Genomic DNA, 212,659 nt, shown 5'->3' with positions numbered 1-212,659 from the left:
TCTATGAGCCCCCTGGACTTTATCTGTGGGGACTAAAAACTGTGTCACTGCATCCTTTTTGCAATATGAATACGATGAGAAACTAAATTTTTATTTATCTTGGGAGCCTATGTACTGCCTTATACATGGGAGTCTATGGACTGCCTTATACATGGGAGTCTATGGACTTCCTTATACATGGGAGTCTATGGACTGCCTTATACATGGGAGTCTATGGACTGCCTTATACATGGGAGTCTATGGTCTGCCTTATACATGGGAGTCTATGGACTGCCTTATACATGGGAGTCTATGGTCTGCCTTATACATGGGAGTCTATGGTCTGCCTTATACATGGGAGTCTATGGTCTGCCTTATACATGGGAGTCTATGGTCTGCCTTATACATGGGAGTCTATGGAGGTGAAAACTAAAAAGTCCTCTACCACGGCCAAATTTGATCGCATTGTGAAACAAATCGACGTGCATCTGTATGAGGTATGGTACTATCCTTGTACCAAGTTTGAACGAAATCGCTCCAGGCGTCTCTGAGATATCTGCGTGAATGGACGGACGCACGGACGGACGCACGGACGGACGCACGGACGCACGGACATGACCAAACCTATAAGTCCCCCCGGACGGTGTCCGTGGGGACTAATAATAAGACATATTTTTCAGAGCCCGGTCCTAGTTTAAAACTTTAATATATCAGACATATATATCTGAGATACCTGTATGTTTTCAGCAAGGGCACGACTTATCGGAACACCAAATTAGGTAATTACCCAGCAACTTAGCTGAGCACTTTGCAATTTGACCTGGCATTTACCTAAACAAGAGTCTGTTTTATTGTCTGAAGACTGATAAGATATCCACCAAACTCAGCAGGCAGCTCCCACTGAGTAAACTGATATGCCTACACAGGAACAACCCATTTTCAACTGGCATCTAGTTCATGGGAAAATTGTGAAAAGGGGGAATAAATATTATGATGTAACACAATCTATTGTACTCATTTTGTGTCCTGGGCCTGAACCTGACAGGTTTTGCCTCTGTATGTTATTTGGAATTGAAACATCGCAGCATCCCTTGTAAATCTAGAGTTACAAAACTCGTCAAATTTACCACCTTCTATGAGCCCACCACCGACGTTGATGGAACAGTCCATTTTTATCATATGATTGGATGGTTGCTCTGACAGTCAGTGTTTCTTCAATGTATGTAATTGTGATTAAAAAACTGGTAATAACATGCATATATACAAAAACAGGACACAAAATGACAGCGGCAAATCATGTTTTACACTTTACAACATTTTATTCCGGCCCTTCAAAACTCTCCCATCAACTACATGCAGCTGCCAGTCAAAAATGTTTTTTTGCAGTGTAGGCATATCAGTTTACTCAGTGGAGGAGCTGCCTGCTGAGTGTGGTGGATATCTTATCAGTCTTCAGACCATAAAACAGACTCTTGTTTAGGTAAACGCCAGGTCAAATAGCAAAGTACTCAGCCAAGTTGCTGGGTAATTACCTAATTCAGTGTTCCAATAACTCGTGCGCCAAGTGTAAAATCTTTCAGCGCCCTTTAGGTGCATTTCTTTAAAATTTCAAACAACATTTTTTCAGCATGCCCTTCAACTGCATGACTTTCATATACCAGATATGTATATATCAGAGATATCTGGATGTTTACTATTTTTCGGCGTGCCCTTCGAGCGCAGTAAATCAATGATATCAGAGATATGTCAGATATATCTTGATGTCTGTAAATTGAAAGTCTATTTTGTGAAGTGTACTAACCATTATGAAATCTGTAGTTTATATGAAAAGCATGACAAGTTCCTGATACTTTTCTGTTACCTCTATGAGATTGACAGTATTAGAAAGCAACAGGCACTAATATTTCACAATCATATTTTTCTTACAACAGTTCTGGACATCTGCTTATGCATAAAGAGAGTTGGACAGCTCATTCAAAATACTGTATTCAAACTTTAGAACTGACACTTTTAATTTCCTATCCTACAACTAACATGACAAAAATTTCATTAAACACAGAATGACTGAATGTTTAAATTATATCCCCCCCCCCAAAAAAGAATTTTATATATATATATATATATATATATATATATATATATATATATATATATATATATATATATTGACTTTTAATTCACCACTGTATTTATATATATATATATATATATATATATATATATATATATATATATATATATATATATATATATATATATATATATATATATATATATATATATATATATATATATATATATATATATATATATATATATATATATATACAAAATGTATACAATGTGCCCTTCCGGTTATCACCATAATGGCTTTATGGCAACCTCTGAACTTGGGCACAGAGAGTACGGTATATATATATATATATATATATATTATATATATATATATATATATATATATATATATATATATATATATATATATATATATATATATATATATATATATATTATATATATATATATTATATATATATATATATATATGTATGTATATATATATATATTCACACACATATATATATATATATATATATATATATATTATATATATATATATATATATATATATATATATATATATATATATATATATATATATATATATATTCACACACATACACTTACAACAAACACACACACTGAATTATTCAATTTATATTCCATCTTTTGTTTTACCTTTGTTGCACACAGGGGGGCGTCATCCTATTTTCGAAAGTTGGATAGGGGGGTCACCCTGTTTTCAAAAGTTGGAATAGGGGGGATCAGCCACTTTTTGACGTCTGCAAAAAAATAAAAAATAATCCACCCCCCAGACAGAAGAAACTGACTAGTCCCTAATACCGGTATATACAAATCATGGAAAATATTGCCTTTGAATGTTTTAATGTTTTGTATTTATTTCTTCATTCTAATTGTTAGTTATGTCTTCCTAGACACAGCAATGTTGTTCTTTTGAAATTCACTTTCTTGTTCTTACAGCTGTTCACGTCCCGATACTGCAACTTGCAAGTTGCGATAAAATTAGCAGTTTCTGATTTTAGGATTAGCCTAAAAACAAAATCTACAGAAAAAATGCTTTTCTGATTGCCTGAAATTTGAAGTTTGGTTTTCAGATACTAAGCATTCCAAGAAACCTGCTATTTTATCCAACAAAAAAAAAATTGACACATATGTACTTTCTTCCATAACTAATTTACAATGTGCAAAATTGTAAGATTCAATTTGCTTTGGAGTTCATTAAAGTGCAGGTCTGTATATTACAAAATTTTGTACTGTTGGAGGAGTGACATCTTCATCCATATCCTCCCCCTTTCCGTCAGTCATCTATTGTTCCCACTTTATATAAAAATGTAGAAAATAGATGCACATGCAAATATTTGATATCATCAATGATTACAGGTTCAATGACTGAAAAAATTGACATTTTAAACACTTTATTCTTTGAAAAGAAAATTGCTTCTTGAACACACCTTGAGAAAGTTTTATAAAAGCACTTTCATGTGGTCAAAGTGAAAATTTCAATAAAAATCATATTCATGACTGTCTGTAGGGAACATTACAGTTCTTTATTCTGAATATTTCAGTCACATCATGTTATCTGTCGATACATGAATATTATAGCTTAGGATAAAACAAACCTTTAGTGATTTGCAAAGATGTTTTGGACAGAAAGTACATGTATTAAGACCATTACAGTTAGTGTTTTTACTCAGAGAATGAATATATGTGTAGAATCCCCTTTTTGCATCCAGGGAAAGAAACTAAGGACTCTCAATTTTTTCTGATACTTGGTGGGGACTCATTTTACAGCTCTTGGAGTACGACAATTTTTTACTGTCAAAGTTTTTTTAAAAACCAAAAGTCTTGTTTTCCCCATAGAGTTAATACAAGAATGGTAGCCTTTTGAATTTCAAATATCAGTAAATGTTGGGTAATTTGTTTCTCTGGAGCCAAACTTTGCATGGTGACCCAAGATTTTTATTCTTGATTTGGTGAGATAATAATTGAACATTTGATTTAAAAAAGTACACATGAGCAAGTGTGTCTTTCACTTTCAAGGTATATACTTGAATATTTTTATACACTGAAACAAACAAGGGTTGACTTTAAAAATATAATGTCTGTCTCTAACACTCACACATACATTACATTATATATATGTAATATATATATATATATATATATATATATATATATATATATATAGATATATATATATATATATATATATAAATATATATACATATAAACATATATTGTATATTATATATTTATATTTGTGTATGTGAGTATACATTTGTTTATTCATTTGTTTGTTTGTATTTATTCAATGTTCTATGATATTGTTTGTTTGTTTATTTATTTATTCTATTTGTCTGTATGTTGTTTATTATTTATTTATATATTTGTATGCTTGTTTGTTTATTTGTTTATTTTTGTTTATTTATTTATTTATTTATTTGTTTTTTGCATGCTCGTTTGTTTGTCTTCCCTGGTTTCCCTGTGGATTAAGTGACACTGTTTATCTAACCCATACAGATGTCAAACTCCAACACTTACCAAGGCCTGCACTTATTTTTGAAAAAAATAAATTCATTTCAACATGGTCACAAATAAAACAAATCTACATAACTGTGAATGCCTGAAAATTACAATGAAGCTTGTCTAAAAAAAAATTAGCTGTTTAATTACAAAGGTCATCATATGAATGCATCAAGATGCATTCTTCTCCTTCAAGTCTTACAAGGCTTGAAAACTTTGTGATAAAATCCTCAGTTTTGTTCATCATCTTATAAGTGAAATACAATGTATTCATCCATGAGGAGAGATGACATTTCAATTGCATGACATAGGATTGAAGGGAAACTTTAATCCCATCAAGAGTAACCGAATTTCGAATATTCCAAACTGTGTATTTCACAAAGGAATACAATAAATACAATAAATAATGTCAGCTGTTGCATTATTATCATTTTCAATTCCTGCAATTGCTAATCTTTTGATATTAATATTAATATCGAAGTTGTGTTTTCTGACAAAGAAAGAAATACATTTCTGCCAGACTTCTCTCATATATATACACTCAAATAAGATGTGTTCTAGTGCATGTTTCTTCTTGGCCACAAATATGGCACTTCCCATCACTTAAATTGAGAGTTTTGGCCAAGCTTCCTGTGCTTGGCCTCTATGGAAAATCTTCCAATTTAAATCATTTACTGAATTGCTAAAAATTCCTGCTGAATAAAGACGACTGTATAAAGTAGCTTTATAACTGTCAGTGAGACTTAGATTCTCGGATCATTTTTGGCAAAGTTGACCTTTGACTGCTGTTTGATGCCATTTACTATCCACTAATTTCCAATAAAGTGACTTGGTTTTGACATCACTTTTTGTCAGACCATAATTCTCTAAGTCTAAAATATCATAGATTTCTTCATTTTGGATGTTAGAAGTGATAATTTGTTTCCAGGAATCTGGAATAACATTAAGGAGTGTCTTAATTTCCTCTTGCACATGTCTGTTTGTACCTCCTCTAATTATTTCCCATTGTTGAAGCCTATTCCATATGTCCTTAAGCCTTAAAATTCCACTCTTTGGACATCTGCTTTTCATAAAAGAGGACACTTCCTTCATTTTTAATATTGTCATTATACCATAGAACTTCACTGAGAAGATTTTGTTTTGATCTTGGTAAATTCACTCTTGTAAGTCTAAGTGACTTCCAGATATTTAACATATCCCCATACACCATTTGGGTTCGTTTGTTGTTGACTCAGAAATTGAGATGGAGATAGTGATAATCACTATTCAGTTTATTGTCAAAATTCGCAATGATAATATGCTTTGATAAGCTGGCCTGCACTTACCGTACTTGACGATGCTGAAGTAGACTCGGTTTCGGATTCGGTTTCGGATTCGGTTTCGGATTCGGTTTCGGATTCGAGTGACTGAAAGAAATTTTGTATTTTCAGCCAATTTATTTATACTGTGGAATCCTTTATTTTCTCTTGGAATTTATTTTCGCTACTTTCGCTAGACTCTTTTCAGCTATAATAAAATCCAATCAGACTAGAAGAAGTGAAAATAAGACACAAGAAATCTGTTTTCAGTTAAATAAATTCCAGTGAAAATAAAATATAGTCCGCAGTACTTTCGTATGCAAAGATAAATAGGTGTTGTCGAGAGCAAGTTTTTACTGGATTACCTGCTGGCAAATGTAGTATATATTTTAAAGCATTAATTCTGTGCATGTTCACAATTAAAATAGGTAAAAAATAGAATTACAGAAAACTCCAAAGCACTTCAATTCGAAGTCAAAAGGAAGTGTCGAGCAAGGAAAACGTTTACAAAAACAATTTATACTTTAATTTCTTTATATGTCACAATGTGTGTCACGTGGTGTAATGCTAATGTGTTGTATTACTTTGATGTTTTGGTTGATGTTGTTCTACATAGATTTCATTTTGCATGTACAATACTAAACTGCAGGACTAACTATCAGTTAATAGGTTGTATAATAAAGATTGCATTGAATAGTCTAAACTGCATAATGCCCATTTTTGCTCATAAGTTGTAACTTTTGACTAGTTTTTTTTGCAGTTTTGTCTGGTGTATTCATGCACTGTAGTTTCTTGCTCTACTGCCAAAGTATTTTGTTTTTTAAACTGTATAAATTATGATTATGTGCGCAACAATAATGTCATGAAATACATGCTACATGTGCAGTAAGGTGATCTAGTTAAAATATCTCCTTGTGCATCAGTAGTTAACATATCCTTCGAAAAATAATAACTTAAGCTGGAAATATAAAACTATTCTCAGTTATTCGAATCCGAAACCGAATCCGAAACCGAATCCGAAACCGAATCCGAAACTGAGTCCAACTTCAGCATCGTACCGTACTTGATGCTTTATAGCGCCGTCTACGATGAAAACGAGTGTATTTCCCAACCAATGATTATGATCGTTTTGAAAATGGTAACCACCTGACCAAAATGAACCAATCGCTATGCGACTACTTCAAGCTGTTGTTTTCGTTGATTGATCAATATGGCGGGCTTGCAAGGCACTATATTTTGAAAACGCACATTCGCTGCAGGAAGTCACAGGTAAATTATCTTCTAATTAATGTTTGGAAAAAGGGTAGTGATCTCCCACTTGATTTGAGTGGACACATATTCAATCCATTCTCTTGGAGACGGTGAGTGATGGAGTTGAATGTAAAATCACCGGCGACGAAAATATTACGGCCGTGGCTGCCGGATCGTCGCACAGCGCACATTTTCAAGCTATCTCCTTACTTACTTACTGCTCGAACAACGAAATACTCTGTCGCATTTATCCCTCGTTATCGACGATAGAAAGACCCGTAGATCCATTGATCCACTGAGCTACGCATTTAAATTTTGTCTGACTAAACTAAATCAAATCTAAAATCTATTAACATAACCTGCACCTTTTGATAGTATGGAGGTCCCTTCTGGTTGTAGTACTGTGGTACCTCCATAAACAGCCGGTCCTACTAATTTCTGCCCGTCGACTGCCCGTCACGAAATTAACTGTCCTATTACTGTAATCAGTCGATATCTCAATACAAAAGACCACTTATATTTATAAAAAGCTACAAAATAAGAGATTATTTTACTCCAAATGCCCGTCCTGTCTCAGAACTCAGTACAATCAATATAGAGAATTGGAGCGCTAATTAGTTCTCGACGGGCAGTGTTCAGACATCGAATACGATCAGCCTTGCTACTCGTTCGAAAATTAACATTTTGGGGTCTGGGATGATTATTTTGTTTGATTTTACACTGAATAATGATTTTGGTCTTGAGATATCAACGGTATCAGTACTTGGAAGGGTAATTTCCTTGTGGGCAGTGGTCGGACATCGATGGGCAGTAAGTGCCAAGTGGAAACGATAACACGATTAGCGTTGCTACTCCTTCAAAAATCGACGTTTTTCGGATCTTTGCTATTATTTCGTTTGTTTTTACAAAGAGTAGTGGTCTTTAGTATTGAGATATCGACTGATTACAGTAATTTGAAGGTTTATTTCCAGACGGGCAGCGATGGGCAGTAATTAGTGAGACCCCATGATAACAGCTAGTGTCTGGCGATCGATGGCAGAAGCGCCCCACAATCTACATGTACAGTATGATTGACAGTTATTTTGTTCTACTTGCAAGTTTGTAGATGTGTGTAATGTATTGCAGACCATAGCATGGCGTGCACTCATTTCATTAGCTGTGATATTGCACCTGTACTTGTGGCGTATATCGAATGCGCTCGGGTCATTGGGGTAATCGTCACAGTCCTGCTGCGAGCCAAACTATGGGCTTCTTTGGCAGTTTACTACGACATTGACCGGTGTCGTAGATGTAGCTCGCAAAATAATGAAAGAAGTTAATCTTTGAATAAATCGATCTGTACCTACTGTATCACTGACTATCTATGACTATCTCCTACTCCTGCTAACTGTATTTCCTCTGCCACTCTCAAATTCGTAAAATTACTAATTTTTTAGATGATTTACTAATTTTTTTCATTGTTGATTTGTAAATGTACGAATGCAAGGAAGCAGCTAGTTGATTGAGAGCTCAAGGCCCCCAAACCTCAAAATAGTTCTGTCTAAGCACATTTTGTACTTAATTTGAATTTGACTGAATGATATTCTGTATAAGAACGGTTCAGTTTACTTATGAATTTCAAAATTTACGAAAAGTTTCAAAACCCAATTCGTAAATTTACTAAAAAATTTCAGAAGCCAGAGGAAACACAGGCTAACTACCTTGACGATAAGAACAACAGTATTTTCGACCATTTTTCCGTGAGCCGTCAATGTTTGCCCGATTGGAGGTCAAAAGTTCAAATTGGAGCAGGAACCATCGACACCTCACCGAAAAACGGTTGAAAATACATGTTGTCATAGTCGGGTTCGTTAGCAAGAGTAGAAGATGAGTCGTAGATAGTCAGTAATACAGAAGGTACAATTTGATTCATTCCAAGCTTTATGTATTTTATTATTTTGCGAGCTAAATCTAAGACACCGGTCGGTGTTGTAGTAAACTTCCAAAAAAACCCATGCGTTGGCTCGCAGCGGGACTGTGGCGATGACCCCAGTGACCTGAACGCGTTCAATATACGCCACAAGTATTGCTGCGATATCACAGCTATCATTTCGTAAGCTTCCATGAAACCTTATTCCTTACTAAAATGATGCAACAGTGTCTCCATGTCATAATAATCAAGGCTTGATGCTGTCATCTTAGGTGGAGTATCAGGCGCTAGAATTGTTGCTAATTCCACTGTTCGAATATACAATAAATGTACAAATTGAATTTATAAAAATCGGTGTACGATATTAAATAGAGGAATAGGAGAACTGGGCTAGACTGATGCTCACTTGGGCAGATCACTCTGTCATAAAATAAATACACGGTCTTTGCTAAGTCCACTGTTCAGCATGGAGGTAACTCTTTGTACCCAGTAACCATACAATTGGAAATCATAATATTGATCTGTTATGTGAAATGAAGGAGTGGAAGGGGCAGGCATACCTATGGTGAGCTGACTTGCTAGCTCGATCACTTGCTGTTCTGCTTGATCGCTTAAACCCTGGTGCAGGGTATAAAAGACCCCTAACTCATCAAAAATTCATAATGGCACTTGAGTGACAACTGGCAACAGCAAGGTAGACAGCTCCGTGACAATCAGCCGCAGCAATTCTCCAACAAATATTATTGGCATACCATAAACATAGACTGTTTCATAAACACGTAGGCCATACAGGTATCCGCAAAATTTCACGAATCATTTTTAAATTACGACAATTAGGGAAAAAATCGCTTTCGTAACAAAGGAAATGGCCCCTAGGGAACAGTCGTTCCATGATTCAAACTATTGTCAATCATTCAGTGACGCGCAGAGGTGTAAACTGGTCAAACATTTGCTGTGCATATGAGAACAATTACGATGTAAACAAACCATGTGTACGCTTAGGGTTACATATATATTGGCGTGCATACACGATGAAAACTTCGTGGTTGTCATAAAATATTTTACTAACAAGCGTTTATGATGCAATGACATCGCTAAAGTGAACCCTTTTGGGGAAGTTTTCGGATGTGACTGAGCAAGAGATTAGTCAGTACCGTACAATGTATTCTTGCGAGAAGTGTGTACACTATTTTACAAAACTGTAGGCAGAGTCCATAGTGTGCATTGACAATGACATCGAAAACTACTTGCCTCCATGATCAATTTAATTACAGTCAGTCAAAGAGAGCCACTTTTTTAAACAGCCCCCCCCAAATCTACGGCCAAAAGTACCGATACGCTACAGTCGCTTTTGATATAAATGCTAGCCCTGAAAACGGCTGTATGGTTTGTGTATATGTACACGTGTTCTCACACACGGCAATGACATGTCGTTTTCCGAGGTTTGGTAAGGGTTTGACATACCGGTTGCCTAAGTAACGTTTGGACTTCTGTTATAAGAATTAAACAAAGCTTGTAAGACACCAAAACAGTTGAAACATTGTATTTGTCAGTGTCATTTCAAGGTGAGCAAGTGAGAGTCATCACCCGATCTTCTTTGAAAGGCTTATGCCCAAGAGGATACTTGTGTCCCAGATCGGCTCATTTAGTTGGCACTACATCTTAAAATTTTTTTTGGCTGCTAGTCTGAGGGCTAGTGACTCAAAGAATGATTTGCTCACCCCAGGTTATGGTAATTTATTTTTAATTAACCCACAAAATGAAAGCCTTATTTTGAAAGCCAAAATAAGATACAATATTACTCAAGAAAGATAGAAAGTTGTAAGAAAGGACACAGCAGACAGTGGTGGAGTGTTCTGCCAAGCTTTTGCATCAGTGGGGTCTGAGGGCCCATGGAAGCTCAAAAAGTGGGTCGCTGTTGAAAAAAGGGGGTCATTTTCAAGACAGTTATACACTTTATTACGTGCCATACCCGTGTTGTTGTTTCGAAGTTCGAACTCGCAGATTCCATGAGTGCTGCGATTTTATGGTTCTACCTACAGTCTACAAGGCGAGTAAGAGTACTCGTTCGGAAATTCATGTTGTCTCAGGTCATCGTATTTCGTTTATTATTATGCTTTATGCATACTTTGCAAGTCATTTGGTTGTTTTTGGCATCGTTGTGGAGCCAGCTGAAATCACGTAACCATTTTTCATGAAGACGTCGAACATGCCTGTGTGACAATTTCAAAACTTGCGTATGATTTTACGCAACTGAGTTTTTATTTGCGTAAAATGTATTCAAAATGCGTACGGCTAAGGAATCAGTATCTGAAGTGAGTTGGGCAGTCTTTCTGTAGAACTTGGAGGGTTTCTGTAATGCGCATGCTCTATTAATAAAAAACAACAACCTGGGGAGCTTAAAGGTGTAGCTGAACGCTTGCCATGCCGTGATGCAAGTCCACGGTATATGATCGTTGAGCAGCCCAATGAGTTCATGTTCAAAGAAAAGACCTTCTGACTGTGAAATTAGTGTTTTCAAAGGGCCAACAAAAAGCAGATACTGTTCAAAGTCCAGCGGGACCTCTCAAGAATGCAACCCGACAGAGTCTAAATGGTCACCCGTAAACACTTTCCAAATAACATGCGACGTAATGGCCAACTGTATTGTGTTACCAACAAGTTCAACGTAGACTCGATCGATTCTCGAATTTTTTGCATCTGTAGTGCCATTGTCTGTACAGAACTGATTGACGTGACGTTTTGTGATGATGAAATACAATGTTGCATAAAGTGCTGCGGTCTGCTAAAATCTAAAATGTTGCAATATCATGATAAATGTCACTTGCAAGCAGGTGCATATGTTCTAATTTTGTCCTGCAATGAACCACATTCAGGCAATACAATGCAATACATGCAGTGCGGCAAGTATGTCGTGTCATGGGGCGGCATTTCTCAATGCGTATTAGTTTACACAGTCATGATTTTTTTGCGTATTTCAGAACAATTTTGCGTAAAATGCGCAGGATTTTGCGTTAACGGAAACACTGGCCTGCCTCAATGAAGGCTGAGTTTCCGATGCATGGCTGCTCAATGTTTTGAGACTGCTCTGTTTCTGACTGATGCGTTCCGTGTTTCCGATGTGGATGGCAGCGGCGTGCATTGGTTTTCAGTTTCCGAGGATGTAAACAGCTGAGACACATGTCATGTTCGATCGTATTGTCTTCACTCGTCCGGTTGTTGGATTTGCCTTTTTAGGGCGGAATTGGTCCAAAGAAACTAAGAATTGTTCTGCCTTGGTGTTTTGATTTATTCACGGAAGCAATTTTCCTTTCCAGAGAGTACTGTGAGGCATTGAATTTAACAGAGACGCTGACTGGCTGACTTGAATCTAGCCAACCTAGTTCGCGATTATGCAAATAAAAAATCACTGAAGGTTGCTATGGAAGCAACACGTCTCATGTTCTCACGAGCAGCATGCACGCATGAGCAGCGTGGAATGTCTACTTCCGCGTTTGGCCTTTCGCGTATAGTACGTAAATAAGTGTATTTTTTTTACCGAAAGTTTAGTGGGACTGATGGTGCGCTGCGCCTTGCGGACCCGATGATTGATTTTTTTGGGGGTCTTCAATTTTATTTTTTGCGGCAATGGCGCAAGGCCGCGGCCTCGCAGAACACTGGTGGTGGAAAGAGATCAACAGAATATGTGGGCTTACTAATCTTGGGTGGTACCTGAATTGAAGTTAATGGAAAGAAATTGAATGGCACTGATTTGGCTGATGCAATTAATTCACACTTTGTAAATATTACTAAGGATTATATCCCACGTGATTATGACAAATTTGTACAGGACCTTTCGGTAAATGATGCTCTTCCAACTATAACTTATGAGGGGGTTGTAAAATTGTTGAAGTTGCTACCGATGAATAAGGCAGGGGGACCTGATCTCATCTCAAATAGAATTCTGTCTGAATTTGCTTAGGAGTTAGCCCTACCCTTAGTTAACATTTTCAATGCATCGTTGCAGGAGGGTTTAGTACCATCACAACTGAAGGAAGCAATCATAATCCCCCTTCCAAAGACCAGTAACCCAACATCGCTTGATGACTTTAGGCCAATTTCACTAACAAACAGTATCGCAAAGGTATTTGAATGCATCATTGGAAAGTGGATAAAATATGAAATAAAAGGTAAAATTGATGAAAAACAATATGCATCGGTAAAAAGATCATCATCATCATTTGCGCTTGTAGATATGTTGCAAAATTGGATAGAACAATTAGAAGGGCAGGGAAATTTGGTTAGAGTGTGCTTTTTAGACTTTAGTAAAGCATTTGACAAAATAGATCATAATATCTTGATGTCAAAACTACTGAAACTTGGCATAAATACCAACTTAGTTAAATGGGTAGCACACTTCTTGTACAATCGTAACCAACGGGTTAAGGTTGGTGACTGTTTGTCTAGCTGGCAAGGTATTCGGGCGGGTGTTCCCCAGGGTACAAAATTAGGACCCCTACTTTTTACAATAATGATTAATGACATCCAAGAGAGTATCAAATGCTCTCACTATATTTTTATGGATGATACTACATTGTCTGAGAGTTTTCATTCAAGAACACCTATTCATTCTTCTATGCAATCTGTTTTAGATGATGTAAGTATGTGAGCAGATAAAAATAATATGAAATTAAATCCAAAAAAATGCAAAGAAATCATGATATGTTTCGCAAAACAGTTCACCAAACCTCAGCCCCTCACATTATCTAATATTGAGCTTGGTGAAGTTGACAATTTAAAGGTCTGGTGAAATGCCCATGTTGCAAAATCACAAAAATACAGTTGATGGTCTATAAAACAGTTGCATTCATTTCTTTTTTCGTTTAGCGCGCGTGATTATGAAATATGGCAAAAGAAAAATGCAATGTGGGCGTGTCCCCCGAGCCTCTCCAGTCGACTTTTTTCGGCTTTCCGAAGTTTGCCCGACGTCGTATCTCATAACGGGAAGTGAAGTATTTCACACCTCCATAGCTCCCCAAGGGGGGTAACTTCTAGGGTTTCCGCTTACATGATCAGGACAGTGTCCTCCTTCACTTTGGAAGACGTTGTTCTTTAGGTGGCTGTGACAGCGGCAAGAACATGAACGGCTCAACTGTAAACTTTTTCAAGTTCCCGTCAAGTGTGGAGTGTTTGAACCATAATGTGCTTGTCTCGGCTGGTTCGTACGATCGGCCACGGTCCCTCGGCTGAGCCTGCCTCGCTACTCGCTACACAGAAGGTTGGGACCGCAATGCAAGTCAACTGCATGAACACCAACACTGAACGTTGTGACTGCCATTAAAATGCACTAGTCTACAACTCGGAACGTCGTGACCGCAATGCAAATAGACAGTAAAAAACGTAAATGGGACCTTGATTAAAATGCACTACAACTACGACACGGAAGGTTGGAACCACGATGCAAATCAGCTGCATGAACAGCAACACTGAACGTTGAGACTACCATTAAAAACGAACAACAAAACACGGAACGTAGAGATCATGATACAAATCATGGAGGTAGAGTCCTCCATTATACAAATCGACAGCAACACGGAACGCGTCGTTGGGACGGCAATTACTGAGGCTAAATTGAAGAACAACGGGGAATACCGGACCACGAGGAACGCGATGCAACTCGACCACAACATGGAATGTTTAAGACCGTGATTAAAAGCACAACACAGAACATCTAGACAGCAATCAGTGTAAATCAACTATAACACCGAACCTTGTTGCCTCGATTAAAATGCGTATGTCTGCTATGTATAGCAAAAGTTTCAATTCTCGCGAGCGAGCGTTCCTATGCCCGCTGTACACTGGACAAAATGACGTCAAATTTATCACAAGGGCTCGATTGCGGTGTGTGTAGTTTCAATTCTCGCGAGAGCCATTTATGCATGCTGTACACTAGACTAGATGACGTCAAATCTCTCGCGAGACTTGGCTCGATTGCAAATACGTACGACGCGACGGAAAGAACGCAATAATACGGAAGTAGACACAGTTTTTGCGAATCGCCGAGAGAGAAGCGCAGATTAAACAAAAGACTAAAAAACCCACGTTTTTTCTTTATTTACCATATTTTTTAAACAAAAATCAGTTTCGCCACTGTGGCGAATTAGGATCGTTTTTTTTTCGCCACTTCGGATTTCGATTCGCATTGGCGAACGTGGCGAATGGGCAGCGCGAAGCCTGTTTTGTTAGCGGATACCGGGCAGAGATAAGGCGGCGTTGGACCGCTATTCGATGTAAATGAACACACCTGTGACGTCACAGACGGCCAACCTTGACTCCCGCTGAGGGCGTGACCTGAGTGTCGCAAAATGACCCCATGAAAGCCGCGCATAGAAATATCAAAAAAATTAACACTTGCGCGTACTTTTAGGTTGCAATTTTGTTGCGAGTGTAATAGTATTGACCTCCTGGAAGATATTCTGTCACACGACGGGACCATTTCACCAGACCTTTAAATGTCTAGGGTTAACTATAAATAATAAGTTGAAGTGGGATAGACATGTCAGCGAATTGATTAGCAATGCCTCACAAAGGTTGCATATCTTACGTGTATTGGTGCATCTGTGCCAGATCTGAAAAGTATTTATGTTTCACTTGTAAGGTCAACATTAGAATATGCTTGTGTGGTCTGGCAGGGAGGGTTAACGGAAAAACAAAAACAACAGTTAGAAAAACTTCAGAAGAGGGCCTCCAAAGTTATTTATCCATTTGCTTCATATAGGGAAGCACAAAATATGCTTCAACGAAAATCATTAGAAGAAAGAAGACAAGATATTTGTAAGAAATTTGGTGAGAGTATTCTAAAGCCAGACCACAAATTAGATCACCTTGTTCAACCTAAAATTAACCATAGATATCCAACGAGAAACTGTAGCATTAGAAGTTTTCAATCAAAAACCAAGCATAAAGATTCCTGCCCAGTTGTTTATAGTGTTAATTTATTACGTAATTGAATGCGTTTTATCAATTGTTGTTTGTTGTTGTTGATGATGTGTTTATTTTTTGCTAGAGTACGACTCTGTATTTTTATAAATCTTAGAATTGTACCTCTTATAATTTGACCTAAAGGTCACCATTTTTGAGGCAAATAAACCATTATTATTATTATTATTATTATTATTGATGTCTTGGCTACCATGACCATGGCCAGGCTTTCCCTTTTGCAGGCATGGAGAGACTGTGCTCGATCATACCATTATCATAAATTAATGACAGTACATGTATAGCTTACCAGAGCAACTCCTGGTTTGACAATCAATGTTTTGGAGACTTTTATGATTAGCATGTGGCTTTTTAGAAATAGTAATAGTTTATGGTATTTAAAAATAAACTGATGATTGTAATTGCTAGGTCAATTTCCTGACAGGCAGCAAAGGGCAGTAATTACCAGCTCTGCGAACAAGCTGCTCACTCAGACATAGTGCTTCAGTGAAATAGTTTCTGGCCTCACAGTGTTTGTAGTTTATCCATAAGGGCGGTTTGGCTTTGCCGTGGCTGACCAATCACAGGTGAATATTTGTTGGCAGTTTAATAAGGTAACAATTTTCTCATGAAATGAAAATGTAAATAATATCAAAAGATAAGAACTAGTGGTAGACTATATCACTTGTTGCTTTTCTAGTGTATTATATTGGGAACCATGAAGATCATGAACAGAATTAGTTGCACTGTTGCTCTTGCCTCTTTCTGTCTTTATACATTTCCTTTCTTTTGCTGTATACACTGTATGATAGCGTCTATAATTTGTCTTGCCTGGACATATGCAGGTATTGAATGGTAATTACTGTATTCTTTGTATTTTATTCTGTGTTTACACTGACAGGTGCACATTGAGACCATACAGACTCAAAATGATGGCTGCTCCTGAAAAACCCAAGATAACATTTGAAGACCTTGGCAGGCCAACTCTGCGGGGTGTTAAGAAATGTCCAAAGTGTGGTACCTACAATGGAACAAGAGGGCTTAGCTGCAAAAATAAAGCTTGTAATGCTGTTTTCAAAGATAGACAACGTAGAGGTGGACATAGTGCAGATGCTGTTAAGATCATTACTGGATCTACTGTACAAGTATTCTCTGTACGGCTTCGCGATCGTGGTCCAGACTATCGAGGCTTTGTGCAGTTGCCACTTTCTCCTGAACTGCAGGCTGGCCAGCCATCAACTGTCGACAGTTCAGTGCTTGGACAGACAGGGAGATGCTTTGTCGATGCATGTTTGAGACCAGTAACACAGAGTGGTTTAGTTGAAACTCCTTGCAACCACATCAAGTTAGCATTGCAATGTAGTCAAGATGCAGTGCCATTAACACTTAAGAATTCTGTTCTTAACTCTCTGCCCGTCTCTAATGAAGTCAAACAGGCTATATGGTTGCTCGCTACAGAAACTACAGGACCATTGGTACAGAGAGTGACCAAAAATATAATGGTTGTGAAGTGCAAGACAAATCCTAAACAGCCTCTTGGCTTTCTCCACTTTTCATTTAGTGAGAACACAAAAAAAGGTGGTATCACAGAAAGAAAATTCCACTGTACCTGCAGGGCCTTCAAGAATTTGAAAACCATAGGACACATAGAAGAACACAAAAGGCGATGTGTGCATTTCTATGCGTGTATTTGTGCCTTTGCAAGTGATGATAAATTGACGGAAGAATTCTCATACTACATCAATTTGGATACTCATGTCCAGCAAGGTTAGTGCTTTTCATTAGAAAAGACATTTTGTGAAAGAAAGAGGCAGTAGCTGTACCTATTGCAGGGCTCGGAAATTTTTTTAAAAATTCACTTGCCATAGGGCAAGTGAATTTTCAATTTCACTTGTCCGGAAGAAAAATTCACTAGCCCTGAATTTCAGATGATTTAAGGAGTAAATGTGTATGGTTTTATTCATGTCATTGTAAAGAAACAGTAGCTGTAACTTACTGATAAATTTGTGTCCTTAGTCTGTGTATCAAAAATAATATCTTATGTAACGTATACATGCACAGTGTTTCAGCCAGCTTTTGCTAGCATGGGGACACAGTGACCCATAGTAGGTCTTAATGGGGACAAATTAAATTTTGGGGGGACATGTAATGTATTTCAATAAAACAACACCGGTACATTGTCATTGTGTGTCATCATGACCTGGTACCTTGTGTTAAATAGGCAAGTCAGGTAGGTGCACCAAGGGTAAGTATATAATAGGCCACCGGTGTTGTGTCAAATTGTGCCCATGTAAAACTTTCAGTATCATTTAGTTTACTGCTACCACGTGGTATGTGCATAAACTGCAGGGTTACCTAAGTCACCAAAATGATTAGCCAACTCATTAGCCAAATCAAAACTCTTGTAGCCACTTTGAGCAACTTTTAAACAGTTTATGATCTCACGTGTAGCAACAGCTTTCTCGGCATTCAGGAGTTCCTAATTTTACAAATCAAGATGTTTTGTATGTTGTTCACGATAGTTTTTACATTAAAGAAATATTTGTTTAGTTTTTATTACATTAATTATCTGTGTTTTTATGACATTGAAGGGATTGAAATACTTATTCATTTCTAGTGGTAAACTTTTGCCACAAGAAATAATTAGGTAGCAATTCTAAAAATCAGGTAGCAACGTGAAGTGTATATTACCACAGATACAGAATACTTCTGCAGCATTGAGTCAGTGTTCACAGTATGACAACTTATCATACATATACACTACAAGCTCCTTATGTGGTTTTGTTAGCCACACAAATACAAATTTTCTATGCAGAAGAAAGCATTTGGTAGCATTGTGACAGTGTAGATACAAGTATTGTGGTGTTGTGTCATAGTTGTGATCAAGCAGGCTCAATAGCATCTTCAGCATAAGTATTTTTCTTGAGACAAAAAGGGTCAGGTCAAAATCCTTTAAAACAAGACACAATGATATTGTTCAATTCATTTCCCAATGTTTTAAAGAGTAGTAATAGTTTTAATGATAATGATAACATTGTAGCCCAGGAACATTTTCATTTGATATTTTGATATCATCAAGAAATGTCTGGTGATGTTCACTGTTACATCATTAAACTGGAGGAATCTGCAGAAATATTAATGTGATGATTTGAAATGGATATGCTTACTGCAACTGCTGTTGACATTTTCCTTTGCAATAACTGTTAATAAAATTTAATTTAAAACTGGCAGTCAAGCTAAATGCCATTAAATTGGAAAGCAAGAAAAATAAGATTGTACCTATTAGACCTCCCTAGGTGGTTTCTTTTGCACCATAATTGTGTACTTAAGGGGTCTTCATCATGACATCACATAAGATGACCCAGATTTGACCTTTCAGAAAACCTCAAGTTTTTCTCCTTTTCCCTTGTATTCTGACTCTGTTTGTGAAAGTTTCCTTTAAAATAATGGTTTTTACTATCAAACTGAGTAATTGCAGGCCAAATTTTGATTCAAGCAATGTAGGTAAAACTTGGACTAAAAAAGACGTCGGTACGCGGGACTCACACAGGCAAAGCCAAGCCTCAGTGTATTCACGGTCGATATACGTCCATGATGTATTGTAGTATGGTCCGTCCATGAGGGACTAAGAGGGACCCTGATTGCAGTATTGAACAGCAACAATGTTTGCTTCACGTACCAGGGAATTTGTAACTTTGTAGAAAGGAGAGTAAATTGTTCAATACATTGCAACTTTGTAGGAAGGAGGGTAAATTGTTTCAACACCTTACAACATTTTATTGTAAAGCTGTAGTTTTCTATTGAGGAGGCATCGTGACATGATTTCATCAGAAGAAAAAAACATAAAAGCGTGCAAAGACGTCAATATTTTGCCATTTTATAACCAAGCAGAACAGAGCTATTTTATCAGCCGGCCATATCGAAAGCGGTACACTCAAAGAACTAGAGAGAGTGGCAGCGCGTACGTACAGTGGCCTCATTGAAATTCACTTGTCCGTCAGGCTGGGAGAATGTTGTTTTCACTTGCCCGGACTCAAAATTCACTTGTCACGGGCGTCGGGCGGCGAGAATTTTCGAGCCCTGCTATTGATAGTTTTCTCTATGGTATTTATCAATGGTCACATGCTAAAATCAAGTGTCTTTCTGCATTTGGTAGGTACCATTATCTCAAGAAGGGCTGATTGGTACTCAATTAAATTACCGTACTCGTCCGAGTATAAGCCCCCGGTTCGACAACACTAAACAGCGGTAAAACTAGGGGAGGGGCTTATACTCGAGCAACCCCATGTTATCTGGCATGGACGCTTAATTTATGCTAATTTTATGCACAATTTTTTTCAACACCACTCGATCTTGCTATCGCTTTCAAAATCGACTTACACATCCAAAGAAATTGATTGTACAATCTCTGAATACAAAAGTGATATTTTGGTGAAATTTCAGCGTCGAAAAAAACCCCAAACTTGAAACAAAGACGTTGTGTATGCAGCTGATCAACAACAGTCAACTATTTCAATTCTTATTCAATCTATTGTTTTATCAATATGTAGATTCTGTCATCAACAGTAATGTTTTATTTGTTTGAAGTGTCTGCTGCAGCCCCTGAAAGACAGATCATGACTGTGTACACAGACACACAGGATGGTACAACCACTATTGTTGAAACTATTGAAAGTCCTAAGGCAGGAAAGAAAAGGAAAAGAGATGACTCCTTAGGTAAGTGGCAAACAATCATTTGATTTTTTCACAGTGCAAGTTATACCTGTTGCACTCAGTTATATTTGTCACGCTCAATTATATTTGTCACAACTGTGATAATGATTTACCAGAAAACTTCTCAACAGGAAGGATTGCATGTTCATGCATGCATGTCAGACTTGGCACAACCATTTACACATTAATTAGGCTGTTTATTTAAGTTTATTTTTGTCTATCTGGGCTTCCGCTGCCGCCCCAAATTAGTAAATTGAGAAAAAAATCTGCTGTTTACGAAATATTTTCACACCATATTCGTATTTTCACGAAGAAAAAGTACAGGGTTAGGACATACGGGGCATCGGGTCATAACGTACAGCGATGTTCTCGAAGGAGGCGATTGAGACCGCATACATATGAGAATGACGTCATTCAAAATAAGAGTCTTTATAACGAATATTTTGACAGGTCGTGAATGTGGACTATTCACATTATAAGCCAATCATATCATCTGAGACATGCTCCTTCCGCTGTCAATGCACAGCCACGTTTTTTGGCTGGGACAAGTAATAGTATACGTCTTTGTACCATCCGAACGCCACGTATGTTTTCTCCCCTTTACTCTTAAATATAATGTTAGGATTCTCCGTTGAAAGTAAAGATACGACTTTTTCTCTAGTCGGATTGTCATGTAAATAAAAAGGTAATAAATCCCTTCGAAGTGTTGTATAAAGCAATTTTAGTTGGTTCAGCATACGTTCTTTGCCCGATGAACTAGACAAGGTTTTCCTGTCAAACAATCTCTGTACGATCGAAAGAAGGAGACAAACTGAAGGTTTTTTATTTATATCAAGAAAGTTTATAACACTATAAAAAGAAAGTACGGTGGCGAAAATCAGCACAAAAAATGAGACTTTTACTGTAAAGTAATCTTCAACTGTTCAATGTTCAGTTCAGACTCAGTGAGTGGCGGGATGGCATTGTGGAAAGCTAAAGATTGCCTGCGATGAAAGTCACGAGCAAACTTTGGTGTCAACGGATTCAGTCTTTGAATTATCAATGAACACTCACTTATTTTTTAAGGTCAATAAGCCAAAAGTTGCTTGTCCGTAGCAACAAGCCTCTCTGTTTGTGAATTTTCTCATTCTGCAATGACTATGAAGAAGCGATTGAAGCGAATTTGACATAGAAAAACTCAACTTACAAAACCATAGCATGCATAGCCGATTAGTCAACCCCTTAAGTTGTTGGTTTAAACTCTACAGAGTTTGCGCATGTGCATTAACAGGACCACCTAGGTAATTTGAAAGACATAGGATACTGGTTTAGTGCAATGATAATCCACACTTCAAAGTAGTGAGGGATGATATAAGCACAGGAAAATGATGACAAAATGGTACATTACTTTTCAGAAGCTTCAAAACATTCCTTGATAACTACTTAAAGATTTTTTCTTTCTGTATTGTTCAGTTAAAACTGAACAAATACCTTGAAGGCCCAGTGGAAATGGCTGTTATTATTTGTACATCAAGCCCTAAGAAAGTAAACATACAAGCATATAAAATGTTACAGTTTTCATGAATATCGCTGTAACGCTCATGAATATTAATCAGCTGTCTAGTACTCTTGGAACTCTGGAGAGAACCCTGCTAAAGGGTGAGCATAGTGACCCAATTGTGAATTCTGAGTGGAATAATGTCAAAGCAATTTTGTGTGAAAATTACAGGGGGGGTTTCATTTCAAGATGCATGGGGCATACTTTGATGAAATATATCCAAATCTGTGTACATTTAATAGTCAAAATTGGTCTGATATTGCCAACAAACACTGCTGCTTGTGAAAGGGGCTTTTCCAGGTACAACAGAATAAAAACAAATCCAGGGCAAGGCTGAAAATTAGCACAGTTCATTTCCATTATGATAATTGCAATAGGAGGCACCATCTCTGAGGAATATTGATAAATTTGACTTCAAAAAGGCATTTGCAGTGTGGTGTTCACTGAAACAAAGGAGAATTATTGGCACAAAATCTACATGTATTGGTATGTCCAGTAGTAGCACATCGAGTCTTTGCACTGTCTAGGAGAAGGTCATTTACACTTCCCAAAGGCTGGTAAACCACCGAAATAGCATTTACTAATATTTTATCAAATTTACTAATAATTTAAAACTGGGATTCATAAATTTACTGAGATTTTTTACAGGGTTCATACGGTCCTGGAAAACCCTGGAATTTTATTTTAGCCCTGGAAAAATGTGATTTAGCCCTGGAAAACCCTGGAAAATGAAGGTACTTGAGACTGATGTAGTTGAACTTAACAAATCTGATAATAAATTTTCCAAGAAAGCTGAATGTACAGGGAAATGTCTTTTGTCGCAAAGTTAAATAGTCTTAGAAGGAGTGCAAATTCTAAGACTGCAAAAGAGAAAAACAAACTGAAATACAATCAGTAGCTATACAGTTAGAAGAAAAAGCTAAAGCTTAGGAATTAAAGCAGTAGATAGGTACAGTGTGTTGATAGAAGTCGAGTATAAATTTGTTTTTATGGTCAAGAGCCCTGGAAAATTACTTGCTTTTAGTTGAAATAGCCCTGAAAAACTGGTCAAAAAACCCTGGAAAGCCCTGGAATTTTATTTGCCCAAGGTGTACGAACCCTGTTTTTAAAACCCAGAGGAAACCCAGTCTATATGTCAGTCTGGGAGTTTACTTGGGAATAATCATGTACACCTATTTTGTATTTATCCCAAACACTTCTTAAAATGTTTCTTTGTGTTAACCATGCTTAAAAACTATCTACTGTTGATTGACCAATCAGAGTGCTCAATTCAGGGTGTTTTATTTACTCGTAAAGCCTTGGTCACCAAATTCCAGAAACGAATGACAGCGCCGTAGTAAAGTACTGTCCAATCCAAAGTGAACATGTCATATTCTGTAGACATCTTGTATGTTTTAATATTCAAATTTGGTAACACAGCGGAAACCAGCTGCAACACAAAATCTGCTGTGCCCTAGGGCATTTATATAATGTGCACTAGGGCATTTATAGGATGTTCCATTACATTAGAAGGCTATTTCACAAATAAAAGTTTTAATTCATATCCTAAACATGTTACATTGACAAAGGGGACGGTTGACGTAAACACATTGAAAACGAAAATATATCAGTTAGGGGCGATTGTTTTTAAGTCGGATAAAACCCTTGTACTCAGGCTCTTCTGGTATATAAAGTCCAACCCTACGATGAATATCGTTGGGTTGGACTTTATATACCAGAAGAGCCCTCGTACTCGGGCTTTATCCTATACATCATGTCAAAATGGTTAAAATTAATGAAACACAACATATTCCATATGGTGTATTTTAACATAATACACCATATGGCTGTTGAAAACATAAATACTGTAAACTTGATTTTTTTGGACTAAAGATTCTATAACAGACCAAGCCAAGCGGGTGAGAATACATCATGTTTGGGCCAAATACCGCTTTTTACTGACTAGGCTGATGGGGAAATAGTAGTCTTAATACTGTCTGGCAGGAAAAGGGTTAAAGTCAAGAAACAAATGTAATTAAGAAAATTAAGAAAAACTATGACAGCATGAACAAATTCGAAAACAAACTAGTGAAAGCGTTAATCATTTGGTCAAAAGTCAGTCAAGACTGGTTTAGTGTTCACTTTTTATGATTACAACAGTAATTTTAAACTTTTACATCTGTAGTTCAAGCCAGCAATGCACTATTAACACTTCAAGATAGTGCCAATACTCCTGGGAAAAAAAGCCCAATCAAGAAACTTGGTAGTTCAGTTACTATGCCTTCTGGAACAAAGAAACCAGGTGTACTGGATGAACAGGAAAGCAGCTTGTGCTTCAGTGAATGGTTGGGAAGTGTCACTGAAAGAATTAACCAAACAATGCATTATCAGTTTGATGGTAAGTAAACTGTAAACAAGAGACTTTCACAAGTTTCAGGAGAAAGTCACATCTGAGTGAAATTTTACAGGAGTATGAGAGACAATGCTGAACATTCTTAGTTTTGTCATCCAATAAATGATATTGGATCACGGGCACTCTGTTGTTCTGAAATGATAGTCTGAATAAACTAAGCAGCTTATATGTAAATACGAACTTTGATGATAACTGTGTAAGAAATTTATAACAGAATGCCGTTCAGATTGAAATGCCGACTTAGCTATAAAACCAGATCAAGGTCGGACCATGTCTACGTGAACGTCACAAGCGACCACATCAACCGCATTCTTCCGATGCTAAACGCCGCGGCGGAACGACGTACGCATATATACGCGTACTATACGTACGCTCGCGCGACCTGCACTGTGTCGTTTCACATAATGATATATATACATAAGGGTGTGCAAATCATTTCTGGACGACATTATTTACCGATGAAGTGAGTCCAATTCCGTCGCGAAAACGACGTCTGAAATTTGAAATGGCATCGTAGCACACATCAAGTTATGAAAATGACAGACATGTAGTAGATATTCGAAATATGACCGAGAATAAATGCATCGCTAATCCTGACTATGTGCGTTACAAATTGCCGTTATCCGGTAGCGACTTTGGATGTTCGAACGTCGCAAAATACGCTAATATAGCAAATGCCGTTCTGTGGTTTCGTCATGCGCAGAAGAAAGGACATATGTTTTAATAATTTTATTTCTCTTTGTAGTAAAACCTTCCAATATAATATTCCATAGAAGAACATGTAAGTTTTTTTTCAGTTTTAGTGAAAGCCTTTCAGTAGAACCTGAAAGATTTTTTCAAGTGTGCATTTCTTTTTACTCAGTCTGTTTTGGTCGTACGGAACGTGAACAAGCCTTGCAGGTCAAGGGTTACATTTTCACATTTTTTTCTTTGTTTTCATTCTATATTTTACATTCTATCTTCAGTGAGTTACAGTGCAAAAATAAAAAATTTGTTTACCTTTTGCGGACGTTTTAGAGGGTAATAGTATCTGTCCCCCCTGTCCCCCCTTTTTTGTAACGCACATCGTCAGGTTCCATGTTCATATGAGCATACCCTTGTATATGTATACATTTGAGGCCGGGACAGCAGACGACAGTTCAGAGGCGCTCGCGTGCATAGCTGTCGTCGCGTGCACGTTCCATTCCAGCCACCGCGCTCATGTACACGGCAGTCATAGCAACGCACGTACCACCGTCATTCTACGCGCTTCATGATTGCGGTAAATACGCGCTGGTAAGAACTCTGCCGTGCATGCCGCGGTGCAGAGTGACCGGGTGTGAGAGAAAGAATAAATAGTTGGGTGAACCAGCAGAATGCGACTGTTTCTTTTGTATTAATAATACCTCATTTTTGTTGAGTTACGATGTAAGTTCTCCAGCGGCAAACGGAAATTAAAATACGAAATCATGTTTACACACTTATACACCATCATTTAAGAACAACAGAATGCCCGTGATTGGATATGGTATTTTGGCCAGTCCGAAACACATCAGACTCTAACAGAATGACACTGTCTCATGCTGCATCTTATTCAAGATGTAGATATTGTTCCAAAATGTTTCATGCTGTACCCATGATCTAATTTATCAAAAACGTTAATGCAGGGCATGAACTTCTGTAGTCTGCTTTTACTTTTCCTCCACAAGGTAAAATACGCGTAACTTGCTATTTGGTGTGTAGATGCAACATATGATTATGGCAATCTATCTTTTTTTTGTCATGTGATATTGATGAAAATATGGGAATTACCCCCAAAAAGCCATATTTGGTATAAAATCTTCTTCTTAACCTCTTGTCAGACAGCTTTGATATTTGGTATACAGATTACCAGGGATAACCTTGCTCAGATATGTTAGTCCCAACGGACACCGTTAGGAGAACTTATAGGTTTGGTCATGTCTGTCCGTCCGTCCGTTCACGCAGATTTCTCAAAGATGCCAAGAGTGATTTCATTCAAACTTTGTACAAGGATTACCCCCTATGTCATACATATGCACTATTTGTTTCGTGATACGATCCAAGATGACGTTTTGTTTGTTTTTTAAAGGTCTGAAGCAAGTATTTGGCCCTCATGAACAACGATTTCTCTGCAGGGTAACCCCATTAAAGTATTATTTTCTGAAAGCCTAGACATTTGTAAATGCAGTGATTTGTATCCTCCCTGTGTGGAAACTCTGCAGTGTTGCCAGTCAAAGTGTGTGATCAAAAGCTGTCCTGGTCAAAAACTATTGAGATTTCTGTTTATGACAGGTAATCCTGAGCCACTGGTGTTCCACGTACCTCAAAAATTCTTTGACATGCTACAACAAAGAATATCTACAGGAAGCAAGAAAAAGAGACTGCCAAACTCAACTACAGCATTTATAAGGAAAGATGCGCTGCCTTTGGGGACTTTTTCAAAGTACACATGGCACATAAACAATATTATCCATGTGAAACAGATCTTTGACACTCCTGATGTAAGTTACGCTCATCATTACATTATGTATAACCCCTTCAATTTTCAGAGATAATATAACCTAGATCATACTTTCATCTGATACTTATGTCAAATTTACCTCTTTATCATGAAACAGGGAACTGAATTCAGTGTTCTCCCCAGGATTTTTTTACAAGAGGGAGATGTTGGGCGAAGCACAACAAGCGACCGCGCAAGCGGTCACGGGGGAGGTCAGGAGGAGGTGTCCACCCTGCTGCCAGTGGAGCTTTTGAAAAATAGAGATTACAATGGTGTTATTTGGTTGGACTTAGGGAGTATTTTTTTCAGATTTTTCATATAAAAAAACTCAAAGGAAAAGAAATCTGACACAGTATTCCAAAAGTTATTACAGTTCACTGATTTCAATAAAGATTACATTTTTTGAAAATGAAAAAATAGCGAGAGACATACATTTATTCACCGATGTCCAAATACATACACATCAATCATCATCACACTCATGTGTTCTCAGCCTGATACACGTCCTGGCGGAGCCTAAAAATAGGTCATTTAGCTTTTTGAAGGAATACACAAGTGAAATTCTAACCTCCTAGAAAAACTTCAGTGTACTCTGCTGTCCTTGGTTACCCTCAAGCTCCTTCGCATGTTTACTCAGCTAAGCCGGTTAGCTAACGTTAAGGCCTGTGCCATGCAAATATGGCTGCCATCGATGAGTTGCATGGGCTTATGATCTCAGATGACATCACAAACTCACAAGATTTGCAAGATCGATGAGACTACTGTGTTTGTAGCCTGCAGGATCGACTCCCATGCTTGCATTCTCCTTGTAAATGACTGTCAACTTTTTTTCATAAAGTTTGTTTTGTTTTTCAAAAAAAGAAATCTTTTTCATTTGTGGCAAGGGGGCGTTCGGAATTTACAAGAGGATGCCATGCCCCTGTTACCGTATTCAGGGAGAACACTGAAATTCTTTTAGAAGGTAAAAAGTATTGTAATTATATGATTACTATTTTATATAATTCTAGGTATAAACAATATGTGATACCACAACAGCAGATAGAATGTACATAGAAATGCCAATAAGGAAAACAAGTTTGAAAAAAGTAAGAACACAAGGTGTACAAAAACATATACAATCAACACCATTGATAAAGACGGCTGGATAGTTGTCGAAAGCTCTGGATAGAGAAATAATTCTCCCGTGCAGTACAAAGTATTTAGCTACAAGAATATAGTATGTTTGCACAGATGAGTCTGCATCATTATATACAAAGTCTTTGTGTACATCCAGCTAGCTCAACAAGTTGTCCAAGAGAGTTCAGACAGACTAATCAATTATAAATAAAAACAAATTACAGGACCTCTATTAATCATGATTAAATGGTGAGTTAAGTTTGCCTAGCTTTGTAGTACATGTCCAATGTCCAGATAAAAGAAGATGATCTAATTTAGTCTGAATAAAATTTGGTAAATTAAGCCTCACTGATACCTTCTTCATTGATCAGCATTTGCCATTTATTGTCGCACCAGTGGCTTACTGACTATGCATGCGCAGGTTCATAATAAATGTGTGCGTAACCAGAAGTGTATCTGACTAAATTCATGGGTGCCACCATGTATTTTTTTTGGTGCTCATAAATAAACAAATAGGAAACATGCAAAGTATTATTTTATAACATGCCATTAATAAAATATATCTCTTTTAGTAGCCACTGAGTATTATTATCCACCTTCTCACTGATACAAAATATCATTACTATCACGCCTAAAAAATCGATAAAAAGAGAAAACTTGTTGTGTATGAACAAGGTAATATGCAAAGAATGCTGGAATTGAAGTTTAGAAAAGCTCCCTCTGTGTCAATAACTAGATGCAAAAATTGTCAGTTTTTAGACATAACGTTAGTTTCAGCTTGCAGTTGGAAGTTGGGCAGTGCAGTTACTATTGCAATGATAATGATTGCACAATATGTCCCTTGTTAAACACAATAGGTTGTTATCATGGTAAAATTGCCAATTTATGTCTAACATCAATCAGAAAATATACCTGCAAGGTCTGACATTGTATACATGTGTGAACTGTTTTCATCAGAAGGTAAAATGGGCATAGTGGTCGTACAAACATATATACCAAGTAACAATTAATTCTTACTATTACTAATCATGAGTCACTACAAATAAAATTTCTAATCTTAACCCCTGGCGTGACATCAAGGGCTGAGCCCTATCTTATATTAGCAGATCAGTCCATCAGAAATCACAGTGGAAATAGATCACGTATTTGATCACTTGCCTCTTTAACCAACAAATTTCCATCTGATACAAAAAAGGATTTACTCTCCATACACAGAAGGACATATGTTTTGAACAGTCACACAAATTATGCCACTTTGACAAAATCAACTTACTGCAAATGGTGCATATTAGACAGGAACATGAACACATTTATGACAAAGAATGCTTCTTCTGCCCGATGAAACTGTGGTTGAGACTGTTTTTCCTCAAACTGATTACAAATATTACTACTCACAAATTGTGAATTTTTTGCAGATGCCACTTGATATAACCCGCAGCTTTGTTGAGAATCGAGATGGCTCTTTCTCCGAGTTTAATGTGCCCAAAGTGCAAGTGGAAACAATAGCTGAAGCTTACAGAAAAACTGAGGGGCAACCACCAATCAAACCATTTGAATTAAAGACTTACCTTAAAGTTGGTAAGTTCATTATCAATCAAAGAGGTACTGTTGACTGCAGGATATTCAAAGAAAAAAATACTGAGAGTTTCAACAGGCACACTATTTGCTCATCTTTTCATTACCTTGTAATCCCAGGAACATTTTCTTAATTTGACACTTGAAAGTTTTTTCACAGGGATGAACAACTTAAAGCCACAGTACTTTTAACTTTTGATGATTTTTAGCTCATATTTGGTTTTATATATAAATACCAAAAAGAGCTTATATGATGAGTCGGTGGCGTCTGTATGTCTGTATATTTGTGGGTATGTATGTGCGGATGTATGTCCGTCACACACAAAGGCTCCCATACCGCCAAAGCTACCGTCTCAGTATTTGGTGTACAGGTAGATGTAGAGGTTGAGATGTGAATTTGTTCAAATGAACACGTCAGTGTCAAAAATGTGCAAATGAGGTAAGAAAAAGGGGAAATCCTGCAAATGTGCAGGAGTGGTGGCAGTGAACTGAATCAGCCCACACATCTGAATAAGAGGATTTTGACCTTTACCTAACCTATTTGTATGCAGGGTACCTATTATGTTTGGGAGTGGTAGCAGTAACTGAAACAGCTAATTGGTCATTTCCTGTCATTGGTTATGAACTGTGACATATTAACAGATCTGCTGAAACCATGGATGTCTATTTTTGTACATCCATGGTTGAAAGATTCTCTGCTATGCATGTTGCTAAAGTTGACCTTCAGTACCTAAAGTTTCAGACCTTATTTACTTTTGTCATTCTTTTTTTGCTGGTTTAAATATTTCTTGTTGTTTTTCTGGTTGTACTGTGCAGACATTGTCATAACATCAACGTATAATTTTCCTGCACTGAACAGATAGACATAACACTAATTGTTGATCTTTGGTATGTACCGATTCTGATCAAATTTGAGCGACACCGTATAATTGCGGTATTTTTTCATTATTTGTATATGAATATCAATTGTTACTTCTTATTCTACTCCCCCAAAGAATGTTAAAACCCACTATTTAGCTTATCAACTAAGCATCTATATGCGTAAAATGCATGGTGATTGTTTACATTTGAATTCTAGTACGGACCAGAAGTCAGTTTTCAACAATAACAATGCAATTTACAACCATATGGGCTGAGTTGAAAAGCTAGACACTTTGTTTATCAACAATATTTTAGGGAGAAGAACAAGAAATAATGGTTTACATTCAAAATAATAATGGTGAAATTATCATCAAAACTTAGCAATACTGGGGCTTTAACCCTTTTCCTCCCAAGTCCATATTTCACCACCAGGTCAAGATGGTTAAAATTAATGAAACACAACATATTCCATATGGTGTATTTTAACATAATTCAGTAAATTTGATAGTTGTTGAAAACACAGATACTTTAAAGTTGTTTTTTTTTAATCCCCACGGACACCGTCCGGGGGACTTATAGGTTTGGTCATGTCCGTCCGTCCGTTCACGCAGATATCTCAGAGATGCCTGGAACGATTTCATTCAAACTTGGTACAAGGATTATTTCATATGTCATACATATGCACATCGATTTGTTTTGTGATACAATCCAATATGGCCGCCAGGCGGCCATTTTATTACGATTTTTTCATGTACAGAGCCATTACTCAGACATGTTTCAACTGATTTTATTCAAAGTTGGTACAAAGACATTGACCAATGTCATAGATATGCACATTAATTTGTTTTGTGATACGATCCAATATGGCTGCCATGCGGCCATTTTGTTATGATTTTTTCATGTACAGAGCCATAACTCAGGCATATCTCAACTGATTTTATTCATGTACAATGACATTGACCTATGTCATACAGATGCACGTTGATTTGTTTTGTGATACAATCCAATATGGCTGTCAGGCGGCCATTTTATTACGATTTTTTCATGTACAGAGCCATAACTCAGACATGTTTCAACTGATTTTATCCAAAGTTGGTACAAGGACATTGACCAATGTCACAGATATGCATGTCAATTTGTTTTGTGATATGATCCAATGTGGCTGCCGTGCAGCCATTTTGTCAAGACTTTTTCATGTACAGAGCCATAACTCAGACATGTATCAAGCGAATTTATTCAAAGTTGGTACAAGGAGAGTGACTAATGTCATAGATATGCACGTCAATTTGTTTTGTGATACAATCCAATATGGCCACCAGGCGGCCATTTTATTACGTTTTTTTAGCTCACATTTGGTATACCAATGTGAGGTTATCGTATAAGCTGAATCAGTTCATTTGCATCTGATTTGCATGTCTGTATGTATGTATGTACGTATGTATATATGTATGTATGTATGTCCGTCCACATCAAAAACACCTAAACCACAGCACCTACTGTCTTAGTATTTGGTGTACAGGTGCACTAGGGGTGGAGATGTGAATTTGTTCAAATGAACTTGTCAGTGTCAAAAATATGCAAATGAGGGGAAAAAAGGAAAAACCCTGCAAATTGCTAAAACTCTGTAACCGTTGGTCAGATTGGGTTGAAACTTGGTGTGCAGGTTCCTTTAGGTATTCTAAAGTAGGTGTTTAAAATTTTGGATGAAATTTGCATGTTTCTATTTTTTGGGTAATTTTTTCAGTTTCTAGTCAAAAAATGTTTTTCTCTGAAACCACTCATCTGATTGCTTTGAAAGTTGGTATACATGTTCCTCAGGATGACCTCAGTCAAGTTTATACAAGTTGAATTAAAATTTTCATATGTGTAATTTTGGGGCAATTTTCTGAATTTTTGGTCAAAAATTTATTTTTTCAAAAACTACTAATCTGATAGCTTTGATATTTTGTATACAGGTTCCTAAGCTTGATCAAAATCAGTTTTATGAATATTATGAAGATATCTCAAATTTTGTATTTTTGCTGAATTTTTTGGTTATTTTTCTCATTTTAAGTAAAATTTCTTCTTCTCTGAAACCGCTAGCTCAATTGCTCTCAAATTTGGATTGGAAGTTTGCAAGGGTGTTACCCTCCTAGTTGTTGAAATTATGATAAAATTAGAAATATTACTGTTTTGGGGCAATTTTTGTCGTTTTTGGTCAAAAAATCTTAAAAGATATATTCTTTTTAAAAGCCCCTGGACAGACAGCTTTTATATTTGGTGTGCAGATGTCCAGAGATGACAATAGTTAGGGGCGACGTCAAAAGATCGATGTTTGAAAAAAAACTTAATTGCTTAAGTTTGGGGGTGGGGGGTTTTTGGCCAAATTAATTTCTGTGCAGTCAAAAACGATTTAACGTCTTTTTGACAAATTTTACGATTTCAAGGCTGTTTTTTGTACGCTAAAACCCATCCAGTCACCCGTATTTTTGTTACTTTATAATGGTTTTCAATTTTTATTTAATTCAATGGTACATTGGTACGTCGTTTGAAAGAATTAGTACAGGGTATGAGTCCGCAATTTTTTTCAATTTTAGGTCAGTTAAGTTAGAAGGGGGGTGGGGGGGGTCTGAGGCCAAACTTAAGCAATTAAGTTAGATTTATTATGTTGAACTTTTGATGTTGCCCCTTAGATATGTGGAAATTGTCCTGAAATATACATATTTGTATTCTTAAGACAATTTTATCATTTTTGGTCAAGAAAACTTGTTCTCAAAATTACTTGTCTGATAGCTTTGTAATCTGGTACAAAAGTCCTGTGGGATATTATTAGATAAATTTTCCGCTCAAAGTGTTGGGAAATCCCCAAATTTGTATATTTTAGGTAATTTTCTCAGTTTGTGACCTTAAAAGACCTACACCAACCCAGGATGTTGTGAGAGAGTTTCGAAGGCTGTGAACATTATTTTGTCATATTTAATATCAATTTGTAGTAAAATTTGATACAGAAAACAAACCTGAGGTAAATATTTTAATTGCGAGTCAATTATCCCAACTTTTGCAGGTAAGACACATAAGGACTGATGGGAAATTTGTATCCAGGATAATTCCAGATGTTGTAACCCCCCTCCCCACAGTGGAAGGCATTTCACTATCTGTAACTGATTTAAGTGCTGTTTACATTGGAATGATAGCGCTCATAGCATTAACCCTTAAGACGCCATAGACTTTCATGCAATATAGCCTCCCATGCCAAGAACTTTTTTGAACCAATAAACTTGACATGTTACACTTCTTTTAGACAGGTACAGTGTGTTTCCTGTGATTGGAAGCCCAGCCAAACCACTATGAATTTCAAAGATCAGGAAATGGAGAAGCTTCGAGAAGTCTTTCCATGTTTGGTTTAGCAAATGGGGGGTGGGAAAATGGGCTTAAAATGCACATTTTTGGTTCAAAATGTATTGAAAATGAATAAAAGACTCTAAAAATAGATCTTATCGTCCAAAAACCTGCAAACTTTTACACACTTTAAATGTCATGAAAAGACACATATTTTGGTGAAAATTTTCAGCAGTGGAACTTATCAAATGTAAATAATAAACAAACAAACAATTGTTGATATTTGTCAATAATACAAATACCACATACCCTTCAACACAGCTACACAAAAGCAAATAACACAAGTGAAATACAGCTCAAGACAATTTTAATCAGCAACATGATTGAATTTCGTAAACAACATCTTTTATTCATTTGTCGTTTATTTATTTATTTGTTTGTTTGTTTGTTTGTGTATTTCTTTCTGCATCGAAAGGTGAAACCATGTAACCAGGAAAAATCTTTGTTTTTATTTTTTTATTTGTATTCTGATTGCTATCAGATATAATTCAATTGTTGTTGTTCTGGAATGAATGTTGCCATTAAAGTTAGAGAGGATATGTTTGAAAGATTTTGGCATTGCAAGTAAACACAAACAACTAATTTGATTGATACCATGAACAAGCTGCCATCTTACAAGGCAATTCAAATCAGAGCCTGTATTCAGCTACGTTATTAGCTACTCTGTGATTGGCAAACGACGAAAAATTTCACCACAAAAACGCACTACCTGAACTTCTGAGAAAATAAATTCGATTCAAGAACTAAATAAAATAAGTTTGAGGTACAATAAGAACGACATTCGCCTCTGAACGCTTTCGATAACCGTACAGGCCCTGACGTTTGATCGCGACGTCTCCGTAAATCATGACAGTCAATGTGAACACATACGAAAGTTTGATCACGTATTTTGACGAGCACGCAACATAATTCGCCAGTAAATGAACAGAAACCAATAGATATGATATAAATAATTACATATCGGGTATATTTCGACAAAAGAATATGTTATAGACGTAGAAATATGACGCGAGATCAACAGTTCGGAACGTGCCGTGTTGTATGTTTTGTACACACAAACCCGTGATCGGCGGCCATCTTGGCCGTCTCGATACACGGTGAAGAATGCCGCGATACCAAAGTTTACTCGACATAAACAGACCTCATCGCTCCAAAATCACACATTAAATTAAGATTTCGTGAAAATCCTTTTAAATTTCTTCATCATTAGTGTTTTTGGCCTAGAAAACCGAACTGACATACTCAAACTTGAGCTTTCAGAGAGGCTGGTCAATGCGATGCTCCGTGGTGACGCCATTCAAGCCGCTGTTCAACTTCAAAATCACGTTCGGCCGATCAAAAAAATTTCATTTTCTCAGAGATTATCCTCAAAAAATACCAAAATATGTCATTTCTATAAAGAAATGGCCAATAACTTGTCACAAAACAATCGTCTTTAGGATGTACAGCAGGAAAAAGCGTTCAGAATGTCTCTCACTTTGGCGAAGTCAGCGACCAGATCTGATTAGATATTCACGGTAAAAATAGTTGACCCGATTTCCTCGAAAGGTCGCTCAAATTACTGGAAATTGCCGTAGCTACAACTGATGATGTCATTATTTTAGTACTTATATGGACCTGAAGTGGGTTCAAAGGGTAAGGAATAGATTTATTTGTCAGGTGACCTGTTAAACGCGGGAAATCAAGTTCCAAACTTTGCCTGAGCGAACCTCAGGCCGTGTACGGATATATCCGTGCATGGCGCTGAGCGTGAGTTGGGCGTGTACGGATATATACAGGCATGGCGTTTTAAGGGTTAATTAAAACATCCCCAAGGTTATAAATACATTTCCTGCCAGCTGGTCTTGTATAACAATGGTCAACCAAGGGATGGAACATTTGATATTCAGGAGGGGGTAGGGGCTAGAAGATCTCTTGTACATTTTTTCCCAATCTTTATTTTTTCCCCACTCTCCCACCTTTTCTTTTTGTCAAGCTTCTCTGGCTAATTTTTTTGTTGACACTTGCTTATGTATGTAGGATCTGCTTGTCTCATTGCTATAGAAGTTAATATGCATGTTCCTAAAGATGACCTCCAGTACCTAAGTAGCAGACCTTATTTGCTTTTGTCGTTCTTGTTTTTCTGGTTTAAATATTTCTTGAATTTACCAATTCAAACTGAATGTGAGCACACTGTCCTTGACGGTATTTTTCATGTACAGAGCCATAATACTCGGGCATATCTCAACCGATTTTATTCAAAGTTGGTACAAGGACATTAACGTATGTTATACATATGCACGTCAATTTGTTTCATGATATGATCCAATATGGCTGCCTGGTAGCCATTTTGTTACAATTTTTTCATGTCCTTAGCCAAAACTTGGGCAAGTCTCAACCGATTTTATTCATCAATTTTATTCAAACTTAGTACAAGGACATTAACCTTTGTCATACATTTGCACATTGATTTGTTTAGAGATATGATCCAATATGGCCGCCGTGTGGCCATTTTTTAAAGATTTTTTCATTTCCAGAACCATAACTAAGACATTTATCAAGCAAATTTATTCAAAGTTGGTACAAGGACATTGACTTAAGTTATACATATGTACGTCGATTTGTTTCACGATATGGTCCAATATGGCCACATGGTGGCAATTTTGTTATGGTTTTTTCATGTCGAGAGCCATAACTCTGGCAAGTCTCAACTGATTTTATTCAAAGTTGGTACATGGAAATTGACTTATGTCATACATGTACGTGTTGATCTTTTTAAACAATTAAATCAAATATCGCTGCGTGGCGGCGATTTGTTACGATTTTCTCATGTACAGAGCCATAACTCAGACCTATTTCCACCAGTATCATTCAAAGTTGGTACTTCATACATATGCTCGTCAATTTGTTTCACGTCATGTAGCATTATCATGTCAATTATTGAAGTTTCGTAATTAGGCTGATGTGTCAAGAAATACTGAATCAAATTCCATGAAACATTGAAAAGGACATTTATCAGTGTCATTTTCATTATTTTGTAGTTGTATATGTTATGAATTTTCCTAATTAGAATGATATAGCCACAAATACAATGTCAAATTTGATGAAACTTGATACAGATGTTGATCTCATAGTGTTGTAAATACTGCATCAAACTTTATGAAATATGATACCGGGGAGTGTTAGTGTTAGGATAGTATGCAAAAATGTTTTGCAACATCGTCGATTAATTCCCAGTTGACTCATTTAATGAACTCTAGGATAATGGCCTACATTTGTTTTATATTGTCATCACCATGGAACTCATTCTTGGCCATTGAGCGCCATCTGTATCAAAGTATTTTTATCACAGACCTAATTAATGAAGAGGACTCTATCCTCTCTTAGGACTTGTAATCAAAGTTCCCATCAACAAATGGGGACTGTGTCATCAACGATAACTTTTTTTACTAAAGATGCTATAACAGACCAAGCCAAGTGGGTGAAAATACGTCATGTTTTGGCTCAAAACCGCTTGTACCGCTTGTATATTGCTGGCAATATACTGCATAGTATATTGCCAGCAAACTTTTGATTCAAAGTCTTTTGAATTTTGCTGACAGCCATTTCTGTTTAGATTGGTGTCTGTGCATGTTGCAGTCATCAGCACAGCCATAAAAGTTCTCTATAACCAAATGGTATACCTGCCATTTTGTAACATATCAGGAATGAATTATCTCAATCATATTTTAGTAAGGCTGTTTTTCACTTCATGTTTCATAGCATGAATCTTATAACGGGCAATTTTCAAAGAAATAGGCAGAAATTGGCCGAGACCAGCAACTAGTGCCTCGACAGTGATTCACTTTTTTTGCTTCAACAGGGGCATACAGCGTATGTCATGTCTACGTCTGCTAGTTTGGATGAGGTCTATTCTAACCCAAGTAGCCAAGGTTGATGTCAAAGGACACTATTTAGCATGCACTTGTGTAGCTGCAATAATTGTAGCCTTGGTTGGCCGCGGGACTTGGGCTTCTGTCTAGCGGCTTGCACCTTGCCCCAACCAAGGCTACAATTCCCCCCATACCTGTTCGTGTAAAAGCTTCAGTCCGGGTGCTCAAGGCACACATGGGGCCGCATTATCAGAGAATCTCGCCTTACCGTGTGCAAATTTCACCATAATCCTGCTCCCGGATAATGTTAGAATCCTTCTAATCCCTATCAATGGTCAACTTTACTCCTTGCAGCTGAAAAATGACACTTTAATACTCGGGCACAATGTCAATTCAAACTAGACCGCCACCGTTGAACTCTGTACCCAGCCGACTAGTACCATTACATTTAAGGGGTGGCCGACAGGTGTGAGGGGCTAATGAAAATGGTGGCACTGGCAGTAGCGCGCTAGTGGCATTAGCTGTTGTTATTTTAACGTTATCTTTTCGGAGGGTTGAAAATGATCATAGGACCATTTGTTACTTTTCAATTAATGCAAGAATACCCCTATCGCTGAAAGCAAAGAGAGACCAGTGACCATTGAAGAACTTGCCGTATTTATTTCTGAAGAAGTGAAAGAGATATTCAGTCCGTATGCAAAGTCTGTCATCTTGTAATGTCTTTGCTATATTACAGATACTCTGACAACAAGAGGACACCGTGATATAATTATAAGATATCCGATCAATATTTACGGCTACTAGACTATACGATGTAGAAGTTAAATCACAGTCCCCTGTGATCTATTCCGCTATGCGTCCCATAGACGTGTGTATATATGCCTGAGAAAAACCAAGTCAGGAAACCAAATGGCTATTTCCTATAGGGATTATGCCACCATGTCACCTTCGACGTTCGATTTTACCGTGAAAAGTAGCAAGTTCATCTATCATGTAACCGTCGATCGTTTCCTATCATTCTCAAAATTCATACCTGGTACTTAATTTGCTTCAAAAACGCTCGTTTCGTGTGATTTTCAGCCGAATTCGTCAAAACATAAGCATGAGCGACATTCTGGGCACCTCTTGGGTACCTCCACTTTACTGACGTTGGCGCCGCCTACCCGTGAGGGGTGACTGGAATGTTGCTACCGCTTATGTTATGGCGAGGTGTCTCTGGAACTCGGCCGAAAATCACACGAAATGAGCATTTTGTAAGCAGATGAAGTATCAGGTATGAATTTTCGTGTGATTTTCTGCCGGGTTCAGAAGACACCTCGCCAAAACACGAGGCATGAACAACCTTCCAATCACCCCTCATGGGTACGCGGCGCTAACGTCAGTAAAGTGGAGGTGCCCAACGTCCACTGTGAGGTGACCGGAATGTTGCTCACGCTTATGTTTTAGTGATGTATCCGTCGAATTTGGCCGAAAATCACACGACACGAGCGAGCCATTTGATTTCCTAACTTGGTTTAACTCAGGCATATGTACACACGTCTATGGGGCGCATAGTCCAAGAGTGGAATAGATCACAGGGGACTGTGGTTAGATTGCATGGTTTGGCCATAGCGGGTGGAGGCTATAAAATCTTCGATATAATCGGATATTTACCCGTCCAATTAACAAACTGTAGTATCGTCTAGTATCGAAGTTAGAGCCAGACTAGGGCTTGACCAGAGCTGTAAAGTGGTGAAATGTCTGACATATATTAGCAACTAGTTTTAATCTTGAAGCTTATAGTTGTACATTCCCCAACAGTTTCAAATGTGCTGAAATAGTTCCGATTCATAAGGGAGGCTCTAAGAGTGATGTCAACAACTATAGGCCTATCTCCCTTCTACCAGTTCTCTCTAAAATACTAGAAAAACACGTTTATATTAGTCTGTACAATTTTATACATTCAAACAATCTTTTTTGTCACAACTCACAATCAGGTTTCAGACAACATCACTCTTGTCACATTGCTATGTCTATGCTTTTACAGTTATAGATAATGTAAAGATTTTGTCCTTGTTGATCATAACATTTTGCTGAGCAAACTTTCTGTGGACAGGTTTTCTGATTTGTCACTGAAGTGGTTTCGATCATACCTTACAGGAAGAAGTCAATGTTAGCTATTTAGGTGTACATGTCACGCTCATGTTTTTTCGATTACGTGCGGTGAATCTCAGGAGTCCATTTTTGGTCCACTTCTGTTTTTGATCTTCATTAATGATCTTCCACTTTGTGTAAAAATGGGAAGCTTAGATAATAATAATAATAATAATAATAAAGGACAAGTCTTCGTTGCGCTGCTTCAAATATTCATAAATTGCTGAGCTAAAAATCAAAACATGTATGTAAAACTTGCTGATTACAAGGAATTTGTTAAAGAGAAAGATATATCCACAAAAAAAGCTCAGACATGAAATTAATATAAAGGATTCCTCATACAAGCCGGCCTACTTTTCATAAAGATGTATATTGACAGACAAGAAAATGCCGAAGTTTTAAACACAGCATTATTTAAGTAGTCATGAGCAAAAGGATGAAGTCGTTCCTACGTAATTAACCCTATTTCCATCCTGAGTTCATCATGCACACTGTAAAGTTTACTGTGGTTCAAAGCGAGACTACATGTATGTCCTGTGAGAAAATTAACATGGAATGTAATCCGCGTTTGTGTAATGAGTTTAGATAAAAAATGTTACGACCGTACAAAAACAGTAAGATACCTACGTAGTATACAAATAGCAAAGTATTGGAAAAGCTGCACTAAGTAACTATAAATAAATATCAGCGATTTCACAGACTCGGCGTGCCGTGGCACAAGTCTAGTCATTGTAGTATCGTCCATATTAGAGTCGGAAAATGCGCCGATAAATATTGGGAGAGTATAGGCGATTTCACAGACGCAACATGCTGAGGCACAAGGCAAGTCATTCTCGTCCAGTGTCGATCAGCAATTCCACAGTAATCCCGAAATCGTTGATATGTCAAACTTTCATACTGGATGGTAAATATCCGATTTTAAAAAAAATTGTGCAAAGTCACACCGTCATGGACAACAACTCACACATTGTACAACAACCTTTTTAGTCAAACACATTTTTCTGGGAACCACTCTTTCCACATTGAATAACAGCGGCATCTTGTTAATGTAGTTGTACCATGGAAATAGAGGGTTGAACTTAGTTGTGAAAGTTGAACTAGTTATGTAGCTTAACTTAGGCACATGCCTCTGAACAGTGTGCATGGACACAAAGTTCTAAGTGCTTTAAATAACCCGTTCCCGTATAGGGTTTATTGAACTAGTACGAAAATTATGTGAGAAAGTTGGGAAGATATAGCAGAGGGTTTATTGAACTAATTAAAATGCGTAGTTGAACTTTGGCAAAAGTATCTCCCTTTATTCACCAAGTGTTATATTTAGTCCCCACGGACACCGTCCGGGGGGACTTATAGGTTTGGTCATGTCCGTGCGTGCGTCCGTTCACGCAGATATCTCAGAGATGCCTTGAGCTATTTCATTCACACTTGGTACAAGGATTACTTCATATGTCATACAGATGCACGTCAATTTGTTTTGTGATGCGATCCAATATGGCAGCCAGGCGGCCATTTTATTACAATTTTTTCATGTACAGAGCCATAACTCAGGCATGTTCCAACCGATTTTATTCAAAGTTCGTACAAGGACATTGACCAATGTCATAGATATGCACGTCAATTTGTTTTGTGATACGATCCAATATGGCCACCAGGCGGCCATTTTATTACAATTTTTTTCATGTACAGAGCCATTACTCAGGCATGTTCCAACAATTTTATTGGAAGTTGGTACAAGGACATTGACCAATGTCATAGATATGCACGTCAATTTGTTTTGTGATACGATCCAATATGGCCGCCAGGCGGCCATTTTATTACAATTTTTTTCATGTACAGAGCCATTACTCAGGCACGTTTCAACTGATTTTATTCAAAGTTGGTACAAGGTTAATGACAAATGTCATAGCTGTGCACGTCAATTTGTTTTGTGATACGATCCAAAATGCTGCGGCCATTTTATTACGATTTTTTCATGTACAGAGCCATAACTCGGGCATGTTCCAACCGATTTTATTCAAAGTTCGTACAAGGACATTGACCAATGTCATAGATATGCACGTCAATTTGTTTTGTAATACGATCCAATATGGCCGCCAGGCGGCCATTTTATTACGATTTTTTCATGTACAGAGCCATTACTCAGGCATGTTCCAACCGATTTTATTCAAAGTTGGTACAAGGACATTGACCAATGTCATAGATATGCACGTCAATTTGTTTTGTGATACGATCCAATATGGCCGCCAGGCGGCCATTTTATTACAATTTTTTTCATGTACAGAGCCATTACTCAGGCACGTTTCAACTGATTTTATTCAAAGTTGGTACAAGGTTAATGACAAATGTCATAGCTGTGCACGTCAATTTGTTTTGTGATACGATCCAAAATGCTGCGGCCATTTTATTACGATTTTTTCATGTACAGAGCCATAACTCGGGCATATCTCAACCGATTTTATTCAAAGTTGGTACAAGGACATTGACCTATGTCATACATATGCACGTCAATCTGTTTTGTGATACGATCCAATATGGCCGCCAGGCGGCCATTTTATTACGATTTTTTCATGTACAGAGCTATTTCTCAGGCATATCCGCATGTTTCAACCAATTTTATTCAAAGTTTGTACAAGGACATCGACCAATGTCATAGCTGTGCATGTCAATTTGTTTTGTGATGCGATCCAATATGGCCACTGTGCGACCATTTTTTACGATTTTTTCATGTCCTGAACCATAACTCAGACATGTATCAAGCGAATTCATTCAAAGTATTTTTATCACAGACCTAATGAAGAGGACTCTATCCTCTCTGAGGACCTGTAATCAAAATACCCATTAACAAGTGGGGACTGTGTCATCAACGATGACTTGTTTGTCATGAAAATTACCCATCCCTTTATCCTTCCCTCTGATCAATCCCATAAGCTAGTCCTACGAGTATTGCGAGAGTGTCCGGCTTTGACTACGGAGGCGGCGTAGGGCTACCTGTAAGCATGCTCATTCAGGGACTCACACCTATCGGCCACCCGTAAAATGTAATGGTACTAGTCGACTGGGTACAGAGTTCCATAACGGTGGTCTTGTTTGAATTGACATCGCGCCCGAGTCATTAAACTGTCATTTTTCAGCTGCAAGGAGTAAAGTTGACCAGCGATAGGGATTAGAAGGATTCTAACACCCGGAGCAGGATTATGGTGAAATGTGCACACAGTAAGGCGAGATTCTCTGATAATTGGGCCCTTATGAGTCATTTCCTGTCATTGTTCATGAACTGTTACATATTGGCAGACCTGCTCAAACTAAGAGGGACTGTGTTGAAACATTCCTCTACTATGCACTTTGCTAAAGTTGACCTCCAGTACCTAAAGTTTCAGACCTTATTTACTCTTGTCATTCTTGTTTTTCTGGTTTAAATATTTCTTGAATGGACCAATTCAAACCAAATATGAGCACACTGTCCTTGATGGTATTTTTATGTTATGGAGCAGTGAGTAGAATTCCTGAAAACGCTGCACTTTATATTGTAACTTGCTTGAAGTCAAATAAGCTCTAATTGCCAGCAGATACAATACACTGGTACTATCACGTGCCTGAAATTCAAGCATAGGGATGTGGTCCCGGTACCTTGAATTTTGTTTTGTGAAATTAATGTGTTACAAAAAGAATACAAAATTTGACTGACAACTGACAAATGTCGTCCCCGAAATGTTGAAATGTCCCAAAAAATAAAACAGTAGTGGGACACAGTGTCCCCTGGTTTAAAAATCATGGCTGCAACAATGATGTTGTAATGTGAAGGTGTTTTCTTTTTCTTCCTCAGGAAACACCTCCCCTGACCAGAAGGAGCCAACTCCCTTGGTGATAGAATGGATTCCTGATATTCTGCCCAAGTCAAAGATTGGAGAATTAAGGATCAAATTTGAGTATGGGCATCAAAGAAATGGTCACATTGAAATTCGATCTGGTGCAATCATCAATCTTGACCAGTCTTCATCAGCAAGTACTGCTCCTTAAAGTTTTTCAGCATGAATTGCATTCAGTGATCTATTTCAGCTTATAATATTGTGACCCTGCTGGGCAATGTGAACCATGTAATAGTTTTACGAAACTTAAAAAGTTCTAACTCAGTCACCCAGATTGCATAGCAGTGTTTAAACTTTACACTCTGTTAACTTATGTAAGAACCAAGTGGTGTAAGAGATTAAAATAGCGTTAAGGCTATGTTTATAGGCTATTACTATTACACTTGTAGCCACAAGGGGTTTCGAATTGAAAACAGACACACTATGTATGTATAATATGTTTAAGGCATTTGTGTAAAAACTGCCCTTTTTTATGGCCAGTGAAATTGTCATTTTATGATTTTATAAGTACATGTATGTGTATATCTTCCCTTTCAAGGTGTGTTTTTTCAATTTGTTTCTTTCTCATCATCATTCTTTGATAATTGTTCCTTACAAGTGGAAGATAGCCACTTTTAATACTCTTTATTTATTTTTGAATGCATTTTCTTAAGTTGCAGTCATTGTTAATGCATTTAACATCTATTGCATATGTATTGAATTAATCACAGCTAGAAGAAATACGGCAGTTCTTTTAGTTGGCAAATTCCTCACTAAGTACAACCCATTAGATTTATATACCTGTGGCTTTGTTGAAATACGTATGATTAGAATACAATGGAGTTTTAAATCAAATAGATTTGCCCTTTTGATTATTACTTTACAACTATGGTAAAAGAGATAGTTCCGAAATACTGTGAAGTAGTGAACCATAACATTACAATTGAAATAAAATTCATTTTTCTGTGGACAAGAATATTGTTAATGTATGGTTGCTTGCCACATTGAAATGTAGCATCTTCTCCTTGCAGGTTAATTATATGATTCTCCTGTGAAGTAAAGATAATGACTAAGAAATAGATAGCCCTTTGCAAAATCAGAAAATTGTTCATGTGCCACCATCCATCAATTATATAACCAACTTCACACATTTGTTACCAGCTGTTGAGTGATTTGACAACCTTGTAACATTCCCACTTCCTTTTGACATGACAAACACCAAAAAAATTATTTTCCAGTTTATGATTATTCTGTTGATTCACTGAACAAAGGTTGCAAATGCCGTACTTGATTTTCAAGAAAGTGTGTTTCTATGTAAACGGTTAGAGAGTTCATATTTGTTGCCATTTCCCAGATGTCAGTGTAAGGATGTTTGTAACACTGTATGTATTAACTTTGTACATGAATTGGTATGTGCCTAGAATGTAAAGGAGTATAGACTTTGAGTTACTGTTAATCTGTATGCAGAGCCCTAATTCATTTCAAAGATATTTAGACAAATGTCATATAGATCCAAACATGCTTTGTGTTTTCTTTTTTAGTAAAATTTTGGTTCAGAAACTAAAACGAAGAGTGTTTACTCAGTATCACAGGATAATTTAAAGATCCCTATGATGCAGGGATGACCAAAAATCTGATTCATATTTGGCAAGTTCAGCACACATGCATATTAACTACTGCCCATTTGCTGTGGAATAAATGAGGTTAAGGTAGCATGCGCCTTGAAAGTGAAAGACTTAACCTTTTGCTCAAATTTTCGGCAAGGAATATTTCAACCATGCTCTTTCAAAATCAAGATTAAAGACCAGGTCACCGTGCAAACTTTGGTACCAGAGAAAGAAATTACCTGTATTTGAAATTCAAACTGACTGCCATCCCTGTGTTAACTCTATGGGGAAGTAAAATTTTGATTTTCGAAAAACTAAGAAAATAAAAAGTTTTCTTACTCCAAGAGCTTCAAAATGAACTCCCACAAATGGTAGATTAAAAAAGAATTGTAAAAGTTTGAGAGTCTGAATATCTGTCCCCGAGGAGCGTTCTACCTTAAGGGAAGAACATTCAGAATCACTGTTTGTCAGCAAATCTGAGAGCCTTTCATTTATGGGGCAGTCCTCAATTCCGTGTTCTTGCATTAGTGGTTATCAACATTGACTGTTTATGAGGTTTTAGTCCAGTTTTCTCCTTTGAAAGTTGTGCACATTTAGTCAATTTTCTCAGAGAGAAAGCTTGTAAAGATGGATGAATGGTACAAGCATGAATAAATACTTGTGTGCATTCAGAGCATTCCACAGTAAAATTCTACAGTATACCGTAACTGCTCTGCGAAAGGTCCTAAATGACATTACTCCCACCCTCCATGCTGAGCAATATATAATCATCGTCTGCTTGAAATATCTGCAGCATTAATGTGATACCATTGACAACAACATTCTGTTTTTATTACACGTCCCTCATCTGGATATTCAAGGTACTGCCCTCAAGTGGCGTGTATCGTATCTCACCAACAGATACCAGTACGTTGTAATCAATGGTCATTCATCACAGTCAACTCCATTTCATTTCAATGCTCCACATGGATCAGTGCTACGGCCGCTTTTACCTTCAGAGCTAAGTTTCAGGCTCATTTCTTGAGAGACTTTACCTGTAAACTATTGTAAAGGGCAAATGAAGATTGCTTGATGGATCTAGGTGCTTTACAGCTCATACTTTCTGTCATTATTAAGAGCAGGTAGTATCTACTATCTGAGCAAAACAGCAATGCATTGAGTTCGTGTTTTAAAAAGATTAATCCTTCCATTGTTCTCTCAGATGCGTAAATGTACTTTAGATGAAACTGGTATCATCCTACAACTCATTTTATTGGCTGTTTTGGTGTGGGTATGAGAAACTTTCCATGAATGGCTCTCCATTTGCTTTTACGTTTAGCATCAATTACTTCTCCATTTCTAGTGGTGGGGCAAATCACCAGCTACGCAGAGCTCAGTATAAAAAAATTTCCTTTGAGGAAGTACTACCTATTTCTGAGCATATTGTGTTTCCAGCATAATTTTAGTAGAATACCTTGCGAAAACAGGGGACAAATCTTCCTTAATAAAATAAATAGAAAATGAGACAAGGGTTTCTTTAAAAAACAAAAATTTTAGAGCAGTTTTGGTTCATATGGCGGCCATATTGGGTTCTGTACTCCCTAACAGTAGTAAATTTACAGTTCATTTCCTAAACAGCACTTTTGCCAAAATGAAAGTTGCCCTTTGAATATGGCATGTTTATTGTTTATCGTGGTTGTGTTCACCAGTTTTTAACTTGTACACACATATACTACAGTTACTGTGCATCCACAAGGACTACCAGTCACGTCAAAGTAACATACTGAAAATAATGCAACATGTTGCAGTTCATTGTCATTTTATATCTAGTTTTTGATTTGAAAGTAGACTGGAAGATCTGTCGCTCGAGGGCGTTCTCTACACGCCCCCTCCCCTCGTACAGGAGGGAAGCGTAGGGTGCTTCCTTGAGTGACGGATCTTTCAGTCTAGATTTGAAAGTTACGTGTTGGAAAGATATCAAAAATCCAATTTTGGAGTTTGCTAATTTTGTTTAAGGCCAAAAAAAAATGTTTCTGGTCAGGCCTTTCTTAAAAAAATGGTGCGGCGACGCGAATTTTTTTTTTTTCTCCTCAAGGGAGGGAGGAGGGTCAGTTTTATCATTTTATCAATATAGTAACATTAAAACTGTTCATGCAGTCACTGATCATTTTCTCTTTCTCTTCAGCCGTTTTGGTTTGGTGTCATAGTAATCAGTACGTAGTTTGCCGCGTCCGCCTGCCACAAACCAGGAAAAAAAGGGTGACGCGCTGATCAGAAACATTTCTCTTTTTTTTTTTTGCCTAAAAGTAACATCGCACAGCAGCGTGCTGCCTTCTGGAACATTGGCCTTGATCATCAGTGGTGACACTCAGTGTTTTGGGAAATATTTGTCCAATTACAGAGAAAAGGTTAGCTTTAATCATCATCACTGCCAAAAACCAAGTCCAGGACCTCTCCTCCATTACAGTACACGCTACGCTTCCACCAAAACCTACCAAAAGGGATAGAATAGCATATAACATAACCCAGCATAGCTTATTCCATAGCTAATGAGAGGTTCTAGACTATCAAAACCCTGGCCTGTGAAGGATTAGAATATTTAATGGATATTCCAAACTCACAAAAAGTGAAGTCCAACTGTAAGGAGTCTTGAAATACAGATCAGTGTCTCATCCTGGGATGTTACCTATAATCATGGAGGTAGAATTCCATGCTGCTCTCTAATTGCCCAAGAGCTGTGCATATTCAAATAATGAAAAATGATAAAATTGGGGCAGGGAGGTTATGCAAAAATACTCGGTTGTGACATTTTTAGCTACTATAGTCTATAGAAGCTATTGGGATGGGTAACCGTCCAGTATCTGTCTCTATGTATGTGTTTATATGTATGTCCGTCCACTCAAATATTTCAAGAACCACTATACTTACAGACTTGATATTTGCTGCGTAGTTGCAAAATATGATTATGACAAACTATTCTCTTTTTTTTAATATTGTTGAAAATAAGCAAATTAGCTAAAAAAAGCCGTTTTAGTTAAAAAATCTTCATAACTGCTGGTCAGACAGCTTTGATATTTGGTATACAGGTCCCAAGGGATGACCTTACTTTGATTTGTTCAAATTGTTGTTAAATATGCAAATTTGTATTTTATGGCAATTATCATTTTTGATCAACAAATCTTTAAAACTGCTGGTCCGATAGGTTTGATATTCGGGATATAGGTCCCTAGAGATGACCTATTTCAGATTTCTTCAAATTATGTAGAATTTATTGTCATCTGTCTTGTGCTCACATACTACTCATTATTTTAGGATGTACAGTTGTTCACCAGTGACGTGTAATTAACTCATGAACTGCATATTAAAAACTGGTAATCATGAAAAAAATTGCATTGCTTCCAGGTGTGGAAAAAACTTATGCAGGACAGACAGTAGAAAAAAATTGCTGCCACAGTGGCAGTTGATACATTGAACAAAACGTACAAAAAAATTGGCAAGTGTTGTACCTTACTGGTATGTTCGTTGTTGACTTTGTCAAAGTTAATCCGGTGATAATCTGGTGACAGCGTCCACAGATTAGTAATATACCCTTGCTTCTTTGGCAAATTAAGCAATCAAACTCATCAGATAATAGAGGCAACACCGTGACAAAACTTCGTAGCATGGAGCTCCTTTTTAACTCCATGATGTAAGATTGTCAAACGACAAATGGGTGGCACGGCGAAGGAGATAAAGAAATCGTTGCAAAATCCAGTGCTAACATAAGACAAAGCTGCAAAGAAAGGTCGGTGGTATAAATCTTTATTGGCAATACATATCGCAGTCGAACGTATTAAAATAACATAAACCATAGCAAGAAGTACCCTGTGCTGACACACCTACCCACCCCCAACCCCTGGGGACGGACTTTTGTGCTTTCCCCTATGATCGGACTCGTGAGCTTGAAGAGTCGAAAGGCCGTTGCAATTAACTGTTTGATGACGACGTAGTGATAGTGACGTGAAACCTGCTTCGATGAATAAGCTGAAAAAAATTATGCGAACTTAGTAACTGCACTTCCCTTCTTTTGAAGCGTCTCATTCGTGCATCTGCTCCGTTGCCCTACTTGTGCATATATACTTGTGCGAATGTGAACTCTATGACATATCCAGTAATTTCGCCGATTCGTTCGGCCAGTTTTCGTGGTCGACTGTGCCAGTAGTTGTACTTTTAGTTAAATATTACGGATGTAACGAATGAAGACAAGTATATTTGCAACACTCAAAGGGGAGAATAATTGTATGCACTCTTTTCCTAAAAACACAATTGCCAGCAAAACATAGAGGAGCAAAAACTTGAAATAAATGAGCTTCAAGCCGGACATCAAGGGATAAGATGTAGGTTTGTACATCACATTATGAGGACATGATGTCAGTATCTTTCAAACTGATAGAGCGTCTTTTTCTTAGTATCTTTTTAGCAAAACAGGTACTCATATTCAGAGGCTAATAATAATGCAATTTGCTATATGGCAAATTAATATTATGTCCTTAGCATATGATACATATGTACGTGCATTTTCTACCAACCAATATTTGTCGGAATAAGTGAGTCGTCAAGAGGCTTATTCTAATTCAATATTGAACGTGGCGAAACTTTTGAATACATTCTAAAATAGTAGAAATGAAACATTACACCGTTTGATTTTTTTCATACAATTGCCTTAGACGAATTTCATAATTTTTATATCGTCTCTTATTCTTTTTTTTAACACTGGGGCTCTGGATGTGCTTCTTTGAGAACAAAGTGCTTCAGAGGAGTTATTCATCTTATGGCGAAAGAATTTATGCAATTAAGATGAAAAATTGGAAACCATTATTTGCTATGTGTTTGCTGCATGTCAATGGCAAATACCACGTCCATTTTGAAATTATAGGGTAAAGACACACTGTTGTTGTAAATAGATTGAAATACTACCAACTGATCACTCAGATCTATACTGTTACAACTTTGAGAAAAGACTGCACTGAACACGATTGGAACTAATTTGGGATAGTTGGATGGAGAAGTAATACCGATTTAATCTACAAATGTTATCTCATCTGCTTTTCTTTTTAAGTTACACGCTTGTTTTTATGAGTAATTTGCAATATTGCGACATTCAGCTATACAGCACCTCACGCTTTTGAGAAATTTGAAAAATATGAAAATCCAATTATCCCAAATTAGTTCCAATCGTGTTACTGTTACAATCTTTATGATAAAACCTTAAATCAACAAAAACACCAACAAGACTGCCATAAAAACTGGACTGCGTCTTTGTGAGATATTTGGCGTCCATCAGTGTAATCACGGTCCCTCCACGGGACCGTGGTGTAATGGATGCATAAATAGAAATGCCGAGGTGCTCTCTGCGTCGTAGAGTTTCCTAAATAGCGAAAATCTAACTCTATGACACTATTTTCGAACTACACAAATATACCGATGACATGTTTGTTTAAGATTTTTTTTCAACTGCTACTTCGATGAGGCAAGAAGTACATAGTATGTCACGGATGATTAAGTAACTTAGCAGAAAACACTAGAATACAGTAACCACTTTGACGTACAGCAATGGCATATAGGAGCAATACGTTGTCACCAGCATGCTTCTGACCAGTTTACAAGCAGATAATGTAACAAATGTATTTATTTCATTTATGAGCTCGTAAACATTTATGCTTCATCTATATCTCTTCTGTCGATTGTAGGTCTTACGAGGAATAGAAAAAGGAAACCGTATGGGGGCATTTAATTTGTATAAATAGTACCAGTGATACGGCGTAACCTCAAAGCCGCTCTTTAACTAGCGAACAACAATAGACAAGTCAACAATAGAGCACATCTTCGCTTTGAATAGGACAAGTAATTGTAACTTTGACTGTTTTCAAAACGGCGTCTTGCTCCATTTAATAGACCCCTTGCTTAGAGCAATCAATAATCATCTCAGTGCGCTGGTTCGTTTTAACTCCCTTCCACTCTATTTTGTACCGAAATCGACAGACGAAGCAAGCGTGCATGGGTGTATGGCGTCATCAAGTATGAAATAATGTCGAACTGGACATTCTACTCGGAATATTTTGTAACTGAAATCGCCACAACTGGAAACGCTGGTAATGGAACAAATACCACGGAAGAAAACTCCCACTCTCCAGTATACACCACATGGCAAGCAGTTTTAATTTGCTTCATACTGGGGAGTGTGATATTATTGACTATCATTGGCAACTGTTTGGTAGTATTGTCTGTTTGCTTGGTACGTAAACTCCGCACGCCTGCCAACTACCTATACGTCTCGCTGGCTGTTTCCGATCTTAGCGTTGCTATCCTTGTAATGCCGTTGGCACTCGTCAATGAGATCAGCGGTAGTTGGTCGCTTGGTCCGGCAACCTGTGACATGTGGATCGCATTCGACGTAATGGCATGTACTTCGTCGATATTGAATCTTTGCATGATCAGCGTTGATCGGTATCTTGCCATTACTCGTCCCTTGAAATATGCAACGAAGAGAACTCCAAAACTAATGGCTGCAATGATCACCTTTATTTGGATGGCATCAGCATTGATTTCGTTGCCGCCTCTGTTTGGCTGGGGAAACGGCAATGTGCACACTAATGACAAATGTCTGATCAGTCAGGACTATGCTTATACAGTGTATTCAACTTTTGGAGCTTTCTACTTACCACTTATTGTCATGATCGTTATTTACCTTAAAATATATCGGGCAGCAAATCTTTTGCGATTGGCCGATAAGAAACAAAACATGTTGAATAATGACCGATTCCGCATTTCATCGAGGAGAACGACAAAAAGTTCGTCAACGGATTCTGGGTACGAGAATATAGCGTCTCTTCATGGCACCAGAGACAGAAAACTATCGAAACGGTCAGGATTCGGAAAATCAAAACAAGGGAACAGAATCTCTGTCTCCGGGGAAAGGAAAGCGGCGAAGACACTTGGAGTCATTATGGGAGCTTTCATACTGTGCTGGTTGCCGTTTTTTATTGTTGCTTTACTGAGACCCTTTTGCAAGTGTACGATTTCACAGGTACTGAACGGATGTTTACTATGGTTGGGATACGTCAACTCTTTGTTAAACCCGATAATATACGCAATGCTCAACAGGGACTTCAGAAAGCCATTCCAGTATCTTCTTACATGTCGATGGAAGGATCTTACCAAAGTGTCGAGAAATAAAAGTGTGAAGTTGGCCTTGAAACTGATGGCTGAAGAGAGATTGGAACAGAACAAGAGCAGCCATGGCAATGAAAAGGAACTAACATCTCACTCAAATGGAGACATAAACGACAAGAGTAACTTCAACAGAATTTAACATCGCGTTATTATCAACAATAATGATTGCTCTTTGCTCTCCTTGTGAAACTGCACCCGATATAGTGTCACTGAAATGTATTTGCACAAGCTATCTAGCGTAATTGTACTCCAAGGCAATGGAAGCCAAACAAATCCGGGTCGACTTTAATATTGTATACAATTTGAAGTGATTGGTTTGGTGGTAAAGATATATTAAGACGAAACTAATGACTCGAATATTTACACATGTCGAATCTGATACCATAGAAACGGACGACGCTGTCATTTTGAAGTGTGTTTCTTGTTACGGGTTACGATTTGCACTGTATAGACATGTATGGGTGTAATGAGAGAACTTTAAACTGAAACGTGAGCGGCTTTGTAGCTATCCTTTCGAACATTGAAAGAACGCTGATCTCTGTGACATTCTCTTGCCTGCACATTCATTACTTTTGGCAGCTTTAATCAATTACAAAAGCAGACCATAAATTAACACGTATTCTTCACGTTCTAAATTGAAGAGTAAAGAAAATGATTTGTAGTAGGACTGTCGTACATAGGGAAGTCGAAAAACGCCTCCTGAAATAGCATGTAAATAATAGCACCACATATATAGCATATATTGAACGTTGTTTTCAAGTCCCAATGGATATCACTGAACGACAATTCGGACAATTTTATATCTACAGTGTATATGCATCCGCATCTCACTTGGTCAACGACCACTGTAAACATGGTAAGAAGTCACCTCGCTGCGCAATTCATTCTGATTTCAACGTCTTTTTTCAGAAGAAACGAACTGTCTTGCGATTTTAACCTATACCACCTAACTAGGTAACTGAATACTACTGAACCTATATCTTAGAAAAAATGGTGTACTTTCCTCAAATTTACATCTAAGAAAATAGTAAAAAATTTTAAAAGTATACTGGTTTGTTGTGTTAGCGGACTAACATTACATGTACAGCTCCTATCAGGTGATTGAAAAACAAGGTGCACTCTGTCAGCCATGCCCTGATAGCTTAGCTTGATTGTTTCATTTGTGTAGCCAAAGCACACATATCCCGATTAATCTGGTTTGCAGTTGAGTTATGTTACGGTCTGTCCATATCCGTAACAAACCGGGTAAACTTTGAGGCTGCAAAACCGTAGCAAGAAGTTTACCTGATACCGAGTTAAAATTGTTATTTGTTATGTCTCATGAAGTCATCATTTTGTTTCAACGGCTATCCACACGTAATGCCGTTCAGTTTGCTAAAATCATAGACAGTGGAAGTGGTGAGTACAGGTGCTTTTTTCACCGATGCAATAATTTACCTGTTGCAAGATACGATCGTAAACAGCAAAAGTGTTTTGTCTAATCAGTTCCTTCCCTGTATTATGCAGCAATTGACAGAGCTGTTAGTATCTATTTTACAACGGTACGTGTGTGATATCTACACTTCGTACAACACGACATCCTCAGTTCCAATGTCCTAAATCTCTCTCCTGTCCGTTGTCCTACGGGTCCAAAAATACACCATGGTACATTGACGGGAAGTGCAATTGCATGCGCTGTATAAAATGATTTCAGAAGTGGCCGGTTACCAGTTAACACAGGAACGGGGTAACAGGGGATCAGGCCTGATTTGTAACAGTCGATGTCATATTTTTAGCTCCTTTTCCTGCAGAGGTTAATGACCTTGATGTACCTCCGATGGATGAATCAAATCCAACAAATGAGTGTAGATTATATATAGAGTGTGACGCTACAGACAAATAGACCTCTGACAATATTTCATCGCAGATTGATTTATCATTCAGAGAGAATTCTACCTTTTCAATTGAGAGAGAGATACCCCTTCAATTGTTTTCATCTGAACTTAAAGATCCATTAGCTGTAACTTTGGTCATTTTTTAAATTTTGTTTGTTCTGTGTATCATCTGCAGTTTCTGGTTTGTATCCCTGAACCATGGAGAAATTCCTAATATTTAGCTCATAAATATACCCTATATGAGTATAATCTGCATTGTTATTGTTTAAATTTTGTATTCAGGTCCGGACTAGAATACATTTATCAACAATAACAATGGTCATTTCACACATACAGGCTGCGTTGGCAAGCAGGACACCGGGCATTGGTCATGATGATCGGATTATAGTATAATTCTGTAGTTGATACATTGAAACAGAGTAATGAAAAATTAGTCAAAAGTTACAGCTAATGTCCCGTTAATGTAAAGAATATGAAAGTGAAACAGACTGATTTTTCCAAACTCAGTGAATTATGCCGATTGATGTACAGATTTTGTGACTTAAGTGTCTCCTGAGTGCTAGTACACCCATCGTCTAGCCGCGATTGCAATCGTTCCTGTCTACCACTGTCTATACTTATCTTGGTAGTACTACCAATTCCATCAATCGGCCTTATACTCAATCTACCATCAATCCATTGAAATAAAAGCCTACAAACACTTGCCATTTCTGAATTGGCTGTACGCACATTTCACAGTGACATTATTTTATTAAAAACAAAAAGCGCTGGTAAAATTTCAAATATTGACAAACTTAGACAAACTTTTCGGTGGGTGTTATACAGATTGCATGAGGTATACAAAGTATGAATCTGATCGGTTTTGACGGCATTACACAGAAGATCCAACGTCAGACGACCTCTACGATAGAAGTATGTTTCATATTATTCGCCATTTGAGGTGATGTGCCCGCGATTTGGATACGTATATCGTGTTGTCGGAAGATAACAACATTTAACCATGATGGGGAGAGTAACCGTGACTTAACTTACATTGTTGGTCAGCTCATGAAATGCGATTTGCTCTTTTGATTTTTTCATAGTAGTGTTGATGTCTTCTTTGTCTTTGCTCAGGAGTCAATGTGGTCAAAAATCTCTATGGATTTTTTCAGAATAAATGATGACCTAACCTCAGAAAAATTTGCTATAACTACGTTGGCCTGTAATAACCACCTGTTTGCTGATAAGTCCCTGAAGGTTGCATTTATGTGAATTGTCTACGTTGCTCATGCAAAGATCACAATGCGGATATCATGAAAACGAGTAATTTAATCTTCATAAACCTTTTTTGAACAACTAAGACTACGGCAAAGACATTGAGGGTTTACTCTGAATATCCAAAATTGCAAGCCAAACACTTTGTACATGAAATCAATCAGTAATCTATGGAATACTTAAATCACCACCACCATCACCACCACCATCATCAAGAACACAACAACAACAATGTAACTTAGATTGGTTACCGGGGCTCAAACATCGATATCAGTTCATGCACAGAATTTGACAAGGCTTGTCGGACAGATGTTGGATTTCAAATGATAGAAAAAAAACAACCCCCAAAAAACAACAAAAAAATCCGTGTCAAAGGAATTTCATACCTATGTTTTGCGTGGCCAGCAAATAATTCTACCGACATGTAACTGGTTAAAATCTAAAAATAAATTTGCAGTGTTCTGTGTAAGTAGCAATTATATTATTTAGCAATAAATAGTAATTTACAATAATTATATTATTTAGCAATAAATAGTAATTTACAATTCATGCTTCTTATATATAAATTTTATGTACGAGAGAACCTGGTAAAAATCCATTTGGAGCTGACTGATCTTGGGAGGGATACACCGCGGGAATGCTGGTACTCCATGGTCCCTCTGAGTTCTTCAAACTGTTATAACAGCACCAGGAACCAGACGAAAATATCTTGCATTTGTTGGGCGATCCATTCCAATGTTATAAAGTATAAAAAGTATAGAACTTGCTCACAAATATGGAAAATATTGAGAGGCACGAATATGAGAATCATAATTTATTATTCGGTTTGCTGATTTCAGCGCATCGGCGCCAATTTTGTTACTTTTGTCCTTTAACACGATTGGAACTAATTTGGGATAATTGGATGGTGAAGCAAGGTTGTTTTAACCGGCAAGTGTAAGCTCATCTGCTTTTCTTTTTAGATACACACTTGTTTTTATGAATAATTTGTAATATTGCAACATTCAGCTCTATTGCACCTAACAATTTTGAGAAATTTGAACAATATGAAGATCAAATTATCCCAAATTAGTTCCAGAATCAAATTATTTTTTGATGATATTATAAAACAAATCCCCCATCCTCAGATATGAAATAATTCTCCTTTACTCTGGTAAAATTCAAGTTTTTCGGTGCGTTATCACCCAAACGGTGCTGTTTATAATGTCCGATGCCCAGAATTTCAATCCAGATATGTGTTGGAATGGCCACAGTCCCTCTACTCACCGTGGCTCGGTCTCATTTTCAACTTTTACATCCCATCTATCATATTTTCGGCTTTATCTTCATTTTTTCGGACATATTACATGTAATCTGGCGTCAATAGCGTGGTCAATGTAACCTGTTAAAAATATCGCCCGTGTAGCATGACAAAATCAAAGATAAACAAAGAAATCGACAATATTAATGTCACCGGCTTGGTCCCATGATTTGAAAATGATTGAATCTTTCTAGCCAAGGATGGAACGCGGCATTGTTAAATTCTGGTTCTGTCACGAAAAGATCGACTATCGATCTACCATATTTATGTGTGTCGTAAAGCATTCCTTTCAAACAAGACAATTCACTCTGATCATAAATCTGGGAGTTAACTCTCAGGAGCTTGACAACTGTCGGGTTTATTGATATTAACCCGAGCATGGAGGGCAGATTGAGTGAGACAATTTCAGTATGTCATCACAATAGGTCAACCTCAGCGACAGTGGCGTTTGGAGTATGGCGCAGTAGCTCGCGGATACGGTACAACTATTGCCGACTCTACAATTGCAAGGGACGTAATTGTAGACTTGCTGTATGTCTGTTGGCATATAAATATCAAAAGATAAATTGAAGGAATAAACTTCAGCAGACTGTCGCGCAAAGTGGTATAAACAGTATAAAGTTGTTCGTGGGGTGAACGCCTTAGCCCACGAGTAACTGCTGCCATGAAAAGCTAAGCAATCAGTGAGTGGCCAGTCAGGAAATGTTATAATAGCCAATATCTTCAATTCGGTTAATTTGAAAAACAAAACAAAACAAACGGAAAATGAACTTTAACAGCACTTTCCTCCGAGCAGTCTAGTGTAGATAGTTCCTCATTTTTACGATGCCACCGCTAGGATTTGAGTAGAGTCAGTGATAGCGGCGCCTTGATAGGCTTTATTACCTAATTGTACATTTTGCGTCAATATTTGGTATCTCTGTTGCGTAATGAGATAAAAAGTTGGTGTTATGGATGGGTCAACATGTATAAAAGCCACAGCATGTGTCAAAAATATTTGAAATGAAACAATGCATGAGAGAACGATTAGAACACGGAGGTAAAGTGATTGTACATGTTCGTTGGCGGGGCTCTTTGAGCAATGACTGACCTGTCTGTAGTGATATTTTGCTTGATTTAGGCAGAGTACATTGAAACAAAATGTCTAACTTCAAAATGATATCATCAGTAAAACTGTTGGAAAGGTGAAATTTGACGATGACTTTGTACTTCAACACGACAACAACAATCGCCATAATCATCACCTAGGGACAGAAACTTAATTAAGGCAATTGGAAGTAATTTAGGATAAGTTGATGCTGAAGTAATGTCGATATAATCTGCAAATGTAACCTCTGCTTTCTTTTTAAGTTACACACATGTTTTTTATGAGTAATTTGTAATATCGCAACATATTCAGCTATAGGGCACCTAACACTTTTGAGAAATTTGAAAAATATAAAGATCCAATTATCCCAAATTAGTTCCAATCGTGTTACTTGTGTACTTGTGAAGTAACGACTGCTGTTAATATTGAGGAAAAACTGACTTCAATGTAATTAACATCCTTCATTGACTGATGAGGATTAATTTGCAATTGTTGGTATTTGCACTGTAGAAATGGCCGTGAAATATATACAACTTCTAATTATCACAGTATTGACAATTTATATTCGCCAATTTTTGTGAAGTAAAATAAACCTTCCTTCGATCAGGTTGGCACACATTTGTCAGCAAATGTTATCTGTGTAGTTTCAAGGAGGAAAATTGAATGAAGGGTGACATGTATTTCCTCAAATCATTCCAAGTATGAAAACTCAGACAACTCTGATCAAAACAGTATTCAGGTGCTTTAGAAACAAAATATACAGATATATCTGAGTCAACAAATTTGTGCAATAATCCTTTTCTTGTATAACACTCCCTGGCAAGATGTGTCATCATAATTGACAAAAAATATAATTAAGGCAATGCCTGCATGTTGACCCTTAGGGATGAACCATTTGATATGGGGGGGGGGTTGGAAATTGACCCGGGGCATTATTTTTTTCCTCCCTGCTTCACCTGGAATTTTTTAACTGTGAATTCTGGCATCTTTTCCCTTCCCCTCCAAGAGGAATCTTTTTCTTCATGCTGAAATGAAATGAAAACCACTGCTACTGTTAGTGATTAAGTTTGTTCTACGTAGTAGACTAAAAGCATGTAGTACAAACTGACTAAGGACTTGAAAGACTGCAAATACATAGAAATGACACAACCCAATTACTAGGGGTGGTTAGGTGGGGATATTCCCCTCCCGATACAGAAAATTACGACTCAAAATATATTAGGCATGAAACGATTTCCCATCATTACCTTGTCAAAAGATACAAGTGAATATCCCAATCGGAAAAGTTTCCAATTTTTTCACTATTTAATGCAAAGAAATACAAATTAATGCAAATAAATCAAAATGCAGCTTCTATATATTCTATATATGCTATTGAAGTGCTTGGGATTTCTAATGTTTTAAAAGTTTATGTGATAGATTGGTTCAAATTCAGGGTATGGCCATTCATTTTGGAATGCAGCTTCTATGAGAATATTAACAAAATAAAATTAAGGATAGTAAAAAAAGTAAAGTAATAAAATTAAGGATAGTATTCAGACATTTATAGGTATAAGTCTATTTATGGCAAATTCTTGCACCCTTGTCACATTGGATTGCAAATGATGTGCTTAAAGCTGTTAGAAATTGAAAAAGAGTTGTTCTAGAAACATTCAACATTTGGGTGAATGCCTGAACCACTTTATGTACAACAAATACTTTTATATACAAGTCATGATAAGCCAGGCACATCATTGTAAGAACAATGGACACATGATATCCAATGCAGGGCTATTTGGACAAGCTGAATTCATTCAAAATATTTTCAGGAGCAAGGATGAGAAATTGTAAAATAAGCAAAACCAAATGAATAAAGCTACTTGCTGTTTAAAATTTAAGCACTGGGTAAAAAAACAGCCAAAGTGTGAGTTAAAACATTAATCAAATCAGGGCATTGATGAAATGTAATGTAATGAATTCAGATGTTAAAAAAATGTCATAACCAAAGGATGCACTGTAAATGAAAGATGTTAGGGTATATGCAGACATTGAAAGATGATTAGAAAAATGGTGAGCCTGAACACTGAAAATTAAAGATGTATAAAATGGGGTGCCTGGAGGATACGCCGAAAAGTTTTAGTAAGGGATGGACCATTAGACCTTGGGAGGGTGGGGGTGGTCACAATGAAATTGTGAAAAATTTTTTTTTACTATTGTAAATTTCTGAAATTTTTGTTTTCCAATTGAGATTAGCTGTGCAAATTTTTTTTTTCAGAGTAAATTTTCAGATTTATAATTTGTTTTTAGTTCGTCGCTGTCTGAAGATAAAGAGGGCAAAGATGTGGTGCCAAGCACCACAAGCGGCCACACAAGCGGTCACGGGAGGTCAGGAGAGGGGTGTCCCCCTGCTGCTGTTGGAGCTTTTGAAAAATAGAGATTAAAATGGTGTTATTTGGTGGCACTTGGGGAGTATTTTTGCGGGGGGAGGTCAGGAGGGGGTGTCCCCCCTCCTGCTGTTGCAGCTTTTGAAAAATAGAGATAAAAATGGTGTTATTTGGTGGCACTTTGGGAGCATTTTTTTCGGATTACACATCTTCCTCTGAAACATGGTCTTCTTGCTCCTCAGTAGCTTCCAATAGTTTTGAAAATTGACTATTTTGGTTTCCTGGCTTCCCTTTCTATTGCGTGGTGAAATGCCTACATTCACCCCACCAAACATCATGCATATCTCATGATTTACAATTGATTTTGACAAGCTGAGAAGCTAAAATAAGCTAAATAATATGGTTAAATTTACATATTTGTGTTTTTATAGCAATTGTTGCCCTTTTTTGATCAAAACATCTATTTCTCTGTAGCAGCATGTCCAAATTGATTGGATGTGTATAGATGTGTTGAAATTTCAATATTTGTCTTTTTAGGGCAATTTATGCCATTCATGGTCAAAAAATCTGTATTCTCTGAAAGGGCTTGTCCAATTTCTTTGAAATTTGCTACACAAAAACGATATTCATGCAGATTTATTCAGTATTTGCTATCGAGAAACTTTCAAAGTTCAACCCTTTTGTGTGTTTTTGTGTTGGGATCATGGATTTGTTGGATAGATGGCATTCTACGTAGTGTATTGTTGAATGTTAAAACATGTGTTGCTGTTGTTTTTTGAGGCTGTTTTTTGAGAAAAAAGAATTGAAAATGCCTTTTTAAAAGCAAAATAATACATAATGACTTGATATGTTGTTTTATCATTATTGACGTGTTTCTACTTGTTCACCCATTCTTGCATTCATCATTGCAATAAAATGCTGTGAAAAAAATGAAACTGATGTGGCCTGCATCTGTTCACCTTGATCTTAAAAGGCAAATACAACTTTCTGTCTTGACAACCATACCATAGTTTCAATGTTTTATCTAGTGTACCTGCTTGGTTTGTACGCAGGAAACAAGTATAAAACAGGCTCTATAATTTCATAATTTTCAAGTGATCAGAATACAAAAGTCCTGAAAAGATAAGGTAATCACAACTTCCAGTATAAGGGATACAGTCACTCTAAATGTATAAATTAAAATTAAAAATGTGCCCTGAGGATGTACTAAAAAATAGCGTCAATGACACTGTAGCTCCCATCCTGGACTATTTAGTGTTTGTTCTCTGGTAAGATATTTGAACATGTGTGAAAGGATAAAGTGCATGAAGTGAAATACTTAAATGTAATGTACTGGAGACAGTGAAATATGTTTAATGTATTTATTCAGAATATAAAATGGAAAAAATACAGAATTAGATATATCGAATACTGTGATACAACAATTAACTCAACAAGTCATTTACAATGACATAGTCCCCACTTGTAATAGGAGTATTAGTCTTGATGGGGCAGGAAAATGTGGTCATTAAGAAGTATCACTGGAGTGTATATGTTGAGATCTATGGGCACATAGGTCTATGTCGTTGTTCCCAATTTGAAACACATGAGGCATGTCTAAGTTATGGTTCTAAATCGGGAAAAAGATCAGACCTCTAGCAGTATTGGCCAGCCAAGAAATACATATGCGCATTATAAATGACGTACAAGATGTGACATCTTAAGGTCTAATATCCTATCAAAATTGGAGGGTATAGAACTTGTGGTTACTGAGATATGCATATATATGTATAATCAAGGTCAAAGGTCATCGAGGTCACATGACATTTTGAAAAAAAAAATTATATTGCTAATTTATCCCTATATGCCAAAAATCAGATCTCTAGCTCTATTCGCTTGCCCAGAATTAGATGTGTACATAATTAATGAGGTAAAGCGTGTGTTGTCATAAGGTCTCCCATCCTACTAAATACAAAGGACATAGCACTTGTGGTTACTTATTTATTGACATAAACATATATTTAAGGTAAAAGGTCATCGAGGTCACATGACATTTGGTCAAAAAATTTCTCTCCTATAGTTATCCCTATATACCAAAAATCAGACATCCAGCTCTATTGGCTTGCTCAGAATGAGATATGTGCATAATTGTTGAGGTACATTATGTGGTGTCATACGGTGTCCAATCATACCAAATATGAAGGGTGTAGCACTTGTGGTTACTGAGTTATGGACAAATATGTATATTTGAGGTCAATAGTCACCGAGGTCACGTGACATTTTGTCAAAAAAATTGTATTGCTAAGTTATCCCTATATACCAAAAATCAGACCTCTAGCTCTCTTGGCTCGCTCAGAATGAGATATGCGCATAATTATTGAGGTACAATATGTGGCGTCATAAGGTGTCCCATCATACCATACATGAAGGCTGTAGCACTTGTGGTTACTGAGTTATGGACAAATATGTATATTTGAGGTCAAAGGTCACCAAGGTCACGTGACATTTTGTCAAAAAAATTGTATTGCTAAGTTATCCCTATATACCAAAATCCGACCTCTAGCTCTATTGGCTCGCTCAAAATTAGATATGCACATAATTCATGAGGTACAATATGTGGCGTCATAAGGTGTCCCATCATACCATACATGAAGGGTGTAGCACTTGTGGTTACTGAGTTATAGACAAATATGTATATTTGAGGTCAAAGGTCACCGAGGTCACATGACATTTTGTCAAAAAATTGTTTTGCTAAGTTATCCCTATATACCAAAAATCAGACCTCTAGCTCTATTGGCTCGCTCAAAATTAGATATGCGCATAATTAATGAGGTACAATATGTGGCGTCATAAGGTGTCCCATCATACCATATATGAAGGGTGGTAGCACTCGTGGTTACTGAGTTATGGACAAATATGTATATTTGAGATCAAAGGTCATCAAGGTCACATGACATTTTGTCAAAATATCCGAGATGTCTGCGTGAACGGATGGACTCACGGATGGACTCACAGACGGACATGACCCAATCTATAAGCCCACTGGACTTCATCCATGGGGACTAAAAATTGTGTCACTGCATCCTTTTTGCAATATGAATACGATGAGAAACTAAATTTTTATTTTTCGTGGCCTTATACATGGGAGTCTATGGAGATCTGCCTAATACATGGGAGTCTATGGACGTGTAAACTAAAAATATGCAAATTTCACCACGATTTGCCCAAATTTGGGAAAGGTCATTCCTATGCACTTCCATACCAAGTTTCAAATCAATCTGACTTGTGGTTTCAGAGAAGAAGATTTTTTGACCAAAAATGGGAGAAAATTACAAAGAAATTCATGAAAAATAGCAAGTCCAAGATACTGACCCAAGATGTGCACAATCATTTCATGTCAGCCCAAAGTACTTACATGCCAATTTTTCATGTAATCTGCTCAGTGGTTATTGAGTTTTTTCAATTTTGACTGTTTTTACATTTTTTCACTTAATTTGCATATTTTTGGCAATGACAACTTCATTTGAACAAAATCTCATCTGCAGCCCATCATCCATGTACACACCAAATATCAAGATGAAATGTACAGCGGTTTGGGAGTTTTTGATGTTGACGGACAGACATACAGACATACAGACATACAGACATACAGACACACAGACATACAGACATACATACATACAGACATTTCCCTAGCCTATAAGAATAGCTTCCATTGCCATATATACATATGGCTATGGGAGCTAAAAATACAGAAAGTTGCTTTCTGTCGGTAAAATCTAAAAAAAATTCAAAATTTTAAAGACTGTTGCAGATTTATTTTTTACGCCTTTGTCTTCTTATTTATTTTTTTTTATTTTGCAAACTAGTTTGAAGATTTTTTTTTTCCTAACTTTCTGCTCTGAAAATTTTTTTTTTCTTTTTTTGACCACCCCCTCCCAAGATCTAATGGTCCGTCCCTAAAGACTTAAAGTAAATGTCCAATCATCATTTTTTACTTCATATCTGCAGGCAACATTAATATTTTTTCTGCCATCCTTGACTGTTTTTTTTTTTCAAAGGCAACCACCCAAATATTTTTCCCCGAAATCTTCCAAGCCTCCCTCCCCTGGATATCAAATGGTCCATCTCTTTCATGTGCACACACAAACACATTTGCCGAAAGAACACAGTTACAGTGTTTTAATTATATTGTGCTTCTTTGCCTGACACAAACTCAACAATAACCACGGACATTACAAACATACATGCTGTGTTGATAGGTTGTACAATGGACATTTTAACATAGTTTTGGAGGGAGAAATAAACTGCAGTGTATTTCAATAAAAATGATAGAAACATCAACAGGTACAAAAAGACCTTTTAATCAAAATATCATTTATTATGATTGAATTCCCAACTTTATGACATTTTTATGAAGATGATTTGATTGGAACTTTTGAAGACAATTAATTACACTTTTTGGACCATTGACCATGACTCGCACGCTCAACTAACTAGAACTACTGGTAGTTTGTGTTCAGAGGCATTCCACAAACTTCCTAACTCTGTTTTGTACAAAAGTAACATTATTTACTGACACTTTTGTCGCTTTCTAAGTTGGTATACATCAAATTCCTTGCTAGTTGAATTGACATACAAATTCTCTTGTCACACATTTATCACTCAATAAACAAACTCGAGTGTAACTTTTTATGGCAAGTTGAAATTTATTCACAATACATGTCTGCCCAAAGGCAGTTTTCATATCTATACACACTATGAATTCTCAGTGATTACCTTTCTTGATATGATTTTCACTACCTTCACTACGTTTAACATCATATCACAAAGCAATATCCACTGATTTTTCAAACTATTGGTAAATTGAAATCTGGCAATGTTCTCTAAGCCAAACATTTTGACAATGGCCCTTCATATCATATTGTAGATTATAAACTAGATAAGTTTAAACTTTCCATGTACAGTATGAGTAAAAGTTTGATAAGTATGCTTTTCGATAATTAGTGCCTATGCATTTGCAAGAACTGTTGTCATTACATACAAGAAGAAAGTTTCAATTCATATCATACACTTTTTTTTTTTTTTTTTAACGTTTTTTATTGGAGTTATCAAAAATTTTCAAATACATGTCTCGTTAAATCTGAGAAAAAAAAAAAAAAGACATTACAGAGGTCAATAAAGTAGTGATCATACATCATTATTGTGTATGTCTGTTGTGCTAGGGTCCTGGTGGATATTAGTACTGTAAATTCTCCACTTTTTATTATGGGCAAAAATTTTATCTTTTCTCAAGGCAATGTGATACTCAGTTTTTTGTATAGAGTTCACTTAATTTGCTGTATCTATGGCTGTAAATTTTCACTGAGTCCACTTGTATCATGTGTGTATGGACTGGGAGGAGTCTGACAGTGCTTTGACTGGCTCAATGCAGGACAGTGCACAAGCTTTCTGTGCAGGGAAGCCAGGACAAACAAACAAACAAACAAACAAACAGAGCAAACCAAAAATCCTAAAAACCAAACAAAAATCAATACAACCAAACAAACATAATCAACAGCCAGAAACAACACAAATACAAATAAACAAAAAGTAAATAGATAGCAAATAAATAATCAAATAATTAAACAAACCCACTACAAACAAATGAATAGATAGATGAATAAATATGCGAGAAAACAATAGATTGAATAAGAATTGAAATAGTTGACTAAAAAGCACGTTACGTATGAGAGATGCGACGTCTGTATCACTACTCCCAAAAGTGGTTAGTGATATTGATGCCCCATCGCATACATGTTGCATGCGGTGTTCAGTTGTAAATTTATATTTCAATTCTTATTCAATGTCTTGTTTTCTCATATATAAAGACAATGGAATGGACTTTCTCCTTGATAAAGCTCCATCACTTAAACACCACAAAGTTATAACCGGTTTAATGAAAACAAATTTAACAAACAATTATGAAGTCTTTTGGAAAAAGTTGATCACTGATGAAAATAGTAAACTAAGAATGTATGCCAAAATAAAACGTAATTTTAGATTAGAACCCTACTTAACACAGTTGCAAGGTGAGAAAAGAAAATTGCTCACCAACTTCGCATTAGCAATCATGATCTAGCAATTGAAAAAGGGAGACACACTGTTCCAAAAACCCCAATTACTGAAAGATACTGCAATCAGTGTAACACCAACAGTATTGAAGATGAAACACACTTTTTATTAGTCTGTCAGAAATACAAAGTCCAAAGAAAGTACTTTTTCAGTAAAATCAATTTCCCAAACGACGATACTGAAAATCAGCTTATTTCTCTACTAACAAACAAGAGTTATCTTTTAATGAACAACTTGCTGATTATATTTTTACTTTATATAAACAAAGAAATACCTAGTTATATTTATTATTAGCTACTATTATTATACTGTAATACTTATCTTTATTGAAGAAAATTTTAACTTATTTTTGTATCACACTTTTATTGCCACAAATGTGATGTAAATCCTATATTACAAGCAAGCAATAAAAATATTATTATTATTATCTCATATATTTGTGTTTGTTAAATTGTCTGTTTTTCCTAAATGTAACGTATTATTTGATGTATGTTTTGGTTGTTTGTTTGTTTTGTTTGGTTGGTCTAGTTTATTCATCCTAGCTCCTGTGGACTGGGCTCTTGCTTGGGCCACAGTCTACCGTGGATAGAGGGACGGCTCACGGCCTGATGTGGAGCCCAGCATGAGCCTGACATCATGCTGTACTTCAGAAAAGTGCGCCCTCAATTAACAGTAAACTGGTAAATGGCCCATTCGGGCCGTCGCTGTTAAAGTAATCGCAATCACAGCTTGTCATAGTAGATCTCGGACAGATATCCTCACATGGTAACACTACTATTAGTAGCTGGCAGTACGCACAAAATCATGAGCCCAACAAGAGATTGAATAGATGATCGTAAGTATAATGATCTTCGTATGTGGGATGAAGATCAAATCATAAACTTACTAGTACTAATTCAACCTAACCAAGTGTACTTTTCTTAGCTTCACTTGCCGACTGCCGTCTAACTTGTGTGGACAACGCCTGGCCGTGCCCAGTGTTTAGATCTTAGCGAATAGTACTCAAACGAAAAAATAGAAATGAAATAAGAGACATATCTGATATTGGGAATTCAGGCAAGGTATTCGCGAAATTGTAACCATGTCGTGTTCTCAGTACGATTCGTCGTGTCACACTGATTGATTTATACAGAGTTCCTACCCGTAGCAACACGAGACACGATGGCGCGGCGCTAGCGCCTGCTCGAAGAGAATAGTACCCAAGGGCCAATGTGATATGTCCGAACTTTTCTTATTGGCCACTATCTACCACTTGCCCTACCCACAATGCAAATGTAATGTAGCTGTAAACAGAAGTCTGTGTGTCTACGTCTCTTCAGTAATCTTCGAAGGGCGCACGGAAGGATTTGGACCATAAGTAAACGATCGATATCTCATGTAAGACGTTGCACCTTAAGAAGCAGTGAAAGGACATGTTGACCTTAAGATACATGATTGGTTGGTACTGTCATCGACATGACATACGACTATTATTCGATCGATCGTCGTGAACATGAAAATGCAGCACGTACACACGCAAGTTATTTATGGGGATTACTGCCACTGGATACTTTCTTGACATTGCAGCCAAAATCGTATCAAAATTACGATAGTGTTGAAACTCGAACGTCAATTATACAACATATCAACACAGCATAAATTGTATGAAGTATATGGTTCACTCCAACGGCTGATTAATGACAGTTCCGTCACCGATTTGACTGTGCTCAGTACGATTCGTCGTGCCATATCAGCATATCCCTGTTCATTTGAAGTTGAACGTACATTGTTGGAATGTTTAGCACTGTAGTCTGTACACAATATAGTCGTTGAATGTGACTTGTTAGTCTTCGTTACAACTAAAGTTTCTTCCCTGCACTCGGCCTTCCAAATACAAACGATTTAAGAGGTCTCTTGCATCCAAATATATTTTCGCCCTGTTGTCACGTTTATGTTCCAAATTTTCAAGGTATGCTATTGACTTGACACAAAGGGTGGGATGATATATGCCATATTAACACTATTGATGGTACTGAAGTCTGGCGTAAGCTACTAAAAGTCTGTCAGGCTTCAACCTGTTAGTGCTGCTGGCGCAATGCCAAAGATGTGAAAAGAAGGGATGACACACAGGTGTGTTCAGTTGAAATTGACTATTTTTCGGAAGTTTACTCACCATGATGAATACAGCTCCTGGAATGGTTAAATTTGATCCTCTCCCAACATTACAAGAAGATGAAGAACTTGTCACATTATCAGATATACTACAACTTCGCAATTCATGCCTCTCTGAAGCTGAAGTTTGGGCCGTGTGTAAAGAGACCTGCCTAGCTCTATGTTCAATTCAACAGACTTCCATGGAATTATTTAGCACACTATGTGTATCACCAGAAACACTTGCATTTAGTTCTGCTGGTAATGTCTGTTTCATTGATTCTACTGATGGTGAGTCTGCTCATTAATAATTTCATGTCTTTCTCAATAGATAGTCATACATGCCATTGATCATTGTGCAGGCATGTGTGTGTGTGTGTGGGTGTGTGTGTATAAATTCAAGTAAAAGTAATAATACATCCTGCAATCTGAAACTTAAGTAACAGATACTTTACTTTTACTTTGTACTTGAAGTAGTTTATGTTATTATCTATAACACTGTGCTTTAGCATCAAGCACTGTAATTTTCCATGACATCTATATTCTTATATATATATATATATATATATATATATATATATATATATATATATATATATATATATATATATATATATATATATATATATATATATATATACAATAAATATGAGAACACATCAAGTATGTTTGGTACCTATTACTCGAGTTTCACGCATACACGCGATCGTCAGATAGGTAGATTTTATTGTGTGAAATTTGCTTCAGGTGCTTACATATAAGTGTCAGGTTGGGTCAAACCATTTGGTGTTGTGGGTTGGATTGAAATTTGACAAGTAAAATTTGTTTTCGTGTCGGCACTTGGAGACCAACTCCGAACGCTTGTTTAAAAGGCTAGATTTATCTGCATTGATTATGAATAGCTTCTCTGTAAGGCAAAGGTTGCATTTCTTTGACACATTTGAGTAACTGCTTGCTTTTGATAGGATTGACCATGATATATTAAATGGTTTGTCCTGAGATTTCAAGTGACAGACATATTTTGATAATTCTGTGCTGTTGGCGTACGCCTTACTTTGGAAAGATTGGACATGATTTGCATAGCGTGTTTAAATGTGTTGTCAGTTAGACCGATGTAATGTTTTGCCTCATTGGCATCACTTGTAACAGTAGCTTTATAGATTATAGATGTAGACTGGCAAGCTCCCTGGAGTTTGCAATCGGTCTTGATGCGGCATTTACATACGTCAATGAGTTTTTTATCATTGCGCTAGGTGACCCGTTTGTTATGTGATTTTATAATACTGTCCATGTTCTGCATGCAACTGTAGCTTAATTTGAGTGTATTTCTGTTAAGAACTTTATGTAATTTACAATCCTTTGGGAAATGTATATATATATATATATATACACACACACACACACACACATACAAGCAAACTGTATCATTAACAAGGGCTGATGTGCAAGTTCTGTTGTCAACTTGTCACCAATTTTTACCATATATATATATATGTGTGTGTGTGTGTGTGTGTGTGTGTGTGTGTGTGTGTGTGTATGTTTATGTATACCACGGTACACACAACACACTTGGGGAGTGCGGTAAAGCAAAAATTACAAAGTTCAAAATTTTTGCTTGTCTAGTGATGACTAATGAGCAAAAACACACAACCACATCTGGTCATCTCTATATTGTTAATTTTTGGGGGCTTGGAACAGTGACCTGATTTGAACCTCTGTCCATCAAATTCGGTTTGGATGCTCTACCAGCTGAGTTAATAGATCAGTTCAAGTGAACAGGTGTGCGCTGTTCTATAGGCCATTATTCTTCCCCAAAAGAGACGTCAGATTTTTACACTGGTTATCATCCCAAAGTTTTTGTTTGAAGGAACCAAAACAAGATGTTGTCTATAGGTTAAAAACAGCATAAAATTACTAGGCAGTTCCATAATGCTATTGCAGGACATCCTCTTGCATTTGGAAAATTAAATACACTGCCAAAAGACGTGTAACATCAGGCTTGAAATAACTTGTGAAGTGGTCAGTGTTGTTTGTGGAGCCAAGATATGTGACTATTGTTGTGAGTTCATCGATGATCCTCACTTTAATAATGCGGTGTTTTCAATTTGGTTCGAACTCACAACATACGCCGGCAATTACAGTACCTAGCAACAGACAGAACCACTAAGCCGAATCCCCACTCTCAAACACTTGTCTACAGAAAAGTCCTGTTGATAGTGGTGTCAGGTTTGGTCATTACCATCTTGTACCATTACCAAGAACCTACCATGATCGTTAAGAGTTTTTATATGTTAAATGTTTCTCACTTAAACTGCATATACTTCCTTCTATCCAAAAGTTGTGTAACATCACATGGTTGAGCTTACAGCAAGAGCGTATTTATACACTCTTAAACAAAACATCGATAAATTTCTACTCCATCTCCATGAAAAGCATGTTCCTCAAGATTCAAAGCTCAACAATATGATGAAATGACTGGCGAAAATAGTACTGTTCATTGTGAGGTAATGGTACCCAAGCAAGACTTGTAGCTATGACTGTAATAGTAATGTTATAGAGTTGCTGGAATTGTAAGGATTTCATTGGTTAACCCTTAAAGTGCCGCGTCGGTTTATAAACCGACACGGCATTCTCGCTCTCAGCGCCGCGTCGGTATATAAACCGACAGTGGTTGCACGTTCTATGCTTATGCCTAACTTAGCTATGCATTGCCGAACTCAGCCAGAAGGAGGGTATTCCTGACCCTTTGAACCCAGTTTAGTACCATATAAGGACTAAAATAATGACATCATGCAGCCTAACGATCGAAAATTCCAGTAATTTATGCGAACTTTCTTCAAAAGAGGTCAGCGGTTTTCATGAATATTTAATCAGGTCTGCAGTTTCACCCGTACGCGGATACGGCCATAGTGCATTGAACCATGTCGGTAGTACTACCTCCATGATTGAACGAAACACGTACGTACGTTTTGAAAGCTTTACCATGCCGTAGACACGGAAGACAACTATATTATGCCAAGCTACTGCCCTCTGGGTGATAGAAATGATAGATTTTACAGGTTTTTTTGAGAATATTTTACGGAAAAATGACGCGATTTGGTGACCAAATCGATGGCGATAGTGAACTTCGAACGTATCGGCGGCCAAGATGGCGGCACTGTGTGATGCCTAACTCTCTACATGGAACCCGAGGTTAAGGTTTTCGAAGTCCAAAACATGCAAGATTGAGAAATTTGTAAGGATTTGGTTAAATTGAAGTGTATTTTGTGAATTTTCAAGCGTTTGACTGCCAAAAAGCCCCTTTAAACTGTTGATATTTGACCTCCGGCCGTCCTGAAGCGAGACGGCCATGACAGTCGACCCGGTTTGTAAATGAAATGTAGTTGTTCCGAACTGTTGACATTGCGAGACATTTCCTACGTGTAACGCATTTTTTTAACTGAAATAAACCGGACATGAAACTTTTTTCTCGATACTTAGTGGTTTCTTTCCATTTTGTGGCGGATTTTGTGGCGTGCTTGTCAAAATCCGTGATCAAACTTGGCGAACGGATTGACTAGTATTGTATGGTAGCACGAGTCTGTGACTAGAGTTACACACGCGTACGTGAATTAAACTAATGTAAGTTGGGTCAAACACCAAAATTAATCGATAAAATGGTTAGTGAAATGTGTTTTTGTCTTCAACTCTTCATTATAATTATACCGGCGGTTCAAACTGTACAGAGTCAGTTGAATATGCCCTATAGTTGTGTGCATGTGTTGCACAATAGTTACCCCCTCCATGTACAATATGGAAACTTGTTGTCTCTGTGTATGCAAATTAATTGTTTGTGTTTACAGGCAAACAAGACTATAATTGATTTCTTCTAACTTTGAAGACAGATTTTAAATAACACTAATAACAAGAAATCGTATGATAGATAGTAAACTGATGACAAAGTGGATATGTACACTGAATTTTTCTCTGGGAAATCATTTCCACTAGAAGAAATAAAAATATATAAACAAGCAAACAAATACAAACAAACAAACAAACAAATACAATAGACAAGTAAACGACAATGCTTGGGCAATACAATCATGCCGATGCTCCATACACAGTAGTTGTCAATCTACATCTAGTGTACTGCATGTAAAATATTATTTGTATTTTTGTAGAGATGCATTTGCACAGGAAGCATTTGTATTATTTTGAAAGACACTAATTGTTTGTTTTTTGTTTATTATTTACGTATGATGTTACATGATGCTGAAATCGTGTACCTGAATTCGTGTCTTTCCATAACATGAAAATTTTATTCAAGTTGGAAGGCCGATGATGAATTTTTTACATTTTTAGAAACTTTTTATCATTTTCAGTGAATTTTGAACAAAAAACGAGCATTTTAGCCCAATTTTACACCTTCAGTGTGTAAATTGAAACTTATCATTATTATAGAGAGCTTCTTCATATCCTGAGCTTTGGAAATAATAATGGGTTGTTAGGGTTTCTCGTCACAGAAAATGAACTGCACCGGTCTGAAAAAAGCATAACATGTTGAGAAGTTGGGTTCAAAAAGTCCTTGGCCTGGCAGTTGCATTGCATAGAAAGTCTATGGCACTTTAAGGGTTAATTATCTACAAGAATCACAGCTCAAATCATGTTTACAACTCGTATTTTACACAGCTGTGAATAGTCAGCATAAGGATGGAGGGCTAATGTTTGAGGTACATTTAAGGTCAACCTTGGGCCATGCCGCATCAATGCCACACCAGATGCACCCCTCATAGTGGACGGAGCACCACTTGACTTCGTCGAGGAGTTTACTTACCTGGGTAGCCTTGTAGCCAAAGACAACGCAGCACAGAAAGGCATCCTGCAGGCAAGACTTGGGAAGGCCCGGGGCGCTTTTGCAGCACTCCAACCAGTTTTAAGATCCAACCAGTACAGCATCAGGCTGAAGGTTAGACTTTACAACACCATGGTCAAGCCAGTGCTACTGTACGGGGCAGAGTGCTGGCGAGTCTCAAAAAGCGATATGAACAAGATCAATGCCTTCCACAATGGGTGCCTGCGACGGATCTGCCGCATCTTCTGGCCAAATAAGATCTCAAACAAGGAACTCTACGAAAGGACAAAGACTGAGAGCCTGGTAATTGAAATCCAGCGCCGCCGGCTTAGATGGCTTGGTCACGTCCTCAGAATGTCTCAAGATCGCGTGCCAAAGACTGCCTTAAGATGGACTCCACCTGGGAAGAGGAGGCAGGGTCGGCCTAAAACCAACTGGCGCCGCACGGTGATGGCTGAGCTGAAGGAGATGGGTCTGACCTGGGGCGAGGCACAACATGCAGCCAAGGATAGAGAAAAGTGGAGGCAACTCGTCATCGCCTTATGTCCCACCCGGGACGAAGAGGACTGAATGAATTGGGCCATGCCAGTCATTGTACTGCAGGAACCAACCTCCCTCCCAACATTAAATTGGTAGAGTATTACAGCACCAATCTGTTTCACTGATTCAAGTTCAAAAATTAAAATGCAAACTGAATATTTTGTATTTTGTTTGGTCAAATGCTACCTTTATTTGCAATTCTAATTGCTGCTTTGGTGTGTGGTATTATAATGTCGGTACCTTAAGTGAAGATTGTAATTACAAGTGATGACAGAAGCAAACCTTCTGTAAATGGCATTCAGTCAATCATAGTAAGATGTCAACAGATGCGGCGGTCTCACAAGTTAATTCGTGCCAAAACTAGCTATATCACAGCCTGAATTAATCACTTTACTATAGTGTATGTATGCAAAACAGTGTATACTCAGAGCGCATCGCTCACCACTGGAAATGGTAGCCACCTATCCACTCAATGATACCCTAAGTTATTGTAGCAGTAGTTCAACATAGCTGTGTGGTAATAAAGTTTGAAGGAATAGAGTTGCCTGCCATCTCTGTCTCCATCACTTGAACTCAAAAGTTCCTGCTTTACAAACAATCCACACCGCATGTGTTACCAGGAAAACATCAGTGTGAAAAACTACGTATGCATCTCCCTAATGATGACATAGTTTAGATAAGTTTTTTTTTCCATCAGTCCATCATCCAATGGGTGTAAGCCCAATTACAGGATGAGGTGTACACATAACCCACTTCCCCAATGGAGCACTGAGGAGTAAAGTGCTTGCTCAGGGGCACAACACAGTGCTAGAGTCTTGAACTCACCGTCCTCCAACAGTGAGCCCTTACTCTGGACCTACCAGGTCTCGAACTCACTATCCTCTGAGAGTGAGTCCGTTACCGTAACACCACTGGTCCACAGTACCTCCAACGTGCAAATTTCATTTTAGCTTGGGTCATCTCTGGTCATACGAGTCTGCTTTCCATTCACTGCCCAGTGTAGAAGTGTATTGATTTATTGTGGAAAGAAAAACACATCATGGTCGAAAGAAATACTAGTTGACAAGATTTTAAATAGTTAATAGGGGTTGTGTACATGTAGGTATTATTTTAATTAGTGGACGCATAGACCCCAATTTCCTTAGAGTCCATTGTGGACGTGACCCTACTACAGCTGCCATTTTCAGTCCACAGAAAATCAGCAACAGTTGCCACTTTAGTCCACGTAAAATCAGCAATATTTTTTCCACTTTTAGTCCATGTAAAATCAGAAACAATTGCCACTTTTAGCCTGCGTAAGATCAGCTACACATTTGCCACTTTTAGTCTGGATAAAATCAGCAATATTTGCTAATTGTCAAAGTAGGCATATTTTCAGTATTTGGAATGCTACCCTATGATATTTAAACATAGGGCCAAAGTCCCTGATGCTACTATAGACATGGATACAAAATTAAGTATTTCCTGACTGTATGAAATTATCTCACTTAGGTCATCCTAGGGACATGTAAACCAAATATTAAAGCTGTCTGACCAGCGGTTTTGAAAGAACAAGCAACTCAACAGTTGACAGAGCTCTGCTGTGTTATGTAGAGAATAACCTTTTGTGACACATGTATTGATGAAGAAGGTGGATATCTTTGATTAACATTGTAAGTGAGTTCTGTTGAATAAGTTGAGACTGTAATACTCAGAGAAAGCACACTGAAGAGACAAATGTTTGAAACTTAAGAAGTTCAAGGTCATCAAAAGCATTATAAGGAATCATGTAACTTTTACTTTCATTGCACTGTTTACACAGATTGCATAATTGCTATATATAGCACATGAGGAATCTTACAGCCAAGCTTTACCATAAAAACCCTATCACTTTGACCACTCTTTTAATTGACCACTCTATTTTTTCCTCAAAAAGTAATCTTATTTTATCCTTACCAAGTCAACCATAATGAAAATTAGAACTTTCTCTATCTCTATTTATTTGACCACCCTATCATGACAAACTATTATGAGCAATTACTTTTAGATAACATACAGGGCACAATAAATGACGGTTCAGAATATGTCAAAGTTGGGATTCAGGAAAGTTGCCTTTACATGTTTTAATCCTCCAAGATGGTAAGCATTTCACTATGAACTGTCAAAAAAAGTTGAACTTTCTGATAATTCTACACTAAAATTAGTTTGGCTTTGATGATTTCCTAATTAATTCAATTATTTAAAATCTTCTTAATTATTTTTTTCTGGGTGAATTGATAGGGTTTATACAGTACAAGAATTACATACAATGTAAGTCAAATTTTGACCAAAAATGACAAAAAATTCCTTAAAAATACACATTTGCATATTTCATCACAATTTGAACAAATCTAAGTTGGGTTACCCCTAGGGACCTGTATACCAAATAACAAAGCTGTCTGACCAGCGATTATGAAGAAGAAGATTTTTTACCAAAAACGCCTTTTTTGGCATTAATTTGCCTATTTTCAACAATATCAAAAAATTAAAAAAACTAGCTTCTCAAAATCACATTTTTAATCTACACAACAAATATCAAATCAGTAAGTACTGTGGTTCTCAAGATATTTGAGTGGACGGACGCCTCACAAACGGACATACATACATACATACATACATACATACATACAGACTGATGACGGACGCCAGACGGATACCCATCCCAATAGCTTCTATAGACTATAGTCTATAGTAGCTAAAAATTAAAGGTACATGTAGCTTTTAGGTAAAAAGATGCAAAATTTGATCCATTACATCATGGACTAGATATTATACCATAGAGTGTTTAAATCACATATTCAAAATGAATTTTTTCATAGGATACACTGTATTTAAGTCTGAGTTTGTACCAGATTTCGCTTAGAGAAGGTACCACCATTAACCTCAGACATTGTGTCCGCCTGTGTGTATATAATAATATCATGGACAACAACTACAAGATAAATTTTGTAGTACACAGAACAAAGTCAAGTTAATTTTATGGTTTATAGGCTGAATGCTGTGGTCCTATGTCAATTATTCTCCATAAAAGTTTATGCATTTGATCTGCTTGGCTGATGGAATTGGAAGTTTACTGGTGCAAGTTGAACATCGGTGATTTTATACTGGTATCTTAGGTCGTTGAAGGATGCAAATTCACTTGAGTTCTAAGTTAGGTCAATAATTTGACTATCTTTGTAATTTACTATCACAAATTGTGATAAGTTTTGGTAGACATTTTACTAGGGATAATCTCAATGTGGTATGTTTGAATTTATTGATGAAATTTGCAGTTGTGTATTTTTTGGGGCAATTTTTGCCCTTTTCAGTCAAAATTTTGTCAAAAAAATATTCATCCGATAGTTTTTGGTTGACATGATCTGAGGGATAATCTGAATGTGACATAATTTTGCCAATTTTGGTCAGTCTGTCATAAAGTTAGCTATCAAAGATTTCCACAACAGACCTTATGTGGCGCTGTTCATGTCATTCGAAACAATGAATGAAAAAACAATGTCCCCTAAAATAACTGACATAGGTCACTGGGACGCACTAAAATCAGGGCTGTAATGTCACTGTAATCCGGCTTCCACAGACATACTACATCTTTTAGCTACCAAATTACTCACTTAGTAGCCCATGAAAGTTGTTGCTTCTTTTTAGGACAATCAAAACATGTTAAATTTAGTCTATTTTTTCATCCAGTTGCTCTGTTACAGCCGGCAATTCATGCTATGAACAAGCCAATGTGCATCCACTAGGCCCTGGGACAGAAATCAAATGCCGGGCCACATACTTCCCACACATTTTACATGTTAAAATATGACAAGATGATAACCAGACAATAATTTTGGAAGTGGAAGCCTTGATCATTTAAAAAGAACAACCTACTTTTCACCAGGCAATATGGATGCTGAAACATTAAATCAAAGTTCACCAACTTGAAAATGAATACCAGCTAGTAGCATGGGCATCAAACGGAATTGACTGCACATGTATTTTATGTGCTTGAAGCTCATGAGTGACTTCACCTAAAAATATCTGCAACCCAAAAATTTTGTTAAAACTCTATAGAGTACATTCCTGTCTTTCATGGGATGTACTTTTTAATCTCCACAGACACCGTCCGGGGGGACTTAAAGGTTTGGTCATGTCCGTGTGTGTGTCCGTGCGTGTGTGCGTCTGTGCGTCCGTCCGTTCACGCAGATATCTCAGACATGCCCTGGTCAATTTCTTTCAAACTTTGCACAAGGATAGTACCCTACCCCATACAGATGCACGTCGATTTGTTTCACAATGCAATCAAATTCGGCCGTGTTAGAGGACTTTTTAGTTTACACCTCCATAGACTCCCATGTATAAGTCAGTTCTCCATAGACTCCCATGTATAAGGCAAAGAAAAATAAAAATTTAGTTTCTCATCGTATTCATATTGCAAAAGGGATGCAGTGACACAGTTTTTAGTCCCCACAGATGAAGTCCAGGGGGCTTATAGGTTGCGTCATGTCCGTCTGTTCGTCCATCCGTTCGTCCATCAGTTCACGCAGATATCTCAGATATTTTGACATGTCGTGTGACCTCAGTGACCTTTGACCTCAAATATACATATTTGTCCATAACTCAGTAACCACAAGTGCTACACCCTTCATATATGGTATGATGGGACACCTTATGACGCCACCTATTGTACCTCATTAATTATGGGCATATCTAATTTTGAGCGAGCCAATAGAGCTAGAGGTCTGATTTTTGGTATATAGGGATAACTTAGCAATACAATTTTTTTGACAAAATGTCACGTGACCTCGGTGACCTTTGACCTCAAATATACATATTTGTCCATAACTCAGTAACCACAAGTGCTACAGCCTTCATGTATGGTATGATGGGACACCTTATGACGCCACATATTGTACCTCATCAATTATGCACATATCTAATTTGAGCGAGCCAATAGAGCTAGAAGTCCGATGTTTGGTACACTCAGTGTGACAGTTTTCGGACAGGGTAGTGAATTTCGCCCAAAGTCATTTCGTAAATGACCAGCAATACGAAATCTTATTACCATACCTTTCAAAACTTTAGTGCGGTTATCCTCAAACTCAGTTGACACGACGGGAGTGGTATTTCGAGGTCAAAGTTGCCAAAGTTTTGACCCTATGTTGAAGGCGTAATAATCGGACAGCAATCCCAGAAATCGGACGTCGTGTTTGGAATGTGATTAGGAGCTAAGTATTGATAATTTGAAACTTAAAACCACCGATTTTTAATTTCGATGTGTTTTGAAAACTGTATATAAGAATATTTCATGATAATTAGTTATGTTTAATCCATGGACGACTCAACTATATTTCGACGTGTATAGCGCTTAGATATTGGACACGGGCTGTCTCTGTGTGTGTTGCTTTCGGCACCTCGTATCATACGGTGTGGCTAACTTCGCTAAGTTTGTTCAGTGAGTATTAATTTAAGTATTGTTTCCATTGCATATTTTGTTGTATTAGTATAGCACAGGCATTATTTAATAAAAATAGCGAGGATATTTCATCATATATGGAATTATTTACCTGTCACGTTTTTACGCGGTAAGTCACTTACTACGTTTACACATGCTAAATATTGTCTGTCCGAAAACTTGTACACTTCTTACGTTCATTAAATGTACTTTTTTTTCACGAAACAACTGTGCAGTTTTTGTTAAAACTACATGCAATCGTAGCGAACAATGGAAAGAATATTTTCAAAATCATTATTCTCCCCACATTCAAAATTCAATGCTAAATCAGGACTTTAGTCAAAATTTCAGTTACTTTGACCTGACGGCAGTATGTTGACATTATCACTGACGCGGTATCAGACGACAATTGTGACCGCCACTCGTAGCGAACTCAATAGCTTCTACAAAAAAACTATCGAAAACGGGACAACAGTGTCACCTGACTTAATATGAGGTCACATGACCTGTAAAACGCTATCGATACGGAGCGAAGTGAGTGTAACTAACAGCATGTCATTAAATGTCCGAAAACTGAGGTCGTCCGAAAACTGTCACACTGAGTGTATATAGGGATAACTTAGCAATACAATTTTTTTGACAAACTGTCACATGACCTCATTGACCTTTGACCTCAAATATACATATTTGTCCATAACTCAGTAACCACAAGTGCTACACCCTTCATGTATGGTATGATGGGACACCTTATGACGCCACCTATTGTACCTCATTAATTATGTGCATATCTAATTTTGAGCGAGCCAATAGAGCTAGAGGTCTGATTTTTGGTATGTAGGGATAACTTAGCAATACAATTTTTTTTGACAAAATGTCACCTGACCTCGGTGACCTTTGACCTCAAATATACATATTTGTCCATAACTCAGTAACCACAAGTGCTACACCCTTCATGTATGGTATGATGGGAGACCTTATGACGCTACATATTGTACCTCATTAATTATGTGCATATCTAATTTTGAGCGAGCCAATAGAGCTAGAGGTCTGATTTTTGGTTTATAGGGATAACTTTAATAGCAATACAATTTTTTGACAAAATGTCACATGACCTTGGTGGCCTTTGACCTCAAATATACATATTTGTCCAAAACTCAGTAACCACAAGTGCTACAATCTTCATGTTTGGTATGATTGGACACCTTATGACACCATTAATTATGCACATATCTAATTCTGAGCAAGCCAATAGAGCTGGATGTCTGATTTTTGGTATACCGGTATAGGGATAACTATAGGAGAGAAATTTTTTGACCAAATGTCATGTGACCTCGATGACCTTTAACTAAAATATATGTTTATGTCAATAAATAAGTAACCACAAGTGCTATGTCCTTTGTATTTAGTAGGATGGGAGACCTTATGACAACACACGCTTTACTTCATTAATTTATGTACACATCTAATTCTGGGCAAGCGAATAGAGCTAGAGATCTGATTTTTTCGCATATAGGGATTAATTAGCAAAATAATTTTTTTTTTCAAAATGTCATGTGACCTCGATGACCTTTGACCTTGATTATACATATATATGCATATCTCAGTAACCACAAGTTCTATACCCTCCAATTTTGATAGGATATTAGACCTTAAGATGTCACATCTTGTACCTCATTTATAATGCGCATATGTATTTCTTGGCTGGCCAATACTGCTAGAGGTCTGATCTTTTTTCCCAATTTAGAACCATAACTTAGACATGCCTCATGTGTTTCAAATTGGGAACAACGACATAGACCTATGTGCCCATAGATCTCAACATATACACTCCAGTGATACTTCTTAATGACCACATTTTCCTGCCCCATCAAGACTAATACTCCTATTACAAGTGGGGACTATGTCATTGTATATGACTAGTTGAGTTAATGGTTGTACCACAGTATTCGATATATCTAATTCTGTATTTTTTCCATTTTATATTCTGAATAAATACATTAAACATATTTCACTTCATTAGTATTTTCACTTCATGCACTTTATCCCTTTCACACATGTTCAAATATCTGACCAGAGAACAAACACTAAATAGTCCAGGATGGGAGCTACAGTGTCATTGACGCTATTTTTCTGGTTGTACTGTGCAGAAATTGTCATAAAATCAATGCATAATTTTCCTGCACTGAACAGATAGAAATAACACTTATTGTTGATCTTTGGTATGTACCAATTCTGATCAAATTTGAGCGACACCGTATAATTGCGGTATTTTTTGAAAATGGCAGGAGAGCTAAAATTCACTTTCCTGAAACTATCCAGGCGAGTGGTAGACGAGTGACTTAGCAGCTCCCCTGAAAATAGTCTACCGAGTGAAAAAAAAAATTGTGTCATCTCTTGTGATTTGAATATAGCACTCCTGACATCAGTAGAGTGACTGAACAGGTCCCCTGAACAGTATGGAGAGTGCATGAATAAAATTTATTACGAAAACAATGTGCACTAGCTGTCTTTCTTATTGTTATGTAATAGAGAAGGGAGAAAATACCAGTTATGTATTTTGATAGATGGAACAGGATAAACAGTGTTCTCCCACCTAAATATATATAGCATATTGGCTAATTTTCAACATTTTTCGAACAATAAATATGCAGAAATGTAGCCTCTGTTGCATTCATGGACAAATACCGTATATGAAGTTGTAGTTTTTAAAAGGACATGTAAGTTTGTCATGATTTTTTTTCATACAAGTCTTTTAAAAATACTATATGGTATGCACATTAGATATATTGGCATTAAGACAAAAACCTACCAAGACAACAGTGCTATCATCAAACATGTTTGGTTTTGAACATGGAGGTATTTTTTTACCCCCATAGTTTGAACTACGCCGAGTACGCGCACACGTACGTTTGCGGCCCGCTGAAGCATCCTGCATGCTCGTTGGTCTTCAACCAAAGTTAAATTGGCTTATTATTACTGTGATTTATCGAAGTGATCACAAGTTTACATTTCACAAAACAAAACGAATTTACCATAACAGCCGGCCATGTTGAGGTACATTATCTGCAGTGTGTACACTCGAAGGCGACGAGGGCCAAGGGCTGCCAATTGTTTCAATAGGTACCATTTTATGACAGTCACACAGAGCTCCTATGGTGTACGCCAAAATGTCGCAAAAATTTACGTCTTTCAAAGTTTTACGGTAGAATGAACTCAGGATTGTTTCACGATCTTTTTTTCAGAAGTATCGGGTATCTGTCCAACTTTTCAGAGTCAATTTAATTATTTTAAGCTTTCAAAGGACCAAGAGATCTAGCAGTCGCTCAGGCTAAACTGTTTAATCAGAGATTATGCATTTGTTTCCACGAGTTGTGACGTGTACGGTGTAGTGCCATTCATCATGTCGTAGACATTTTCTTCTTGTTCGATCTCGATAGCGTAAGCAATATGATCCTTGTTTGTCACGCATATTTTTCCTATGAAATCTTGCTGCGGCAGGATAACAGTTTGTGTTTTGAACACTTGGAAAGAGTATAGCAGTCAAAATATGGAGTTGGTTTGAAAATGTGAGAATGAAGGGCTGTACTTTGTACATTTGTGTACATGTAAATTCCGAACCATAGTGTCACTGTTCTCTCAATAATATATGCAAAAATAAATATTTGTCCCCATTTTTAGATTACGCTTTTGAAATTTGCGCATGCAAAATCGACTAAACAAATCTTAGTAGGCGACTGCTAGTGTAACAATGAATACTAAATAGTATATTCATGACTCAAGAGTACAAGCTGCAAAAACGGCCATTGATAAAATTTGTCCGCATTTTAAGCTGCGTGTCCGATGTCGCGAGCGTACAGCTACATTGGATATTTAGTAACAAACCTGTAACCGTGAACAGCGCTATTGAAGTATTAGGACACCGCTGATACACTATCACTAGACGAGTACTATTGTAATACTATATCACATTGTTGCACCTAAATCAATCCATTCCATCGCTAGAATCTGCTTGCTGAGAATTACAACGTAATTCATACTGAAGTGAAGTGAACTGAATATTGAAAGCATAATTTTATTCGCTACACTGTGCTTCGCATGTCGATCACAGGAGATTAGAGTATGTTACATTTTGGTCTTTGGTCTCAAAAACTGGTCCCAGCCGTGGCGCGAGCGGCTAATCGCTCTTGCGGAATTTGATTTGCATGAGCGGTAGGCAAGCGGAGTGATCGCTCGCCTCAAAACATAAGGGAGCTTTCAGTAATTACAGGGGGGGTGGGCCGGGGGGAATTTCGTGCACACCTGTACCATAAAATGTGACCCCCCCTATCCTCCTGTCTAAAATGTGACCCTCCCCCTTGTCCGACATTCTAAAACTTGACTCTCCCCCCCCACCCACTGCGGTATTCTCCCCAGGAATAACTGAAAGAGTATCAGCTAATTTACATAACAATTGGTCCAATTGTTATGTTAGGGACAAATTACAGAGGGGAAGGCTGGTGTTTTTTTGAGGGACAGTCACAATTTATCACGCAAGAATTTTTGAAGAGATATGGTATTTCATACATTTGAGGGAGGGTCACCATGTGCAAATAGAAGAAGGCAAGATGTGGCTGATTTAGTGCTTTATCCAAAAATATCAAATCATAATACATGGAATCCATCAGGCAAATTATTGACAATTTTCCCCCACAAAACATGCTATATCTGTATATTAAATGTACTTTGCTTGAATCGGGAAGTAAAATGTGCATTTGTGTACAAGAAATTGATTTCTGAATTTCATCTAAAAAGTTGGTTCACTATCCATGGTGTCTATGATGAAACTATGAATAGTTTTTTTCCAATTCCCAAATCTGTTTATTTCCGTATGCTGGATTAATTACATTATTGTTCTTGATTAGACTAAAGTGCTTACAAGTCCATGGTTGTGCAAGAAATTTGATTTTGGAATTTCACCGAAATGTCGATTCACTATGCTGGGGTCTATGATGAAAATAGGAATAATTTTTTTCCAGTACAAAATTAGATAAATCTGTGCATTTATGTATGCTGGATTATTTACATTGTTGTTCTTGATTAGACTAGAGTGGCTACAAGTCCATGGTTGTGCAAGAAATTTGATTTTGGAATTTCACCGAAATGTCGATTCACTATGCATGGGGGTCTATGATGAAAATAGGAATAATTTTTTTCCAGTACAAAATTAGATAAATCTGTGCATTTATGTATGCTGGATTATTTACAATATTGTTCTTGATTCGACTAAAGTTTTTACAAGTCCATGGTTGTGCAAGAAATTTGATTTTGGAATTTCACCAAAATGTCAATTCACTATGCATGGGGGTCTATGATGAAAATAGGAATAATTTTTTTCCAATACACAACTAGATAAATCTGTGCGTGTATGTGCACTTGATTATTTATATTTATGTTTTTTATTAAACTAGAGCAGTCCATGGTTGTGCAGGATATTTGATTTTGGAATTTCAGTGAAAAGTTGATTTACTGTACGTGGTGGTCTATGAGAGAACTATGCATAATTTTTTCAAATATAAAACTGACAATATCTTTGCATTTATGTACATTTGATAATTGATATACACTTTTCCACCTGTTGCATATGTTTTTGTCTCTTGTCGTTTATCAGTTTTAACTGTTCAAGGTGTTTAATGTAGGATACCACTGCATCTTCTTTGCTTGTGAAACTTGTGGATAATGTGTACGTATTTTGTTGGTGATTTCCTACTCAGGAAATATCACACGGACAATCAAAGTTTTGGCCATAAAATCAGCTTCTGTCAAAAGTGACCCTCCCCCCAAGATAGGTTTATAAAAAGTGACCCTCCCCTTGAACTGTTTCTAAAAAGTGACCCTCCCCCCAATTCCCAAGGCCCACTCCCCCTGTAATTACTGAAAGCTCCCTAAGGTCTGCTGTTTTGTCGCTTGTGTAAAAATTGTAAATAACACTAATTTATCACACCATTAAAGGAGAGGTCCAACAATCTTGATTTTACTATAAATGTATTCATGATATCAAATTTTCAATGGAAAACAGCCCCCAATGCCTTTCTGCCTCAGTGACTGTGCTTTGCATGCTTTGCTCACTCAGTGACTCCCTATTTTAGCCATCATGTCCCACCTTTTCAAATTCTAGGAAAAACACCAACTGAAAGCAACAAGTACATTCTTTATCACCACATTTGTCATGAGGAGTTATTCTCTTCATACCACAGCGGAGATCTATCTGCCACTAGGTTGCTTGTTGCTCATTGTTTCCCTAATAGATGGACTTCAATTTTCTTTTGTTTGCAGTGACACCTGATCCACGGTATCGTCCACCTGAATACAAGAAGTTAGGAAATTCAGTGAAGGTAGGTAACAATTGTCTCAAATTCAATGAATCATACACTGGCTTATACAATCATCAATCTGTCATAAGATTTTCCTTTTCATTTCAATTCTTAACTTTTTTGAGGAAGTTCAGATGTTGACATACTAATATTATAAGGTCATGAGTACGTTTTAGACACTGCGGAATAGTCAGGCGGGTACTTATAGATTGGGTCCTGTCCTGTCCGTCCATCCGTCAGCAGCTGTTTCTCTGTCACCCCTAAGCCGATTTTCTTCAAACTGTGTGCTAGGATAAAGTACAGTGGCATACATATACACGTCAACTTATTTTGCGATACAATCAAATATGGCCAGTGGGCAGCCTTTTTGTTGCTATTAGCCCCCACGAATACTGTCCGAGGGGGACTTACAGGTTTGATCATGTTCGTGCATGCCTGCATCCGTCCGTCCGTCCGTTCACGTGGATATCTCAGAGATGCCAGGAGCTATTTCATTCAAACCTTGGTACAAGGATTACTCCTTATGTTATACATATGCACATTGATTTTTTTTGTCATCTGATCTAATATGGCCATGTGACCGACATTTTTAGTCCCCACGGACACCGTTCGGGGGGACTTATAGGTTTGGTCATGTCCATGCGTGTGTGCGTGCGTCCATGCGTGCGTGAGTGCGTCCGTCCGTCCGTCCGTTCACGCAGATATCTCAGAGATGCCTGGAGCGATTTCATTCAAACTTGATACAAGGATTACTTCATATGTCATACATATGCACGTTGATTTGATTTGTGATACTATCCAATATTGCCGCCAGGCGGCCATTTTATTACGATTTTTTCATGTACAGAGCCATAACTCAGAGATGTTTCAACCGATTTTATTCAAAGTTGGTACAAGGACATTGACCAATGTCATAGATATGCACGCCAATTGGTTTTGTGATACTATCCAATATGGCTGCCGTGCGGCCATTTTATTACGATTTTTTCATGTACAGAGACCTAACTCAGACACATTTCAACCGATTTTATTCAAAGTTGGTACAAGGACATTGACCTATGTCATACATATGCACGTCGATTTGTTTTGTGATAAGATCCTCTATGGCCGCCAGGCGGCCATTTTATTACGATTTTTACCTCCCATTTGCCATACATATATGGCAATTGGGAGGTTATATGGTTGAAAAAAGTCTGTATGTGAGATGTCTGTCTGTATGTATGTATGTATGTATGTATGTATGTATGTATGTATGTATGTATGGATGTCTGTCCGTCCAACGCAAAAACTCAAAAACCGCTGCACGTATTGAGCTGATTTTTGGTGTAGTGATGCCATATATGATGTAGATGTGCCGTTGTTAAAATGAACTTTTTAGTCCCATAGATATGCTAATGAGGTAGAAAAAAAAGCGAAAATGGTCAAAAATCAATAACTCAGAAACTACTCATCTGATCATTGTCATATTTAGGTTTTAGGTACCTTGGGCCCAACTCATTTAAACATATAGATTTGATGTCAATAATTGATGCTTTCTATTTTTAATGAATTTTTTTTTCTTTTTTTGCCATTTTAGTAAAAAATCTTTTCCTCTTAAACCAATGGTTGGATCGCTTTAAAATTTGACGTGCAGGTACCTTGTGAAAACTCAAAATAGAATTCATCAAAATTATGGCACAATTTGCAAAGTTAAATTTTTGGTCAATTTTTGCCATTTTTGGTTAAAAAAATCTTCTTTGAAACTGTGTATGCTATTACTTTCTAATTGGGTGTACAGGTTCCTAGGAGTGACCTGAAGATGACTCTGTGAACTCAAGCTGAAATTTGCAAATTTTGTGGTACTTTTTGTCATGCTTGCAAATTTAGTACATAGGTGAAATGTAGTAGGTCATTCATTCAAAGTCAAGTACTGCCTGTGCGAATGAGCAGATTATGATTGTGCTGTTCCAGGCTGAGGTGCTATTTATAGGAATGATGCAATGTTAGACGGTAATTGATGTTTTAACTGAATGTGACTTACATTGTATGTAACTCTTGTACTGTATAAACCCTATCAATTCACCCAGAAAAAAATAATTAATATGATTTTAAATAATTGAATTAATGAGGATATCAACAAAGCCAAAATAATTTTAGTGTAGAATTATTAGAATGTTCAACTTTTTTGACAGTTCATGGTGAAATGCTTACCATCTTGGAGGATTAAAACATGTAAAGGCAACTTTCCTGAATCCCAACTTTGACATATTCTAAACCGTCATTTATTGTGCTCTGTATGTTATCTAAAAGAAATTGCTTATAATAGTTTGTCATGATAGGTTGGTCAAATAAATAGAGATAGAGAAAGTTCCAATTTCCATTTATGGTTGACTTGGTAAGGATAAAATAAAATTACTTTTTGAGGAAAAAAATAGAGTGATCAATTAAAAGAGTGGTCAAAGTGATAGGGTTTTTATGGTAAAGCTGGACTAAGATTCCTCATGTGCTATTTATAGCAATTATGCAATCTGTGTAAACAGTGCAATGAAAGTGTTACATGATTCCTTATAATGCTTTTGATGACCTTGAACTTATTAAGTTGCAAACATTTGTCTCTTCTGTGTGCTTTCTCTGAGTACCTACAGGCTCAACTTATTCAACAGAACTTACTTGCAATGGTAATTTGAAAATTAAAATGTGCTTGGTTAATAGGATGAAATACTGATAAAGATAACAGCTGAAGAGTCTTTATAACCTGACAGATATGCTGTTTTTTTATGACATAAATGTTGATAAGCAAGTCTTGTTTACTTTAATTAGAATGTAATTAACTCTCATTTATATTATTATAAGCAGTAGTATCAAGTTGATCAAGCGAATATTGACAAGTTGGTCGGCTGTTGGAGGTTAAAAGCTGTAAAAATAAATGTATGCATGTATGCATGTCTATCTGTTTGTTTGTCTGTCCGTCTGTCTGTCCGGACCCGCGTTTTTTGGAGGGTCTATGGTCTGTCTGTCTGTATGTATGTATGTTAGTTATTATGTGCGGATGTATGTCTGTCAACATTAAAAACTCCTAAATCGCAGCACCCACCATCTTAGTATTTAATGGACAGGTGCATCGAGGGGTGGAGATGTGAATTTGTTGAAATAAACATGACTGTCAAAGTCAAAAATATGCAAATGAAGGGGAAAAAGGAAAAATCCTGCAAATTGCTAAAACTTTGTAACCACTGGCCAGATTTGGTTGAAACTAGGTATGCAGGCTCTTTATAGTGACTTAAGGTACATTTCTTCAAATTGTGGTGAATTTTGAAAGTTGTATTTTTTGGGCGATTTTCCTGTTTTTTTGTCAAAAAATCTTTTCTTAAAGCACTCATCCCATTGCCTTGAAAACTTGTATGTATGATCCTAGGGTTGACCTTTGTCAGATTTGTTCAAATTGTGGTGAAATTTTCATATTTGTATTTTGGGGGCAATTTTTCCCATTTTTTGTCAAAAAATCATTTTCTCCTAAAGTATTAGTTGGATTGCTGTAAAACATGATAGTCTTGATCCTAGGGTTGTTTTCTGTCAGACGTGTAAAAGTCATTATGAGATGGAGCATTTCATATTGCTGGGGTATAAGATTAATTGGGACTTGCAATGGAATTTTCTTAGTCAACCTGTAAGAATGCAATGTCATGTGTGTACTAGTAGTTAGTATCGCTGCAAAATGGGAGGACAGTGTCATTGACACTATTTTTATTTCATCTAATTACATATTTGTATACTTAATGACCAATAGAGTTAATCTGTGATGAATATTATTCATTATGTTGATCATAATACTTTCAATGAAGTTGCAAACATGTGGCAAAGGTTCAAATTTACACATAACTGCAATATATAATGAAACACGTGAGCATTTACAGTTCATATCTGGTTACATTACAAGCTTCTTCTTCAAAACAGCCTGTCTGATTCCATTAATATTTGGAGCACAGATTCCCAGGGTTGACCTTCATAAGATTTTTACGCTCCCATATATGCATATGTATATATGCAAATGGGAGGTATTCGTATAAGCTGGCAAAATGGCGTCTGTGTGTATGTATGTATGTATGTGTGTATGTCTGTTAGTCCGTCCACATCAAAAACTCCTAAACCGTAGCACCTACTGTCTTAGTATTTGGTGTACAGGTGCACCTAGGGGTGGAGATGTGAATTTGTTCAAATGAACATGTCAGTGCCAAAAATATGCAAATGAGGGGGAAAAAAGGAAAAATCCTGCAAATGGCTAAAACTCAGTAAGCATTGGTCAGATTTGGTTGAAACTTGGTATGCAGATTTCTTTAGGTATTCTAAATTATGTGTGCAAAAATTGGGATGAAATTTGCATGTTTGTATTTTTAGGGTATTTTTTCCGTTTTTAGTCAAAAAATCTTGTTCTCTGAAATCGCTCGTCTGATTGCTATGAAACTTAATATTCATGTTCCACAGATTGACCTCAGTCATGCTTGTATTGATATTGTCATATTTGTAATTTTGGGGCAATTTTACCAATTTTTGATAAAAAATTTTTTAATCCAAAAACTGCTGATTTGATAGCTTTGATACATGTATTTGGTAAACAGGTATCTAAGATTAATCTCAATATAATGTATTGAAGGTATGTTGAAACTGGCAATTTTTTTTTCATTTTGGGGGCAATTTTTGCCTATTTTGGTCAAAAAATTTTTCTCCTAAAACTTCTGATCTGGTAGCTTTGATATCTAGTGTACAGGTTCCTAGGGTTTATGTTAATTAGATATATTTAAAATTAGGATGAAATCTGCAATCTTGTATTTGGGGGGGCAATTTTCCTCATTTTTGGTCAAAAAATTTGTTTCTCAAAATTTACCAGTCTGATTGCTTTGATATTTAGTAAACAGGTTGGTAGGGTTTTTGTTAATAAGATATATTGAAATTAAGTTGAAATCCAGAATTTTGAATTTTTGGGGCAACTTTGCGAAACTTTCAGTTTTACTGGAATATCTTTCATTTTGTATTTTTAAGATTTTTTTTTGGTAATTTTATACCTACTGGAACTATGAGTATATAATGTGGTGATTTAGTAAGCATTTGATATGGTAAACTGTATTTGGTTATGAAATGCGGTAAAAAAATCCTGGCAGATTTTGAAAAAATTCCAAACAAATGCCAATAAAAAATTCAGCCAGAGAAGGTTTGACAAAAAGAAAAGGTGGGAGAGTGGGGAAAAAAGAATGTACAATGGATCGGATAAAAAAGATAATGTACCTCATCGATCTTCCAGACACCATCCCTTATCAAATTGTCCACCCCGATGTATTTTTGTGCACAATTAACCATGCAGTGTATTTTAGTTTAAGATGTCAAGTTAGGTAAGGATTTGAAAGGAATAGTCAAGTTCACCACAGTTTAACTTTATCTCTTGTGTCATCATCCTTGTGTAATTGGTTAAGTTTGTAAGTTGTTCCAGATGTGGATGTACCAGCTGTTCTGGAAGAAAACAATGTTTACTTTTTCCTGTAGGGTTTCTGAGTTGATGATTGTATGTTGAAATTTCTCCATGTATCTGGTGTATGGGCAAAGTGTAAACATTGGTTGCATGTTATGTATTTCAGTCTATGTCAAATATTGTAAATGAAAAATCAAGAACAGTTTACTGTGTGCTTGTAAAAGATAACATATTTGTCAATACATAAAATGCCTTGCAGATTGATTGTCTTAAATATTATCACAGAAGTAGAAAAGGAAAAGAAACTAATCAAATTGCTGTAACATATTCACTCTCAGTGCCTGTATAGGCCTATACTTAACTATTTTATCATTACATTCAGCTGTTTGTTATATCTTTATCACTCTCCATGGGCCAAGGCACACTTGGGGTCAATGTCATCACTCTGTGCCAGTCTGTGTATGTCAGTCTGTCTGTATATGTATGTCCATGTTTCATACAATTGTTGACTTGTTTTGATAACTATATGGGAGCGAACAGTGATGTTGTCACTATTTTTTTCAAATTGTGATGAAATATGAAACTTTGTATTTTTGAGATAAAAGTCACTTATTCAGTTGTTAGTCACTGAAAATGAAAACGTATTTTTGACAGGATGGCTGGGCTTGTTCCTCCGATGGAACGGATATTAACGACTCAGCAATACCATTATAAACTGATGTCAGACATATTAAGCTGGGCTTCAGCTCTGCAAGTTCAAGCCAGGCAACGTCCTTCACCGCCTTGGCCGTGCCATTCAGCAGACATGGCTTTGGATTATTTTTTCCATTGCAGTATTGGCTTTGGCTTGCAGGCAAATGTAACGGGTTGCCGAGGACTTGGTTGCTACGTACACTTTAGCGTATAGAGAATTCTAGAAGGGACATGAGGTCAATGGTAGGGGGTTACTGCCTGTAAACTCACAAGGGATAGCTACATGTGCCATCGACTTGACAGGAAACGGGGTACCAAAAACCGGCCGGATTTCCACCGACTTGGCAGGGAAATGGCCACTGCGCCGGTGCTCAGATTCTGGCTACACCGAATTTCGAGCGGATTTTCGCTGACTTGGCAGGAAAAGGGTTAAACAGCCCTAAAATTCACATTCTGTAGGTACTACAAATTCCATACTCAAGGGGTAATTCTCTGAGAAAACTTAGCATGCAAATTTTGTCAATTCCATTGGAAAAAATCTTTTTAGTCCCCATGGACACTGTCCGGGGGGACTTATAGGTTTTGTCATGTCCGTGCGTGCGTCAGTGCGTGCATCTGTCCGTCCGTGCATCTGTCCGTCCGTTCACGCAGATATCTCAGAGATGCCTGGAGTGATTTCATTCAAACTTGGTACAAGGATTACTTCATATCTCATACATATGCACGTCTATTTGTTTTGTGATACGATCCAATATGGACGCCATTTCATGTACAGAGCCATAACTCAGACATGTTTCAACCGATTTTATTCAAAGTTGGTACAAGGACATTGACCAATGTCATAGATATGCATGTCAATTTGTTTTGTGATATGATCCAATATGGCTGCCGGGCGGCCATTTTGTTACGATTTTTTCATGTACAGAGCCATAACTCAGACATGTTTCAACAGATTTTATTCTTAGTTGGGACAAGGACATTGACCAGTGTCATAGATATGCACATTAATTTGTTTTGTGATACGATCCAATATGGCCGTCATGTGGCCATTTTTTTTCTGATTTTTTCATGTCCAGAACCATAACTCAGACATGTATCAAGGGAATTTATTCAAAGTTGGTACAAGGACATTCACTTATGTTATACATATGTACGTTGATTGGTTTTATGATATGGCACATGGTGGCAATTTTGTTATGGTTGTTTCATGTCGAAAGCCATAACTCTGGCAAGTCTCAACTGATTTTATTCAAAGTTGGTAAATAGACATTGACTTATGTCATACATATATGTGTTGATTTTTAGCTCACATTTGGTATACCAATGTGAGGTTATCATATAAGCTGAATCAATTCATTTGCATCCGATTTGCATGTCTGTATGTATGTATGTATGTATGTACATATGTATGTATGTCCGTCCACATCAAAAACACCTAAACCGCAGCACCTACTGTCTTAGTATTTGGTGTACAGGTGCACTTAGGGATGAAGATTTGAATTTGTTCAAATGAACTTGTCCGTGTCAAAAATATGCAAATGAGGGGAAAAAAGAAAAAACACTGCAAATAGCTAAAACTCTATAACCGTTGGTTAGATTGGGTTGAAACTTGGTGTGCAGGTTCCTTTAGGTATTGTAAATTAGGTGTTTAAAATTTAGGATGAAATTTGCATGTTTCTATTTTTGGGGTAATTTTTTCAGGTTTTAGTCAAAAAATGTTTTTCTCTTAAACCACTCATCTGATTGCTTTGAAAGTTGGTATACATGTTCCTCAGGATGACCTCAGTCAAGTTTGTACAAATTGAATTGAAATTTTCATATTTGTAATTTTGGGGCAATTTTCCGAATTTTTGGTCAAAAATTTTTTATTCAAAAACTTCTAATCTGATAGCTTTGATATTTGGTATACAGGTTCCTCGGGTTGATCGAAATCAGTTTTTGAATATTGTGAAGATATCTCGAATTTTGTATTTTTGCTGAATTTTTTGGTTATTTTTCTCATTTTTAGCTACTATAGACTATAGTCTATAGAAGCTATTGGGATGGGTATCCGTCCGGCGTCCGGCGTCAGTCTGTATGTATGTATGTATGTATGTATGTATGTATGTATGTCCGTTTGTGAGGCGTCCGTCCACTCAAATATCTTGAAAACCGCAGTACTTACTGATTTGATATTTGTTGTGTAGATGAAAAATATGATTTTGAGAAACTAGTTTTTTTAATTTTTTGATATTGTTGAAAATAGGCAAATTAATGCCAAAAAAGGTGTTTTTGGTAAAAAATCTTCTTCTTCATAACCGCTGGTCAGACAGCTTTGTTATTTGGTATACAGGTCCCTAGGGATAACCCAACTTAGATTTGTTCAAATTGTGATGAAATATGCAAATGTGTATTTTAAGGAATTTTTTGTCATTTTTGGTCAAAATTTGACTTACATTGTATGTAATTCTTGTACTGTATAAACCCTATCAATTCACCCAGAAAAAAATAATTAATATCATTTTAAATAATTGAATTAATTAGGAAATCATCAAAGCCAAAATAATTTTAGTGTGGAATTATCAGAAAGTTCAACTTTTTTTGACAGTTCATAGTGAAATGCTTACCATCTTGGAGGATTAAAACATGTAAAGGCAACTTTCCTGAATCCCAACTTTGATATATTCTGAACCACCATTTATGTTATCTAAAAGAAATTGCTCATAATAGTTTGTCATGATAGGGTGGTCAAATAAATAGAGATAGGGAAAGTTCTAATTTCCATTTATGGTTGACTTGGTAAGGATAAAATAAGATTACATTTTGAGGAAAAAAATAGAGTGGTCAATTAAAAGAGTGGTCAAAGTGATAGGGTTTTTATGGTAAAGCTGAGCTGTAAGATTCCTCGTGCTATTTATAGCAATTATGCAATCTGTGTAAACAGTGCAATGAAAGTGTAACATGATTCCTTATAATGCTTTTGATGACCTTGAACTTCTTAAGTTACAAACATTTGTCTCTTCAGTGTGCTTTCTCTGAGTACGTACTGTCTCAACTTATTCAACAGAACTTACTTACAATGTTAATTTGAAAGTTAAAATATGCTTGGTTAATAGGATGAAAATACTGATATTAAAAAATAACCTGCTCAAGATTCTTTATAACCTGACAGATACGCTGTTTTTTATGTCGTAATCTTGATTTAAGCAAGTCTTGTTTACTTTAATTAGAATGTAATTAACTCTCGTTTATTTGCTATTATAGACTAATATAGTCTGATGAAATATGCAAATCTGTATTTTTACGGAATTTTTTTCCCTTTTTGGTCAGGCCATCCTGAAATGAGCTATCAAAGATATCCACCTTCATCAATACATGTGTCACAAAAGGTTATTCTCTACATAACACAGCAGAGCTCTGTCAACTGTTGAGTCGCTTGTTTTTTCAAAACCGCTGGTCAGACAGCTTTAATATTTGGTTTACATGTCCCAAGGATGACCGTAGTGAGATAATTTCATACAGTCAGTAAATACTTAATTTTGTATCCATGTCTATAGTAGCTTCAGGGACTTTGGCCCTATGTTTAAGTAAAATTTCTTCTTCTCTGAAACCGCTAGCCCAATTGCTCTCAAATTTGGAATGGGTGTTTGCAAGGATGTTACCCTTCTAATTGTTGAAATTACGACAAAATTGGAAATATTACTGTTTTGGGGCAATTTTTGTCATTTTTGGTCAAAAAATCTTAAAAAATATTTACTTTTTAAAACCCCTGGACAGACAGCTTTTATATTTGGTACACAGACGTACAGAGATGACAATAGTTAGATATGTGGAAATTGTCCTGAAATATACAAATTTGTATTTTTACCTTCTCGTGTCTATTTATAGACAGAGAAGGTATTAGAGTTGAAAACCAATATGCTGCTGTCAAGAACTTCCGTCTGTCAAGACTTCCGTCTGTCAAGATCCGTTGACGTCATGCCATTGTGATGGGTCATATCATAAACTGGTGGGGTGTTCATGGCTCAGGTTGAGGTGTGGGAGAACGATTTTGAGCTATGACAAAAATCAAAAGGGACTTAGCGGCATAGCCACAGTGTTAAGCCTTTCTCCAAGGTTTCTTAGTTGACTACAATCTATTACAGACTACTGAGCTGACGTTAGGGGTACTCACTTTGTGTTTGCTCACTCTGTGAGCGCTAGTGTTTTGTACTGAGTTGCATGGATATCCCCTCATGGCCTCACGTGATCTGGGCCTGTTGCATAATCTGCAGATGATCAAATGCCTCCGAGTCTGAAAACTGTCATTGTGTAAGCCTGTCGGCATTTTCCTTGCATTTTTTCTCATTAATTTGCAAAATATCGGCGAGTACCTCAATATTTCAAGATAACCCTTTCTTCCCAATCGTTTCCTGGAGTTTCAGAGTCATATGAACGAAAATGAGTGAAAGTTTTAGACAGGAAAATCGGACGTCGGCCATGTTCAATGTTTACAGTACAATCAGAAGTTTACGTGGAGGAATTAACAACAAACACAGGAGTGTTCATGATGCCCGCCCTCTAGAGGCAGACCCTCCTATATGAAGTACCACATTTGATGCTTGTGGAAAGCTTGACCACACAATGGAGCATTTAAACTTTTAGAAAATGACAAACTGAATAAGAAGGTATTCAGAAAATGTCAAATACTGAGGAAAAATGTGCAAATATTCAAAATAAACAGGTTAACTGATTGGTCAGCTATAAAAAACAATGAAAATGTTTATGATCAAAAGTTTTTGAGATACGCACATTTTAACAAATACAGAAATTATTAACATTATAAATATAAGACCAAACTATTTTTTCAGGGATGGGACAGGTTGGAAATGAGGGGTGAGAGATAAAGGCACTCGTATTGCTGCATGTGGATGCAGCCACACCATTTCTTTTACAGCATACTTATTCACTGTGTGTGTTCAAGTTCCATATTGTACTGACTGTCATACAAGGATAACATAAGCAAATCAAATCAAATTAGAAAAGGATCAATGCTGTTGTGTGGATTTTGCTGAACATGGCTGATATTTCGCCCTATATATTTGGTATCCAGCAAAGGCATATTTTGATGTAAAGTCAAAATAACACTACATTGCTGACAATATATTTTACCGTTTCTGCATGAATTTTTTAGTCCCCACGGACACCGTCCGGGGGGACTTATAGGTTTGGTCATGTCCGTGCGTCCGTGCGTCCGTCCGTGCGTCCGTCCGTGCGTCCGTCCGTTCACGCAGATATCTCATAGACGCCTGGAGCGATTTTGTTCAAACTTGGTTCAAGGGTAGTACCCTACCTCATACAGATGCACGTCGATTTGTTTCACAATGCGATCAAATTTGGCCATGTTAGAGGACTTTTTAGTTTTCACCTCCATAGACCCCCATGTATAAGGCAGTCCATAGACTCCCATGTATAAGCACAGGCGACCCATAAAGTATTACTGAGATTTTCACACTAGGATTCCCATGTATAAGCACAGGCGACCCATAAAGTATTACTGAGATTTTCACACTAGTTTTCACCTCCATAGACTCCCATGTATAAGGCAGTCCATAGACTCCCATGTATAAGGCAGTACATAGGCTCCCATGTATAAGGCCAAGATAAATAAAAATTTAGTTTCTCATGGTATTCATATTGCAAAAAGGATGCAGTGACACAGTTTTTAGTCCCCACAGATAAAGTCCAGGGGGCTCATAGATTGGGTCATGTCAGTCCGTGAGTCCATCCGTTCACGCAGATATCTCAGACACTTTGACAAAATGTCATGTGACCTTGGTGACCTTTGACCTCGAATATACATATTTGTCCATAACTCAGTAACCACAAGTGGTAAACCTTTCATATATGGTATGATGGGACACCCTATGACGCCACATATTGTACCTCATTAATTATGTGCATATCTAATTTTGAGCGAGCCAATAGAGCTAGAGGTCTGATTTTTGGTATATATGGATAACTTAGCAATACAATTTTTTTGACAAAATGTCACGTGACCTTGGTGACCTTTAACCTCAAATATACATATTTGTCCATAACTCAGTAATCACTAATGCTACACCCTTCATATTTGGTATGATGGGACACCTTATGACACCACATATTGTACCTCATTAATTATGTGCATGTCTAATTTGAGCGAGCCAATAGAGCCAGAGGTCTGATTTTTGGTATGTAGGGATAACTTAGCAATACAATTTTTTTGACAAAATGTCAAGTGATCTCAATGACCTTTGACCTCAAATATACATATTGTGCATAACTCAGTAACCACAAGTGCTACACTCTTCATATTTGGTATGATGGGACACCTTATGACGCCACATATTATACCTTGTTAATTATGCGCATATGTAATTTGAGCGAGCCAAAAGAGCTAGAGGTCTGATTTTTGGTATATAGGGATAACTTAGCAATACAATTATTTGAAAAAATGTAATGTGACCTCAATGACCTTTGACCTCAAATATACATATTTGTCCAAAACTCAGTAACCACAAATGCTACACCCTTCATATTTGGTATGATGGGACAACTTATGACGCCACATATTGTACCCCATTAATTATGCACATATCTAATTTTGAGTGAGCGAATAGAGCTAGAGGTCTGATTTTTGGGTTATAGGCATAACTTAAAATTTTTTGACAAATGTCACGTGACCTTGGTGACCTTTGACCTCAAATATACATATTTGTCCATAACTCAGTAACCACAAGTGCTACACCCTTCATATATGGTATGATGGGACACCTTATGACGCCACATATTGTTCCTCATTAATTATGTGCATATCTAATTTTGAGCGAGCCAATAGAGCTAGAGGTCTGATTTTTGGTATGTAGGGATAACTTAGCAATACAATTTTTTTGACAAAATGTCACGTGACCTCAGTGACCTTTGACCCCAAATATACATATTTGTCCATAACTCAGGAACCACAAGTGCTACACCCTTCATATTTGGTATGATGGGACACCTTATGACGCCACATATTGTACCTGATTCATTATGTGCATATCTGATTTTGAACAAGCCAATAGAGGTAAATGTATGATTTTTAGTATATAGGGATAGACTATAGGATAGAAATTTTTTGACAAAATGTCATGTGACCTCGATAACCTTTTACCTAAAATACACGATTATGTCAGTAAATAAGTAACCACAAGTGCTATGTCCTTTATATTTAGTAGGATGGGAGACCTTATGACAACACATGCTTTACCTCGTTAATTATGCCCATATATAATTGTGGGCAAGCCAATAGAGCTAGAGGTCTGAATTTTGGCATATATGGATTAATTAGCAATACAATGTTTTTTTTCAAAATGTCACGTGACCTTGATGACCTTAGACCTTGAATATGCATATATATGCATAACTCAGTAATCACAAGTTCTTTACGCTTTAATTTTGATAGGATAATAGACCTTAAGATGTCACATCTTGTACCTCATTTATTATGCACATATGTATTTCTTGGCTGGCCAATACAGCTAGAGGTTTGATCTTTTTTCCCGATTTAGAACCATAACTTAGACATGCTCCTCTGTTTCAAATTTGGAACAATGACATAGACCTATGTGTCCATAGATCTGAACATATACACTTAGTGATACTTCTTAATGACCTCATTTCCCTGCCCCCTCAAGACTAATACTCCTATTACAAGTGGGGACTATGTCATTGTCAATGACTTGTCTTTTTAAATTATAGTATATTAGTACTTCAAACAGATTAACAGTTATCGTGATGTCAACCCATAATTTTACATCACAAAGACTGTAATTCTGCCAATTTTTTTGTTTTTTAGTCATTTTATAAATTTTGCACTGCACAAGATGATTGAACAAATTGCAATGTTTGAATTTGTAAACTCAAAGAATAAAAATCCTTTGGTCACAAATTAAATTATTTTTTGAAAAGAAATTTACTCTTAAACACTTTTAGCATATATTCTTTACACGGTCATGTATTTCAAGGAAAATATGCCTATTAAAAACAGTAATTTCTTCACTTTCAATTTTTTCAATACTATGACAATTATCAGCATGAGGTTATACAAACACAAGACCAGATAGGCGTTTTTCATCATTTCCACAGGACTCTTTGGAAAATCCATTAAAAACAATTAAAAGTGACTGGAAATGATCACTTGGTATACATTTAATTTACAGATGCCAGGTTGTGTATTTCACATGCACTCAGGTCAGTAAGGAAGTGCGTCATTACTATTTTGGACTGTTAATCTTATTTCTGAATTGTTTAACTTTTTTCCACATTGAACTATCTTTAGGCAGTTTATACTGTAGCTTAAAATTTTTTTGATTGATGTATTTAATCATCTTTTGGGTTCTTTGGGTCCATATCCCACCTCATGCCCCTACATCATCAACTATTTACCAACAACTCCATGCCAACAACCAATTACCTGACCTGGCCACACATTAGAGAAGGTACAGCGTCATTGACGGTATTTTTAAGACAATATTGTCATTTTTGGTCAAGAAAACTTGTTCTCAAAATTACTTGTCTGAAAGCTTTGTAATTTGGTACAAAAGTCCCGAGGAATGTTACTACATAAACTTTCTGCTCAAAGTGTTGGGAAATCCCCAAATTTTTATATTTTAGGTAATTTTCTCAGTTTGTGACCTTAAATGACCTACACCAACCTCTAGGATATGTTGTGAGAGAGTTTCGAAGGCTGTGAACATAATTTTGTCATATCGATTTGTAGTAAAATTTGATCCAGAAAACAAAACTGAGGTAGATTTTTTCATTGCGAACCAATTTTTGCAACTTTTACATGTAAGACACACAAGAACTGATGAGAAATTTGGATCCAGGATAATTCCAGATGTCGTAATCCCCCCACAGTGGAAGGCATTTCACTATCTGTAACTGATTTAAGTGCTGTTTACATTCGAATGATAGCACTCATAGCATTAATTAAAACATTCCCAAGGTTGTAAATACATTTCCTGTCAGCTGGTCTTATGTAAGGGGTTGAACATTTGATATTCAGGAGGGGGTAGGGGCTAGAAAATTGATGAGGTAGCATTACTTTTTACCAGATGCCTTATACATTTTTTCCCACTCTTTATTTTTCCCCCACTCTCCCATCTTTTATTTTTGTCAAGCTTCTCTGGCTAATTTTTTTGTTGACATTTGCTTATGTATATAGGATCTGCTTGTCGCATTGCTATAGAAGTTGATATGCATGTTCTGAAAGATGACCTCCAGTGCCTAAGTTGCAGACCTTATTTGCTTTTGTCATTCTTGTTTTTCTGGTTTAAATATTTCTTGAATTTACCAATTCAAACCGAATGTGAGTACACTGTCCTTGACGGTATTTTTCAAACAGTAAGATCAAATATCGCTGCGTGGCTGCGATTTTTTTAAGATTTTCTCATGTACAGAGGCATAACTCAGACATATTTCTTCCAGTATCATTCAAAGTTGGTACAAGGACTTTGACCTATTTCATACATATGCTCGTCAATTTGTTTCCCATTATGTAGCAGTATCATGTCAATTATTGAAGTTTCGTAATTAGGCTGATATGTCAAGAAATACTGCATCAAATTTCATGAAACTTTGTGCAGATGTTAAGCTCACATTGCTTTAACATTGAAAAAGACATGTATCAGTGCCATTTTAATTAATTTATAATTGCATTTGTAATGAACTTTCCTAATTAGAGTGATATATCCACAAATTAATACAAAGTCAAATTAGATGAAACTTGATACAGATGTTGATCTCATTGTGTTGTAAATACTGCATCAAACTTTATGAAATATGGTACCAGTGATAATCTGTTAGTGTTAGGATAGTATACAAAAATGTTTTGCAACATCCTGTTGATTAATTCCTAGTTGACTCATTTAATGAACTTCAGGATGGTGGCCTACATTGGTTTTATGTTTTCATCTCCATGGAACTCATTCTTGGCCATTGAGCGCCATCTGTATCAAAGTATTTTTATCACAGACCTAATTAATGAAGAGGACTCTATCCTCTCTGAGGACTTGTAATCAAAGTACCCATTAACAAATGGGGACTGTGTCATCAAAGATGACTTATTTCATAAAACAGCTTCAACTAGTCTGCCTACTTTCAATTTCATTATTCTGTATGGCTGAATACACAATCTGTAGAAAATCTTACAAAAATGATATCTCCTCTCTCAATCATGCCTAATTTTCTAAATCATTTAAAATGCGAAATTGAGAATGGTGTCCTTAACCCTTTTACCCCCAGTTCCCTGTGTACAGGTCCAACTTTACCATAGAAAACAATGAATTAGGGACAAACCATGGTGGTGAAAGGGTTAAAGTCCATATATTACCTGATTTTCTTTAATTTGAACTTAATACTGTTGTTTAGTAAAAAAGCCATAATACCCAAATCATTAAAAATTATTTTGTGTATCCATTTCTATAATATTATATTTCATACATGAAACACTCGAAATACAGGTCCTCCAAAAAAATCAGAGTTCACATTGGCTGCGAAATGGTCATGTGACATGATGTCATGTAAGGCAATCAGTGCAATGTGCAGTGTCGATGTCATGAAATGTGTACGACAGTACGGTACAGTGTCTGGTAGGTATCAATGAGTCGGAGAGTCCGCGTACCCAGTCCGGCTAGACTCCACTATGCTGTGAAGATCGGTGGAGATACACGAATCAACCAGACTCCTTTACGAAATTAGTAATCCTGCGATACAAACAAATCTATTTGCAAACAAATAATTTGCATTTTCGATGATCTTTCGTCTGAGATTCACTTGATCAAAGTTGGCAAAACATGCCATGTACATTGATGATTATACCAAGTTAAAACAATATTGAAAGTCATTTCACATTTTCATGTCAGCTAAGTTCAAATTTGCATATCTAGTGAGCTTTCACAGTTTGGCATATATGGCTTGAAGGACTTGGCTAACGGTAATTACACTTGCTATATAAAGTGGTGATACAATGACAGCAGTCAAAGAACTTTAATATTTTCATTTCAGCTAGTTACATATTTGTATACTTCATGACCTTTTAGAATTAATCGGTGGTGAATATTGTTCATTATGTTGATCATAATACTTTCAATGAAGTTGCAAACATGTGGCAAAGGTTCAAATTCACACACAACTGCAATATATAATGAAACACGTGAGCATTTTCAGTTCATATCTGGTGTTTCATGTCTGTTGGCATTTGAACCGATTTCATCCAGACTTGGCTCAAAGACAATACACTATGACTCAAACATGTAAATAAAATTATTTTGTGATACAATCAAATATGGCTGTAACTCAAATATTTCTGCACTAATACAGTTTGCATGCTAGATTTTGTTGTGATACGATATAACAATTTTCCGTTATTTGATGTGAAAATTTCTGAATCTGAATCAAATGCGTCACAACGCAATTTTCTGAATCCCATTCCATACATGAATCTGAATCAGTGGCGATGCAAGATGGAAAGCAGAGGCTTTGCTTCTCGTTTTTAACATGCTAATCATGAAAATCAAACTCTTTCAATTTTATACTTCTTCAAATTGGAATAAGTAGGAATGGTAATTTAAATTCTCTCACAATCCTTACTACATGTAGCTTACGAAGTAGTCATTTTTGTTTGCAATCTGAATAACAGAGCTGAGTGAAGTGATATTATGAGCTCATTATGTAAGCCAGTAGAAAGTCTAGACTAGATGGTGACTTTACTGGGGGAACATCTTGCAGTTTAATCCTTTGGACCAAACAAAGTACTTTTGTTGTTTGTTGACAATTTTTAGTTTGTCCAATTAACACTATTATAGTTGACTCATTAAATATGGAAAATTTGAGACTGTAATAACAGTTCATAGTTAAGCGTTACCATTAAGATTTATATTTCAATAGGTACGATACGTCTTATTGTTCTTTGAGTGCCATTTTTAGCACAAGAAATCTTTTGTTCCTTTACGCGTTCAGTTGTAGGCAGATAGACTATTCAGTCAATTGTACTTTCCGACATAGATCAATAAACCACTGGAACCAGAGATGCCCTTTCCATTCATTTTCCATTTGCTTGTTGCAAATTATTTGCACGTGTGATAACTAGTAGTCTAAATGATAAGAAGTATATTGAATTTTACTTTTTTGAAAGTTTCAAGAAAAGTCAATGTTGATAATTCTCTTCCAAGCTCAATTCCAATGCAGAATCTGAAAATACATTCTTGTTTGTTGTACAGATTTAAATTAGCAGGGCATGCTTCTTTTTTCAATTCAAAATAAAAAAGCTGAGACATAAATTTTGTTCTCTGTAATGTTCAGGGTAAGGTAATAAGTGGATTGTACAACATTACCCTTGTCTGAAGTCTAGGTTTGTGTTTTTTATCCGGGACAGTTACTTGTTAATAATCTCTATTGACTTATATGCAAATGAAGTTATTGTTCATTATAGTGTACTTTGACCCTCTATGGAAGCATTGTGTGTTGTTGTCAAAACTGTCTTTGAGTGCACATTCACTGCAACAGTTCTGGAATTACTACACATGCCAGTCAGGTCTTGTGAAAGTCTCACTTGAAAAGGCTTATGCCACTTTGCGATGAGATAACTACCAGCAAAGCTGAACAAGGTTGGTGTTGTCAATTTGTCATTGACAGTTGCCGGATTTCATAAACACTCTGTCATGCTTTGGAACAGTTATGAAAATCTTACTCATGACAGATAAGTTGTGGTATAAACAGAGATTGTGTTTCCTATTTTCGAACAGAAGACAGGTAAAATTCATGACTTTATTCTCCAGTAACAGGTTTTATAGTTTTAACTCCTTGTTGACATGAAGCATTATATGTACTATCAGTATTTGGGCAAAACTTCTTTTGTTATAGTATGTGAATTTTTATGTCTGTGTTTGTCTCGATGTTAGTTTTTGACAAATCTCAGGGCAAGATATAGCTGATCATCATGGAGTTTGAGAGGAGTCAATTACAGAAATCATGTGTGTGTATGAAAAAACATGCTATTCAACATGCATTCTTCTGTACAGTCTTGTTTTTTAGCTGTTTGATTTATGGATATAAGTCTATGAATACCTGTGAATGTTGGAATGGTGTATATTGTACTCCAATGCATTCCTTACCAACTAGGCAATCAAAGACTTCCATGATAGTTTGAGTTCTAACAAGTCATTTTAAAATTCAAGTTTCTACTTGTAACTTTAGAAGGGTGTGTAACAAAATTCTCAATACTGGGTACTTATTACAGGTGTACTCTAAAAAGCAGCATTGTTGAGTTTAAATTACATGTAGGTGAGTGCATTCCATGTGGGACACTTTTGAGACTGAGAATTACCAGGTAGTCACATTTTGTAGATATCAAATGGCTTTCTGAAAGATATGAAATGGGATTTAAATGTATTATGGTCAACAGTCACGGAGAAGGGCTTAAAATTTATATATGGCTTATTAGCTACTTTGACATCAGTTTTGTCATTAATGTATTCAAAGGCATTTTAAAACTTGTAAGCAAAATCATATCGGTCAATCTATAGATGTTTGTCACATATTGTGCCAGTTATTTGCTTTATTATAGTCATTTGTGAATTGATATAGATGTTTTTAATGTCTTTAACAGTGTCTGTTTGCATTTTGTTTTTTGAATTTGCTGCGATGTCTAGAAAATGGAACCTTTATACTGTCTGATGTATGTTCAAAAAGTTGTTGTAGATACTATCTAGGGACAACATCAATGATTCCTTAACTAGGAATACAGTGCAGCTCTCACTCAGTAAACAGTCAGCTTAATATGAAATTCTCAACATGTAAAAAAATCTAAATTTACAAATTAAAGTGTATTAATTGTTGTGATAGATTTCCAAAAATACCAGGTAAGCTTCCCTACCTGCCTAAACAATGCTACAAGAATTGTTACTGACATCTGTGTGATGTGATACTCACTTTAGTTTCTACACTTGAGAACAGTAATGGAATTTTTATGCAGGCCATCTTTTGATTTTTATGATGCAATATTTTCTCTTAGGCAAAAGTTTGAAAACAGTCTGTAACGACTTTATTATGAAAATGTATGCGCCGTATGGCAAAATTTGTGAATTGGCTTCCAAGGCTGTTACAGTGTCTGTAAACTTACAAAGCAAAATTATCACATAATAGGAAGCAGGAAAATAGTGTCCTGTCCTTGTGCACCTATGGCAATACATTGTAAACCTTTAAGTATGCCAATTATTTTATCATCTGGGTCAGAGGTGAATAGGTTGGTAAAGAAATGTTAAACTTCTTGGTCAAGGTGTCCATCGCAGTATTTCGTGGTACTGTGGGCCTGATTAACAGAAAGTCAAATAAAAAATGGCATATTCTATTGTTAGCACAGCACCGCTGGCCTGCAGGTCATTGCAGTATGGTGGCCAATCTCAAAGTCATGTTAAGAATAATAAAATGGAATTTTAACATCATTCAAGAGGCAGATGTTAAAATAGGGGTGATGAATGTGGCAGTGATGGCTTTGTAATAGTTGATATCTCTGCTTGGCCAACAAATTTGATTTGTAAAATGGCTATTTGTGTAAAAAGGTGCAGTTTGATTTTATGGCTTTCATTTTCTTCATGCGGAGGGACTAACTGTTTGTGCTTCTGCCATTGGTCTGTTTTTTGGCCCTAGTGTTCCATGGATTGGCGAGAATACCATTCTTATGTGAATATAGTGGCTTTTCATCTTCTTTTGAAATTAACGCTGGTTTTTTTTATCAAGGTTGCCCTTTGATACATTCATGATAATAGGGAATAATTTTATTTTGGAATGGTAAGGAGTAAATTTCTGAAGTATACCGAAAGTAATTGTATATGATTGATTATGTGCATATCTAAAGGGTGACATTGGTCAGTTTCTTAAACTTAAATGTTTCACAAAAATTTTTGATGACCTGTAACTTATTTCACTTACTGCACATATATCCCAGCATTGACACATGATGGCATCAGGCATCTTTGTGAACTATTTCATTTCAGGCCTTCCACATTCAGGTACTTAACAAATTTTGTGTGTGTTTCTAATCTAGGCAGTGTCACAGGGCTTTGAATTTTGAGTACATTGTTCAGCAAGAGATCCACAATTCCTGAAAAGAAGTGTGGTGATCTCTTACTGTTACCGTGTACCTGCTTTTGTATATTGTGATAGCACCTGTTAAAGGTGCAGTCATTAATTTTGTCTGGCTGTATGAGGCATGGCCTATCACTTCGTGACCTACCATAATTATGTAGACATCTAATTCTTTGCATGTCAGTAATATCCTTGATACATGGTGACAATTCTATCATCAGAGAATTTCAGAGCATATGTTAAGTGTAGCAAGTGTATATGGTGATTATGGGACAGCTTCATCAATGTCCATTTCAAAACCTAGTAATGGGTGTTCAGTGTCTGTCATTTGTTATCTCTTAATGTCAAACCATCTAATGAATTGCTGACAAGAGGAAAGTGTATCTTCCATAAAGGGAATTGTACCTCCCATCATCTGTACTTAAATGGTTCATACAAGAAAGTTAACAATTGTTGTCTGGAACCCTTGTGTAGTTTTTGCTTGCTTCCCAAAACTAACTTCTGGTGTCATGCTCCAATTTTCTGTTAAAGCCTCATTTGACTGTGAAAGAATTCCAATCTGGAAAAATTACTTCACTCATGTCCCCATGTTACTCATTCAGCAGGAGCTATGTACTACCAGCGTCAAGTAGACTAAACTGTTCCCCATAGTCAGACACAGCATATAAATAGAGTACCGTAAAAGGCATTCATAGCCAGAATCACTGGAGGGACTAATAGAATCTCACACCCCCAAGGACCTTGGGTAAGCCTAATTCACATGCCGCGTGCCATGAGCCACATGCTGCGTGCCGCGAGCCAAAGTTCACGATGCACGATTAGCATGTTAAGCTAGAAATAGCCAAAGTTCACGATGCACGATTAGCATGTTAAGCTAGAAATAGGTGCATTTTCACTCTAATTCACTTAATTGATTCATCTTCACTGTTAACCCTTTTCCTGCCAAGTCCATATTTCACCACCAGGTCAAGATGGTTAAAATTAATTAAACACAGCATATTCCATATGGTGTATTTTAACATAATACTGTACATTTGAAGGCTGTTGAAAACATAAATACTGTAAACTTGATTTTTTTGGACTAAAGATGCTATAACATACCAAGCCAAGCGGGTAAAAATACGTCATGTTTGGACTCAATACCGCTTTTTACTGACTTGGCTGAGGGGGAAGTAATAGTCTTAACACTGTCTGGCAGGAAAAGGGTTAAATCACATTTAATAGATGCCTTGTATGTGCATAAAGTGGTGACCTGCGATATGTGTGTTCACGAATTCAACATGTGCTGGCCGGTAAGGGACTGGAAAAAATTATAGGGAGGGAGGGCGAATTTTTCAAAATGATGCTGAGAAAAGTGACTCTCCCCAATTGTTATGCCATCCCTGTACGTGCTATAGTCAACATCAATAATATTTTATTTTACAAATATTCACTAATTCATAATGTGACGCCTCATCCCACCAAATATGAAGGCTGTTGCACTAATACACTGACAAATAAGTTAAATTTAGGTCAAAGGTCATCCTGGTTACTTGATATTTTTGTTGTACACTTTCCTCCCATGATGGCCATCCAGCAAATATCAGACCTATAGCCATATTGGCTAGGTCAAATGTCATCCTGGTTGCTTGATATTTTAGCAGAAATCTTAGTTAACATAATCATCTCTGTCCACCAAACTTCAGACCTCAACCTGTTAGCTAGCCTATAGTATAATTTATAGATGTGCATAATTAGTGAGGTACAGGATGATTTGAGGGTCGAAGGTCGGTGTCCCTTGCTGGTCACAATTCTATAAACGCCATCTATCTTTGACTCTTACGTATGTTAAGCCACAGCTTAGTTGCAAAGGGGGGACAGGCAGGTCAAAAGTCATAAATTCTAAAAAATAATATTATAAAAATCTTCTTAATATTATCATGGCTTAAGACCTAGATATTTGAAATATAGTAACCTTATCATGTGGTCTACAAAATTAATGTACAGGATTTTGATTGATCAGTTTGTAATGTTACAATTTTACATGAAGTTTGAATTTGAAAAATACTGACCCTCCCGCCCTATAATTTCTCTTGAGTTCCTTTCGCATATGCCCCTTGATGTCATGCATTTAGAAGGTGGCATTGAAGCCCGAATGTTGATTTATCCATGAAATACGGCTAGTTTTCAATCGGGTTCGAACCCACAACATACGGCATCAGTCGCGTAGCGGAGAGGCCACAGAGAGAACCGCTCGACTAAATCTCCACTCCCAAAAAAGAGTGGTTCAATAGCCGGCTAAGTTGTTACATTTTTCTGACTGAGACCGCTCCACACGTTGTAGAGTTCGTGAAGCACTCACGCACGCATGTTCACTATCACACATCGCACATACAAACTTTATCGAAGCGAAGAAACGAATTCAACGCTTTAACTGGGCTAACGATAACCTCGGGGACAATTCTGTCCACCAGCAGAGTTACCAACCCAGGGTAGAAAATACGGCTAGTTTTCAATCGGGTTCGAAACCACAACATACGGCATCAGTCGCCTAGCGGAGAGGCCACAGAGAGAACCACTCGACTAAATCTCCACTCCCAAAAAAGAGTGGTCCAATAGCCGGCTATGCACCTATTTCTAGCTTACATGTAACATGCTAATCATGCATCGTGAACCTTGGCTCGTGGCTCGTGGGTCGCAGCTCGCGGCTGGTGGTTCGTGGCTTGCGGCATGCGGCACGTGAATTAGGCTTACCCAAGGACCTGGGATCAGATTTCTTACACGAGTTGGGGATATTTTGTCTCCCAAGAGCCGCACAAAATATCCCCAACACGTGTGAAAAATCTGATCCCAGGTCCTTGGTGTGTTAGATTCTTTTTCTCACATGACCTCAAAATACGTTAAATTCACACTGGAAACATTGAATGTTTAACTGTATCAGTGACTATCCTACTTCAAGGCCATCTAGTATTCCATCTCATTAACACAAATGCCGTTGCGAGTTCCACTGCAGATACTTCAACTTCTGCTACGGACAAGATGTCCAACAACAAAAAAAGAGCTATCTGTTCCAGGTGGCCTATGTTCATCAGTTATTTGTAAAATTTGGCTGGTTTTTTGTGAGTCTGTCACCAACGACATACAACATAATCCAAAATTTCGACAACGCTGTCATCTGCGCCCCCGTGCTCTGACCCGCTTACTTTGTAGTTCCTGTCATTGTGTTACTCATCGTGCTATTGGATGATATTTTGCACGTTGAATGAAAGGCTGTTTATCATCCAATCAGAGCTCGTGAATATTTCTGACATTTCTGATTTCTGAAAAATCAATCCCACACTCGAGTGTGGGATTGATTTTACCCACACCATCGATCCTGACACTCCCAGTGGCCTGGAATGTGATAAAAATTTAGTGATAGACTTCGAGGGTATGCAAGTGATGTTATCTCCCCAGACTGGAGTCGTAATGATCAGAATTATGGTATTTGGGAAGCATATCAAAACTACAGAGAGGTTCTACACAGGTGTAATCAGTCAGAAAAAAGATCAAAGGATCTTTGATGTTATGTTTTGATATTCTTTGTTGTTTAACAGTGATAACACGTTTTTTACAGCGATGTTCCTGGAAACAGGAGAGTAAGTGCATACACTATATAATTGTTCACTATGCATCTTTGATCACTATTGTTCACTACGCTTAAAGCTTGCTCATAAACTCAGTAAGATTATTTTTCATTCTGCACATAAGATACTAGTAGTCTATTCAGCAAAGAAGTCACAATGGTGCTACTGAAGTTTCACTGTGATTCAAATATGTGCTTATATCTTGTTCATGATTACAGGGTCATCTACATTCACTTGGTAATACACTGTGGTCAGGCATTGAGTATAACCTAACAAACGGATCAGAGTTGGCAATTAGTACTGCACTCTGTGATTTGCTGACAAGACTTTGTGTGAAATCCGTATGGGAAAGGCCAACATTGCAACAAGTACTACACATTTGTGACCGAAATTTAGGCGAACAGTCATCGAAGACATTATGTAATGAAATATCATCATTTGGACATGGCATATTGTCTGCTGAGACTTTAAGTAATCCTGAATGTCAAGGTAAGACAATCATATTTCACAAACTGTTGTTCATGACATTGACTGAGGGATGGTAATACTGCATACTCTCCTTGACACTCTGTCCATCAATTGTAAGAGGCTTTTCAGATTTTTACACTTAAAGGAGGTTTAGCAAAATCTTGTAGTGCTACAGTCACAATTTGTGAAAATTTCTGTACGTATACCTCTGCAAAAAAATTTATTACCTCCCCAACCACATACAATTGAACAGGAAATTTTAATACGCCAATATTTTTATTTGTGTTAAATCTACAGTAGACAATTTGTTTGCATTTTTAGCTCACATTTGGTGTACCAATGTGAGGTTATTGTGTAAGCTGAAGTTGGTGGCGTCTGTATGTCTGTATGTATGTATGTATTTACATATAGTATGTCCATCAACATCAAGAACTCGTAAAACTCTGCACTTTTGTGCTCACGTGTTTACACACGTGAGCATTTGTCGCAGCGATGTCTGTCTGTCTGTCTGTCTGTTGGTCCGATATCTCAAAAACGGCTGATCAGATCAGAATAAATCTGGTACATATATTCAGTTAGCAAATGGCAAGAACTGATTAGTTTTTGGTGGGTGTGGCTTGCATACTTTTTGCTCATTTGCATAATTAATGATTTCTGAAAAAACGGATATACATTAAAAACGACTACACACAATTTGATGAGATTTGCCACAAATGTTGATCACACCAAGATATATCAGCAGTTGGAACCATTAAGGGGTGACATGAAAGATAGGTGCTAATTTGCATATTTAATGAAATTTCCTAATTAGGGATGTATGTCTGATATGACTCGATCAAAATTGACCAAACTTGGTATGTGTATTAAAGATACTTTTATTTAACATTAGTGAAAGTCATTCAGCGTTTTAACTTTAGCCAATTCCCAATTTGCATATTTAATGAACTTTGCTAATTAGGGATATATATTTGAATTGACTGGACTGACGTTGATGAAACTTGCTACATGTATTTGGAGCTACTATTATACAACATTATTGAAGGTCATTTAGCAGTTTTACTTCAGCCAATTCCGAATTTGCATATTTAATGAACTTTCCCAATTAGGGATATATCTCTGAATTAACTTGATTGTAGTTGTTGAAACTTGCTATATACATCAAAGATACTGTGATATAACATTATTAAAAGTCAAAAGACATTTTTACTTCAGCCAATTCCTAGTTTGCATATTAAATGAATTTTCATAATGAGGGATATTTATCTGAATTGACTTGATCAAAATTGATGAAACTTGCTATGTACATTAAAGACACTATAATACAATATTATTGAAAGTCATTAAGCATTTTCTCTTCAGCCAATTCCTAATTTGCATATTTAATGAACTTTCCTAATTAGAGATATATATCTGAATTGACTTGACCAAAGTTGACAAAATTTGCTACATATATTGCAGATACCATGATACAACATTATTGACAATCATTAAGCATTTTTACTTAAGTCAATTCCTAATTTACATATTTATTGAACTTTGCTTATTAGGGATATATACTGGGATTTACTTGATCAAAGTTGGCAAAACATGCTATGTACATTGATGATTATACCAAGTTAAAACAATATCGAAAGTCATTTCACATTTTCATGTCAGCTAATTTATAATTTGCATATCTAATGAGCTTTCACAGCTCGGCATATATGGCTTGAAGGACTTGGCCAACGGTAATTACACTTGCTATATAAAATGGTGATACAATGACAGCAGTCAAAGAACTTTAATATTTTTATTTCAGCTAATTACATATTTGTATACTTCATGACCTTTTAGAATTAATCGGCGGTGATTATTGTTCATTATGTTGATCATAATACTTTCAATGAAGTTGCAAACATGTGGCAAAGGTTCAAATTTACACATAACTGCAATATATAATGAAACTCGTGAGCATTTTCAGTTCATATCTGGTTTAGCTTGGTATTCGGTGTGTGGATGCATCCTTAGCTATAGATGAGAGTTTGTTCAAATGAAGTCTGCATTGCCAAAATTATGCAAATGAGCGTACAAAATGTGAAAATGGTAAAACATTAATAACTCAAGAACCCCTGTTTTGATTGCTTTGAAAATTTTTGTGCAAGTACCTTAGGTGAACCTTATACAGTTTTATTAATATCGTGAAGATATCTTTAATTTTGTATTTTTGCTGAATTTTAAGTAAAAATTCTTCTTCTCTGAAACCACCGGCCCAATCGCTCTCAAATTTGGGTTGGATGTTTGGTGTTAATCTTCTAATTTGTTGAAATTATGACAAAATTGGGAAAATTACGAATTTAGGGCCATTTTTAGCTACTATAGACTATAGTCTATAGAAGCTATTGGGATGGGTATCCGTCCGGCGTCCGTCGTCAGTCTGTATGTATGTATGTATGTATGTATGTATGTATGTATGTATGTATGTATGTATGTCTGTTTGTGAGGCGTCCGTCCACTCAAATATCTTGAGAACCGCAGTACTTACTGATTCGATATTTGTTGTGTAGATGAAAAATATGATTTTGAGAAACAATTTTTTTTAATTTTTTGATATTGTTGAAAATAGGCAAATTAATGCCAAAAAAGGCGTTTTTGATAAAAAATCGTCTTCTTCATAACCGCTGGTCAGACAGCTTTGTTATTTGGTATACAGGTCCCTAGGGGTAACCCAACTTAGATTTGTTCAAATTGTGATGAAATATGCAAATGTGTATTTTTAAGGAATTTTTTTGTCATTTTTGGTCAAAATTTGACTTACATTGTATGTAATTCTTGTACTGTATAAACCCTATCAATTCACCCAGAAAAAAATAATTAATATGATTTTAAAAATTGAATTAATTAGGAAACCATCAAAGCCAAAGTCATTTTTATGTAGAATTATCAGAAAGTTCAACCTTTTTTGACAGTTCATCGTGAAATGCTTACCATCTTGGAGGATTAAAACATGTAAAGGCAACTTTCCTGAATCCCAACTTTGACATATTCTGAACCGTCATTTATTGTGCCCTGTATGTTATCTAAAAGAAATTGCTCAAAATAGTCAATAGAGATAGAGATAGAGATAGAGAAAGTTCTAATTTCCATTTATGGTTGACTTGGTAAGGATAAAATAAAATTACTTTTTGAGGAAAAAAATAGAGTGGTCAATTAAAAGAGTGGTCAAAGTGATAGGGTTTTTATGGTAAAGCTTGGCTGTAAGATTCCTCATGTGCTATTTATAGCAATTGTGCAATCTGTGTAAACAGTGCAATGAAAGTTACATGATTCCTTATAATGCTTTTGATGACCTTGAACTTCTTAAGTTTCAAACATTTGTCTCTTCAGTGTGCTTTCTCTGAGTATGTACAGTCTCAACTTATTCAACAGAACTCACTTACAATGTTAATGAAAGATATCCACCTTCTTCATCAATACATGTGTCACAAAAGGTTATTCTCTACATAACACAGCAGAGCTCTGTCAACTGTTGAGTTGCTTGTTTTTTCAAAACCGCTGGTCAGACAGCTTTAACATTTGGTTTACAAGTCCCTAGGATGACCTATTAAAGTGAGATAATTTCATACAGTCAGGAAATACTTAATTTTGTATCCATGTCTATTGTAGCTTCAGGGACTTTGGCCCTATGTTTGTCATTTTTGGTCAAATAACCTTAAAAAGTGTTTTCTCTTTAAAGCCCCTGGACAGACAGCTTTTATGTTTGGTACACAAATGTCCAGAGATGACAATAGTTAGATATGTGGAAATTGTCCTGAAATATACAAATTTGCATTTTTAAGATAATTTTGTCATTGTTGGTCAAGAAAATTTGTTCTGAAAATTACTTGTTTGATAGCTTTGTAATTTGGTATAAAAGTCCCGAGGGATGTTATTAGATAAATTTTCTTGTCAAAGTGTTGGGAAACTGCCAAATTTGTATATTTTAGGTAATGGACCTGGTAATGTAATACCTTTAATGGAAGTGATTATTGGACCAGTTTAATGTCATATTCTAAGTTTGTGACCTTAAATGACCTACACCAACCCAGGATATGTTGTGAGACAGTTTTGAAGGCTCTGAACATAATTTTGTCATATATAGTATCAATTTGTAGTGAAATTTGATCCAGAAAACAAAGCTGAGGTGAATTTTTCATTGCAGACCAATTTTTGCAACTTTTCTATGTGGGACACACAAGAACTGATGAGAAATTTGGATCAAGGATAATTCCAGATGTTGTAATCACCCCCCACAGTAGAAGGCATTTCACTATCTGTAACTAACTTAAGTGCTATTTACATTCAAATGATAGCACTCATCTCATTAATTAAAAAATCCCCAAGGTTGTAAATACATTTCCTGCCATCTGGCCTTATGTAATACCAAGGGGTGGAACATTTAATATTCGGGAAGGGTAGAGTCTAGAAGATTGATGACGTAGCATTACTTTTTTACCCGATCCCTTGTACATTTTTTCCCCACTCCCACCTTTTCTTTTTATCAAGCCTTCTCTGGCTATTTTTTGTTGTTGACATTTTCGTATGTATTTAGGATCTGCTTGTCCCATTGCTATAGAAGTTGATATGCATGTTCCTAAAGATGACCTCCAGTACCAAAGTTGATGGAGACCTTATTTGCTTTTGTCATTCTTGTTTTTCTGGTTTAAATATTTCTCGAATGGACCAATTCAAACCGAATGTGAGCACATAGTGTCTGTCCTTGACGATATTTTTAAGACAATTCTGTCATTTTTGGTCAAAAAAACTTGTTCTCAAAAACTGCTCATCTGATAACTTTGTAATTTGATATAAAAGTCCTGAAGGATGTTTTTAGTTAGATACATCTGCTCAAAGTGTTTGGAGACCCCAAAATTTGTGTAATTTAGGTAATTTCTTAGTCTGTGACCTTAAATGACCTATACAAACTCAGGATATGTTGTGAGACAGTGGTTAAGGCTGTGAACATAATTTTGTCGTATTTGATATCAATTTGTAGTGAAAGTTGATCCAGAAAACAAAGCTGAGGTTAATTTTTGGACACCGTGGTGCGAAGCACCAAAGGTGTCCTATGTCGCCACAATGTCTGTGTGTGTGTCCGTCTGTCCGTCCGTCCGTCTGTCCGTCCGTCTGTCCGTCCGTCTGTAGACAGATTTTGTTCCACTAATAACTTAAGAACCCTTAGGTCCAATGTCATGCAATTTGGTATTTGGTATTATCATGATGAGACTTAGATCTGATTAGATTTTGGTGGGTGTGGCTTATTAATTAATTGCTCATTTGCATATTTTATGACTTTTTTCGTTCACGCAGATATCTCAGAGACGCCTGGAGCGATTTCGTTCAAACTTGGTAAAAGGATAGTACTCTACCTCATACAGATGCGTATTGATTTGTTTCACAATGCAATCAAATTTGGCCGTGGTAGAGGACTTTTTAGTTTTCACCTCCATAGACTCCCATGTATAAGGCAGACCATAGACTCCCATGTATAAGGCAGACCATAGACTCCCATTTATAAGGCAGACCATAGACTCCCATGTATAAGGCAGACCATAGACTCCCATGTATAAGGCAGTCCATAGACTCCCATGTATAAGGCAGTCCATAGACTCCCATGTATAAGGCAGTCCATAGACTCCCATGTATAAGGCCAAGAAAAATAAAAATTTAGTTTCTCATCGTATTCATATTGCAAAAAGGATGCAGTGACACAGTTTTTAGTCCCCGCAGATAAAGTCCAGGGGGCTCATAGATTGGGTCATGTCAGTCCGTTAGTCCATCCATGTGAGTCCATCCGTTCACGCAGATATCTCAGACGCTTTGACAAAATGTCACGTGACCTTTGACCTCAAATATACATATTTGTCCATAACTCGGTAACCACAAGTGCTAAACCTTTCATATATGGTATGATGGGACACCCTATGATGCCACATATTGTACCTCATTAATTATGTGCATATCTAATTTTGAGCAAGCCAATAGAGCTAGAGGTCTGATTTTTGGTATATATGGATAACTTAGCAATACAATTTTTGACAAAATGTCATGTGACCTTGGTGACCTTTGACCTCAAATATACATATTTGTCCATAACTCAGTAATCACTAATGCTACACCCTTCATATTTGGTATGACCGGACACCTTATGATGCCACATATTGTTCCTCATTAATTATGTGCATATCTAATTTTGAGCGAGCCAATAGAGCCAGAGGTCTGATTTTTGGTATGTACGGATAACTTAGCAATGCTATTTTTTGACAAAATGTCACGTGACCTCAATTACCTTTGACCTCAAATATACATATTTGTGCATAACTCAGTAACCACAAGTGCTACACTCTTCATATTTGGTATGATGGGACACCTTATGACGCCACATATTGTTCCTCATTAATTATGCACATATCTAATTTTGAGCGAGCCAATAGAGCTAGAGGTCTGATTTTGGTATATAGGGATAACTTAGCAATACAATTTTTTTGACAAAATGTCACGTGACCTTGGTGACCTTTGATCTCAAATATACATATTTGTCCATAACTCAGTAACCACAAGTGCTACACCCTTCATATTTGGTATGGTGGGACACCTTATGACGCCACATATTGTACCTCATTAATTATGCACATATCTAATTTTGAGTGAGCCAATAGAGCTAGAGGTCTGATTTTTGGTATATAGGGATAACTTAGCAATACAATTTTTTTGACAAAATGTCACGTGACCTCGGTGACCTTTGACCTCAAATACATATTTGTCCATAACTCAGTAACCACAAGTGCTACACCCTTCATATTTGGTTTGATGGGACACCTTATGACGCCACATATTGTACCTCATTAATTATGCACATATCTAATTTTGAGCGAGCCAATAGAGCTAGAGGTCTGATTTTTGGTATGTAGGGATAACTTAGCAATACAATTTTTTTGACAAAATGTCACGTGACCTCAATGACCTTTGACCTCAAATATACATATTTGTCCATAATTCAGGAACCACAAGTGCTACACCCTTCATATTTGGTATGATGGGACACCTTATGACGCCACATATTGTACCTCATTAATTATGCACATATCTAATTTTGAGCGAGCCAATAGAGCTAGAGGTCTGATTTTTGGTATGTAGGGATAACTTAGCAATACAATTTTTTTGAAAAAATGTCACGTGACCTCAATGACCTTTGACCTCAAATATACATATTTGTCCATAACTCAGGAACCACAAGTGCTACACCCTTCATATTTGGTATGATGGGACACCTTATGACGCCACATATTGTACCTCATTAATTATGTGCATATCTTGAGCAAGCCAATAGAGGTAAATGTATGATTTTTAGTATATAGGGACAGACTATAGGATAGAAATTTTAAATAGAAGTATATTACAATTTAAACCTGTCATGGATGGATTGCTCTCAAATGATCTGAAACACAGTTATTGCCCATTAGCAACAAATCTATAGCAAGATTTATGTAAAGTTCATGAACTTACACAAGGTATTAGACAAAAGATGACCATGACTTTGCTACTTTTCAACATTTATTTCATTCAGATTATATGGGAAAATGAGAGCAACTTTACACATCCTTTTTTAGCCTTTGATAGTGATGCGGTATATTGAGTCGATCAATGTGGTTTAATAATATAGGAAAACATGGCGAGACACCGGTGAATCGATAGTGCTTTGACCCTGGTCATGTGATCTTGGTCCCCGGGAAAAGAACCGGTTATGTGTTAGAGTGATTCATCTTAAACGTTGTTTCGGAACCAGAGTGCGGTTCCTTCATCAGTCGCTCGAATTGTTTTGTTTTCCCACATGTTAATTTGATAGTAGCGATTGTTCATCAAATAGAGATGCTAGTATGGATATGTTGTGGTCTGAACTTTGATTGGTTTGTAGGTCAGACCGTTCGTGTTTATTTTTATCCTCGTGCTTGATTTGTGCCTGAACGAGGATGTCTTTTATGTTTTTATTCCTTTTGTATGCTATGATAGGTTTTTCTGGAAAAACTTTGGCCAGTGTTTGATCGGCTTCTATTATTTTCCAATTTTTTGTTAGACATTGTTTGATTTGACAGGTTTTGATGAATGGACTGAAGGTCATTGTGTAAACCAGTTTTGTTCTGATGTCATTCCCCTTATCTTTATCGGTGAGGTATCGTTGACGGTTGGTGAGATTAACATCGTTCCTTATACGAGATATATCTTTTTTTAGCTACTATAGACTGTAGTCTATAGAAGCTATTGGGATGGGTATCCGTCCGGCGTCCGTCGTCAGTCTGTATGTATGTTTGTATGTATGTATGTATGTATGTATGTATGTATGTATGTATGTCCGTTTGTGAGGCGTCCGTCCACTCAAATATCTTGAGAACCGCAGTACTTACTGATTTGATATTTGTTGTGTAGATGAAAAATATGATTTTGAGAAACTATTTTTTTTTAATTTTTTGATATTGTTGAAAATAGGCAAATTAATGCCAAAAAAGGTGTTTTTGGTAAAAAATCTTCTTCTTCATAACCGCTGGTCAGACAGCTTTGTTATTTGGTATACAGGTCCCTAGGGGTAACCCAACTTAGATTTGTTCAAATTGTGATGAAATATGCAAATGTGTATTTTTAAGGAATTTTTTTGTCATTTTTGGTCAAAATTTGACTTACATTGTATGTAATTCTTGTACTGTATAAACCCTATTAATTCACCCAGAAAAAAATAATTAATATGATTTTAAATAATTGAATTAATTAGGAAATCATCGAAGCCAAAATAATTTTAGTGTAGAATTATCAGAAAGTTCAACTTTTTTTGACAGTTCATCGTGAAATGCTTACCATCTTAGAGGATTAAAACATGTAAAGGCAACTTTCCTGAATCCCAACTTTGACATATTCTGAACCATCATTTATTGTGCCCTGTATGTTATCTAAAAGAAATTGCTCATAATAGTTTGTCATGATAGGGTGGTCAAATAAATAGAGATAGAGAAAGTTCTAATTTCCATTTATGGTTGACTTGGTAAGGATAAAATAAAATTACTTTTTGAGGAAAAAAATAGAGTGGTCAATTAAAAGCGTGGTCAAAGTGATAGGGTTTTTATGGTAAAGCAGGGCTGTAAGATTCCTCGTGCTATTTATAGCAATTATGCAATCTGTGTAAACAGTGCAATGAAAGTGTTACATTATTCCTTATAATACTTTTGATGACCTTGAACTTCTTAAGTTTCAAACATTTGTCTCTTCAGTGTGCTTTCTCTGAGTACATACAGTCTCAACTTATTCAACAGAACTTTACTTACAATGTTAATTTGAAAGTTAAAATGAAAATCCTGATAAAGGTAACCAGCTTAAGATTCTTTATAACCTGACAGATATGCTGTTTTTTTGTGACGTAAATCTTGATTGAAGCAAGTCTAGTTTACTTTAATTAGAATGTAATTAACTCTAATTTATTAGCTACTATAGACTAATATAGTCTATAGAAGCTATTGGGATTGGTATCTGTCCAGCGTGCACCGTCTGTATGTATGTATGTATGTATGTATGTATATATGTATGTCCGTTTGTTAGGCGTCCATCCACTCAAATATCTTGAGAACTGCAGTACTTACTGATTTGATATTTGTTGTTTGGATAAAATATATGATTTTGAGAAACTCTTTTTATTAATTTTTTGATATTGTTGAAAATATGCAAATTAGCACCAAAAAAGGCATTTTTGGTAAAAAATCTTCTTCATAACCTCTGGTCAGACAGCTTTGTTATTTGGTATACAGGTCCCTAGGGATAAACCAACTTAGATTTGTTAAAATATGCAAATCTGTATTTTTACGGATTTTTTTTTCCCATTTTCGGTCAGGCCATCCTGAAATGAGCTATCAAAGATATCCACCTTCTTCATCAATACATGTGTCACAAAAGGTTATTTTCTACATAACACACCAGAGCTCTGTCAACTGTTGAGTTGCTTGTTTTTTCAAAACCGCTGGTCAGACAGCTTTAATATTTGGTTTACAAGTCCCCAGGATGACCTTAGTGAGATAATTTCATACAGTCAGGAAATACTTAAGTTTGTATCCATGTCTATAGTAGCTTCAGGGACTTTGGCCCTATATTTTTATATAATCTCGTTGTTGAAGTTTGCGTGTGAAAAAGTTGACCTTTTCAATGAAATCTATGTCGTTGTTGCATGTGCGAGCATATCGGAGAAGTTCGCGAGCCTTTGAAAGTGCCGCTCGAGTGACACAAATTTCTCAATAAGTATTGGAACGTGTCGGTTGGTTTTGTGTTGGTTTGGAAGTTGAGCCTTCTTTCTCGATTGTATCTCTGACCTTTAAAGACCGTTACGTCAAGGTATGAGACTTTGTCGATAAAATATTCAAATGTGAATTTGAATGTAGGGTGCAGCATGTTGCAATCCCCGACAAAGGTTTGGAGTTCACTTTCGGTTCCCGTGTAAACCATAAAGATGTCATCTCTGAAACGTTTCCATAGGAATATTTGATCGGAGTGGAGATTTAGAATGGTTTTCTCCGTTTCATGGAATGTGATGTCAACGATCTGAGGCGACGAGGGCGACCCCATGCTGCACCCACGGATTTGTTTATAGTATTCTCCGTTGAATTCAAATATGTTATGTTCCAGAATAAGCGACAGTAGGGTTTGCATGTAGCTTGTTGGCGGTTTTTTTATATCGTATGTGTTTGCTGGTACAATTGTTGAGTCCAGCGCTGCGGTCACTGCATTGATGGCTTCGTTTTGTGGCATGTTTGTGTACATAGATACCACGTCCAGAATAGAATTTTCCGGTATTTTTATTGATTCTAGTTTGTTAATGAAGTCTTTTGTGTCCTTGACGTATGTTGATTGTCTTTGGTCGATTGGTTTGATGAAATAGTCTAGATATTCAGAGATATTATTTGTTGGGCCGGAACAGCCACTAATAATAGGACTTCTCCTCTATGTCAGTATGTAGAGCTAACCTATTCAAACTCCCATATGGGCAAGAGTATATTTGCCAGTGAAAACTCTTCTTATAGGTTTGAGATTGCCTGTCTTTGAGTTTGTCTGTATGTATATGATATGATTGTGTGGGTGTGTGCACATGTACTGACAAACTCCAAACCCGCAGCACCTACCCATTCAGTATTTCATGTACAGGTGTACCCAGAGATAGAGTAGTTTCACAATGTGCCAGTTGTGATCAAGTGCCATTGGCGCTATTTTTCCTATTATGACCCAGTTTAGATGTGTGCAAGTTGTGGTGAAATCTGCATTGTAGTATTTTTAAAGCTATTTTTAGCTCATATTTGGTATGTTTATAAATACCAAAAAGAGCTTATATGGTGAGTCGGTGGCATCTCTGTGTATGTATGTATGTATGTATGTATGTACCGGTATGTGCAGATGTATGTCCGTCTGACGCAAAATCTCCCAAACCGCCACATCTACCATCTTAGTATTTGGTGTACAGGTAGACCTAGGGGTTGGGATGTGACATTGTTCAAATGAACATGTCAGTGTCAAAAATATGCAAATGAAGTAAGAAAAAGGGGAAATCCTGCAAATGTGCAGGAGTGGTGGTAGTAACTGAATCAGAGGTGGTAGTAGCTGAGTCAGAGCTTCTATGATCTCTAACCTATTAGTATGCAGTGTACCTATTATGTGATGGAGTGGTGGCAGTAACTGAAACAGCTTATGAGTCATTTCCTGTCATTGTTCATGAACTGTTACATATTGGCAGACCTGCTCAAACTAAGAGGGACTGTATTGAAACATTCCTCTGCTATGCATGTTGCTATAGTTGACCTCCAGTACCTAAAGTTTCAGACCGTATTTACTTTTGTCATTCTTGTTTTTTCGGTTTAAATAGATCTTGAATGGACCAATTCAAACCAAATATGAGCACACTGTCCTTGACGGTATTTGTTAATTTTTCAATGGTTAAAAAACTGTAATCTTCATAATCACTCATCTGACAGCAATAAATATTGCAATATTTAGCGTCTACAATTTACTTGAAAAATGTCTATACTCTGTTTCCAGATGCTGAAACTGGAAAATGTTGTGACCCTTCCAAACTAGAATGCAATTGTCAAAGTAATGATACTTCATTATGGTACCTTCATGAATGTGAAGAAGAAGATGAAGGTTTTACAGTGGAATCAGATGAAATAACATTTTTGAGGATGGACGATACAGAAAAGGAATCAGTTACTGGAAAGAGAAATGTGTATTTAGAAAGCATTGAAAGCACTGATGAAGATCAAAGAGATTTAGAAGATACGGATAGTTCTGGAAATGCATTAGCAGCCTTTGATAAACTTTCGAAAAGAGCCCAAGATATTTTAGAGAATTTGTACTCGCCCAAACGAGTAGATGGTTCTTTGAAGCCAAAGAGAGTAATCAATACTGACTGTAAACCTAGTGTCAAGGAGGGGACAAAAAACAAGGAAGTCCTAGATGATGGAAGAGATATTAAAAGCAGGATACCTTTACCGAGCAGGAAATATGTCCTTGATGAGATGGAGCTTGGTGACCCAGAGTCTGGTAGCAGAACTAGTGATGCATCGTGCTGTGATAACACAACACTAAAAAGTACAAATGCAGGTAGTCAAGATTTTGTACCAATATTATTAACTGATAAGGTTTCACAAAGAGGAAATTATAAGAAAGAGATGCTGCACCAAGGAAAGAAAAAATCTATGAAATCGAAATCTCGAACTGAAAGGCAAAACAGCAAGTCCATTCAGGAGATCTTAGAGTCAAGAAATGGCCCATTATCAGAAGAGGAACTTTGGGCTCTGTGTAGACAGGGTATCTTAACCATTGGCAAAAGCAAAGGCATCCTACGTAAGTATTACTCCATAAACTCAATTCCATTTTATCTTCCCCGACATTGGTGAAGGAGTAAGTGCTAAACAATTATTACGTGGACAATTTCATTGAATCAGCAATCTCTGCATCTGCTACTTCTGACTTCAGCTCAGTGTAAATAAAAGTCTTTTCGTACAGGCTGAAAATTCAGTCAGTGCCAAAAGCCTGACATAGCACTGGACTAAGGATTAAATTTAGTTTTCACTCAGACATGATGACAATAATGATAAACATATGCCAACGTAACTTGAGTCCTTGTGACTGCAGACCTTTCAAAGTTTAAAATGGTGGGCTATATATAAGGGGTGGACCATTTGATATCCTGGGGGGTCTGGAAGATTTGTGGGGGGCATTATTTTTTTTCCCATATGTTCAACTTGATGGTTTTTTTTTCATTGTGAATCCTGGCAATTTTTGTTGCATTCTTCCTTCAAAGAAATTTTTTTTTTAATGCCGCGATGTTGCAAAATCAATCTGTTTATCATACATCAACGGACTTGTACATAAGGGACTGGTGAGTTTCTTTGGCCTGACGGGGCGGTGGATTATTTTTTGCTGACGTCAAAAGTGGCTGAACCCCCCCCCCCCCCCCCCCCCCCCATTCAACTTTCGAAAACAGGGTGACCCCCCTGCACAGGACAAACAGGACAAAGGTAAAACATAAAGTGGAATATAAATTGAATAATTCAGTATACATACATATGTATATATATATATATATATATATATATATATATATATATATATATATATATATATATATATATATATATATATATATATATATATATATATATATATATATATATATATATATATATATATAACACAGTATATATACGTATATATAGTATATATATATATATATATATATATATATATATATATATATATATATATATATATATATATATATATGATGTATGAAAGTCATGCAGCTGAAGGGCATGCTGAAAATATTGTTTGATATTTTAAAGAAATGCGCCTGAAGGGCACGCCAAAAAATTTTAAACATACATATATCACAGATATATGTATGTCTGATATATTAAAGTTTTGCACTAGGACGGGGCTATGAAAAATATGCCTTATTATCATTAAAGTTATGCGCCCAAAGGGCGCGCCAAAAAATGAAATTGAATGATGAAAATCATGGCTAGCACGTTACATTTGATGCATTTTAGGCAAGTGGAAAAGCCAAGAAAGACAAGAAGGGTGCACGGAAATGGGAAAGTTACATCCCAAAAGGTTCTTGCTGATACTGTGATAGATTTTTTTTTTCTTCCACATTAGCTTGCCAGTTTTTTTTTTCATAAGTCATCTAAGGCAGAATTTTTTTCCCCTTGTATCTGCTGGCAAATTTTTTTTTGAAAATCTTCCAGACCCCCCCCCAGGATATCAAATGGTCCACCCCTAACCATAGACAGTAGAGAAACACTGTCTATTATATAACAGCACAATGTTTGTACTGTTCATGCTTTTTGTATAAGAATAAGAAGTTGTAGTTGCTATACAAAGTAAAAATAATGAAAAATTCATCAAAAGTTAGCATTATACTGGCCCTCATAACATGTGCGTCTTTCTGTTGTGTAAGCACTGTGAATCGGATGACATGGTCTCATGTGCGAAGCAAAAGTTGAAGGGAAAATGTCATTCTGGGATGATAAGGACTGGAGTGAGAACTTTGGTAAATGTAAACTTGACAATCGGCTGCTGTTACACATCCACATATGGAAATCTGGGCCGACTATGATTTTATGTTGACCCTAGAACCCCCCCCCCCCCCCCCCCCCCGATTTACTACATTTTGTTTTAATATCAAAGACTGACTGTAAGTTTTCCTTTTCCTTCCGTGTCTGACATTAATAGCAAATTCAATCCTATCAATCAGTCACCACTGTACATACTTGTGTATTATGGCAATTTGTAAATTACAATATGGTGTAAAATGCTAACAAAAAACGTCTACCGTACATCATCTGCATTTATTACAACTTCATTTTGATAATTTTCTGAGTTTGGACAAATTATTTTCTTTGCAGCATCATATATTTCCCTTTCATCCACACTGATTCACCAAAACGGTAGTGTATCATACCGAAGTATCTCTGCAGACACAAGCTTGGATTCTATGTACCTAGCCCCTGAATTACAAGACCAAGGTATTCTCAATGACAAGGTATGGTTGATATCATATCTCAAACATTTTGTTGAAAATTGTTCAGTACATGTAGCTGATGCATTGTATAAGTATCAAGTAAATGCTACCTGATAGCAGTGCTAGGTATAGATTGTGTGCAAGATCTTGTGAATTCTAGTCTACCCAAATTTTCACTGTCAGCATGCAAAATTCTACCCGATACCCAATTGATGATTTTAACATGTTCTAGCAAATCATGTTTTGCAACTATAATTCACATACATTTGTAATATCATTCAAACTTTTAAATTTCTGGTTACATTTTATTAACCATAGAGAATTGTTAACTCACATTTCGTATATGTATATATATCTAAGAGAGCTTATATGATAAGTAAGTGGTGTCTGTATGTCTTCATGTATGTCTGTCCACATCAAAAACTCAGAAACTGTAGTATCTACCATTTTAGTATTTTTTGTACAGGTGCACCCAGGGATGGAGAACTTTGTTCAAATTAACATGTTAGTGTCAAATGAGGTAAAAAGGCAAAATCCTGCAAATTGCTCAACTTTTGTAACAATCGGCCAGATGTGGTTGAAAATCAGTATGCAGTTCCTTTTGATTACTTGAATTAGATTTCTTCAAATGTGGTGAAATTTTCATATTTGCATCTTTGTCCAGTTGCTTTGAATTTTATTATGCATGATCCTAGGGTTGACTTCAGTCAGATTTGTTAGCTCCGCTGTCAGCGACGCGGAGCTTATCAAATAGGTTGATTTTCCGTCGTCGTCGTTGTCGTCGTCCGTCGTCCGTCAACAATTGCCTTCTCCTCTGAAACCGCAAGGCCAATTGCTTTGAAATTTTATATGCAGTTCACTTGGGGTGACCTCACTTAAGTTTGTTCAAAACGTGTTGAAATTTGCATATTTATATTTTTGGGTCATTTTTTGGTGGTTTTGGTAAAAAAATCTTCTTCTCTGAAATCGCTTGTCCGATTGCTTTGAAATGTGGTATGCATTTTACTTACGGTGACTTCAGTCAGATTTGTTCTAATCGTGGTGAAATTTGCATATTCGTAATTTTAAGGCAATTTTTGTCATTTTTGGTAAAAAAAATCTTTAAAAATCTTCTTCAAAACTACCAGTCAGATTGCTTTGATATTTGGTACATATGTCCCTAGGGATGATCTGTTTAAGATTTATTCAACTTGTGCAGAAATATGCAAATTTACATTTTAAAGGCAATTTTTGCCATTTTTGGTCAAAAAATCTATTTCTCAAAAAGTACTGGTCTGATAGTTTTGAAATTTGATATACATGTTTCTATAGATGAACTAAGTAATATATATTGAATTTCTGATGAAATCTGCAATTTTGTATTTTTGTGGCAATTTTTGCCATTTTTGGTCAAAAAATGTCTTTCTCAAAAAGTTCAACTTGTGCAGAAATATGCAAATTTGCATTTTTAAGGCAATTTTTGCCATTTTTGGTCAAAAAATCTATTTCTCAAAAAGTACTGGTCTGATAGTTTTGAAATTTGATATACATGTTTCTATAGATGAACTAAGTAATATATATTGAATTTCTGATGAAATCTGTAATTTTGTATTTTTTGGGCAATTTTTGCCATTTTTGGTCAATAAATGTGTATTTCCAAAACTACTCATCTGATAGCTTTGAAATTGTGTATAGAGGTTTCTACACATGAACTAAATGATATTTATTGAAATTGTGATGAAATCTGCAATTTTGTATTTTTTGGGCAATTTTTGCCATTTTTGATAAAAAAATGTGTATTTCCAAAATTACTCATCTGATAGCTTTGCAATTCGGTATACAGGTTCCTACAGATTACCTTAATGATATTTACTGAAATTATGATGAAATCTGCAATTTTGTAATTTTGGGGCAATTTTTGCCATTTTTGGTCAAAAAATGTGTTTCTCAAAAAGTACTGGTCTGATAGCTTTGAAATTTGGTATACAGGTTTCTACAGATGAGCTAAGTAATATATATATTAACTTTCTGATAAAATCTGTAATATTGTATATTTTGGGCAATTTTTGCCATTTTTGGTCAAAAAATGTGTATTTCCAAAACTACTCATAGCTTTGAAATTTGGTATACAGGTTTCTATAGATGAACTACATGATATTCATTGAAATTATGATGAAATCTGCAATTTTAAATTTTGGGGGCATTTTTTTCCGTTTTTGGTCAAAAAATGTGTTTCTCAAAAAGTATTGGTCTAACAGCTTTGAAATTTGGTAAACAGATTTCTATAGATGAACTAAATTTGGTCTTTTTGAAATTATGATGAAATCTGAAATTTTTATTTTTGGGGCAATTGTTGCCATTTTTGGTCAGAAAATTTTATTCTCAAAAAACTACTCATCAGATAGCTTTGGTTGACATGTTCTTAGGGATGATCCGATGTGATATATTCAAAGTATGATGAAATCTTCAATGATGTATTTCGCAGCTATTTTAGCCACTTTTTTCTGGCCACTGAAATGAGCTATCAAAGATTTCCAGCTTCTTCATCAACATGTGTCAAAAAATAGTTATTCTCTACATAAACACAGCGGAGCTATATCGGCCGCTAGGTCGCTTGTGTCAATAAATCCTCTTCGAAACCCCTTGTCCCTAGGGGTTAACTATGTTGAAACTTTATAAATTATTGTGAAATTTGCTTATTTGTAGTTTTTGGCATTTTTGTCTTTTTTTTAGTCAGAAAATCTTTCCTGAAATTGCTCATCTGATTGCTTTGAAATTTGATTTAAAGGGTCTTTGGGATGATCTATATCACTTTTTTTCAAATTTTGACAAAACCTAACATTGTATTTTAGGATACTTTTTGCCGTTTTGGGTCCAAAAAATGCCAATTATCTCATTCAGTCTAATTGCAAAAATTTGAAAACTGCTGCACATTTCACTTTTTGTATTTGGTGTTTAGATGCATGCTCAACTTACTGTTAGTTGGAATTTGTTCAAATGAAGTAATCATTCATAAAAATATGCAAAAGAGCAGCAAAAATGTAAACTTTGTGGAAATGCCTAGAACTGCTGGTCAGATTAACTTGAAAATTGGTATTCAAGTATCTTAGGCTGGATCTGGAATTATAATCAAGGCAGCTGACACACCATGCATTGCAGAAAGTTTAGTATGTATTAAGTAGCCATACATTGTACAAGAATCAGGGTACAGATCTTGCAAACAACCAGGTTTTCATCGTTTACAAACTGTAGGTGTGCAGGATGACATAAATATGTAACAAAAACACAAACAAAAATATCATCTCTACAGATAGCAAAGTTGACCCCTTAATTCAGCAAGGTCAGGCTATGAATCACCAAATCTTATGACATGTCTGTGTGGATTTAGTTAAAATTATGTGAGTTTTGCTCAGAAAAAATACTGAAATTGCTAAATGAAATTTGGTTTGCATGCTGTATTTCATGGAACAAATTAGACTACTAAAGAACATCCGGGCCTGTCCGGAAAAAGGCCGGAGATAGTACTCCACGTTTGATTGAACATCTTAATTGACTTGATAGACTCCTGGTACAGGGTGTGCAGATAGCTCAAGTCATGTGCTGCACATACAATTCTATTCTTGTGCAAAGTCACCTTGATTAATTCCTGATCAGTGACTCCCTGCATCAAGATGTAAGGCAACTGAAATTGTGCCCTCCATCTGTTCTCAACACGCAGCTATGGCACTGACCTTTGACCCAGCACCCTTCCCATTCAGCCCATTCTACTGGAAGCTAAACACTAGTCTTCTGCTAGATTGTGTTATGTTAATGAGCTCAATCACAAGTTTTCTCATTTACACCACAATTACGATGACATTGAAGACAAAGTGTTAAAAGTATTAAATGTGAGATCGAAATATTCTGCATGGCCTTCTCAAAATTCAAAGCCTAGATGAAAAATGAGAGAATCACAAAAGTACCAATCAATCAAAAAAATTTATAATGCACCTAAACAATAAACCATGTTATTCTTAAAGTGGCAGTTGGCGGCTGAGCCTTTGCAAACAAATAATCGTTTAATTTATGCTTGAAGCTATTCACAATGGGATTACTGGTAGCAAAGGAAGTAGCACAACTCCAAGTTGTGGTAAACGCAAGTGTATCTGGAAATAGCACCCTCAAAAATTAGCAGAAACAAAAACCCAACTTGAACAAGAGTATGACTACCTCACTAAAGGCAAGAAGGGATGCATTCTTAGAATTTTCAGCAGTGACAAACAGCTGAAATCATGCAGCAATCAGGAGTAGACATTAAAGGAAACTGTTAATTTGTATAAAGATGTCTGGTTTCAAAAGGAGGGTGACTGATAATAATGTGTCCAATACAATATCACACTCCATTTAGGACCTAAAAAAATAAACCGTATTACCAATGTTAAAGAAAGGAAGAGTTCAGCTGGCACTAAAGCAGTGAATTTATTTCAGAAGGCATAAATAGTCAATAAGAAAAACAAAACCAAGTTGATTGATTTAATTTGTAGTTTGATGTCTCAGCTTTGACTGTTTGCCCTCTTTGTAAAAATCTAATGACAGTTTTTGTATACTGTATACAGCCAAGGAAGATTCATGTATGATAGTCAATTAGCTGAGGTATAGTGAGAATAGATGTCCTAGGGTGTTGATAGACTCCTTTCCTCCTGCCTGCAGTAGATATCCTACAACATCAGTTAGCTAAAGGGCGGCGTCAAAAGTTTGATGTCGGATAAAAAACTTAATCCTTTTAGTTTGGGGGTGGGGGGATTGACCCCAAAAAGTTTCTATCCAACAAATCGATTTAAGGTCTTACCTCTTAAAGGAGAAACCTTGACTTTATTTTATTTTTATCGTTCTTGTTCACTCATTGATAAACTTCAAGGTTGTTGTTAAAGTGGCATTCCCATTTGGTAACATTTTTAAAACACATTTTTTTAGTGCCAACGGTCGATATTTGATGTGGCGACTGCGCGCGGATCGCGAGATATCGATGAAAACATGTCTTCAAAAAAGTAAAAGTTTGAATTCTTGGTGGCCCACCTAAATTCAGCTTCCGAACATGGAACGTTCGGCACTGGGGCCATTGTCAACTAAGCTACGGAGTACGAGTCTACACTGTCACTGCTGTACGGCACAGTACCACTTGCCTCGGTGATCGGTCATGTCCCGTGGGAGAAAGCTATACTGACTTGGTGATAAAACGAAAAACAATTTTCGCTGATTCCACCAGAATTCGCATAGGTGACTAGCCCAGTTACGTGCGGTTGATACATAGCGGCCACCGCGTGGTCTGCATAGACGCATACCACGCGCTCTGCAAACCACACCTACTGTGTGGCAGACGACAAAATGTAGTCATCGGAGGTGGCTAATATTTAACACGTAAAAACTTATGTTTATGTGGTATTGGTTAAAAATATAATACAACTGATTTAGAATAATGACAACGACAAAGCTAAGAAGAAGTTTTCAAAAACTGACCTGTGGTAAAGGCATAATGCTGTATATAAAGTCTTCGCAGTGGGAGGTAAAATTGCGTCGTTCGAATTTTTTATGGACTCCCTAGAATATCGTCAATCAGCACAACAACAAACCTTCGGTGGATTTCGCGTCATAATCAGAAACGATCGTAAAACTTCGGGATGTGAAAAATACGCTTGGGAAATGACATGTTTTTATCGATATCTCGTGATCCGCGCGCAGTCGCCACGTCAAATATCGACCGTTGGCATTTAGAAAATGTGTTTTAAAAATGTTACAAAATGGGAGTGCCTCTTTAATATTGTTGTATTTTCATTGGATAAAACACAAAATTAAAATGTGTTCTCAGTGTTAATGAAGTATTATTTTAGTCGTTTTTTAATTCACCCCATAATGGACTGGTCCTTTGCTTCGCTTTACATAGAAAGAGCCTGCCAATAGGTTCAATATAAGTGGATTAAGTTTCTAGGGGGGATGGATGGGTTGGGGGGGAAACTAAGGGAATTAAGTTTTTTATCCTACATTGATTTTTTGACGTCGCCCCTGAGACATTATATGTATATCGTTTTATGTGGTGCAAGTGACTGATCTATGACATACAAATCTGGTAAATTTGAAACTGCATTATTGAGATCTCACTCTCCATGCATAGACTCAACCTGATGTGTTCAAGACAATACTTTTAATTTAATTATTTTTAAATTTCCAACTTTGACATGTTGCTTTTCTTTGCTGAAGATACATGCTCAAAATCCTCAATACATTTCATTAGACTCTTCATGTACTGCTCCATTCTAATCCACTCCATAGAGCTCACCAAACTTGATCTATAACCTTCCATTTCATATGTCACTTGTATTCTCACAACCTTTGGCAATATTTTTAATTTTAATTTTCAGACATGTTTTTTTGGAGTTGGTGCAATGTTGTGGTCAGCAGCTGACTGGAGACTGAGTCCAACTCAACAACCTGAAGTCTCTGAAGCATTGGAGAATTTACTTATAAATATGACTCAAGACAATGCGGATGATAGACCTGATTTGGATTACATTGTCAAGGTTTGTTCACCATTGGACTACTTTATGTGGTAATCATTGTGACAATACTAGAGAGTGTCTAGAACCCACAAAATGACCAGCTATCTAGGTCAGCAGTTTTCAGAAATACTGACATTGCATTAGCTTTGTGAAATTATCAATGTATACTCATGTGGTTATTGTATTGCACAAAACATAGAAAGGTATCCAGTCTTGTGCATATGATGATAGTACGAAGAATTTTTAGGTTCGCTGACATAATACAAAGAGTGTTTTAGTATTATTATTATGATTCTCTTTATTTTCTGGTATATTACGAGTGGACTAAAGTGTTTTGGATACCCAAAGAAGATAGGGTGTAGAAATTGCTATTCAGCCATGTTTTACCATGTCCCCTCTCCTCTCAAAATAGCTCAAACTGAATCATAGGTACATTCGCTCTTCATAAACCTCATCTGACATCTGTGTCAGTCGATCAATGCATCATTTTGTAAACTACATAACAATACGACTTGACAGGGTTCATTTGTGAAAAACTGTTGACAGAATAAGTTTGAAAGTGATGTCTATATAAGAACACATTATAACAATTCAAAAATGCATTTCTTGATTTATAGCTCACATTTGGTATATGTACGGTATATATACCAAAAAGAGCTTATATGGTAGGTTGGCGGCATCTGTATGTGAGTATATATGTATGTTTGTTAGTACCGGTATGTGTGGATATGTCTGTCCACATCGAAAACTCTAAAACCGCAGCACCTACCAGCTCAATATTTGGTTTACAGGTGCACCCAAGGGTGGAGATGTGAATTTCTTCAAATGAACGTACCAGTGTCAAAAATATGCAAATGAGGTAAAAAAGGGGAATCCTGCAAATTGCTAAAACTCTATACCACAGGCCAGATTTGATTGAAACAGTATGCAGGTTCTTTATGGTGACTTTAGTTAGATTTGTTCAAATTGCGGTGAAAGTTTGGTAGTTGTATGTTAGGGACAATTTTTCCTGTTTTTGGTCAAAAAATTTTATCGGAAAGTGCTCATCCAATTGCCTTGAAACTTGGTATGCATGATCCTGGGGTTGGCCTCTGTCAGAGTTGTTCAAATTGTGGTGAAATTTTCGTATTTGTATTTTTAAGGGCAATTTTCCCCATTTTTGGCCAAAAAATCATTTTCTCCCAAAGTTATTGTTGGATTGCTTTGAGACTTGATACACTTGATTCAAGGGTTGTTTTCTGTCGGATTTGTTAAAATTGTTGTGAAATTTTCATATTTGTATTTTTGGGGTAATTTTTCGCATTTTTGGTCAAAAAATCATTTTCTCTGACTTAACTATTCTGATTGCTTTGAAACTTGGTATGCATGTTTCCAGAGGCAACCTTGGTGGAGTATCTTCAAAGTGTGGGTGAAATTCATCATATTTGTATTTTAGGGCAATTTTTCCCATTTTTGGTCAAAAAAGCATTTTCTCTGAATCTCCCGTCCGATTGCTTTGAAACAGGTATGCATGTTCCCAGGGGTAAACATAATTAAGTATACTCACTCTGGCGTGCCACATCAGATCAAATGTGAGCCCAGTGTCATTGACGCTATATTTCACTGAGGGAAAAGGTTGAGGTGCAATAGAAAAAACACATGCCATGATTGACTGGCCATATTTTGGGAATGGCATATGTTTGTTTCCCCATGGTCTGTGAGTTGGCCCCAACAGTCTTTTACCCTTGGCCTGCAACATCATGAAACAGATTTTATTTTGGCAGCATGATTCAAAGAGGTGCAGGTTGTTTGTTACCCTCGTGGAAAGTAAATTTTGGATGTAAATGTTTACAATGTTTCGGCCATTTATTGAAATTATTAGTTTTGCTGTCAATGATGCAAAGCTTATTGGAAAGGTGGAGTGTCTAATGTCATCCATCAACATTCATCTTCACGAACTTTAAGTTCCATTGCTTTTAAATTAGTATGTAGGTCCCCAGGGGTGACCTAAGTCAGAGGTCTTGAAAATGTGGCAGAATTTGTGTATCTGTATTTAGGGACAATTTTTAGCTCCACTGTCAGTGACCTGGAGCTTATCAAATAGGCTGATTTTCCGTCGTCGTCCATCCCTCGTCCATCTGAAACCGCAAGTTCGATGGCTTTGACATTTCATATGCAGTTCACTTGGGGTGACCTCACTTAAGTTTGTTCAAATCGTGGTGAAATTTGCATATTTGTATTTTTTGGGGTATTTTTTGTTCTTTTTGGTAAAAATATCTTCTCTGTAACCGCCTGTCCAATTGCTTTGAAATTTGATGTGCAATTTACTAAGGGTGACTTCAGATAGATTTGTTCACATCTTGGGTCAAATGTGCATTTTTAGCTCACATTTGGTATACCAATGTGAGGTTATCGTATTAGCTGAATCAGTTCATTTGCATCCAATTTGCATGTCTGTATGTATGTATGTATGTATGTATGTATGTACGTATATATGTATGTATGTATGTCCGTCCACATCAAAAACACCTAAACCGCAGCACCTACTGTCTTAGTATTCGGTGTACAGGTGCACCTAGGGATGGAGATGTGAATTTGTTCAAATGAACTTGTCAGTGTCAAAAATATGCAAATGAAGGGAAAAAAGAAAAAACATTGCAAATTGCTAAAACTCTGTGACCGTTGGTTAGATTTGGTTGAAACTTGGTGTGCAGGTTTCTTTAGGCATTTTAAAGTAGGTCTTTAAAATTTGGGATGAAATTTTCATCTATTTTTGGGGTAATTTTTTCAGTTTTTAGTCAAAAAATGTTTTTCTCTGAAACCGCTCATCTGATTGCTTTGAAAGTTGGTATACATGTTCCTCAGGATGATCTCACACAAGTTTATGCAAATTGAATTGAAATTTTCATATTTGTAATTTTGGGGCAATTTTCCGAATTTTTGGTCAAAATTTTTTTTATTCAAAAACTACTAATCTGATAGCTTTGATATTTGGCAACAGGTTCCTCAGGTTGATCAAAATCAGTTTTATGAATATTGTGAAGATATCTCGAATTTTGTATTTTTGCTGAAGTTTTTGGTTATTTTTTCTCATTTTAAGTAAAATTTATTATTTTCTGAAACCGCTAGCCCAATAGATGATGTTCCGCTGATTGCGAGATCTCGCGAGACTTTAATACACGCCTGTAGAAACAGGTTTCCAGCTTAGTAATGCAAGTCAAACTTTGTATGGAACTAGAAAAAATGCAGAACTGATCAAAGATTGCAACTTCATATATTTTATGCAGCGACTTGTTTTACGCAGTTTGTCCTGTGTTGCGAGAACACGTCCACTGCGAACCACATATTCTCGCGATATCTCGGAATGTCTCGCACGGTTCGGAACATGGTCTATTGCTCTGAAATTTGGATTGGATGTTTGCAAGGGTGTTACCCTTCTAATTGTTGAAATTACAACAAAATTGGAAATATTGCTGTTTCGGGGCAATTTTCGTCATTTTTGGTCAAAAAATCTTACAAAATATTTTCTTTTTAAAGCCCCTGGACAGACAGCTTTTATATTTGGTGTACAGATGTCCTGAAATATACAAATTTGTATTTTTAAGACAATTTTGTCATTTTTTGACAAAAATACTTGTTCTCAAAATCACTTGTTTGATAGCTTTGTAATTTGGTATAAAAGTCCCGAGGGATGTTATTAGTTAAATTTTCTGCTCAAAGTGTTGGGAAACCCCCAAATTTGTATATTTTAGGTAATTTTCTCAGTTTGTGACCTTAAATGACCCACACCAACCCGGGATATGTTGTGAGACAGTTTTAAAGGCTGTGAACATAATTTTGTCATATTTGGTATCAATTTGTAGTAAAATTTGATCCAGAAAACAAAGCTAAGGTGAATGTTTTCGTTGCAGATCAATTTTTGCAACTTTTCTATGTAAGACACACAAGAACTGATGAGAAATTAGGATCCAGGATAATTCCAGATGTCGTAATCACCCTCACAGTGGAAGGCATTTCACTATCTGTAACTAACTTAAGTGCTGTTTACATTCAAATGATAGCACACATAGCATAACTTAAAAAGTTCCCAAGGTTGAAAATACATTTCCTGCCATCTGGCCTTATGTAAACATCGTCAATACCAAGGGGTGGAACATTTGATATTCAGGAGGGGGTAGGGTCTAGAAGATTGATGAGGTAGCATTACTTTTTACCAGATCCCTTGTACATTTTTTCCCACTCTTTATTTTATCCCCACTCTTCCAACCTTTTATTTTTGTCAAGCCTTCTCTAGCTAATTTTTTTGTTGACATTTGCTTATGTATTTAGGATTTGCTATAGAAGTTGATATGCATGTTCCTTAAGATGACCTCCAGTACCTAAGTTGCAGACCTTATTTGCTTTTGTCATTCTTATTGTTCTGGTTTAAATATTTCTTGAATGGACCAATTCAAACCGAATGTGAGCACACTGAATTTGAAAGTTATCAGACCACCAGAATCATACCATAGAAGAAGCTGTTTTATTTTGGGTCAAATTTTGCCATTTTTGGTCAAAATATTTTTTTCTCAAAAGTTACTCATCTGATATTTGGTATACAGGTTCCTAGGCTTTATCTTAATGTAATAAATTGAAATTATGATGAAATCTTCAATTTTGTATTTTTGCAGCTAATTTTCCATTTTTGGTCAGGCCATCCTGAAATGAGCTATCAAAGATATCCACCTTCTTCATCAATACATGTGTCACAAAAAGTTATTCTCTACAAAACACAGCAGAGCTCTGTCGACTGTTGGGTCGTTTGTTAGTCCCCACGGACAACGTCCGGGGGGACTTATAGGTTTGGTCATGTCCGTCCATGCGTGCGTCCGTCTGTGCGTGCGTCCGTCCGTCCGTTCACGCAGATATCTCAGATACGCCTTGAGCGATTTCATTCAAACTTGGTACATAGATTACTTCATATGTCATACATATGCACGTTGATTTGTTTCTTGATACGATCCAATATGGCCGCCAGGCAGCCATTTTATTACAATTTTTTCATGTACAGAGCCATAACTCAGGCATATCTAAACCGATTTTATTCAAATTTGGTAGAAGGACATTGACCAATGTCATACATATGCACGTTGATTTGTTTTGTGATACGATCCAATATGGCTGCCAGGCGGCCATTTTATTACGATTTTTTCATGTATAGAGCCATAACTCAGGCATATCTCAACTGATTTTATTCAAAGTTGGTACAAGGACATTGACCTATGTAATACATATGCACGTCGATCTGTTTTGTGAAACGATCCAATATGGCCGCCAGGCGGCCATTTTGTTATGATTTTTTCATGTACAGAGCCGTAACTCAGACATGTTTCAACAGATTTTATTCAAAGTTGGTACAAGAACATTGACCAATGTCATAGACATGCACATCAATTTGGTTTGTGATACGATCCAATATGGCCGCCAGGCGGCCATTTTAATACGATTTATTCATGTACAGAGCCATAACTCAGGCATACCTCAACCAATTTTATTCAAAGTTGGTACAAGGATATCGACCTATGTAATATATATGCACATTGATTTGTTTCGTGAAACGATCCAATATGGTCGCTGTGTGGCCATTTTATTACGTTTTTTTCATGTACAGAACCATAACACAAACATGTATCAAGCAAATTTATTCAAAGTTGGTACAAGGAGATTGACTTATGTCATATATATGCACGTCAATTGTTGTGATACGATCCAATATGGCTGCCGTGTGGCCATTTTGTCATGATTTTTTCATGTACAGAGCCATAACTCAGGCATATCTCAACCGATTTTATTCAAAGTGGTACAAGGACATTAACCTATGTCATACATATGTAAGTCAATTTGTTTCATGATATGATCCAATTTTGTTACAATTTTTTCATGTCCTTAACCAAAACTAGGGCACGTCTCAACCGATTTTATTCACCGATTTTATTCAAACTTAGTAAAAGGACATCACAGACCAAATTCATGAAGAGGACTCTATCTTCTCTGAGGGCTTGTAATCAAAGTACCCATTAACAAGTGGGGACTGTGTCATCTACGATGACTTGTTTTTTCAAAACCGCTGGCCAGACAGCTTTAATATTTGGTTTACAGGTCCCTAGGATGACCTTAGTGAGATAATTTCATACAGTCAGGAAATACTTAATTTTGTATCCATGTCAATTGTAGCTTCAGGGACTTTCGCCCTATGTTTTTTCAAAATATCTCCTCTGAAAGTGCCAGTCCCATTGCCTTGAAACTTTGTCTGCATGATCCTAGGGTTGGTCTCTGTCAGATCTGTTCAAATTGTGGTGAAATTTTCATATGTGCATTTTTGGGGCAATTTTCCCATTTTTGGTCAAAAAATCTTTTTCTCCAAAAGCTCTTTTTGGATTGTTTTGAAACTTGAAACTCTTCATCCTAGGGTTGTCTTATGTCGGATTTGTTAAAATAGCGGTGAAATTTACATCTTTGTATATTTGGTGCAATTTTATTCATTTTTAGTCCCCACGGACGCAGTCCGGCGGACACTTATAGATTGGGTCCCGTCCGTCCGTCCATCTGTCTTTCCGTCCATCTGTCCACCGCTGTTTCTCTGTCACCCCTGAGTCGATTTTTTTCAAACTTTGTGCAAGGATAAAGTACTCTGTCATACAAATGCACGTCAATTTATTTCGCCATACAATCTAATATTTCTGCTGGGCGGCCATTTTGTTGCGAATTTTTCATGTTTTTTAACCATAAACTCAACTATCCCTGAACCGATTTTGTTCAATGTTGGTACACAGATAAATTACTATGGCCTATATATACACGTCAATTTATTTCGTGATACCATCCAATATGGCTGCCAGATGTCCATTTTGTTGCAATTTTTCCATGTTTTTGAACCAATACTCAACTATCCCTGAACCAATTTTGTTCAATGTTGGTACATATTTATTAAATAAATGGAAAACACCAACATCCATAACTTAACTGTCCCAAGTATACAAACATGACCCCCCCCCATAGACCACTATCATGTAATTTCCCAACATTTAACAAATTCACCCAACGTCCCTGTAATGAAGCTACCAAGCATATAATTCAATCACCTAATTCAAATACCATACAAACATACACAACAAGTCATCGCTGATTGTGTCATGAGTGATGACTTGTTGGTCAAAAAATCCTTTTCTCTGAATTGAATATTCTGATTGCTTTGAAACTCGGTATTCATGTACCTAGAGGCAACCTTAATTTACTGTCTTAAAATTGTGGTGAAATTTTCATATTTGTATTTTTGGGCAATTTTTCCCATTTTTGGCCAAAACATTTTCTCTGAAATTGCTCGTCAGATTGCTTTGAAACTTAGTATGCATGTTCCCAGGGGTAAACATAATTAAATATACTCACTCTGGCCTGCCACATCAAATTAAATGTGAGCCAAGTGTCATTGACACTATGTTTTAAAAGTCTGTTACCGCCTATCAGATATCTTTGAAATTTGATATGAAGGTCAGTTGTACAAATTGTGACAATACCTGCAAAACTGTACTTTGGAGGGCATTTTTGCAGTTCTTGGTCAAAAAATTTAAAAAAAATCAAAGTTCTCCTTGCATGATTGCTTTTGTATGTAGGTTTATAGGATAACCCAATTCAGATTTGTTGAACTTATGATTAAAGTTGCGTACTTATATTTTTTGGGAATTTTTGCCGGCTTTGGTCAAACAAAACATTTGTGGAGCTGTACGTTGCCAACACAGTTTTTTTCAAAGCAACATTTCTCATCAAAGATGACAAGGAAACCCCCTCATACCATATATTTTCAAAAAGCAGAGGGAAAGTTTAGTATGGTAGCAGTAGTTTACGCGAAGGATGAACTGGGTGTGTATTTGGGTAAAAAACCTCAATTTTGGTATTAATGATAAAAAATTAATTTAAGTCAAAAACTTGATGTTAATGTAATACTTCGATTGAAAGAAGAGTATATTTAGAAAAAAATGACTTTTATTTTGCTTTATCTATCCTCATTCTAAAATGGCATGGGTTGAGAGACTGACACTAAAAAAAATTATTAAAATTGTGATTAGCCATTACGGGAAACCTCCATTAACTTAGGAATACCCGACTTCCTTAGAGGATCAATTTCTCAGACCTGCCTTTCCTACAATGGCACTACAATGGCACCAGTTGGATTAGATAAACATAACAATGGAACATTCACACCTTGGGGATTAAAAGTCTTCTGTTTGTCACCCGAGTTGGTAAGGCAAGAACTCGGGTTTCAGGTACCATGCAAGTTAATGCAGCCTTCCCCTAATGAAAATTAAAATGCCTCTTCTGAAAATGTAAGAACTTTATTGCCATACAAATAGTCGTTTTAATATAGCATTTAAAGAATGTGAAAATTGCAGAAATTTGACCCAGCCAGAGTGGAGTTAAATTCTTTTAAAATCTTGAAATTGGGAGAAGAAAATAGCCAGGATATTGGGTGATTTGCATACATTTACAGAAATTAACACTTCTTTATCATGTCATTTATGACTGCTTGACGAGCCAAAAGGTGAACTCAACCAATATTTTAATCTTGGGTTAACAAATTCATAAATATTGAATGAATGTTTGCAAAACAGTGATTTTTGAGCAAAATATGCTGTGTTGGGTGCAGCGCCCCTTCAATAAAATAGCGTACAGCATACTCAGAAATTTGCTTCTGATATTCAAATACAACCTGTGTTTGTCAGTATTCCCATAATTGACAAACTGGCCATACTTAATTTACTTATAATCTTAAACATCACAACAGAGCTATATCTTACCACTTATTTTAACTAAATTATGTTATTATCAGAAGTAACTAAAAACTCATTTTTACCTTCTTGTGTCTATTTAAAGACAGAGAAGGTATTAGAGTTAAAACCAGTATGCTGGTGTCAACTTCTACTTCCGTCTGTCAATACTTCCGTCTGTCAAGATCCTTGACGTCATGCCATTGTGATGGGTCATATCATGAACTGGTTGGGGTGTTCATGGTTCAGGTTGAGGTGCAGGAGAACGATTTTGAGCTGTGACAAAAATCAAAAGGGACTTAGCGGCATAGCCACAGTGTTACATGTAAGCCTTTCTCCAAGGTTCTTAGTTGACTACGATCTATTACAGACTACTGAGCTGACGTTAGGGGTACTCACTTTGTGTTTGCTCACTCTGAGTGCGCTAGTGTTTGGTACTGAGTTGTGTGGATATCCCCTCATGGCCTCACGTGATATGGGCCTGTTGCATAATCTGCAGATAACATATGCCTCTGAGTCTGAAAACGGTCATTGTGTAAGCTGTCGGCATTTTCCTTGCATTTTTGCTCATTTAATTTTGCAAAATATCGGCGAGTACCTCAATATTTCAAGATAACTCTTTCTTCCCAATCGTTTCCTCGAGTTTCAGAGTCATATGAACGAAAATGAGTGAAAGTTTTAGACAGGAAAATCGGACGTGGCCATGTTCAATGTTTACAGTACAATCACAAGTTTATGTGGAGGAAATAACTAACAAACACTGTTCATGATGCCCGCCCTCTAGAGGCAGACCTTCCTATATGAAGTACCACATTTGATGCTAGTGGAAAGCTTGACCACACAAAGGAGCATTTTAACTTTTAGAAAATGACAAATGAATAAGAAGGTATTCTGAAAATGTCAAATACTGAGGAAAAATGCGCAAATATTCAAAATAAACAGGTTAACTGACTGGTCAGCTATAAAAAACAATGAAAATGTTTATGATCAAAAGTTTTTGAGATGTGCACATTTTAACAAATACAGAAATTATTAACATTATAAATATAAGACCAAACTATTTTTTCAGGGATGGGACAGGTTGGAAATGAGGGGTGAGAGACAAAGGCACTCCTATTGCTGCATGTGGATGCAGCCACACCATTTCATTTACAGCATACTTATTCACTGTGTCGTGTTCAAGTTCCATATTGTAGTGACTGTCATACGAGGATAACATAAGCAAATCAAATCAAATAAGAAAGGATCAATGCTGTTGTGTGGATTTTGCTGAACAGGCTGATTTTAATATTTCGCCCTACATATTTGGTATCCAGCAAAGGCATATTTTGATGTAAAGTCAAAATTAACACTACATTGCTGACAATATATGTTACCGTTTCTGCATGAACTTTTCTTGTTTAGATTATAGTATAGTAGTACCTCGAACAGATTAACAATTATCGTGATGTCAACCCATAATTTTACATCACAAAGACTGTAATTCTGCCAAGTTTTTTTATTTCTCAGTCATTTTATAAATTTTGCACTGCACAAGATAATTGAACAAATTGCAATATTTGAATTTGTAAACTCAAAGAATAAAAATCCTTTGGTCACAGATTAAATTATTTTTTAAAAAGAAATTTACTCTTAAACACTTTTAGCATATATTCTTTACACGGTCATGTATTTCAAGGAAAATGTTTCTTCACTTTCAATTTTTACCTTCTCGTGTCTATTTATAGACAGAGAAGGTATTAGAGTTGAAAACCAATATGCTGCTGTCAAGAACTTCCGTCTGTCAAGACTTCCGTCTGTCAAGATCCGTTGACGTCATGCCATTGTGATGGGTCATATCATAAACTGGTGGGGGTGTTCATGGCTCAGGTTGAGGTGTGGGAGAACGATTTTGAGCTATGACAAAAATCAAAAGGGACTTAGCGGCATAGCCACAGTGTTAAGCCTTTCTCCAAGGTTTCTTAGTTGACTACAATCTATTACAGACTACTGAGCTGACGTTAGGGGTACTCACTTTGTGTTTGCTCACTCTGTGAGCGCTAGTGTTTGGTACTGAGTTGCGTGGATATCCCCTCATGGCCTCACGTGATCTGGGCCTGTTGCACGCAATCTGCAGAGATGATCATATGCCTCCGAGTCTGAAAACTGTCATTGTGTAAGCCTGTCGGCATTTTCCTTGCATTTTTCTCATTTAATTTTGCAAAATATCGACGAGTACCTCAATATTTCAAGATAACCCTTTCTTCCCAATCGTTTCCTGGAGTTTCAGAGTCATATGAACGAAAATGAGTGAAAGTTTTAGACAGGAAAATCGGACGTCGGCCATGTTCAATGTTTACAGTACAATCAGAAGTTTACGTGGAGGAATTAACTAACAAACACAGGAGTGTTCATGATGCCCGCCTCTAGAGGCAGACTCTCCTATATGAAGTACCACATTTGATGCTTGTGGAAAGCTTGACCACACAATGGAGCATTTAAACTTTTAGCAAATGACAAACTGAATAAGAAAGTATTCAGAAAATGTCAAATACTGAGGAAAAATGCGCAAATATTCAAATAAACAGGTTAACTGATTGGTCAGCTATAAAAAACAATGAAAATGTTTATGATCAAAAGTTTTTGAGATGCGCACATTTTAACAAATACAGAAATTATTAACATTATAAATATAAGACCAAACTATTTTTTCAGGGATGGGACAGATTGGAAATGAAGGGTGAGAGACAAAGGCACTCCTATTGCTGCATGTGGATGCAGCCACACCATTTCATTTACAGCATACTTATTCACTGTGTTGTGTTCAAGTTCCATATTGTACTGACTGTCATACAAGGATAACATAAGCAAATCAAATCAAATTAGAAAAGGATCAATGCTTTTGTGTGGATTTTGCTGAACATGGCTGATATTTCGCCCTATATTTGGTATCCAGCAAAGGCATATTTTGATGTAAAGTCAAAATTAACACTACATTGCTGACAACATATTTTACAGTTCTGCATGAATTTTTCTTTTTTAAATTATAGTATATTAGTACTTCAAACAGATTAACAGTTATCGTGATGTCAACCCATAATTTTACATCACAAAGACTGTAATTCTGCCAAGTTTTTTTATTTCTCAGTCATTTTATAAATTTTGCACTGCACAAGATGATTGAACAAATTGCAATATTTGAATTTGTAAACTCAAAGAATAAAAATCCTTTGGTCACAAATTAAATTATTTTTTGAAAAGAAATTTACTCTTAAACACTTTTAGCATATATTCTTTACACGGTCATGTATTTCAAGGAAAATATGCCTATTAAAAACAGTAATTTCTTCACTTTCAATTTTTTTTCAATACTATGACAATTATCAGCCATGAGGTTATACAAACACAAGGCCAGATAGGCGTTTTACATCATTTCCACAGGACTCTTTGGAAAATCCATTAAAAACAGTTAAAAGTGACTGGAAATGATCACTTGGTATACATTTAATTTACAGATGCCAGGTTGTGTATTTCACATGCACTCAGGTCAGTAAGGAAGTGCGTCATTACTATTTTGGACTGTTAATTCTTATTTCTGAATTGTTTAACTTTTTTCCACATTGAACTATCTTTAGGCAGTTTATACTGTAGCTTCGAATTTTTTTGATTGATGTATTTAATCATCTTTTGGGTTCTTTGGGTCCATATCCCACCTCATGCCCTACATCATCAACTATTTACCAACAACTCCATGCCAACAACCAATTACCTGACCTGGCCACACATTAGAGAAGGTACAGCGTCATTGACGGTATTTTTTTTTGAATACTATGACAATTATCAGCCATGAGGTTTACAAACACAAGACCAGATAAGCGTTTTTCATCATTTCCACAGGACTCTCAGGGATTACCCTGGCTCAAGAACGGCATGAGATAAAAATCGCACATGAAAAAAAAACAGTGGGAGAATTTCAAAGTCTGTGGGAACCGGACCAACTTTCCCTGATTTTCTGCATATTGGTTAATTTGCATAACAATACACTCAGTGAGACAGTGTTCGGACGACCTCAGATTTCAGACATTTGATGACATGCTGTTCGTTATACGCCCTTCGCTCCGTTTTGATAGCGTAACTTTTACAAGTCATGCTACAGCATATTAAGTCAGGTGACGCTGCCGTCCCGTTTTGGATTTTTTTGGGGGTAAAAGCTATTTCGGGCGCTACAAACTTGGTGAAGTTAGCCACACCGTACAATACGAGGTGTAGAACGCAACACACAGGGACAGCCCGTGTCCGATATCTAGAAGCGCTATACACGTTGAAATATAGTTGCGTCGTCCATGGATTAAACGTAACTAATTATCACGAAATATTTCCACATAGTTTTCTAAACACATCGAAATTGAAAATCAGGGTTCGAAGTTTCAAAATATCAATATTTAGCCCCTTATCACATTCAAAATACGACGTCCGATTACTGCGATAGTAGTCCAATTACACGCTCTCAACATGGGGCAAAAATTGGCAACTTTGACCCCCCTAAATGCCACTTCTGTCGGTGTTAACAGTTTGAGGATAAACACAATAAAGTTTCGAAGGGTATGGTAATAAGATTTCGTTGTGCTCGTCATTTATGAAACGGCTTTTGGCGAAATTCACTACCCTGTCCGAAAACTGTCATTCTGAGTGTAGTTGTAATCGGAGGCGGTCGAGTCCATACTTTCCAGTGCGGGAGTAACGGAAGTACAGTAGTCCAGAATAGTGCATTTTCGTTTTTTCTTCGCACTACCACTCGTACTGGACACGAATATTCCTTCGAAAGCGCCATTTTGAGCTACGACAACACACTGTACGTCAGCAATGAACACTTGCTGTATCGACTCCAATGATTTGTCAATGAACGCAAAACTTCCTGTTGGCAACCAATCACAAATGCTGTTGAAACGGGTAACTCTGCAACAGCTTTTTTCTAGCGTAATTATAGCGCTCTCTACGGCGACACAATGAGTGGTTCTGTACTGAAAACCGGCCAAATGTTACCGATGAATTTAGATCGCGTAAAGGTATCACGTACGCGCCATTTGAATTATCGGCGCGACTTTTTTGCCCAATTGATTTTTCTGAATGCGATTTTTCTGATTTTTGAGCGTAAATATCGCGTTATCGCGCCCCAAAGTGATCCCTGGACTCTTTGGAAAATCCATTAAAAACAGTTAAAAGTGACTTAAAATGATCACTTGGTATACATTTAATTTACAGATGCCAGGTTGTGTATTTCACATGCACTCAGGTCAGTAGGGAAGTGCGTCATTACTATATATATTTCTGAATTATTTAACTTTTTTTCCACATTGAAATATCTTTAGGCAGTTTATACTGTAGCTTAGAATTTTTTTTGATTGATGTATTTATTCTTTTGGGTTCTTTGGGTCCATATCCCACCTCATGCCCCTACATCATCAACTATTTACCAACAACTCCATGCCAACAACCAATTACCTGACCTGGCCACACATTAGAGAAGGTACAGCGTCATTGACGGTATTTTCTCTTTATGTCTTGTACGTGCAAAGATGTGTGAAGAACATGAACAAGAAACAGGGATTATCTCAGATGAAGTATGTAAACAACTTTGGAAGGAGGGAAACTGTGAACATATCAAAGGAACATCACAAGAGGATACAATGATTTCATTTGAGTCAACATCACCGTACTTCACTCCGTCTACTTCAGCACATGATGATGATGATGATGATGATGATGATGATGATGCGAAGCCTAATGCTGTGCAGGGATTCAAGTCATTGACACATGATTTGTTAGAATCAACAGATAAAAACTCACCAGATGTTTTACCGATTGAACAGCAAACTGTACTGAATCTTGAATTGCCTGAAAGACCATCAGCATTTGTTAACACTGGCAAGAAAAATCAAAGTGATGAAGAAACCATGAGTAGACCCTACGTGTCTTCTGAAAGTAGCTTAAGTAGTATAGGAAGCAGTGGTGCATTCACAAGAATTGAAGGAGCTAGCCATACACACAAACATACTGGTGATGTCCCTACTCAAGATAATGAAGCGATTGTTTTTAACCATGGTGATAATCAGTTGCTTGTCAAGAAAGGTAATATAATGACTGATTTAGATCTTCCCAAAGCGTATTCCTCTGAGGCAACCCACTTCACTCCTATAATTTTACATCAAGACAAAAGAAGGACTAGTTTAAGTTCAAATCATGGCAAACCTACTTTCCTGCCCCAAGAGGATTTCAAGCAGAAGATGGCCAAAGCCATGAAATTAGAACTCATGAAACCAAAGCCACCAATTAATATTGTTCAGGATTTAGAAAATGAAGTTTTAGGAAAGGATGGAAAGGAAAAATCTAGAAAGAGAGACACTTCTAGCAAAGGATCAGAGAAACGAAGAGGCAGATCTAGATCTGAGTCTCCAAGAAGGCATGTAAAGTCCTCTACTAAAGACTCAAAAACAGGAAGACGATATGATCAAAATAGGAAGCATGAAAGGAGTAGAAAGAAAAGGGAATCAGAAACACAAAAAATTAAAAATGAAAAGGTAAAAATGGTTGATGAAATCAATATTGATAAACAAAGTGACAGAAAGGATACAAATATCGTAGAAGAAGGAAAGACTCAAAGTGTGACCGTAATCCCTGATGGATGTCATGCCAATCAAGTCAGTGAAGATAGTGTGTCAAAGGTTAAAGGTGAAGTGTCAGGGGAAGAATATGAGATTAGTGAAAACAGTATGAAAAGTAGTGACAATGAAAATGTGCAACAACAACCAGATTCAGTTGTTACTGAGACTTCATGTACCTCTGCACAAAATCCCTTGCACATACCAAACTTACAGATGCAAAACTTGTCAAATCAACCACAAGTTCAGTTACAGAGCCAGAAAGGTTCAAATACTCCTATACATCTGCAACAAGTTAGTCCATCTCAGATGTCCAATAGTCCTCTGCAGAACATTCCAACAAATTCATTACTACAAATACCTGGCATGTATCCTAATTTCCCCATACAAGTTGCCCTCCAGCAAGATCCACATACCGGTCTTTTTAACATGGTGCCAATTGGCTTGCCATACCCAGGGTTTACAACTGTTCAAAGCAATACTCCAATATTCTCAGGTGTCCAAAACTTCCAAAATTTACCATTTCAAACACCTGTCATGGGACTACAGTACAATACAGCCTTTGGACAATACATTTCCAGTGACCAAAAGATTGGAAATGACAATCAAAGATCTACCAATCTGAAAGCAGCTACTGAAAATGTGAAAGTGAATATAGACAAGTTGACACCTGAAGTAGGAGAGACTGATTCTGATAGTGAATACAGAAAGAACATTAAGAGAGACAAAAATGAGGAGTCACCAAGTATGAAACGGGAAAGAATTCGTCATGGAAAAAACCCTAAAACTGAACTGCAAGGATTTGATTCATACAGAAATAATTATAGTGACTCTGAAAGCAGTGAATCCAGCCTGTATCAGAGATCTGTGATGTTGGATAGTAATGATATCACAAACAGGCATAGCTGCAATAATGAATATCTCCATGATCAGTATGGCATCAACTCCAAAACTGATGACAAGTTACTCAATCTACATTCGCAAAGAGTGATGGTGGAAGACCTAGATGATACCAGACCTTTGGATAACATGAAAGTTGAAATCACATCACCAGCATCACCCATGTCAATGTCATCCTTATCCAGGGATAGTGGTGTCCACATGCAAGCCAACTTGTCTAGTGCAGAAGAAATGGTTTCTATCAATGGAAGCTTGGCAGATGTATTGACAAACAGTGCAAATTTGAAGAATGTAATTAAACTAATCAGAGAAACATATGCCTTTGATGGCTACCTAGAAAATGGAGTAGAAGACTTGGCCATGGGTGAGTAAGATACATAAATATATGAAGATTTGCTGATCAATATCTATCACAAAATATCTATGATCATGTGAGTACCCTATCAGTTGTATAAACCACTATGGGAACCCATCCAAGTGGATTGAATGTAAAATTATTTTTTATAAAGTAAATGCTTGATCAATAAATTGTAGGTTATTGAGACACGGTATCATGGATTGCCAAAACCAGTAACTAAAGCCGGACAGAATCACACTTAAAAATAGTCCATTTTTACAATGTTTTTGACTGTTTGTGATGTTGTCTTAAGCATAGATACTATATGTGTGCAATGGATGACATTGAATGTTTTAAAATTGTAAATTGTAATTTTGATGCAAGTGAAACAAGATACCTATAATTTACTGATATTTGAAATTCACAGTTATCGCTATCCCAATGTTAACTCTATGGGGAAAATTTTCATTTCAGATTTTCAAAAAACAAATTGGCCAAAACTTAGTTACTCCCAGGCTTTGAAATAAGTTCATAAAAGCAGAGTTGTATAGATATTTGAGTTTCAATATCTGTTCCTGGTGCACATTCTGTATTAAACTTCTGTTTGAAAATTTCAGTTTTACATATTCATCAAGAATACAGTAGTTTTCAGGCTATATGTTTGAGAATTGTAAAATGGAGAAAGGAACAATACATCTTTGATGATAGCTCAGCAAGACGGCGCTGATTACAAGAATGGATGAAAAGGTCTTGTGATTATGACTCAGAAAGTGCAATGAGGAACGCTGGGAAATTTGAATAAATTGAGCTTTGGATATGAGCTCATTTGATTCATTTGTTTTACAAGCAATCAAGGAAACCATGTGTCAACAAAAGTGCATCTAAAATGTCAAAAGTGAGTTCAAAACAAATTAGTTTTCCAAATACTCTTTTTGACACATTTATGTTGATGAATGCTTGAAGGAACACTACAACCACCAATTTTACTGGAATATGAAATTTATTGGTTGCATAGAATGATAAATGCAATAACACAGATTTTTTGTTCAATTTCTAGCGAAGTACATAACATCATTAGCAAAGTTGAAGTGGACTACCTTTAGCAGTGCTATCAGTGAAAAATTCTGTGATCTCTACTGGGAAGAGGAAGTTTTAGAAAAATTATTTGAAGCTGTCAATGGACACAGACCGGTTAAGACACCAAAAAGGTAAAACAAGACCATACACTAATCTGTTATCCTGGGGGTCTGTCATCCACACTGTACATCATGGAAATGATACTTCTTTTTGGAATAGCAAAGTTTATCCAGCATTCTATTCTATGTACTGCTCTAGCAAGCAGTTGTGTGGTACATTTGCAACCAACATTAACATGGATTCAGTTCAAGAACAAAAATTACTGTCAGCTCAGCTGTCACTTGAGTAAAGTCTCAATTTACAGACACGAAAGTATTAGCATTTTATATCTGTTTTTTTTTGCAAACAGCTTCTTCTATGGTATGATTCTGCTGGTCTGATAACTGTCAAATTCAATGTGCAACTTCTTGGAGATTACCTTATTAAGTATTGTCAAAATTACCATTGATTTGTTTTGAGATACAATCCAATATGGCCGCTGTGTGGCCATTTTGTTACCGTTTTTTTCATGTCCGGAACCATAACTTAGACGTGTATCAAGCGAATTTATTCAAAGTTGGTACGAGGAGATTGACTTATGTCATACATATGCACGTTAATTTGTTTTGTGATACGATCCAATATGGCTGCTGTGCAGCCATTTTGTTATGATATTTTCATGTACATAGCCATAACTCAGGCATATCTCAACAGATTTTATTCAAAGTTGGTACAAGGACATTGACCTTTGTCATACAGATGCACATTGATGTGTTTTGTGATACGATCCAATATGGCGCTGTGTGACCATTTTATTATGATTTTTTCATGTCCTGAACCATAACTCAGACATGTATCAAGCAAATTTATTCAAAAGTATTTTTATCACAGACCTAATGAAGAGGACTCTATCCTCTCTGAGGACCTGAAATCAAAGTACCCATGAACAAGTGGGGACTGTGTCATCAACGATGACTTGATTGCCAAATTAACCTTGTACTAGCCATTCAAAATTGTTTGTTGCAGTTGGCGAACTGGCGATCAGGTAGCAGGAGCCATGAAAACTTCGGCCTTGATAGACATTTCCATCCAGTCTCCAAAAATTACACATGAGCCGTGTAGCTAGTAATGTTGAAGTTCAGATGTCCAAAATTTTGCTGCTCAAAAGTCCTTATACAGCAAGAATACTCAACTTTTCTTTCTTTCTTTTACATTTAACTTAGCATATGGGGTCAATTGAAAATTCAAAGCCAAATACCATGATTTCAAGGAGGCATTGTGGACCTGTGGTCAGGGTAACATACTCACTATCAGAGGATGGTGAGTTTGAGACCAAGTTCAAGACCCAGAGTATGGACTCACTGTCAAACGACGGTGAGTTCGAGACTCTAGCACGGTGTTGTGCCAGGCACTTTACTCCTCAGTGCTCCATTGGGGGTTTGTGGGTTATGCGTATGTCATCCTCTATTGCGACTAATGCCCGTTGGATGATGGACTGATTAAAAAAAAATTTCATACTCTTCTCTTGCAATTGAGTGATTGAGGTGAAAAATAACATATGGTGCCTCTGAAGTCTGCATCACAACTCCATCATGTTTGTCGATAGAATGACCAGTTTGAAAGTCATAGACATACTGAATGGTGAGTTTCATTTTGCCATTCAATATTCTATGCATCAAGTTGCCAGCAAATTTAAATTTATATACACCCATCCAGAATCAAAACATTTCAACCAGAGAGATTGTTCCTGAATAGCATATGTCCTCATAACATCAGTACTTGTATTTATTGTTAGATCTTTCTTCTCACATCTCCAGATCACGTAGCCCAAGGCCAATATCTCGTACCAGAATGGTTGTGGAAAGTGTAGCTGACATCACGCCAGCAGCCATAGCCTCACTTACAAATGAGGAAGGCAGATTATCTTTCAACAGCGATGATGAAAACAACGTTATTGATGATTTGCTGTTTGGTTATGAAACCAGTGTCTCACCAACGCCATCAACATGTAGTTGTACCAGTGCTGTTATGAAATCTAAAGTGGTTGCAGATGCCAAGTTATTTACACATGAAAAAGAAAAGCGAACACTTGAAAAGTCTGTAGTGTCACGGACACTAGATCAGAAAATTGATGTAAATCATTTGAAGTCATCTCAATCAATCGAGGAAGAGAACAATGTGATAGAGGAAGACTCTTTGACAGATCTGATCCAAAGATTGTCAACTGAGAATGAGGATAATGTAGAGTATAGGACTACAGCCAGTGAAAGCGGTCAGAGTTTGTCACAAACAGGTACACTAAATTCAGATTCAGATGATACAGATAAGCCTTCACTTGAAATCAATGATACTAATTTGAAATTACTAACACAGTTTGATAAATTTGATGACTTAAACCAATCAACTATGAGCCTAGACAGCACGTCATCTGGAACGAGGTTTATCCAGGTGAAAAGCTATGATGATGCACAACACATGCAAGAAGTGCAGTCCCACCGTTTAAGGAAATCGCCACTGTTAAACCCAGCAACTGTTCGACCAAGGAGTTCCCTCAGTGACACAGATTCAGGTTCCTCATCCAAAAGAGGAAATCTACGAAGAGCTCTGTCAAAGACATTGTCTCGTCACAACAGCTCTGCAAGTAGCAGTGCATCATCTTCAGTGTCAGCACTAGAATACCAGGCAACTTCCTCTGAAGATAATGTCTCCATGCAGGTATCACTGACTGATAATGCCAGTGAACTGCTTGTGACCAGACCTAAGAGTTCAATGTTCTTTGATGCTGATGGTGTGGATCCACTAATTGTTGACTACACTGGTCAGCTGGTTCAACAAGGAGACATGCAACAAAGCATTGAAGCTAAGCTTTCTGTGAGTACCATTCACATTACAGTTAAATATTATGGTGTCATACATATTACGTCTTGTTGCCATTCCCCTATTGTTCTCCCATCATCAACAAATGCAAATTAAATTACCAACAATGTACTCTCTTCACATGTCATCATCTTTGTCCCTCAAGAGTCTCTTTCTACTAATGTCAATGTGACATAGGAGACACCTAGGAGCACTCATTCCTGGAGATAATAAGCAGACTGACTGATCAATACACGATGATTCCATTTGATGATATACTGAAAATTGTTACAGCAATGACACAGCTCTGTCACTTTCTCAGTGAAAAACAGCTGATTCCAGGGGGGAAGAGGGTCACAGATAGAAATTCCTAGCTCAACCCAATGTTTCATGGACCTCATATATACAACTGTTGTGACAGGTTGAAATATTTTTTAGCTCATATTTGGTTTTATATATAAATAGCTTATATGATGAGTCTGAGTGGCGTCTGTGTCTGTATATTTGTGGGTATGTGCGGATGTATGTCCGTCACACACAAAAGCTCCCATACCGCCAAAGCTACCGTCTCAGTATTTGGTGTACAGGTAGATGTAGGGGTTGAGATGTGAATTTGTTCAAATGAACACATCAGTGTCAAAAATGTCCAAATGAGGTAAGAAAAAGGGAAATTCTGCAAATGTTCAGGAGTGTTGGCATGCCAGCATGCTACTCCACTGAGCTTGAGTCATTTCCTGTCATTGTTTATGAACTGTTACATATTAACAGACCTGCTCAAACTAAGGGATGGACCATTAGATCTTGGGAAGGGGTGGTCACAATGAAATTGTGAACATTTTTCTACAATTGTAAATTTCTAAAAAAATTTTTTTTCAAATAAGAAAAGCTGTGCTAATTTTTTTTTCTGAGTAAATTTTCAGATTTATAATTTATTTTAGTTCGACGCTGTCTGAGGATTTGTACATCCATATCACTAGCGCAAATAAGATTGCGTGCTGTAACTACAACATACATATGGCCCAGTGATTTATATTGCTGATAGATTTCGCGAAATGTTGCAGGTCATCTTTTGACAAGCTGAGAAGCGGTTTGCTAAAAAAGTGGTGAAATTTCAATATTTGTGTTTTTAGGACAATTTTTGCCCTTTTTTGATCAAAACATCTATTTCTCTGTAGCAGCGTGTCCAACTTTTGTCAACTTGTTTTTCTGGTTTAAATATTTCTTGTATTTTTTCTGGTTGTACTGTGCAGAAATCATTGTCATAACACGGAAAATAGAATTTTCCTGCACATTAATTGTTGATCTTTGGTACCCATACTGGTATGTACCAATTCTGATCAAATGTGAGCGACACCGTATAATTGCGGTATTTTTAGCTCATATTTGGTTTTATATATAAATACCAAAAAGAGCTTATATGATGAGTCTAAGTGTCTGTATATTTGTGGGTATGTGCGGATGTATGTCCGTCACACACAAAGGCTCCCATACCGCCAAAGCTACCGTCTCAGTATTTGGTGTACAGGTAGATGTAGGGGTTGAGATGTGAATTTGTTCAAATGAACACATCAGTGTCAAAAATGTGCAAATGAGGTAAGAAAAAGCAAAATTCTGAAACAGGCTTGAAACAGGCTTACTCCACTGACTTGAGTCATTTCCTGTCATTGTTTATGAACTGTTACATATTAACAGACCTGCTCAAACCATAGACAGTAGAGGGGAGGAAGACCGTCAGTAGAGGGGAGGAAGACCATCTATGGTCAAACTAAGGGGGGCTAGCTGCCTTTCTGCTATGCATGTTGCTAAAGTTGACCTCCAGTACCTAAAGTTTCAGACCTTAATTACTTTTGTCATTCTTGTTTTTCTGGTTTAAATATTTCTTGTTGTTTTTCTGGTTGTACTGTGCAGAAATCATTGTCATAACATCAACATAGAATTTTCCTGCACTGAACGGATAGAAACAACATTTATTGTTGATCTTTGGTACCCATACTGGTATGTACCAATTCTGATCAAATTTGAGCGACACCGTATAATTGCGGTATTTTTTATAAAAATGGAAAGCACCCGCTATTTCATTTCCAACTGAAGTATTATTCACACTGTAACACTAAACTATACCATAAACATTCTTTAAATTGTGAAAACTGCTTCTGATTACCAGTTCTTAATATTGAATTTAGGCAGATTGGAAGTCTAGTAGCTCCACTGCAGAATTATATCAATAATTGATACAGTCGGTGTATCACACTGTTTGTAGCCATCCATTGATGAAGACAGAGAATGAGCTGAGCTGTAGGTTTCTTCAGTGCAAATACTTGTATGATGTGATTGTTTTACAATAGATTTGTGTGACTGATGTGTGAAGGAGGGTCAATGTTCAACAAACAATCAGTAATGAACAGAAACATTGTAGCCCTTACAACATGTAGATACATGTTCATCTAAAGGTGACTCAGAAAATCCAAAGTGTTATCATCAGGTAAAAGGTATTCTCGACCGCGGAGTGACGTCAGTAGGTGAAATGCATACGAGTGCGGTGAATGAGGAGATCAGACGATACAGAAGAGCGAATGATACAGAAATTGTGTGGGAAAAAAGCAGAACAAAAAGTTATGTCATTTATGTATATTGAAACTTTGAATATTGCTTTGGTGGTCGAAAATCCGAACTTCAATCATTTGTTTTCACGGCGCTGTGACGCAAAAATGACGTAAAAAACTGCAAGTACCCGGATGACCCGCGGTCGAGAATTGCTGGAGGTTGCAAACAACATACATGTAACTTACTCAGCCCTGTCATCATCTCCGTATTGTTTGTGACTTGGAATTTCTTCATATTATTAGGAAGTTGAACAGCAGCTTATGATTGAATGCAGGATGAAAGCTAAATCAGAAAAGTTTTATAGGAAGTTAATGGAATCTCAAAAAGGCAAAGGCAGATCAGGTACGTTCTTCCTATTTTAAGATGTATCAGCCTGACGAACTAATTTGATGACATGGTTAAATGTCAGAATGCTTACGAGTACATATATCTTTGTTATCATAAAAACTTGAGAACAACCACATGTGTGAGCCAATATTTGGCATGTATATGATTGGATTTGTTGCATGAAATATGTTCACTCCCAAAATATGCTACTGAGTAAAAGTAAGGAACTGGAAGAAATTGAAAAGTAATCATCAGATTGTTTTGATATGTGGTTATGAGGTACATGTGATTTGCTATGTGTGATACTGTTATCTTTCATATTTAGAGAATTGTTTTTTCCACTCGTCTCTTTTCATGTAAAATCACCTCAAAAAGTAACATTTAGTTTTTGTTTGCTTTGCTTCTTGTAGTTCTGATTCAGATGAGAATGAAATTTGTCTTTTTAAGAATTTTCCCCAGCTTTGTGCACGATAAATACCTTACCTTTCATTTTTCTCATGAAAATTGATTCAATTATAGAGTTGTACAACCAGTTTTTTCATCTTTCCTTGAAATGTGTAAACTATTCATCGTTGACTGCTGGTATAGAATTGCAAAGTGCACACATGAATCAAGTATCGGTTATGCTTAATATATCCAAATCCTGTCTACCTTCATTAGGTGTTGATCAAAGAAACGTGATTCCCAAAGTTAGTAAACAGATTGAGGAGATGGCCAAGAAAGTTCATTTCTTGGAAAGTGCAAAGAGACATCTTGAAATGTTGTATGCTGAACAATGGGGTTTAGATCACAAACTGCTCTACTCCCTAGCATCTTGGTAAGTCTAACTTTTGCTGACAGCAAACTCGTAATCCAAAGTTTCATAATATGTGATCTCATTTGTTAGATGCTGTGGAGTATCTTTCATATTTTGTTGTAAATCTCTTTGAGTCAGTAGTCTCAGTTTTTAGCTCCGCTGTCAGCGACGCGGAGCTTATCAAATAGGTTGATTTTCCGTCGTCGTCCGTCAACAATTGCCTTCTCCTCTGAAACCGCAAGTCCGATTGCTTTGAAATTGTATGTGCAGTTCACTTGGGGTGACCTCACTTGAGTTTGTTCAAATCGTGGTGAAATTTGCATATTTGTATTTTTGGGGCATTTTTTGGTGTTTTTGGTAAAAAAATCTTCTGCTCTGAAAGCGCTTGTCCGATTGCTTTGAAATTTGATATGCAGTTGACTTAGGGTGACTTCAGTCAGATTTGTTCAAATCGTGGTGAAATTTGCATATTTGTATTTTTAAGGCAATTTTTGTCATTTTTGGTAAAAAGATCTTTAAAAATCTTCTTCTTCAAAACTACCAGTCAGATAGCTTTGATATTTAGTACATATGTCCCTAGGGATGATCTTTTTCAGATTTGTTCAAATTGTGGAGAAATATGCAAATTTGCATTTTTAAGGCAATTTTTGCCATTTTTAGTCAAAAAATGTATTTCTCAAAAAGTACTGGTCCGATAGTTTTGAAATTTGGTATACAGGTTTCTACAGATGAACTAAGTAATATATATTGAATCTCTGATGAAATCTGTAATTTTGTAATTTTGGGCAATTTTTGCCATTTTTGGTCAAAAAATGTGTATTTTCAAAACTACTCATCTGATAGCTTTGAAATTTGGTATACAGGTTCCTGCAGATGAACTGAATGATATTTGTTGAAATTATGATGAAATCTTTAATTTTGTATTTTTGGGGCAATTTTTGCCATTTTTGGTCAAAAAATGTGTATTTCCAAAAGTTGTCATCTGATAGCATTGCAATTTGGTATACAGGTTCCTACAGATCACCTTAATGATATTTATTGAAATTATGATGAAATCTGCAATTTTGTAATTTTGGGGCAATTTTTGCCATTTTTGGTCAAAAAATGTGTATTTCCAAAACTACTCATCTGATAGCTTTAAAATTTGGTATACAGGTTTCTATAGATGAACTTAAAAGTATTTATTGAAATTATGATGAAATCTGCAATTTTGAATTTTTGGGGCAATTTTTTTGCATTTTTGGTCAAAAAATGTGTTTCTCAAAAAGTACTGGTCTAACAGCTTTGAAATATGGTATACAGGTTTCTATAGATGAACCAAATTTAATCTTTTGAAATTATGATGAAATCTGCACTTTGTTTTTAGGGGCAATTGTTGCCATTTTTGGTCAAAAAATTTTACTCTCAAAAAACTACTCATCAGATAGCTTTGGTTGACATGTTCTTAGGGATGATCTGATGTGACAGTGTTTTTGTTAAGGCCGGTACCCCGGTAAATGTTACCGGGGTTCCCCAGTCATTTACTGGGGTTCCCCTTGGTATATCAATGCAATCAGAATCAGAGGACAGTAGAAATGTTACCGAGGTTCCCAAATCATTTACCAATGTTCCCCAACCTTAGCAAAAACACTGTGTGATATATTCAAAGTATGATGAAATCTTCAATTGTGTATTTTTGCAGCTATTTTAGCCACTTTTTTCCGGCCACTGCATTGAGCTATCAAGATTTCCACCTTCTTCATCAACATGTATCAAAAATAGTTATTCTCTACATAAACACAGCGGAGCTATATCGGCCGCTAGGTCGCTTGTAGAGTTGTTGTGACTGGTTTATTTAAATATGTTTTATTTTAAACATCCACATGAAAATATAAGCACTGCATGATCCCCTCAAAACCACACCCAAACAAGGAAGAGAGGCACTTTTTCTAGTGGTTTCCTCTATGCTGCTATTATTATGATTACAATAAATGTATTTACTTTTGTATTGTGCAATTTGAGCTCCATTTTCACAAGTAGGACTTATTACACTATTGTCTCTCTGTTTGTTGCAAGTTGTTTGCCACAATATCGTTATATATTTGCAATCGATTTACAAAAAGTTTTCAAACACCTAAAAATTTGATGTGGGCACATCCCGAAAGATTTGGCGGAAAAATGGCAAATCTGAAACCTGTGTTCACAACTACATCAGATCACGACTGCATAAAAATATATCTACCTGGAAATTGAAACATCTGTTTTGAACCCACAAAGACTGCAATTGAAGTATTGAATACAATTTTCACTGAAATCTTGTCATATATAACTGTAGACATAGCTGAAATCAATTCCACTCCATCAAATACATCATTGTACATGTACAGATTTTGATTTCTTCAAACATGTAAAATATCCTTGGACAGATGTTTAGTCAGCAATAATAATCAAATTGGAATGAAGTTTTAAAGGTGATAGGTTTGAAGAGAGCTTATACATTAGTATGATAGTATTGTATGTTTTTGCTGAGCACATTTGTGGGTTGAAGCAATAACAACATTTCAAATTTCATTAGCGAAACCATGGATTAATTCAGCAAATGTTTTGGTCTCCTTACTAGCAATGTCAATTCCCTGTATGTGCAGTTTGCATCCATCTATGCTTTGACTGTGATGTCACAATGCAGTCATATACATTGTAAAACAGCCTGTCAAAGTGTTACAAATATACATTATTCTCAATGTTTCAACTAAAGCAGTCTCATGTGTTGTTTTCAACTTTCAGTACTGACACAGGCAATGGACTAATACAGCTAGAACCAAGCAATGAAAATCCTCTATTAGCATTTCATTCTTCCAGAGACGGTAATATACTCCAAGCTGGAACTTCATTAGGACTCTTTTCATATTTGTTTGCCAGGTATGCTGCAGTACTTTTCATATTTGTTTGCCAGGTATGCTGCAGTAGGACTCTTTTCATATTTGTTTGCCAGGTATGCTGCAGTACTTTTCATCGTACAAAGGTTAAATCTCTTAAACGATTATGGCATGTTGATCGATAGTTTGATAGTTTGCCCATTTTTAGCTCACATGTTCACGTTTGCTATTGTACTGCCGTCTGTGTGTTAGCGTATGTATGTTCATCTGTCGGCATGATATCTCAAGAATATTGTTCACAGATTGTGTGTGTGTTGACGGCAAGAACGGATTGGCTTGTGGCAGGTATGGTTTGCATATCTGATGTTTATTACATTATCAACCATACACAAGTCAGATCAACTCAGAATGACTGTATCAAATCTGACAAATGTTGGTACAGACATTTTTGACAGAAACATTTGACAGTATCAAGGTTTTTTGCATATCATATCCATGATTTTACTAATTTGCTTCTTTCAGAAAGTCACTTTTAGGAAATGTATATTTAGCAGGACTTGGCTATAAACATTGAACTGTTCACAATTGTAATGATATACAGGTAAAGATATGGTAGTCATGACAGACATTTAACAGATCCATATTAACTACTTGGTAATGTGCATATTAACCCTTTGAGCGCCAAAGTCAATTTTTGTCACCTTTATAAAATATACACTAGTCCACTTTTTTCAGAATTTTTGCCAAATTTTGATAAAAACCTGTAGCAAATGAACTGTGTTGTCCATTTCGTCTAAAATTATCAAAAAACTTGCAGAAAACTTCATAGAAATTGTAAAATGTTACACAAAAATTTTGGCGGGCGAAATTACAGCACTCAAAGGGTTAATGATTTTTCTATTTGAAGAGATATAAATATTGACTACTTCAAATTTGTTGAAACTTCATACAGATATCAATCATAACAACATATGACTGACTTAGGAAGACCACTTTTTAAGTAATTTGTCAAGTGTTTGGTATGTAAATTACCATGCCATGCCAGCAAAAGTTTATGTTGCCAGAAGGTTTGACTAAATCCCGCAGACTAATATGGGAGATTGAATTTTTGGTGTAAGTTGGAGAAGACAGAAATTTCCAAGTGACAGTGTGACATTTGATTTCAGCCTACTATTCTGTGCAATTATTTTTCTCATATCTCATCAGTATCATAGAAATGACAAAACACTGTATTAAAAGCAATATTGACCTTGCTCTGGTTTTTATCATTCCACATTGAAACAGAGTCCCTTTCATTGAAATTCAACCAACCAAAGCTACAAAAATTGTTTATATAAATAATTGTTTTATTATCTTTTGTATGTGGGGAGGTCTATCTTATTCCTTGCAACACAAATGTAAATATCTGATATGAACTTGTAACTAACATCAGCCATTATTGGAGAAATTCATAAAACCTTTTTACTATGTAGTGCAGTCATCGGTGCCAACTTATATGTAGAGCTGTTCTTACCGTACATGACAACCCATTGGTGAATTAATATACATATCAAAGGGAATGGTGAAAGACAATGGCCAATGAGTATTTGTTACGTCAGAAAAAAAATGGTCTTGCCTTTGCATTCTTATGGACAACACAGAACTCTCATTTTTAGCTCCCATATAATATGCATATGTATATATGCAAATGGGAGGTATTCGTATAAGGTGGAAAAATGTCGTCTGTAGGTATGTATGTATGTATGTATGTATGTACATATGTATGTATGTATGTCCGTCCAAATCAAAAACTCCTAAACCGTAGCACCTACTGTCTTCGTATTTGGTGCACCTAGGGGTGGAGATGTGAATTTGTTCAAATGAACATGTCAGTGCCAAAAATATGCAAATGAGGGGAAAAAAAGGAAAAATCCTGCATATGGCTAAAACTAAGTAAGCATTAGTCAGATTTGGTTGAAACTTGGTATGCAGATTTCTTTAGGTATTCTAAAGTATGTGTGCAAAAATTTGGATGAAATTTGCATGTTTGTATTTTTAGGGTATTTTTTCAGTTTTTAGTCAAAAAATTTTGTTCTCTGAAATCGCTCGTCTGATTGCTATGAAACTTCATATTCATGTTCCTCAGAATGACCTCAGTCATGCTTGTACAAATTGTATTGATATTGTCATATTTGTAATTTTGGGGCAATTTTCCCAATTTTTTATAAAAATTTTTTATCAAAAAACTACTGATTTGATAGCTTTGATATTTGGTATACAGGTATCTAAGATTAATCTCAATATAATGTATTGAAGGTATGTTGAAACTGGCAATTTTTTTTATATATTTTTGGGGCAATTTTGCCTTTTTTGGTCAAAAAATTTTTCTCCTAAAACTTGTGATCTGGTCGCTTTGATATCTAGTGTACAGGTTCCTAGGGTTTATGTTAATTAGATATATTTAAAATTAGGATGAAATCTGCAATTTTGTATTTTGGGGGGCAATTTTTCTCATTTTTGGTTAAAAAATTTGTTTCTCAAAATTTACCAGTCTGATTGCTTTGATATTTAGTAAACCGGTTCTTAGGGTTTTTGTTAATAAGATATATTGAAATTAAGTTGAAATCCGGAATTTTGAATTTTTGGGGCAACTTTGTGAAACTGTCAGTTTTATTGGGATATCTTTCATTTTGTATTTTTAAGATTTTTTTGGTAATTTTATACCTACTGGAACTAAGAGTATATAATGTGGTGGTTTAGTAAGCATTTGATATGCTTAACTTTATTTGGTGTTGAAATGCGGTAAAAAATCCTGGCAGATTTTGAAAAAATTCCAAACAAATGCCAATAAAAAATTCAGCCAGAGAAGGTTTGACGAAAAGAAAAGGTGGGAGAGTGGGGAAAAATGAATGTACAATTGATCAGATAAAAAAGATAATGTACCTCATCAATCTTCCAGACACCATCTTTCATCAAATGGTCCACCCCGATGTATTTTTGTGCGTAATTAACCATGCAGTGTATTTTTTTAAGATGTCAAGTTAGGTAAGGATTTGAAAGGAATAGTCAAATTCACCACAGTTTAACTTTTTCTCTTGTGTCATCATCCTTGTGTACTTGGTTAAGTTTGTAAGTTGTTCCAGATGTGGATGCACCAGCTGTTCTGGAAGAAAACAATGTTTACTTTTCCCTGTATAGAGTTTTCTGAGTAATGATTTTATGTAGAAATTTCTCCATGTATCTGGTGTATGCACAAAGTGTAAACATTGGTTGCATGTTATGTATTTCAGTCAATGTCAAATATTGTAAATGAAAAATCAAGAACAGTTTACTGTGTGCTTGTAAAAGATAACATATTTGTCAATACATAAACTGCCTTGCAGATTGATTGTCTTAAATATTATCACAGAAGTAGAAAAGGAAAAGAAACTGATCAAATTGCTGTAACATATTCACTCTCAGTGCCTGTATAGGCCTATACTTAACTATTATCATTACATTCAGCTGTTTGTTATATCTTTATCACTCTCCATGGGCCAAGGCACACTTGGGGTCAATGTCATCACTCTGTGCCAGTCTGTGTATGTCAGTCTGTCTGTACATGTATGTCCATGTTTCATACAATTGTTAACTTGTTTTTATAACTATATGGGAGCGAACAGTGATGTTGTCACTATTTTTAGTTCCTCAGTCAGTCTATTTATAGACTGAGGAGCTATTCCAGTTAAAAGACAGTTTAGAAGCAACTTCTGTCTGTCAACATCCAAGCATTCTGATGAGTCATATCATAAACTGGTTGGGGAGTATTTTTTGAACATACCAGAGCCTCTGTTATATCATATTTTCTGGAGTCCTAAAAACCAGTGTTTCTGTTAATGCAAAATCCTGTGTATTTTACGCAAAATTGTTCTAAAATATGCAAAAAAATCACGACTGTGTAAACTTATATGCATTGAGACATGTCACCCCCATAACACAAATGTACTTGGCCAAAATACATAGCCCGAACGTTGTTGAATGCAGGACAAAAATACAACATGTGCACCTGCTTGCTTGTGATATTTATCATGATGTTGCAACATTTTAGACTTTAGCAGAAGGCAAATCTCCATGCAACATTGTATTTCATCATCACAAAATGTCATGTCAATCAGTTCTGCACAGACAATGACTCTACAGAGGCAAAAAATTCACAAATCGATCGAGTCTTTGTTGTTGGTAACACAATACAGTTAATGGTCATTACATTGCATGTTGTTTGGATAGTGTTTACGGGTGATGATAAACAGCAAAATGGTGTGTGTACACATTTAAATCTTTACAAATTCAACATGATGCAACCGACTGAAAGGACAGGAAAGGGTTTCAATCAACTTTGACAAAAAATTCTCCGTTTTTCACATAACATGGCAAGATTTTGAAAATGGCGGGAAATTTAAAACGAATAAAAATCTGTTCAATTTCTTGCTGCCACGTTGTTGCGTCATAGTTAATGACCATATCGTTCAATTTGCAAAATTCAGTGAACATCTGTACATCTGTATCTTTAGGTTGGACAAATTTGAAGAGTTGCAGCTCATGGGCCTTTAAAGGAAACTTCCACCCTCCACCCCCCTTTCTACAAAAAAACCTGCCCAACTTACTGCCGATACTGATTTCGAGGTCCTAATAGTGTACGCATTTTTAGCTCCCATAGCCATATGTATATATGGCAATGGAAGCTATTCTTATAGGCTAGGGAAATGTCTGTATGTATGTATGTCTGTATGTCTGTATGTCTGTGTGTCTGTATGTCTGTATGTCTGTATGTCTGTCCGTCAACATCAAAAACTCCAAAACCGCTGTACATTTCATCTTGATATTTGGTGTGTACATGGATGATGGGCTGTAGATGAGATTTTGTTCAAATGAAGTTGTCATTGCCAAAAATATGCAAATTAAGTGAAAAAATGTAAAAACAGTCAAAATTGAAAAAACTCAAGAACCACTGAGCAGATTACATGAAAATTAGCATGCAAGTACTTTGGGCTGACATGAAATGATTGTGCACATCTTGGGTCAGTATCTTGGACTTGCTATTTTTCATGAATTTTTTTGTAATTTTCTCCCATTTTTGGTCAAAAAATCTCCTGCTCTGAAACCACAAGTCCGATTGATTTGAAACTTGGTATGGAAGTGCATAGGAGTGACCTTTCCCAAATTTGGGCAAATCGTGGTGAAATTTGCATATTTTAGTTTACACGTCCATAGACTCCCATGTATAAGGCAGATCTCCATAGACTCCCATGTATAAGGCCACGAAAAATAAAAATTTAGTTTCTCATCGTATTCATATTGCAAAAAGGATGCAGTGACACAATTTTTAGTCCCCACGGATGAAGTCCAGTGAGCTTATAGATTGGGTCATGTCCGTCTGTTCGTCCATCCGTGAGTCCATCCGTTCACGCATATATCTCGGATATTTTGACAAAATGTCATGTGACCTTGATGACCTTTGATCTCAAAATACATATTTGTCCATAACTCAGTAACCACGATGCTACCACCCTTCATATATGGTATGATGGACAGCTTATGACGCCACATATTGTACCTCATTAATTATGCACATATCTAATTTTGAGCGAGCCAATAGAGCTAGAGGTCTGATTTTTGGTATATAGGGATAACTTAGCAAAACAATTTTTTGACAAAATGTCACGTGACCTCGGTGACCTTTGACCTCAAATATACATATTTGTCCCAACTCAGTAACCACAAGTGCTACAGCCTCATGTATGGTATGATGGGACAGCTTATGACGCGACATATTGTACCTCATTAATTATGCGCATATCTAATTTTGAGCGAGCCAATAGAGCTAGAGGTCTGATTTTTGGTATATAGGGATAACTTAGCAAAACAATTTTTTTGACAAAATGTCAAGTGACCTCGGTGACCTTTGACCTCAAATATACATATTTGTCCATAACTCAGTAACCACAAGTGCTACAGCCTTCATGTATGGTATGATGGGACACCTTATGACGCCACATATTGTACCTCATTAATTATGCACATATCTAATTTTGAGCGAGCCAATAGAGCTAGAGGTCTGATTTTTGGTATATAGGGATAACTTAGCAATACAATTTTTATGACAAAATGTCACGTGACCTCGGTGACCTTTGACCTCAAATATACATATTTGTCCATAACTCAGTAACCACAAGTGCTACAGCCTTCATGATATGGTATGATGGGACACCTTATGACGCGACATATTGTACCTCATTAATTATGCACATATCTAATTTTGAGCGAGCCAATAGAGTGAGAGGTCTGATTTTTGGTATATAAGAATAACTTAGCAAAACACATTTTTTGACAAAATGTCACGTGACCTCGGTGACTTTTGACCTCAAATATACATATTTTTCTATAACTCGGTAACCACAAGTGCTACACCCTTCATGTTTGGTATGATTGGACACCTTATGACGCCACATACTGTACCTCAATAATTATGCGCATATCTCATTCTGAGCGAGCCAATAGAGCTGGATGTCTGATTTTTGGTATATAGGGATAACTATAGGAGAGAAATTTTTTGACCAAATGTCATGTGACCTCGATGACCTTTTACCTAAAATATATGTTATGTCAATAAATAAGTAACCACAAGTGCTATGTCCTTTGTATTTAGTAGGATGGGAGACCTTATGACAACACATGCTTTACCTCATTAATTATGTACACATCTAATTCTGGGCAAGCGAATAGAGCTAGAGATCTGATTTTTGGCATATAGGGATTAATTAGCAATATAATTTTTTTTTCAAAATGTCATGTGACCTCGATGACCTTTGACCTTGATTATACATATATATGCATATTTCAGTAACCACAAGTTATATACCCTCCAATTTTGAAAGGATATTAGACCTTAAGATGTCACATCTTGTACCTCATTTATAATGCGCATATGTATTTCTTGGCTGGCCAATACTGCTAGAGGTCTGATCTTTTTTCCCGATCTAGAACCATAACTTAGACATGCCTCATGTGTTTCAAATTGGGAACAACGACATAGACCTATGTGCCCATAGATCTCAACATATACACTCCAGTGATACTTCTTAATGACCACATTTTCCTGCCCCATCAAGACTAATACTCCTATTACAAGTGGGGACTATGTCATTGTCAATGACTTGTTGAGTTAATGGTTGTATCACAGTATTCGATATATCTAATTCTGTATTTTTTCCATTTTATGTTCTGAATAATACATTAAACATATTTCACTGTCTCCAGTACATTTCATTTAAGTATTTTCACTTCATGCACTTTATCCCTTTCACACATGTTCAAATATCTGACCAGAGAACAAACACTAAATAGTCCAGGATGGGAGCTACAGTGTCATTGACGCTATTTTTGATATATTTTACGCAAGTAAAAACCCACTTACGTAAATTCAATTATGAAATCGTAACAGAAGCGCTGAATAAACTTAATTTTAGTATCGCCAATATCACTTGAAATACAAAGCTAAATGTCATGCAAGTAAACAATCATATCCGTTTGTGAAGGAATTCAAATCAAACAAATGTTGTGAGCACCTGCAGTTAAATAAAATAATTACCTGATAGCAATCTTCCTCCATAATCCAAAAATCATTGGTCAAAAGTCACATTCCAAGGATTATGTTATATGACATTGACAAACAATACAGCATTGCACAGTCAATGAATTAAGTACTAGTACAAGTAACTCAAAGTACTAGTGCAAGTAACTCAAAGTACTAGTGCAAGCAACTCAAAGTACTAGTACAAGTAACTCAAAGTACTAGTACAAGCAACTCAAAGAACTAGTACAAGCAACTCAAAGTACTAGTACAAGTAACTCAAAGTACTAGTACAAGTAACTCAAAGTACTAGTACAAGCAACTCAAAGTACTAGTACAAGCAACTCAAAGTACTAGTATAAGCAACTCAAAGTACTAGTACAAGCAACTCAAAGTACTCGTACAAGCAACTCAAAGAACTAGTACAAGCAACTCAAAGAAATAGTACAAGTAACTCAAAGTACAAGTACAAGCAACTCAAAGTACTAGTACAAGCAACTCAAAGTACTAGTACAAGCAACTCAAAGTACTAGTATAAGCAACTCAAAGTACTAGTACAAGCAACTCAAAGTACTCGTACAAGCAACTCAAAGTACTAGTACAAGCAACTCAAAGTACAAGTACAAGCAACTCAAAGTACTAGTACAAGCAACTCAAAGTACTAGTACAAGCAACTCAAAGTACTAGTATAAGTAACTCAAAGTACTAGTACAAGCAACTCAAAGTACTAGTACAAGCAACTCAAAGTACCAGTACAAGCAACTCAAAGTACCAGTACAAGCAACTCAAGTACTAGTACAAGTAACTCAAAGTACAAGTACAAGCAACTCAAAGTACTAGTACAAGCAACTCAAAGTACAAGTACAAGCAACTCAAAGTACTAGTACAAGTAACTCAAAGTACAAGTACAAGCAACTCAAGTACTAGTATAAGCAACTCAAAGTACAAGTACAAGCAACTCAAAGTACTAGTACAAGCAACTCAAAGTACTAGTACAAGTAACTCAAAGTACAAGTACAAGCAACTCAAAGTACTAGTACAAGCAACTCAAAGTACTAGTACAAGCAACTCAAAGTACTAGTATAAGTAACTCAAAGTACTAGTACAAGCAACTCAAAGTACTAGTACAAGCAACACAAAGTACTAGTACAAGGAACTCAAAGTACTAGTACAAGCAACTCAAAGTACTAGTACAAGTAACTCAAAGTACTAGTACAAGCAACTCAAAGTACTAGTACAAGCAACTCAAAGTACTAGTACAAGTAACTCAAAGTACTAGTGCAAGTAACTCAAAGTACTAGTGCAAGTAGCTCAAAGTACTAGTACAAGTAACTCAAAGTACTAGTGCAAGTAACTCAAAGTACTAGTGCAAGCAACTCAAAGAACTAGTGCAAGCAACTCAAAGTACTAGTACAAGTAACTCAAAGTACTAGTACAAGTAACTCAAAGTACTAGTACAAGTAACTCAAAGTACTAGTACAAGCAACTCAAAGTACTAGTACAAGTAACTCAAAGTCATGAAAGATACTGGTATATTGACCTGGTAAATCAACTAAGAGGTGGTGTCAGGTGTTTCTATAGGGCAAGTGCATCCTGCCCCACATGTGGCACTGGCCATATACCAATCTGTAAGTCTAAGTAGGAAGTGGTCACAATCTACAGACTGATGTCACTGATGCCATCAGCGATCATATGTCTAAAAGACACATCATACTTACCTACAAGCCCATGACACCTGCCAAAAAATGCTTGAATGTAGAGACGAGCAGCTGTAACTTTAAACAAATTAGTTACATGTTAATTATTGTACTATGATTGTAAGTGAAATATGGCAGTGCTTCACATTGATGTATATCATGCTGGCTGTGGTAAAATAGTAATATACCAGTGCTTAGATATATGATCTCTGATGGCATATAAAGTGACATCAGTCTGTAGATTGTTGGTCAGAAAATTCCATAAATAATCTTCTTACAGTCTCCTTGTCTGATTGCTTTTGATGCTGGTTTGTAGGGATGACCCAACTCAGATTTGTTAGTGTGAAGACAAAGAGCATTTTAGATAACAGTAAAATCAGTGCCATAACTAAAAATTACATGGAGGTAATTAAAAGAGTAGAATGACATAAAGGAAATTGCTTTCAGGACTGCCTCATTAGACTTTAAGTTTGCTCTCATGCTTAACTTATTAAAGGCTACAGTGGTTTAAATAACATTTTTTTTTCATTCACTTTCTTTCCAGGCAATCATTATTGGAAGGATACCTTCATCATTTTTTCTATACGTATCACTATTTTGCCACTTCAAAAGAGTTGTTCAAGTTCATCACAAGTAGATTTACCGGTGCTTCCAGGTGAGTATTAATCTTTACGACCCTGATACGGTTTTTGCAGATTGAATTTTACAGTGGAAGGGCCTGAGCGTCTGAGGGCCCGTACGCTGTACGACCGAGGTTTGCAAAAACCATATCGGGGCCATAAAGGTCTTATCATATACCTTATGGAATGATAAATATGTCGTTACAAATATTGTACAAAGATTTTCAAATAGAAATTCATGCAATGTCAAACATTTATCCCCATTTTTTTGGTCAATTTTTAGCTTACATTTGCATAACAATGTGAGGTTATCGTATAAGCTGAAATCGGTGGCGTCTGTATGTATGTGTGTATGTATGTATGTATGAATGTATGTATGTATGTATGTACGTATGTACAGTATGTCCGTCAACATCAAAAACACGCAAACCACTGCACATTTCAGCTTGGTATTTGGTGTGTGGATGCATTCTGGGCTATAGATGGGATTTTGTTCAAATTAAGTCTGCATTGCCAAAATTATGCAAATGAGTTTACAAAATGTGAAAATGGTCAAAAAATAATAACTCAAGAACCACTGTTTTGATTGCTTTGAAAATTAGTGGACAAGTACCGTAAGTGGACCTTATACAGTTATATGTATATTGTGAAGAGATCTTGAATTTTGTATTTTTGCTGAATTTTTTGGTGAATTTTCTCAATTTTAATAAGTAAAAATTGTTCTTCTCCGAAATCGCCAGCCTAATCGCACTCAAATCTGGGTTGGAAGTTTCCAAGGGTGTTACTCTTCTAATTTGTTGAAATTATGACAAAATTGGGAAAATTACTATTTTGAACAATTTTTGTCATTTTTGGTCAAAAAAATCTTAAATACTATTTTCTTTTTAAAGGCCCTGGACATACAACTTTTATATTTGGTACACAGATGTCCAGAGATGACAAAAGTTAGATATGTGGAAATTGTCCTGAAATCCACCACCAGCAAAATGTGATCATCAGCAAAAAGCTTGATTGAAAGAAATGTTGTGCCTTTAATTTTATGAAGATTTCACGATGAAATGACCCTGTACTTGAAGTTGGGCGACTGGTGATGGCTTGGCATACCGGTTGTTATCTGTTGCATCATCGCACTTGATCTAAATTTATATTCAGTTCACTGTCAGATCTTTCAAAAACACAGACATCATCAATAATGTGCGTAGTCAACATTGGATTTTAATAGTCGTGCCAGCAGCTTACTGACTACGCATACGCAGATTCATAATATACTCTGCGAGTTACCGGAAGTGTACCCCACTTTCATAGGCGCCGCCATATTTTTTCGAGTACTCGTAGATAAACAAATACGAAATGTGCAAATTGTTATCATATAACCTGCCATTTATAAAATATATCTCTTTTATTAGCCAGTAAGTATCATTATCCACCTTGTCGCTGATACAAAATATCGTTAATGTCACGCATAAAAAACAGAAAAAGGGAGAAAACTGTCTCGCATATGAACGAGGGCATACGCAAAGAATGCTGGGATTGAATGTTAGAAAAGTGCCCCTGTGTCAATAACTAGATTCTAAAATTGCCATGTTTAGACAGAACGCTATAGTTTTCAACTTGCAAGTGGAAGGTGGGCAGTGCAGTTACCATTGCAATGATAATGATGGCACAATACATCCCTTGTTAAACACAATAGGCTGTTATCATGGTAAAAATTGCCAATTTTTGTCCATCATTTTTACACATTACAGAAAATCTATACCTGCACTGCTGCAGGGTTCGACGTCATGTAAGCTTACGTACGTGAACTGCTTTCATCAGAGGGAAACTGGGCATAGTTGTCATACAATAGATATGAAGTTTATCATGAATCAATACAAATAACATTGCCAATCTTAACCCCTGGCGCGACACCAAGGGCTGAGCACTATATAATATTATAAAATCCTGAGAAATATCACCCAATTTTGCTAACTTCACTGTCACCTGTACGATCAGAATGGAGGAGACATTCGAATCTGGCACTGACAGTTTTTTTACGATGGAACATTTGCTGATAGCAACGCATGTAGTAACCAGAATGAAGATTGTTCTGAAATGCACACACTTGTCCATATTTGGACAAAGTGTGCCTGGGCGTGATATTGCAACTTATTACACAAATGTTAGGGTGTCTTTTCCCATTGCATTACACAGGAACATGGCTTGAGGTATATGATAACACCTACAACAACACATAAAATTGTATTTTCAAAGAGAGAGAGAGATAAATCATAGAAATATGGGTTTGTACATGTGGTTTTGTTTGTACCACCATCATACGATCTCTGGGGCATGCGGAGGTATAGAACACTGGTGCCAGCCGCATGTCCTTTGTATTGTGGAGTAGAACTAGAAGTGTTTCATCTTTTCATGTTAAACTTAAACATTGAGATGTGTAAGGAAATATATAAGACATTTTGCCATAAAGAAACATCAGACACTCCAAGACAGAAACCACCAGATGTTGAAGTATGTCAAATCAAGTGTCTACTGTGTTGGTAAACCCTCCAATCCACTCTCCACTGAGTATCATTTTTACAACCTGAAAAGTCTGAGTCATTTATGTCATTTATGGTCTGAGTCATTTATGTACATACAAAATTACAGAAGTTGTAGAAAGATGCTCAATACAAAGGTGCAAAGTGGTATCACTTGGGCCAAGTCAAATCAAGATATTTTAGCTCCACTGTCTGCGATGTTAAGCTTATCAGAGAGGAGACTGTCCGCCGTCATCTGCTGTCATCTGTCAGCTTTCCACATTTCAAGCTCGTGTTCTGAAACCACGTCTTATTGGTTTGAAATTTGGTATGCAATTTACTGGGAGTTGTGCTGGAATTTATATATTTGTATTTTTAGGGCAATTGTTTCGATTTTTGTAAAAAATCTTTTCTGAAACCACTTATCAGATCGGTTTGAAATATCATATGAATGTTGGAGGGATAATCTATGTCAGTTTTGTCCAAATCATGAAAACGTCTGCAAAGCTGTATTTTTGGAGCAAATTTTGCTTTTTTGGTCGATGTAAATAATCCTCTTAGAGCCTCCTTTTCCGATTGCTGTTGATGCAAGTTTGTAGGGATGATGATTAAGTTTTGTTGAAATCATGATAAACGTTGTGAACTTATATTTTGGGGGAATTTTTACTGGTTTTTGTGAAACAAAACGTTTTTGTGGACAGTTTAGCTATGGTTAAATGTAAGTACTCAAGTAAAGTGTGCCAGCAATTGCAGCTGGCTCTGATGTATGCTAATGATCACAGGTTGGACTTTCCACCCCCCAAATAATCTATGGCATATTCAGAAATTTGCTTCAGATATTCAAATATGTCCCATGTTCATTAGTATTTCTTTAATTGACAAACCAGCCCACAGCTATTATCTGAATTATCTTATCAGCTGAGCTATATCAACCATGAGGTCACTTTGTAGTGTTAATGAGACAATCGTTCCTTCATCACAGTATTGCAATGGAACAGAAAGAAAATCGCATGAAGGTACATTGCCGTGCTATGGATATCATACAAGTATGGATAGAGGGCTTCTTTGAAGTAGATTTCAGGAATGATACGGCTCTTTCTCAAGAACTAGTAGATTTCATCAAGTTGAAGGTAAGACAGTGTAACAAACATTTCGTGGGTCTATGTTGTTGTTTCTTAAGTATACAATATTGTAATTTGATTTCACTCCAACTTGGCAGACAGAGTATTTATTTATGACTATTATTGAGAGTGATATGTCCATCCATCCATTGAACGATTATTGTCATACCTGCCACATCACCATTGACTATAGTGTTGTGTAGATTGGAACACGATAACATAACTGTGGTGTCAATGCTGACCAGGAAGAATATGTATATACTGTCTGTTGTAAGTGATGAAAAGGAAACTAATGTGGTTTGGCATTTATTCATGTAGGTGATACCAGTCGATCCACAAGGTCAACATCTCTTGCACATCTTAGAAAAATATCAAAACATGGAAGAAGAAGGAAAAGCTTTGAGGATGATGATGGATGACAGCTCTACTACCTCTCATGGAGATGACTCAGTATTGACCCGGAATGACGGTGAAGTTGAAAAGACACATAAACCAAAAAGGGTGAGTTTTGTGGTTACACTGCATCTATCTTTGACAGAAGAGCATTTCTTTAGCACACAGGATATTATCACTATACATACCTGTATCTTAATTTTTTTTATATATGCCTTTACTTTTGCTTTTTTACTCACAAGTGCTTGTTCTTCTTCCCAAATCATGTTGAAACGCCAACTATTTAGCTTATCAACAAAGCACATAAACATGTGGACTGTTGTTGTTTACAATTCATTTGTCAACAATAACAATGCAGTCTACATATACACAGACTTGTATTGACATTTATTATGGTTGGGAAGCAGAATACAAACCACTGGTCTTACACCTTTGAAATTCATACTTGGCATGTAAGGGATATCTGTGTATTGTTAAATTAAAGCTAACTTTGCTTGTTTATTTATTATATATTATTTATCATTTGAGATTTTTTGCAAATGATTGCTCAGGACTACATGACTTACACCCCCAATTGGATAAGTCATTAAAACAATTTTCAGCCAACTTTGTCTATTGAGTTCTTGTGATGTCTGCGATCAAGTTAGTTTGATTTCTGCCATGAATGCTTGTCAAGTGGCAAGATGTCACAATTATTTTTGTCATGGAATTAACAGAATAGCCATTTCAGAGGCCTTTGTATTTGATTTTCAGTTGCTATGCAGCAAATTTTTACCTTCATTGTTGTTATTTTTCAGCAAATATTAACAGTAAAGATATTTGCTGCTTGGTCACTTGCTCAAAAACCATATCCAAACTTGTATGTTGCAATCACTGTCTGACTTTTTTGCCTTTTAACATTTCTATTTAGGATGGGTTTTATAGGATGGGTTTTGATCAAAAAATACCAATTTAGTTTGCTGAACATCTGACAATCTTAGACATTTTCTTATCTTTAGAGATGTTAATGATTCCTGAAGTACATCTGGAGTCAAGTTTCTTGTGATGGTCGTTTGGTACATTTGGTGCGCTTTCATACAAAGTTCAACAACACTACCACAGATCTGATGAAAATAACAGGGCATTGATATCACAAAGTCTATGGTTGGCAATTCAAAATCATGCCACCAGCAAATTATAATGTTATTATTGTCCACAGAGCTAAGTTTTGGTGATTGCATGAACATGCAGAATGTATTTGAGAGAAATGTTCAGTCTTTTGAAAAGTACGTTTTTGAAATGTAATTTTAATGGTGTGAATGAAATAACAAGTAATATATATTAATCACTGGGCCATTTAAAGAAAATTCTTTGTTTACCGTCGTTGGATTTTTAAAAAACCTAGCCACCCAGGGAAAGAAAACAAACACAGACAATAAACAAAAGTATATTAACATTAGCTCAATTTTTATTTGGTTTCTTTTGGAAAAATGATATTTTTATTTGTAATAGTGTTAACATTGCGTACCAGCACGCGGACGGCAAACAAAGAAATTTATTTAAAGCACCTTATTAAGGTAGTATGTGCCCTTGAAAGTGAAGGATTTCAACTTTGCTCAAACTTTCCTCAATGAAACTTTCAACCATTCTCCTACCAAATTTTTTATAACAATCATGGGTCACCATGCAAAGTTTGGTACAAGAGAAACAAAGTACCTATTACATGAACAACTGTTTAAAGTTCAAAATGGCTGCCATCCCTGAGTTAATTGTATGAGGGAAAGTTAAATTTTTCATTTTTAGAAAACTAAGACCTTGAAAATTTTTCTTTCTCCAAGAGCTTTAAAATGAAACCCCCACAGGTGGTGGTAAGTCAGAAAAGAATTGTAAAAGTTTGGAGAGTCCAAATATCTGACCCCAAGAGGCATTACATTGCCGTAATGGATGACAAAATCTCTTTTTTCCCATATTATATATATCATAGATCAGCTCCTTCAGAACAGCAATAGGTCTAAGAAAGAAATCATCGGTATTATCCAAGAAAGAGAGAAGTAAAGTGGGTGTCACTGCTTGTCTTTCAAACACGGAGGTCGGGAAGGGTGCATCTGGAGTGTACTTCCCATCACAGTCCATGCAAACAGATTGGTTCTCTATCAGTGAACATCTAACTGCAACTCTTGCTAATCAACTGACACTAATGCAACAGGTAAGTAGATACTTTCCTCATTTTCCACTCTGATTCATGAGATTATGATTGAAATAAGCAATAAAATCAATGGTTCATTTGTACACATTGCAATGTTGGTACAGTTGATTGCCGTATCACATGCTATCCTGCTAACTCAAAAGGAAATGGTTTCATATTACCCTTATGAACCATTATCCTGCCAGACATTCAGTTAGAAAATCACCCATTTTTACCTCCCATTTGCCATACATATATGGCAATTGGGAGGTTATATGGTTGAAAAAAGTCTGTATGTGAGATGTCTGTCTGTATGTATGTATGTATGTATGTATGGATGTCTGTCCATCCAACGCAAAAACTCCGAAACTGCTGCACGTATAAAGCTGATTTTTGGTGTAGTGATGCCGTATATCAGCGTTTCCGTTACAATTTCAAAACTTGCGTACGATTTTACGCAACTGAGTTTTTATTTGCGTAAAATGTATTCAAAATGCGTACGGTAGGAATCAGTATCTGAAGTGAGCTGGGCAGTCTTTTCTGTAGAACTTGGGGGTTTCCTGTAATGCGCATGCTCTATTAACAAAAAACAACAACCTGGGGGGCTTCAAGGTGTAGCTGAACGTTTGCAATGCCGTGATGCATGTCCCGTATATGATCGTTGAGCAGCCCAATGAGTTCATGTTCAAAGAAAATACCTTCTGACTACGAAATTAGTGTTTTCAAAGGGCCAACAAAAAGCAGATACTGTTCAAAGTCCAGCGGGACCTCTCAAGAATGCAACCCGACAGAGTCTAAATGGTCACCCGTAAACACTTTCCAAATAACATGCGACGTAATGACCATTAACTGTATTGTGTTACCAACAACCAAACAACGTAGACTCGATCGATTCTCGAATTTTTTGCATCTGTAGTGCCATTGTCTGTACAGAACTGATTGACATGACGTTTTGTGATGATGAAATACAATGTTGCATAAAGTGCTGCGGTCTGCTAAAGTCTAAAATGTTGCAATATCATGATAAATGTCACTTGCAAGCAGGTGCATATATGTTCTATTTTTGTCCTGCATTGAACCACGTTCAGGTAATGTAGTGCGGGCCAAGTACGTCGTGTCATTGGGCGGCATTTCTCAATGCGTATTTGTTTACGCAGTCATGATTTTTTTTGCGTATTTCCGAACAATTTTGCGTAAAATACGCAGGATTTTGCGTTAACGGAAACACTGGTATATGGTGTAGATGTGCCGTTCTAAAATGAACTTGTTAGTCTCATGGATATGCAAACGAGGTAGAAAAAAGGGCGAAAATGGTCAAAAATCAATAACTCAGGAACTACTCTTCTAATCATTGTCATATTTAGGTACCTTGGGCCCCACTCATTCAAACATACAGATTTGGTGTCAATATTGGCTGCTTTCTATTTTTAATGAATTTTTTTCTCTATTTTTTTTGCCATTTCAGCAAAATATTGTTACCTCTGAAACCAATTGTCTGTTTGCTTTAAAATTTGGTGTGCAGGTGCCTTGTGATAACTTAAAATAGAATTCATCAAAATTATGGCAAAATTTGCATATTTGCATTTTTGGGCAATTTTTGCCATTTTTGGTTAAAAAAATCATTGTTGAAACTGTGTATGCCATGACTTTTTAATTGGGTGTGCAGGTTCCTAGGAGTGACCTGAAGATGATTCTGTGAACTCATGCCGAAATTTGCAAATGTTGTGGTACTTTTTGTCATGCTTTCAAATTTGGTACACAGGTAAATGTAGTAGGTCATTCATTTAAAGTCAAGTACTGCCTGTTGCTCATAATAGTTTGTCATGATAGGTTGGTCAAATAAATAGAGATAGAGAAAGTTCCAATTTCCATTTATGGCTGACTTGGTAAGGATAAAATAAATTACTTTTTGAGGAAAAAAGAGTGGTCAATTTAAAGAGTGGTCAAAGTGATAGGGTTTTATGGTAAAGCTGGGCTGTAAGATTCCTCATGTGCTATTTGGTATAGCAATTATGCAATCTGTGTAAACAGTGCAATGAAAGTGTGTACATGATTCCTTATAATGCTTTTGATGACCTTGACCTTCTTAAGTTGCAAACATTTGTCTCTTCAGTGTGCTTTCTCTGAGTACCTACAGGCTCAACTTATTCAACAGAAATTACTTGCAATTTTAATTTGAAAGTTAAAATGTGCTTGGTTAATAGGATGAAAATACTGATAAAGATAACCAGCTGAAGATTCTTTATAAACTGACAGATATGCTGTTTTTTATGACATAAATCTTAATAAGCAAGTCTTGCTTACTTTAATTAGAATGTAATTAACCCTCGTTTATATTATTATAAGCAGTAGTATCAAGTTGAACAAGCTGATATTGACAAGTTGGTCGGCTGTTGGAGGTTAAAAGCTGTAAAAATAAATGTATGTGTATGTCTGTCTGTCTGTCTGTCTGTCTTCTGACGTTTTTTGTAGGTCTATGGTCTGTCTGTATGTATGTATGTATGTATGTTAGTTAAGATGTGCGGATGTATGTCCGTCCACATTAAAAACTCCTAAATCGCAGCACCTACCATCTTAGTATTTGGTGGACAGGTGCACCCAGGGGTGGAGATGTGAATTAGTTGAAATAAACATGTCAAAGTAAAAAATATGCAAATGAAGGGGAAAAAAGGAAAGATCCTGCAAATTGCTAAAACTTTGTAACCACTGGCCAGATTTGGTTGAAACTTTGTATGCAGGCTCTTTATAGTGACTTAAGTTACATTTCTTCAAATTGTGGTGAAATTTTGAAAGTTGTATTTTTTGGGCGATTTTCCCTTTTTTTTGTCAAAAAATCTTCTTTTCTGAAAGCGCTCATTCCATTGCCTTAAAAACTTGTATGTATGATCCTAGGGTTGGCCTTTGTCAGATTTGTTCAAATTGTGGTGAAATTTTCATATTTGTATTTTTGGGGCAATTTTTCCCATTTTTTGTCAAAAAATCATTTTCTCCCAAAGTATTTGTCGGATTGCTGCAAAACATGATAGTCTTGATCCTAGATGTGTAAAAGTCATTATGAGATGGAGCATTTCATATTGCTGGGGTATAAGATTAATTTGGACTTGCAAATGCTATGGAATTTTCCTAGTCAACCTGTAAGAATGCAATGTCATGTGTGTACCAGTAGTTAGTATATCTGTAAAATGGGAGGACAGTGTCATTGACACTATTTTTTAGACAGGTGAACTGTGTTTATTAATTTTCATATGTCTCTGGACAGGGAAAGGTGAACAAGGGTTAGCGCACGAAAAACAATTATGTGAGTGGCTTACTGTAGTTTTGGGGGTGAGGGGTGGGGGGTTGCTTACTGCTTTAGATGTTACAATAGTGCATTATGTCATACACTGAGAGTACATGCACAACACACCATTATTTAGTTAGAAACCACCAAGGCAATAATACTAAGGGTAGCTCTGCAACCACAATTTCACTTTATCCATTGGTAGGGATAAGTACACCATGACTTGGAACACCACATGACTTGGCAGCATTGCACGGTACAAAGGCCTCTGACATAGTGGAACAGACACAATGTTGCCATGTTACACAGTAAGTGAGGCTACCCGCAATTCCCCTTGATTTGTTCACGCGGACATTTTTTGCTCACAAGCTCATTTAATTTTATCAATTTCCAAACTATTTTAAACTTAGAATTTTATTTCAAGATTATTTCTGAAAAATATACTCCAAAATTATTATTTTTAAAGTGCTAAAATTGTACACTTGTCAAGATAAAGTTATCAGTAACTTAGATGGTCTCATCATACCACCTGTCAGACATGCAAATTTCCTTTGTCATGAACACTCAAAAAAATCCAGTACCCTGCTTTCTTTTTTCCAACACAGATGCAACTTATTCCCTTAGTTTCCTTGAAAATACTGTGTATGGCTGTCAAAAATATATGTTTACAAATTACAAAATTGCTAAAAGGGTTTGATCTTCTCATTATTAACAGAGGGAAATAAGAAAATTATGATTATCACAGAAATGTTGTCAGCATTTCGAAATATCAACTGAGCTGTTGTGTGTACAGAAGAAATTTGCTTCAGTTCAATTAGAGATCTCTGTGTGTACTGATGATGGAGAATTGTGGGTAGCCACACTTACTGTTTGTTAGTCCACATGGGACATGAGTAGACCATCTTAGGTGTCATGATCATAAAAGCTAGTGCACTAGAAACCTAATCACTTATTTTTGGTGTCAACCCAAATAGTCTGTATATTCTCATGTCAGCATTCAAATTCTGTTTTATAATGTTTAGCTTGTCATAATTTATGTCCCATTTCTTTTTCTATGAACTCGAAGATAATAATGTGTCTGAGCCATATATTTACATTTAGTTGCAGTGCACACATTTAAAACTGTACATGAATATGTGTCCTGTATCTGTCTTTTCATTCTTTCTTATCTGGTGTGGTTTCATCAGTCTGAAAGGAGGGTACTTCATTTGCATGCATAATTAGGGATTTAGTTCAAATTCGAACAGCGCCCTCTAGCCAGTGAGTGACGGTTATGGCATTTTTCGCCAGAATTTTATCCGCAGATATCTCAGCCTTCGTTTAGCATCCGTCCTGTTTCCAGTTAGCGGCTGAATTGTACTCTTAGTTAGTGTTCGCCGATGATTTTTTATGGGGTTTTATCGATTCGTTTTTGCGTTAGCCTTATTTTCATGGTTTTCGAGCGACCGAAAATGCCGTTCACTAAACACTGCCGCAAAAGCATATCCAAAGTCAAATTTCCATGAGAAGTAGGGAGGGGACGTATCTTGAGTAGGTCCATACGATCTGAAAAAATCTCAGTGGCTTAAGCCTCCGTTTTTGAAATAAGTCTCGTTGAAGTTGACTATGCAGCGACGTTCATGTGTTAAATCTAACATGGCGACGTACAGCGCAGCGTGAGTGTACACGTAAACTCTTTCAGCTCTTTCTCGGTCCTCACCGGCTAACTTGGCAGATTTTTTCGGTTCTGTTTATGTTTTCAATGATTGTGACGAGGAAGCAAGACTGCAAGCTTGTGTTACCTCACTGGCCAACACAATCTGCCTGGCTGGCTTCTCGGTAAAGTCGTGGACAGTGCAAATGGAAAAAAAACACTACGGTGACAGAAGGGCTACGTTTATCACTGTCTGCGGCCGTATACGTAGTATAGTGGTAGACACCCGTCGTACTGACTAGCATGCAGTGCTGTTTCGTTTATGAGTGATTTTTTCCGTTTTCGCATTCTAGTAGCTAGCAAGCATACAAAAACTGTAGGAAATAACATCGACTGCAAAAAATCTCCATGGATAAAGACGGCTACTCTGTATCCCGCACACGAGTACGTGAATATAGATGCGGCTAGAATGATAGCCGGTAAACAGCTGCGCGTTGCGGCCATCCCTGCTAGCATTACCGTGCGTGCTCGAACTAGACTGGCACATTTTATAACTCATGTAACTAGCAAAAAATTTTTTTAAGTATTGATGGTCATAATGTGACATTAATTAAATACTTTATTTATATATAACATCAGTGACCCGAGATTACAGGAGTAAACTTTGAAAAAAATAAAAGATTAATCGTGTAACACCCGCGCCGTGTGAACTACAAGTGGTTTGGTCGCGGTAAACAGCGTGGAGTGTACGTAGCGTAACGGGTGTTCGTATACTCATAGACCCTCGAGATCTACGTATACAGCGATATGGTAACTGCATGCCAACATTCAACACTGCCGCAAATACATGTCCATGGTCGCACGGTCATGAAAATTTCACCAAATGTTGATAATAGTTAAATGAATATTTTCTGAAATTTTCGGCTTGGCTTAAGACCTCTAAGGTCATTATCGAGCTGTTTTACGAAAAAGGTGAAGTTTACTTCCGCATTTGGCGGGTCGACCTCGCCACCCACTTTGTAGCGATTTAAATAAAATCTTCTCAACTTTTGTGAGTTTACCCAAGGAAAACAGATCATTAGTATGTATGCTACAACTGAAAGCAAAAATTATAGTTCTAGCTATTGTACGTTTTGCTGCACGTCGATATTTAAAGACGACCCTTTCGCCGTATTTTATCCCTCACTGCAGTGGCGGTCAGCGTAACGAAAACGAGGCTCTCTAACACGAACTTTTATGCAAATTTCATAGGCTCCTTTCAGACTGCATGGTCTGATTGAATTTTATTTTTTGTTAAAGCAGAATCCTTTTTTGTGTGATTTTGACTTTTAAACGAATTGGGGTCCTACCCCTCACCCTAGCCCAAACTAAGAATTTCCTCTTCTAGAGTTCTCCCAACAAGAAGACTAAGTTGAATCTAGGCATTACAGGTAGAGCGGGTCAACCCAGGTTGGTAGACTATGAGGAGGTTGACCTCTGATCAACAGTTGAGATGGTTGAATTTTGTGTTTGCATCATTAGGCTGCCAGTCGTCGGAGTCACAACCTGTCATTGCCTTATATGCATAAACAGAGTTGATCACGCTTGGTTATAGCCTGGAAAGTGTCTGGGAGCCAAGTACAGCTGCACTATGTCATAAAACGTCCCCCTGCTAACCCAATTCCCCCCCTCCCCCCCCCCAAAAAAAGAACAAAGTTCCCCACCCAGGATGAGAGCTGGCCAGACAAGTTTCAGTGCCTTTTCCAACTGTTCAACTCCCAGCCCAAGAACCCATTTCAACAGACACCACCATGCCCCGTCAGAAAACCTGTCCTTGGGAACGCCAGAACTTTGTACGGTGAGTGATATACGGGATATTTTCATTTAGTTGGCAGGATACAAGGTAGGTAAAAATGGCAGAAGGGTAACTGCTACCAGAGCTGTACACCAAATTTCGACCCAATTTTTACCGAATTTAGCAGGGTCAATCAACTAGAACATTGCCTTGTGTTATTGATCATGAATGTTAATCGTAATGTTTCCCCAATTTTTCATTTTAGGATCTTTTCAAGAAAGCACATCCTGTACATTTCATGAACTCAAGAGCATATGGTGTTGGTGTTGAAAGTACTGTGAATCCACTTTTCAGAAGGATGTCCCAGTCTTCAAAATCACCACAATCTGACAATGTTGAGCTGTCCACACAATTAAATAGAAGCAGTTCTCTCTTTGTTGATGATTTACATGATGGAGAGGTAATTCAGTCCTTACTGGATCATTCAAGGAATGTCTCTCACTGGGTTTCATGTGAAATACTCTGCTGTAGTACAGTCAAGGTAAGCTATTTAATACTCATGTTGTGACAAAACTTTTCTTTAAATTTGCCTCGCTTCTGAAAAATCTGACACAAAACTTGACATTCTTTGCCATATTTCTCTAAATGTTACTGAATAACTTAATAGTTACCTTTAGAGTTGTTTTTCTCACATTCTTCCTTTTTGTTGCTTGTGCTATTTGTTATTTTTTGCTTGCGATACTGAGAGCATTTCTCTGCAGAACAAATGACAGCTGTGAATCTCTATGTTTTTGGTAAAAGTTGGAGCAATTCAGACCAGATATGAACTGAAAATGCTCACGTGTTTCATCATATATTGCATTTATGTGCAAATTTGAGCCTTTGCAACTTAATTGAAAGTGTTATGATCAACACAACATATCACCACAGATCAATTCTAAAGGTCATTAAGTATTCAAATATGTAATTAGCTGAAATAAAAATAATTCATTTCTTTTAGTACTGTCATTGTATCACCACTTAATATAGCACGTGTAATTCCCTTTGGTCAGGTCCTTCAAGCTATGTATGCCAAACTGTAAAAGCTTATTAGATATGCAAATTATAAATAAGCTGACATGAAAATGTGAAATGACTTTCAATATTATTATAACCTGGTACCGTATAATCTTCAATGTACATAGCATGTTTTGCCAACTGTAATCAAGTAAATCCCAGTATGTATCCCTAATTAAGTAACTCATTAAATATGCAAATTAGGAATTGGCTGAAATAAAAATGTTAAATGCATTTCAATAATGTTGTATCATAGTATCTTTAACGTACATAACAAGTTTTGTCAACTTTGGTCTAGTCAATACAGATAAATATCCCTAATTAAGAAAGTTCATCAAATATGCAAATTAGAAATTGGCTGAAGTAAAAATGCTGAACGGCTTTCAATAATGTTGTATAATAGTACCTTAAATATATGTAGCAAGATTCATAAACTTTGGTCAGGTCAATTCAGATATATATCCCTAATTAGAAACGTTCATTACATATGCAAATAAGGAATTGGCTTAAGTACCGTATTCCTCCGATTCTAAAACCCCGCCCGTTTATAACACCCCACAGGATTATTTTATTGATTCGTAATTGGCCGTTAGTTCGTTTATAACACCCCCCCCCCGGGGGGAGGGGGGGTTACACCCAAATCCTGACTGGAACAATAGAGCCATTGTCATGTAATGAGACAAGGATATCTGCGACACCTACACTGCTTACAGGGTTCGTACGCTCCTGGAAAGTCCCAGAAAGTCCTGGAATTTAAAACCACTCCTGGAAAGTCCTGGAAACTCCTGGAAAATCAAAATTTACCCCTGGAAACTCCTGGAAAATCGCTAGTTACGATCGCACACGGTCGAGAACGGCCAGATCGTAAAGGCGAATGTCAAACAGTATAATTGTCGAACGTCAAAATCGTAAACTTGCGGAGGGACCGTGTTGAAATTTTAAGTTTGTTCAGGTCATCAGTCACAGTAATGCCTCCTGGAAAGTGTTTATTCAGCGATCATTGGTTGAAACAGCCCGAGTACAAAGGATGGCTGGAGCGGGCACAAGATAAATTCGCGGCAAGATGCAAACTTTGTGAAAAGACTTTCGTTGTATCGAAAATCCTAGCCCTGCGTATGATGCTCCGTGTTCCCATGGCTCGCCATTCGGTACATTCATGCGAGATATCACCGGCCTTTGGGCCCTTGACCGTGCATCGCCAGCAAACTAACGGTTTTGGATGTCATGCGAACAGTTCTTTTACAGTCTGTGAGCGGTTGAGTTATTCGGGTAGGTATACGGTAGATTGGAATCGAGTTGATTTCAGCCGAAAGTAGTTAGAAAAATAGTTTTTCGTGTGCGGTCCAAATTGGGACCGCATGTCTATGGACCTTAGCAGGGCTATAGTGGGAGGCTTCATAACGCCGGGAACACACAGCATTGTACGCGGGGCTATGAAAAGCCATGCTAAAGGAGCAAAACATCGAGCTCTGGTAGGAAAAAAACAGGAGCAAGTAAATCACAAATTAATGATTTCTCTGCCTGATCTTCATCAAATGTAAAGTCATCTACTAATTCTAAGCCTTCCCTGAATTTATCCTTCCCGACACCACACTGGCAACTCACAACTGTCTCAGTCGTCAGTGATGTTATTCAAGATGTCGTCACCGTCAAAACCTGTCAATTCATCATTGACTGCATTTGTCAGCAAAATGATGACTTATGGGCTGAAGTTTTGTGGACAATGAAAACTTATGAAAAAAAATTAGTGTATGATGCTTATTAAAATTGCAAGCTTTACCGTGCAAACACTCCTGGAAAATGGCATTTTTCAACCACAAATACTCCTGGAAAATGGCAAAAAAACTCCTGGAAAGTCCTGGAATTTTGATTTACTTGAAGTGTATGAACCCTGGCTTATCAAAGTCACAAACAAGTACCAAAGTGAAGTATCAAACCTCAAACCAAGCGTGAAGTGACCAATCACAGCCAGCGGAACTTTAGGGACTTTCCCTTTACTCATAGTCTGACCTTTGTGGCCATGCTATGGGGAGCTAGCTGCTGCTGGGTAGCGTACTTGTTGCAACAAAGTATCATGGCGATTATCTATACACGAAATACGATGATTTATTGCTATCGTATTGTTTAGCAAAAGAAGGTATGGCAAATACGCTAAATTTCAAAACTTGTCGATCTCCATTAATTTATACGGTTCAAATTCGACTTCCAGTATCGACGCAGCATGGCCATGAGTCGATATCACAAAGTATGACTTGTCTGCAGCGCTCGCGTGAATATAAAAACAGTGACATAAAATTTGCATAATATTACATTAATTAGCATAAATTAACAACGACGTTCGATTTCACGGTGACATCCATTTATATGACGCCCCCACATCTTTTCCGTCACCTTTGGTTCTGAAAAGGGGGTTTTAGAATCGGAGGAATAGGGTAAAACTAAATAATGACTTTCAATAATGTTATACCATGGTATCTTCAATGTACATAGCAAGTTTCATCAACTTTGGTCGAGTCAATTCAAATATATATAACTAATTAGGAAAGTTCATTAAATATGCAAATAAGGAATTGGCTGCAGTAAAATGCTTAATGACTTTCAATAATGATATATCATAGAATCTTTAATGTACATAGCAAGTTTCATTTATTTTTGTCAAGTCAATTCAAATATAAAGCCCTAAATTCAAAAGTTTATTTGATATGCAAATTGGGAGTTAGATGAAGTAAAAATGCTGAATGACTTTCAAGAATATTGTATCATAGTATCTTCAATATATGTAGCAAGTTTCATCAACTTTGGTCAAGTCAATTCAGATACATATCCCTAATTAGGAAAGTTCATTAAATATGCAAATTAGCAATTATCTTTCATGTCAACCCGTGATATCTTTCACGGCTGATACATCTTGGTGTGATCAATATTTCTAGCAAATGTTATCAGATTGTGTTCTGTCACTCTCAATGTATATCCGTTTTTTTCTATTATCATTAATTATGCAAATGAGCAAAAAGTAAGCAAGCCACACCCACCAAAAACTAATCAGTTCTTGCCATTTGCAAACTGAATCTATGTACTAGATTTGATTGTGATCTGATGAGCCGTTTTTGAGATATTGAGTAAACAGACAGACAGACAGACAGACAGACAGACATCGCTGAGACACATGCTCACGTGTGTGAACACGTGAGCAAAAAATCACTGATTTTCTACTGTGTCCTACATGTGTAATAAGACTATGATGATACAGAATGGCATTTGTGTTAAAGTGACCACAGATTGACCACTCGATTTTGACCAGTTCATTTCATATATGCACTTGCTATCGTTCATGCATGTATGTTGTGAACTGGTCAAAATCTTGTGGTATACGTGGTATACGGGAGTGTTTTATTGCTTAAATAACCATCAGCCCCTGAAATAGCACAAAAACTTAATGGGGAAACAGAGAGTACTAGTATACTGTGCCAGTATAGTAAGCACACACAAGCCAGCCAAGTGTTGTTTTGATTCTATTATTAGTTCCAGAGACCAGCTCTGGAACTGTTAGTTTTTGCTCACTTTCCTTCTTTCTTTCTTTCTTTCTTTCTTTCTCTATTTCCGGTTTTACTACCATAGAACATGCTTTACACAAATTTTACCTTAATTACCCAGAATGCATTGCGACACGCTTATGACGTCATCGCTCAGCTCGGACGGGTTTTACGGGCATTTCTTGTTTGTTTATTTATTTATTTTTTATTTGGCATTGCTCAACTATCATATTGCGTTCAATTATTAATAATTCTAGCTTTCTTTCGCTTTGTTTTTTGTTGCTTTTTGATTTTATTTTTCTCTAAATACTCGCCGTACGTGGCGCTATACTGTTTCGCCCGAATGCTCATGAGACAACATGGCGGCGTATCGATCGCCTCGCTCGCACAGAGAGAGAAAAGTAGCCTTTCCCTAAGTTTACAAGCGCGGCTGGGCACATCGTGTACCTAGGCGAGGTGGGTGTGCTCGAAAACGATGATCAATGCAAAATTTGGACTCAAAATCGGCTGTTTTCGCGGAGAAACTGCCCGCCGTATTTCTGAGGAGCCACCAGCGGTTTTTCCTATATCAGTCTGCGGGGCTCTGGTGGGAGGCCGTTTAACGCCGGTAACACACAGCCCTGCCATGCAGAGCTAGGCATTCATAGTGAACTGTCTGTCACCGCACCGGCATGCATTGGCTGCACGTAAAAGCAACTCAACTTTCCAAGATCAAATGGTCAGTATCTTGTGAAAACAGCGACATAGCAATGAAAATTGTTTTAGTCTGTGCTTTTAATCAAATGAAAATGCATGTGGCTCAATTTCAACGGCCTAGGTCAGATGTTTCCTCTCGTCTGATCATCGTCGTCAATGACACGCCTCTTTACGGCAACAACTCAGCGCTACCCGTCAAAGCGATTGATTTTTGCGTAGGTCAGCGGAGCGAAAATTATTGCTCTTGCTCGCGAGAATGTCGTCTGATAAACATTTCTGTGCGTTGTCGCCCCCGTATGTATCTGTTGCGTTTTTACCGTACATGTAGGCATTTGTAATCTGTGTACTGTAATTCCCCGGACTGCCTTGCTTTTAGTTGTATTATGGTGTTTACTGCTATCAGCCCTGAATATTAAAATCCAAAGCACTCTTTCATTCTGCACCTATCTTTGTCACACATTCTCTTGTTTCTTCCGCTGCTCTGGTCTCTGGAACTTCGCTTTTGCTTGCAAATGCTTTCTAGTTTCTTAATGTTTTCACTATTTTAAGGTAGTACGCTACATCTATATAGGAGAGCGCCCTCTTTTGTCCAGAAGATGTACATGTTCCTTTCAGACTACCTAACCTGGTGAGCGTGAATAACAGGACAAAATGGCAAAAAATCATGCTAGTGACCTATAATATTTTTTTCAGAAGTTTTTATGAATCAAAAGAACCGAAATTATGCTTTTGCACTGAAAAATCGACAGTTATTTTTATTTGAAAGATCAGTAGAGAATAATTAACAATTGTAGCTCTAACATAATATCAGTAAGCTAGAGGGTCAAATCTCAGGTCTAACAAAATTCTTCTTTTTTCGTCACTTTTTGCAGTTTAGTAAGAAAATTTGCGTGGTGACCCCAACTTTTTTTGCTTCTAAATCAAAGAACAATATCTGTTTGATAGATATTGCTGTACTTTTAACATTTGAATATTATTTTGTGCATTTATATGAAGTTTATATCTTTAGAAAGACTAATTTTACAGTTAAATGATAAATTTAGGGTCTAATATTAATTTTTAAGACAAGACATCACAAAGTTTAGTGGATTGTCCTAATTCAGCTGTCCTGGCGATGCAAAAATGTGGTATGCACACTGGGATCTGTTAATCGTTTGCGATAAAATAAAGATTCTGCTGGTAAGTGCAAATTTCGCAAAACGGGAGATTTAGTGGTTTTCTGTCAATTTTGGCATGTGTTTTTTCAAAAATTTTGCATGGGTACCCCATATTTTTTTCATATCTTTGCAATGTACACATAAAGATTATTTCAGAAAAGTCAACTTCAAGAATGTCCCAACATTTTTGGAATGGTAGCGTACCTCTTTAATTTTGTTACTTCATGGACATTCATACCAAAGTTACTCATACTTCTTAACTTTGCATGTAATGTCAGCATGACCTTTTTCATTGATTTTCTTCATCAGGCCCAGATAGCTCTGTTAAGTAAATTTATTCACCTGGCAAAGACCTGTTATGAACTTAGAAACTATGACACTTGTGTGCAGATTATTGATGGACTTGACAATCTTATCATCAGACAAGTACCGGTAAGTATGAAGAAATTTGTATCATATGTAACAAGTACATCGCTTTGTCATTTTGATTGGACAAGAACTGTGGTAAAATGGTCATCATATTGTGTCAGTGTGTTGGTCACGCCAGTCAGTCAGTCATTCTGCTTAGATAAAAGTACACGCTGGCCACAGTAAAAATTTGTTTCACCAGTGCTAAAACAGGTTCCTCAACTAATACAGAAGCTTAATTTGGGGACAGAGAGTGTTTAAATCACAGAAAAAAATCTATGTTAGACCTAAGCAAATGATTAATTATATTATATCATGCTACCATGCGCCATTCTAATTGGACGAGAGCTCATTCCACCGATGCTAAAATACTGTTTTAGCACTGATAGCGGTGGTAAAACGGGCCCCAAAACCAGCATTTTTGAAAATTGCCCAGTAGGTGCATTTGAACGTGCCTATCTAAACCATAGACCCTCGAGGAAAACCGAAACAGTACGCTTTGTTTCAAAGACCGAAGACTGAATTTTGATACACAGATAAAGTGTTGGTCTGTAACTCACCTCTTGGTGAAAATAAGTTGAGATTGATGATGAAAGACATCTCTAACATGTTTCAACATCCAAAGAAACATTTGCAACTTTATAGTCAATACGACATATTAATCACAATATTTTAATTTTGTATCAGGATATCACAAAACAATGTTGTGATCATCGCGGTCCAGCTGTTATGAGTAAGCATGTGTACTTGGCTGGGCCTATCAAGTTTCTACAAAAAATCAATTCACTGTCGTGGATAAGCTAAAGTGACGTCTTTAATAAATGTGTCCATTCAATATCCAAAGAAAATCAAGGCTACCAATGACATGAAGAAAGTTTGTTTAGAGTTATATTTTCGTTTTAAACTACAGTTCTTTGATGCACTGCAGCCCAAAAGCCCCTCATTTTGTCCAATGAAAGCGTCCCCAACTTTTCGCCACACATACGCAAAGTACGCGTACAGAGGGTGGAATCCACCTGCCACGTCATGTTAAAAACTTCGCCGAATTTCCTCACTGCAAAGGTAAATATGTATGAAAGAATTGCAGATTCTATTTCCCTTACATGTTGCTCTTTCCATTATAGTATTTTGGCAAGAATTTGAAGGAGGAATCCCAAAAATACCCAAGCGATAATAGTCATGTGCAAAAATAGGTGAAAACACAGTCAACACCCAAATGATCGTTAACTCGTCATCTCAGAAAAACAGGAGAGAAACTCAAAAAAGTAAAATCATAGACTTTTAGTTAACCTTCAAGAGATGTGTAATCTCAAATATTGTAAGAAATAACAGCGAAATGAAAAAGATAAGTCAGCGGGTTTTTCAGATGTATTTTTCATTTTACGATGTGGCGAATAAGCTCGATTTCCCATAGAAAACAATGGCGTCTAATGTACCGAACAGGTTGTACACTTCTCTCAGGTTCAAATTTTTCAAATCTGAACAATGATGGTGAAAAGCGGCACGGTGATCCTTTGATTGATATACAAAATTCCTGTGGTTTTAGATTTTTGAATTTCTTCAAGAAACTTGTTTTATTTGCATTTATTTATTCCGATCACTGGAATATACTCTTGCCCGGAATAAAATGGCGATCTGACGACGTTTACATACACCGAACAAGGGTCTCAAATTGGCGCATTGTAATCAGTAAGCATCTCTTAAGTTGTACAGACTAAATACCTGTAAAGTTGTCGTAATTTACACAAAATTTTAGCGAATATGAACTATGAAAATTCTGGTAAACTGAAAAAATAACACAGAACGGAGGCAAACGAACGCAGGGTCTCCACTGCAATCGTGCAGTGAACGTTATCGATCGATATTCTTTTGTCGGAAATTGATACATTGTTGTGTTGCATACTCGCCGGTCGTTCCCGGCTCACAGTGGCGGCAAACTAGGCCAAAGCGCGCCAAAATACACTGAAACGTAAAAGTATCACAAAAACTGAAAAAAGTGTCGTCAATTTCATTTAAGTACAAGAAACCAACAGAAACCTTGATGTTATGGTAAATAAGTCAAAATATACGGGTTATTTTGGAAATATTCATGGCGTGACCTGAATTACACGAGCAGCACCCAAGCAGATTTCGATCGATAATCTATTGAAAATAAATTGATACAATGTTCGCCGTTGTCAATAGCGACCGGCCGATAGCGCTGTACCGTAGGAATTATGCTTCGCGGAGTACTGGACACTCAGACATGCTTTTGGGCCGCAGTGATGCGGTGCAGTCGTCTGGCAATCCATCATCATGGCAGATGTAGTGCATGCAATACACAGTCCACACTGTCCAGTCATGCGTGCATGTTTTAGTCCCCACGGACACCGTCCGGGGGGACTTATAGGTTTGGTCATGTCCGTGCGTGTGTGCGTCCGTGCGTGCGTGCGTGCGTGTGTGCGTCCGTCCGTTCACGCAGATATCTCAGAGATGCAACGAGCGATTTCATTCAAACTTGGTACAAGGATTACTTCATATGTCACACAGATGCACGTCGATTTGTTTTGTGATACGATCCAATATGGCCGCCAGGCGGCCATTTTATTACGATTTTTTCATGTACAGAGCCATAACTCAGACACATTTCAACCAATTTTATTCAAAGTTGGTACAAGGACATTGACCAATGTCATAGATATGCACGTCAATTTGTTTTGTGATACGATCCAATATGGCTGCCGTGCGGCCATTTTGCTTCGATTTTTTCATGTACAGAGCCATAACTCAGACATGTTTCAACCGATTTTATTCAAAGTTGGTACAAGGACATTGACCAATATCATAGATATGCACGTCGATTTGTTTTGTGATACGATCCAATATGGCCGCCAGGCGGCCATTTTATTACAATTTTTTCATGTACAGAGCCATAACTCAAACATGTTTTAACCGATTTTATTGAAAGTTGGTACAAGGAGATTGACTAATGTCATACATATCCATGTCAATTTGTTATGTGATACGATCCAATATGGCTGCCTTGCGGCCATTTTGCTACGATTTTTTCATGTACAGAGCCATAATACTCAGGCATATCTCAACCGATTTTATTCAAAGTTGGTACAAGGACATTGACTTATGTCATACATATGTACGTCAATTTGTTTCATGATATGATCCAATATGGCTGCATGGCAGCCATTTTGTTTCAAATTTTTTCGTGTCCTTAGCCAAAACTTGGGCACATCTCAACTGATTTTATTCACCGATTTTATTCAAACTTAGTACAAGGACATTGACCTATGTCATACATATGCACATTGATTTGTTTTGTGATACAATCCAATATGGCCGCCGTGTGGCCCTATTTTCCGATTTTTTCATGTGCGGAACCATAACTCAGACATGTATCAAGCAAATTTATTCAAAGTTGGTACAAGGACATTGACTTATTTACACATATGTATGTCGATTGGTTTCACGAGATGGCCCAATACGGCCACGTGGTAGCAATTTTGTTACGATTGTTTCATGTCGAGAGCCATAACTCTGGCAAGTCTCAACTGATCTTATTCAAAGTTGGTACATGTACATTGACTTATGTCATACATATATGTGTGAATTTTTAAACAGTAAGATCAAATATAGCTGCATGGCGGTGATTTTGTTACAAGTTTCTAATGTACAGAGCCATAACTCAGACATATTTCCACCAGTATCATTCAAAGTTGGTACAAGGACATTGACCTATTTCATACATATGCTCGTCGATTTTGTTTCACGTCATGTAGCAGTAACATGTCAATTATTGAAGTTTCGTAAGTAGGCTGATATGTCAAGAAATACTGCATCAAATTCATGAAACTTTGTACAGATGTTAAGCTCACATTGCTTTAACATTGAAAAAGACATTTATCAGTGTCATTTTAATTAATTTGTAATTGCATAAGTAATAAACTTTCCAAATTAGGGTGATATAGCCACAAATTAATACAACATCAAATGTGATGAAACTTGATACAGATGTTGATCTCATAGTGTTGTAAATACTGCATCAAACTTTATGAAATATGGTACCAGTGATAATCTGTTAAGTGTTTGGATTGTATGCAAAAATGTTTTGCAACATCCTGTTGATTAATTCCTAGTTGACTCATTTTATGAACTTAGGATGGTGGCCTACATTGATTTTATGTTTTCATCACCATGGAACTCATTCTTGGCCATTGAGCGCCATCTGTATCAAAGTATTTTTATCACAGACCTAATTAAAGTTCCATTAGCTGTATCTTCTGGCGATTTTTCTGTTAGTTTTGATTGAAATGATCACTGGCTCATGTTGAATAGCCTGTCAAATAACAGAGAATCGCATATTATTCGGAAACATTACGTGCCCTACAACTAAATAACATGTGATTTTACAACGAAAATTTCAATTTTTGTCCGGACAGAAATACAAACTCTGTTGACACGCGGATTGCAACGTAGGCATTCTTCTGCACCTGCGCGAGCCATTTACAGCAATTTAAAAATAAATATTCATTACTTATGCCCAGCACTTACGTCGTAGTCCATTGTCCGAGCACGTTGCGTAGCCAGATGTCTGGCAATCCTCGACGCAATGTTGTTTTGATCCCGCAATAAACGTGAACTTGTACATCTGGCGTGATCGCGGCGTCACTATATCTGCGTTCTCCCCAGCACGCTGAGCATGCCAGACGTCAACAAATGAGCTCGGAAGGGCAACACGTTTGAACAAAAATTAGCAGTTTTATGTGGCTATAACATCACTAATCATGTTTGTTTCTTCGTAAAACAGCATTTTGCAACAAATATGAGCCTCCAACATGGAATTTTCCGGGGTAAAAAATGGTCAAAAGTTACAAATAATGGCCCTTTAATGAAGAGGACTCTATCCTCTCTGAGGACTTGTATTAACAAGTGGGGGCTGTGTCACCAACGATGACTTGTTCTGGTATAATTCAATCGGGACAGAATTTTGTAGCAAGGAATGTACAAAACCTTGCAAATAAATCAATTTGGATGATCTATGTTGATCTATGCAAATTCCAAGTTTGGTGGACATTTGTGAAATTTATGTTTTTTGCCTTCATGTACGAGATGGCATGTTTACCAAGCTGGACGCTCACTGCTAAAAAAACAATTGGTTTTATTACAGTTTCACATTTCAACACTTTCTTTGCAGCTTTCTCAGCAACATTCCCAAATCCTCTCTCCTTGCATCCCTGCGGCTAAATGCAGAGGAGCAACAGTGTCATCATTGACGCTATTTTTAAAATTTTTCAAAAGTGTTAGGTGCCAGATAGTTGAATGTTGCAATAATACAAATTATTCATAAAAACAAGAGTGTAATGTAAAAAGAAACGATATGAGATTGCATTTGTAGATTAAATTGGCATTACTTCACCATCCAATTATCCCAAATGAGTTCCAGTCGTGTTATATGTAATGACATGTGAATGACAAGGACTACCAAACATCAACCATCCCTAATGTCATATCAGCCACCCCGCATGTCAGTTTGGTTTTTATCAAAATCTCAGCTTTTGTCTCATGTATGATAATTAAAATGACCCTCACTGGTATTATATTAGAAGAGATCTACATTGGATACTTGTCCATAAGAACTACGCAGTAAACATTGTCAGGAGTGGTTTGTCCTCCATAGAGGGTGAAATTCTATTCAACTGGTATCTTTTTGTTTGAAATATCAGAAGTGAGTTGTCTTGATTTACAGAAACATTAGAACAAGTTCCAGTGTTTTAAGTCAGCAAACACTTGTCATTTTGGTAGCCATTATGCGGACAAATGAAAAAGCTCACTGGATTACCAATGATAAATGGGTGAAATATTGTGTTCTTACCATCATGATTTTTGAAACAACCTTCAGGCTTGGCGCAATATTCCTGCCAAATCCAACACTGCTATGCAGGAACTCACTGCCGCAAAGATGTTCTTGAAGAGTGACAGCCACTGTCTTGTTGAAGGTGAAAGTCACCGTGATCAACCAACATTACCATGTACTCTGCTATCCCTCATGCATGTTCAACAACTAGAAATTGGAAGTTATACACTTGCGAATGGCATGTATAAATGGACCAAGCTAAGGTGAGTTTCTTACAATGATAAGACACAGACATTCACAAACAAGGGGTAGTTTAAAATTCTGGGTACCTTAAATATAATATGCCCCCTAAGTGAGACAAAAGTCTCAGGTAAATGACCATATTTGCAACACGGATGATTTCTACAGGTAAAACACATAAGATCACAGGTAAAACACATAAGATTACAGGTAAAACACATAAGATTACGGAAGCCAATGTAAAGCATTAGGTTATACAGGAATTCATACCGGAAATGCCTAAAAATAGATGACAGATGTATGAGTTTGCAATTAAAGCAATTGCATTTGTGTCAAAAGTATTTATCAAATTGCTATCTCCAACCCTTGATGTGGTGAGAAGTCTACTTTTTATCCACCGTGCATTTCAACATCGTGCAGTTTAACCTCTTAGCTCAAGACAAAGCTATTTAGGGTGGCCAGAATTTTATATTTCTTTTAAAAAATAAGTTCCTCTTACATTTTGATATGCAACAGCTATACACTGTGAGATTTTTGCATGTGATGGAAAATACTTGATTCTGTTCAGGAATAGAAATTCTGAGAAAATTTTTTTCAACTGCTCTGTATCATATGAGCTTATTATGAAAATACCGCAAAGGATGCACGAGGAAATTGGTGCAGCGTATCGCCCGACATGAAGCAGAGGGCAATGCGTGGCGCCATGTCCGAGTGCATCCTTTGCGGTATTTTCGTGATACTCTTATTATTATACATCTTACATTCGTGACAGGGGAATTAAAATGTCAGAGTAATGACCGTTTTTGTGAAATGTCAACAACTTTTCTTCAAATTTATAGCGCAAGTGTGGAATTCTATCTTGGCCGCGCTTCTGCAAGTTCTGGATTGTGTGTATGCATTACACACGTACGCGCGCGAGACATGTTATAGTACTTGTGCAATGGGTCCCTTGAAATAGTTCAACAGTGAACAAGCAGATACAGCTGCAGGGGATGGGGCACCTTGAAACTGTACGTGTTACAGAACGGGCGTTCTGTATGGCTTTTTCAGTGCACGCAAAATTCTATTGTTCTTGATGGTAGATGTATAATAATGTGCATGTATTCCCTTAAATAACCCTGTAGATGTGCTGTTTTCTGTTTTCTTCATCATTTTGCATCAAATAATAAAACAAAGTTTTATCAGTTCCCAGGTCAATATTTATATTGGTAAAATTTACATTCCCTTTGAAATGGAAGAGGTGGTTTGTATGATTATGTTGTTTACATTTTGTTTTGCAGAACCATTGCCAAACTGGTTGACCAAATCAGGGTTTTCAAAGAGCACAGTTTTAACTATGAGGCCGATCCTGAATTACAAACACTCTTGCATCAAAGAATGATGAAATTCAAGGGCCAGGATCTGCATACATTGGCTGCCCAACAGTTATCGCAGTTCCAGTTAGCTGGAGAGAAGAGTAGCCGGAAATTCCATGATGCTCTGAAGAGAGTGAAAGCAACTTTACAATAAAGACAATATTGAAGACTTAAGTCATTTCTCTCTTAGTAAAATTAAGTACTGACAGAAGTAACATCAAAGTATACGTAAAATTGTGCTGGAAATTTTTTACGCTGTGTCCGTCCAAATACCCTATGATCAGTTCATGTCATTTCATTGTCATGTCATATACGTTGTTTTATCAGTATTCTGTCAGTTTATGGAACAGATTGTATCTTACAGTGCTTTATAACAAAACTCAAGAATTGGTTATGCAATTAGTATGAAGTCACAGGCAAAAAGAGTTGGTACATTTATTTCCAGTGCTTGTGAGAACTTTCTTTGACTTTTGAATTTTCTTCTTTGATGTTGTTTGGTTTCTCATGCTTGTTCACTCTGTCGATCTATCCCTTTCTATTTCAGTTCTGTGAAATTGTTTATATGATATTGAAGTTTCTTTTAATAATAACATGTACCATATTGCTACATTAAGCATGTATGAATAGAATATAGAAAAGAATCTACCGATACCCTATGATATGTCTTGTAAAACAAAGTATAACCCATTAGATTTTAGTGCTGGTGCATTCTAATAGTATGCGATAAGAATGAAACAAACAGTATTCATGGTATCTGTCAATTATTTGTTTGAAATCTGTCTTCAAAGTACAGAATTCCATACGGCAGCATTGTTGTATCGGTCTGTTCCAGTGGCTAAAAGTAATACTTCAACAGTACATGAGTCTGGGATGTATCTCAGGGTACCAACTTTATGATCTGTCATCAATATTCAAGACAGTACATTTTATTAAGTCTTCAAACGTGATAGTGTTGGACAGATTATTTCGAAAGACAGAGTATGTGGCTACAAGTTCAGCATTGCTGTGATGCCTGGGTATCTTATTGATTTTTGATAACCACTTTATGAAGTCAGGAATCAGTTACTGTACATGAGATATTATAACATGTCGCCATAGAAAACTCATAGGCTGATTTTCCATTGTCGTCTATCTGTCCATCAACAAATGCTTTCTCCTCTGGAACTGCAAGTCAGATTTGCATATTTGTATTTTTGGGGCATTTTTTGCTGTTTTCAGTAAAAAAATCTTCTCTGAAACCGATTGCTTTGAAATTCGATATGCAGTTTACTTAGGGTGACTTCAGTTAGATTTGTTCAAATTGTGGTGAAATTTGCATATTTGTATTTTTAGGGCAATTTTGTCATTTTTGGTCGAAAAATCTTTAAAAATCTTCTACAAAACTACAGATCAGATAGTATTGATATTTGGTACATAGGTCCCGAGATATGATCTATTTCAGATTTGTTCAAATTATGCAGAAATATGCAAATTTGTATTTGGTTTGCAGGTTTATAGGGATGAGCAAAATGTGATATATTCAAATTATTATGAAATCTACAATTTTGTGTTTGTTAGGGCAATTTTTGCCATTTTTGGTCAAATAATGTGTTTCTCTAAAACTACTCATCTGATAGCTTTTAATTTGGTATACAGGTTCCTACAAATGAACTCAATGTGATATATTCAAATTATGATGAAATCTACAATTTGTATTTTTGGGGCAATTTTTACCATTTTTGGTCAAAAATGTGTTTCTCAAAAGTACTAGTCTGATAGCTTAGATATTAGGTAAACAGGTTCCTACAGATAAACTTAATGTGATATATTGAAATTATGATGACGTCTACATTTTTGTATTTTCCGGGTAATTTTGGCCATTTTTGTCTAAAAATGTGTTTCTCCAAAAGTACTTGTCTGATAGCTTTGAAATTTTGTAATACAGTAATACAAATGTGTATTTTTGCAGCCAATTTTGCCATTTTTTATCTGGCCACCGAAACGAGCTATCAAAGATTTCCACCTGCTTCATCAACACATGTCAAAAATAGTCATTCTCTAGGTAACACAGCGGAGCTATATCAGCTGCTAGGTCACTTGTTTACCCAATGCTATTGTGACGTTTTCTGTTTTCATGGAGCCAAACATTTTAAACTTCACCATGTTAGTTGATGATGTAATCTTTCTAAATAAAATTTGTGAAGTTATGACTTGGTACTACATTGGGCAGCGGCCCTTGACAGTCAAAAGCAGCTGGATCATGTTTATGGAACGAGTTTTATATTTTGTCAATCAAGGCTTATACATACTTGTATGTATTTGTGTCGGGCAGAAATCTAACAAATCAGGAAGTTAGCCCAATAGCGTACAAACGAATGTGAACAGCAATGAACATGACAAGCAGTTATCCAAAGAGGACAGAAGCTGAACTGCAGCTGTCATAGTTGTTCAACTTTGTGGAATGTATATTGATCACTCAATAATAATTATATGCCATCAGCCTTTGAAATGTGGTAAAGTTCTGTATCATTTGCACAGGAAAAGATTTCTAAGAAACTAAAGTTTTAATACACTCTTGACTAAACAAATACCAAGTAACATTTTATGCGGATCAAAGTGGTGTTTAAATATGTGATACATTTATATTCAGCTTCTGTAACACATGATGTAATGTATAGGCATAAGTGTATTTGTATTTGAGAACGTGATATTATTAATTGAATGGGCAATTTTGGAATCATTGTATGCATATAGGTAATGTTACTTATTAATTGATGTTTCAATGTTATGAAATTCCACACTGATCCAGTATCCAGGATTAAATGTGTCGATTTAAAGGCTTTTTTTTGCATACTTAAGGAATCTTAGCCCCATATCTATTCAGTTTTGTAAACATACTTAATATTTGTATAAACAGAGATTGATACTTATCCTTTAGAATAGGTATAATATTCTTCATTGTTCAAAATTTCATGAGGAAGGATAAGTGTGTACATAGACATTTATGGGAATAAGAGTTTGAAGAATCTCTTTGGTAAATTATATAATATGTATATTAAAGTTAATATTACACTTGTCAGTATTACCTCTATCATATAGGATAAAATTTGATTAAAAAATGATTTGCTCTTGGAGTTACTGGTACACTTGACTTTGAAAGTGTCCAGAAATTACATCTCAGGAAAGTACTGTGAAATGTACAAGTCCTATTAAACGAAAGATTGTATGATGGTGTTTGTGGGTTTTCCTTTATGACTGGCCACCAGTTTAGCAGCAAGTCTTTTAAAATTGAAAAAAAAATTTATCAATGGCACTGTTGTATCAATGGCACTGTTGTCTCATATTTATCAGTGTAAGTTGTAATTGTGTACATATCATACTTGTAATTGTTCCTGTCAGAAAAATGGATGACTCTCTCACTTTTGCAGATTTCCAATGACCTACATGTATTTAAAGACTTAGATGGCCGCCCATTGGCTGTATTTTTTAAGTGAACACTCGTCTCCTTACCATGAATGTATAAACTGATACTGGCCCTTCAAATTTTGATGGGTCATGTGATATGGCTGCCATCTTGACTTCAATTTTGTCCTAAACCTAGTTTACATGAAACTGAACCAATAAAAAATCTTTTTGCAAATATTTACAGTAACTACAGGTTTTGAATATTTGATTGAGTGTAACATTTCGGGAAGATAGGAACAATGTCGTTTGGTGGAAATTTAACTCGATAATGTAAAATTAACACAAACATTGGATTGGGAGCCACTAAGGCAATTAACAAAGCAGTATCAGAGCCTGTAAAAGTGGAAGGGGTCGTATTTCAGCCCAGGTTCTACCATGCAAGAAAAGACCATTTCACCAAACTTTTACCAGTGGACAACACAGTCATAAAGTTTATAAATATTCAAATAAAACTAAAGTTTTCATGTTCTGATTATTTGTGATATAGGCTAGAAATGCATTGAAAGTTTATCCTAGAAACAATGGTGTAATAAACTACCCCTTCCCCTTCTACTTCCATAGACACTGATAGTGCCTAGTTAATTGCATAATTGGCACTTTAATCCGATGTTTATGTTATCTTGATGAAATGGACACGAAATGACTTTGTTCCTATCTTCTGGAAATGTTACACTCGATCGAAATCTGTAGTAAAGTCAATACTACCTAGATGCTACATACCAAATTTCCAAGTCACTGACCCTTGTATTTTTTAGTCCCTACGGACGCAGTCCAACGGAGACTTCTAGATTGGGTCCCATTTCTCTGTTACCCCTGAGCTGATTTTTTAGCTCATATTTGGTATGAATATAAATACCAAAAAGAGCTTATATGATGAGTCGGTGGCGTCTGTATGTCTGTATATTTGTGGGTATGTATGTGCGGATGTATGTCCGTCACACGCAAAGGCTCCATACTGCCAAAGCTACCATCTCAGTATTTGGTGTACAGGTAGATGCATGGGTTGAGATGTGAATTTGTTCAAATGAACACGTCAGTGTCAAAAATGTGCAAATAAGGAAGAAAAAGGGAAATACTGCAAGTGTGCAGAGTGGTGGCAGTGAACTGAATCAGCCCACACATCTGAATAAGAGGATTTTGACCTTTAACCTATTGTATGCAGGTTACCTATTATGTTTGGGAGTGATAGCAGTAACTGAAACAGCTAATTTGTCATTTCCTGTCATTGTTTATGAACTGTGACATATTAACAGATCTGCTGAAACCATATGGATGTCTATTTTTGTACATCCATGGTTGAAAGATTCTCTGCTATGCATGTTGCTAAAGTTGACCTTCAGTACCTAAAGTTTCAGACCTTATTTACTTTTGTCATTCTTAATTTTCTGGTTTGAATATTTCTTGTTGTTTTTCTGGTTGTATTTCTTGTTGTTTTTCTGTTTGTACTGTGCAGAAATTGTCATAAAATCAATGTATAATTTTCCTGCACTGAACAGATAGAAATAACACTTATTGTTGATCTTTGGTATGTACCAATTCTGATCAAATTTGAGCGACACCGTATAATTGCGGTATTTTTTATTTTTAACTTTACTGTCCCAAGTACACAAACATGACCCCCCACAGACCACTATCATGTGATTTCCCAACATTTAACAGAGTCACCCCTCTCCCCTGTACTGAAGCTACCAAGCATGTAATTCAATCACCATAGGCTAATGCAAACACCATAATCCAGCGGGGACTGTGTCATCAGAGATGACTTGTTGAGAAGATTTTTAAGTGATTATGCACAATCACTGTATCCCAGGAACCACATTTGTTCCTGGCACCTATGACTTGATTTGGGACCAACATTTTTGACAATTTTTTGATGACCTTGAATGACCTTTGACCTTTAATGTTCTTGACTCCCTTTAACTTTCAAAGCCATTTCATTTGCACAAAAATTGATCAATCAAAATTCTGTACATAGTCTTTGTAGACCACAGGGCAAGGTCCTTTTGTGCCAAATTTCAGGGTAACTGGCGATGTTGATTTTCAGAAGATGACTTTAAAATATTACTTTTTAGAATTTTCTGTAACATTTGACCTGCTCCCTATACCTCTGCAGCCAAGTTATGGCCATATCTTATTAGTCCCCACGGACACCGTCCGGGGGACTTATAGGTTTGGTCATGTCCGTGCGTGCGTGCGTCCGTCCGTCCGTGCGTCCGTCCGTCCGTTCACGCAGATATCTCTGAGATGCCTGGAGCGATTCTATTCAAACTTTGTACAAGGATTACTTCATATGTCATACAGATGCACGTCAATTTGTTTTGTGATACGATCCAATATGGCCGCCAGGCGGCCATTTTATTACGATTTTTTCATGTACACAGCCATAACTCAGGCATGTTCCAACAGATTTTATTCAAAAGTGGTACAAGGACATTGACCAATGTCATAGATATGCACGTCAATTTGTTTTGTGATAAGATCCAATATGGCCGCCAGGCGGCCATTTTATTACGATTTTTTCATGTACAGAGCCATTACTCAGGCATGTTTCAATCGTATTTATTCAGAGTTGGTACAAGGACATTGACCAATGTCATAGATATGCACGTCAATTTGTTTTGTGATACAATCCAATATGGCCGCCAGGCGGCCATTTTATTACGATTTTTTCATGTACAGAGCCATTACCCAGGCACGTTTCAACCGATTTTATTCAAAGTTGGTACAAGCTTATTGACAAATGTCATAGCTGTGCACGGCAATCTGTTTTGTGATACAATCCAAAATGGCCGCTGTGCGGCCATTTTATTACGATTTTTTCATGTACAGAGCCATAACTCCGGCATATCTCAACCGTTTTTATTCAAAGTTGGTACAAGGACATTGACCTATGTCATACATATGCATGTCAATCTGTTTTGTGATACGATCCAATATGGCCGCCAGGCGGCCATTTTATTACGATGTTTTCATGTACAGAGCCATTTCTCAGGCATATCCGCATGTTTCGACCAATTTATTCAAAGTTGGTACAAGGACATCGACCAATGTCATAGCTATGCACATCAATTTGTTTTGTGATGCGATCCAATATGGCCACTGTGCGACCATTTTGTTACGATTTTTTCATGTCCTGAACCATAACTCAGACATGTATCAAGCGAATTCATTGAAAAGTATTTTTATCACAGACCTAATGAAGAGGACTCTATCCTCTCTGAGGACCTGTAATCAAAATACCCATTAACAAGTGGGGACTGTGTCATCAACGATGACTTGTTCTGGCCTGTGTTAAAGTCCAAGAGAGCTGGTGTGTTAGGTAGGGCCTAATTGTGCACCTGAATTTCGGGGTTGCCTTCTGACCTTTGACCTGTATATCATCTTGTTGCTTATTAATTATGCATATATCCCATTCTGGGCTTGCCAATAGAGCTAGAGGTCTGAATTTTCGTGGACAGGGATAAATATAGGAGCAAAGTTGTTTGCCAAAATATTGTGTGACCTCACGCCAATTAATCTAGCGCCACAAGTGTCACAGCCTTCATATTTAGTAGCATGAAGCACCTTATATACACAAATATAGAAATGGAGGCCAAAGGTTATCCTGATCACATGACATTTTGTCAAAAAATGTTGCTGCCATGCTTATCACTGTCCATCAAAACGCAGACCTCTAGCGTTATTGACTAACCCAGAACTAGATATCAACATAATTAATTGGGTACAGTATGTGGTGCAATAAGATACATTCATTCATACATTCATTCATTCATGCCACTGAATATAAAGGCTGTGGCACTTCCGGTTATTATAGGTTTGGTCATGTCCGTGCGTCCGTCAATCCGTTCACGCAGATATCTCAGAGATGCCTTGAGCGATTTCATTCAAACTTGGTACAAGGATTACTTCATATGTCATACAGATGCACGTCGATTTGTTTTGTGATACGATCCAATATGGCTGCCAGGCGGCCATTTTATTACGATTTTTACGCTCCCATATATGCATATGTATATATGCAAATGGGAGGTATTCGTATAAGGTGGAAAAATGGCGTCTGTGTGTATGTATGTAAGTATGTATGTATGTATGTCTGTTAGTCCGTCCGAATCAAAAACTCCTAAACCGTAGCACCTACTGTCCTAGTATTTGGTGTACAGGTGCACCTAGGGGTGGAGATGTGAATTTGTTCAAATGAACATGTCAGTGCCAAAAATATGCAAATGAGGGGGAAAAAAAAAGGAAAAATCCTACAAATGGCTAAAACTCAGTAAGCATTGGTCAGATTTGGTTGAAACTTGGTATGCAGATTTCATTAGGTATTCTAAATTATGTGTGCGAAAATTGGGATGAAATTTGCATGTTTGTATTTTTAGGGTATTTTTTCCGTTTTTAGTCAAAAAATCTTGTTTTCTGAAATCGCTCGTCTGAATGCTAAACTTAATATTCATGTTCCTCAGAATGACTTAAGTCATGCTTGTACAAATTGTATTGATATTGTCATATTTTAATTTTGGGCAATTTTCCCAATTTTTGATAAAAATTTTTTAATCCAAAAACTGCTGATTTGATAGCTTTGATACATGTATTTGGTATACAGGTATCTAAGATTAATCTCAATATAATGTATTGAAGGTATGTTGAAACTGGCAATTTTTTTATTTTGGGGGCAATTTTTGCCTTTTTTGGTCAAAAATTTTTTCTCCAAAAACTTCTGATCTGGTAGCTTTGATATCTAGTGTACAGGTTCCTAGGGTTTATGTTGATTAGATATATTTAAAATTAGGATGAAATCTGCAATTTTGTATTTTGGGGGCAATTTTTCTCATTTTTGGTCAAAAAATTTGTTTCTCAAAATTTACCAGTCTGATTGCTTTGATATTTAGTAAACCGGTCCTTAGGGTTTTTGTTAATAAGATATATTGAAATTAAGTTGAAATCCGGAATTTTGAATTTTTGGGGCAACTTTGCGAAACTTTCAGTTTTACTGGGATATCTTTCATTTTGTATTTTTAAGATTTTTTTTGGTAATTTTATACCTACTGGAACTAAGAGTATATAATGTGGTGATTAGTAAGCTTTTGATATGGTAAACTGTATTTGGTGTTGAAATACGGCAAAAAAATCCTGGCAGATTTTGAAAAAATTCCTAACAAATGCCAATAAAAAAAATTCAGCCAGAGAAGGTTTGACAAAAAGAAAAGGTGAGAGAGTGGGGAAAAAAGAATGTACAATGGATCGGATAAAAAAGATAATGTACAGGTCTCATCGATCTTCCAGACGCCATTCCTTATCAAATGGTCCACCCCGATGTATTTTTGTGCACAATTAACCATGCAGTGTATTTTAGTTTAAGATGTCAAGTTAGGTAAGGATTTGAAAGGAATAGTCAAGTTCATCACAGTTTAACTTTATCTCTTGTGTCATCATCCTTGTGTAATTGGTTAAGTTTGTAAGTTGTTCCAGATGTGGATGTACCAGCTGTTCTGGAAGAAAACAATGTTTACTTTTTCCTGTAGGGTTTCTGAGTTGATGATTGTATGTTGAAATTTCTCCATGTATCTGGTGTATGGGCAAAGTGTAAACATTGGTTGCATGTTATGTATTTCAGTCTATGTCAAATATTGTAAATGAAAATCAAGAACAGTTTACTGTGTGCTTGTAAAAGATAACATATTTGTCAATACATAAACTGCCTTGCAGATTGATTGTCTTAAATATTATCACAGAAGTAGAAAAGGAAAAGAAACTATTCAAATTGCTGTAACATATTCACCTTCAGTGCCTGTATAGGCCTATACTTAACTATTTTATCATTACATTCAGCTGTTTGTTATATCTTTATCACTCTCCATGGGCCAAGGCACACTTGGGATCAATGTCATCACTCTGTGCCAGTCTGTGTATGTCAGTCTGTCTGTATATGTATGTCCATGTTTCATACAATTGTTGACTTGTTTTGATAACTATATGGGAGCGAACAGTGATGTTGTCACTATTTTTCATGTACAGAGCCATAACTCAGGCATGTTTCAACCGATTTTATTCAAAGTTGGTACAAGGACATTGACCAATGTCATACATATGCACGTCAATTTGTTTTGTGATACGATCCAATATGGCTGCCATGCAGCCATTTTGTTACAATTTTTTCATGTACAGAGCCATAACTCAGGCATATCTCAACCGATTTTATTCAAAGTTGGTACAAGGACATTGACCTATGTCATACATATTCACATTGATTTGTTTTCTGAGACGATCCAATATGGCCGCCAGGCGGCCTTTTTATTACGATTTTTTCATGTACAGAGCCAGGCGAGTCAGAAAACCCGGACCGAGACGAGTCGAGACGAGACCAAAAGACCTCCTATCTTACTGATAGAAAAGTTACGGTTTTTTTTGCACAAAGGCAGCATCTGTACCAATGCCACGGGAAAAAAAGGACGTTGATCCACTTCTGTCTTAGTCAAAGAAGTGATATCCCACCCCTACCATCGACTAATGCTTGTTCATTTTCGTACATTCTAGTCAGTGGTTACATAGTTCTCCGAATTTGAATCTTAATCTGAGGCTGCCTCAGATTCCACACACATAACATACATGTACTATAGTATCGGTAATGTTATGTAGAAAAATGGTGCAGAGCCCAATAGACAAAAGTTGGCTATTGACACGCGGGACGTTTTTCTTCATAATTCACCACATTTTAGTGAAATAAACTGCTCTTCTTCCATGTAAATGAAGAACACATTGTTCTGCCATGTAGTAATTACAAAATAAGTTCTAATACGTCGGAAAATCAATATTTTGCAATGCTAGCGAAAGCCGTCACGCACGGTACGTCGTACGCGTTCACCGTGTCACTCTAGATACCACGGTCACTCACGCGTACTGGTCTGCATTGTATTTTGCCGATTGGTGATACTTATTTGGTACAATGCCACCCTTTAGTGATGATGAGGTCCGTTTTGCATTGTAAAAGTCGGAATTAAAATCTTAGTAGTTCACGTCAGAGAACTGTCATGACAGGCATCGTGATTTCCGATGGCCGCGACATTGACAGCTTGGTCGCTTTCGACATAACTCCGCATGCCTGCATTGAGAAACGACTATTACGATGGTGACAACATTCTAAAGCTTCGTCAGCTAATCCAAAATAGCAAGCAAAATGCACCCGAAGCGTAACTTCACGGCCTAGAACGGCGCGAGGCAAGAGCCAGAGAGAAAGATGGAGTCTCAACACGGGGAGCCGACATTTTAACCTTGACCTCCAGTTCGGGTCAGCACTGGTGTGCTGCCTCCATGTTATAGTAAAGCCAATGACCTTCGGTACGACAAAACTGTACCCGGAAATTAAAACATTTTGGTAAAATTTTTTTCTCGCTTAAAACATCGTAGTAAACATTGCTATCACTTTCAATATCAATATGTCTTTCCTTTTCAATGTGCAAAAAAGTTTTCAATATGGATCTATACTTGAAAAATAGGTTTGCAGGGGAAGCAAAGTCGCCTTGCCCCACAAATTGATTTTTTTACCTAATAAACGTTTTGTTTACTTTATATTATTATTCTCAGAACTATTCTTAAAAGATGATGCCATTCAGGAGAAATTCCTGACTCTCCAATTGCAATAGCATTACCTCTTATCCTCATATTTTGGCTTTTCCTTTGCAATTAAAAGAACTGTGGACGACGACTTTGTTCATTCTTACGAACAAAATGGCAGAGGAAAACATTCTGAGAAGCATGAGGAAGTTTATTTCGCTAAAATCCGGTGAAATTGGCTAAGAATAGCCAACCTTTGTCTATTGACAGGCGCCTGTCAATAGCCACGTGACGCATAAAATTAAACCTATGAGCTCCCAGTTTACTTTCCTATAATGTGTTTATAAATGGTGAATCTAATTTCTAAAAAATGATTACTTAAATCTCCTGTATATATGTTTCTAATACAAGGTTACCTATTTTGAATTCACAGTAGATATCATAGTAGAATCTGAATCTGGCGCTTATCGCTTAGGCCTAAATGCCGACGTCGCATCGTAGTTCGCATGTTTCGAGCTCGCCTTGAACTCAAGTTGAAAAAACCTCAACAAATCTTTTTTCAGTTGTTCCAATCGTTGATTGTGCTATCTCTTGCTTTGTGCATCGATCTTTGACACTCTCAACAAACTGCAAGCTTTCTGTAGTATTGTATATATGATGTATTTACAACGCCTGGCCTGAGGGGTCATTATGGTCTCGTCTCGACTCGTCTCGGTCCGGGTTTTGAGACTCGCCTACAGAGCCATAACTCAGACATGTTTCAACCGATTTTATTCAAAGTTGGTACAAGGACATTGACCTATGTCATACATATGCACATCGATTTGTTTTGTGATACGATCCAATATGGCCGCCAGGCGGCCATTTTATTACGATTTTTTCATGTACAGAGCCATAACTCAGACATGTTTCAACCGATTTTATTCAAAGTTGGTACAAGGACATTGACCAATGTCATAGATATGCACGTCAATTTGTTTTGTGATACGATCCAATATGGCTGCCAGGCGGCCATTTTATTACGATTTTTTCATGTACAGAGCCATAACACCGGCATATCTCAACCGTTTTTATTCAAAGTTGGTACAAGGACATTGACCTATGTCATACATATGCATGTCAATCTGTTTTGTGATACGATCCAATATGGCCGCCAGGCGGCCATTTTATTACGATGTTTTCATGTACAGAGCCATTTCTCAGGCATATCCGCATGTTTCGACCAATTTTATTCAAAGTTGGTACAAGGACATCGACCAATGTCATAGCTATGCACATCAATTTGTTTTGTGATGCGATCCAATATGGCCACTGTGCGACCATTTTGTTACGATTTTTTCATGTCCTGAACCATAACTCAGACATGTATCAAGCGAATTCATTCAAACGTATTTTTATCACAGACCTAATGAAGAGGACTCTATCCTCTCTGAGGACCTGTAATCAAAATACCCATTAACAAGTGGGGACTGTGTCATCAACGATGACTTGTTCTGGCCTGTGTAAAGTCAAGAGAGCTGGTGTGTTAGGTAGGGCCTAATTGTGCACCTGAATTTCGGGGTTGCCTTCTGACCTTTGACCCGTATATCATCCTGTTGCTTATTAACTATGCATATATCCCATTCTGGGCTTGCCAATAGAGCTAGAGGTCTGAATTTTCGTGGACAGGGATAAATATAGGAGCAAAGTTGTTTGCCAAAATATTGTGTGACCTCACGCCAATTAATCTAGCGCCACAAGTGTCACAGCCTTCATATTTAGTAGCATGAAGCACCTTATATACACAAATATAGAAATGGAGGCCAAAGGTTATCCTGATCACATGACATTTTGTCAAAAAATGTTGCTGCCATGCTTATCACTGTCCATCAAAACGCAGACCTCTAGCGTTATTGACTAACCCAGAACTAGATATCAACATAATTAATTGGGTACAGTATGTGGTGCAATAAGATACATTCATTCATACATTCATTCATTCATGCCACTGAATATAAAGGCTGTGGCACTTCCGGTTATTATAGGTTTGGTCATGTCCGTGCGTCCGTCAATCCGTTCACGCAGATATCTCAGAGATGCCTGGAGCGATTTCATTCAAACTTGGTACAAGGATTACTTCATATGTCATACATATGCACGTCAATTTGTTTTGTGATACGATCCAATATGGTTGCCAGGCGGCCATTTTATTACGATTTTACGCTCCCATATATGCATATGTATATATGCAAATGGGAGGTATTCGTATAGGTGGAAAAATGGCGTCTGTGTGTATGTATGTATGTATGTATGTATGTATGTCTGTTAGTCCGTCCGAATCAAAAACTCCTAAACCGTAGCACCTACTGTCCTAGTATTTGGTGTACAGGTGCACCTAGGGGTGGAGATGTGAATTTGTTCAAATGAACATGTCAGTGCCAAAAATATGCAAATGAGGGGGAAAAAAAGGAAAAATCCTACAAATGGCTAAAACTCAGTAAGCATTGGTCAGATTTGGTTGAAACTTGGTATGCAGATTTCATTAGGTATTCTAAATTATGTGTGCGAAAATTGGGATGAAATTTGCATGTTTGTATTTTTAGGGTATTTTTCCGTTTTTAGTCAAAAAATCTTGTTTTCTGAAATCGCTCGTCTGAATGCTAAACTTAATATTCATGTTCCTCAGAATGACTTAAGTCATGCTTGTACAAATTGTATTGATATTGTCATATTTGTAATTTTGGGCAATTTTCCCAATTTTTGATAAAAAATTTTTTAATCCAAAAACTGCTGATTTGATAGCTTTGATACATGTATTTGGTATACAGGTATCTAAGATTAATCTCAATATAATGTATTGAAGGTATGTTGAAACTGGCAATTTTTTTTATTTTGGGGGCAATTTTTGCCTTTTTTGGTCAAAAATTTTTCTCCAAAAACTTCTGATCTGGTAGCTTTGATATCTAGTGTACAGGTTCCTAGGGTTTATGTTGATTAGATATATTTAAAATTAGGATGAAATCTGCAATTTTGTATTTTGGGGGCAATTTTTCTCATTTTTGGTCAAAAAATTTGTTTCTCAAAATTTACCAGTCTGATTGCTTTGATATTTAGTAAACCGGTCCTTAGGGTTTTTGTTAATAAGATATATTGAAATTAAGTTGAAATCCGGAATTTTGAATTTTTGGGGCAACTTTGCGAAACTTTCAGTTTTACTGGGATATCTTTCATTTGTATTTTTAAGATTTTTTTTGGTAATTTTATACCTACTGGAACTAAGAGTATATAATGTGGTGATTTAGTAAGCTTTTGATATGGTAAACTGTATTTGGTGTTGAAATACGGCAAAAAAATCCTGGCAGATTTTGAAAAAATTCCTAACAAATGCCAATAAAAAAAATTCAGCCAGAGAAGGTTTGACAAAAAGAAAAGGTGAGAGAGTGGGGAAAAAAGAATGTACAATGGATCGGATAAAAAAGATAATGTACAGGTCTCATCGATCTTCCAGACGCCATTCCTTATCAAATGGTCCACCCCGATGTATTTTTGTGCACAATTAACCATGCAGTGTATTTTAGTTTAAGATGTCAAGTTAGGTAAGGATTTGAAAGGAATAGTCAAGTTCATCACAGTTTAACTTTATCTCTTGTGTCATCATCCTTGTGTAATTGGTTAAGTTTGTAAGTTGTTCCAGATGTGGATGTACCAGCTGTTCTGGAAGAAAACAATGTTTACTTTTTCCTGTAGGGTTTCTGAGTTGATGATTGTATGTTGAAATTTCTCCATGTATCTGGTGTATAGGCAAAGTGTAAGCATTGGTTGCATGTTATGTATTTCAGTCTATGTCAAATATGTAAATGAAAATCAAGAACAGTTTACTGTGTGCTTGTAAAAGATAACATATTTGTCAATACATAAACTGCCTTGCAGATTGATTGTCTTAAATATTATCACAGAAGTAGAAAAGGAAAAGAAACTATTCAAATTGCTGTAACATATTCACCTTCAGTGCCTGTATAGGCCTATACTTAACTATTTTATCATTACATTCAGCTGTTTGTTATATCTTTATCACTCTCCATGGGCCAAGGCACACTTGGGGTCAATGTCATCACTCTGTGCCAGTCTGTGTATGTCAGTCTGTCTGTATATGTATGTCCATGTTTCATACAATTGTTGACTTGTTTTGATAACTATATGGGAGCGAACAGTGATGTTGTCACTATTTTTTCATGTACAGAGCCATAACTCAGACATGTTTCAACCAATTTTATTCAAAGTTGGTACAAGGACATTGACCAATGTCATAGATATGCACGTCAATTTGTTTTGTGATACGATCCAATATGGCCGCCATGCGGCCATTTTGTTACGATTTTTTCATGTACAAAGCCATAACTCAGGCATATCTCAACCGATTTTATTCAAAGTTGGTACAAGGACATTGACCTATGTCATACATATTCACATTGATTTGTTTTGTGATACGATCCAATATGGCCGCCAGGCGGCCTTTTTATTAC

At 36.6% G+C, this 212,659-nt stretch overlaps 3 protein-coding genes across 15 annotated transcripts; all 3 read left to right on the top strand.

The window, feature by feature from the left end:
• Positions 1 to 7,027: 7,027 nt before the first annotated feature.
• Positions 7,028 to 45,486, top strand: LOC139120858 (uncharacterized protein C2orf42-like). Of its 11 annotated transcripts, none has more exons than XM_070685465.1 (8): positions 7,060 to 7,151; positions 8,093 to 8,197; positions 16,901 to 17,766; positions 20,587 to 20,715; positions 24,414 to 24,626; positions 26,934 to 27,142; positions 29,673 to 29,835; positions 43,879 to 45,486. In XM_070685465.1, the coding sequence occupies exons 2-8, from the start codon at positions 8,139 to 8,141 to the stop codon at positions 44,070 to 44,072; spliced, it is 1,833 nt and encodes a 610-aa protein (XP_070541566.1). In that variant the 5' UTR covers positions 7,060 to 7,151; positions 8,093 to 8,138; the 3' UTR covers positions 44,073 to 45,486. The 11 variants fall into 11 exon arrangements, with proteins under 11 accessions (XP_070541571.1, XP_070541570.1, XP_070541566.1 ...); XM_070685467.1 differs by having other exon boundaries at positions 8,093 to 8,192; positions 29,673 to 29,859; positions 43,879 to 44,251; XM_070685463.1 differs by having other exon boundaries at positions 29,673 to 29,859; positions 43,879 to 44,251.
• A 4,762-nt stretch (positions 45,487 to 50,248) lies between these two features.
• Positions 50,249 to 55,641, top strand: LOC139120857 (5-hydroxytryptamine receptor 1F-like). Its single transcript, XM_070685461.1, has 2 exons — positions 50,249 to 50,402; positions 51,508 to 55,641. Exons 1-2 carry the CDS (start codon positions 50,251 to 50,253, stop codon positions 52,835 to 52,837), a joined length of 1,482 nt encoding a protein of 493 aa, XP_070541562.1. The 5' UTR covers positions 50,249 to 50,250; the 3' UTR covers positions 52,838 to 55,641.
• An 11,722-nt stretch (positions 55,642 to 67,363) lies between these two features.
• On the top strand, positions 67,364 to 200,786 carry LOC139120869 (kinase non-catalytic C-lobe domain-containing protein 1-like). 3 transcript variants are annotated; one of them, XM_070685491.1, is made up of 20 exons: positions 67,364 to 67,504; positions 85,935 to 85,993; positions 111,058 to 111,328; positions 123,380 to 124,186; positions 126,253 to 126,389; positions 132,743 to 132,901; positions 147,216 to 149,562; positions 150,593 to 150,743; positions 152,469 to 153,522; positions 156,354 to 156,453; positions 157,099 to 157,255; positions 159,998 to 160,132; positions 169,919 to 170,029; positions 173,490 to 173,637; positions 173,947 to 174,129; positions 175,985 to 176,206; positions 183,138 to 183,413; positions 189,624 to 189,746; positions 195,616 to 195,833; positions 197,091 to 200,786. In XM_070685491.1, exons 4-20 carry the CDS (start codon positions 123,523 to 123,525, stop codon positions 197,317 to 197,319), a joined length of 6,414 nt encoding a protein of 2,137 aa, XP_070541592.1. In that variant the 5' UTR covers positions 67,364 to 67,504; positions 85,935 to 85,993; positions 111,058 to 111,328; positions 123,380 to 123,522; the 3' UTR covers positions 197,320 to 200,786. The 3 variants fall into 3 exon arrangements, with proteins under 3 accessions (XP_070541592.1, XP_070541591.1, XP_070541593.1); XM_070685490.1 differs by lacking the exon at positions 67,364 to 67,504 and adding an exon at positions 67,933 to 69,090; XM_070685492.1 differs by lacking the exons at positions 67,364 to 67,504; positions 85,935 to 85,993 and adding an exon at positions 104,584 to 104,755.
• The last annotated feature ends 11,873 nt before the right edge of the window (positions 200,787 to 212,659 follow it).

This window comes from Ptychodera flava, chromosome 20, assembly GCF_041260155.1.
Source record: "Ptychodera flava strain L36383 chromosome 20, AS_Pfla_20210202, whole genome shotgun sequence".
NCBI lineage: Eukaryota > Metazoa > Hemichordata > Enteropneusta > Ptychoderidae > Ptychodera > Ptychodera flava.
This window is presented reverse-complemented; position numbering and strand designations above follow the sequence as displayed.

What these genes read in the sequence shown, in the direction of transcription:
- LOC139120858 (XM_070685463.1), top strand. Translation starts at nt 8,139, where the DNA reads ATGATAACAGCTAGTGTCTGGCGATCGATGGCAGAAGCGCCCCACAAT. An exon ending in GGATACTCATGTCCAGCAAG is followed by an intron (nt 17,767 to 20,586) that starts GTTAGTGCTTTT and finishes ATTTGTTTGAAG; the next exon opens with TGTCTGCTGCAGCCCCTGAA. An exon ending in GAAAAGAGATGACTCCTTAG is followed by an intron (nt 20,716 to 24,413) that starts GTAAGTGGCAAA and finishes TTACATCTGTAG; the next exon opens with TTCAAGCCAGCAATGCACTA.
- LOC139120869 (XM_070685490.1), top strand. Translation starts at nt 68,823, where the DNA reads ATGATGAATACAGCTCCTGGAATGGTTAAATTTGATCCTCTCCCAACA. An exon ending in CCGGTTAAGACACCAAAAAG is followed by an intron (nt 150,744 to 152,468) that starts GTAAAACAAGAC and finishes TCACATCTCCAG; the next exon opens with ATCACGTAGCCCAAGGCCAA. An exon ending in TTTTCATATTTGTTTGCCAG is followed by an intron (nt 160,133 to 169,918) that starts GTATGCTGCAGT and finishes CTTTCTTTCCAG; the next exon opens with GCAATCATTATTGGAAGGAT.
- LOC139120857 (XM_070685461.1), top strand. Translation starts at nt 50,251, where the DNA reads ATGTGCTTCTTTGAGAACAAAGTGCTTCAGAGGAGTTATTCATCTTAT. An exon ending in GTCCATTTTGAAATTATAGG is followed by an intron (nt 50,403 to 51,507) that starts GTAAAGACACAC and finishes CGAAATCGACAG; the next exon opens with ACGAAGCAAGCGTGCATGGG.